At 39.3% G+C, this 288,358-nt stretch overlaps 1 protein-coding gene and 1 long non-coding RNA gene across 7 annotated transcripts; both read left to right on the forward strand.

Annotated features, from left to right (window-relative positions):
- Positions 1-15,098: 15,098 nt before the first annotated feature.
- On the forward strand, positions 15,099-162,118 carry ABCC4 (ATP binding cassette subfamily C member 4). Of its 6 annotated transcripts, XM_051780582.1 has the most exons (32): positions 15,100-15,305; positions 28,416-28,526; positions 30,697-30,817; positions 31,475-31,552; positions 31,649-31,699; positions 35,219-35,308; positions 36,496-36,659; positions 40,805-40,930; positions 43,779-44,028; positions 45,602-45,706; positions 49,896-49,985; positions 50,334-50,525; positions 52,037-52,131; positions 52,230-52,316; positions 61,137-61,233; positions 62,368-62,583; positions 64,328-64,468; positions 65,860-65,897; positions 66,237-66,337; positions 69,325-69,471; positions 96,696-96,775; positions 115,061-115,211; positions 115,842-115,961; positions 119,724-119,834; positions 121,280-121,380; positions 123,286-123,477; positions 127,573-127,728; positions 131,777-131,866; positions 132,350-132,522; positions 138,681-138,786; positions 152,813-152,947; positions 157,703-162,118. In XM_051780582.1, exons 1-32 carry the CDS (start codon positions 15,232-15,234, stop codon positions 157,808-157,810), a joined length of 3,897 nt encoding a protein of 1,298 aa, XP_051636542.1. In that variant the 5' UTR covers positions 15,100-15,231; the 3' UTR covers positions 157,811-162,118. The 6 variants fall into 6 exon arrangements, 4 of the variants coding, with proteins under 4 accessions (XP_051636542.1, XP_051636541.1, XP_051636543.1 ...); XM_051780581.1 differs by having other exon boundaries at positions 31,475-31,699; XM_051780584.1 differs by lacking the exon at positions 15,100-15,305 and adding an exon at positions 22,234-23,549 and having other exon boundaries at positions 31,475-31,699.
- A 98,611-nt stretch (positions 162,119-260,729) lies between these two features.
- LOC127468002 (uncharacterized) lies at positions 260,730-280,910 on the forward strand. Its single transcript, XR_007903386.1, has 3 exons — positions 260,730-260,866; positions 263,583-263,674; positions 280,844-280,910. It is a non-coding gene; the product is annotated as an uncharacterized LOC127468002 (long non-coding RNA).
- The last annotated feature ends 7,448 nt before the right edge of the window (positions 280,911-288,358 follow it).

A 288,358-nucleotide genomic window follows, 5' to 3' on the forward strand; every position in this document is an offset into this window, starting at 1 on the left:
CTGGTTGTAAGGTTCTACATTTGCCCAGGGTCTTTGTGAGCAGAAGGAAAATTACTTATCCTGGATATAAGCAATGGTAACTGGCTGTTGCTGGTTTGTAAACATGTCTTGTTTCAGATGGTCATACTGCCCCAAGTACTCCCTTCTCCTGGCTTTGCCTATATTACCCAACAAAGATGTGCCCTGAGCTCTCATGCAGTATGAGCTCTTCTGAATCTGGAGCAACCAAAAGGATGGGGGCATCCAGGCACTCTGACAAAAGTCAGGAATGGATGGAGGCACATGGTTCACTGTGGGATAGAGTAGGGAAGCAGAAAGGTCTTACCCCACAGCAGCATTCAGGTAGGCTGGGCCTGCAGGAATGGGTTCAGGTCAGAGAACCAAACAGGGCTGCCAGGTATACCCCAAGAAAACACTTGGGGGACAATGCGGAAAGCTGTTAGCCTGGAGGGGTGGTTCTTGCTTTTTACCTCCCGTTTTGCTATTAGCCCCTAATGGATAAAGCCACGAGGCAGCAATGTGACATGGTCAGTGGGTGCATAAGGAGCACAGGGGGAGCATGAGGTACAGGCACTGTCTGGGAGAGATGGGGAGTGTGGTACAGGTATGATGCTCCACCTTTGGGCCCCATCCCTGTGAGAACTCTGCATCATACACAGTGCTCTCCCTGGGAAAACTGCTTAACTGAGTAGTGTTTCATTTTTAGAAACCATTGTTGGAGATGTTATTGGTGCTGCTCATCTTTCCTACTATGGTTGAAGCACTTGTGCATGAAGTGCAAGAAATATTTTTGGGGTTTGCCTTTTTTTTTTTTTTTTGTTTCCTCCTGTGATATTTCACATGTCAGATCTGTTTTGGGGCAGGAAAAGAGACCAACTGGATGGAGACAGTTGTGTGTAGCTATTTAGGGAACTGGCTTTGTCTGTGTAAGAATATGTGCAGTGCATGCTTTCGATCTTGATTGCATCCTCTGGCTAATATAGAAATGCATCTGTGTAATCATAAAAATTTTTTTATAAGAAAAATGAAAAAGTTAATTATTCTAGTGCCTGTGCAGATGTTATTGATAATGTCTTTTATGTGAAAGAACATGAACAGCAGACCTCTGACTTTCAAAGAGACAAAAGAAAGGAAAAAGCCCATTAATGTGCCAAATTTTAAAAAGAGAAACCCTTAAGGGAAAGAAAAATTAAAAGTTTGAGAATACAGAGTAAAAAAAGGAAATATTAAAAACTATGAAAACAATCTTGTCACTACCACAGTCATTATAAAAATTCTATTCTGAGTACCCTTTGTAAAATACCAAAGCTTCACATCCCAGCAACAAATAAGACGCATAAATGACATCAGGAGGGCTGAGTTACATTATATATTGCTTCAGTTGTCTTCAGCTACTTGCATCCTCAGCCTATGAATGCACAGATTCTAGAAGATAAAAATGCTCTTTTATAGGATCAAAAGCATAGAAACTTTTAAATCAGACATGTCTTAACCCAGTAAAAAATATTACATCCTGTTCAACATTTTACTTTCTGTTTCCTCATGTTTGCTTTAGTTTGCTTATGGTCCTAGTTAGGGCAGCATCTTGCAGAACATTTTGTGTGAGAAGAGGTATGAACCTGGCAAGAGCTTGTGGCACCCGGAGCTGAGGGGCAGGACTGCTGTGTCACAGGCCCAGCAGGGCAGGGCAGGAATATCTGCCATGCACCATTCAATTTTAATTCAAAATCCTCATGTACGCCATGTTCCACACATTTTAGAAACACTAGTTTGGAGTCAGTTTAAGAACACAGTAACATGTAGCTGAGACCGATACCTGGTAGTCATGGAAAGGGAATGTTGATAAAAAGCCAACTCGTGATAATTTAAATGTGGATCCAGAGACAATAAATTTAAATATGGGCCCAGAAAAGTAAAATGCAGTGACAGGTTTTTTTCAGGCCAAATAAAATCTAAATTAAAAATTTTGTGTCTAACAAGTTCTAAACTTATTTTTTTAGAGGGGATAGCTAGACTAGCACTATCTCTGTTGCCAAGTCAGCATGAAAAGAAAGACAAGAAAGGGGCTATGCAGAAATGACAAATAGAAAAAGTAAAAAAACCAAAAAAAATTCTGAAGGTTCTTCAGATCAGCGTTTCTTGATTTATGATGCAAAATGTTCAGTAGTCTTTTATGGAAAAAAAAAGTAATTCTGGCAAGACAATTTGTTCTAGATTCACAGAATCATGTCCAACAAAATCCAAATTGAGAAGAACAGCAAAAGCCAAGAAAAATATTCATGTTAAATAAAATGTTTTGTTTCTTCTATTTGAAATCACTTGTTCAGTCTAGATTTCTTTTAAGATAAAAAACGTAAAGTGCTCAGACTCTCAGCCTGAATAAAAAGCTTTCTTCACCCTGAAATTATCCTCAAATAATAATTAAAAAAGTATCATTCACATAGGTCCATCCATCTGTCTAACTGCCAAAAGAGCAACCTTGTTTCCACTTCCCTTACTGCTTTGATTCTCTACGTCCTGACATTTATTATTATTTAATTATACTGCCATTCATCCAGGCCAGGGCTGAACTGTGCTAGATGCTGCATGATTAGGTAGTAAAACCTTTAAATTAACAGTTTCACCAAAGAAACCTTTTAGATTAGAGACATAAATAAAAAGGGTTTAATAGAACCAGTGCAGTCAACCAGAAAAAAATGGTTGCCATTGCAGCTAAAATTTCACTGTACAAGTGTTAGGAGCTGTGATAGCTCACTGGTCAAGCCACAGAGTTAGGAACCCTGCTACTACAGACTTCTCCAGCTGTAGAAATGTAGTATAGGTCTCTCTCTGATATCTTCTCTTGTTGTTCAGTTGACATGAAATTTAGGTGTGGGGCCTTTTAAGCTGCAATCTGCTAAAGAACATGTACTTTCCTTCTCTCTCTATTGATCCCTTGTTGTCATTCTTACAAAGTATGCCCACCCTAAACATACTTTTCAAATGATGCTTTTAGCATCATGTCCCATTAGGGAGCTAAGGATGTGCCTAGCCTAAGCACTTTACTTTATGACTGTAATAGTTCTCAGCTAGAATTAAAACTCTAAACTACCAGCTACTGTAAGGAAGCACCAGAAACATGCAGATTTGTATCAGCTTGGCTTTTATGGCATTAGGCTGTATTATATCACCACTGTATTGATGTGTAATTTTTTCCCTGGCAAAGATGAGAACTATGTTTCCATGTTTCCTTTGTTATGTTGCCACAACTTCAGAGAAAAGTACATTATCTGAAATGTCACCTAATTCAAATAGAATGTCACCTATTTCACACTGAAGGGACAACATCTACCACTTTATATCTCTGGACTTCCAGCATCTTAAATCTTTTTGAGTAAGGAAAGGCTGCAGGGATGCTTAGGGACGTATCTCATATTTGGACTTTCCTGAGGCTTTGGAGCCCACATGGAGTTCAGTAGGATGCATGTTTTGTTTTGATTTCTGAAAGTCCTATTTACTCCTATTTACCTATTAGGGCACTATCAGTCTAATTTATGTGCAGACATGTCCAAGATAACAGCTGGGTGTATTGAGTCACTCCTGCTGAATAAAAACTCTGCAGGAGAGAGTGGAGAGCTCTTACCCAGTTCACCTATTCACAAATGTTCCAATGCAGAAATTACTAATGCCATGGCTGTCTTACCCTGGGTGGGCCTTCTTCCTTCAAAGAATGACCTTCCTATAAGGAAATATCATTCTTCCAAAATTACTAAAGGAAAACACTTTAAAAAATTTGGCAGGTTAAATGACTCATTCAAAGGGTCATTGTTTAATGTGTAGAACAAAAGCTGGCAAGACTACTCTTATTCTTTTTCTGTGATAATGTAGCTCCTGGGAATTCTGCTCCTGAAGTAGAAGCTCTGTGTCAGTGTTGGACAATTAAAGAATGAAAAGGATAGTCAATCTCCAAAGGAGCTCAGCTTTAAAGTATGAAGACAGTGATTTATCCAATCCTCTTAAACTCTGTGTTGTAAAGGTTACCAGGTAGGAAAATGAACAGAGTTCACTAAAGTTTTTTACTCTCCATTTTCCTCTGTTGAGAAGGGCAGGGAGAAAAGCCATCAGCACAGGTGACATTATTAGCAGCACGGCAGGATTGTGGAAAACTGATTCCTGTTGGGAAAGGATAATCATGGTGCTGCCTGCACTTGGGAGGTGAAAATCTTTTGTATTTCCTTTTAGTTATTCCAGAGAGAGGGGTGATACTTTTGTGCAACTCTCTGATGGCTGGTCATCTCCTTTGAAGATGACCTGGACAAGAAAGGAACATACATGGCAGCCCCGACTTTCTCTGTCAGGAGGGATGATGGTATAAGTTTGTTGCTGTGAAGCGTATTTTGAAGGGTATGAAATGCATTTATTTATGGAAACAGAACTACAGCTATGACTTCTGATACAGCCTAAAGCCATCTCATGCACAGAGATATGAGTCTATATACACACAAATTTATTCCACCTATTCCTGCCTGCCTCGGGTCACAACTGATGGTATTTGTAAAGCAGTTTCCTCTCTGTCAGCTTGGTCTTGAATTTCAGTTGTTGCCAGGACCTGATGCATACACTGGGCTTGTTGGACAAGAAATTGAAACAGTCTCTATACTCTTATGTCCTGAGGGCATTAATGTACACTGCGCGCCAGTATCTATTAGAGCTTGGTATCTCTGAGGATTCGATGTGCCAGGCCATCGAACCCACACAGTCCAGTAAACCCTGTTGTCTTTCTCGTCCCTCTCCTTCTCCTGGCAGAAGGGTGTTTTTCTTACGAGGACCCAAATATGCAGTTTTTTGCTTTGTACTGGGGCCTGGCGAGTGCCTATCGAGCTGCTGTGGATTATGCTCGGAAGACTAAGGTTGAGGCAGAAACTCAAACCCTATTCCACACTTCACCATCTGCTGGTCATCTTAGAACCTGACACAACAATCCTCCTTTCCTGTCTCCCTTTCATGGTTAACCTCACCTCTCTCTCTTTTTTTTTTTTTTTTTTAAATTATGCTCAGTCTTCTATCAACTACTTCATTTTCCTTCCTTCTCTCTCTGGCACCAGCTTGGATCCACATTCTCCCTGAGCCTTAGATAAATACTTGCCTCCAGCCCTTTGTCTGTTCTTATTCTCTGTGGTTCACCTAGTAGTCCTTACTGCCACAGCTGTTGTTCTTACACTGACATTTCTAACTTCATGGTTATTTCTCCTCCTGTGCTGTGCCTGGAACCACCACTCCTCTTTTGAAAACATCTGCAGCCTTTTTATGTCTTTCTGACACACGGTATGAAGGTTGAAAAGCTATAAGAATGAATATGCAGGCAGAGGATTTGATGATGGAAGTAAGATGTGTTTGGCAAGGAGGTTCACAATAACAAAGAAAATGATTAAAATGTAACAAATGCAAACGTGGCCACAGGATTCCCAGGAATGCTCCACAGCTTAACAGTAAGAGTAGAAGGTGTAAATTTACATTGTGCCAGTTCAAGTCACAGCATGGGAGTACTCCTGAATTTCTCATCAATGATAACCTTTTGTGCATTTGTGCAAACATAAGTAGTTCTTTTTCTTATCTCCCACAGAATAGGAGACTGTGACTTATTTTGGTCTTATGCATCTGAAGCCATGCAGTTCTTTTCTTTTTACATTTTCATACCTGCCTGTTCCCTCTGGACTATACCCACTCTTTGTATTCTGCACTTCATGGTATTTCCTATGAGCTGAAGGCTTCATGTCTAAGTGCAAAGTGCACATTCCCAAGGTAACATGGAATACTATAAACATGTTTGTGGTTTGTTCTCTCCTTTGTCTTCCACAAACTATTTTTAAATGCAAGATCTGAGTTCTTGCCCTCCAAGTACACTGTTGCTTGTTCTTGAAGATCTAAATAAATGCCTAAACAACCAAGGTAAACATCTTCCCATAACAGAGGAAGTAGAACACCCTTTTGGAAGAGCAAGCTTCCCTGTGTAGGAGACAAAATTTTCCACCTCGTTTTGTCTGAGGTTGAGAAACAAATAGTCATGGTATGGGAACACTAAGGAAGACCTCACTGCCTTCTGCTCTAACAGCAATATATGTTACGCCAATCTTTTTTCTCTAACCTAAACACAGCTGTGAGCATATTAGCCTGAAGCTGCACTAAATCAAAACAGACTTGAACAAGAATAAACGTGGTACTAAACTTGTGTCTAGATACAACAGCGATTAAGGTGTTGTAAGAATCTAAATACAGGAAAATATATACTTGGAGCCTCTGAGTCAATATTTATAAGCATTTCAATCATTTGGGTTGGCAAGGACCTTTAAGATCACTGAGTCCAATCACTGACCTAACACTGCCAAGGCCAACACTAAACCATGTCCCTAAGTGCCACGTCTACACATCTTTTAAATACCTCTGGGGATGGTGACTAAACCACTACCCTGGGCAGCCTGTTCCAGTGCTTGATAACTCTTTCGGTGACAAATGTTTTCCTAATATCCAATATGAACCTCTCCCGGTGCAACGTGAGGTAATTTCCTCTTGTCCTATTGCTTGTTACTTGGGAGAAGAGACCAACTCCCATCTCACTACAACCTCCTGTCAGGTACTTGTAGAGAGCTATAAGGTCTCCCCTGAGCATCCTTTTCTCCAGACAAAATACTTTGTAGTATTTGGGCTTAAATTTACCATTTTAAAGTAAACAAAGGCAGATTTTAGCACAAATACAATAATTACATTACAAATTTTATAAAATTCTGACTCACAAGATGCATGTGATTCAGAAAGGCTTCCTATATTCTTGGTATGTAGTCTACCCATGCTTGCAAAACTCCAGGCAGGCGTCAGGCTGCCAAGAAAGAATTAAGGAAGAAGAGCCTTGCCCAGTAGTGTGTGGATATGTGAGGAGGCTAAGAACATGTGGATAAAAAAATTGCCTTTTGGGAGCTCTGTGTTGGCAGGTAACTCATGGTCTGCTGACAGCTGTGCCCAGAAGTGTCAGAGAAACTTCTGTTTCTTCTCAAACTGTGGGTGCCCCATGAAAAGGTGGAAATTCTGTGTGACCCAGCCAAAAAGTCAGGCTGTGGACCTACATGTGCTAGACCCTGGTGAAGCAGCCAAGAGCTAAGGAAGACCAAGTGATAACAGTGTTGACAGACTGTGTTGGCCACAGCTGAGAGTAACTATGTGTGCAGTCATTTTATGTGTTTTGTGTTCTGAGTTGACTATCTATACTTGCTGGTAAGTGCCTCATACCCAGATCAGTTGTGATATAATTTGAAGATGGCTCTGCTGGCCTTACCTTATTTCCATTAAAACAGAATTGCCTTTTCCCCTTTCCATGAGCCACTAGTTTTCCAGGAAATTATTGAAAACTGAGTAAACTGTCCTCTCCTTTGTCACCAGAAAAATGAAGAACAATGGTAAATTTTTGAAATTATGCCTGGTCCCTTTCTGTGCCTTCTGTTTTCCAAAGCTAAGTTAGAAATCAAGTTTGCAGTGTGCAGTGCAAGTGTGTTTCATTTCCTATTAAAACATGTGATTTTATGATCTCTAAATATTATTAATCTAACAGTATTCTAACTCTTTTCCATCTTCATCCATGATGCTGGATGACATTAGTCTTTTGGTTAGTCCATTGATGGTAGCAAATACTACTAAGGCATTTCAGAAAGAGTGAAAAACAGCTATCATATTTTTTATGTTCATTCTTATTTGAAGAAAATATATAGACTGAAGATCTCTACTGTCAACATGTGCAGTTTCTATTTTGAGGTCAGAAGTACTGTCTTATAAAAAGAGAAGTTATTTTAATTTTGTTCAACATCCCATCATAGTTGGTAACCCTCAGTAAGGCAAAAGCTACACTGTGCCACTCAATTTAAGTAAGGTTTTCTGTGGTTTTATGTTACAGAAGGAAAAAAGATCCATGGACTAACTTACGAATTTGTCTGTGTTGCCTTCTGTCCCCTTGCTATTGCCAAAAATAACTTTCTTAAACTTCAGTCTGGCAATGCCAAATGAAATACAATTAGGATCCAGATGACCTCAAAGGTGATATTTCTTTCAGAAAGTGACTTACGTGCTTTTTCTTCTGGAGCTTGTTGATTACTTGTGTTATTACTAAAGGGAAAAGAATTCTTCTGGAAAGAAAGGAAGTTTTGTTTGACCATCTGTACAACATCTATTTTCCTGATTTTAGCACGGAAGCACAGCGGCTTCAAGAATAACCAGAAATGTCTGGGCTATAATGGTGGACCTTCTGACTGATTTGCTCTGTGGCTTGTAAATCTGTGAGTGCTCACCATTTGCCTTTTCCATTCTTCTTTATTCCTTAGGTAAGGGAGAGCTTCCATGCATCCACTTCTGATTTCTCTCCCCTCCCTTTTGCCCATTTAGGTTGAATGAAAGAGTTCATGCAATGGAAACTGTATTCACATAAATAAATGTGGAAAATGCAAAAGAATACTCTAATTAATAAAAGCTTTGAAAGAAGCACAGGTTTTACTAACTAGAGTGGAAGAGTGTTGTTTGCTGTTAGTTTGTTACATGTCTTCACAGTAACTTTTGAAAACAGAGCTTTCTTACCAAAGCCATTTGAATTCTATGTTCTTCAGTGCTGTATGTCCTAAATTTTGCTTCAGAAAATCAAGAAAAAACTCTTAGGCATAACATCACATATAACATAACATAACATATAGCAAGAGCACAGTAACACTGGAATCAGATCTATACAAACTGAAGTGAACTAGTCACCCCCAGGCTTTGAGACGACGTTTTAAAAAGGAATTTCTCCCTCTGTTTTCTAGAAGTCGTGGCAACACCCTGGCAATCTTGCCTAGTCAAATCAGTCCATGGACACTGGCATTGACAGAAATTGCAGAAGTCAGGAGGTCAGCTAATCCACTTCCTACCCTTGGACTAGGTTGCCTATGTTGAGCAAACATCATGACAGAGATTATAGAATCAACGAATCATAGAATATCTCAAGTTGGAAGGTACCCATAAGGATCATCAAACCCAACTCTCTGCTCCTCACAGAAGCAATCTGTTTTACAAATGTCAGGGATGGGAAGTCTCCATTTCCCTAGGCTATCAGTCACAGTCTGCACAACACTTGCAGTAGTTTGTTTTCTGTTTACTGACTCACCTTTGCCCTGAAACTAGTTCAATTTAATTTTTCTGTTACTGTAATTCACCATTGCTTGGAGATTATCCTGGGCAGTGCACTAGTATTAAGCTAGAAAAGCAAGAGATGAGAATAAGAAGAAGGCAAATAAAGTGTAAGATTTATTGCAACATACCGATTGATAGAGAATTTAACAAAAGGCTTTGCTCCTCTGAAACTGTATTATCAATACTAGAAATGTGGTTTAAAAAATGGAAGACTTGAAACTGTAATGAATAGAAGCAAGAAGTTTAATGTCTATTACCTTGTGAGAGCAAAACAATGAAATGAGCTCTTAGCTGCTTAGGAGTGGAGAAGAGAGGACTATGTAGCTCAAGATAGCAATATTGTAAATACACGAGTCAATGTTTTAACTAATAGCACAGGGAGATGATGCTGAAGGCCTGCTGCAAGCTTATCCAAATCATCCTACAGAAATATCAATCTCTAAGGATCTGTGCATGAAGTACAAGAGATGAAATTGTTAGGGGCAACTAAACAGGTGGTAGGGTGTGTCAGTTTTAACTTTAGTACAACCTTTTCCGATATTTTTCTAATGAATCAAATACTTATGAATAATTTTCTATTACAAATAGAAAGGAACTGGTTTGAATTTATTTTAGCAGATGATCAATAGAAACTATTTTCTATGGATAAATGATTTTAACATAGTTTTTGTGTAAAGCAAATGAGGTCAAACATCAAAAGAACTAAACTATGAAAGTTAGCAAAAATATTGTGTGTGCATGTATGTGTGTGTGTGTGTGACATTTAGACAGAAAAATTTGAATGGAAAATAAAAATTATTTAGGAAGAATCACATTGGCCAAATAAACTTAATGTGATAGTCAAAGATGGAGAGCACTCTGGCTTAAAACCCAGACTGCTTAGGTAGAGAAGATGATAAGGGTGAGATTCAGTTGTTTAAATATAGGCAACTAGGCATCAGAGACATCACCATGGGATAGGCAGGTACAACACAGTTAAAGGAAGACCTGAAACCTTCTGGAGAGGTAAATTGTGGCTGTGTGAAATACCCTACTGCATTTAAAATGTAAGAAGCTGTCTATACTTAGGAACCTGAATTGCATCATCCTCTAAGGAGAGTGAATATATACATTAATTAGTACAAATGAAAAACCACATTATGTAGAAAAAGATACGGGTAAAATAGGGATGGTTCGTGGGTAACAAGGATAAATAGGAAAAGCATCTGAGAAAGACTGTTGCCATTATGCACGGATGAGCAGACTGAAATAGCAAAATTACAGATCGCTTCTGCAGCACTGACATTTCTGTTCTGCAGCTGAACAAGAACAGGCCAATATGTCTGTATTGCAGAAGGATGAGAAACTATTCCCCAGTGGATACATCAGCCAGATGATGAGTCAGGCCACAGGACAGTGACAAGCTGGGCTCTCAGCCAACGGGACAGTCTGCTTTCTTGCCAGCAGTGTGGTGAGATACAACACTGTCTGTTTGGTTTGTCAGGCAGGCATAGGGTCTGCCTTTCTGCCTGGCTTCAATCAAAAACATTACACTCAAACAATATACAGTTGCAAAGCCTTGACATTCTGCTATCATAGTTTGTCTTTGGAAGACAAATTCCTCCAATGTCTTTCGAACAGCTTTGTATTTGATTGTCCCTCTAATACTGCCTCAGAGACACCATGTAGTGCTCAGCAAATCTTTTATAGAGAATTTTCAGACACACTCATCCATGTCTTCTTGATTTTGTAGGTTTCTGTCTCAAGGGCCTGGGGTATGATATGGAGAAACTGTTCAGCCCTGAAATCAATGGCTGCTGGCCTGAAAGGATAAAGGTATAGTGCTACATTCTCTGAAAGACTAAGCTTTAGGGTCCTATTGCATAATCAGGATCAGTGCCTATATTTCGTCTTAAGATCCACATGCTTTTATTCACCATCTGGAAATCAGTTGAAACTCCTCAATTATCTCCTAAGGATTTTGAGAAAAGCAGATGTTTGTGAACTCTTCGTACTCTAGTGATAAGTGCTACAGAAAATGCATGTGAAGAAATCTTTCAGTTTGACTGTATTCAGAATGAGAAGAGAGTAGAGCAAAGAAGGTATAAGGCCACACATCATAAAGATGCTTATTTAGTGACTATTGTCTTTCTTGTGCACTGACTAAATTTGAAATCTTTCGTGCTTGCAGGTTTCTGACATTCTCTGTGATCTGAATTTATTTTCCTAGAACAATGTATATGTATAACAGATTTAATTCAGATGCCACTGCCTTAAGTTGGCTATTACCTTATTTGAGTAGTTGGCTTTGCTAGACCATTATCCATATTACTACAACAATTTAGATTTATGAAGTCACAATGATTAGTTTGTCACATATCTTTCTCTTTCCATGTGAGTATACTGTTGCCATAGCAAAATATTCAATGGATAAATTAGCAGTTATTTTTCTTGATTCCTAAAATAGAAAGATCATTAATTTAATTACTGTGCTATTTTCCCTTCCTCTCCATGGGCAGTTTCATGCTTTCTTGAGCAACTCTTTTGCCAATAGCTTCACACCTTTTTACTGCATCAGCTCCTAACTGTTGCTTGCACACTTGGCAGATAGAGTTACAGGTTAATTTGGCTTTCAGGATATTCTTTTTTTGGTGGAATTTTATTTTCCTCTTCCCGTGTAGTTTTTCCTTCTTCAAAACTTTGTAGAGTGTCTTTCTTTTGGAGTTAGAAGTGAACATTACTATTTATTTTAAAATTAAGTACTGTCAACATTCATCACTGATAATGCTGGCAAAGGAAAAACATACTTCTCAAGGTTTTCCCTTTTCCCATCATTACAATAATATTGAAAAAAGTTATTGTAGTATTTTTCTTTAATACTTTTAGCTGTACTCTGAAAATATATTACTTGTTCATGACTAGTCTACTACTTCCTTGCCCAAACTAAGAAATGTTTCTATAATCTTTCATTGCACTACTTCAACAAAGGTGAAGTCAGTTTTAAGATTTACATCTTCCTTTCTCCTACTGCTTGACCCAAACTTAACATTTTGGGACTTGCATTGGGCTGTCATATCTTTTAATTCTCTTATAAGTACCTAGTCAGACAAATTTGCTTCACAGAAATCTAAACCTGTCAGATTTTGCTGATGGGCAGAGCTTTTCCTCAAATATTTTGGGAGATTATTTAAATTGATTATTCAGGTTCTGGAATACATAAGCACTACTTTGTTAAAGCCTGCCCTTTCAAACCACTGCATCATTTCCATACCTTTTTTTCCTTGTTTTAATCTGGTAGGATCTACAGGCAGCTGTTGACAGGTGTTATTGCTCACAAAATTCTGTGGCACACCATCTGTGCACAAGCAGAGCATGCTGTTTCTAGCCCCATCGGTGTTCACTGAGAGCAAGATTAAGCTTGATTGTCTGACATGGTTATGATGACATTCTTGCAAGCACGAACTGATGCTGTTTCTTCAACAATATATAGCCCCTACCCTCCTTTATCTCAATAACGTGTCAACTCCGATGCCTGTCATGAAAGTCAGATGCCAGCCCTGTCAGTTGTTTCACTTGCAATGTATTTTAGCAGGAAGGCTGGTTGCTACTGGGAGCATGAAATGAATACAAGGAACATAAGGATGGTCCATCTTACAGCTGGTTCAGTTGGACTGGTAAGGAGATCAGGGGCATGATTAGTTGTTCGAAGTCTAATTGGAAGTCAGTAACTAGGGCTATACATCACGTGTCAACATTAGCCCCAAAACTGTCTGACATCTTCATAAATGATCTGGATAATGAGGCAGAGGGCACCCTCAGCAAGTTTACTGATGATCACAGAGTCATGGAATCACAGAATCAACTAGGTTGGAAAAGACCTCTAAAATCTTCAAGTCCAACCTATGACCTAATGCCACCATGTTAACTAGACCATGGCACTAAGTGCCACATCCAGTCTGTCCTTAAATACCTCCACGGACAGTGACACAGAACTGGAAGGAGTGGCTCATAAAACTCCAGAGTTCTGCTGCCATCCAGAAGGACCTTAACAGGCTGGAGAAATGGGCTGACAAGAACCTCATAAAGTTCAAAAAAGGGAATCACGAAGTCCTGCACCTGAGGAGAAAAAACCCCAGGCACCAGTACAGGCTAGGGGCCATTCAGCTGGAAAGCAGCTACCTGGGGGCTCTGGTGGACACCAAGTTGAACACAAGCCAGCAATATGTCCTTGTGGCAAAGAAGACTAAAGGTATGCTGGGATGCGTGAGGATGTGTTACCAGCAGGTCAGAGAAGGTGATCCTTCTCCTCTACTCAGAAGTGAGGCCACCTCTGAAGTCCTGTGTTGAGTTCTGGGCTCCCCAGTGCAAGAGAGAAATGGATGTACTGGAGATACTGCAGTGAAAGGCCATAAGCATGATGAAGGGACTTTAGTTATCTTTCTTATGAGGAAAGACTGATAGAGCTGGGACTGTTCAGCCTGGAGAACAGAAGGCTCAGGTGGGATCGCATTATTGTGTATAGTGGATGAAAAGAGGACAAAGCCAGGCTCTGCTCTGTGATGTCCAGTGACAGGACCAGAAACAATTGGCACAAACTGAAAAACAGGAGGTTTCCTGTGCGAGATGAGGAACAAGAAAAAGAAGCATACCAGAGATGGATCGCACCATTAAAAGAATCGTCAGAGGAAGAAGACTTTGTTTAAGGACTACGGACTTGACTTATAAACAAAGGATTTTATGAATTGAACTAGAGTTTAATGTTAAATTAAAGTTGCCATGTTGTATGGTAAAATCCTACCCCCTTTTCACCCCTTTTACAATGGCTGGTTCCCTGACAAGAGCCCCTTTCTTATCCATATTCAATAGTAATCCCTCCACTTTTGTTTTGTATCCAATTGCAATCCTTCCTATGGCAAACTCCTTCTTCTGTTAGTAATACTCCAGAAGATTCTCCGGGCTCCCCCATATAAGGGGGAGCCATCTTAATAAAATGTTCACTCCTGTTCCACCTATGATCTGTTTTGGATCTCCTGGGTGGACTTCCCTGTCTCCCTTAGCCGAGCTGTGTTAGGTTCCCTCTGAACATCAGTAAACACTTTCTTCATTGTAGAGGTGACTGAGCACTGGCAGAGGTTGCCCAGAGAGATTGTGGAGTCTCCATCCTTGGAGATCTTCAAAAGCTGTCTGGACATGACACGTGAGCAGTGGGAGTTGGACCAGCGGAATTTCAGAGGTCTCTTCCAACCTCAGCCATCCTGTGCTTCTGAGGGCGCAGAGAAGTAATGGCATGGCAGGGAACCATTCTGCCATGGAGATTCGCAGGTCTTTGGTTACTTTATGTACATGTCACGCATTCCTATTTTCTTAGGTCCCTTGCAGTTCCCTCTACTCCTTTCCATCAGAGTCTCTGTGGCAGGCTACAGGTGACATGACTGGAGAGAAGTGTGGTGATCATTTGCTGAACTTCTGAGAATTGTGGATTTCAGTGATGAACCATCTCCTGGAATTAATTAGCCACTTTATATTGTACCGCCAAGATCTCCTAAACATTGTTAAAAGACGAGTTGCATATTGGTTTTTGTTTTTCAATAGAAGAATGTACAACAAATGATAAGACGCGGTGACAGTAAGCGTTTCTGCTGGTGTTTGGTCCTGGTAAGCCGGACTCGCCTCTGATTCGCGACGTGATTTTTCGTCCAAAGAAAGGCGGGTGGGCGTCTCGATTGGCGCTGCCTGCACTGAAGACGTGCTTTTCATCAGCAAGGGACACGCACGGGCTCAAAACCAGCGGGAGCAGAGCCGCGTACCGCAGCCGGAGGCTAGACTCGCCCTGGGCGGCTCCCGGCGCTGCCCGGCGCCTCCTCAGCCTCCGCAGGGGAGCCGCGCCGGCAGGAGGCGTCCTGCGGCGGCGGCGGGAGGAGGAGGAGGGCGGAGGGCCGAGGCGGGGGTGCCGGCTTTCCCGGAAACAGCGCCGGCCGGCGGCAGAGCGGTGGCGGCTCCGCGCTGGGAAGTCGCTCGTGGTCCTGCGCCCTCGCCGCACGCCGGGCGGGTCGGGGCGGCGTGGCGGGCGGCATGGAAGCTGTGCCCCGCGAGGAGAAGCCCAACCCGCTGCAGGATGCCAACTTCTGCTCCCGGCTGTTCTTCTGGTGAGCGCCCGCGGAGGGCAGGGGGAAGGGCAGCGCCGGAGGTACGGCGGCGTGGTGCCCGCCGGCTGGGAAGGCGCCGCGTCGGGGCTGAGTCCCGCTGGCCTCACCTGGCCCGGCCGCTCGGGAATGCTGAGCCCTGCCTGAGGGCCGCCCGGCTTTCTCTTGAGCACGGCTCCCGGCAGGGTCCGGGCGCGCCAGCGGCGGGAAGGCGGGAGCGGGGAAGGGGAAGGGAAGCGGCGGCCGGCGCTCCCCGCGCTCCGCCGGGCGCTACCGGCGGTGACTGTGCAGCCGCGGCTCGGGCGCGACCTGCCGCCAGCCCGCCCGCCCCCGCGGGCCCGCAGGGTCAGCCCCGCCGGCCGGGGCAGCCCCGCGCTCGCAGATGAGGCGAGGTCTCCTGAGGTGAACCCGGTAGCCCGCGACAACCGGGCGATAATCTCTGGCTGCGCCGGCCCCAGACCGCAGGCGGGGTCCTGCCCACCTCGGGTAGGGCAGCGTTCAGCCGGCCGGGCGGCGCCGAGCGCGGCCCTATCGCCCCCTTCCAGCACGTGTTTGGTTCCTTCGGGAGATGTGCGGAGGACGGGAGCTTCCTCTGCCTCTTGGCCCGGGCGTCCCTGTCCGGGACTGGGTGCAGGGCTGCTCCCAGCCATTGTTCTGCTTCCCCGCTTGCATAACGGGTCGTGGGCAGGGATTGCTCCTCCCGGCAAGGCGTGCTGGGCTCGCTAGTGGCGAGGGGCTTTCCCCTCCGTGTGTGAGGTGGTTACTGAGCCGCAGAGCTGCGCGAGAGCTTCCCGGTGTAAAGGATCGCTGGGCAGCAGCCTGGCTGCTCCCACCCACGCTTCGGCTGTCTTCTCTCTGCAGGGGCCTGAGGTGTCACAGAGCGAAGGCTGGGGTTGTGGCGGTGTTGTCACAAACTTTGCGGGACCAAGTGACTACTAGTTCAAAGTTAATGCTTGTTCTTTTATTAGTGGGGACCTTAGCATGGGTATGTATTTGTACTCAAAGTGGTGAGGAATTGCAGCTCAACAGTTTAGTTGCTTTGAAATATAATAGGAAAAGATGTGCACAGTGAAACGGGAGAGCATCAAACTTCTTTGTTTTACCAGATTCCATTTGGAAGAGGGCACTTACAGAGGTGGCGCTTATCCTACTTCACCTTCTGTAGCCTGAACCAGGGCGCACATGCTGTGTTGTGTGGTATGATGGAGGAGGGGGAAGGAAGAGAGAGCATGGCAGGTGAGGCTCTTTTTTTGGAAGCCTCTGAAAGACAAGTAAAAAACTCTTTGATCCAATAAGCAGCTCTGAGCAGGTGCAGAAGTCCCTTTTGGAAGGTAGGGGGATTTTAAAAGCCCTGATAAATTTTAGCTAAACATATTTTTTAATCAAGGATATGTCTTCAGAGCTACCATGTGCAAAATGAAAGAGTAAAATAAATAAGTAAGTAAAACCCCCAAAACCCAGCTTGTATGCTTGTGCAAAGCTCCCTGTGTTCAGCATTTTGACTTTTAATTTCTTCTTCGACAGTGGGGGTGCCCATGTTGGAAACAGCTTTGCTGGGAAGTCCAGGCAGAATGGTATGAATCTCAGTTGACCATGTAGCATTCCAGAGCTGCTTCTTGTCTTTTCCCTTTCCCTTGCTGGGATCTTGTGGTGTTACTGGTAGTTCTGCCAAAACCAATCCAGCTAGATGTGAAAAAGGAAGTGTGCAGTGCTTGTAGCTGGTTTTCTGACTGCTCCTGTTGTTCTTTTTTAGGATTTTTGCATTGCTCTGCATGTATTGCAGAGAAGTGTTCAGCAGCAACAATGAAGTACCTTAAATTTCCCAAGTTTTAGGCCAGCACCTGAAAGATTGCTTTTACCCTAGACATGTTTGGAGGTTCTTATTGTGAAAAGGGAAAAGTAGGTTAAAGTCTGTGCTTGTGGGATGATAGGCCTCGTAAAAGTCCATTAACTGGGATGTCATGCTTTGCAGTCAGATGCTAGTGTACAGCTGTACACTAAACCCGTTGAAAAAAGGGTTTAGTGGGATATGCAAAACTTTAGAAGTTGCCTAATGTACTGTTTTTTATGTTTTATAGCAGTATAATTCATAGCAGTGAAAATACCCTTTTAAAGTGTCTTACCTGTGCTGCATGTGATCATGATTACCACCAGTATATTCTTATTTACTAGTCAACGAGCATTAGTATTTTTGTGGTGAAAATTTTGAGCTGAAATTATATCTGCAGTGGGTTAAATTGAGTAAGCAGGGGCTCTCACTTTTCTGCAATTTCATAGTGTTTTACATAAAATTAAGGAAGTGTTAAAATGCCCCTTCATTTAGCTATAAAGCTAACTTTACGGGTAGCTTTAAGAAATGTTCTTCCTTTCTACAAAGAGTGTAGCCATCTGATAGCTTTGTGAGTATTGCTTCATTTCAGCTACTGTTTCACTCAGGATGTTATGAGATCTTTTCATCTGGAGAACTGGAAAAACAGTGCTTGAGGAGGGCCGTCCTGTGAGTAGCAGCAGCCACCACCATGTGGTTGCTCAAGTGTGCCTGCTTTGCTCTCCAAATCCCAGGTGTTGGCTGCTGGTTGTCAATAGGGATAAAAAGTAGGGTATTGCAGATAGAAAGGCAAGAGTCCTTTGTATTTTAATTTTGCTTATCTTTTGCTCCAAGTGCAGTTTTGCCATTCTAAGGAGTCATTGATTTTTTGCCAGTGGTACAGAATAAAAACTTAAATTATTGCCTGGTGCAAACAGGATCAAGCTCACAGGAGAAAGGAAGTCGTGTTTTCATTGAGTTATAAAACTCAGATAATGAGTGTGTAGGCTGAAGATGCATTCTTCTCCCATTGTTCAAAGCTTGTCTTCTTGCTTTTGGATTGTGACTTTGGCAAGTATGAGCATGATGAACATTAAACACTCTAGTAGTACATCCATGGGAAAGAGGAGCATCTGGATTGTGTGTTAATACTGTTATTTTTATAATACATGCCTTGTGTAATGTTAGTCTGGATGTTAGTGGAATTAAAACTACTTATGACAGAAGTTTGAAGGTCAGGGCAGTTGCAAAATATTCTCATTTTCTATGTCTCTCACTGAATTATCCGTATTAAGATAAGGTTATCAAAGCCCATATCGATGTTCTGGATGTTTCCGATGTTACTGTAACCCCAGCTTTCAGTCACAAGTTTCTATGCTCACCAAACTTTTTAAAACTCTGACTGGTATTTCACTTATAGTTTGGGTGTATTTCTGATTTACTTCATGTCTGTTCTTGGGTTGGTTTTCTTTTTGTTGCTGGCTCAACTTGCTGGTGAGAATGAGAGTTCTAAAGGATGAGTAGGAGGGTTTTCTTTCTTTTTTTAGGTTTGTCCAAGGAAGAGAGAATTCAGTCCAGTGTTTTTCATGTTTAAACAGTTACTCGTTATAGAAAGTGTTTAAAAAGCCTTATAGTCTGTGCTTTCTGCAGTTGAGAATAACACTTTTCACATTTTGTTTCTGCTGTGGATAGTGGGGATTATTAAATTAATAACTGTACATAAGAATTGCATGTTCATTAATTAGAAAGTGTATCTTTATTTGCTTATAGCATTTGTTCCCTTGAGTTATTAAAGATGCTCTTCCTATACAGCAGTTGGATATTTATGCATTCTGTTGTTCAGGCATCGAACCCACTTTAGTGGAAAGTTACAAAACACAGGCTGTGATTAAATTTTTTAAAAAACGGGTAACTTTTATCGTGTTAATAATAAACTGGAACGCCTTGGAAAGGGTATCCTGCATTTTTGTTCAGAGAAGTAAAATAAGTTAAAGTCCTTCTAAATTTCATATAAATTTATAATTTATTTTTAATAATAATAATAATTACTTAATTGTCACAGACTCACCATGACTATGACAAGTTCTTGGCTTCTTTGGAGCACCGGACACTTTCAGCATCCTCAGGCTGGATGCCTTTTTACATCATCACTTGACATGTGGCAACTGCCATTACAGTAACAGCATTAAAACCTGAATTGAAAACTTGCTCCAAGGCATCCACACAGTTATGATTCCAAGGAATAAACCAATGATTGTTTACCATTATCTCTTGGTGTTTGACAGCATTGTTCTTGGCTTACTAAGTGTGTGCTTGTGGGAAAATGACAAAACCACTAAGTCTTTTTCATGGCTCTGACTTTGAGTGCAGTGGGAGAAGAGTAAATCAGAAATCTTTATCTTTGGTTTTAAGTGTGACTTGAATGGGGTAAGCATAGACGTGTAAATCCCGAGATTTTCGGTGATGACTGCACAGTACGTAGCAGCTTGTCTGATCGAATGCAGTCATGTCACACACCTCTCTTGTAGCAGTGTAAATAGCTTCTTCCTCTTCCACCCCATGACTTACAATTGGAAGGACCACTGACTGATTTTGTTGGATTTCTGAGTAAGCCTAAGTACTGCATTTTAGTCCTCTGATTTGACTGTCTCAAAAGCATTCTTGCCCTTCATTGAAAGAACTTATGGAAAGAATTCATTATTCTTCTTGGCTATTCCAGCTGACTCCAGTAGTGCCACCATTAAAATTGATCTCTCTTCTTTATTATATCAGTGAATAGATTTGACCGTGATGAAGATTTTACATTTACTTCACATGAAAATATCAGGCAGCATCAAGCTTTGCGACTTGCCTGGGGTTTTGCCTGGTATATAGTTAATTCCCACTGTCAGTGCCTGAAATTGGTGATGGTGATGTATCTTTATACAGATCTCTGAGGTAGCTAACATTGTTAATTTACTGACTTACTGGTGGAGGACAATTTGGTACTGTAAGAAACTCATATAGATAAACAGAAAACACATTTTCAGTATTCAAAGACTGAAATCACGCTTCTTTTTTTCTCCTCATTGAAAGAAGACTGAGGATCACACATGCAACTTTTTTTAAACATAATGCCATGTTTGTTCGTTTGTCAGATATTTAGTGTCCTGTAGTCAAATTTGAATCATTTGGTCTCTTGAACTACAGCATTCATTTTTAACTTCTGTTTGTTTATTTTCAAGAAAGCTGTATTATGCAAAAGAAGATTTTATTTGAAAATCATTGTTTATGAGCTAGTAAAATTGAAATATGTTGTTAAGGAGTGCTAGATAGACTATATGCACTATGATGAGAGTGTATAAACTTTCAGAATGTTAGCATTTGCTATCTACTGTAAATATCTGTGCTTAGATACGCAATTAGATGAACTGTGAAACACAGTTTGCCTTTGGAATGCTTATGTAAAGCCCGCTCTATCATTTGTGAGAGAAAATGTCTCTCTTCTAATTTCTGCAGAACTTCAAAATTAGGAGTATGTCACACTGTTGTTTTTTTCTTTTTTCCAAAAATAATTTCTCCACCCTGCTTCTTGAAAATTCACAAGACCTTATGTAAAGGGGAGGAGGGAGATAACCCCATTAGATTTTGGGAGTGGAAGGTTAGAAAGACCAATCATCTATTTTACTTTGTTTGTTTTGTATCCCTGGCACCCAACTGCTTGTAATATCAGTGTGAACGCACAGGGGATTTTAATTCTTCCTATTTCCATTGCTTACCAGAAAGCACCTTAATACAGAAATTGCCACCGTTAGGTCCTACTTCAATAAATATCTTATACTAAAATTTATTATTCTTAAGAACAATCTTCAGACCTTTGCATCAAATCTTTGGTATTTTGGATATTTTTCTTGGCATTTGGATGCTGGGTTTGGAACCAATATTTTAGTGATAGTCAGGTACAGGTGATGCTATCTCTCCATTCCCTGCTTCTAGGCCTTGCAGAAAATGTTAGTTGCAGTATGTTTCCCCCTCTCCTTTCTTGCCCAATTTTTTCTTCTTCTTACCACCTGGAATATCATGTAGTATGTTAGATTAATAAGGTAATTTCATACCTGGCTGATGTGGGGTAGATGAACAGCATGAAAACAGCCTGCAATAAATGCAGTCAAATACCAAATGAGTTACTGTCAGCACCAGAAAGTGGGGTGTTCAGCAGCTTAGCTGCTTACACTGTGCTGTGGATAAGCAACAGCTTGGAAGATGAGATGGAGCTGAGTATCAAAGGTTAATACATTTTGGTATTGAAACTGAAAGCCTGAAGGGTGTTTTTCAGTTAATATGGCTTTGAAGTAATTTCATTGTATTCCTATTTTTATCTTTTGTAAGCAATGAGAAAATCTGCTGTTTAAGTCACAGTAAGCCAGAGAGGGAAGTTGCAACCAAAACATTAGTTGAAAAGCATCTGAAGAAATACCAGAACTTATTATTGCTTGTGGACAGCTGCCTTCATAGGGGGAAGTGGGAAAAGGCAGCTTACTGATGAGAATGGATGAGCATGTGTAATAGAAGTTTAAAAAAAAATAATCACATGATGACCATAAACCATTGCCTAGAGTATTTATGAATTCTTGCAAAATAACACTGGAGGCTGTCAGTGTGTGTCCTTCGTTTTGTACATCCCATCCAGCAGTGATCTTCTGGACTGAGGGCAAGCACACAACAGTGTTGGAATTGCGTTGCTGGTGTAGAACTTCAAGTCATGAAGGTGAGTAGTGAACAGTACAGCGAAGCAGGTAGACACCTGAGGTAAGCCAGGGGGATAAGCAAAGTGGATTTATAACCCAAAGGGCCTGTGAGGAAACACCTTTTACTTTACCAAAAAACCCCATGTCCAAAGTAGGTGATTAAAGAGAAGCTTAGTAGTTGAAGTAGTGCTTTCAAGCTACTCAACAAGATGAAATCCTAGTGTTACGGAAGAATTTGAGTAAACAAAGACTCTTCTGTGCAACTGTTGAAAAATAACTGGACACTGAGTGTAAACAGATGATGCTTGTAATGTAATGCACAAATAAGCTTAAGAGGAATGGGGAAAATGCAGTTCGTAAACCACCTCCTTAAGGCATTAGATCATGAGGGTATACTGGATGTGGCTTTGATTGGGTGCTGTAAAATTTCCCAGAAATTAAACTTCTGCCTATAATTACAAATAAAGACAAAAAGAAAAGATTTTGCTAATTAGAAAAGTAGTCTGTGTAGTCTAATTTTTCGGATTTGTCCAGTAATAAGGCAGGAGCTACTGTAATACTGGTGAGAGCCAAATTTTTCACTTGTATTACGGAAGGTACCGTAATATGTGAGTGCCTGACTGTGGGGTCGACTGTTGTGGGGCTCATCAAGGCAACTAAGGCTTGTAGGTGTGCCCAGGGCCCTGACAGACACATCTGTTGATCTTAGGACATTTTTTATTTGTGTTAGCTTTGTAATGTAATTGCAGATGCTTCTTGGCTGATGTTATTTTACAGACTTTCTCAGTTCATGAAGAACTTGCTTGAGTTTCTAGAAAGCTCTGCAAGTCTGCTCTGCAGTGCAAGAATGGTACTGTTTGAGCATTTACAAGCTGGACACAATACAAATCCAGAGACACAGCAGGTCCCATCCCTGGGTTAATGAACCAGTTGAGCTGGACACTGCTGTTAGTTTAATGTACCTGTCTGTAATGTATTTCTTCCTCGGCTGATAGGAATTTATTCTGGGACAATGGCAAACCTAATTTAAAAGCTTTCTTGTTTAGGAAATTTTATTTCATGTATGAAACACAATAGCATGACTAGTCTGATGCCTAATAACCCTACCTTTTGGATAGCTGGGCCTGTTTCTCTTACATGCTGTCTCTGTGAAGAAGGGGATGACTTGAGATGTCCCCTTGAGGTCTCACTTCTCTTAGGAGGGTTAGAAAACATTCTCTTAACTTTTTCTGCAGATCTTAGAGGCTTTCCAAAATCTTGGTGGAGTTGCTCTAATTACAGATGGTAAAAACTGGACTTTCCCAAGCAAACAAGTAAATTGTGGCTGGTTGACTGTGTTGTAATCTGAAAGGGTGTGTAATGTCAGGGCCCAGGAGTAGGGAAATGCAGGAAGTGAATGTTTATATTATGATCTTTGTGTATTTGCTGTTTCAGAAATGAATCACTTTCTTTTTTTGTCAATACCCAAGATACTGCTGCAGAGGTGAAAAGCTTTTTAGGGCCAGTGCAGTGAGTTACCATTTTGCAGTTGTCTCTCTCTTTGGTTTGCACCAGGTTACAGAGTGATTTTTTTAATGTATTTTTTTAATCTTTATTCCTAGTGACATCAGTATTCTGGCAGTAACAGGGACAAATTCTGGGCATTTTTCCAGGCTGATTGTCTTTGATCAGCTAATCGCCTTGATAGAAGAGACATTCCCAGCAGAACAGAAGGTACTCGGGAGTCTTACAGATACTCACATTTTTATGTGTAGTTCATGCTAGGAAAAATTTGGCTAAGCTCTTTGAAAGGCATCATGTGAACCCCGTGTTTTGAAAGAGTATTAAGATACAGCGATGTTTAAGAAACAAATATTCAAAATACTTAGCAAACAGTAAATTTGAGAAAAGTGAAGACAGTGACTAAGGCGTCCTGGTTTTAAGTTGAACTGCTTCTTCGTAAAGAAATACAGAAATGTAGGACTGAGGTGTGAGTCTTTCTTCCCCACTGCATTGCTCCTGCCTTTCTTCAGGTAAAATAGATTGGTAGTCCATTTTATGTCCATCCTTGGGGAAACAGGAGTAGTTTGCATCACTGTCTGTATATTCCCTCCATTTCTCTAGGTCATCTTTTATTTTGTTTATTATTTAACCCTTTTTTATGAAAGAATAATGCAGTTTGCACAGTTTTTGGTTTCATAAATCCTATTTTTCTGTTGCCTTTTTTTTATACCCCTGGAACAAGTTGGTGTTAGCTGATCTCTGTTTGGACAAAAGCCATACCACTCCAAAAGAGTAGTCTTCCTTTATGGCTAGGTTGAGGTTTCAGGGATATTCCTTATGTAGGCCATTGCTTTATTTGCCAGCTTCCTCTAACAGTCCTCTTAACAGCACTCTCTAATTTAACTAAGCCTTCAGGCAAGAGAAGGGCTTGGTTGATTTGCTTGTTACCAGCCTGTGACTTGAGTAACAGCAGACTGTGTGAAGTAGGTTGGTCTCAGTTGTGCTCTAAGTGCTGGGGATTCCACAGGGCGTCATCTGCATGTGGCATCGTGGTGGAAACTTCAGTGAGTATGAACATGTGCTAGGTGTTCTGTCTGAAAGTAGGCCTTCCAGCATAAAGTTCAGGATGCATCAGTGATGCGGTGAAGCTTGAACTCTTTTTTCTTCTGAGAGTTTGCAGAAGACCTCATTCTTGGGATAAAAGCTGTTGAAGGACTAAATGTAATTTGAAATGAAAAAATTTCAACTTTCTTCTAAGGATCTTCAAGTATACTCTACAGTGACACAACATACTGCTAAGCAGCTTTTGTACTCCTAAGGACCTCCATAGCAATAGCTCTTGAAGATGAGTATTTTGGGGAAGACTAGTCAGAAAGCTCAACAATGGGTGATTTTTAAAATTTTTGGGGCTTTTTAATGCGTTTTTTTCCTAACTGTATAGAAGTGTGGGCTTGTGCTGAGTCTTTCTCACGTTGTCCTTTATAGTAAATGAGTCACTGAATTAATTACCACAGTTTCCTGTGTACTCTGGATTGGTTTTCCTTGCTTTCTTTAATGTTAATGTAGAGGTTGTAGTGTAATATATAACTGTTTTCAAAATTATGGTTTTAATTGGCAGAAAAATGTGAAAGGTTTTGGAGTTGCACTAGGTCTCACTGGAACTAATAATCTGAAAACCATGAGGCTTTTTTGGCAGTTTTTACCCTGCACTGTCATCTCGTATCTGCTACTTAATTTTCAAATTCAGTCACATAGTATGTACAGTGATTGGTGTGGAGAAGGGGGGGCGGAAGGGATTTACTGCAAACCATAAGAACTCAGTGGAGGGAGGTGGGTGTATCATCAATAAGTTGTTTTGAGAGTTTAAGGACAAAGAGTAAACTAGATGTCTCTAGCAACCCTGTATACTTGATATCATTGTCCTTCAGCTGCTTGCTTTGCCACGGGGACTACACTGTGTCTGTGGCGAGCACTATCTGCTGCAGGTGGCTGCAGTGCAGAATCAAACTGCCATCAGGGTAGAGCAGTTGCATTCAACAGAAGCATTGTTCTGTTCTTCCTCTTGCCTGCCTATGGCTTTTCACAGTGTTTTGAAAAGTATAAGTAGAAGAGCAGTGTTCTGCGGAGCAACATTAAGAGCGCAGTTTTGTTTTCTAAAAGTGTATGTTTAAGTATATTTCTAAAGTGTCTTTTATTTTCCTCTGTGCATTGTGTTATGTGCCAATAATGGCATGTAGCAGTATGCGCTGTTCAGCACTGATAAGCCCACAGCTGGAGTCCTGAGTCTGGTTTTGGGGTCCCCAGTAAAAGAGAGATACAGACATACTGGAAAGAGTGCAGCAAAGGGTCACAAGAATGATGAAGGGTTTGGAGCATCTCTCCTGTGAGGAAAGGCTGATAGAGCTGGAGCTGTTCAGCCCAGAGAGGAAAAGAACAGGGGCAGATCATCAGTATATATATAAATACCTGAGGGGAGGATGTAAAGTGCACAGAGGCAGAGTCTTCTCAGTGGTGCCCAGCGTCAGGTCAAGAGGCAAGGAGCACAAATTGAAACACAGCAGATTCCCTCTGAACATCAGGAAACACTTTTTCACTATGAGGGTGATTGAGCACTGGGACAGGATGCCTAGAGAGGTTATGAAGTCTCCCAGTTTGGAGATCTTCAAAAACTGTCTGGACATTGTCTTGTATAACCAGCTCTAGGTGGCCCTGCTTGAGCAGCAGGGGTTGGATCAGCTGACCTCCAGATGTCCATTCTTAAACAACCCCAACCATTCTGTGATTCTGTAATAATTATCCTATTTATGTTCCTTGTTAAATGTCAGAATGATTTTTGTTTTCACTACCTCTGGCAGCAGTAGCCAGTCGAATCTTGTATCCATTTCCATAGATGGGGGAAGGATTTATCCCTGTGTTTTCCTGAAAAGGCTCATCCTGATTCTCATGCTAGAGTAGTTGAGAAAGATAACTTTCACTCTAGCCTCTGTGTCTGAAAGGAGACCTGTGGCTTGTTTATGGAGTACACCGTTGGCTAATACTGATGTTGCAAGAGCCGGAACACTTGGTATCGGTCTCATGAGTCAACTGAAGTCTGCAGATCTTTCCCATAACCCTCTGTCTTGGAGCAAAGAGTCTCTCTCGTCCAGCAGGCAACAATTATTTGAATGGCCTTGAGGTTATTTGCATCAATTCTGCTTTTTACCTGTGGTCAGCTGCAAGAATGGAGGCCAAAGAAGAAATGTTTCAACGGAGCAGATTCCTTGTGTCAAACCAGGCAGAAGTTCTTCTTTGAGACCTTTTGTCAGGGGCCGTGGGGCTGTAGGGAAGTTGTGACAGTGATTTGGGTGCTGATGCTATTTGACCATACAATCCAAGTAACAGACTTGTCTGACAAGTACTTTCTAATTGTACTTTTAGCATACATTGAGGAGTTAACAGCTCACATAAATAGTATTCACTCCAAGAGTTTAAAAAGGGCTGTTAGGCATCAAAGTGCCACTCTGAAGACAGAGACTTAATTTTTGAATGAGTCACAAAAACACTGTGCTAACATGCTAAGTAGTGAAGGAAAAACACCATTAATCTCATTTGTTACATGGAGTTTTGCCATGGAGCCTGGGAGAAATGTTTTTGCAACAGTCCTATCTTTGAAGAAACTCTCTGAGCCCCCTCTTTAGGGTTCAGCCTGGTCCTCCACCCACTCTAATCAACAAACTGCTTATAAGCCAGTGTATACAAAATATAGTTGGAACATGTCTGAGCAAGAAATGTAAAGCTAGTTGGTAAGTGTTCATAACCACCATTGTGGTCATGAATAAATAAATGCCCTTGTTGTAAACTGTCCCAGTTTTGAATTCTCATATGTAGGCCTTCCAGAAAATAATACACTTCACCTAGTGCACCAGATGCTTGAGTAAGAGCTGTGTTGGTGAAGCTGGGGAATAATTATCAGAAACTAAGCAACAATTAAGAACTTTCACAGGCAATTGAGATCAAACAGCTTGCCTTGAGTACAAGAGTATTTTTTCCAAAACAGATCCATCTCTGACTTCATGGTTTTGATGGTGTTGACCAATTGAGAAAGTACTTGTAGGTCGTAAGCCTGAGTGCCAAAATCCACATTTCTTCTGGAAACCAATACCATGGATTCAATAGAGAGACAGACAAAGTGGAAAACTGCAAGTTCCCTAACTCCCCTGTTCCCACTAAACCATGCCTGTTTCAGATGTGTCATTTTATTTTGCTCCATCTCATGAGCAACTTGGTCACTTTGGTGCTTTCTGCCATGCATCTCTTGGCTCTGTGAAGCACAGCTGAAAGTGTTTGGACCTCCTTGACCTGTGTTTCGGTTTCGAAGAAGGATCTGGATGCATAAAAGCCAATCTTGCTATTCTCTGATAGTGTTATTTGATCTAACAACACAGTGTTTTTCAACAAACCTATGGTATCACCATTATAATTTATCTTCACAGTGCTCTCATAAAATACAGGGCTTTTGAAAATCTGTCCACTAAGGAAATTAAGCTGTTAGACAGTACTTTCCTTTTTTGAATCTGCACATCGTGTCAGCGTGCTTCTGTTTATATTTCCAGACATAGCTGAGATCTAGTAATAATACATTATTTACCCATTTTTACATTTGAGTGGTTGTCTTTAAATTACTGACCTTTAATACTTGTCAAGATGGCAGTTGAACAGCGGCTAGTTTTCTTGTCAAGTAAATGTTTCAAAAAATGTCTTTTATTATGTATTACAATTTTATTTTTGTCAATATTTTAATAGTTAGATTAAGTTCGGGGGTTTTTGAGTATAAGGAAACACTGTAAGAAAACAGTTGCCTTAAGACCAAGAAGAGTTGTGCTGGCTGTCTGGATGCCTGGGAGTAAGGTGCTCTGGGGCATAAACAGCTTTAGGAAATAGGAAATGCTTTCCCATTTGTAAAATAGGGATTGACTTAATTCTTAAATAAAAGTGCAGTAAAATAAATGGATGTTGAGTGATTCAGAAGGAGGAAGGAAAGGGGTAAATTAATTAAATTAATTTGTAATTATTCTTTCAGTCTGCTGATCAGTTTATTAATAATTTGTATTTAACTAGGTGGTTGAATCCCTTATTTATTACTGGCCATAAACGGAAGCTTGAAGAAGATGATATGTATAAAGTGCTGCCAGAAGATTCCTCAAAGAAACTTGGAGAGGAATTGCAGTGGTAAGGAGAAAAATCATAGAATAGTTTGGGTTGGAAGGGGACAATTGTTCTCTTTCATTGTATCTTTTTCTGCTGAAGGTGAGAGTCTTACTTCTAAAATTAAAAGAGGTTGTTGTAAAATTTAACAAGGTTAAAAATTCTGAAGAATTAAGAGTAATAAGAAGTAAGAGAACTTGCTTGCCATAGAAACTTTTCAGTTTTTTTCAAGTTACACATAATGGAAGTGTATTAGAGTATTTCCATTATGTCATTTATAATTAATTTGATACTTTGCAGAATGCTTGGAAAAGAAGACTTTTCATCAACTGTTACTGCAGTAATTCTTAATAAATTAGTGTGAGTCTTCTTGCCTGTGCTAAAATACCTGTGGAAACTTTTTAAATTGCTCTGTATAAAAGTGGGTAAAAAGAGTTTTAGGGTTTTTTTTTCTTTGTTGTTTTTGGGTTTGAGTGCAAACTGAATTAAGTGACAACTGTGTACCCTGTATACATGTGCGCATATAAATATATTTATATTGAAAATACACCACTCACTGGTAAAGTGGATAAAATGCCTTGAACAGCTAAAAGCTTGCATCTCAGAGATGTCTTTATTTTGTTATAAATACTTTTTCATGGACTGCATACTATAATTCATGTTGTTACAGACCCAGGAGGTTCTACCTTTTTATTTTAAGTGAAATATCTTCAAAGGGTAGCTGTTTATGCAAGTTGAACTGTGCAACAGAGAAGGTTTTTGTCTTCAGATAATGTTTAGTTAAATATCAGAGGAAGAGGTGTCTGCTAATAAAAGGTGGCCTGTGTATTAGGAAAGTGTGGCCTTGTTTCTTGCCTTTATACTGAAAACAAAGTTAAATTGGCTTTCCTGGTAATTTGATGGGGTTGGGACATTCTTCAAAAAGTAAAAAGAATCCAGAAATGAAAGGTTTTGACCGGGTCTTACCTCATCCTGTTCTGGATGAGTTAACTGAAGAAAGAGGGTAGGTGATAAGCTCGTAGGAGTTGTTGTTTTTAAAGTCTTTGTAGCTGGAGAGCTTTGCCAAATTCCTTATTTGTGTCTTCAGGGAGTTTGCTGTAAGGGAAGATGAACTCTTTGCAGTGATTCTTGCAGTAAAAGCACACACTTCCCATTAGTCAGCAAATGGTAGAAAATACAGCACGTAGGAAAAAAAAAGGGTGTACTTGACCAAGAAGCAGAGAATTCATAAATTTCTCTTGAACCAGTAAACCCCATAGAATCTACAGAGTTTCATTTCTGATTCTGAAGCCTATAGACAATAACTCTATAATCCTTGTAACAAAAAATAAGAGGGTAAAAATAAAAAAATGTTTTCTTATCTGTATGCTTTGAACTTGTGTGCTTTGTTGCAAATGACTGGCTTCATGCCTTAGACTCATTTCAGCCCTCAAACTAGCAAGGTCAGAGGGTTGGCTGAAAATATTTAGCCTCCAGAGGAAAGGGGGAGCATCATGTCTGAGAGCAGTGTGTTTTAAGAAATCTGCATAAATTCTGATACTTTCTTGTTAATATCATGCTTGTTATTACTGTCTTCAACTTTTGATTTTTGTGCGGACAGATCGTGTCCTACTTGTGAGCAGATGTGGTAATTCAGAGGTCTTTGCCACTCTGCTGATGTAATCCTTGCCTTCAGAGGGATGTGTGGAGTGTTAGGTGACAGAATTCCATATCTGCACATCCTTATTGAATCACGTGGTAGAAAAAAGAAAGGGACAGATATGAGAAAGGGTTGGGCATCACAACCTTTCTGGGAAAGGGCAGAGCTTATAGGAAGATTAAGACACTCTATACTGCCTTGGTTTAGTCCATAATCAGAAGATCATATAACATAGGCTCTTAAGTAATGTGAGTGACTTCTGAACTGAGAGGAGAAGAAGTAAAGAAAGGTCTCCTCATCAGCAAATGTGTCCAGGGTGATAATAGTCAACAGTGGTGAATGGCTTGTGATTAACCAAGAGCAGATAGACCTATAATACTAAGGACTAAGGGTTTATGTGAATGAGAAGACGTGACTGTCTGTTAACTCTTTTTTTATTTGATTGTATAAAGCTGACCATGGCAGTCTGACTTTAAGTCAGAAAATATTTTATTCTAGGTAATTGCCTTGTGATTTCCATTCTGTCCTCCAATATGTTTTTGCTTTGTTTGCCAGGTACTGGGATAAAGAGGTGCAAAAAGCAAAGAAGAGAGGAAAAACGCCACATTTAACAAAAGCCATTATTCTTTGTTTCTGGAAGTCCTATTTAGTTCTTGGAGTTTTCACAATGATTGAGGTAAGTGGTGTAAAATGCCATGGAACATACTTCATGGCTAACAGCAATTTAAAACTTGGAGTCATAGATTGGGTGGTATGAACTGGTGACTTAATGCTGTACTATTCAGAAAACCTGGCAATGTTTATGTACTCTCTCAGAGAGGTAAAACAGACTTATACCCCTGTAGAGACTGAAATAATATGAGTCATAACTGCAGGGTTGTGGATATGAAACAGCTGATTTCAGTGCATTATTTTTGAGACATTGCAAGCCACTGACTTCCTTTGTAAGACTTAACTGTATTTTATGTATCTGAGGAAGGTGCCCAATAGAAAGAGGGTTTTTTGCTCTATGTAAATGGCTGTAAAGGGCACACTGTCATCTTTAAAAATGGAAGTGTAATACACAGTCGTGCAATTTTTATAACATCAAAGGTTTTTTTGGTAATTGAAATAGTTCTCTTTAAGGTTGCAGCTAAATTTTAATGTGGAACATATTTCTTTTGGATTATGTGTTGATAAAATTTGGCGTGACACTTTAGAGCACAATGAAGACAAAATAATAAGGGATATGACTTGCGGCAGTATTTGGCACTTGTTTGCCTGCTTACAAAAACTTGGGTAGCATGGTGTGATATGAAATTATTAATACTTTTCCCCCTTCTTTTTCTTTCAGGAAACCATCAAAGTAGTTCAACCAGTTATTTTGGGAAAAATTATTAATTTTTTTGAAACCTATGATTCCTCAGATGAGGTAGCTTTGAATTTCGCATATTGTTATGCAGCTGCTCTGTCTGTGTGCACACTTATTCTAGCTATAATGCACCACTTGTACTTCTATCACGTACAGCGGGCTGGCATGAAGCTGAGGGTAGCCATGTGTCATATGATTTATCGGAAGGTAAGCTATCCTGTTTAGACATATATTTGGTATTCGACAGCTATTTCATCAGGGGAGCTAAAAAATGCAGTTATTTGTTGTGTTGATGGTTGCAATTCTATTGAAGTTGCTCATTTGTAGAAATGTAATGTATGCTAACGTGTCAGGCCTTACACTCTCTTTGGTAACACGGTGTCTGAACGACATCTTCAGTCTTGCTGGTGAAGGTGGTGAATTAAATAACACTAAAGTCTTGGAGGAGGTGCTTTTTTTATGCCTGCTGGTGCTGTTGAAGAGGAGCCCCCCAGTTGCTTGTGGAGGGGTTGTATGCTGGAGCTCTAAGAGGCATCAACATATAGCAGGAAAAGGGGCAGAGCTCCCAGGGAGTGCTGGCAGTTACACAGCCTTGCAGTTTGATCCCGAGGGGGATGTTATGCTTGGATGTCATCATCTGCTACAGCACTCTCAGTTGCCTGAGAGTTGCTTCACTCTCCAATTTTCCCCCCACCCCTGTTTTGGTTAATAGTGGGATGTATTTATATTATATTCCATCAGTGCAGTAGAATTAGTAAGTTGCCTCCTTTGCAGATCAGAGGCTGCCCCTCTCCCTTGGGGCATCCATCAGGTTCCCTCGGGAGCGGCAGCAGTTCTGTGGGAATGCCGCTTCACCCTCCAGGCTGGCAGGAAGGCTCGGCATCTTCACCTTTAGTATCCCTCCTGTTTGGGGGAAAAGGGAGAGAGAAGCAGGTAGAGGAGACATGATTAAGATTTAAGCTGAATCCTAAAGGCAGGGTAGAGCCATTTTTTAGTATAATTTACTGATTTTACTGTGGTAGTACTGCAGGCCTCCATTAAAACCAATGAAGTGTGAGAAGGGATGTATGTTCAGTGAGTAGTGATTTCTTTGCTGTCTGCGTGTCCTGATCAAGAAATAGTTTTTCTCAACTACAGAGGGAGTCAGGGCTGCTGTCAGAGGGAGAGTGGAACAAGAGAAGTTATGAGTATTACCTTCAGGAAGGAGTTGAGCAACATCCAGTATGAAATGCTCTCCTTGAGAGAGCGAAAATCTCAGCTGACAATGCTGAAAGGGAAAATGCCCTATGTTTCCAGCTTTAGTGCTGCTAAAACAGTGGCCTGCAAGTTCTTACTTCAGCAAAAAGCTTAATGGAAGGGATCAGGACTGTACAATTTCTTTGGAATGTAAAGAAATCCACATCATTTTAACCATTAAGCATAGGTACCATCTGCTTAAGACAAACACTTGTACTATTTGTACAGGTCATGTGAAGTTTCTGGGCAAAGCAATAGAGTGAGGAGAGAGAAAATGTCTGCATTGTAAGTGGTGATTGCTTTTCATGCACACATTTATTCTCCTCCCCCTTCTGATACCTTGGAAATGATCTTCTGGGAACTTGGCTCTAACATGACACACTGATTTCTTGTAAATAAACATCTCTCTAAGGTATTAATTTACTTAACTGATTATCAAAATGCAGTTTGAAATTCATGAAAGTATATATATAGTGATGTTAATTGTTGTGTAGATACTAGCTTAGAAGCTTGGAAAAGAAATGTTTGTAATATACACCCCTATTTCTAGAGATGGTATTCAATGGAAAATTTATCTTCCCTCATCTCATTAATGTTTGCTCCTGAGGGTGAAGGCCGAGGTCACAGCAGAACATTGATAAATCTTTCTAATAATTTGTCTTTGTTATCCACAGCTTATAGATAAGTAATACTTTCACTTTATCCTCCTACAGGCTTTTGAAGTAACTTGGATGCCAATTTACCAGCACTTTTGCCGAGTTGGTTAATTGCTGTAGTAAATAAAATCCTGGATTTGCAAGAATGAATAGGCTGGATAAGAGAGCATCCTTAATGGAGAATTCCAAATGCTCATAATTCTTAAGTTTTAGACCCATTTTTTTGTTTCCTGGAAAGTTAAAATCTAATTTGCAAAAGCCCTGTATTCAAACTCTTAAGATGTTTTGTGACTGGTAAGAAGTATTAGTGATGCACGTAGGGAGCTTGTAACAAAAATTAAAATGAAATCTGTCCCATGACTCGCAATCTTAATTTTTGAAACCAAAGCCCACTTATGGGAAGCTGGTTTTTGTTGCACCTTTTTTTTTTGAGACTTAACTTTTAGAAGTTCTTTGAGGTCAGTGTACTGACTTTGACTGGTATAGAGTTAATTTTCCTCAGCTCACGTGGGGCTGTATTTTGGATGTTGTAGAAAGGAGAAGGTACCAAAACAGGACTGTTTGGTAGAAATTGGTTATGTAAGTAAAACTGCTGCTTTGTGTTCAGTGTTTCCATTTCTTTCTGTATACTTTACAGTGTAGACAGGTTCATTCAGCCAGGAAAATGTAAGGCTTATTTCACTTGAAAAAAAAGAAAAAAGAATCAAAAACAAGAATGAAGGCAAGGAGAGACTCAAATTGCATTGCCACTGACAATGGGAATGGCTATCTCTTCCCTGAGAAGACAAGTGGGTCACAGATGAGCACCCTCCTTTTGGCTCAGGTGCTTACATGGTTCCTCCTGAGACCGTCTTTGTTAAAAGGAACTGGATTCAGAGTCATACTGAAACTGTTTTTGCTGCCTGTGTCTGAAATAGTTAGGAAGAAGTCAGAAAGGTGATTTGGGTGGCAGGTCCAACACAGACCCAGGCCATGAGCCTCTAGCAAGACACCAGCAGTCTTTCCTGATGGCTTAGGTGAACCTCAGGACTTCATCTGAAATGATGCTTTGTATAGTACTTTGATGGCTGATGTTCTTCCACCTGTTTCAAAATTCTGAAACAGTATTTTTGAAACAATTAGTGCTTTTCGGGTTTGATTATTGATCAGAAAGGAATCCTAATAATAACTGTTCAGACAGGGAGAAGTAGATGTGCACTGCCTAAAAATGGAAAGTCTTTTGGAGGAGGAAACCACCTGTAGAGAAAAACATGTTTTGTATATTTTTTAACTTGTGCTACAAACCTGTGTTTTCCTTCTAGCAGAAAGCACTGTTTGCAGTGTTAGCAAGAACTGATAGTGTAAAATAAATGACTTGGGTGTTTGTTTTTTGCCTTCTCTCAGATCTTGTTCGAAACAGAATTCTTACAATTGGCCAAACATTGTTCTGATTTTAATTTGACCTTCGGGTGGAGTTTTCTGTTCCTGTTTTGTACAGATACTCATACTGAGGGGGAAAACAATGCACACAAAGAGTTAGACCCTCTTTTGCATAGTTTTAGTGACTTGCTCTGTCGGTATTTTCCCATTTTCTATCACTTCAGACATGAAGGTAGTTATAGCACTTCTCACAGTCATTTTCTTAATACTCTTTTCTTCAGGACTTTGTTCAGAATATGTAGACCTAACCCATGCGTTATCTAAGGTTCCTACTATGCCTCAATACTTTCAGGCAAAATCTGAGATGTGCCTTCAGCTTTTGCCCCGGAATTGTATTTGTGTATTGAGTTTTCTGTGTATAGGTGTATAGTGCTCTATAAACTGTGACAATTCAAAACTGTTCTGACTTTTTTAGGCACTTCGTCTTAGTAATGTAGCTATGGCAAAAACTACCACGGGTCAAATAGTAAATCTTCTGTCAAATGATGTGAACAAATTTGATCAGGTAAGAAGTATTACAGATCTTTCCAATGGGCTGAAGAAATTGTGGGGTTGGAGTTAAGGAATTTTTGTTTACAACTGATGCTTAAATGTTTCTAATGAACATTTCTTCTAGTTGTGTCTTGAACATAGAATGTTTTGGGTTGGAAGGGACCTTAAAGATCATCTAGTTCCAGCCTCGCTGCCATGGGCAGGGACATCTTCCTCTAGACAGGTTGCTCAAAGGCCCATCCAGCCTGGCCTTCAACACTGCTAGGATTGGGATATCCACAGCTTCACAGGGCAACCTCTCCCAGTGCCTCACCACCCCCTCAGTGAAGAACTTTACTAATCTAAACCCACCCTCCTTGAGTTTAAAGCCATTTCCCTTTGTCCTATCACTACATGCCCCTTTAAAAAGTCCCTCTCCAGCTCTCCTGTAGGCCTCCTTTAGGTACTGGAAAGCTGATATAAGGTCTCCCTGGAGCCTTCTGTTTTCCAGGCTGAACAACCCTAACTCTCTCAGCCTGTCTTCACAGGAGAGGTGTTCCCACCCTCTGTTTATCTTTGTGTCCCTCCTCTGGACTTACTCCAGCAGGTTCATGTCCATCAGTGCTGGATGTAGTGCTCCAGGTAGGGAGAATCATCTCCCTTGACCTGTTGGCAGCGCTTCTTCTGATGCAGCCCAGGACATGCTTGGCTTTCTGGGCTGCAGGCCCACACTGCCAGCCTGTGTTGATCTTCTCATCCACCAGCAGCCCAGGTCCTTCTCCCCAGGGCTGCTCTCAATATGTTTTCCTCCCAGTCTGTATTTATGTTTGGGATTACCCCAGTCCAGGTGTAGGACCTTGCACTTGCCTTGTTGAATTTCAAGGTTTGCACGGGCCCACCTCTCAAGACTCTTCTGGATGGCATCTTAAGAAGAGATATATTCCCTTAAAATATGGGAGCAAAACATATCTTTTTTTCCCCTTAAATATTTTCCTGCTATTTTTCTAAACTCAGAGAAGTTTTGGTGATGAACGTAAAACAAAATCAGCATTTGCTGATTTGTACAGCATTTGCTGATTTACTTTCTGTACAGCTAAATGTACATTTAGCTCTCTGGTGCAGAATTCTCACTGAATGCAAAAATGCTTCCTCAGTGTTATTAGGGTTAAATTTCTTAGCTAAGACCAAAAGCTAACAGTTGATTCTTATCTATTTGTCTAGGTAACAATTTTCTTGCACTTCTTGTGGGCTGGACCAATTCAAGCTGTAGCAGTAACAGTACTTCTCTGGATGGAAATAGGGCCATCGTGTCTTGCAGGAATGGCAGTTCTGATTATTCTTCTTCCTGTCCAGACCTGCATTGGGAGGCTTTTTTCTTCCTTCAGGTAAGGCTGCACATCTTGGGTTGTATGTGTTTTCTGTCACAGGTTTAAAAATATTCATGCTGGATGGAGGTAGAGTACTGCTCTGAAATCAGTTTGTGTCTGGTGATGATTTTTGCACTGTCTTTTATCTTTGCCAGTGTTTTTTTATAGTTGCTAATGCAAAATGTCTGAATTCCTGTTTATGGACTTGAAGTGGTCTGTCTGCCAAACATGCAGAGAATATCTGCTACTCATTAGATGTCCAGTACATTAAAAGAATTGGGCTATTTCTGTAGCTACCTTGCTGTAGGTCTTGGCATAGAATTGTGTAACTCCTTCCTGCAGTGGTGCTTAGGGAGTGGTTACTTGTAAAAGCGATACTATCAGCCCTGCTCTAAGTTTTACTTACTGGGATGATATAGGAGTTGCAGCAGAAAGCTCTGAAAGTTTTGTGTTCAAAGGTCTTGCTGTCTCTCCTTCATGACAAAGGTGCTGAGAGAAAAATGGGAAAGGAACTGAGAGAGAAAGGAAGAAAAAAAATATGATGGTGGTTTTGATGCCAGTGTGAGGCTTCCGAGTGTAAGGTTCTAGGCTGTGAAGAGTTCGCAGTAATTTTCCATTATCAGACAAATTTAATTTGTTTTTCTGTGACTTTTCCTAAAAAAAAAAAAAAAAAGACTTACCTGAGATGGGACTGTTGAGGCAAATTCTTGCTTCCAAGTTTTCTGTTTCTTTTCTGTTTCTTATGTAATTAATCATGCTATACTTACATAATGAGTTTATAAATGGCCTTTGCATCTTAATGGAAACATTTTTGTGTTCCTTTACTTGGAAACATATGTGTACACATGCTTACAAGCGTTATGCATCTTTGTTTACATCTTTTGTTGAATGGGTTTCTTCTAGCTCTTCTGATAAGTAAAGCTTATTTTAGTGAGTTACTGTTGTTTTCTAGTTGTATTTCATGACAAGTTTCCCACACCTGTTGAGTATGGCATTGCCATTGCATGGCTGGGTATGAAGAGACAGCTGAGAATTACAAAATGAAGCCAACTTGTAGAATTCCTTCTATTTGCAACCAGTGTGATAGTCTTCAGTCATTATGTTCATGTACTATTTCTAAAATAATGTTCACGTGCTGTTTCTCAAATAATGATTCATTCAGTGTTCTCTGTCAAATTCTTAGGTTTTTTTAAATGATAAAACCTGTTTGTAGAGCACTTGCAATATATTCTTAGATGTGCATTTTCACTGCATGTGCAATATGCATGCATAAGTATCAATCTACTTCACTGTTGGTGTTTTTTTTAGTTTAAGTTTTTGAGGTTTTGAGGCTTGAGTCAGTAGTTAAAATGCTTAGTGCTTAGCTAGTGTCTTATCCATGGTGGTAAACATTAATAGCCCTAATCTACAGATGGGAAACTGAGGCACAGAGAGAGTAAGGGACTTGTTCAGGATCAGGCAACAAGGTGACAGAAATCTCTTTCTTGAAGGTATGTATTTTAAAAACGAATCAGTGGCAATATAATGTTGTTTTGGGTTTTTGTACCCATGGCCACTTGTTTGGATGCAGTGCAAGGAAAAGAATTTGTTAACCAGAAAAGCTTTTGCTGGTCTCCATGTGCACAGATCTTTGTGAGTGTGCAGTGAACAGAAGGAGTTAATGGTAAAACTGGAATAGATTTCAGCTCTGTCTAATGATGAGTGTTTTCACATGGCAGTTGCTGGGAATCTGCATGGATTTAAGGAAATCAGCCTATGAAGAAGTAATTTAAGGATTAAAGCTTTTGCTAAAATCCAAGCACGCTCGATGTGGCAGCTAATTTGTGCTATTATTCAGCACTGTACTTATGACTCAGTCTTGTAAGCACATATGCATACCAGTTCGTGATGCAGTCATTGGCTGCAGTGCTGTAGGAGTTTGCAGAGATGGACTAAGTATCCTGTGGAATGGTGTACACTGTAATATGCAGGATTGCTTTTACTTGCACAAGTACTGGAAGTTTTGCAAAATACACATGACCTAATAATATATTATTTGAGAAGTAGTTCAATTATTGGACTGAAGACAACTTAGATATATTTATTCCCAAGAGCTCAACCCTTTTACTGCTTTGCCATGCAACTGTAAAAGTCTCATTTAAAGCCCTTATAATTTTTAAGAGAACCACTATATGTAACTTGTGTCAGACATGATTAAAACCCACCAAATATGCCTCATGAAAACAAAAAGGAATTTTGCAGCTTGCTTAATGTAGAATGGTTATGAGTATTATAGAGGGGACTTCTCAGACAGTTGAAGAATTTTTAGGTCCTTTCCTATTGCACTCTTCTAATGCTGTGTGAGCATGGCTTTTGCAGTCAGACTGATCTGCATGTACTCTGAACTTAATATTTTTAAAACTGGGGACATGTCTTTCTCTGCTGTAAGTTAATTGTCAATGCACTGGATGTCTGTGTACTTGAAACCATTATATAATATTACCGATCCTGTGGCTTCTGGTATGTATGTACAAAATATGCTTATTGAAGTGTAGAGGAGTGTGACTTAAAAAAAAAAAAAGAAAAATAGCACCCCTGCCCCAACCTCTTGAACATTTTAAAGGAATCTGAAAAAGGATTGTTTAACTATGATAACATTTCAGCAGGAAAACTGAGAAATTGGTTTATGAGAACTGTAGCCTTTTTGATTAAGAAACTTTTGTTAACTTTATTATTTTGAATCATCTTCAACCTAACACCGAGCCTGGAAGTTAAGTGACTTCCAATAGACTGTAGGTGAGAATTTTTGTTTACTGCTGCAGAGATATGAACAATATGTGCTAAATTTTGCCTTTTACAGTGGTGGTGTGTGCATGGGGAAGAAATATTGAGCTCTTACATTCTTTGAGGAATTGTTTTTTTCTACTGTTTATTTTTGAAAGGGCAAAAGATGAATAGCAAAGATAATCTTGTTCCATCTCAGTAGGGTTGATTTAGGCTAAGTAACCTTCCTCAGTGTTAATAAGAGTCCCTGATTGTATTAGAGCTAAGTCTCTACATTCCTTTTGTCAGCTTTCTTGAATAAATATTTTTTTAATACCCTGCTTCAGCCATCCTAACATTTATGGAACGCTGGTGCTGAGAAATTTTTTTAATATGACGAGTAGGTGCTTGAAATTCCATCTAGTTATGTTCTTTAAATATGGCTATTTCTTCCAGGGATTTCTATCTCGGAAATCTTACAAGGGGCAGGTTAAGCTGACAAAGTCCAGTCACTCCTTGTAAAGAGACTTTTTTTTAAATGCTCTTTGAATCTTAATTTTCATTGGTATATGCAAAAATAAGTAATTTAGCAGGTAAAAGTATGTGTTATCAAAATAAGGTCTGCCGTAGCTCACTATGTGCAAAGTATGTTTGTCTACATGAATGAATTCAGAATTGTAATAGGCACCATTAGCATAATTTATGCATTTATTATGTGGCTTCTAACTTTCAGTGCTTTTTTTCCTAATTAAAACTGTGACTTTATTATTTAATTATATATATTTTCCAGTTTGCTCATCAGCGCAAACATAATGTGGCACTTAAATAGGCATATTTACATTAGTGTTAATTACAGTTAATGGTTAAATAATATTTATTTGTTAAACAAAACCATATTTAGATTATCTCTAATAAATTATAGCTCATGTACTAAGTAATCTCTGCTTCAACTAGAGTTAATCCTAAAAAGACACAAATGAGGCCAGTTTATTTAACAACATCAAAAGAGCCTTATGAGAAGAGTGGTTGTTTCGGCATTTTGAAATCTTCTGTTTTAAAGTAATCTTCTGATTTTTTGTTTAGTTCTCATAGTTGCGAATGTTTTAATTTGAGGGTTTTTTGGTACACAGAGATGTTGTTAAGGAATACCATGTGTTTGCACAAATTGACATGTAATTCTGAAGATAGAATCACTTCACAGTTTCCTGAGAACAAGTAATACCAGGAATACAAACATTCCAAGTCTGTCTGCTGTGTGTCAGCTTTAAGATACTGTTTTAGGAAGACTCTTTAATGCAATTACAATTATGCGAATCGTCTTTACGTGTAAAAGCAAAAGCTTCATGTATGTGAGTATGTTACATGATCATAAATTGTCTTCTTTAGAGAATCTGAAATTTTTTCCTTTGTGCTGTTTACAGAAGCAAGACAGCTGCCTTAACAGATGTCAGGATTAGGACCATGAATGAAGTGATAAGTGGTATGAAGATAATAAAGATGTATGCTTGGGAAAAGTCATTTGCGGAACTTGTGAATGGTTTAAGAAGGTAATCCTGGAAAGATACAACTTGGTATATGACCAGTATCAGTTGCCTTTTTTTTTTACATTTGAATAAGTGTGTTATTTTGTGCTTTAAAATGCAGTTTAGTTAAATGTCTTGGGATTTTTTTTTTTTAATATACAGCAAGAGTGGAGGAATGAAAATACATTCTAAGGCAATAAAAAATGAATAAAACTCTTCAAACTTTGATATTTATAAATTCTGACTTTTTTTATACTTCATTTTATGGTTGTGTTTAAAAACAGCAACTAATAAAATGTAGTTGTTGTATTGCAACAATTTCATCCTCACAGTTCTGTGAACTGATAGCAAGGAACCTATACAGAGACATCTCCCTTCTCAGAAATATATGGAATCCGACTTTCTGTCCTGGATGATAGCATCCTAATGTACTACTCTGCTTCCTTTTCTGTGTTTTAAGTACTGCTCAAGCTATCTGGGAAAGGTGGAGGGAAGTAAGGCAGCAGATCAGAAATTCCTGCGGTATTCAGCTGGGAAAGCCAGCTGAGTTTGGTATCCTATGACATTTCATTTCAGAGATCCACAGGCATCAGATTAAAACATATTAATAAATTGGATTTGCAATCAATATTTGCCTTTTTACTTGACACTGTAAGAGCATTCAGTGCTAAAAGATAACTGTAGGAGTTTGGGTCCATATTTCTCATAATTTAATTTTCATGTTGTGTCCCTCTCCAGCATGTAAGTAGAAGGTTGTTAATTTGCTGTAGATTATCTGATTTTTTTAAAAAAAAATTGTTTTATTTGGAATTCATTTACTTTAAAGGATTTTTTTTCCTTTCCGTCCATTTGCAGGCTTGCAAACTTGCGAATGTTCCCTGAGATGTTTCTTCTCATGCACATAATCTTTTCCCCTATTGGATCATAGCGTACTGTGCTGATTGAATGTTTGTGATCCATGGAAAGCTTTGCTGTCTTGCATGGAGCCAGAGGGGCTATTTCTTTATTGAAAGCTTCCTCAATGGGCGTTTTCCCATCACTAAACTTCAGATTTCCAAGTTTAACACCTCGTTAGGATTAGAGGCTTCCGTTTTAGTGATGGAGAGAAATAAGCTCTTGCAGAACACATCTTGAGCCATCTTTCTTTTCTTCAACTGTGCTGTGGAAAACTGTAGTTAAAAGTCTTGAATTTAGCCAGGTGATTTATTGCTCAGTATTTCCACAGTGCCTCTTGACAGTGGCTAGGATGACCCCTGAACTCCTCCTTTGCTCTTTTTTCCTATGTCTGTTCATACTAATTTCCTTTTATATAACTTCGTACCTTAAGACAGTGTAATTGTCTTAAGACATATTATATGCAGCCTGTGAGTAGGTTATAATTTATCTGGTATTTATTGAGAGTAGCACAAAAAACTTGCCAATTGTCCATAGATAATGAGAGGATTATTAAGGATTATTAAAGGGTGGGAAAAGAGTTTCATCCAGGGTTGTAGAAGTAATTGAATTAGACCCAATTCAAATAGTTTACATACAAATGTTCTTTCTCTGTGCTCTGGAGATAAGAGATTGTGAACCCTTAAGCTGAAAAAGTAAGTCTTTGAAACTCTTTGAAAGTCTGTCAGTTCAGCCAATTTGGCAAGTGTAGCGGGAAAATTGCTTTAACTAGTTTTCCAGTAACCCATCCTGCATCCTTTTCTTCATCAAGTGAGCACTTAATTTCCTTCAAATTGTATAATCCCAATTTGAGTTTCTAATCTCAATCTATACTTCCAAGTGGAAGGTGATCAAAATTATGAAGATTTTTCCCTGAGAATAGTCAGATTATTTGGAAAGAGAAATTAAGGAATTGTTTTGAGACTTGGATATTTTTTCAGGCAGACAAAAATAGAATATATGGGGAAGGAATAAGTTGTTATGGCTCTCTTGATAAAGAAAAATGATTATTTTAATAAGGACTTAAGCCTGATAGCATCATGTTTTAGTGGATGATAGTGCAGTAACATCTTGAGGATTGGACTTGATGAGTCATTTAGAAATAGAAACTGCAATTTAACTGAAGTGGAAATTGAGAACATATGCATCAACAGCTTTTCAGTTGCCGAAGGGAGATTTATGTGTCTGAACAGTACTTCAGTCACTGTTTAGCTTGGGCAATGACTGGCAGAACAATTGCCTCACAGGTCAGTATTTTCTTAATTTATGAACCACAGTTCCTAGAGCAAAAGAAGCTAGGAGCAGGGTCCAAACTGGGAAGGATTTAGACTGAGATGAAAGGAAATACTCTAAATTCTGTGATCAGGTTCAAGGATCAGCAGCTGAATAATGGCAGATACTTGGGTTATGGGCAAAACTGTTGATCTTTTGGAAGTTCCCCCTTTTTTTTCAGCTGAAGAGTATGTGTCAGTCTTGTCATGAGTTTTGTGACTGAACTCTGTTGGATTTTGATATTGGAAGGATAAGAAGTTTGTGGGTGCTTGGCCTTTATACAGGGTTTTTTTTCCTCTTTGCTATTGCACGCAACCCAGAAATATTTGAAGCAGATTAGAATCTGAACTAAAATACTAGTTTGACTAAAGCAGAAAAAAGTAGTACACCGGTTTTCTGTCTCTGAAAAATAATTATTTTCTATAGCTACTAAAATTTTAAGTATAATAAATTTCCTCACTAAATTTCTAAGCCTCTTAAATTCCTTTTTTGTTGTTGTTGTTTACCATATAACGTGGTTTCTTCACAGTTGTTTACTTATGAGTTGGGGTGATGCAAGGGGAGGAGAAAGGATATGAAAGTAAAATCCTGAGAGGGCGTTTCCCTCATCTGGTTGTTGAGGGCAACAGTAATGAGAGAGATTGATGTGATTTTTTTATATTTTTAGGAAGGAGATCTCCATGGTTATGAAAAGCTCCTACCTTCGCGGACTGAACCTGGCCTCTTTTTTTGTGGCAAGCAAAATAACAGTGTTCATGACTTTCATGGCATATGTACTGCTTGGAAATATTATCTCTGCAAGTCGGGTGTTTGTTGCAGTGTCCCTGTACGGTGCAGTGAGACTGACAGTGACTCTGTTCTTCCCTTCGGCTGTTGAAAGAGTATCTGAGGCAGTGATTAGCATCCGACGAATCAAGGTATGGTTATTGATCTGAAGGGTATTTATTTTCTTACTCTAACTTTGTTTTAGCACCACTGACAAATGCAGCCTTATTTTAGTTTTGCAGTTTGGGATTTTTAATGAAATAACCTGTTTTGGAAGCTGTGTTGCTGTGTATGCATGTGCAAAAACATGATGTGCACTGTAGAGCGGGCCATAATGTAGGAGAAAAGTGTACATGGCAAAGAGGTGTTGTAGTCATTTCTGAAGTAAGAGGAACGTCTGGACAGATACACATATATGTGGGGGTTTGAAGAACAAAGCAGGCAGGTGGGAGCTGTAGGATTCATATTTCTTGTACACTGCACTACCCTGTCATCTGTGGAGGACAGATGTGAGCCCTAGCTCATCTCCTGTTTCAGTACTGGAGTGAAGACTCAGCTTCAATAAGGATGAACATCAGTAGTGCTGATATCTAGTATTAACAGAATAAGAGTGTGTTGTACACCTAGGAGTGCTGCATTAAAATGCTTGACTTCTCATTGCTCCCTGTAACAATACTGCTGGAGTTTGAGCAGTACCTCTGTGCCTGTTAACACCTAGCAGTATTCCTCCTGCCCTTCCGTGGCTCCTGCCATCCTCCTTCTGGTTCCTCTTAGTTACTGACTGCTGTAGGTCTTCAGCAGCTATCTCACACCTGCAAACTGTTAGCTAAGTACTTGTTAACTGGTCTTGGCTTCTAAGATCAAGACCTTCATTATCTTCTGAAAATATTGTGTGCTGATGCCTATTTAAGATCTTTATATTCTGTGATTCAGAGCATGTTAGAATTTTTGAGATTTTGTCTTAAAATTGTGGTAGCTGTTATCCTTGAAAGTTTTCTCTGGAATTTGCCTCTTTCCTTTCTAAATTTGTTTGACCTATTTATGATCTAGCATCAGGTAAGGTGTGCTAGAAATGTGGCTGTGGTACAAAGTGCATACTTGAAGGAAAGGTTCTCTGATTGGGATATAATGCAGGATTTCAATAGTGAAAGTATAATAAACGAGTAATGCAGATATAAGCAATTTTTTTTATTAATGCCCAGGAATTTGAAAGGAGGAGAGGTTCAGATAGTGTTCTATCTTCTTTTTGTCACATGAAGAATGCTTAATAGGGACAGTGGACAGCTGCTTACTGTGTCCTTAATCATTCTTCCAATGAAATAACAAATATTTGCCATCAGAGCAGTGGAATGATAAGGTGTTGCAGTGGGGATTTTACCTCTTCTGATTGGAAAGAGGGAGTTAAACAATCTTAAGACTTGTCAGTGTTTCAAGGAAAGACAGGACAGGTTCTTAACGTCCATTTCCTTCTGGAATTCTTTACTGAGCAGGTGGTTGTTCTAATAAATATGCACTTTTGGAGGTTTTTTGGGGGGGGAGCTAGATAGTTAGAGGTACACTGTTACAGTTGTGCATTGCTTTGGAAATGTAATTCCTCGATCAGTTTGTGGTTGTTTTTTCCAACGCTATAATTAATGTTCTGTATGCTGCTATCAAAAAACGTGATTGGGTTCCTTTCCCATTCTTGGTCTCACATTATGCAATTATCCTGTGCTTTTATTGCAGAACTTTCTGATGCTTGATGAGGTCTCACACTTCAAGCCACAACTGCATGGTGATAATGAGAATATCATTCTTCATGTTCAGGATTTGACTTGCTATTGGGACAAGGTAAATCTACTTCTAGTAAATGTAAAGTATACTCATGCTGCAGGTGTTTGAAATCTAAAGTACAGTGTCTGTGTAGCGTGCTGATGTTTTATATTCTCTCCTTTGAGTACAAAAATCTTTTCAGTACATTAAGCTAACTGTAGATTAGTACTGAAAACACTATCAAGTGCATCTTTAAAGTAGCTATTCCTGATATTATACTAAATGAAAACCTCTGTGTTTCTATGTGAAAATATCTCTTGTTATTAAACAGCACTGTATTTTGGCAAGATACTAAAATTGGAATCAAGGACAGACAGCAAAGTAAGGTTGGCCTTATCATGTGGGTTTTTCTTCTGTGATCTGAATGCTTAATCAGTCCATTAGTCTAGAACCAGTACAATATACTTCTCATAACAAATTTGAAAGCTTTATAGATTGGTCAGCATGTATTTGTTACTCTGTATTTTAATTGAGACTGTTCAGCTACAAATTTTTCTCTGCTTAAAATGCGCCAAGCCCACCAAAATTACTAGAAAGAGATGATACACGGGTGATAAATTTATTATGTATCTTCTTTGTGTAAGAAAGGCAGAGGTTGTCTGTTTCAAAACTGCAATTCCTATGGTAAGCAGCAATTTGTGATAATTGTTGGAGCTATTCCAACCTGCCAGCATCCTTGCAAATGGGAGGGTTCAGTCTCCATTTCAAATGCTGGAAGCTCTAAAACTGAGTTTTGCATATAAAAGTAATGCAAATAAGACATGTCACATATTTCCCTTTTTATACCCTCTTCCCCAACCTCTACTGTGTCCCAAGGACAACCAGGTGTGAAAACATATCTGAGAATCTACCAACTGCTACTCAGCTGCAAATGGAAATTGCTACATTATTTAATTTCTCAGAGTTCTCTGTGACATCAATATTTATGAGACATTGACCAAATTCTTAAAAATTACTTGATATGAAAGACTGGATTGTGAATACATTCCAATGCAAAATGGAATGCATTTCTTAATCTTTATTCTCTTCCCAAACTGACTTTGGTACCACTGTTAACAATTTCTAGGAAATGGTTGCATAATGTGCCCATAAAACACTTTTTTTTTTTTTATGAGTTGTTTATGTTGCATAAAGCAGGGTAGCATGACTGGAATTACTGGTTTCCTTTCACTTTAAAAAAAACCCCAAGCCATCAAGCCATCCACAAAACTGTTAATGTAATTTTCGTTATGATATTTAATTGCAGTGTGCATGGGAGAAAAATAGTTCTCCCAGAACTGTTCAGATCTGCTCAGGAAGTTAATCCTCTGTACTCTTACAATGATACAAAATAATTTTATAGAACTGCTCACTGAAAAGATGATAGATTCCAATCTAGATGAGTTATGAAAGGAATAATAGGAATGGACTATCCTATATCAAGTAACTGGTTTAGCTTGCTACCCTGACAAGGTTTCTCTAGACACTTGAGAAACAAGTACAGACACTGTACAGATGGATGATAATTTATTTTTAAAGATTGTGTGCCAGAAGAGCACTACTAAAAACCCCCAAACCAACAACCAATCCACAAATCCAGAATCACTTGAAGGAAAAAAAAGGGTTATTGGCAAAACTTTTAGGAAAACAACCTAACATAGTGTATTACAATTTCTCGAGAGATAAACAAAACCAGTTAATTCGTGTTCACACTCTTGTTTTACTAAGGCAGGTATTATCTTGAGTACCACAGGCTAGGATGTGCCTTGAGTTTACAGAACAGTCTGTCTGCTCAACTGAGCAACTTCAGATTTAAATTTCTAGCATTTGAACAGAGGCCAAATTTATCCAATGTAATTTTAGTCCTTATGTGAGGAGCCTAAATAGTGTAGTACTTCTGTGTATCCCTGAGATGGGCAGAAGTATTTCATTCCCTTGGCTGTCGGACATGTAAGGTCTGCCCAAACTCACCTGAGGAGCTGCAGCCCCTGAAGGGATCATTCTTGTGATCTTTTGTCCTCCGCTGTGCTGGTTGTTACGTATGACCTTGGGGTGAACCAGGTCAGAGGGATAAAGCAATAGAAAATGAATCACTTTTAATGAGATCTGTTTTCTGATAGCTGAGTCCCATGAACAATCTATATTCAAGGTTAGGCAAAAACAAATGGCAGAAGAAGGAAAGTTAAAGAAACAGCAAGCTGACAGGGCACAGGGGAGCTGGGGCATTTGTGGTAAGGAGCTGTCAGGTGAACTTAGCTGTAATATTAGTCTGTGCTCTAATTTAAGTGCCTCAATTTAGTGCCTAAAAATAGGTGTGATTAATTCAAGACAAATTGTCTTTAATTATAAAGATTGCTATTTTGCAAAAATACCATTCCCTTTCGGTGTGTTTGGCTGTGCTGTTTGCTTGCATTACTACTTTCGTGTAGACTCTGTGAAATCTTGCAATACTGCTTTAATATATGTTGGTAATAGTTTATAAACTTCGTGAGAATTTTCTGTAATGGTTTTAGGCTCTTATGATACATTTTTTAAAAATCTGAAATTGGAAGGAAGTCTCTTTGCACTTTTGTGAATTTGGAAGCACAGCCTCAAGGGATCTGAAGAAAGGCCTGTGTGTCTCAAAACTTATTTACTTTTTCGATATAGACGCTCATTTAATGAGATACTTCCTACAAACTCTGTATTTAAAAAAAAAGAAATCCTTGACTGCCATAAGTTGGTAGAGTTCCCCTGATCTTAGCACTAGCTGAGCACCTTGGCTATGTCCTCTGGACCGGGGAATCAAATTCTTGGTCAAATGCTGATTGAGGGAGTGGGGTTGTGTGGAGAAAAGGAAAAAAGTCCCGCTGATGCCACCTTGTGGAAGCTTATAATGGCAACGAAAGGAGTTTTGCAGAGTTGCACAACACACATGAGTTCAGGTTCTCACAGTGTGACTGATTTTATGTGAACCCTGTTGTGTTTCTGTGAGGTGGGAATTGTGAGCTCTGGGTGCGGTGCTGCCTGGCTGAGTATTTCTCCTGGCATGAGTGAGAACATGTGTGCTAGCCCAGTTCTCCCAGCTGTCATAGATGTGGATGGATACTGTACTTCTGTCTCTCCCAAATAATTTGAAACGAATTGCAGGCTTCTTCTTTTTGCACTCCTAGTACTTGGTCTTGTCGCATCTTTTGTGCAGGGTTAGGTGGTGGCCTCTTGTTTCACTTGAACTTCAAAGGTGGCTGGAGATTTTAAGGTATTCTTCACCTTGCTCTTCCATTTTTGCAGCTTAAGACTGAGTTTTCATTTGATCCTTTGATAGAAGTACTGGTTTGGGGTTTTTTAAATGCATATATTTTACTGTTTGCATTTCAGTGTCAGTCATGCTTAGTGAAGACTAAGATGTGTGTAAAGACAGATTCTGTTATGAGGCTGTTTTGCTTTATTGAGAGGGAGCTGCACCAGGTCCTTAGAAATTGCAGTTTAGCATAGCTATTAAAGACATGAGCATCCTTTCTCTTCACAAGTAGACGTTTTTACAACCTTGATAGAAGAGGTGCAAAATATGTTAGGAAATAAGCTCTTATCAGTAGTGTAACATAATGGATAGGCATACTAAAAAGGAACAGTAAACAAACAATCCTAGGGTAGGATATTTTCATACAAATAGCCCATTACATTGTCCATGAAAAGTCTGTGAGAATACACAGTATACAGGATGAGGTTCTGTAAAATCAAATGGCATTTTTCTGTTTTCGCTTTGGATAGAGCCTTGACTAGAGGAAACACAAACCTGGCTTTCCTGAGGCTCTGAGAGAGCTCCAGCCCTCCCTTTTTCCACCATTTGTCTTTCTACTTGGAGTTGCTGAGTGTGTCGTGCTGTGGCCATGAATGCCATTGTGGTGGCCAGCAGAGAGAGCTCCTATTTCCGAGGCTGCCACCCCAGCCTTGTGCTGAGCTGCAGCGAGGATACCTGGGCTCTGAGGAAGCACTGCTTCTGCTGCCTTTGGATTCCTTGTTCCTTGAAAGCTGTTTTATCTCTGTTTCTTGTTTGTGGTGAAGGATGAGGGGCTTTAAAAAGTGTTAATGAATTACTGAAGAGACCAACTATATGCTTGAAAATATGGTGGTCATATGAGTTGCTAGTTTATAGTGATTTATGTACATGATTTTCTATTTCTAAATATTTATTTTGATGGTGTAAATTTCATTACTAAGGAAGACGAACTTTTTCTCAAATCCACAGAGTTTAGAAACACCAGCCCTTCAACAAATTTCATTTACTGTCCGACGAGGGGAACTATTGGCTGTGATTGGACCTGTAGGAGCTGGAAAAGTAAGTCTTAGTGTTTGTCCCATTCCACAACGCTTTTATGAATTTTTTAAATGTGAAAACTAGAAACTTAAAACTGTACACTTCCTTTCTGTGTATAAAAACACACTTCACATCAAGATACTGGCATTCAAGAAAGGCTAATGTCCTTCTGGGTGTGGTTTGGAGTTGGGCAGTACTTTGTATGTTGGTTCTAGACTGCATCTAGAGGTTACTAGTGGTTTTCTACTGTTAGCAGTAGTTTGAGTGACAGAGTGAAATATGCCATCATGCCAGTAAACACTGCTCAGTCTCTGTAATGTTTTTAATGCAACTAAACTTTTTAATTATTTTTTTTTCAATATTTTCTAGTCTTCTCTCTTAAGTGCCGTGCTTGGTGAGCTGCCTAAAGACAAAGGTTTGATAAATGTTACAGGAAGAATCGCCTATGTTTCTCAGCAGCCTTGGGTTTTTTCTGGCACAGTAAGAAGTAATATACTGTTTGACAAGGAATATGAGAAAGAAAAATACGAAAAAGTTTTAAAAGTCTGTGCTCTTAAAAAGGTAAGGCTTTCTCTTTGTGTCTTTTATTTCCATGTTCGTTATTTTTATCGTAGTGTTCTTTTAGGCTTGTGGTACATACTGCAATATGTAATATATGGAATTGATCATTATTAGTAGCATATGAAATAAGTCCTGTTGCTTAACAGAAATATGTGTAATTATTTTTGCCATCCCCCGGTAAGCACCTTCTTGTAATTCTTAAAACTTCCACTAGGGGGAGGCGTAGCTTTTGTGAAGCACAGACACGTTTTTGAAAAAGCTAATCCCTATTATTTAATTTCATAATTGCATTTTAGCCCTTTTCACGGATATTATGGTAGGGGTGTGTGCAAATGCAATAAGAGGCAGAAAACAAATGATCAAGCTAGCACTATTTGTGACTTCCATTTTGTAAATATTCTGTATGGTTTTCTTTAAAGTAAATGTCATGTGTATCATGTGTTATGTGTTGCTAACAGCTATCAAAAGAACCCTAGGCTATATATTGGAGAACTTGCTGAACCCAAGTAGTTTTATGAAAAAATATTTTTGAAAGGTCTGTGCGCAAAGGAGTTTGTGACATGAGATATAGAAGAGGATTAAGCCAGATTTGTCAAGAAACAGACGTTTTGCTTGGCAGCTAAAAAGGTTTTATGCAGCATGTTACGATATTCCTGTCAGCAGCGACACAGGTGAAAAGCAGATGGTTGCTGTAATGAACGTTTTTTGCAAGGTTTTTACACATGGCAGATAGTTTTAATATCGCCTGCTGAGATCAGTCATATGCTGTTATATAAACTTAAAGTTTTAATGATTTTAAAAGACAGCAAACTGCATTACAAAAATCAACACTTCATATTTGATGGTAGATTTACTTTCATATTTTTCTTGCAAATTTATGTATCTTATAAAAGCTGTGAATAAACTTTAAGATTATGTGTTATAGCTTAATATAAAACTTCTTTATTTCCTGAATAGGAAATACAATGATTTGATATGGAACACCATACAATTTTTTTGTCTTATTCATTGTCCCTACCCCAAAATTAACCAAGTGTGTGATGAATGTTGTTGTTTCTGTTGAATACATTGCAGTAAGAATAAAAGTAATGCAGTTTCTATTGACATTGGCAAGCTAATTTACTGATAATAGTTCAATTTTTTTCTTGTGACAGCTAATTTTTTTCAAATAAAAAATAATTAATTTACTGCTAGACATTTTAGTATTTTGTTTGATTTTCTGAATCCCCAAATATTCCTTGTAAGACTAAGAATAGTAGTGCACTTTCCTCTGAAGAAAATGTGAACTTCAGGATCTCATCTATTTTTTCTGCTTTCTTAGTTACCTTTTCCTGAAAGTACAGAGTCATAAAGTAACTGCAGGTATTTCATTTAGTATGAAACCTTGTATTTTAAAGTGAGATGTTAATTCCTTTTAAATAAGAAAATGTTATGTTGATGCAGCTTTGTCGGCCTTTGAAGATAAAATTATTTAAAAAAAAATATTGCTCTCTGTTCTTTCATGTTTACAGGACCTGGAATTATTAGCAAATGGTGACCTAACAGTAATAGGAGATCGTGGAGCTACTCTGAGCGGGGGACAGAAGGCCCGTGTAAACCTGGCCAGGCTAGTGGTTTTTTATTGTTTCTAAAAATTTCCAGACTTCAGTGACTAAAGTAAACTAATGTAAGACTGTGATACTGACATTTCTTTATACCTTTTAGAGCTGTGTATCAAGATGCAGACATCTATCTTTTGGATGATCCACTGAGTGCAGTAGATACCGAAGTCGGAAGACATTTGTTTGAAAAGTATGTTACTGCTTTATTTTCATTTACAATGCAAATGTTATATTGCAGTTCCTTACAGAAAAACTTGAGAAAGCATTTCTGGGGAGATGGATTTCTTCACAAAACTTAATACATTCGCTTTCTGCATTTGTTTTTCCTCTATTTTATGTACTTGAAAGATTTTCCCCAACTGTGTGTCTTTGGTTTTGTTCTTTATTTTTAAAAGCCCTCTAAAAATCTGTTTTGTAGATATTATATCTAGAATTATTCTTAAGGGAATATATGCCATTTTCTTAAGGAAAATGTCAGATTTCATACGTGAGTATTGGAGTTTATGAATAATGTGTTTTATTAATATTAGTACTGAGTGAAGAATAAAATGGGGTGGGATTTTAAATCACTTCTTAGTTTCCTACACTTAATTTGCTAGTAATAAGCACTTAATTTGAGTGGCTAAAGGAAAGGACAAAACTGTCTTAGATTCTTGAATGATTTTTTGTTTTGGTTCTTGAATGGTTGAAATTTCTCTTGATAGGTGAAACAGGGAACATGGTCTGCAGAGTAGATTGCAGAGAGCAGAAATAGAGGGGGTTAGTCTCTTTTCCCAGGCAACTATCAGCAAGACAAGAGGGCATGGTCTCAAGTTGTGCCAGGGGAGGTTTAGTTTAGATATTAGAAAGAATTTCTTTACAGAGGGGGTGATCAGACATTGGAATGGGCTGCCCAGGGAAGTAGTGGATTCTCCATCCCTGAAGATTTTTAAAAAGAGACTGGATGTGGCACTCAGTGCCATGGCCTAGTAACCTCAGCAGTAGTGGATCAAGGATTGGACTTGATGATCTCAGAGGTCCCTTCCAACCCAGCTGATTCTGTGATTCTATGAAAAGAGAATGCATAACTTTACCATGTAAGAGAGGGATATTGGACCTTCCTCCATTCCCCAAAAAATAGGAGAGTGTTCATTAATGTCAGGTTCCCTTCTCAATGAATTTCCTCTTCTCCATCTCTCTGTTTGAAACTCCCTAATCTATGGCTCATAATGAGTATGAGAGTAATTCAGTTACTTCCAGCCAGTGTTTTGTCCTTGCTTCTTCATAGGCTATAACTCTCTGTATTAAAAGGCATAATCTAGAATTTATTAGAAATAGAAGAAAAAATTCCGTTGATGGAATTCACTGGGCTTTGGTTGAGGCCTTCAATGAGAATGTTTCCTTAATCATACTTGCATCCTTGGAATTCCATGCTCCAAATACATGAATTAATTTGGTTTTACTATTGTTCCCTCCTGTCCACCCCTAGACAATCATAAAAACTTATCTCGCATAAATGGGCATAGAAATTGCCTTGAGTAGCATCAGCATATATGTTCTTTTTGTCCCCATAAGGGGAAGCTTTTAGTATCTAAATTTGAAAATTGTGCATCCTATTGATGTTTTCAGTTTCTAATCTGGACTCTCTGAAACCCCATCAACATTTTGTTTTATTTTATTGATTTCTTCAAATGTTTGTTTCCATCAGCTAGTATGGAGTAAGAGATTTATGATGCATAGGCTTTATGTTAATTTTTTACCTGCCATGACTGATAGATGGAGTTCATTACTTCTGTAGTTCACATATGCTATTCAGTTCCTTTAATGCCTGTTGAAGCTCTCTAGGCTTTAGCTGCTGGTTTTCTGTTTCTGCACAAGATCTCTCTGCAACTCCAGCATCTGACTGTATCAGTGGTTGAGTTCTGAAAGTGCACCCACCTGAGCTGTTAACCTGAAGTCTTAAGGTCTTTTCATGAAGAGGATAACAGGAAAGTACAGTGGTGCCTTGCGAAGGAGTTCAGGCTGCCTCTTGACTTACTCTGTATTTTACGTGAGCTGTGACATTGGCAGCACTGCATCCTACTGCAAAACTGGAAGCTAGAAGCCATTGCTCTGTGAGCACAGTGTGTGTTTTGCTGATAAATGTGTGGAGGTGAGGAGGAATAAGGAGGTTATCTCAAAGAATTTGAAACTCAGAGAACCAGCTGAGGTTGTTCTGTACTTTCTTTTATTCTCGTCAGCTGTAGATCGGTTGGAGCAAAACACATAAAATAGCATGAAAGCATTTTTTAGAAAATGGACTGGGTGGAGTAGTAGTGGGAAGGAAAACTGAGCAATGCCTCGCTGCACAAGATTTTAAAGGAGGATTTTTTACAAACAGAAGTTGTCTTCTGAGGCCTTCATGGAAGCTGTAAAAGGTGCTGGGGGTAGTGGGGAGAGTGTTATGTTCATTGGCTTGCTTTGTAAAACAATGCAAAGCATGTTCTTTAATGCTTCCTGAATAGTGCTAGAAATGTGGAGAAGACAGAGCAGAGCACTTGGGCAAGAATGATTTCTTAGAACATGGTGCTAAGGAATGTTTCAGACATCACTTCATGCAGGCTACCCCCCAGGAGTCCAAACCACGAGGCTTAAAACAATGGACAAGATGGAAGAAGCAGGATTTTTTTAATGAGAATCTGAAGTGGATATTGTTAAGTTCACTTGCTCTTTTTTTTTTTCTTGTGATTTTATATTAATGTTTAATTCTTTTACAAGCGTCTAGTCTGTGTTTACATCAAAGATAGGTATGTTCCTAGTAATTCCCTAGAGCTATGGTCTGCGGACAGCTGGTTATTACATTTGCTGCTTTCCCTCATTCTGTTTGGCTTCTGCAGTAAACAGTTTAAAATATATAAATACTTTTCAAATGAGAAAGAATGCAAGTAGCACATCGCCAGTGGGAAAACAGTCCATGATATTATTAATAAGGGATTGTGGCTCTTAAGAATTTCTTCATGATACAGTCAGGTTGTTCTGTGGATGATGGAGCAGATAAAGCCAGCTTTTCAATGCATTCCTCTTTCCTGATCAGGTTCCTTGGGGACTAGGAAGGTATAAGCTGAAGATTTTCTATTTTCATGTTTTTCTATTTTTGTGTTATTTGTAGCCTTTTTCTGTGAGTTGTTTTGATATTTAACAGTAGGCCTTTTTCCAGTAGGGGGGTACCAGTATTGTTTTATGGTTTGTCACATATTTGTAGGTATATATGAAAATATGCCTTTATATATATATATTTAAATAAAAATAGCTTTTAGTAACTTTTAAGAAATGCAGTATTTTGAGACCTCTAGTTTTGAAATGAAGGGCAGCCATTATCGATGCAGTAGCACATTTCCTTGTATGATGAAGTTTGGAATAGCATGTGATTTCTGGGAAAATCATTCAGTTGTACTTAGATCCCAAGAAATTTTCTACTCTACCTGTTTATCTTTATAAACATACTTCTGTAGATTATATGGTTTCAGATCATGTTTAGATAGAAATTAAATTGTGTCCCATCAGTGATATTGACTCAGAAATCATGTTCTTAAGAGTGAGATTTATATTTCATTGTCTATTGAAACATGCTCTTTTCTAGGTATTGTTCCTTCCCTTGTATCTTTTCCAGTGACAGGAGCCAGTCTCAGTTGATGATCAGCCTGATTTCTTTCTTTTCCTCCTCTGTGCTTATGAGAGTGGACAGAGTTACAGGACAGTTTGGGAATCTTTTAAAATCAGATCTAAAGTTCTGATTCTCTGAAACTAGATAAAAGCTGCAAAAGACGTGACTGCATTTATCACAGTATGGTAATGAACTTAAGCATCTATTCAGATGGAATACTTTGGAACTAGGTAGTGGCCTTCAGTAGGAACTCAGTGGACATGCAGCTGGGTAGTGGGGCATGGAATAAACATATGTTGAGGCTGACCGGAGAGTCACCTGGCAACTTGACCAGATGTCCTGAAAGATAAAGTCTCTCCATTGCTGTCTGAGGTAACTGTGTGTTCCTCTTCAGGGGAGGAAGGGAGCAGGCATGATTTTGTAGCAAAAGTGTCCTTCATAATTGCAGGAAAAGGTGAGGAAGAATTGAACTGACAGCAAAGGAGAGCAGAAAATTCCATCATGCAAAGTGCATGGATTAAGAGATCCTAACTTACTCATTGCATTCTTACCTAAGCCCCAGAAGTGCTTGAGGGGAGGAGCAAAATGAAGTAGGGAAAAATGAGTAAAAGGATTTATTTTTTTTAACTAGATATACAGATCGAGTATTTACTTACTCTATTTAATTTCATTTTTGGAACCCTTAGGAGTCCATGAATGCTTCCAGTGTCATATCTCTCTCTCTAAGTGGGCTGTACTTGTAAATCTCATATAACATTTGAACTTGGAGGAAAAAGTGCTGTTATGTTGGTGTAGGTAATTAGAAGCAAGTGAAGCTCATCAGTCCTGTAAAACTAGCAGATAAAAGCTAGCATGTCTCACTTCTGTAGAGAGATTACAGGTACAATCAGTGTGTCAGGGGAACCAAGCAACGATAGCCCTGGCATGTACTTGCCAGTGCTGTGTTTAAGGGCATATACATATTACATGCTTTGTCCATTGACGACAGATGTATTGGGGAGGTAGTATCTAATTTCAGGGATTTCACTCTACTTCCTTTCAAGTGGGATCTCTGTAAACCAAGAATCTCTTCAAGACTTCTCAGTTTGTATTTCACACCTGGTCTATGCTCATTATTGTTTCTGATACCATTGCAGTTGTTACAGCCCCAATGAGAATTTTTGGGCAAATTTGAATGCCCTGTACTTCTATTTTTGTATTATAGGTGTTGCTCTTAAAAATGTATTAGTTATACCTTTCGGTTTAGATGATACAGTTGAAATTCCTTGAGCTCTGTAGTGTTTATGGTAGGGAATGTTTAAAATGTATGAACATATTGTAATAATGTTGGTTAGGGTTTTGGGGTTTTGTTTTTGGTTTTTTGGTTTTTTTTTCACAGAAAGTGAAAAGCATAAGTGTGATCTCTGTACATTGTATGTTTTCAAAAAACTTTAAAATTTTAAGTTTATAATATCACAAAAATGTACCTTTTTTTTTTTTTTTAAATCACTCAATATGAAAAAAAAAAACCAAAACACAACACTTGCAGAACCCCAGTGTAGTTGAGTGCTTTAGTGGTCTGTGAGGGCAGTTGCAAAACAATATTATGAATTCTAAATCAGAAATGGGTTCGAGGGGGAGGTGGGCAAATTTGCATAGGAACAGTTCATAAAGAGCTACTTAAATACCAAGAATCTCTGGCTCAAATGTTCCTAATACTTTGTAAGCTGGAAATCTGTGCCAGAGGAAGCATCAGACTGTGTTTCCTTATGTGCTTTCTCCAACCATCCAGTGCTACCTCGTGCCCAGAATGGATTTTGTGGACCAGTTATACTTGTGCATTAGTTCAGTGGAGGCTGGGACTTGTCATGAGATGGAGATAAATGATTGTCAAGGTAAACATAGAAATAGAAGCAGCCTAGTAGAAATAGAGACAGCATAGTAGAAGTAGGAGGCTGGGGTTTTTGTCTCTGGCAAATATTTCACACTTTTTTTTTTTTTTTTACTTTTCTAAATTTTGAAATGTACGAAAACAACTGGGGGATTGTTCTCCCTAAGCCACTGAAATGGAAAGGGAAGGGAGAGGAAAGCAAATGTAGGAAGTGTAAATGAGTATAACAAAGGCTTTATGCCTGTGAGCACTTTCTGCATGTGCTTTAATTTCATTTCAGTGGTTATTTTCATTGAAATGAATATAAGTATTACTAGAGTAAAGTTAAACTGGCATGTGAACTTGCAAAAAGGAGTGGGAAAAAGAATGGTAAGGAAGAAAGTAGAATCATTAAAGAGACAGTTTGCAGAGGTGAAAGAAAGCTGGTTCTTGGAGATAAAAACTTAAAAAAGATTAAAGAACAACTTGTCTCAAAGAAAAGCAAACCTGATAGCGAAGGGAGAATAAATCAGGATTCAAAAGCAGGAAGACTGCCTTTGCACTGAGGGGCACTGTGTTGCTGTAGGCCTCCTTCTCAGTGTCTCCTACTTCATGCTCTGCATTATTAAAGCTCAAGCTAATTTTTTTAATTGTATACCAGTTTGCTGTCAAAGTGCAGTTGGCTTTTTAAATGGGCAATAGTATACTGTTACTTAGGTTTATTAACTTAGAATATTGTTTGTTTGCTTCTTTGTTTGTTTTTGTTGTATTGGAAGAATGTAATTTCTGGAGAGGTCTGTCCTGATTCTGGTATTCCTGATGATGTATGAAGGTCATTGGTGCTATATTTTCGGGGGTAGAAAACTGGGCAGTGCTAAAGGCAGTTCTGGAGGGATTTGGGAGGCCTTGGTTGCAGGATGTGAATTAATAGACGCATGCACGCAGCAGGGATAAGTGCAAAGTGTTCAGTCCATGAACACACAATGAGCAGGGATCAGTAGTGTGGTAGTTTTATGGAAAAGGAGGTGTAGAGTGTGATAGATCACAAATCATCAACATCATGCTCTTGTTAAGGAAACTGTGCCCTGGGATTTATGACCAGTAGTGTATCTGGCAGTACAAGTAAAGTAATCCTCCTGTTATGTTTTGTAGGTGTAAGGTCTCAGCTGAAATAACGTTTCAATTTTGCGTGCTTCCAAAAAATGCAGACCAGCTTCACACATCAGTGCAGGTGGTCGAGAACATTCAGGTGTCCAGGGTGGGGAGGAATAGAAGAACAAAACATCAGAAAACTACTTGTCAGCTTAAAAAAAATGTATTTGGAGGGAGTTTTTTTGTTAATTTTTTTTTATTTGCTTTTCTTTTGTTTCTGGAGGGGAAAGACTTAATGTGCAAACTCATCTACTGACCTTCAGGAAATAGTGGATTGAAATGGCACCAAAGGATGCAAACTTGGACTTCAGAGTAGGATTTTGTAATGGCAAAGGTAGCATGCATCTGGAATACATTTTCAAGGATGTTGAAATTTTTGTTGAGCTTAAACATGCAGAGCAACCCATTTAACATCTGCCAGGAATACTTTTAAGTTTAAATTGCTTCTTACTTGGGGAGGAGGATGCAACAGTCATAGTCCCTTCATTTCCCTTTTTCTTGTACTCAAGAAAGGCTGAAGAACCTTTGGGTCTTCTCTGACTGGATCTTTTCTGATTGTGCACTTGTGTGTGCATTTGTGTGTTTAATAAAGTTGGCAGTGGCGACTGGAGTTTGTGCAGTAATTTTTCCTGTTGTTACGCATTAAATGTGCTCACAGACTAACTAACAGAGTATGCCTCTTGAGAGTAATAGAGAAGGACAAGAAAGGTGAATTTTGTAGGGTTTTAAACAGCAAGTAAAAAGGTGGTAGCAGTTCTTGGTGTGCTCCAGCAAATGTCTGAAACCTTGGACCAGTTATGTCACCTGCTATGGCAGACTTTCCCTGGATTCTCATATCAACAGTAAGAAAGGGAAACACTGTCAGATGGTGATTCAACTAGAATTGCATTTCTCACCTAGAATTGATGGTTGTTTTTCTTCAGCTATAAGAGCAGTTATCTTTAGCAGCAGATGGATGATGAAACTAAGCCTTAGTGAATCAGTTAGAAAAATAAACACTTATGGACTATTTTGGAGTGGTTTTTTTTTTCAGTTCTAAGACAAGACCAAGTTTTCACTAATAAGGAGTTCAGTGAGCTCTCTGATTTTTGTGCCAGCCCTTTTGTGACATTTGGTTTTGCTGAGCCTCTCTTTTAACTCCAGGGTTGAACTTCGGCTTCACTCTTCTGTGGTAGCCAAGGCACTGTATAAAGTTAATGCTCAGACTAAGCTGCAGAGTGAATGTTGTCGAATAGGAGAGAGAATATTGGGGAAAAAAATTAAAAACCGGTTTTGAACATAGAACTCAAGTAGTTTGATGTTTTGAAACAGATGTTAAGTATTTACTTAGCATTTTACTAGTTTTTCAACTTCTGTGCTTCATCATGACACAGTATATTAATTGGCAGAATTTTCTATTGCGCTATCTGAGCAGCGAGTTGTTTAATATATCTAAGCATATACTCTTTGTTGTGATTTTTCATACCTGTGCTCATGCCAGTGAATTGTGGCAAGAGTGAACTGATATATCAGTGGAAATACAAATTTCCACAAAGGTTAATTTTTGCTTACTCTCTTGAGATCAAGATGACCCAGGATACTGTGCTTACAGCTCTCACAGTTCTAATTGGTTTGCTCCGATGCTGTGATAACCCACTTTTTTTCCTCTTCCTCCCCACCCCCCTTCAAATGCAGACATAATTACAGTGGGCTCACTGTGGCTCAGGATCAAGATTTCAAGGTTTTGAGCCATTGGATTTTCTAATGACTGGGTTGTCCCAGTAAGCTGTTAGATGTACACTTGGCACAAAGAAAATTCAGTGATTGGAGTGGTATATGGGCTGTGGTAAACTCTGAATCCATGAGAAAAGGTCATAGATGGTTCAAGAATCTCGCTTAGTTACCTCAATGCATACCTGGATGTAGCTTAAATCAGTAGTACTGTTTACTTCTCCAGAACTCTCTGTGGCTCAGTGTTACTGGTGCTATGAAACTCCTTTCAAAGAAGTTACCTTTATTGTCTGTATTTGTCCATAATTTTACACAGTATCTTGCCCTGCTTTCTCTTGCCTTTAGTTTAGGCTTTTTTTTAAAATGCTCTCTTTGCAATTCACGTTATGACATGTACATTGATTATGAGAATGTTTAAGGCAATTTTAATGAAACATCTTATTTCCTCCTCTGTTATTCCAGATCAGAAATATGTAATTTCTTCTCCCTACCTTGAAAATTTAAAAAGTTATATAAGAAACATGTTCGTTAAGTATAGCTTTTATAAATCTAGTAACAATGCGTGGCCATCTTCTTATTTTAAATACTTCGTAATTCAATAGAAGATGTTTTCCAGAAATAATAAAAATCTTTTAGGACATTTATTTTTTTAAATTAATTTTTACATCTCTTTGCAGATGTATTTGTCAGGCCTTACATCAGAAGATCTCTGTTTTGGTCACTCACCAGTTGCAATACCTCCGTGCTGCAAATCAGATTCTAATTTTAAAAGATGTAAGTGATTTCAGTGTCTGTACTTATACTTTGAAATTATCCTTTTTAATCTAAGAATTTTTAGTCAGATTTTTATTTTTAGTTTGTAAATATGGTTTCTGTCTAATGACTCTATATGTTTTTAAAGTTTTATAGTTATTAATGAAATAGGTTGATTTTTCTTGGAATATCTTCCCTGAAAAATCTATTTTGGAATTTTATCATGCATAACAATAATCTGACGTCCTGATTTTTATGTGAATTAAGAACTATTATTTCTTCAAACATTTTGTCTGGTTTTGAAATAGAGTTTTAAATTTCCTTTGCTTCAAGTTTAATATATTGTGAGGGAATTTTGAGACTGTTAATTTTGCTTTTATTCTTGTTTCTTACACTTACATGTGAATTAAGAAGTACGTTAATTTTGCAACAAATTCATTTTTAAATTAAGGCTGAGAAATGGTCCCAGATGCCTTTAAGAATGAGCAGGTCTTCATTGTGATAGTTCTTTCCAAACTTTGTTGTACTAGATATTCAGAGGTAGAGGGTGCTGCAGTTTGGGGTTTTTTTTCACTTTCTTTTTAAAGGTTGGTAGTGAAATATGTGAAATTACTTTTGATGCATTACGAAAGTGCAGTAAAGGACACTACCATCTTTTTCCTCCCACTGAGATCTCTTTAAAAGTTACAGTAGCTCTTTAGAAATGAGTTTGTCATAGAGCTGTAAGCAGTGTGGAAATGATCTGTGTTGCACCTTGTAGGACTCTGCGAGGACCAGGAAATTAAGGTGTTTACCCCTAGACTGGAGTAATATAAAAAGACTGATGCTTATGTATGTAGTGCAATAGATTGACCTAAGGCTGCATGGCTTGGCTGTCACCCACAGCTTCTCCAAGGAGGTGATTCTCCCCTGGCTGCAACTGGAGATTTTGTCACGCTGTTTGTGTGCTGCTTGGCCCAGTTAGCTGCCAGGAGGGGACTGGTTAGAGCATAAAGAGCTTCTAAGTGAGAAATCAACAGAGCTTTCAGCTCAGTTACTGCAGTAGAACGTATGCTCAGCAACTACAGAACCCCAGAGACAACAAGGACAGATAGGAAAAATTGTCCTTTATAGAAAGTGTATAATGAAGATAATCAAAGTTTATATTAATTGTAGGGTAAAATGGTGGGGAAAGGTACCTATGCAGAGTTCCTGAGATCTGGCATCGACTTTGCTTCCCTTTTGAAAAAAGATGAGGAGATAGAACCTCCATCAGTTCCAGGAACCCCCAACCTGAAGTCTTCCCGGAACCGAACCTTCTCGGAGTCCTCTGTCTGGTCCCAGGATTCGTCTGTGCACTCACAGAAAGATGGAGCAGTGGAACAACCACCTGTGAGTGCTCAAAGGATAGACGTGTCTCAACTCTTGTCTGGCTGGTTTTTAACTTAAATTTTGATATGGGCTTTCCCTGCAGCATTGGAATATCAGGGATTATTGAATTCCATTATCAGGTGAGATCTCACTTACAGTGGACCTGCCCAGCTGTGCTTGGCTGGCAGCCCACAGCTCTGTGTCGTTCTTTTCAAACCCAGCAGAGTCAGTTTGTGCAGTTCATCAGCTCTGCTGGATGCCAGAAGCATTCACTGTTGGTGTCCAAAGACACTACACTGGGCTTCCTTCAGCCTGTCCTCTGACAGCGCTGCTTTAAAGGGCCAGTCTCGCTGTATTTGGTGGGTTGTGTGTGTTGGTGCAGTGTTGAACTGAAATTAACACTTTCTTTGAAATCCGGAGTTCTGGGAAGTGTATGCAGAAGCCTTACCTATATGCAAAGTCTATATTTGCATGGCTGGCATAATGTATACATAAACATACCCACATGATCTTGAGCTGGCCCTGAGAGGGCCCTGGGACACCAGTGCCTTGCTCTCCCTAGCCCTTTTGTTGTTGAAAACAGAAGGTGTCAGTATGACTTCCAGGCGACTTGTTATCTTTTGGGTCTGCCCAGTGCAAAACCAGTCCTAAAATTTCTATACCAGAGGTGGCCTTCTGCTCGTGTGTTTGCATTCACATAGAACAGTGCAGGATCCCTGTAACCCTGCTAGGCTTGGGTTGGCGCTGCATCTATGGAACAAGTAATCCCTGTATATCTGTGATGATTGTCACCTTTATGCTATGGGTATAAATTATTTCTTTATAATGAAAAGCAATGAGATTTAAAAAAAAAAAAAACACACCAAAAAAAGCTACAGACTTTTTCGTATTTTTTGGAGGAATGGTTTTATGCTCAAAAGCATTAAACTTACCTGATACTAATATCCCAGTGGCAACTCCTCTCTTAAATTCTCTTAAATTTGCAAAGGTGTTCCAGACTTTTTAGCAGCATTAGAACTGTTCCGTGTGGGTGGAGGAAAGTGGGAAGGGGGAGTGCGTGGAGATACAAAAAAAGACCAAGATAGGCTTCTCACCTTATATGGGCAAGTAGGTGGGAATTCTCTTTTCACATCTGAGTCAGATCTGTTGATTCCACTGCTCATTGTTCCCCATCTATTGTTTGCTTAGTATGATTTCTCATTTGCCATTTTACTTGTTTTCCTTATTAACAGATGCTTTGTTGGTACATACAAGGAGGTGATTAGACCTTTATGGTTAATTTTTAAGTCCTGCCGTATGTTGCTTGGTCTTGGTACATACTTGTAGAAGAGTATTTGCTTTAAATACTCTTCTGGAAAGGAAGGGTTGCACGTACTTGCGTTCTGAAAACAGAATTTTCCCCAAGTAAAGGCCTTAGTTTCTGGAGCTGTTGCGAGTGAAGGTAGTGTATAAGAAAAAACCGGTTTAGCGATCAGGATACGTCTTTCTGGCTAGATCTGAAGTTTTGTTATATTTGGTGATGCAATGCCAAATAAAATCCTCACAGTGTCATGTTGCAGAATAGATTTTTCAGTATTACTGCACTGAGACTAATTTTTTTTTTTTGTCAAAGCTGTAGTTCGATATTTAAAGGTTTTAGTGCATAATCCCTTTATTTCCTTGTTTAATTGTTTGATAATTCTGAACCATGACTTTCAAGTGGCTTAGTCTGAATCTGTAACTGCAGTGTTGATGGGTTTTATTCCGTGGTTGTTTTTTTTTTCAGGGTGAAAATACAGTGGCTGCAGTGCCAGAGGAGAGTCGCCATGAGGGAAAAATTGGCTTTAAAATTTACAGAAAATATTTCACTGCAGGAGCAAACTACTTTGTGATTTTTATACTCATAGTATTCAATATTCTGGCACAGGTAAGTTGTTGGGAGCCACAAATAATATTAAATGTATTTTGGGTTTGCCTTTTTTCCCCACTTTTTTTTTCTTTAATTTTCTTTTTGACATAATGTATACTTTTTACTGTGATGTGTCATTTAAAATGTTTGGGAGTGTTGTGTTCTTTAATAATTTTGTAGTGTACTCAGTCAAATTTTATGTGTCAGCACAGAATATTGGTACAGCATTGAGAAGTCTTGCACTGATCCTTACTTCAGCAATTTTAATATTTCAATAAAATAATGATTTTGATGACAACATGGCACAGAAATTATAAGCCAGTCTGATTTTTTGAAACAGAGAAGAAAATAGTAAGGTGTATAAAGTAGTGTTCAACAAACCTGAACAGTCATCATCTTTCCAGTTCAGGAGGGTAAAGAGGTTTATTGGGTATGGGATTACAGAGTCCGACAGAAGCGTTCAAAGAACAGCTTGTCTGCTGGTAACTGCAGATCATGAGAAGAGCTAGAAGGAGGGTTACTGTTTAGCAAAATAAGAAAGTGAGGAAGGGGATAGGCAAATGTTTTGTGTAACGCAGACTGGAAAAGGTATGTAAAAGAATTTTTAAACAAGGAAAACTATTTTAATACTTACCGAAAGAAATGGTGAGTTGAGGAAGCTGCGTGAAGATACCTTATTGCCTTTTTCTTCGTTTCCTGCTGAGAAAAGCTCAAATTCATTTCATGGAAATGATTTGGCTGGGTTGTAAAAAAAAGTCTATATATTTTAACATGTTACTTAATTTTTACTTATCCTTGATTCAAGTCTGTCGGAAAGATAGCAAAACAAGATCAGATCTCTGTAGTAGAACACCCACAACTTCAAATTCACGTGAACAGGGGTGTATGTTGAGATAAATAAGGCTTTTACAAGTTTGAAGTCACTTCTTGTCAGAGAAGGAAGGTGGCAGTAGGAGTTTTTCCCTCCCTCTTCTCTCTCATCCTCCTTCAACCCTGTTTCTGGTCATTATCTCCCGTAAACACAAATTTCTGGACTGGTGACATCAGAAAGTTTGTTAATCAAAAAGCATTTTCAAATATCTCTAGTAGCAAATTTAGGAACTGAAAAAATGAGTTCTTTAATGTGCAATTAACATACATGAGGAAGAGCTACTATATTTTGTTTGCTAAAGTATATTGCTTTCCTTTAGTTTGCTATCATGTAAGGTAATTTAAGGTAACTTCTTTCTTTGTAGAGCACCTTCTAATGTGCTTGGCAAATTGCTGCTGGTCTTGAAAGACTGGATGGCATACTTTCCTGAATATGTGATGTTTTCCCAGAGAGCTTGAAAGAATAGCAAGGAAATTTAATTTTCTAATTTTTTTTTCATTTTGTAAGATGATTCTTGTGTTTGTCTCTTTTGCTCAAGGTGGCCTATGTGCTCCAGGACTGGTGGCTTTCTTACTGGTAAGTTGATGATAATAACTGGCCAGTCATTTCTGCCAGTCATTTCTGCCAGTCAAGTGCTGTTTGTTTAATAGAAATCAGTGTTGTATAGGTTTTTGTGGTAAGAGAATCTGTTCTAGGAAACTTCAAATTACACTTGATCTTCCTCTGCCTTTCCCTTATTCTGGGAGGGGAGGGGGGAATTAAACCTTATGCTAAGTGCAGACTGTGATTGCATCTGCTTGTGATGCATGACAACATCGATACATGAGATCTTTTGAAGATTTTGACAGAGTTGAATCTAGAAACAACTAAACATACTTATTTGATGATGGTTATCTTCTGTATGCATTTCCACAGGGCAAATCGTCAAGAAAAGCTGAATCTCACAACAAATGGAAATAATGGAACAAATGGGACAGAACATCTGGACCTTAACTTTTATTTGGGAATTTATGCAGGTATTTACACGTGCATCTGTGTGTGTGTCTAAGAACTATTTATTGTCTGATTTATTGTAATAGAGAGTTTTGAGAGGTGCGGAGCAATGGCAATGTGGGAAAATGTGATTTCTAGCGGCAACTGAGCAATATCTTAACAGATTAGGAGCCTGAGTGTTGCTTCCTGATAAAAATAATTGCAGTAAAAGTTTAAAAATCTAAAAATCTAACAGAAGAAATAGGTTACATGCAGACTCTTAATTTGCTTTGCCTGGATTTTAGAAAATAAACTAAGAATTGAGTATTCAGAAAGTCAGTCACCATAAGGTTGTGGCTATTGTCTGTACTAATTGAGGTAAATCTTCAGTCATTATATGGATGGGCAAGAGGCATTAGAAATGGATCTTCATTCTGTGCTGTTCTAAAACTTGACATGGCTACATTCCTTCTGAAGTGCCATAGCAAAAGAACCAGTTTTTAAAAAGCATTCTAGGTGGGTATGCAAACGAGATTCTTAAAAAGCATTTCAATGTATTTCAATAGGTATCCATATATGCTTCTGAATATTCAGAAAAGGGTGTTGATCCTTGTATTCAGGCATCCAAACATCTTGAAATACTGCTCTGAAATATAGTAAAAATTGCTACAGAAAAATCATGTGCATGCTCTCAGACTCTGCTATTTAGCACTCCTAGTGATGTATGGTTTTGTACGGGATAGTACTTTCTTGATGGAGTTGTAAGTGATTGGTGTGAGCAAACAGGTGGAATGCCTGAAGGATATGCTTTGAATGTACTCAGAAACATCTCCATGGGCGAGAGAATATGTGGAGGATTTTTTTGTTTGTTTGTTTTATGGAATCCACATGATCTAAGTGCTTGACAGAAAACACTATGCTTGGCCTGGGAAGCAACAATTTAGGAGCCAGATAAACTGGGCGCTTATTTTCTCTGTGTAAAGTCTTATTTTGTGAACTGTTCCAGTGGACTGCACAGTGTGATTGAATGTGGCAAATGTGACTTTCTCTGACCATATAATCTAAACCACATTACAGAAAATTTTATCCTTTAAGGCATATTTTGTTCTAGATAGCAGAACAACAGAAAGTACCTTTATATTGAAATGTTCGAGTGACTTACTTGCAATAGTTGAACAGACAGCATTGACTGACTTACACAAAATTGTAAGTGAAGTTGACAAAGTTATAAAAAGATAGTACATACATCTCATGACGTACATAATAATCCAACTTACCTTTTTCTATAACTTCTGAAACAGTATAAAAAAATTAACATTTTTATTTCTGATTCCCAGTGTTTGGAAAAAGAAAAAACTTGCCATGGTAGTTCCTTCCAAGTCCTTGTTTTTATTATGAGACAAAGATTTGGAAGAGTAAAATTTCTGTTAATGGGAAACCCTGTTGGCCAGAACTGAGGTACCAGTTCCACGCCTTTTTTATAAAGTGGATGTTCGAAGGGCCCTTGTCTCTCTCCTGCAGAGGTTCTAAGCTCCTAAATAGTGAAAGCAAAAACCTTTGGCTTAAGACAGATCAGGTGAAGGACTTGAAAGTATGTCTCATTTGTCGAAAGTATGTCTCCCCAACCATTAGCTCTCTTAAGGTGTTTTGTTTTGTGCGGATCATGCCAACAGGTTCCAGTGGCTTCCAAGCCTGAGTAATGTTGTACAGAAATTTGGGGTTCCCTCTCCTCCAGTTGCTCCCACAGACTGCTCTTAGGAATGGGCTGTACCACAGCCTCCTGCTTAGTACCTTTCCTTCTCCCTTTTTGCATGACCCAGCTTTCCTGTTTCGGTACATTACTTTTGGAAAAGTTGTCTTTTACCTTCTTTTACTAGAATAGCAGTTGGGACAAGGCAAAGCAGCTCCCATCACAGCCATGTGCTTTTTTCTTAAAGACAGCACCTTACAGGATGTAAACAATAAACTGCAAGCAGACAAATGAAATAGTGATACCTTTTCTTGCTCCTTGGGAGCATACAGAAGGAAGCAGGATGGAATAACTTAACCACATCATGTAGCTTAAACCTCCCTCTTTCCCACTGTTACTATAGCTGTTCTTGAATTTTGTCCAGTTTTAATCTGCCCTTAGAATAGGACATGTTTTCTGTTGCTAGGGTCTAACTTCAGGGTGTCCTCAAGGCCTGAACATATGGGCTTGTGGTAGCTATGCTTATTTTCTGAAGCAGATCACCTGGAGCCTGGAAGCACTGCCAAATGTAAGGTTGACACCTTCCCTGTTCACCTTTATTGACAGGGAATTTGGGCAGCCACACTGGAGATTATGCACAACAAACAAAGCAGCAGCAATCTCATTCTTTGTTTCCATTTTTTGCCCTGTAGCACCACTGTCTTGTAAGTGGAGTTGTGCCCAGAAGAGAGACAAACAGTCTGCAGACCAGTTCCCCAGAAGGGCTCTCTTTCACACGGCATAAACAGTGCACCTTATAAAATGTTAAAAGAAATACACATAATTTAAATGAATTGGTGTGGTTTACAAGAGGAAGAATGGCATGAGTGGTTTGGGCTGACTGGGAGTAACTCAAGGTTGTCTCTAAATAGCCATGTGTATATTACTTGGTTAGTACCTGCTGGCAAATGTTGAATCTTCCCAGTGACCTCTGCAAGCCACAATTATACACGGCACTGTGAAATGAATTTCTTAGTAAGGCTGTTACGCAGAGGGTTTTAATACAGATTTATTTCATGGGTTAACAGACATTTGCTATATTTCTATAAAGTACCAATTCTTTTAAACCAAAAAAGAGAAATTGATTAAACTGATTCTGTGATAGTAACTGAAGCTAGTGACAAGTATATCTATGTTCTGCATTCAGTCTGAGTCCCCCTAGGCTTAAGTTTGGATTCTTGCTATGTGCAGAAGGCAAGAGAATTTGGTTTTAGTTCAGTTTTATGTTTAAGGGTTTTTTTCTTCTGAAATATTCCTATCTTTATGTATGCTCTGTTTATGTGTGTTTTTTTTTTATTTCAGGTTTAACAGTGGCTACAATACTATTTGGCATAATCAGAAGTCTTCTGGTATTTCAAGTTCTTGTCAATTCTGGTCAGAATTTGCACAACAAAATGTTTCAATCCATTTTGAAAGCTCCTGTCTTATTTTTTGACAGAAATCCTATAGGTAAGTTTAATAGTAAAAAATACCTCAATATTTAATGTATCCCTGTGATTACGGTTTCTGGGCAATGACAATTTGATAGTGTTTTTACTCATTTATGGGGTTCTTTTTCTTCTCTTTAAATTTAAATTTTTACTTAAACACTCTAAATTTAACAGTATAGTCTTTTTAAATTTACAAGTCAGACTGCTTATTGATGGTTCACCTCATTGTCTCCAAATGCAGCCTACAGAACAATGAATTATCTGTAACTTTGGTGATGTACATTGACCTGTGTTTGCATTGCTGTTCTGATTCCGTTACACAAGGTGTCTTCAATACATTAAATGTGTATGCCTTTGTTTTTTGGGCATGCCTTGCGTGGGCTTTTCTTTGAAAACTTAACCCCATGAATTATTTGCCCTTTTAAAAAATAATTTTAAACATGTGTGGTAATGCATCGTTTTGAGAAACTGCCTAGCTTACTGTCCTTCCAGAATGCACAAAAGGGTAAATAAAGTATGCAATTTAAAACTATAATCCAGATCCTTATGTTCTTCAAAAGAAATGAGAGAGAAGCTGGAGCAGAGTGAAGAGAGTTGGAAGTGGTACTGATTGATCTAGCCACTGGTTTCTCTCTTACATGAGAAACAGAAACCTGATGGTCTTGAGTCCCTTGGAAAAAAAAGGACATAGGCTTGTTCTCATAGCTCCAGGAGGCATTTAATGATTGTAAGGATATATGGGAATGGCTTTATTATTTCAGAGAAATTAGTAATATTTTCAGGAAAAAAATACTCGTGAGAAAAAGGTTCATGACAATGATATGATGAATGAAATAAGTACAGTTTAATCTTAAAAAAACCCTACAACTGCGGAAGTTTAAGGCTGTGTTACATGGCCTACTAGCACTGGGAGTCTGTGGCAATGTAAATTCAAGGCCACTGCAAAGGATTAGAAGGGAAACCATAAGCTCAAGTGACAGGTTAGTGGAGAGCTACTGAGAGCCCATACATCAGAAGAAATCATAGTGCTGATGTGGGCTGTTGTCAGATAGGCAAGAATTTTCCTCTTCTCTCTCTCTTGTGTATGTGTACAGCATATGCAGTAACTGTATTTTTGAGGGAATAGTCATCATGTAGGAATGCCCATAAACCTGGCTCATCATAACAAAGTAAAAACTACAGAGTAAACATCAGCAACAACGTAGAGTAATACCAGTTTGCTTTATAACATACTGTGAAGCTCAAATTAGCAGTGCACTGTAAAACTGACATTCATAAAACCTGCCTATTGCTGGTATTTCACACACTGTTGTGACTTACAGATGTGTGTTTCTATAAATCAGCAGATATTTTATAATAGAAGATTAACTTCAGGATACATATATTTCTTTCCCTTCATCTTTCTTTTGGTCATGATTGCATGTGAAGGTTCTGATGTAAACATCTTTTGAAAAAGAAAAAAATAAAAGGGAAAAGATGACGTGAGACAGTGCCCTTGTTCAGAACTGCAGCACGTAGCAATTCTGAAATCCTGTTTGTAACATCTGTATTTTATTGTCTGATTTATATGGGTTTTTTACTGCATAGTTATCTTATAGAACTTCACATGCTATTTTTTGCAATGAGATGAGATGTATTTTTTGTGGTTTTTCCCATCTTTTTTAATATGCCTGACTATGAAAGACATACTAAAAAGAAATTGAAATAATTAAATGCTCCTTTTTCTAGGTTTGTGTTTGTAACAGTCAAACCAAACTATTAGTTATCATATCCCGTATTAGCAAAGCTAATATTGCAATGTCAGATCTATCATTTAAGCATCCAGCATGTTCTCAGCATTTATGTGAGGTCTCAAAGACCTTAGCAAAAGCAATTGCTGAACTGATTTTGCTGTTTTATTTATCAAAAAATAATCAATTAAAAAAATGCTATGGCTACTATTTTGAACACACGGTGATCTGTGTTCCAAAGTCAAGGAAGGAAACTTAAATAAATAGATATCTCAAGCTCTTGGTAGTTCTTATTGGGGAAACATAGTAATGAGCAGCATCAGGGAGTTGACATTAGGAAATGGAAATATGTGGTGAATCATGACATGTCTGTCAGCTCCCAACAGTGTAGATCCAATCAGTCTTGGTGAATAAATAAGATGATTTATTTCTAAAAAAATTATGTTTTCTGAAGCAGTTTAGGCAGGAGCCCAAGATCTCTCTTTACAGATTGCATTAGCAGTATATAGGGAGGGGAAGGTTGTAAAGGGAATAGTTACCCAGATGATAGAAAAATTTCAGTGTATTTTTGGAACCTGGATTACATAGCAGAGAGAGAAGAGGAATATTAGGACCCCTCTCCTTTCTCCCTTCCCATCCCAAAATATTTGTGTTTACACAGATTTCACGTTTCTGTAATTTGGCATAGATCTAAAAATAGTTAAACATTACTGCATGTTTTGCATCAGAAGAACCTTATTAATAAATGACTGTCAATTTCTTTCTTTCTTAAACATTTAACCTAACCCTATTGAGCTGATAATCCTAAGTGACTAAAGTGAATTGTCTTACCCAGCATTCAGAAAAAATTACCAGGTATTTCTGACTGAAATTCAAATTTATCAGCAGATATCTATACAGCATCAGCTATAGTGAAAAACAACTAAAGCTATAGTAAAAGCTTGATGGGTGGTTTGAGATTAATGTTAGTGTTTTGGGCTTTATCCCATCTGACTCATCTGCATTTGCTGACAGAACTTATTTTTTTTTGAGTGTAGAATCTGACTCTCTTGCAACTTGTTTGCTCTTCTGTCCATATGCCAGTAAGGGAGTGGCATGCATGTCAAAGTATCAGTAAGGTAGGAAGATGTGGACGTTTTCTGTTTCATAGTGAATGCTTTATATATTCCTCTTCACATGTCACTTGCAGGAATAAAGGGGTTGATTTCTGTGCATGTCTAGCACAAGAGGGCAGCATGATCTGTTTTATCCCAGTCGAGCATTACAATGGCTTGTTAGAAGGATAACAAAATTCATCTGTTACGTTCTTAGAGATGATATTTGAGGAGTGAATTTTCAACCTCTCTGCTGAGCAATAGTAACGTAGTTCAATTCAGTTGTCTTTATTATTTGCAAGTATAGTATTTTCTTCTGATGTTTTACACCATAAGCTTTTCAGCTTTGTGTAGTGCTGAGTTCAGGAACTTCCTTGGTTTTTGGAATTAGTGACCAAAAGTCAGATAGCCCTGTAGAGTCGGATGAGTCCCGTCGGGGAGACCTTCTTCAGCCATTAATCAGGGAGACCTTTTCAGCCATTATTCCTTTTAATTTCTTTTTCAAGATGTTTGGAACATTTCAAAACTAATTTGTTACAAAGCTAGGTAAAAGGGGCCAGGACTTCAGCAGCAATGACTCAATTTGGGACTTCCCTCTTTTGAAATTAGTTTCTTATTGATAGTTTAGGAGATCCTAGTTCTGTCAAGCTTCAGGATTTAATTCAAGATTACTTACTTAGCTTGTAAATGAATTGTTCTTTTCTGGGATTTAGGGACAGAGATTAGAGAAGGGATGCTAATGCATAACTGCATCACTTTCAGTAATGGTAATTTTCGTGGAGGTTGTGTGTAATTTTGAATTGCATTGAGTTTAGGAAGCTGAAACCTACTGTTATTTTGCTGATGGGTGCTGTGAGAAATAATGAATGATATGCATTAATTTGTTCAGATAAAATAGGAATCCTTTCCCCTTCTAGAGATCTGTCTAAAATTTAAATTGAACCAGAATCACTACACAAATCCATATGAAAATACAGCTTTTTTTCTTTTTTTTTTTTTTTTTAAGTTGTATCACTCCAAACTCTTGCTTCTGACAGGAAAAAGAAATATTTTGGCAGACTTTACAGCATTTCTGGCCTTCTTAGAAACGAGAAACATTGAATTGTGTGATGGTGTCCTCCACCTGTTATATTAACAGATTTTCCCCCTCCCCTTCACCCCCCCAAATGCTTTGTGGAAGCTTTAAATAAACACTGATCCATTTGGGTGCGTACCTAGACTTTGAGATTTGACCAGGTTATAGAGAAATGTTCTTTTTTGGTTTTGGCATTCAGAAATTACATTCTGAACTGATAGCTAATAGCAACACATAAAAGCAAACTCCAAATATAAAAAGATAAAAACGTGAAAGAAAGCTGTTGTTATAACAAAGAGTTTGTTTTTCTTTAAGGCACAAGGACTTTAATTATGGTGTTCATAAATCAAGTGTTGAAATGTCTATAATTTGACAGAGAAAGTTTCTTTATAGGATTAAAAGCACGTTCATCAATGCACAAGTGCATTTTATCTGACAGAAGTGTCAAATGGGCAATGTTGTTTAAAGTGTTTCAACCATATAATATTTGAAATGAATATGATATTTCAGCAATCTGAAAATTACAATGCTGATAATGAGGTTGTTAAATTATACTTTATCAGTTGGATAGTGAAACTGCGCTAGTTAGCCTACATTAATGTATGCTTGTTCACACAAGTGATTCTGCTGAACAAGTAGCATGTTTAAACAAGAAATACTGGTCTTAAACTGTGTGATTTACAGTAGGTGGTGTTTTGGCATATCATGCAGTTAACAAGGCAAAGCTTCATGTTAAGATATTTCGTTTGTAGTCTCATTCGTCACTGATATAAATATTCAGTAGCAATGCCAGGAAATGTATTGTATTCCTATTTGACTCAATGACTCAATTGCTTTTTTTTTTTTTTTTTTTTTTTTTTTGGAAACGAGATCTGTGCTATCTTTTGATGCAGTTTTCAGATATATCCTTGTGGTCAAGATGAATTCTACAGGATTGTGAAAAACTACACCAGCTCTTTTGACAGCTTTCATGTTCTCTTAAGCTAATACAAAAAAAATACATTGTCCTTAAAGCAGCAGAGGCTTTGTTTTTGACTCTCTGTGCCAAGCGCTAAGGCACGTTCACATATGCGCAGGTTTGTTAGTTTATGTTGAAAAGAAGTCCCTGTAGGACAGCCTTTTGTTGTAAAATAAAAACACAGATTCTCTCTTCTGTGTTGGTAATCACTTGCATTTGTTGTTATTAAGATGGCAACACAATGGGTTCCATCAATCATCAAGATCCTTAACAATCACACAATGTTGTAAATATTATGTTTGGGTGTTTGAGTGGAACAGCTCGTCACTGAAGTAGGTGTGGTAATTAAAACCTGTTAGGTTGCTACATGTGTTAAAGAAAAACCCTTTAATGTTTTTTTCATATAACAATGGTGATATGTACTTTGAATCTTATCAGGGTGTGATTATTAAATGATATTTTGTGGGAGTTGCTCATTTACTGTTAGTATTATCATGGCTTTGTTAGGAGTTTAAATAGCCTTATGCTTCCATGTGTTTTATCACCATTATGATTCTGTCAGGAGTCTTATAAAGTTGATTGCTATAGGAGTAGTCTTTAAAGTTAGTAAATAGCACTCTGGAGTTATGTTTACATTTATTATCTATTAGCATAATTCAACTCTATCTTATTCTTTTCTGCAACAATAATTGAATGAAACTTGGCCGTAAACTGATGAGACAAGCCCATTACATTTTCAGTTCACCGAGTCAGTGCTCACCCTATTTATGCTTAATAAGGGAGATAAAATTAAAAGGTTTACGGAAAAGCTGTTTGTAGGAGGGGATGGGACATTATTTGATAGGGAAATAACGTGAAACTTGTACTGACAGCCACTTCCAAGTGCAGTCTCCTGCTTTCCTGGCACAAGATTTCACATCCCTGCATAGAGATTTTCTGTCTTCTTCACATTAAGATTCCCTGGTGGGGAAAATGGCCTGCTGCGAAACTCATTTCTGACCATATGCTGACCTGCCCAGATACTGTGAAGTCTAGTGTTTTCATTCGCTAAAGCAACTACAGAGAGAGCTGCTCTCACCCTCCTCAGCTGAGCGAAAAGGAGGCACGGAATGTTGACCAAGGTGGTGAAGCCTAATTAAAAATACTGGCTTTAGAAGACCATACAGAAGCCGTTCAGAGACATCCCTTTCCTGCAAGTGTAGTGGGAAAACAAAATGGAAATTTTGTTTTAGTCTTTCATAGATGGCAGGCTGTTTTGATCAGATTGTGGCAAGGAGGAAGGAAATGTTGGTTGGAGGCACTTGAAAACAGAGAGAGAGACTGCTATAATATTGATGGAAGACTGCAAGGGGCTTAAAAAGAGGGCCGAGCTAAGGTGGTAAAGCTACCAATAAGCTTTTAGAGGTAATCCAAAATGGAGTATTTTTTTGTTTTGATAATAACTATTTTAATTATATACTTTTTATTTGCTATTTATAATCCACTTTAAAATTGCAGGTTGCTGCTATGACTGCTGTTGGTAGTGGGGATTGGATGTGCCACATGGATAGAGAGAATCTTCTTCCTTGCTCTTCATGGATGCCTATTCTGGATGGGAATTGAATATTTTTGAGAAATTAGAAAAAACTTAGCCAAAACTCACCTTGATTCCATCTTGGAACAAGGCATGAGCATTTAAAAAAAAAAAATTATTTTGGAGAAGAGCAGAATAGGGGTAATGAATAGCCAGGTAGTGAGACCATGTATGTGGAACGTGGGGAAGGCAGGCTAGATCTTCTTCCTCTCTGATATAATACAGGCCTCGAACATGTTGCTCCCCCGTCTCAGGGGAAAGCCATGCACATCAGGCTCTTGGCTCTCCTGGGCTTTTTGCTGTGCCATAACCTTTCATGGCTGTCTCTTATGGACACACAGACACAATTAGACGGCTGTGGTGTTTGCAGAGAAACCAGCTTGTTTTGGTGGGATATTTGTGGTTTGGTTTTTTTTTGTTTTGTCTGAGTAGCCAGAAATTAAGATAAAACAAATACTATCACAGTGCAAACTCATTTCATCAGCACTGTTCTGCTTTATACTGCACAGAATTCTTTCTCCCAGATGATCCTAGGTAATCTGCACTGCAGCATCTGGGTGAATTAATTACTTGGGGTTTGGTTATTTTTTTTCAGATTGCCAGCATCTTGCAGATTATGCAACAAGTGAAGATTAGATTGTGCCCATGGTGATCTTGTAGAGTGTTTGGAACAAAAGGCACTTCTCCATCCAAAGTTAAAATTTTAGTGTGGAAAAGAATGGATGTTGTATGTCAGTCTGCCGGCTTTGGCAATCCAGAATAAAACACAAAGAATAGAAATAACAATGGATACAGAGGTATTGAATCAAACTAGACATCATTGTGCTGTTCAGTTTAAAAAATACAAACTTGATAGAGTTCATTACTTAAGTTATTTACAAAAGTACAATACAGCATTAGTTGCTTGCTTCCACCCTGCCTTCCCCAGATATTAATTTTTTTCTCTGTCAAAATCATTAGTACTTTATCAGAGGCTTTTTGTTATGTATTCAGGTTAATACATATGCAGGACCTCCTTCAGATGTTGATTTTTGATGTAATTTTATGGAAGATAATGTTATATTTGGAGGAGGCAACATTATGACAAGCTGTACTTGTTGACAGCTACCAGTCTTACCAGAGCTTTTCAAAGTGTTTTAAAATAGCATCTAGCATATGAAAAACATTTTTTTGTTTGTTTTATTAGTTTCTGGACGGTAGTCCTGTAAGTAGAGTGCCAGTATGTAATGGACATTAAATGACTGCTTGTGACAATACCAGCCTTGAGGTAGGTACCTTGAAACTGGAAACTGCAGGTTAATGGAGGTTTGTTTTAATGTTCATTTAAATTTGGGCTCTTGTTGAACATTTTTCTAGGTGATTCTTATTTGCATGTTTTGTTGCCCATAGCTTTTGATTTCGGCTTGAGTAGAATAGTTAGTTGTTATGATCCCAAAAGGAGGCTGTGGAGTGAGATTTATAAAAAGTCTGGAGAAGCTGGGGCTGCTTTAGCTGTTACTCACCTAATGTTGAGTAGGAAATTGTATTCATAGAACCAGCATGCAAAGCAAGCTGTCTGTCTACCATGTGGCAGAAAGGTGTCAAAAGTCTTAATTCTCAGCTGTTTGGTTCAGAGTAGAAGACCTTTTTTAGCTCAGGAGGTGATTTTGCTTTTGTGTTGGACTTTTCAGTGTTAGAGAAGACTAACAAATGACTACTGACCTGTTTGCCTTCTAGTTGTAGGATCCCCTCATCCTTCCTCATTTACCAGTTAAAAAAAAAAAAAAAGATTATAGAGGTCACTAATATTTCTTGAACTTGAGCTTTTATCATGTGCTACTTGTGCAACATTTATGATATTAGTAAACTCAGAGGAAGTTTAAACTCCTCATAAGTTCATGAGGTTTTTCTGTCCACTGGCACGGTCCTTGCCAGTTTTCATCTGCTGTGTACCTGAATTCATCCTCTGCTTTTTGTGTCTGGGAATGCATCGACTGTGTACCTGAATTCATCCTCTGCTTTCTGTCTCTGCTTTTCCATCTCTCCCACCCCCTTTACACTGTCTTCTGTGAATGTCCTGCCCTCTTTCAAGCATAGATCTTCACTAGCCTGAGTTAGTGTTGGGGCATAGAGTGCAAAATAATCTGAGAGTGCTTGGAAATTGGAGAAGGTGAAGATTTGGAACATGGACATTCTTGCTGGTAATTATAAGGTATGATAGGTAGAGGATAGATGACCTAACTTTTCCTCAGTATTCTTTTTGTCAGATGTGAGGAGATTTCTGTGTGTGTGTGGTAAACCTCTTTTTTTCTTAATGAAGTTATTGTCTGTTTAATATGCAAATGATGCAATGCAGAATATTCTAATTCGTGTGTAGGCAAGAAAAACCTCTCTGCTTTGTGGTAAGCTTCCCTTCATTGGGAATACATATTCCTTTGTCCCTGTGTGTATTTATTTCTCTGCATAATTTCATGTTCATGAGTTTGAATGTTCACAACCCAAAATAAATACACTTGAGTCTAAATTTTAGGCAAAAATCCTACATGTGTTCCTAAGATGTCATAATAAATTTCTCATATAGGAATAGTGTTCCTGCCCCATCCTTTCTAGGAGGGGGACAGTAGGTGATTAGATGCCAGGAGCATTTTCTCAGTAGTTTTTTTCTTCACCCCTCTCTCTCCTTTTCAATATGAACAGCTAAAGCTGTAAATTTTACAGTATCTCATTCATCTCTTCTTCCAGAGCACTTATTTTTTGTTTAGAATCTGTTATGCTGATCTTTAGAGAAAAGGTGGTGTCTGTCTTCAGTTAGAGAGATTTGGTTTAGAATGTTAAATGTTTTATGTACAGCAATCTTCTCATAACATAGGATAATGAACAGTTTCAGAAGTACTGTTGCTGTCTATCACTGGTGTTTGCTTTCTCTTCCCTCTCAGGGAAATAGGGGAATATATCCTTAATACTGGGCAACTTAAAGGTAACTACTACCAACTCTTCCTTAAACCATTTTACCATTTTTCAGTCAGGAAATACCAGAAATATTCTGGAAAGCTAACAGTAATTGTTTACTTTTGGCTAGGCATTTAGACAGGAGAGAGGAGATTTGTTCTTTTAAGAGGAGACTGGGAACCAAGGGAGAAAAGGAAGAAGCATTATACTAACCTCCAGCAAAGCATATGGACGTGTGTATATATATATATGTATTTTTAATATGTATGTGTGTGTACATAGATAAATATTAAAAATATTTAAATGATTAAAAATCATTCTCATTTTCTCTTACCACTGGAGAAAAAACCAATTATTTGATGCTCATTTAAGACAAAAGATACCTGCAGAAACCTTTGCAAATTGAAAGCCCCAGAACTGTGAACTACAGATGGCTTTAGCTTTAAAGTGTCATCTTTTTTTCTATTAAATTAACAATATATAGAGAACATTTTTTCCTTCAGTATTTTCAACAGAAAACTAGTTATGCTAGACTTATTCTGATATTCAGAAATCTTATCTAAGTAGTGCTTTCAAAATAAAGCCAAATTTGAGAGAAAAAAGTGCCTTAAGCTTTTTATAAAGCTGACAAGTTTTAATATTCCAAATATGTAGTGACAATGATCTTTTTTCATAATTAAGCTACAAGTAGGTTTAATATTGAATTCAAAGCCATTCTCTAGACGCTGCTTACATTTAAACCCTCAAGAATCCCCAAGAGAAAAAATGGAAAAAACAATCCCGACGCTTTTTTTTTTAATTCAGATAAGAAAAAATAAACTCTGCTGCACCTCAATTTAATAACCAGTGTGGTTCAGCTACTACCGAAGGCTTAAGGACAGTGTCTAGAAGTGATTGTTCAGAAATAAGTGTTTCTCAAAGATTATGAGGGCTTATACAGATGATTTTGTGCACCTGCTGAGTGTTCAAGAGTGCAAATGTCCAATCTGACGCTTTGCAGAAGTGTTTATTTGCTTGAGAATAGAAACATTCCTGTGGAAAAATAGGATTTAATTAATTGTTGTCCCAACTTAGCCACGCAATAAAGCAATATTGTAACATACTATTAATAGAGACACGAACGTTTAGTGACATGCAAAATGCCAAGTTTGTGAAATGATCTGTTACCAGCTTAAAATGTAGTGCTGTGAGCACTGCTTAATTTGTTAATACCTTCATACTCTGCTTCTGTTGTTTGTACTTTTCATGAGATGCAAGGTGGTCAAATGCTTATTGAGTGCTTGTTATTAGTTTTTAAATAGTCGTGAAGGTATTTTGAATAGAAATCTTCAATTAAATAGGCAGAAGAAGAACAAGTTAGTACAACTGAAAGACAGTAGGTTTAGATTAGATATTAGGAAAAAACCCCTTTGCTTTGAGGGTAGTGAGGCACTGGAACAGGTTGCTCAGAGAGGCTGTGGTTACCCCACCCCTGGAAATGTTTAAGGCCAGGTTGGATGGGGCACTGAGCAACCTGGTCTAGTGGAAGATGTCCCTGCTCATGGCAGGGGGTTTGGAACTTGATGGTCTTTAAGGTCCTTTCAACCCAAACCATTCTATGTTTCTGTGATTCTGCGGGTCTTGGAAAACAGAAGAATACATTCATTCTTTTACTCTATGAGGAGGAGATGCAAAAATACAATTCCAGCTAGTGACCTGCAGCACATTGTAAATGTTGGGTTGCATCTGAATTACTTGACTTTCAGTATGGAAGATAAAGGCTTTAGACCTTTCACGCCTCTCAAGATTTGTTGTAAAGCAGGGATTTGTGCTTGTCTTTCATCTCATTTTTAAGGGGATGGTGGCTCTTCATAATGGAGCTTGACCAGCAGGATAGACAGAGTATGCTGCTGGTGTAAGAGGAAGTGTGGTGGGTGTAACATTTGGTCCTTAGACCAAATTTTCCTCTTGCTGTATGCCTTTCTGCTATAATACCAAAGCAACTCAGAGAGGAAACAGAGCAAGGAAGGCAGTTATTTTAATTAGTGAATTTTATCCTTAAAGACTCTTCGATCTAATTCGGTCTTCTGATTTTCTGTTGATTCTTCCAAATGCTTCAGACTTACTCAGACAAAAGCCTTTTTCTTCACAATTGTCAAATTTCATTGAATCTCAAGTCTTGGTGATAGAGCTTAATTGTCAGCAAAATAAGTCTTGGTTTCTGTAAATTGTTTGATCCTCAATTGGTTTAGAAGTGACAATATACTTTCATTTGCAGGGTTTAGATACTGTTTCTATCTGGCATATGGAGCAAAGTTGGACCAACTGAAGACATTATTTCAGTTGTTTTCTGTCAGGAAGGCTTAGACAAAGAGCTTAGTCTCAGATCCTTTAAAGTTCAAGCATCTGCCACTAGGGGCAAAAATTATTTTCCTGTAGGCATTTATCTTTTATTGTAGATTTACTGTGCTGCTTCACTTGGTTGATAATCTAATTTAAACCTTGAAGATGAGTCATACCTCCTCAAGGGGATTCACAACTAGTTTAAATTCTCTGATGTCAGAACCTTTCAGTTCTTCTAGGATCTGAACATAAGGGTCCTTTGGGTGTCAGAATGCACCAAGAAGGAAAGAATATGACCCATGCAAGTTCTAACACTTGAGAGAGAGTTTTACAACATACCTCAGATTGTTTTTCGGTACTTATTTGGATTTCTAGTTCAGGTAATTCATGATGTCTTGACTTAATTTAGGTTGTAATTGTGGTAAGTGGTCCATTGTGGACAGACATCTGCAGGTATGAGTGTGGTACCCTGTTGAAGTAAGGTACCTTTTGGAAGGTAGAATAGACCATATGCTATACTAGAGACTTTTGTTTCATAAGAGCAGCATTTTGTATACCAACTGTGATGTGATAGTTTTCCAGAAAAACACTGGATTATGAAAGGTTACAAAACCTTGTTCTTAAGAGGCATTTCAGTCACCTTCCTTCAGAAAACCAAAAGAAACAAACACACACAATCTCAATTGTGCGGAAGGCCCTAAAAGGTTTTATTGTGATCCAACACTTAAACTTTTTCATGACCTCTTCCTGAAAGCATGACCACTGTATAGTTGACCGCTAAGAGATTTAGGAATTGAATGTTCATATTTGGAATGTGAATTGCTATATAAGAACTTCTTCAGAGTTAGGGAAGGACAACATAGACATTCAGAAAGTTAAGAGGCATTGTAAATACCATTCAGCTGTGATGAAAAGTTTATTGGATGCTTTTCATATGCGTTCAAAAGTTACGCTACATTTTTAAAACTGTCAGAACCAACATTTGTTCTCCAGATATTGTAATTAAATAACTACAATGCTATGTTGTTACTAATTAATACTCTATAATATTTATAGTGGTTGGTTTCTTGACACAGTTTTGCCTCTCATTTTTTTTTTACTTGGAGGTATACTTTTGTTTCATATATTTTAGTGATGTATCTGCAAATTGATCCAGAATCAAGTTCTGAGCTCATGCTGTTTTGTGAAGAGGGAAGCAAAAACACAAGATCTTTTTCTGTCATTTGCTTTCATTATTATATGTGTATTTTTCCATTTTAATCCTACCTTATCACAAATTTGGGTAGTGTCTTCTTCCGTGCAGAATAATGGCAAAGCAGTTGTTTTAAAACAACCTTTCCTAAAATGTCTCGGGTCAGACTGTGTTCAGTGATTATTTGCAAAACTTGTATATTACAAAATGTAACTTGTGCTTTAGGTCCCTGAGAAGATTTAATAGTGGTTTATATATTGAATATAGATACTTGAATGATAGGTATTTTTGTCATAGTCCTTACATGGCTCCTCAGGTGTCCAGGTCATTGCAGTCCTGCAACATCTTTCATCCTAATGTGTCTCATGTAGTTTCAGCAGAGAAGCTGTTGGTTTAAAAAATGAACAAAACCAAATTGTGGTGAAAATGAGTGTCAGGAAAACAAATGAATGCATAAATAAATGAACTGTTAGGACTCAATGACAGACATGCTTATTTTGAAGGAAGAAAGAAAACTTTTACAGATAATTCCTTTGCCTGAAATCTTAATTGGTCTTGTGAAATCTTAAGACCCCATGTAAGTGAAATTAAACAAACTAATCAGAGTTATACTCTAAAGACTAATGAGACACAACCTAGTTGTTGCCCCTGCAGTTCTGTAGCTAGCAGAGTGAAATATGCTCCTGTAAGAGCAGTTTAAAGCAAGAAGTAACTAAAATCCTCTGAATACTTTTCTAAAGGCATCTCTTTAAATAGGTAGTAAGTCTTTCCTCGTCTGTCAGAGTATAACCTTGTGAATAGTCTGTATGTGTCCAGTGCTTATGTTTATATGCAGTATGTCCTGCCATCTTCCTTCAGGTGACAGTGGCTTCTTGGCTTCCACAGTTTTAGTTAGGGAACTATTTCAGAACCTGATTGCTCACTTGCTGTAAATATTTCTCATGTTTTTCTGTTGCCTTTACAGCTCATTTGGTGCTGTTGTAGTTACCCTATCTTGCTCTTTTTGTCACATTGCATTTCTAAAACATCAGTTCAGACACTCTCCTGGTTTAAGTGTTGCAATCCCCTTCTGTTCACCTTCTATTCTCACTTTCTTTGTCCCCAACTCTTTCACACTTCCTAGCCTCTGCTTTGCTGTGTTGGGCTTCATGTCTTAGTTATGCGTGGGATGTTGTTCTCCCCTCTTTTTCTAGTGTACTTATTTGCACCTAGAGCTTGTGCCATTGCATGGTGAAGGGGAATGGAAGAAGCAATGTTGAAGGAAGAGGGAGGAGAGGAAACAGGGCGTGGATATGCAGCGAATGAAGCTGAGGCTGAAGGAGAGGACATGTGCAAGCAGCCAGTCTGCACAGGGCAAAAATTTAAGTCAGTATGTACACAAAGCTCTCTCAGTATCCCAACATCCCAAGTTCGGCAACTTCTGTGACTGTTACTACCAGCTAGTCTCTTGACAGTTCTGACTTGCAGCTACTCCCCAGGGCCAGGTGGAGAGAAGACTTTTTCTGGATTTTATGGCCCCAATGTACTGCGAGGGAGTCTAATAGGAGCTGTAGAGAGAAATGTGACTTGGTTTGAGCATTAACCCCCTTCTCATGCAAAGCTTTTACTATTTCTGGTAACTGGAACTTTTGGCACATTCCAGTACTTTTAACTCCTTCTCTCATCATTTTGCTTCCTTATCTTTCATGCTTACATCTTTGTAACTTCCTGCTTTCTGTGCAGTAAAGTTCATCCACGAGCTGGCTCTTCTTCATCTTAAAATCATGCCTCAAGATACATCAGTATCATTGTAACCGCAGTATATACACTGACAGTAGTTAAGCATATGGGTGGAGAAACTCATTAATTCCATGACCCCTTTGTGTTTTTGTACTTAAAAAAAAAAAAAAGGCAAAAAGGCACACATCTTGTCCTGCAACTTTCTGTTCCAGCTTAATGTTGCATCTTCTCTTTGCTTGTTGTTCCTTTTATAGTCAACTGTGTTGGTTTCTCTTAACTGACACAACAGACTCTTCAGGGCAGGGCTACGTGATGGTCCAGTATGCATCCTAGTGAGGCTCTGCCTCCCACTTCATATGTATTAATCCTCTTTTGGATGTTTCTGTCATGCAAATAACAAATGGCAATGTTCTCAGGAGTCCCTGGCTGCGAATGGCACTCTTCTATTTTAGTCTGTTTATTTATTGAGGAGTTCATAGTGTAAATCAGAGCTTCACAGTGAAGTCTGTCTTTGAACTTAACAAAGACAAAAGAGTTTGTGAATTTTATTCACTTCTACTTGAATGACTGTTCAATGAAGTAATTTTTTTCCTCCTTGATGTGTGAATTTTTTTCTCTGTTTAAAGAGAAGTGAAGAAATGTTGCTGTTAACTTATTTATCATTCTAAGTTTCTTTCTTATTATTTAAAAACCATGAAAAATTAGAAAATTATACAATTACTTTTTTCTTTAATTTTAAGTGACATATGCAAGTATATGTTTTAAAAATAATTTAACCTCTAGCATTCAGAAGGTCTAGAGGGATGAATTTAAGGTATATTTATAAATGAACATTAAAGGTTCTTTGGTTTTGATTTATGCACTACTAATGTTTTAGTATGGTCAGCAGCTACTTACTCGTCATTTGCAGCTGCTTATTCCTAGTGTGTTTTTAATTTTTTGTTTCTGAGATGAAACCTTCTAATAGTTGCCCAGTAGAGGAGTACAGTAGAGTCATAGGCAGTGCAATATAACTTTTCAAAATGCTTAGCATTTAATAATTTAATTATTAAAACGTGATTCTTTTAATGTAATGAATAGAATATACAGTAGAGAAGAGGTCATATTTGGGGTTTTTTTTTCAGTGTTGTTAATTACAGTTTAGGTTTATAGTGATATTTTTTCCCCCCAGAAGCTGATGGCACAAAGAAATGCATTGTCAGACTATCTCTATATTCTTTTGGACAACACTTTTTGCCAGAATAAAACACTTGGGATGTGGTTGCCTTCAGCTTTTCTGAGACAAAGGATTTTTGATTGTTTCTCAGGTGAGATTTACAGCTGGAATTCTGTGCCAATCTCAAAACAGAAGAGGAGGTGAAGTCATCCCTCCTTACACTCTACATCTTACTCTACTGGAAAGGATCCACTGCGTGCCCTAAATTAGCCCCCCCTCAAAAAGAAGGATTTGATTCCAGCTGTAGTACCTCCCATGCTGATTGCTTTAGCCTTCAGGCACGCACTCATTTGCCTTTTTCCTGTGCCATACACATTTACTGATACATCCAAAGAGTGAGCAGCTTCAAGAGCAGGCACTGAAGGAGACCTACAGCAGAAGTGCCTCTAGTAGGACAACTGACACGCTCACTGGATAGGTGAGCAACCCGCCTTCAGTGCATTCTCCATGGCTGGTAAAAATAACACATTCTCTTGCATCTCTGCCCAGCCTTTGGCTCTCATATAAGTGCCCAGACCCCTGGGCTTCGCTGTACCTTTATAAACAAGATGCCAGGTTTCCCAATATCCTTTTCTTTTATGGTTTTGTGAATGGTACCTAAGTTGTGAATGTAGTTGGTTCCAAATTTTATGTGACTTTCCTCTAACATGTGGTTTAAAATGTCCTACATTGAAACAAAATTTTTATTTTCATGGGGGATGGGGGTGTGGGGTGTCTTCCACACACAACAAATTTTCCAAGCAAATGGTTTGATTATATGCACAGCAGACTAAATGGGACACAGTTCTAGTTTTCTGATAGCAATACCAGAATTTCTTTTGAGTTCTGTAGTAATGATATTTCATGTGACACAGGAAAAAATCTATTTAAAATTATCCGGTGTCATGCAGTGTGAATTCTGGATAGCCAAAGGCATGTTGCAGTAGCTTTTTTATAGTAGGAGTGGTTAAAAAGGAAAAGGGTATTTCAGGAATCATTACATGGGTAAATAATGAATGAAGTTTAAAGAGAAACTCTCCTTTTCAAACAATTCACATTTTCCAGAAGAGGAGAGAAAGAAAAAGAAAGCAAAGCTAAAAAAAAAAGAATGATCAAACCAAATGAACATGCCAAGCAGAAGACAAAGGTGTGTCCAGAGGCTTTATCCTCAGAATGGATGGGCTAGGTAGAGGCCAGAAGTCCTGGCTTGGCTTTCACAGCAACAATCCCTAAAGAATTCCCTTTCATGGTTCCAAAAAAGGAAGAAGATGGGTGGGCTACATCAGAATCATTATCTTCTGTATGCAGAAGGGGATCTGTATATGTATGTATGATTGTTAAAATACGGGATAATATTTGTTTTTGGAATGATAACCATATTGCCTGATAGCAGTTTCAACTCAGATTTCAGGAGTCAAATGCTTAATATTCAGTTATGTTCTATTTGGTCATTGTCATTTTAGACTGGAGTGATGATTGAGCCCTTCTAACTGCAGCACCAGTTAAAAAGTGGGGGAGAGAAAAACATTGAAAAGAAGCAAATTAAGATTCTTATTATTAGAATTATCTTTAGGAGATGGTAAGAAAAATGACTGATATGAGCAGATTTGCAGGAGCTATGTGAGATCCCCCCGATATTTTCTGAAATGCAGTATTTGAAGCCTATTATGAATATAGTCTCGGTGGTATAAATAGCAAAGGAAAACTCCTTTTTGTTGTTGGAAAAAATTTACCAGAAAGGTGACATATTTTTCAATGTTTATTTTAATTCCTGCATTGATGTATATTTATATATAGCCCCCAAATATGAAAATAGCTCTAAAAACTGTTTTTTCTCCTCTCGTGTAAAAAATTCCAGTAACAAAATACTCTTCAAATATTTCAGTTCATCCTGGTTTGTAGTATTCAGTTTAATTCCTTGTAAGGCCCTCCTCCAGCAAAACAGCACCTGGGACATATTTTCAACACATATTGGATTTGTAGCAGAAAGGAAAACTAGACTGCACAAATGCTCTTTCATAAGTGGCTGCATTTGTGGCTAAATATTTTAGCGAAGAATTAAATTCATAATCTTGCTAGTAAAAAGTCAATACAGGGCTACATTGTTTGCATAATGTTTCAGGTTTCTATTATAATGATGCTTTGTATTGTGTTGAGAAGCTGAAGTAGGAATAGAAAAAAAAAGGTGGTGTAAATTAACAGAAAATTCTGTCAATAGTATATGACTTGACATCTTTTTAAAGGTCAGTTGATAAGAACTTGCAAGTGGCTATGATTTTTAATTTTTTTTTCCCTTTAGGAAGGGGAAGGAGACCAGTTGTAACTCTTCCTCTACCCCACTCCTCTGTAGAAATACTTTTTTTTTTTTGTTCAGTTGGACTGTGTCCCTTAAAAATGTCATGTTGCTTATATTGTAGTATACAGCAGAAATTAAGTTCTGCTGTATTTTGGCAGTACATTAGATTTGGTGGCTTTGTTTTAGATTGTTTGGGTTTTTCTGTTTCATTATATTTAAATATAAAATTTATTCCTTAACCTCAGGATAACTTAAAATAGCTTCAGTGAATGAGTTTAAAAAGAAACAGGAGAGGATATCCAGAGCTTAACTTTTAGAGTTGTTAGAACCTTTCTAAGGCTATCATCATCACAGAATTATATATAAAAAGTTTAATATTATGAAGCAGATATGTAGCTTTGTACTCAAGTTATAGGATAAAACTTTGATATATTGCCAGAAGATTGTACTTTTGAATGATTTCGGAACTTCCTTTCACATTAAGTTGCAACAGAAAAAAATCAGTGAATATTAATTATTGGGATAGGGGTATCATTGCAGGGATCAATAATTTGGAAGTTGGCAATGAATATATTATCTCAACTTTAGCATGCTTTTCTTAAAAGAGATCATTTTGTTAGCAAGTAATGAGTAATAATAACAGCACCAAAGTTAAATTCTGTTTGGCAAATTCTGTTACAGCTGGAATTGTAACAAACTTGGTTAATTGGTAATGAAATACAGTATGAAAGGCAGTTACAATGCAGAAGGTATTTTGAGATTTGTCATGAAAGCAACTTCAGAAAGAAGGAAGGTTATACTCTCCCTATCCCCCTGCATAATCAAGAGGTTTTTCCTTTGTGTGCTTCTGTTTTTAATGGAGACTTTATACATAATTTCTGCATTGTATCTTAAGTGAGGAGACTTTGGCTGGTGATTACTGATGTTAATACACGTGCTCTTCTGAGCACACTCAGGAAAATAAACAAACCAACTGTACCACATAAATTAGCAAAGGGATAAGTCAAATTGTATGGAGCATTGACCTATTTTGATTTTCCTCAGCAGGGTAATTCTAATCAGTAGACCGTTAAAATAGTATATGTATGGACTAGAATAGAATCATAGAATCGATTGGGTTGGAAAAGACCTCCGAGATCATTGAGTCCAACCCTTGGTCCAAATCCAGTCCATTTACTAGATCATGGCACTCAGTGCCACGTCCAATCTGCGTTTAAAAATCTCCAGGGATGGTGAATCCACCACCTCTCTGGGCAGCCCATTCCAATGCCTGATTACTCTCTCTGTAAAGAATTTTCTCCTGATATCCAACTTAAATTTCCCCTGGCGGAGCTTAAGCCTGTGCCCCCTTGTCCTATTACTGAGTGCCTGAGAGAAGAGACCAACCCCCACTTGGCTAGAACTTCCCTTCAGGTAGTTATAGACGGTGATGAGGTCACCTCTGAGCCTCCTCTTCTCCAGGCTAAACAACCCCAGCTCCCTCAGCCTCTCCCCATAGGACTTGTGCTCCAGTCCCTTCACCAACCTTGTTGCTCTTCTCTGGACCCGCTCCAGCACCTCAATATCCTTTCTGAACCGAGGGGCCCAGAACTGAACACAATACTCAAGGTGTGGCCTCACCACCGCAGAGTACAGGAGAAGGATCACTTCCCTGGTCCTGCTGGCCACGCTATTTTTGATACAGGACAAGATCCCATTGGCCTTCTTGGCCACCTGGGCACACTGTTGGCTCATGTTGAGCCTCCTGTCAATTAGTACCCCCAGGTCCCTCTCTGCCTGGCTGCTTTCCAACCACTCTGTCCCCAGCCCAGAAGGCTCAAGAAACAACTGTACAGTTAGGATCAATGTATACATACTAGGTAATGTAGATGTCTCCATCAGCAGTAAAAATAGAAATTCATTTCTGAAGAAGCCTGTTTTCCATTCTTATCTTTATCATAGTTATCCTCATTTCTTTAAATCCTGCACTTAAAAATAAGATTAAACACAGTGTTCACATTTTCTTCTCATTTCCTAACTGTTTTCTTGTTTGACAGCATTTGTGTAAAAAGTCCTTTTCAAGTAGTAAATTATTTTGGATAGAAAGCATCCCACCTGAATTCATTACATACTGGCAGTTTAGATAAATGGATATTATGATTTCAGCATATTTTGGCCCAGCACCACTGTGCCTCTTTGCAAATGTCTAAAAAAGTGATAATATTCCTATCAGTTTCAGGCTGCTAAAGAAAAAAAATGGGGTAGAATTTCTTATTTATATTTATAGGATGCCTGTGGGGAAGACAGCAATGCTGTATATGGCAATTTGTGTGGACATGTGGTGCTAAACATATATTAAAAAAAGATAACAGACCTTTTGACGTTTCTTTGTAGAAATGTGGAAGAAAAACCAGAGTAAATCAGTAATTGACAACTATGCAGGAGATGCATTTCCAGATTTCTTTCTAAAGAAATATTTCACAAACTTACAATTCCTTTCAAAGTTGGTAATCCATCTTTAATTATTTTGTTGATTTCATAGTTGTATTTTACAAGGTTGATGTAATGTCTGCTTGCTGCCAACATTTGATATGGACAATCCACTTTGTCATTGCTTTGATGAAACAGCAAGCTGCTTGTAGTTGCAGTACGTTTTTTTTTTCTTTTTTTTGGCATATGTGTGTGAACTGAGCATGGGTAAAGGCTTATCAGTCGCTGAATGCTGTAGCTTACCAGCAAGATATGTGGGGAGCTGCCAGTTTGTACCACTGAAAGAATGGGAAGCATGTTCAATATAGTTAAATTGATGTTTAAAGGTGCCCAGTTCTGTGCAGCTGTTTCTTTTCCTACCTTTTGAGTAGGCTTTTATTACCACACATAAGTGGAGGGCATTATTTTACTACCATGCGTTCATTTAAAATGATTTTGGTTTTGCAAGCTGCCGTTCGGCCTGTGGAGTGCCTGGTTTCTCTCTTCAGGGTAAGGTAGGACAAGCTGCTCCGTAGTCTTGCAGGGTCCGAGCGCAGTGATGGCACCCCGCTGTGGTGACCAGCCACCCTCACAGCAGTGCTGTACCCCCTCGCTCAGGCGGTGCCACCATGCGTGGTGTCCAGAAGGTGGGATGCATGAGGGACTTCTCCTCACTGAGTGAAGTCGGTGGCTGTGAAGTCTGCGCTTTGGGCTGTCTAACATGGATTCATCTACATTAAAGCTGTCCTAGCCTGGACAGGCATCTCTGTGGCATGACTGCCTTCAAGCATCTGTGTAATCCCAGTCGAGATTGCTTATGTTTAGTTACGCGGAGAATCACAGAATATTCTAAGTTGGAAGGGACCACGAGGATCATTGAGGCTAACTCTTAAGTGAATGGCCCATGCAGGGATTGAACCCATGATCTTGGCGTTCTTAGCGTGATGCTCTAAGCAACTGAGGTAATCTCAGGGTATCGTACATGACTACCTTCTTGAATCCATTCCTAGCACTAAAGGTTGCCTTCAGACAGGTTTCTGCCAGTTTGCAGTGAGGAGAGGGAGATAATAATGTTTAATTTGTTACCTTTTCTTTATGGAGGTGGGGCAGTGGGGAAGTGTTCCAACTTCACTGTTGCAGAGCAGATAAAGAGATTTTGATTTTTTTTTTCCCACTGGTAAATGCAGTACGTGGAAATTGTTATTTAGGCCAGTTGCTGTGGAGGAGTTTAGGTTACTATGCAAAGCAGTATTTATTAATGCCATTTGCATATTGAACTAAAAAGTGTGATGCAATTAAAATTCCCAACATTGAGAACTAACCTGGTCTCTGAGGGGAAAAAAACCCCAGGAGTGTGCACCCGTGCACCCACATGCAGACACAAGTGGCAGAATCTTTCTGTCTGTAGAAGGTCCTTCTCTTAAACCCTTTTTCTTTTCCAGAGGCAAATCAGTGAACTAGAGAAGTAGCGACAAAGTATTTCTGCGATGTGTGATGAAGCAAGTGGGTATAAAGGTTTTGTAAACACTTTGCAAGGTATAGAAGGTCAATCTGCCTACTCTATTGTGTTACACAGAAGTATTTCAATGAATGCCCTGACCAACAAAGTATACTAGAAATGCCAAAAACATTTAGAAATAATGTACTGCTGCTCTTAGGGTCCTTGGAATTTAGGTTGCACAACACTGAATGATATGGGTGGCATTTGACTGTTCCAATGGAGGATCCTACTTTCTTGTTTAAAAAAAAAGAAATCCTTTTCTGGTGTTTACATCTTTAGTGTTGATTCAGTTTGGATTATATTTCTTTCATGATAAAGTATGTATAAACATTTTAAGTAGGTGTGGCACACTGTCAAGTGTTTTCATTATTTGGATGATAGGTTTGAACATCTATTCCAAAGTATCAGTAGGCACCTGCAGAAGCAAAGTGGGTATGTAGCACCTGAACACATTCCGATTTGTGCAATTAAAGCAGTTTACAGAGTGAGAAAGAAAAGAATATCACATACTGAGGTTTGATGTCTTTTTCATGGTGAACAAAAGAGGTTTGATTCTTTCACTTCAAGTTTAGCCTAACTATTGTGTAGGGGAGGAGGTTTAATGAATCATTGTTTAACTTTGATACTGCCAAGTATTTGACCATTAAATAGTCTGAAATGTGTACATAGCACTTCGGTGACAGACCCTTATTTAGCTGTGATTAATTGGCATTAAATAGTTATTTAATTACTTCGGAAGAAATCTAACTACAGTGTGTGTTCTGATTAAGTTATTTGATGTAAAAACAAATAGAGGACTGCTGAAGAGAGCACGTCCCCTTTTTCAGCTTGCTACTGACACTGCACACCAAGTGGAAGTCTGTGATTAAAACAGCAGATACTGTTCACCAATTTGGATGCTGTTGTAACATTCACATACTTTGTTCTTGATTTTGTAGAAGACTTTTTTTTGTTAGTGGTTTTATGAAATAGATTTAGTATTTTCTTTTTAGTTTTTGTAGCTGGGATAAGTAAAGGATGTAGGTCTTAAGTGAGCTTAAAATTTTTTGTGAATTTGAAAGACTGGACTAGATTTAAGAATTACTGTTTCCTGGCAGATATCTGTTTCAGAGATGCTTACTTGAGGAATTTGAGGTTTTTGGAAATGTGAAGTATTGGGAAAGATGATGCTGATAGTCTGTAAGTTTAGGAGAGAAGGGTATTTAATGTTTTGGAGAGAAAAATAATTTTTGGGGTGAGGGGGCAGGTAAATTGTGCAGCTTCTGCCCTTCTGGGATAGCACATGCAACAGTTTCGGTAGTATGAAGAACCATCCTCAAAAGTTAGGTTTGCAAATGCTGGTAGAAACTGTAGTCATAACTCTAAGCATTTTGAGTCCTGACTTTTGTGTCTGGAATGTTTTCTCTTGCATGCTTAATAATGCATGAGCAAGCCACTAATTTACTGTGCTTCCAGTAAGTGGAAACAGTTGTTTCTCCATACCTTGCAAAATAGACCTCATGTACCTGTAGACATCCTTATAAATGTAACAACTGCTCTGGATGCAATACCGTAATGGCTATGGGGCATTTTGTGGATATTTCCAAAGCATAGCACGTTTTCTTGGAGGTGCATTTCTGTCTCTGCTTTATGGTGAAGGAACTTGCTTGCTTTAGTGGGTTACCGTGGCTTCCTTCTGTGTATGACATGCTAAGTAAAATGCCCTTTCAGTTATATCCATGTGAACAGGATCTGAAATATAACTCCTGACTTCTGTTTTTCTCTTGTACAGTCACTGAGGTAATAGAATTGAAAAACAGCAATGACAAAAATAAGCTAAGGGTTGTGGCTTTGTTGCTTGATTTTAGCTGTAGAAAAGCATTGATGATCACTGGATAAACATTACAGGAGGCAGATGTGGACCTGTTATCAAGAAGCAAAGTATTTTCCTAGCCTTAATGACTTCAGGTGTCATGTTCCAGAATTTCTGTGTGCAAACACTAAATAGATTAGTTTTTCAGTAAGTAGAAAATTTAAAAAAAATTATGTTCTACTGCCAGAGATTCACTTGTATGTTTTTTTGGGAAGGGGATGATTATTGTTGCCACCATTTAAATTGCTTTAATTGTATCAGGTGGACAGTTTTCAAGGTTTGCCTTTTTCATATACCATTTCTATTGTTCACTCAAATTTTAGTCAATGTCATTTTGTAGAATTACTGTATTCACGTTTTGAAGAGGATTAGGCAGATTCAAAGACGTTTTCATGTTTTATTGATAACATCAGACTAATTTCCACTTTCCTAATGACAGCTCACAGCTCTGTCAAAACAGAGGTGCTAGAAACACTGTTATACTTAACAATTCCATAGGGCGATTGCAAAAAAATATAATTTTGGCAATTAATTGGTAGTGTGATTACCAATGGGAACTGGAGCAGTTGGTGGTTAGTGGATACACGGAAGAAGTAGTAAACCCAGGGATTACCAAGGACCACTCAGGTGGGCTGAGTTTTCTTTCATGGCCACGTTCCTAAAGAACTTCACTGTAAGAGATACTGCTGTGGAGGAGAACATTGCCACAGTCACCCATAGTGTGCAGTCTGAGGGCAAGTATTCTGCAGCTCTTATTTATAATCTATGCCAGCTTTTGGGGTTAGATAGCATCAGGACATATATGTATCCTGCTTGCAACCTAGAGCTCTCCCTATTGCAACGGAGGATTGGACATGCCCTTAATAACATGCTGTCATTTTTGGTCAACCCTGATGTGGTCAGGCAGTTGGACTAGATGATTGGTCTAGGTCTCTTCTTACATTCTATTGTGTCAATTGCTGAAAAAATCCAGAACCAAACCCCATACTCAAAATCTGCAAATTTCTATATGAGCAACCTAAACAGGTGAATCTTCACTGGAATTCTCAGGGGAGGGAAATGACGGCTGAACTCAAAGATACTGCTGAAACTGAAATGACCAACAAGTTAAATCTCTTTCAACACCAAGCCTGTAAGACCTTGTCCATATTGTACAAAATGAAAGTAAGCACGGTGCTTTTACGGGAACAAGTTTGGATGCGCTCTTCCACTTGGAGGAGGAGGGAGATGATGAAGGCATTGCTTGATTCCTCGAGGTGCCAGCATTGGCCCGACCTATGCTATGGCCATGGAAAGTAGCCAGCCTGAGTGGCCTTGCTGCCTCCTGAGAGTGTCACATGGGATGGCCTTTCTGCAATAGCTTCTTATAGAAGTCTGAAACCACTACAAATAAAACTTACTTGGGGTTAAGAGGCAAAGGGTGATTCCCATGCTGAATTGAGGTGGGGTTTGCTTGCTATGGGAATAATCCTTTACCCTTGCATACGACTTGTCATTGGTGGACTCACAGCTTTTCATGGAGGGGCTTAGCACTGTCACCTCTCCTCGCTGTGCTCCTTGCTCTGTAAAATAAAGTGAAGTCACTCAGAAGACAAGTGACAAAGCTGTGAATAGATTTCTAATACCCTGAGCCCAATCCGTTATACCGTCTAGTTTCCCTTATCTGCCCCTCCTGGACATCCTGCTAAGGAAAACCCTGTCAGAAGGAAGCATTTAACCTCTTTGAATGACTTTCTTTTTGTCAGTGAAGTATTGGTTCATTTGAAAATAACCTGGAATGTGATATTTAGGGATATTAAGAAGTCTTAGTTACAGCATGTATGCAGCATGTGCTAGATCAGTCTTCTATGGCCAGTCTCCATGTAGGGGAATCATGAGAAAAAGAAACTAAAAAAAAAAAATTGCCATGGACTTCCTTCTGATATATCTACCCCAATATGAAATAAGTGAAAGGGAACATGCCCACATGCCATTCCCTATAGAAACAGATGAAAGAGATTTGTCTGAGTCTTGTGCTGCTGTATACCCTTCCTCTCTATGTACAAAGCCTAAAATAGGATGAATTCTGCTGCTGTCTGCCTTAAGTAATTGCCTTTCGTAGTGGTAAAGTACTGCAGAACAAGCTGTTTACCACCAGTATCTCTCTTTGGAGTCATGTCCCAGACCCGAGGAGAGGATTTTTTGTGTATTGTTTGGTGTAGAACAGAAATTCTCTTAAAAAAGAAATTAATACTACGCATCAAAATTTGTAATTCCAAGAGAGCTGTGAGCAGAAAACTAGCATAATGGTTGCTACAGAATTGATTTCAGTATCTCTTATCTCTAAATTATGTCTCCCCTGCACTCCATGGAAACTTTAAACTTAGCTGCTTTCAGTTTAATGAGCTCCTTTGAAAAGGAGAAAAAAAAAAGTCTTTTGTTGCCAGAGCAGTGAATGTGTTTGTACCAGTTAGAAGTAATAATTGAATCAAGATATATGCAGATAAAAAAAGCAATGTGAATACATGTATGGGCATTACACACCTTAGAAAAGGCCAGATTCCCATCCTTGCCTTAGTTTCTTTCTTGGTGAGTAGAGATATTGATTAATAGAGAAAGATACTAATCCACTTATGGCTGGCAGCATTGTGACTTTAATTATTAAAGAAGTCGTGATATAACTGATTTTTTTCACTCAAGTAGAACTTGGGAAAATAGAGAAATGTAAATGCTTCACTGACAGCAGATTAAAAATCGTTTTATTAGCTTTAATAAAGATCAGTATTGTCAAGGTTTTGAATAAGTATAAATGTAAGACTACATGAATGCAAATCTATCTCAAATTTTACTTTAGAAAAAGCTGCAATTGGAATCCACGTATAATGGTTGAGGGGGGAGAAAGAAATGCTGAAAAAGATCAGTTAGATCAACTATGATCTGTCTGAGACATGCATGCATTAGCGAGTTTCAGTCAAGGATAGGAGCAGATTCTGGCTGGTGTTACTTGATGAAACTTGCATCGTTGTCTGAACTGTAATCTTTACCTGCACATGTTGAGCATAAAAAAAGTATGTGTTTCACCTGTTAAATTGTGGTGACATGTTATCTTCAAAGCCCATTTTTTTCTAGCTATTTAAGTAAAGGTTTTATATTTGGGTAAAGGCATTTGTAAAAAGGTATTCTTCTTCAAAATATATTGTAGTGGTTTTAGGAGATTCCCTTCATGGTGATTTCAAAAATTGTCTTTTTATCTTTAGATTCCAGCTGTTTTCTTTTAACTGTTTCTGAAATGGTAAAACACGGTATGTTTAAGATGTTTTGATCTTTTCAAGAATTATATTTACTTCCCTTTTTTTTTCTGCTCCAACCCTGTTTCTGTAGGAAGAATCTTAAATCGTTTCTCCAAAGATATTGGTCACCTGGATGACTTGCTTCCCTTGACATTTTTGGACTTCGTGCAGGTAATTCAGTTGCTAATGTCAAAGACTTTTGCACTGCATTCTGAATTTAGATTCCTGTATGCTTTGCTGAATATCAGCTATTTGTCACAGATGTAGCTGAGCTGAATGAAAGTACTTGTTTGTGAAAGAAAGGTGTGGTTGAAATTTAACATGTCAGTAAAAAGCTAACATGAGTAATAACTGGCAGGTATGGGTGGCTCTACGCAGGTTGCTATTATGTCAGGATTTCAGTTCATAGTAGCTACACGCTTGGTAAATTGCTCCTGATTTGCCTCCAAGCATTCTGGCAGGCTTATGGCTGTTATAAGAAATATGTCCATAGTAAAGAAACAATCAACTCACTTAAAAAGATAGCACAGATTAACCTAATTACATGTCTACTTCCACAAAGAATCAAATGCTTACCACACCATTCTGGATTATAATAGGTGTGGCTATTTACAAAGAAAAGATTAGTAGTAATAGGGTGACTATAATAGCCTTAATAGGAACAAGTGAAATAACTTGCTGTAGAAAAGAATGATGGACAAAGCGTTGAGATTTTGATGATGATGAAATTATAAAGGATTATATATGATATCAAGGTAATGTTTCTGTTGCAGTTGCTATTAATCCTCCTTGTAAAAAATTGCAGAAGGATAAATCTGCAGAAAATGATCGTACTGTTTGAAAATAACATATGCCACAGAATACACAGAATCGTGGAGGCTAGATAAAAAAAAAAGACAGTGGGTTATCTGGATCCACTTAGTTGATCACATCTGTCATGCTCTCAAGTCAAAAATGTTTCCTAAGGTGCTATTGCTAACGGTGCTTCATCTCTTAGAGAAAGCTTATTCAGGATCTAAATCTTGTTTTGACTTCTTTAAAAAATAAACAAAAGACATTTCAGGTTGAGCAGTTTAATCATGTTGTCCTTGCTGACCTCTTGAAAATAGGGGAAAAAAATTATTCCAGTATATTATTCCCGTAAAAACACTTCTTAAGATTAAGTCTCTTTTCATAGTTTAATAAAGTTGTTGAAATTTTCAAAGCATTGCACTACCACGTGTCACTTCGGGGAAGAAGGGAACGTGTTGTATTTTACCTATCAGTTAAAGCAATTGTGGTTTTTTGTGAGTAAGGGAGTTGCTTATAGTGAATATTAGAATTTTTAATTCATAGGCATTTAAGGCCTTGCCAAATTCTTCCTGAAAGTGCAGTATAAACATCTTTCTATAGAAACTACTAATTTTTTACTGCTTGTACAGATTACAGATTTTCTTCAGTCTGTTTTATTAGGCAGAATATCTTACTTTATTTCAACTCTCTTGAGACTATACATACGCACCTTTCTTTTTGACTGGAAGCTCAAGTTATCCTGTGATCCTTATCCTCTTCTCTTAGGATAGGGTTTACATCCACAACTTAGAATAGGGTTTACATCCACAAAGTCACACCCATTTCTTCTGCATAGTGTCCTTGCCCATTGGACCAGAGGGGTTTGTATGTGCACAGGTTCGTCCCCTTTGCGGCAGACTGCACTGTGTAGGTTTGTACTGTGTTTCTACTCATGACCAGAGCGTCCCCTGGGTCCTGTGATCTGGAGATAAAATGATTAACTGCTTTCCTTAGTTCCGTGCACTTACAACAATGTGAGAATTGTGTTGCAAGACCACTTGCATGGTGTTTTTATAGCAAGAAGCTGAGTGGGTGTTTTGCATGCCCTGGCATGTGGTTTAAAGGCATGCGGGGTTGTCTGAGGATGCAAAATTTCCTGGGAAAATGTTACAGAAGTCTGCGAAAGCAGAGGGAGCCAAAATTGGTGTGATCTTGTCCATACTTCCTTTTGGGAGCAGACCCTGAAGCAAACTGTCTTGAGAACTGCACTGTCTTATTTTTGACAGAACAAACTGATTTGCTTCAAAAGAAAGCTCAGAAAGTATCTAACCTGTATGCATGTCACATACAAAGGACCGAATCTCCTACTAGCAGATTGGAAAACCTAGTTATTTTACCAGTGTGTAGATACTTAAGGCAGTGTCTGCTTTCCAGAACGTAACTGGTTTGGAATGAAAGAGTGAAGGCTGTTTCTGTAGATGTGATTGTTTTCTTCTTTCAAGCTCCTACTGTAAACTGCATTTTGTAAACATGTTCCTTCATGTTAATTAATATATGCATTTCTTTTAAATTGGCTATTGAATTATTTTTCAAATTCTGAAGTTTGTTTTTAAGTGAAAAGTTTTTCTTTTCCAAAAAGTAAAGTAGATTTTACAAGTCCAGTACACTATTAAAAAGATACTATGTTTTAGAGCTTGCTTGTTCTATTTGGCATCAGAAAAGAAAACTTGCAGTCTTACTGTTGATTAATAATTCATTGCTATACATAAGAAAAAAGCACTTCCTTCTTAGCAGGTTTTCTAAAACTTTCTATTCTTGACCAGCAGGCTTGTTGGTTAGTGAATGCCTTTTGAAATTCAATAGCAAAGGTGTATTTATTTCTGATGAAGCACAGATTTTTACAAAGGATAACTGTTATCAATTATGATAGAGATCTTTTGTCACTTGTTTTGTTTGCAGGTGTCTTTTATAAGGCTTCTTATAATCCCTTCAGGAAGAAATATTTTCTCCTTTCTAAAAACAGTATTAGCTGAATATGAAAACTCTGATCCCAGCCACTATTGTTGATTCTTTGAGAGACATTTCCCAACATTCATTGTTTAAATGGTTGTCAGGAGGAATCAAGTGAAACTTAATAAACAATGCAGTAACTGGTTCATCTTACTTTTTGTGTAGAGGCTTTTCTTGAGCGGATTTGCACTGAAGAAGTGGTTGTTTTTCAGAGTTATTGCTAGGATCATTGTGAAGCATTCCACCCTTTTACTGTATTGGCAAGTGAGTGTATAATTTCAGCACAAATAAACACAATGTGATTGGACACCCAAAAACTACAGTTATAAGACCATTTAAATACCGATAAATAAATAGTACAATCTTCTAGTTTCAAAAACTTCATAATTACACTGAGTACAGATTTTTAAGCAATGCTAAAAATTGACAATATTCTTTTTAGAGTACCTAATAAGATTTATACACTGCACTACAACCATAATGAGCATCATTAGTCTAGACAGCTATACTGGATGAAAATTAATTCCTAGAACTGAAAGACTTGAATTTTTTACATCTTCCATTGAGTCGAAGGAGTCAGTTTTCTTCAAGATGGTGGATAGTCACTGTACATGTATTTGTTAAAGCAAAAATAAAAGGTACGTGGCAAGCACAGAAGCACATCATAGACCTTGTGTATTCTTTTGAAAACCTGGTTAGATTTTACAGAACTGTTGCTTTTCAATACCTCCCGAAGCAGCAACTCTCACCGTGTTTAAAGTTTCCTGCCATCTTTTCTTTCTTTGGTTTGAAGTGGACCAAAATATAACACAACTGTCTTGAGACTGGAGGCTGGAGGGGCAGTCTTCACTTGAAGGAGACAGCAATTTTTTTTCTTCTTGCGAATTTTAACAGCATGTCAGACATTTCATATTAGTGCAGTTGACTTGTCTCTTTGTGGAAATTACTGCTGTATCCACAAGGTTTATAAATTAAAAATAAGTCTCTTATATGAGAACATATTTACGGCTAAGTTTGACTACACGGCTGTTGAACAGAACTCTGTGGGTAGATGTAAAAAGAAACCAAATGTTCGACTATCAAGATATCTTTAATTTTATATTTACAGACCAGTTCAAAACTCATTAAAGTAGAAAATAAACTTTACAGTCTGCAGTCTAAACCTGGGCCTTATCTTCTGTAATGGATTCTGACTGACCATGAGGTTCCGTACCTGCTCTCCTAATAAATAAAATAGAAAGCAATGCTGTGTTCACTATGTCACTTGTCATTTCTACCAAGTATGGCACTAAATATGTTTGTAAAATCAAGTAGTAATTAGTGTTTGTTGGTTGATTGAGGTAGTAAAAAACTGAATGAACTTGTTTGGTGAAGATGGTGGTGGTGAGTTTTGTAATCTTGAATGTTTTTAGTTAGTTAGCCTCCTTAGCCTCAGTTCTGCATCGTGCTTTCTTTTTCTTAACCCAAGTTATGGATTCTGGCAGGTGTTTTCCACCTAAGTTACAATCTCCTCAGTAAAGGATGACTTGTGCGAAGGCTATTACAGTGCTTTAAAACCTTCAAAGAAGGTTTAAACATCTACTTCCTTTAGATATATATGCTTTATTTATTTATCTGTTAGTTGAATCAGTGACAGTACTGACAGGAACCTCAAAGAGCTAACCAAATGCAAATGATTGCAGAAATGCTTTTTTTAGTTGGTACCAACTTGGTCATCCTATAACCAAGTCAGAAGACACTTAAGGAAGTCAGATGCTATTTAGGATGACAGGGATTTTAGTACTTAATTTTCTTAGGCTCCTCTGAAAATACCAGCTGATTTTCTCAGTGTTACAATCAACTATTGTTCCTCCTCCTGCCTTAAACTCTGTGGGAGTACAAGGTTCTGTTGAGGTGGACTTCACTGGTAGGTGTGGGATTTGTAGTTTAGAATCATAGAATGGTTTGGGTTGGAAGCGACCATCTAGTTTCAACCCCCCTGCCATGGGCAGGGTCACCTTCAACTAGACCAGATTGCGTAAAGCCTTGTCCAGCCTAACCTTACTTACAAGGATGGGACATCCACAACTTCCCTGGGCAAAAAATATCATGAGTAAAATGCACAGCAGTGTTTAGCTCAATGTAGCACAAATAAAACACAATGCACTAATTGGGGAAAAGGTCAGCCAAGGAATAGAATAAAACAATTTAATGATGGGAGTTAAAATTCCAATATATTTAATAGTGTTTTATGCACATTAGCCCAGGTATTCCTAATTGGCTAGTATTTTGGATGCTATATTTTTGAGAGCTCATTAGAGGCTTCGTTTTTAGTATCTGAATCTCAGTTTGACTTGAGATAAATCTACAGTCTTAACATCTTTAAACTGTGGTCTCAGATGATGCAGGATGGGTACCCAAGCTGATAAACTATGGCTTGAAAATTGTATCTATAAACTGATTGAATACATAGGATGATGAAATAGATTTCAGACTTTCTTTTGATTTTGTAAATTATTTTGATAAATTTTAAAGAGATGGTTTTCTCTGTAGTTCCTTGCCCTTTTAATTCTTCGGTGATCTTATTACTTGTTAACAGAGTTGATTTTCTGCTTTAGTTTCTAGTGAATTTGAGTAATTAATGTGATGGCCCTTTCGTTTTGATTTCTTGCCCTATGTTAGATTGAGGGGGGGTAAAAAAATCATGATCTGTTCTGTTTTTAGAGAACGCTGTGAACATGTGAACTATCTGCATCTGCCCTTGAAAAAGGGCAGTGATTTATTGAGGAAAACTGAATTGCAAAACCTTTTCCTCCCCAAAATCAACAGCTTGACTGAGTTTAAATAACTGACTTTTCATATCCTTTCATCACACACAAAGACCTAATCCTGAGACTACTTGAGCCACCAATGTAGGCTGTGGCTGAGACCACCACTGAATGTGCCATTCCCTTCTCACTACACACAAAACACATTGACTGCAGCTTTATGAAGTGAAAATACTGAAGAATAGGAAAATGTGAAGGAGGTGTCCACAGTCATTTCTTTAAAAAAAAAAGAAAGGAAAGGAAAAAAAAAAGCTGCTGCATCTGGATATTAGGAACAAAAAGTGCCTCAGACTGGAATAATAGCTTGGGTCACTTGCTTTCGTATGTGCACAAGAGTGGAACTGCCATTCCTTGTTTCAGTACCACTGACCCCTGCATTTTATTGTGTGAAGATGTCAGGGAAAGTGTGTAGAAGGAATTCCAGGATCTTTTAGTTTAACAATGACATTGTTATTTTGTAGTTTCTGTGAGAGGTGGGATTCCTGAGGGGTTTGTTGTGTTGTTTTTTCCAGTTTAGCCAAGTTTTGGATGTATGCATGCGTGAGTTTCAAGAGATATTTTTATTTGTTAAAGAATGGTTCTTTCTGCATGTTTGCATGTGTATTTAAAATATGATCCTAAATACATTGTGAGAAAATAACCAGTGATGGGATCTATGTTAAATGTCAGCCTATTCTCTTTAACCTGGTACATAGAGCAGATCTGTGTCTTGGAGACACCTTTTGGCTTATCTTCTGCTGAATCATGGTAGTTTTGCTGTGCTGAGGTTTAAATGAAAAATAAATAAATTAAAGAAAATCACAACAGTTGCCTGTTGACACTTGAGTACTGAAACCTTACAGAACCTTTCCTCTGTTGAACTGATATTCTAACTGTACCTTCCCAAGTACTGCATACTACAGTGCATGTGGCTAGTGCATAATGAAAGACAAGTTAAAACCTAAAGAAAAATAATAGGGATATATTTTTTTCCATTAGTTACTTTTGAGCTCTAATTTCAGGAAAGGTTAAAATGATCATTACAATAAAACCCTAAATTTTGCTATGGTCATACGATATATGTATGTGCTTTCTGTTTTGCTATTTTCTTTGAAATAAACCCCACTGTGTTGTTAAAAACAAACAAGCAAATGAAAAAAAAAGAGTGGGAGGTAGTGGAGGAAGAGGAAGCTTGGGTTGCATTTGTTTCTCCAAGACCAACATGCAGGAGCTGTGAGTTTAGCACAGACACTTGTCTAAATAATGCAGTTTTTTATTGACCTTTCATTCCCCTGTCCTTGAATGCCTTGATTGTTAAATCTCAGTAGCCAATTAGTCTTGTTGATGGTGACCAGCAGTGGGAGATAATCTGTGCCAAAGCTATTGCTGTTCTTTACTTTGTACCTGTCATCCCATTGCTTTGAAAGTGAGTGTCTTGCATCATACAGACTGCATATTTACTCAGATTGGTGACATGTGTGTAGGATAAAATGTGTAAAGTCTGGAGTCACCGCTAATGGGTGAATTCCCATTTATATATGGAGCTCGATTTTCTAGGGAAGGCTAAAGGGTTGTTCTTACTATAGTGGTTATATATACCCAGCCCAGTCCTTTCCATCACTCCATTTTTTTTCTTTTCTATTTACATTTGTATGTAGAATTTTTATAAGAACTGGTATGCATGCCATTCTCCACACATTAGTGTCAAGGCAACTGATATCACTACAGTAACAAAACTAATTTGTATAGAAACATAATGTAACTGTTTTAATACTTTGGGGGATGTATTTACTTAGTGTTAATAAAATTTGAATATATAACCCCTTATCTGATATAGGAAAGAAGATAAAATAATACTGAAAATGTGATTTCATTGCCTTTTTGTCATCTTACCTCCTTTACCACTTTGTTTTTCTTAACTCCTTTTTTTTCTTTTAGTTTTTACACTTCTCCATTTATATGGTAAATGTAGATAATACTTTTGTACTGGGCTGTTCTTTCATTTTCTCATTTAAATGTGGCATATGGGTGTTTTGAATTTAGAGCTCCGAAAAATAAAGCTAGTTTTCACTTAGTGGAATTCTGTCTTTTCTTTTTCTAGAGCACATGAGCATTGTGAGATGCGGTCTTTCTCTTACTTTATCTAACATTTTGAGTAGATTGAGGCTTAGTGGTAGTTGTTCTTGCAGTATTTTGGTATGTTGGACTAGAACCTGTAAATAAAAAATTACAGTTAGGTTTAAATCATCTCTTCTCCAAATTGGCTTCTCTGTTCTCTTTATCTTTTCTTTATTACTTTCAATTCACTTTCAACTACTAGAAAACAGGGTAGTTTCATGGAAGTCCAGTGATATGCCCCTTGTTCAGTGTGGTTTGGCAATTTCCCCCCTTTTGGTTAAGGTAAAAGTTCCAGAAAGAGATTCCGTTTATCTGGGGCTCTTCATATCTTTTGGAAGGTATTTTCTTGTTTGCTTTTCTTACTGTGAAAGAGGGCAAAGAAATATTCTGATGTAAGTAAACTTATGTTCTGCAGTTTTCTCCTTTTCCTTTTGGTCTATCTTTCTGTATATACTACTGCTGTTTGTAGTGCCAAAGTGGGATTTGTTATTGTTTATAGGTATTTCCCTGACTTTTTAAGCATTATTGCAAGGTATCACATCTGTAGCTCAAACTGATGATTAGTTTTAGGACCTGAAAATCATTAACATTTCTAACACTTCACAGTAGCTAGAAATATTTTAATTCTCCTGTCAGTCACAGTGTAACAATCCTGTTCCAAATGGTGATAAGTACAAATCTTCTAGATTGCCTTAAACTACTGATATACTATAGATACGACAATGTCTGCTTACAAACAAATTATGATTTTACTGTTCGGCAAAAGGACTGGAGATTTCACTTCTGATTCAAGAAGGAAGGACAAATTTGGAGTAATTTGAATTACTAAACCATATAGCTGACGTGTGTGTATGTGTTTAATCATTATGCATACTTATGCCCAAACAAACATGTGGGACAAGGAATTATCTTTAGCAAAATAAGACTCCATTTCACAGAAATGTGTTGCCAGGGTTATGTGTTCATCTGCACAACATGAGAAGTTTTTTCTTGCTGAAACCAATACTGTGGCTACTTGGTGAACATATCAGCTGATTTGAAAATTCCAGGCAATTTTGTTCATTAAAAGGTAGATACTGCCATATGGGCAGTTTTATCCAACAAAAGATGAGAGTTCAGCTCTGGTAACTGAATCTCATATGTCTTTGGGAAGGTTATACCTCTTTGTGTTACTTCTATGTTACAGGACATTTATCATTTTTAAAAACTGATTCATTTGGATTGCACTTGTGGAATACAAAAATCTGTTTATTTAGAAAGGCTCTTTCAAGGGCTTAATGGTATCTGTTCCTGCACTGTAGAAGAATAGGATGCTGAGTGATTGCATTTTTTCCACAATCACATCCCTAAATCTTTTTCTTTCTGTTTTTCTTAATGGGTTTTGAAATCAGTCTAATGTTTAAATAAGCAGAACTCTCTTACTATGAAAGTCACTTGTATGCTAAAATAATGGGTTGAGATTCTTCCCTTCTAGAACTGCTGGCTTTGGTACCTAATTCAGTTGTCCACCCTTCTGTCAAACACAACATAATACCTAGAAAAATAATTTTTCATTTTTCTCACTGATAGAAAGTCTGGGTTTTGGTATCAGACATGGTATCAATTACTTACATTAGTAAGTGTTCCTTCGTTGATGGTTTGTGATAAATAAACTTCTAAAAAGTCTTCCTGATTGTTTGCTGCATATTTGTAACAAATTAGGAATGAGCACACGTTTACCATAGTAAATAATGTTTAATCTCTGCCAAGGAAGTTTCTTTTTGCTCACTGGATTCTGTACATGTAGAGAATGGCTGAACTGGGTGAAACCTGGTGGTGGTGGTGAGAGGCTGGTACTGATCCATTAAAATATGGTTGCTGAAAGCATCAGACAGCTGTTGAGTTTCCTGGAGCTGAGTGATTACTCGACATAATGTAATACTGAAAAATTAGGAGTCAAGAGTTTCCTTTGAATGGGAAAGTAGTATTTTATAGTCCTATCAGAGTGGCAAAGCTCTGGGGAACTTAGGAAAAATAAAACGAGGATAGGTTAAAAAGCATTTTTTGCATGTCTGCTATGAAAGAGTGTGACCAGAAAGAAAGAGAGGGTAGTTTTATTTCTTAGGATATCTGATGCTGTAGTCCTTGATATTTTTCATAGTTTGCATTTAGCTGGGGCAGAGGGGCTGCTGTGGTGTTTACAGAAATATGAGTAGTACTTCATTCCACCTAAAAATAAATACATGAATAGTGTATTCTTAAATAGCATGAACAAAAAGTAAGATACTTAAAAGCTTGTACTTGCTGTAAGGCTGAACAGCTGTGGTATGGAAGAATTGATACTCTCTTTAACAGAAAAGTCCACAGTTCAAATGTAGCACAAAGCTTTTAAAATTGTTGAAAGACCCAGAATTGACTTCTGGTGAAACAATTAGACTTGACTGAGCAGAAAAGGTCATGGAGCTGAAAATGAGTTATTCTTGGGGAGAGTGCTGTGGCATTATGCCCATGAGGGAAAGAGACCTGAGGCAGGAAAGTACGTAGAGCTCAAAGACAAAGTTTGCAAAATAGTGACATATGTGGCAGCAGCACCTGTGGTAAGCACAATTTTGCTAGAAGTTTATAAGAATTGCAAAAAAGTGTGCACAGCATGGGTGAAAAGGTGGTGTCATCATCGGCTCAGATGAATTCCTCGTGGGAACAGTGGACAGTATTTTAGCAAATAAATTAATGGGCCAGACCTTAAGAACATGAAATAATACCATGCAGGGTCACAGCACTGGTCTGTCTAGGCCAGTGGTCTTTTTCCAGCAGTGGCAGTAGGAGATGCCATTTGGGGAGAGTATGAGAACCTGACTACAGGTGATACAATGAGATATTTGGTGATGTTTTTAATATTGTCCTATGTATATATTGTCCATAATTATCACTGAAATAAAATCTGCTTTTAGAAAGGTTGTAAGTGAGGTAAGACTGACGACAAATATCGGTGAATCAGCCTCTGCTGGTAAAGTGCTAAACACGGGAGTAAATAACAAAGTAGGAAATAGACCATTTTAGCAGTGCTAAGGAAAAAAATACCCATTGTTGAATCAAATGTTTTGATTTCATAAGGCTCTGTACTCAGTGGGACTGTCTTGGGCTTATATAGCTGGGGAAGCATTATGGAAATGACTTCTAAGAGATAGAAGGGAAGAATTGTCAAGCCATTCTTTTTTTTCTTTAAAAAGACAGCAAGGCCTGATACATGAGATAAAAGAACGCATTGCTGTGGGAATCTTGAAGCAAGTGGAACAACCAGCAAAGCGATCACACTTGGCAATGGTGGTGGATAGTGGAGCCACAACCCCCCTAAAGTAATATGATGGAAAAGGGGTGCTTTCTGTTACCTGAGGAGTAACTCTGGGAGTGTTGGGCGATGCCAGACATTTTTCTGCGTTGTTTCAGGCAGGTTCTGGCAAGAGCTGTCAAGAAAGCAAAGCACGTGTGTGTGCGTGTTCTGCACTTGCTGATTAATGCTGTTTCCTCAAGCTGCCATGTAAAATTGTGCTTGGCATCTGAGGTGTTCCACAGGAACATATTTGTCACGGTAGTAGTTTATGTGAGTAGTTTTTGTGTGTGTAGCTTTTTTTCCTTGAGAAAAGGACGGTGTAAGAGTATAGCCAGGGACTATTTACAGGAGAAGTGCACTGCTGAACAGTAAAACATATTAACTGTTTATGTTATTTGTACAGGGAGATCACAGTAAAGTTGTAAGTAACTCCCTGTAACTTGAGGAAGAAGACCTCTCACTTATCTGGTGATCCTCTTTGCAAAGTTGTGCCTTGCTGCCCAAGTCACTGAGAACACTTGGGTGCAGAACGGCCGAGGGGGCACAAGGTGCAATAAAAAAGAGCATTTGAGAAAATCAGAGGTCCTACTCAAGTTTTACTGCTTATAAATAGAAAAATACATTGTCCACAGCCATTTACAAGAATGGGTGTTGGCACTGTCGTTCTGCGTGTGACTGTATTGGTTTCCATGTACAGTGGATATGAACAGGAGCTGCGTGGAGAGATGCATAAGTAGAGGCTTTGGCTCTGATAAAAGCTTGTTTTTCATGGAAAACATGTATTAGGTGGAAGTAACTTATTACTGTGGCTGAGGGCCCCTGGCAACTGACTTCTTACATGAGTGAAGATAATTTATTATTTAAAGGAAAATAACCTCTCTATGTTGTAGGAATGTAAGATGGAGTCTTAAAGGATGAGTATTTTGACTGTCCGTCAGAATCACCAAGTCCAGAGCTTGATTACATGTTTGTTTCTAAAGCATCAATATCTGGAAGTCCCAGGCAACACATGAACTGTGATTTTTGAAAACTGCTATTGGGATGAAGTTCTGCATAAGACAGTTAAACCTCCTGGCCCAGTGTTCCCAGAGAGCCTATTTCTATCCCTTGTTGTAGGGTGAGAGATTACTGATAATAGGATGCTGTTTAAATACAACAGAATGGTGGCAGTGCCAATGTATTAAAGAAAACACCCTTTTTATTATAAGGTCACTTGTTAAAGAACAATTGCACACAGTTCGCCATGACCTCAAACAAATATTAAGGCTTCTCACTTAATGACAAAATGCATGCCAAGTCAAACGAATGAGCATGTTGGTGGCACAGAAAACATCTGCCCTGAGGAGCTAAGTACGTGCTTGTTTGCTTGGAAAAACCATGATCCAGAAGGACTATCTTATAGAGATGAGAACAAATGGAAGGTGCTAGCATTAAGGATGTGATTGGAAATTTTGAATACATTTCTGTGGTGCACCTGACAGATGTGTTCAACCCATTTGCAGTGACATAGTGGTTTAGTTAGGTAACCTCTTATCAACTAATTGCAAATAACAGGATTCATCGGAGAAGAGAGCATCTTGCAGAACTCAAGGTTGCTGTTTTTGAGGCTTTTAGAGCTGGCAGTATTTAATTCTTTTTCCTTTCACTCAGTTTATCTGAAATTACAATTTTCATTTCTTCTCCAACTATACCTTTTCTTTACCTTTTCAGTGAATTGGTTGTCTTGTCTTTAAATTCCAAACTTTAAAGTGGATGCACATTTTCCTGAAGCTGAATTAGCACTGATTGAGTGCTGTCATTCCTGTCAAAGATTGCTGTCTCTGGTTGCTTCAGAAAAGGACAATGTCTGAGATGTGTTTTAAATATTGTATGTACCTCACTTTCTCTTCTGTACTCATAAGTCTTCATTGCATTTTCACTGAAGACAAATGTGTTCCTGACAATTTGATACAAACAATAGTATAAACAACCATATGTATTTTTTTAACTAGTTTCAAAAGAAAACCATAATTTTTTTTAGAAAGTAATTTGAAGGCACGACTACTCACCTTAACTTGGCTGCCTTAAGTGAGTAAAATTAAGTGGAGTTGTTTATGTACTAGGATTACAGTACGAAGATAAAGGGTTTCTCTTTGGATGTTTCCTCTGTTTTTTTGTAATGAAGGAGAAAAACTGCATAAAATCTACAATGTGGTTCAGTATGCTCCTCTGGGTGGAGTTGGCCTGAGTGAAATGGTTATCGCTCTGATCTTCTCATTGCAATGTCATCTCTCCAGGGAAACTTGTCTGCTGATGTGCCAGTGTAACCAGCTGCCTGTGTAGTTGTGCTTTAACAGAGCTGCAGGACAGTCAGTCCAAACAATCTGCTTTGAAAAAGTGTGTTAAAGGAAAAAGCATTCAAGGATAAAGAAAGTGTCAGAACTGGATTAGGGATTGATTGTGCATGCAATTATTTAGCAGGCTCAATGAGAAAAGAATTTAAATCAGGAGTAAGGGAGGAGGAGTAAGGGTGATGCCAAGGAAGTATGAACAGAGTGGGGTTTTGTAGTTTCTTGACCTGGCTTTACTTCAGACAACATAGCCTGACTGAGAGTGGCTTAAGTTAATGCAGTGAAGGTTCAAACTTGACATCCAGGACATGCACCATTGCTATTATTAAATTAATATGGCTTTGTGGCAGTTCCATGGGCTAATATAATCCTTGAGAGTCCATATTAGGATCCATGAAGTAGCATGTGGGAATGGGGTTTGGGTAGCTGTATTTGACTTCTACTTAAATGTTGGTAAAACCGGTCCTGGAACACCCAAGCAGTTCTTGGGTGGGATTTGACTGCAGATTCAGCCATCAAAATTTAGATATCTGCTTGATGGGCTTTAGATGTTTACTTTGCTGTAGTCAGAGGGCATCTAGTAAATACAGTTAGGGGACTGTAGAGAAATATTCTACCATATGGTCACTAGGTACACACTTACAGGTTAGATGAAGTCACCATCCCTGGAGGTATTTAGAAGATGTGCAGATGTGGTGCTTAAGGACATGATTTAGTGGTGGTCTTGGCAGTGCTCTGTTAACGGTTGGACTCAATAATATTAAGAGGTCTTTTCCAATCTAAACAGTTTTATTACTCTATTCATCACTTTTTAAACTTGTAAGCTAGGACAGGAGTTTCGCTATGTAGGTCACATGTAGATTCCCACATTCAGGTTTCCAAGTCTCAAATCCCATCCCCTGGGCTCCATTCATTCATTCGAGATCCTACCAGGTCAGCAGCTGCAAGTCCAGAATAGTGTGGTTCCTATGGTAGTAGGTCCTATACCATTGCTATCAAACCCATGTGGATAACTTGGCATTGAAAGCCAGAGAGACCCACACGACTGCTTGGTACCCCTTGTTTTTCTATTATGGAAGAAAATGGAAGACCTCAAATATCTGACACTTTTGAGCTTATTAGAAGGCAGAAAGGTATTTTATAGGTACTTTCAAGAGAAGATAAAGGACTCTTTAAGTTCTCACTAGAGCAATGTGCCAGCAGATCTAAGGGGTTCAAAGTGGGGTTCTACATGAAGGTGTGGTGCCTTTTTATAGAAGTACTTAAACCAAACATGAAATACTGATCTCAGCGTATAACTGATACCAAAGCGTGGTGATCTATGGGGTGGAAGGATAGACATTTTAATGAGACATCTTGAACTTTAAATTTTGCTTTGCGTTTTTGTTTTGTCAACTTTACTAAATTACTTTGAATAGCTTACAATTTGTCATAAGATTCTAACCTTATATAAATGGTATAATTTCTCTAACAAAGGGTAAGACTTACAGCTTGTGATAGATGTATGGCATTTGGCTTGTAATGGCCATGTTTTTTCCAGATTTTTAGGGGATTTTTTTCTTATGGTTTCTTTATCTGGCATTAAATGCTTTTCTGTTCTGTGATTGTGGTACAGAAATACCTGTTATTCCTAGATCAAGACCTGTTAGAGATAAAAATTTCAGGATATCACTCAGCACCTATAAGAATTATGAATATGTAGGTTGTCAGACGCTAAAAGGAAAGAATGTTTCGCAAGTGAATGTCCTATCAGAGCATTAATTTCCCCAGAGGGTTGTAGGAGGCTGTGCTTGTTCCAGTAAAAGAGGAGATTTTTAAGTAAAATTAAGCCGCAGTAAATGGAGTGACTGACCAAAGCATGAGGAAAATCTCTCAGGACTCTTGCAAGAGCATGACTCAACAGAAACAGCACGTGCTGTTCTGCATTCTAGGGATAGACTATGCGCAGATTGTGTGTGGGAGATTCATCTTTCTCCGGGGAAATGGAAATAAGTTTGAAGGTGGACATTGGACAATGTGTCTCCATTTGGAAGCCATGGTCTTTTCCTGGAACCATCCAGATCTTTTTAGTCTCAGTAGCTTGTGCACCTGTTGTCTTTTGTGTAAGGTGGCCTTGTTTCAAATACTGTGCAGATAGCTGCAAAATGTAATTCATCAGCTCCTGTTTTTTGGTTTTGATTGGTTTTTTGGGTTTTTTGTTGTTTTTTTTTTAATTTAATTTGACTGTTATTTTCTGCACAGTCATTACATTTTGAATACTAAAATTAAGAAAACAATAAGAAGCCCTAACAGTAAAAGATACTGGTTGTGTAGACCATATTTCTTCTAAGTAGGAAAATCTTGCCTGCTTAGCCTTCTGATGCAATTTTCAATTGTAAGCTGATTCTGCTAGGCGAAGTCTAGATACTCAGTCCTGAGCATTTCTTGCTGCACAAACTGAATACCTACCTCACTGCTTGTGTCCAGAAGGAGAGATGTCAGACTACTCATTAATATTTGTCAGCCTGGTGATGATCTTGGGTCCTCCAGCTTGCATGCAGTGAATCTATTAGAAGTTGGGGCAGGCTCCAGCCGCAGAGGTTGGTTGTCTCTTGTGAAACTCAGGAGCTAGAACCTTCACCTTACCTCACGCAGTAACTACATGATTACAGTCTACAAATAGTTGTGTCTGGCTTTTGGACTACTTCATTAAGAGTTAATTTATATGCAATTTTGGTTTTCAAAAAAAACCAACACACATGACTGATCCACCCTATCATAAATTTTTATAATGATAAGGTGGTGCAGGCTCATCTAAAATTCCTTCCAAAGGCGGTGTCAGATTTTTACTTTAGTCATCCTAACCATCTTTTCCTTCCCTGTATTTTTGCCATAGCAAGGCTTTGTTTACAGAAGCTGGATCTTAATAGTTTTACTCCCACTCCCACCCCCACCGGCACTTTGCAACATATTGTAGGTTATCATCACTAAAACTTCAGTTTACCTTTTTTATTTTTTATTAAGAAGCATGTATTTTCCTCAGAATTCTTTTTCTTGAAGCAGCTTTCCTCAACATTTCATTTCAGATTTGTGGCTGATGGTATGAGGAGACTATGTACTTCAGAAACAGCTTTTTTGTGACTGTGTAGGAAGTGACGGAGTGAGAAGGGGAAGGCAGCAGTTGAATAATGCAGATTCGGGAGTGAGTTTGTCAGAAGGAAGGAATGGACTTCAACCTCTGCTGATAAGGATGGAGGTGAGGGAGCCTTTAGAAATTAGCCAGCATGTGGATGGCTGACAGGCTTGGCAGAGATAATGAGTAGTACAGAGGAACATGGGGATCTAGACAGGAGCAAATTTGTAGGAGGTCTGGAATCTTTATTTTCTTTCTCCTCACCCCACAGTAAAAAGGAAATACGTTTACAGGGTTCTAAAGAATGCCAGAGAAGTGGAAGGTAGAGAAGGGCTGATGGCAGTGCTAGTGAGGAGTCAGGGTGCTTTATTTCACTTTGTGCTGACATAGGTATGTGCATAATTGATCTAGGTGAAATACCATGCACTCTCATTGCCACCTTACCTCCTCCTGATGAAATCTAGGTAAAATGTTTGTGATCTACTGTATGTATCTAGAAGGTCAAACAACATAATGCTGTCAACACCTTAACCCACAAATGAGCAGTGTAGTGGTAATGCAGCTTCCTTCAGAGCTCCTACCCTATAGGTATTTTCCTTAATTGAGTTATGAGACCCTAAAATGTGCTTTCAAGATTTATGAGACTGCAAGGCTGTTACACTCCTAAATCTTCTATCATAAGCTAAGACCTTGTCTAGAACTGAACTTAAATTGTGCTGACTCATGCAGTCATAATATATAAGGTGTGTGGGTTTGCTGTTTGGTCAAGTGAAATTAGGATAAGTCAGAGAAGCCTGAAGAGAAAAAAAAAAAAACAAATTTAGGGGTAAAGGTTGTGCTCGGTTTTGACTTCAGAGCATGGGGGGGAGGGGGGGCTACCAGAAGTGCAACAGGAAATGCAATGTTTCATAGGCATTTCCATTGAAAGTGTTTGAAGACCCAGGTGGCTCTCTGGTATCTGATCTCAGCTGATGTGTTTCTGTGTTGCTTAACTTTTCCAACTCAATGCACGGATAAAGGGATGGAAGCATTTTTGCTGCAAAACATGCATTTTCAGCACCCAGTAGTCACCAATGGGATCTAAAAATCAGGCAGCCACAAAATTCAGCTGGAATCCACGTATGCATTGTATGTGATGATGAAGAGGTGGCTCCTCTACAGTCCATGAAATGGAAAATTTCTTAGAAAAAATTTCTAATTAATTTGTTACTGAGAGTAATACAGGAATTTAGTCCTGAACTGGGATTTCAGTTGTCTTGTTTTTGTACAGGATGGGTTTATTCTTGTATGGATTTTTTGCCCCCTTTTTAAGGAGCAAATGAGCACACCTTAATTACAGTATACAAGGATCCTGCCAAACATACATGCACAGCTAGTGTTCTGAAATAAATTTGTGTGCAGATGATGGGTTTGATTGTGTGTTCAAACTGAAAGTTTGATGAAGGATATGAAAGGGTCTGCAGGAAATGCGGGATTGAATTCAGAAAATTGGGCCAGGATCCGCTGTCCTAAGCAACAGAGCTTCTTTCCACATTATATCTAGTTTTCTAAGAGTTAAGTCAGGTTTACCCCAGCTATTCACATCATACTCCTCTTTAGTAAACCTGGTAAAACTAGCTTTTAATGACACTTCTGCAGTGTGTAACAATTTGGGTTCGATTAAGATTAGTTGTCTGTTACATTAATTATCTATTACTCTGTTACAGCAGTCACAAAATAGTTTACAAAGAAAGGCAGTAATGTTCAGTCAACCAGTTTTGAAAAGACATCTCTTAAAGCAAAAATAATGCAGAAAAAAACCATAAACTGCACAGTTAGTCAATTTAGGTATTACTGTAAATTTTCCAAGTTGCTTAAAAGTAGATGTTGCTCATATGTTATACAGTGCATCCACTCTTGAATTTGATAATTATGTTTAAATATTTAAGTGTTTGAATAGCATGTTAAATGGTTTTATACTTGTTCTAAATTAAATTCTTCTGGCAAAGAGTTTTTTATTTTGTTTCTGTTGTGCTCCAGACTCTCCTACAGATTTTTGGTGTGGTGGCTGTGGCTGTGGCAGTGATTCCTTGGATACTCATCCCCTTAATTCCACTATTTATTCTTTTCATTTTTCTTCGACGATATTTCTTAGACACTTCAAGAGATATTAAACGTCTAGAATCCACAAGTATGTAGTTTGGCGGGACTTAATGTTAGTTTGAACCCTGCTTATTATTATGTGAAATGCTACTATTTTATAGACAGTCCATCAAAGTTTTTTTTCTTTTGCTATGCAAATAACTTCCTTATTGCCTTGGTTCTCAACTAGTGAATCACACACTTAACTCCTGTTTTGCATAATGATAAACCTTGTGTATGTTAGTTTACCTATCTGTAAATAAAGAACATGCTAAGCTGCTGGTCTTTGGGACCTTGCATGAACATACTAATGGTGTTTCTGACCTTATCTGACTCTTGTGCCTGACTTTAGCTTGGCTACGATATGAAATACTAAGCATTTTGAATAACAAACATGGGTACCTGATGTCATTAATAAAGCTTAAGGAATTTCTTCAGTGACAGCAATTGTTAAAAATGTAAGGCATTTTTGTATAAATTAATCTGCCTGGCTGTCTGTCTGATTCTAATTGAGTAAGAGGACATTAGTTAAAGATACTGCATATTTATTCTAAAAGGATGCAGTAGAGTAACTTGTATGGTTAAATATAAAGTAGTAGGATTAAAGATTAGTGTGGTGCAAAAAGAATTAAATGTTGTCCTTCAGCTATTGTTAAGGTACTCTTATTTCCCTTTGTAGCTCGAAGTCCAGTGTTCTCTCACTTGTCGTCATCCCTCCAGGGTCTATGGACTATTCGGGCTTTGAAAGCAGAGGAAAGATTTCAAAAATTATTTGATGCACACCAAGACCTCCACTCAGGTTTGTGATGAATTGACGTGAAAAATCAAATACTTTGCACTGTAGGAGGGAAATATCGTATGCCCTCAGCGACATGTGTATAATGTGCATTAAAATCAGTAGGAGCTGTGCATTTGTCTCTTTAGGGTAAAATTTCTCTATTAGAACAAAAACGTTATTATCTGTCTAGATTTAGGGAGTTTACTTTGGGCTGTAATGTAATTTGAGATACGCACGCGTATGTCTTAACAATGCATAAGATAAACATTTGAAAGTATGCCTGCTAAGAATACTTAAAGAATAATTTTTCACGTTTTCCTGGATTCCATCTTTAAAAAGGGGGGGGGGGGGAGATGAAACAAGCTATGTTATGAAGCATTTAATGTTTAGTAGTGCTAGGAGTGGGCAGAGATTATTATTATAAATCACCTTGGAAGAGTTTTATGGATCTCACTTATTTTTTTACTTTGAGCAGCTTTCAGGGCTTAAATCTAATATATGGTATTAACATGACCAGAAGGTGTAAAATATTAATATTCTGCAAGCATAAGTAATGTAATTCAGGCTTGCACTGTGATTCTTTACCTTCTGTCAACTAAATGTTCTCTATTACAGTGTTTTTTAAGATGCAGCAGAGTGCAAGAGTGCAATTTTGTGTTTGGTAGGTAAGATTGTGAATTTTCTCTGTCGTAACATATATACAAATATGTTCTCTGGCTTTTTTGTAAATTATAGATCTAAAAGGTAAGACCGGTTGATCTTTTCTGTGATAAAGTAGTTTATCACAGGTTGTAGAATTGTGCACACTGACCTCCTTGTTGAGCCCAGTTACCTGTGACGGGTGTATCTTCCAGGGAGGCACCTCTGGCTTTGAATTTCCCATTTCTTAATATTTTTGAGTTGCCAGTTACCTGACCAGATCAATGTAACAGCAGCTGTTAGTGAGGGAAGACAAAGTTGGTTTTGAGCTTTGTATTAGAAGACATCTTTAGTCAATAAACTACACATACAAGCTTCACTATACAAAAAAGAGGACCATGACCTTTAGAGGAAATACTTTTCGTGTATTTTAAGGTGAGATCTAAGGAACACAAACACACTATTTTCCAGTCAATTTTATGTGTCTCCCTATCAAAACTGTCCATAACACCCCTCCCGGCCAGATCAGGAACCTGCTTTTGAGATCAAGCTTCAGTGCTTATTATCACACTCTTTTGCATACCTACACACTTTGTCTTGGTGTCTTTCCCACCAGAGTATTTGGGGTACACCGACTTGCTTAGTGTGTGTGAAATTTTTGGTCCTCACAGGGAATATGAACCAGCAATGTGCCTGGGCAGCAAAGAAAGCCAGCAACACCTGGGCTGTATTAACAGGAGCATAACCAGGGAATGAGGAAAATCATCCCTCTCAGCACTTGTTAGCCCTCAGTGGAGGTGCCAATAGGATAGCGTACTAACGGAAGAGATCTCTCTGTGGAGAGAGGCTGAGGAAACTGGGCTTGTTCAACTTGCCAAAGAGGCAGCTTACAGGTGATTTAATAGCTGCCTTCCAGTACCTGCAAGGATGTTGACAAAAAGATAGGCTCTTCACCATGGTACATAGTGGTAAGAGCAACAAGTGGGTATAAGTTGTAACAAGAGAGATTTAACCTGAACACAAGAAAAACTTTTTCACCATGAGCAGTCAGGCATAGCAACAGGTTTCTCAGAGATGTTGTGCAGGCTTCATCCATGTCAATTTTCAAGACTTAAGCTGCATAAAGCATGTAGCAGCATGGTCTGGCTTCAGAGCTGACTGTGCTTGAGCAGAGGTTGAACTAGAAATCTCCTGAAGTTGCTTTCACACCCTGAATGCTTCTTCGATACTAAATGTGAGCAAGCAGTAGCTGATATAAGAGGATACCTTTCATGCTAGCTCATAAAGTTGGAGTCTCCTAAAGAGTTTTAAATTCTTTACTGAATTACAGAAGGCTCTCTCAACCAGCAAGGGTTTTGTTTAGCACTTGTGGCTGGAGTAGTGTCCTGCTTTATTTAGGCCTGAGCCTAGGACACAGGACACTTGCTTTGAACCACTTTCATGCATGCCTATGAATTCAATATTAAATAAATTTTAGGTAACAAACATCTAAAGGGCATGCTGAGATTTGATCGAACCCGAGTTTCCTTCCTGCCAGTGTCCATCTCTATAAGCAGGCTCATGAATCTTCAGAAGTTATACCATGATGAGTCTTTGTTAGTCCCCATGATTGTCATATTCCTTCCTTTATGCACGATGACCCCACTTACATAGGAATGTTGCAAAATGACCCATCTCAAGTTTAGGGCACCTTCCCAGACGACAGGGTCAATGGAGCAAAACCTCGGAGATGAAAAATCTACAACCCAAGCGTCATCCCATTTCTTGGCCTTACAACTACACTGTTGTGCCAAAAATGACCTTTAATGTCACCAGGAAGCTGCTGTGGATTGTTTCCAGGGCCACTTGGCTTCTGGGTTTCAGAGAGGTAACTAAATTATGGTGAATTCAATTTGTGATTTGGTGCAGCACTCCCTCCTGCCTGTGTCATTCTGTGTGCCCAGGTGTATGACCGTGTCAAATGTCTTGTTTAATGCAACCAGCTGCTAAATGTGTGGTCAGCCATATTGCAGTTAGGGTTGATGAAAATGGGACTAAGAAGTTACCAGCTCTGTACCTTAGCTGGATACCTCTTGTCATCCTCACTCTTACCCTCTGCTGCTCTCCAGAAGTTACATGGAGGTTTCTGTTGGCTGAATTGGTTTGATCACTCCATAATCTGGCTATCCAAGATGATCAGGCTTAAAAGCCGGACTTGCCTACTCTTTATTTTATAAAAGGGAGATTTTTTTATTTTGAATCTTTCCCAGCACTAGGCTAAGGAACATTGAAACAGTTGAAACTGAGTTGATCTTTAACATGGAATAATGACAAGCAATACAGAAGGGGTTGGAATGGTAACCTTCTGCTGTGACTTGGTAGCAGCTGGAACAATTCATCTGACTGTAGCCTAAGCAATAAATAGTGTCATACTTTGTTATGGCTACTTGACTTCTGGTTTTGGCCCTGAATGCAAACACTGTCATCTGGATTGCAATGTCTTTTCCTCTGTCTCCTGTATCTTGTACTGTAGCATATCTATCTGGGGTGGAATTTGGCACCAAATTGGGAACACCTGGATGTGAGTGCCCAGTGGAGATGTCCACCTGTGAGCTTCCCCAAAAGTAAATATGTACACCTAGTCATTTGAATAACTCCGTAGCTAAACTGGCTGTACTGAGTGGCTCTTACAGGAGCTTAATCAGCTGGAGCTGCCCTCTAAAGACTTGGCTCTGACAGTTGTGTTGTGATACATTTTAGCTAAAAGCCTGTAGACTCTAGTACACCTATGGTAAATGTAGTTGTACTTAGGCGCCCTAAGACTCCCGAGTCCAGAGTCGGGAGTTCAGAAGAAGCTTCAATTTTAAAATAAATGGACCATGCTTGACCATGACTTGACACCTTGACTGTTTTTGTTCCTATTACTGTATGTTATACTAGCTGTGGTTGCCATTGTGGTTGCTTTTTGTGTGAAAACAAAGTTAGACCATTTCAGGAAAATTGATCAATATCCTGATCATCATCAGTCCATACAGACATGCACTTGAAGATGGCAAGTTTTTTTTTAATCAACTTGTAATATTATCATGAATTAATTTAGTAATAATTATACAACTTACTGTTCTAACAATCCACTGTCTTATGTCTTTGCAAAATACACTTTAGAGGCCTGGTTTCTGTTTTTGACGACCTCAAGGTGGTTTGCTGTGCGTCTGGATGCCATCTGTGCCATTTTTGTTATAGTGGTTGCTTTTGGTTCCCTGCTTCTCGCCAACAGTAAGTACGGATGTTAGAAAAAGTTCACCCAGTAATTACCATGTATAGTATTGTCTAATTCTTTTTCACAGATTTCTGTTTCTAATTGTTTAAAGGCTGTAATTAAGTTAAATGTTTCTTTCTAGATCATGATCTCTTCCTCAGTCTAGGGCATTGGGGCTGTATCTGCTTTCCTGCAAATACATCTTCTGGACTGAGGCATGCATCTGTCATCATCCCCAAATGTGCAAACAAACCTGAAGATCTCTAGTCTTCACTTCTGAGATTCTGGCTTTCAGAGTGATAACAACAAATAAATCCTTTTCATTTTCCCCACCTTTGTCTATCTTTTTTGGGCCTACAGGGCTTTGCTTTTCATACTGAAACACCCATGGAGCTGCCTCTTAACAACTTCTTTCCTTTCTACACATGGTACAGTAGGTCAAAAGGCAAGCTAAAGTTTCTAGGGATGCTCTTCCCCTATCTTGGATCAGTGGAATAGGCCAGTTTCAGAAAGAAAATTGCCTCATAATAATACATTTTATGTTCACTGTCACTCATGAACTGTCATTAGAGCATGCATCATCCAGGATGTAATTGGGTTACATGTACTAGAATGAGATAGTAATCTAAAACATGAAGGAAGAAACAATTATCTTGGACATGAAAATTAATGCTAATTTGCTGGTTTTGTTTCTTTTCTTTTTTCTTTGGATAAGTTCTGTATATGCACGTGTGTTTTAAAATCTGAATGCCGTACTGCACAATACTGCAAATTTTGAGCTAGGTTTAATGTTAGTAGAATGCAAAAAGACAAGTCAAAACAAGGGTCCGGAATCTTTCCTTGCCTCTGGATAAGGAGTAGCTCTCTTGAAGTCAATAGGACTATGTTAGGATAAAGTTCAAGTAAGTCAGAGGACAATCATGCTTAGTATCAGGGCAGACAGAATCCATATATTTTGTGAGAGTAGACCCACTGAACACAGTAAATGCTTTTATAAAAAGGGGAAGAAATATTCTGCACTATTTTTATCTGATTGCTTACAAGAGTACAAAGTTGATGTGAGTGTTCGTAACTAATTTTGAAATCATTTTATGCTAATTTTTTGCTTAGGTTTAGGGGCTTATCTAATTCCCTTAGAAAAAAAGTGAAGAGTTAACTAGTGCTCAGCCAGATAGGCTATGTAAGTCTGGTCTTGAGACTGAACCTCAGATAAAATGCTAGGCCAAGGAGAATTGGGATTATCTTCTCAAATAGACGGTTTCCAAAATGTATGAAAGAAATGCAGCAAGTTGCCGTTCTGCCTGGAGCTGCTCATTGTACAGATAGCAAGTACTACGTAACCAAATAAAATTCTGTCTGTGATGCTTCCATCATATAAGGAACCTCATGAAAGTGAACTTTAATGGGATTTTGTGTAGTTACCAGTGTACCTATTTGAGTCTCTTTTTCCTCTCTTCTGCAGCTCTGAATGCGGGGCAGGTTGGTTTGGCACTATCCTATGCAATCACCCTCATGGGAACATTCCAGTGGGGTGTTAGACAAAGTGCTGAAGTTGAAAACCTGGTAATGTTTGTTTATTCCTTTTCTCCTGGTTACTTTTTGTCCTTGTGACACAAAGCTTAAGGATGAGATTCTTCTTATTTAACTTAGGGTAATTATATCTTAGCAGGCCGTTGAGGCGCTACTCTACAGCCCATAAAGAAAAATAGCTTATCTTAGGGCATAATTTGTCTGACTGATTTTGAATATTTTTCAAGAGGAATTGTGTCCGGGGACTGTCCTTCTCCATTCACAGTAAGGGAGGCTTTATAATCTCTCTTTACAGCAGAAAGAAGACTGTCTAGTTATAGTGTAGACAATTGCATTGCAACTTGCTAAAATTACAATAAATGAATTCCTCTCTATAAGGAAGATTTAATTTTTTTCATATTTGATATTCGTAATTTATTATTATTTATGATTGCAATTTAGAATTTATATTCCTCATGGCATTTTTAGAGTCTTGTGATTTTGTTGTAAAGGCTCGTATCTTCTTAATTTGTTCTAGGTTAACACATATTTGAAAGTATTTGTTTATATTCACCTGAGAAGGTTGTGTGTTTTCCAAATATATAACATAAAACACCTTCTACCAATTCACAATATTTACTAGCATTTTCTAGTTTGCCTGTTTACTTTCTAAAGTTAATATATAAGAAAAATAGACTGTGAAAAGAACATGCTTAGCATAAACCTGGGATTTTTTGTGTTGTGTTGACAACTGAAGGTTACTTTGAATTACAATTTGCTGTCCATAGTCTAGGAAATATGTGTAGTCCTTCTGTAGAAGTTACAAAACCATGTTTAATAACAAATAAAATTAATAATAATAACATAAGGGGTTTTTTTCTTTTGGCTAGCACGTTGCTTCTTCAGCACATTTTTCACACAGGAATAAACTAGTAGTGACAGACTTTGATGAGAAATGGGAAGAAAGCTTTCAATTTGTTTCATACCAGTTTGGAAGTTCTGGAAGTGTCTGTGGAACTGTCTTATATACCGAGTTGCTTTCTTGGAGGCTGTGATTCAGGAATACTTTGGAGGAGAAGGGCTTGCCATTCACTAAGCTGGCTTTGATGTGGAATGATGATCATTTTATAGAGCTATGATTAGCATCAACTTCTTTGACAAGAGGACATCTATCAAAAATCTCTTGTTATTAAGGGAGTCAAGAACGTTTTCTCTCTATTCTGTCATGAGCTGGTCAAGGGAAGTGATTGTCCCACTCTACTCTGTGCTAGTGCACCCTCGCCTTGAGTTCTGTGTGCAGTTTTGAGAACCACAATGCAAGAAAGATATAAAGCTGTTAGAGAGCATCCAAAGGAAACCTACAAATATGGTGAAGGGCCTTGAGGGGAAGCTGAGGTCACTTGGTCAGTTCAGCCAGAAGAGGAGACTGAGGGGAGACCTCATTGCAGTCTACAACTTTCCTTGAGGGAAGGAGGAGGGGCAGGCACTGATCTCTGTGACAGGACCTGAGAGAATGGCATGAAGCTGTGCCAGGGGAGGTTTAGGTTGGATATTAGAAAAAAATTCTTCAATGTGAGGGTGGTTGGGCACTGGAACAGGCTCTCCAGGGAAGTGATCATGGCACCAAGCCTGCCAGCTCAAAAAGTGTTTGGCCAATGCTCTCAGGAATTTAGATTTGTAATTAATCCCACTGATTAGAAATGAATGTTTATGTGTGGTTTTACGTATCATGGTAGATCTGGATCTGTAGTAGGACATGAGATACATTCTTTCCACTTCTTCAGTTTAATAAAGAGGGCATAGAATGGCACCAAATACTCTTATCTGTGATTAAAAGAAACATGGCGGAATAATTTGCGTTGAATCTATGTAGTCAAAATACATTTATATGTGTGCAATATCTGCTATATATGCAATAGGATGAAGTTCATGTATATATGTGTTCTTTCCTCCCGGTAGATGATATCAGTAGAACGAGTAATGGAATACACAGAACTTGAGAAAGAAGCTCCGTGGGAGACCAACAAACATCCTCCACCGGAATGGCCTAACCAAGGAATGATAGCATTTGAAAATGTTAACTTCACTTACAGTCTAGATGGACCTTTGGTCTTAAGACATTTGTCTGTTTTAATTAAACCAAGAGAAAAGGTATGTATATGGCCGTCTTCAGATATTCACAGAAATTAAGCAAAGATGGTAAATTGACAGGAAGCTGTGTGCTAGAAATACATTATAAAATACGTGGATGTTTGGAAAATAGTAAGTGTTCTTTTAAAAAATAAGTTTTAGTCATATTTAATAACAGAAGTTAGAGCCTATTTATTTCCTGTAAGTGTAGCATAAATGAATCCAGGAGCATGGTGTTTCCGTCTGTTAAAACAAGGGATTAAACGTATCTGATAATTTTCTAAAAAAATCTGGGATTCTTCAGAAAGTGACAGACTTTGAAAATATCGGCTGAGCCCAAAATATTTGTTCAAATCCAAAGCAAATGGAGCTGCATTAGGAAATTTGGGATTCGGTAAATACCTTTGGAACAAACAGACAAGGTGAGCAAAACCAATTGAAAATAAGGAATGTACCTGCCCTTACACTGAGCCCCAAAATGGAAGAGAGAAGAAATACAAATCAGTTGCATAACTTTAGAAGTTGGAATTTTATTTCAGTTCCTTTCAGCTACCAATCTAATTAACTACTGCCATTAATTAGATTGGTAGCCAAAAGAAACATAGAAATAAAACTCTTCCTCCTCTGCAAATTTGACTCTTCCTCCCCAATTTTGATGCTATTCCAGTTGAAAGAGTGCTGCAGGGAAGGTCTCCCCCACAGACAACATTAAATTAGAGCCCTGCAGTGTTAATTTGTGCTTTGCTACATTTCAAATGCACGTGTACTTTTTGATTAGGATGTCTTCCCTAGGAGACTGGTTCAACTCTGGCCTCATTTCCCTGGCCTCATTTGTAACATGCATTTCCATTCACAACCAACCCTGTTTCTTTCCTCAAGTGGACCTGTTAATAACATGCATGTTACAAAAATTCAGCCCAGCCTTGCTGCATGGAGTTGATCTCCTGAAATAATGTAGGAGTTAAAAATGGTATCTGAGAAGAGCCATATGGGTCGTCTTCTTAGCTGTTATATGTTATTCCAATGTAATAGCAGACAAAAAGTTTTACGTTTCTTAGAGAGAGGCAGAAATAAAATAAAAAATGGAAGCAAGGGATATTAGCAATGTATGACTCAGTCCTTGGTGGAGGCAGGAGAGGGAGGGATGACAGGGGATATTTATTTTTGCTGAGCAGTTATGCTGTGGTTTTGTCATCCTGAGGTGAATTTGCCCAGCTTGAAACTATAGCCAAGACCTTTGTGTTGTTTTCTGTGATGTTTTGCACAATACTGTAGTAGACTACCACCGTATAAATCTCGCAAGCATCTATCCTTATATTGGTTTTAATTATGGAGAAGCATCTTTTTCACAACCAGATTTACAGATCTGCTAGAAATTCTTCCCATGCTCCTGTCAGTGAGAGCTCTTATGCCTATTCAGGCCCCCAGCTTATAGAGAATTCTGACAGGTGCAATGCTACTGGCATGATGAATGAATTTTAGCTTCTGCTGTGCTTGTAGTTTTTCTTGTTGGCATCCCAGTGCCCAGCTTGGGACGCTGTAGGTACAGCAGGAATGAAGAAGGTGATTGCTAGCAGATCACTCATGGGTTAAGGTCTCTTTTGATCTTCTTGTGTCAGCATTCAGCATTTCCCTACAGTGAAAGCAGGCTAGGAAGGACTCTCTGTTTTAACCATCTTTGCTAATGTAGTGTAGTCTGACAGAGAAAGACCAGTGAGAAGCAGAGCTGTGCCATCAGCTGGCAGTGATTAACCTCTTTTGCTACTATAGCTGCAGCTGGAGAAGGTCAGCATGTGTAACATTGGGTTTTAAACACTACTGTCTTTGTTTAAGGGTGCTTATTGGCTAATATACTGTTAAATGTACCTTTTCCTGACAGATCCTAATTCTGTGGGCTACATGAAAAAGTTAGGAGGGTGAGGGTCTAAATTTACAGCATGGCAGCTGTTCACGTAAATACTCTCACAGCATAGCACGAAAGGGAGGTTGCCTGAGGGGCAATGACGACATGGGCATTTTCAATGGAGTAGCTGACGTGCTGTAAATCTCACTTTTTTTTTTGCAGCTCTAGTTTGAAGTATGGGTGACACTTGAGTAATGATGAGCCCAGCATAGCAGGTGTACTCCTGTGCATGCACATGGCTTATATCAGGCAACAAAATCCTGGCCATGTGATTCCTGCTAAGTGGGTGGGACTTCCACTTGCAGACTGTCGCTGCGTTTGCACTGGCTGTGAACATGGGCCTCTGAAGAATAAAATGTTTTTAAAAAAATAAATGTGTATACCAAGAGCTGTTTCAAATTCATGTCAATTTTCAGCAGCCTGTAGTCAGTTGGACCAAAGATACAAATACATTCTTCTAAACGCTGAAGAGCATAGCCCTTTCATTTGATGCCAAACTGAAAGTGGGATTTTGACAATATGCAGAGCAGCTGCATTTTTATTTTAAGTATCAGTGTATTTTTTATGGTTTTTTTCTTTATATCCTTAATACAATACTTTATCTCACTGACATTTGCAAAGAAACAATTGAACTTTTGTTTTCACAACTCTGTGTTCTTCATTCAGCATTTTCTTTCTGAGCTGCAGTTTATCTGTTCAGAACTATTTTTCTATTGTTTCACTGATATAAGTTAGAATACTAGACATTTTATCATTTATTGTAACAGATTTGCTTAAATCAGTCTGTTTCTTTAATAATAAGCACTGTAGAAATGTTAATTAGTTTATATACAATAGTAAAATAACGAATAGCTGGCTGAAATTGTTGACTCGGAAGATAGAAGTAGAAAATGCGTTTTAGATTATGCGGCATAAGTTGCTCCTAGAAGTATACTTTTTTAGTATCTTGTGTATTTTTTATCAAATGTAGGCACTGCTGTTTTGTCTGAACTTAAGTGTCTCTGACTGTTCAAAAGTTTCTCCTTGCCCTTTGATGCAGTTTCCTGTGCTTAATTTCATTTCAGCAGTCATTGCTGCATACATCTGAGTCTCAGGCAATGGGTAATTGCCCTCTGATGTCTGTATGTATACTCATGAAGGTTTTCATGTTTCTTCCTCCTTTTTGCACCCCAATCACTTTGCCAGGCCATATTATACATGTTTAATCATCATAAATCCTTCTTCATCAAATCAGTATCTCCAACCCATATTAACTTTAAGTTGCTTTGCTCTGAACTCTTTCCAGTGTGTTGATTTCTTTCTGGAAATATAGCAATTATAACAGAATGCAGGAAATACCAAATTCTACCAGATCAGATCTGTGTAGAGGGTTAAACCCATTATCTTCCCTGATACAACTGATTACTGTACATTGTTTGCTCTAAGAATCCTTTACCAAAGACATTGTTAAAAAAAAAGAAGAAATATTTGCAGGTCTTAGCCCCTTGTCATTAAAGTTATCAATCTCATATTTTGCATTGTTTCTTTTTTCTGAAAGCTTTGATTTTTTTCAGATTACATATGTCTTCCAGTTTTTCTTTGGGAACAAATAGAAACCTGTATCTCTGTGATGTTATTATTCACTATTTCTCTTGTTTGGAAAGGAATTTCAGCTTGCTCACATGGCCTTGTAGTTTCAACACATGTTGAAGATTTAAGAAGTATGAATATGGTTTATAATCCTGCTACTTTAAAGTACTTCACCTTAACCACGCTAACCAAGATCAGTCTCAATTATTTAAATTGGGAATACATTTTTCCCAGAGTGCTTTATGGGAGTCCTTTTTTGGGTTGAGAAGTAGATGCATGCCTGAAATGATTTGCCTAACATCACCTAGCAAATCAGGTTTAGTATAAAAATCAGCAGCCTTGAACACATTACTATGCATTGAGCCACTTTATCTTGTTTACACAACAAGACACCACACATTAAGGGAAAATCTTTCACCTTTGAATATGATCCAAGAGATTGTTGTGTATCCACATGTCACCTGAATCCAAACTGATTTAGGGGAGAGAGGGTTTTTCCTCTTGAAAGAATGTTAATTATGAAAAAGTTTTATTTGGTGCTTGTTCTACTCTAAATCCTGTGATGTTGTTAAAATGTTGCTTGACATATTAATTTATCCTGAAAAGCTCACAGTTTAATTGTACAGGCTTGGCTTGCTCTGTAGGTTGGAATAGTGGGAAGAACTGGAGCTGGGAAAAGCTCTCTGATAGCAGCCCTCTTTCGCTTGGCGGAACCTGAAGGAAGGATTTGGATTGATAAGTACTTGACATCAGAGCTAGGACTCCATGACTTGCGGAAGAAAATTTCAATTATACCTCAGGTAAGAGAGTGACTTGGTCTGCTGTAAACATTTTCAGTCTAATACCGTAGTATTTAAAGTGCTTTGCTGGGATATGTTTCCCCTGCATCCCTTTATGCAGTAGACATAAAAACTATAGCGAGGCATTATTTTAAGATAAATAGAATCAATTTTGGGGACTGGAGCATTTTCTTTCTAGTTTTGTACCCTGTCTGTTCATCTGAAATACCTGTGTGTAGGGTGTTTGCAGTATGCTGTCCTCCTATAGTCTGGGAAAGGCAGAGAAATCTGACAAGTCTATACAAATCTTCAGCAGTCCTCTGAAGTCACTTGAGAAGTCACTTGAACCTTTCACAGCAATTCCTGCCTGATGCATTGCCTGAAGCTTCCTTAGTAAGGAACTCTGAAGGACCACTTTCATCTCTGTAGTCAAACCAGTACAAACTGACTGATGCTATATCTAGAAAGAGCAAATGTGCCACCTAGAAGTGAGCTGTCAGCTTTTGCGTTATTGGGAGAAAGTTGGACAGGAGAAGACTGGGGGAACAGACAAAAGAGTGGGTCATTATGACCCATAAACAGAAACTTGCTGAATTTTAGAAGCTGAATGCAGGAAAGGCTGCAGTACAGGAGTAAAAACCAGCTAAGACCATGTTGGGAATAGCCTCGTCTCTCATGCTGGTGTAGAAGAAAGGATCTTCAAAGAAGTCCAGAAGGTCACAGGTCTTCTCTTTATGGTCTTACTTTCAAATCAGTCATTGAATCAGAGATGGGTTATGTATAACCTTAAAACATCGGAAGGCAAAGTCTGTGCAGGTTACTGTTTCGTGAGGGCTCTGGTCTCTGTGATCGTTTGCTGTCCACTGGAGAGGGAGGAAGAGGGAAAAACTCACATGCTGCAAATGTGAAGTCATGTTTTTGAAAAATAATTCATTTGGTCTGTTCTGTCAGGTAGACTGAACAGTAGGCTGGAAACCAGAGGAATTTTTTTGCCATGTTCAGCGTTATTTCTCAGATCTTTGTGTCTTACTATGGAAGCTGTATTTAAGAGTCCTTACACCAACTTTATGTCTGAAGCTGTGCTAGCTCGTTTTCAGGATGGCATTTAGAATGTTATTTTCTTTAAATTGAGAATCTAATACAAATTATAATGAACAGTGGTTCTACGCCTCTCTTGATTACCTTCCTTTCGCTGCCCCACCCCCCAAGAATAAGGGTCAAAGCAAAGAAACACATATGCTATTTTAAAATTAAATAAATTAAAAAATAGGTGCTTGCACAGTAATTATGTTGTTGCCTAATGTTGCAGGATGTCTTTCGTTTGTGCATGCTGAAGGCTTATTTACTGCACACTGGAAGTGCTCACTGGAACTAGTCATCTTTTGTATGTAAAGAGCAGTTTACATAGATTTAAGTTCTTTTGTTTGTTTTTTTGTGTGAAGTGTTCCTTTCTTCTGAAAGCAGATGATCATCAGTTCATTCGAGGTCTACAGCTTTTTGAAAGCCTTGCCCTTAGCTATTGTGGGTGATTTTTATGTTTTGAAGAATTCAACTAAATTTGAACAAAATAGGGTACTGAGAGAGGAAAACTGCAGGTCAAATACAGTTTCTACGTGTCAAGTGATATAGATGCTCAAAGTTCACTGCATTTGATTATACATGAGGGGTTTTTTCATGCACAGGTCTGTTGGCATAGTTTTAAAACTCTTTTAATCCAGTGGAATTCTGTAATTTTTATCAAGGTTTATATCATAGTCCCAAAAGGTTTTAGGTGTCCTAAGGCTAGCAAGTGGCATTTGTTTTCAATGTAAGGGCAGACTTGTTTCTACTAAAATTGTGCAAAACTATGAAGTGGTGGTAGTAAGAAGAGGAGAAGGGTTTGGAATAAGGTTTCTACTATAGTAAACTGAGCGATAGGCATTGTCTTGTACTGTGTTAATAGTTAATAGTGCCAATAATAAAAATAGCAGTGTAACATCAGGTAGTTGTTTTCCTGCAGATATTTTCATAATTATGTGGGAAGCTAAGAAACCAGAGGGAGAGATGCTTATTAGAATTGCAACATAAAACATGCTAAACAGAACCATTCCTAGAGAGTGATGAGGCAAGACTGAAGTTTTCTTGTGTGTAAGTTTAAATACCTACCTGGAGAAATAAAAATGTGCTTAGGCTTCTAATTGCTTGCTTGGATGGAGCTGTGTAAAGGTTGTGTTTGTAAATCTTTTCTATGCAAATGTTGTCTGCCTCTCTGACTGCAAGCATTTTTACAACAATTATTTACAGGTTTGTCTTATTACTTTCTTCTCATAAACCAGGCTGTTTTAAATAATAATCTGTGTCAGAAGTGATAATTAAAAAATATCCTTATCTTCTGTTGCAGTGCATGTCTGTTGTTAGGACTTCTATAGTAGTTATGAACACTTTATAGATTCAGCTCTCATTTTGCCAACCTATAAAAATGGTTTGAAAAGGAAAATAAATGTAACAATACCTTCAAAACACACCAAATGGTGTATTAAAATGTGCATTATTAAACAAATTATTTTCTAGATGTTTTTGAAGAAAACTTTTTTTAACCTGGTAATATTTTGTTTTAATTCCTTTTGTTCATTCAACAGGTTTTTAGTGATATGTTGCTATTGCAGCAGATACTTCCAAATAATTGGCATGTTACATCAAGAAGTGTATATATTCTTTGACATTGCTTGTGGCATGTTCTGTCTTTGTTAATTCTTTTATAGCACTCAAATGATTTAGAAATGAAGAGACAATAAAAGGGTTAAGGTCTGAATTCTGTTCTGATTTGCTGCAGGCCTTTGGAGTGGGCATCCCTAGGGTTAGATTGGGCGTAAATCACGACAGAGGTTAATCTCTGAGTAGGCTGAAATTATCCAGTGTAAGTTAGACTTTATTTCTTAGTGGAGGAAAAAAAAAAAGAAAATGTTTTGCCTAAAATGTCTCCAGTTTAGAGAAGGCTGACAACATGATGAATGGTCTCCATTTTTGATTAGCACTGTTACGGTTTTTGACTTGTTGTCTTTATGTGTGGTGTTAAGATGAGTTTAGCCCTAAAGTCATGTCACTGCATGACTCAGGTCTGGCAACTCATATTGCTTAAGGAGTTCTGAACCAAAAGTTATCTTCTCACTTCTTAAATACTACATTTTTCAGTGTAAATTAATTTGTGACAGTTTGATTAATCATCTGTTATTGATTTGACCGGGAACTGAAGTAGAACAAAACTTGCTTCGACCACAGGTAAACCCATATTGGTACCTGAGTGGGAGAAGGTACTGATTTGACTCCCTGGTGTATTTTGAGTGAGAGCTTTGCCCAGCAGTGCTCCAGTTCTAAGTAAGTTTGTTTTGATGCTGTGGCAATATAGATTAACTTCAGTGGGTATAGATTTTAAATGGTGAAAGCTGCTCCTCATAGCCCTAATGGTAAAATGGAAGGGCTTTTATGGCATGAAATAAAAAAAGAAAAAAACCACACAAAAAAACCACCCCCAAAAAAAACAAGCAAAAAGCAACCAAACAAAAAAACTCCACAAAAAACCCAAAACACAGCCAAATAGAGAAGGAAAACCAGAAAGTCATTGCGAGCTCTTTGATTCATCTTTGGTTTACGTACTTCAAAAACAGGTTTTCAAAACTGCCCAAATGTAATTTAGGAGTGTGAGCTCATTTACAGTACTAGCTGTTGGTTTTCGTTAACAATACCAGAGGAATAGCAGTGATTTCATGTAAGTATATATATAGCTTGTGGCATCAGGACAGTGGCATGTAAATGCCCGTTTAAGTACTGACATAACTGTGTACAGCCATTTACAAACAGACCTGTCCTGTTTGGTAAATTATCTTCATACAGAGTAGTTGCGCATTTACCTCCCCCCATATCTCCCTTAAGCACGCTATTGTAAAATACATTTTTGCATTTCAAAAATGATAGCTGCTTGTTGTGTATTCCGTGCTATTGTTGATATAGGTTAGCTCTGATTATCATTAAATTACCTATTGCATTATAAACCCTGTATTTATAATGGAATGCTCATTTTCCTGGGTTTTAGGAGCCTGTTTTATTCACTGGAACTATGAGGAAAAACTTAGATCCTTTCAATGAATACACTGATGAAGAGCTGTGGAATGCCTTGGAAGAGGTAACTTAATAAATCTAATTATGTACATCTGATATTTACAATCCAAATAACAGCAACATTACAGTGCTTGCGTGTGTTAGGTTTTAGATGTTTTCATCAAGTTTGATAAGGGTATATAGCTGTTGGTGGAAAAAGGTACACTGTTGTATGTGCATTTGTATATGTGTGTGTTTGTGCGTGTGTGCGTAGACAGGTATATTGTTATATGAGTCTTTTGTGAAAAAATTATCCTTTGGGATGATGCTTTGGTTATATTTTGATTCATATCTTAGTTTTAATGAACATTAATAGATTCTTAACAATGTGCTTTAATGTTTTTAGAATTCTAATAACTGACACACTGTGTAATCCAACTTGGCGCTTGCTCATTTTGTGTCAGAATATAAAAGGCAAACCTTGCATACTTACTGTTGTGTCATCAGATTCACAATAGGTGATTTAAAAGGGAGTTACTCATCCTACAATATGTTGACATGTCAACAGGTGCAACTGAAGGAGGTTGTGGAAGATCTACCTAATAAAATGGAGACGCAGCTGGCAGAATCTGGGTCTAATTTTAGTGTTGGTCAGAGACAGCTGGTGTGTCTTGCCAGAGCAGTTCTAAAAAAAAATCGTATTCTTATCATCGATGAAGCAACAGCAAATGTGGACCCAAGGTAAAACCAAAATCTGTCATGTTAAAGTGAGCTGGATTTTCTTCTAATATGTTCACCTGTACTTGTATTACATGTAGTTTGTATTGCTGTTTTTAGGTTTTTAATGATACCATCATATTTGTCTATTAAAAGTGTGGCCATTGAGCTTTGGTTGTGGAGCAGATGCTATAAACTAAGTGCTGAAAATATCCCTAATTTCAGTGCCTTCTCTAGAATAGGGAAATTAATATTCAAAGTTCATTTGTCCTGCAGCCATAGATTAGAAGACAAGAATGTTCTTGGAAATGCATCTCTGTAACTTCAGAATAGCCATGAAACAAGTTTCTGGAAGAAATGTCTGTTGGAAGTAAATAACTAAAAAGTAATTAATTAATCTCAAACTCCCCAAACCCCCTAAAACTAGAAGGGTGAAAAATGGCTAAGCAAAACTGGATGGATACTTCTGGTTGTGAGATGCTGTCCTTTCAGATGGCCCAGATGTTGGAGATAAAATAGGGGCAGGGGTAGAAGATAAGCTGTCTTAAACACCACAGGAATTGCAGAACAGATTTGGAGATGTTTAAATCTATAGGAGGGACTAATTTGTCATTCGTTATTTTGTCTTGTATAACTCAGGCCAGCAGAATTTTCCTGAATTCATTCCTGTTTGAACTAGAGTGTACTTCTAGAAGAACATCCAACCTCAATAGAAAAAAATTCAATGACAACCCTTGTTAAATTGTTCCAATAGCTAAGTACCCCCACTGTTAATTTTTGAAACATTTGAAACGCTGATGGAAATATTTTGGAAACAATACTGCAAACGTACTGCATCAATTAGTCTGAGCTGAATATATAGTTCCAACAAACTATGGCTTGAGGGAGAACTCAAAGTCCAAGGAGGACAATAACACAGCAAGTCCCTCAAACAGATGCATTAAGGATTTTGTATGTCATCTGGGCGTGACTCATTTTTATAACATCTTCTTGGGGGAGAAGTGGTGCCACTAGGGTAGCTTTGCAGTTCAGCTGACAGTGTATTTCTAAAACCTTCCCAGAGGTTCTCTTTTTTTTCTTTTCTTTTTCTTTTTTACTTTTTTTACTATTAGTTTATTTTTGGCTGAGCTCTGATAGATTAACTCTCTGATTAATCATAGTTGCGGAAATTTAATACCGTCTTACTCACCCTCCCTATTTAGGCATCTCACATGTGTGTTCTCAACTTGCACTATGCATTTAATTGATCTTGATTAATGTGTACTGCAATATATATTATAATAAGGTAAATGTTTGTTTGTATCAACTCTAAGCATAACAATACAAATAATATCTTGGAACTTCTTCTTTGAATTCAGTTTGCATTACAGTCATTATTACCTTTTCCTTAATGTGTTGGTATAATTAGAGCCAGGCATTTTTTAGCTGTGCAATCTGATAGGACCATCATCAGGAAATGCTGATGTGGGTTGCTTAACTGAGCAGTTAAGGGAGGCATTTTTGGCATGTAAGGAAAACCTCCTCCTCTTCTGATGCACAACCCCCATACCTGGCACCCTTGTCTCTAGACTGGCGGCAAGCAGACATCATATCAGGCACCTGAGATAGGAAACCATGGGGAGCTGCTGCTGGCTCTGGAGATATTGTGTCTTTTTTTGTTTGCTTTTCTGGCTCTTGATCTTTTTGCCTCAGCTACTGCTGCCACCATGTCCCTTCTGCAGCTCCACCTGGAAGCACGTGTGAGAAGGCAGGGTTTAGGAGTGGGAAGAGGAGAAGGAAGGTGATGTGAGGCAGTGGATGGGACAGCAGGGTGAGAGAGAGGTGGGCACTTTACCCCCCAGGGCTGAGAGTACTCCCCACTGTGTTTCTCCAGCTCAGCTAGGCCATTCTTATCTGCTGCTGGGAGTGAAGGGAAGGAATTTGGAGTTCATCCTTCTCCCTCCTTCTTACATGTTCCAGATCCCATATATACCCATATTATCCGCCTTGCTCCTCATAGCTACCACTTGCTCTGCATGCTGCAGGGGTGTCAGCACTTTTGTGAGGGGGAGGAGGAGCTTACCATAGAGAAGGTTGCCCTAAGTCAGACTACTTGAATGTTTTATGTGATGACTGACAGACATAAAATTTGATTTTGTCTTCTTGGTCCATTCTCACTCTGAAGAATAGGGTCATTTTAAAGCAGTTGTTCTGGAATATTGCATAAGATCTGGAGTGAAAATGCTGAAAATCTTTCTGTAGTCGCTTTGGTGATACACTAAAACAAGATCTTTAGTAACTGAGACTTCTTTAAAATACTGACTTTGTTTAACTTACTGAGCTTTCTGCTCACTGACTGCAGTATTATGCATTAACTTGTATTTTTGCTGCTTACAGAGGACAAAACTCTTTGGGACCAGACCACTGCCACGTTTTTACATTGTTTGTTCATTGAGTCTGGTAAAAACAGACATTGCACATAGTTCAGTTCATTAGCCAACTTAACCTTGTAAAGTTTAAGCTTTTATTACATCTAACTGCTATCTGTAACTCTTTCTCTTTTGGAGAAATTATCTGAAGTCACTCACGAGTTGTGTAGTGTGAGATACGTTTCCAGGACAATCCACGGGAGAATATTAGGCAGAAGATAATGACTTATCCAGTGTTCTTTCAGCAGCTTGGTTGCTTCTCATTTAGATCATATTTATTCTTGCTCTTTAGATAGTTTTCTTTTTACACAGTCAACTAATTCAGGTTACACCAGATCTTGGGTTGCTGTGAAACGTGGTGTTAGATCCTCAACCTGTGGTGCCTGTGGGAAGCTATACCACCATTTTGTGCTTTCTTATGGTGTACTGTTCCTTGCAATAGGGAGTGTCGTGGTTCCCATTTTTATATAATCAGATTAGGGTTGAGCTTTTGTCATCCAGCAGCCCTGGTTTTGGTATTTGGGTTGCATCTTTGGTTTTTAATGTGCCTGAAAGATGATGGGGTTTGATCTACTTAGATGGGTGATGAAATCACTTAACATTTGCCTGGCCACTTGCTCAGTGTGGGCAGGCACCACAAAGAGTCCATTTATGCCCTGAAAAAGGAACAGAAATTATGCTTCCTTTGGTACTTATCTAGCTCTTGTTGGTATATGATATAGTCTCTACTCTGTCAGCACATAATTCTGTATACAGATGCTTTTCTTGCTCTTGTAGATTTTCATGCCTTTCCCATCTTCTTGCCGAGATTGTCTTGGAGCTTACTAATGGTGCTTCTGCCTGCTGTCCCAAAAACTATGCTCCAAGATCTACCATGAGCCTTAGAGAGGATCTAGCCAAGTGCTAGTCAGCAGACACATCTGCATGAGATTTCATACGATGACATTTGAAGATGGAGCTATTAAGTCTGTTTCTGTTTACTTTGTAGTCTCATATTAGAACATTTGTCACACTCACAATATGGCCAGCAGTTTCTTAGTAGTGATAAGCTTATATTCAAGAAATATCTGTTTAAGATAATAGTTTGATAGTATCTATCTAAGAATGAGAAATGGTTTTTTGTTGTAAATGTAGGAAGAGGTAGTGCTTTAAAGAATACATGTAATACAAGGAGATAGAATAAATTAATGCAGAGGACAGGGATGTTCAAGGCTGTTCAAGGCATTCTCAGAAAATAGTAGGAATAACCTGAGTTACAAATAATTTTGATCCCTTTAAAAAGTTGTTTTCAAAACTCTGAGCAAGCTGTGATTCTGTGTGCTGTGTAGTAGCTCTGCAGGAAACTTCACCTTGAGCTTGACTATAAGGAAAGAAAAAGGCCTCTTTTGCACAATTCTAGCGAGTATTAAACCTTTTGTTTCTATTTTGCTATGTTAACTGTTGCAGAGAACACATCCTGCTGTCTTTATAAGGTTCTTCCATAGTGAGTGTTTCCATGTATGCCCCTGTTTTTTTTTCTTCTTTTGAAGGTAAGAGTAGTCAGGTAATTGAAGCGTTGCTGAGAAGACAGCAAAAAAACATACATGCATTAACATGGGGGTGAAAGCACTGCTATTGCTGTGATGTGGAACATGATGAACGACTTCCTTTTTAAGGAGATAACACACAGAACTAAAGAGCCTGGGTCTATCCTGACTTCTCCTCCCGTCTCTTTCCCTGATTGCGTACTGGCCTTGGTTCAAAAGGAGTTGAGGAACACTTGCTTAGCGCCTTTTTCTTTAGCTTCTTTTAGGAAGTAGGAGCAGAAGGACCAAGCCTTCTCAGATTGTGACCCAGAACAAGCTCATGACAGAACTTAAATGTTTCTGTCCCCAGATGAAGATAGCAGTCAGCATACATGGGAATTCTTACTAAACTGTTTGTATCTTCCTCCTCTCTGATGATTCGTCCTGTCATCGGCAAGGATCTATCTATTCCTTTGTCATGCCGATCGCTTCTACTAAGTTTGTAACAGAAGGTACATTTAGTCCTTCAGAGCATGAGCTCCTATTCCTCTCAGTCATCCTGTTCTTCCAAAGTTGTCTGTCCACTTTTTATTGCAGGTGCCTCTTGACATGGTGACATCAAAACAATTATTTTTGTGTAGTTCATGAAGTGATACCAAATATTTATTATGTGCAGACAGATTCAATGTGGAGCGCTACTTCTGTCTAAAAAAATAATACTTAAGAGGAAGACATGCTGCATGAATATTTTATTTATTTTATTTTATTTTCCTATTTTTAACAATATGAAGAATTAAGGCTTTACAAGCAACTGGTTGCAGCCAACAGGTCTGCCTAAGTATACTAGTTTATCCAGATACCTCCTTTGTCCTGTTCTAACTGTATCTGCAGCATTTTATTATTCTTCAGTCATATGTAAAAGAACAAATTCATGTTTTAATAGAAATCCTGGAAATGAGTCCCATGCCTTCAAGTGCCTGACTTTTGTAGGCTGGAGATTCCTTAGTCCAACTAACCCCAGTATATTTTGAGTTCTTTGTGGCATCCTTCCATCTTGGATTGGAATTTTGGTTTCTGTACCTTTTTCTCCATTGCTGCTACTCATTAGGGTTTTTTGAAGGCTGATGGGAAATATGTGAGTATTCATATGGCCTGGCTTTGTGCCCAGGTTGGGAGCCAAGGCTACCTATGCAGTATGGGCTGTCAGGTGCCTCTAGAGGGCATTCATCACCTGATGGCTGCCTAATTCAGGTTCTCTGACTCACCTTCCAGCCATGCCTCTCCCCTTTCACTGATAAAGAGAGGACTGTCATGTCTACAGGACTAGAGACATTAACACCTGACTGGTGTGCTCTAAGTTAGGTGGTGTCAATGCTTCTCTAATACAGTTAGTTAATTGAATAAGCTCCAGTTCTTTTGCCTTAATGCTTATTTATACAGCTTAAGAGTATCTTAGTGTATTAAGTATCTTTCCGTATAATTTTATTTCCTTTTCACTTTCTCAGCTTTACTTATGGCAGGTATCACTTCAGCCCTGTACTTGTGTCTATGTTTTAGCTTTGTTTGTATTCTTTATGAGTCTTATGTATCCTTCTGGTATCCTTTTCTTAGGTGGTTAATTCATATAGTAGGCTTGAGACTCTTAACTTGAAATCTTTTATCCCTTTCCTTGGGTTGTGTGTTCCAGTTAACTTTTAATTTACAGAGTATGCCAAGTTTTCTTTTTGCTGTATTCAAGTTCTTGAGCTATTCCAGTCCTAGTTTAGTTTACCAGCCCTCTCCTTTAATTAATCCTCTTTTGCAGTTGAAATCAAGAACCTTAGTTCTAGGCTGTCTTGTGTTTGTTCTTCAGTTGATTTGCAATGAAGGTTATTTACTTTCACCAACTTTTCTTCACTGCTTGCACAAACTAAAGCTCCAAAGAGAATAACAAATTTTTTGGTGTAGAAATCTTTAGGACTATCTGAATCTACAGAATTTTCCTCTTTCTGTATTCAAAGCCTGGGAAATTAGTCTTCTGAAATGAAGCCTACTGCTTTACTTGCAAGAAGAAACTCCTTCCTCATAAAGCATTAGATGATAGATTTTTGGAGTATGTTTATGATAACCTCCAAGTCATCTAATATAACAAGAGGAAGAGGCACTGTAATAACTGTTAGTGTATTTCCTGCTATACAGTCATGTTTGATAAAGTCATAAAACCTGCCTGCCATTCAGTTATCCATGCAAATATCTTATTCTTGTCTGCATTGCTCTTGGTGTGTTTCAGAACAGATGAGTTCATTCAAAAGACGATCCGTGAAACCTTTGCTCACTGCACAGTGCTGACCATTGCACACCGCTTGAACACCATTATTGACAGTGATAGGATTATGGTAAGACAGTTAACCGCTTAATTTTTTTTTCTTTCCTGAAGAAGAATAATGTTATTGACTCTTTTCTTCCTAATTTTGATACAAAAGTAGGTAGGGGTTTAAGTCATCCTTTAGGCTTATCCTAGTTAACCTAGTTATCCTCGTTGCTGTGATTAGCAAGTCACAAAACTCTAGACATAATGACCTGAAAAGACTTCTTACATTCTCTGGCTTTCCAACCCACAAGACATGAACCCATTGCAGGTGAGGTGCAGCAGCAGAATAAATAAACTCTGCCTGTACTAGGAGCCTGCGAAGACACACCCAAGAGGTTCTGGACAGAGTCAGCTGGATTCGGCCAGGCTTATTAATTCAGTCTCGGTGGGCTGAGGATGGCAGTGACAATAGTTGCTGTGGGATGTGTGAGGAGGAAGTGGTGCGGGTTCTGGGGCAGGAGACATGGAGGTAAGGAGACAGCAGCTACCCTGGGGCAAAGGTAGTGATGGGAGAAGTGGAACTAGACTGGTGAGGTAATGAACATGGCCAGCTTTCTAAAGCAAGGTTCAAACAGAAAAGGTGAAGCACTACCAATTCAGCAGCCTCTGCCATCTTTGTTCCAAACAGACCAGTGATATACTCGTATCTACCATCTTGTCTGCCCCACAGTGTGTTGCACACACATAGAAATTAGGAAATACTTGCTGATTATTTTCATAAAGGCAATGGTGTTTCCTAGGCTCTCAGGAAATCAGGCTCATTTATGTCATTGAAATGATGTGCAGCCTGAAGTTTTACCATTTTCTGTAATAAGAACATGAGCCCTTTGCAAGTATTTTCTTCACAACTAGTCAGTGAAGTAACTGACATAGTGGGCAAACTGTGTTCATAAGTGGAACTCAGATTTAGCTGGCCTTCAAGCAGAAATTACCTTTCCACCTCCTGGTGGTAACTTTAAAAAAATACCCTCTTCAGCTTTTGTTTTATGAAAGTGAAGCATGTTAAATCTTTCCATGTTTTTTTTTTTTTTACTGGCTGCTCAAAAGATTTTAAAATCTTTGATAAGAGTTACAATGGTTCTCTGAAGTACACAAAATGAAACAATTGCATCTGCTGAGCTGAGTGGTATTCTGAGGAGTAGAATAGATTGTGAGCTGAGTGATTATAGTTTACTTACAAAGAGAGAAACCAGCAGAACTGCCGTAAGTAATCATATAATTGCAAGCATTTAACATATAATAAATAAATATTTTCTTCACTGGTGAATGCCTCCCTACAGGTTTAATGGATATGTTGGTGTTTTCTACAACTAACGTGAACAAAAGATTTGTGAGGAAACAACTGTGACCTAATTAATAGCTGTATGTGTTTGTTAGCTGTCCAAAGGGGTTTCTGTGGGTTTTGGTTCATTAGCCACCATTAACATGTTATATGCAAAATGCTCTTTCCATGAAGATATTTTCCTAGTTTAACCTTTATTATCATGAAGTTGCAATGAAAACTAGATGTTTTATTTACAATTTTTTGCCAAAAATCATTGGAGCAAAGCATAGAAATTCCCCTTTTCTCCAAACTTCTCAGGATAATTGCCAGCTACATAGCTACTCTACTGCATTTTTAGAGTCTGTACATTATTCTTACCCTTATGTTGTTTCAGTTTAGCCACTCTTAAGATTTTTAGTTTCCTATTTGTCTAACAGTCTTTTTTTAATGCCTTTGGTCTCTTTAGAGTATTAAGAAACAGATTGGCAAGAAGATATGTCTTTGAGTCTGCAAACAGTAAACATTTTTCATCTCTTTACTTTGCTGCATATTGATCTTCTTACAGATTTCTGTAATTTCTTGAGAGAGGAGGTTGAGAAGCATAGGATAGAAAAAAGGGGAAAACTGACGTGACTTCGTAACAAACCTGTTTTCTTGACATGCTTAGTTAGTGATTCTGTTTATGGACAAATCAGAAATATGATCGCATATTTAGAATGATCAGAGTTATGGCAGGTGTGCTTTTGTTACACTTTAATTACTTGGTTTACTCAGGCATGTAACTTCTAATGAGGATATAGCAGAATTTTGGAAAAATAACATGTTAAAAATGCCAGGAAAAAGAATATTCCTCTAGAAGAGTAACTATTAATTAATGAGAGTTATTCACAATAAAAACAGCATTCATGGAAAATTAATCATTTACTTCAATATCACAAAAATCGAGAAGACTCAACTAAAGAAAGCTTTCAGTATGTTATATAATTTGGTTAGTCAATAATGTGTTTTAGTAATTCACAAATTTAACTTGCTACAGATTCTTTTTTAAGAGTCAGAAATGCACAAACAAAGTGCATTGTTATTCCATTACCTGGTATTATTAAAAATCCTGGTTTTGTTTCTCCTTTAACTGAGACCTCTAGGTACTATGATGCCTTCATTTATAAGGCATCCCAAATCTTTGTGATAAGTTTTAGAGAATGGAGGAGAAAGAACAAAGATAGACCCTAGCAGTCAGAATATTAACCACTGTCTTTTGACAAATAATGAGTAAAGTTATTTTGAAACAAATTTTGAGCAGACTTGTTCAACACTTAATTCGATCACAAAAGTCCCAGCCCATTCCTGAACAAGTATACATAACCTAGGGCTTCGCTCCCTTCCCTCTGAATCAGACTGAAAAGAACCTCCTGCTCAAAGCAGGGTCAGCACTAATTTCAGATCAGGTTGCTCAGGGCTTTTTCCATTTGGGTCTTGAAAACCTTGAAAAGTGGAAATTCCACAGTCTCTCTGAGCAACCTGCCCCATCTGCCATGAAATCTTTTTTTTCTTATATCCAGTGAAAGCCTCCCTTTCATTTATGGCAGTTGTTTCTTGTTTTCCCACTCATTAAAGAGCCTGCTTCTGTCTTCTCAGTAACTTCTTTGTAGCAATGGGAAGGTTGCTGCTAAATCCCCCGAAACTATCAGTTCCCCAGGGCGAACATGCCCTGCTCCATCAGCTTCTCCTCACAGGTCAAGTGCTCCAGTACACTGGACACCCTGGTAACCCTATTTCAAACTTGCTCGAATTTGCCTTCCTCTTTCTTGTACTGAGGGTCACCATGTTCCAGATTTGAGCTGATGAGCACTGAATAAAGCAGTTCCCTTGGTTTGCACTCTTGTTGACACCCATGGCACACTGCTTGACTCCTGTTCAGCTTACTGAACACCAGGACACCACCTCCTTTTCAGCACAGCTGATGCCCAGGCAGTTACTTGCCAGCTGGTACTGATGCAAGAAGCTGATCCATTCCAGATTCAGGACTTTACATTTGTCATTCTTGAGTGTCATGAAGTTCATGCTCACTTATTCCTTTTGCCTGTCTAGACCTTAATAGCTCTGAATATCAGCCTTGTCTTGAGTGTGTTGACTGCAGTCTCCAGCCTGGTGTTGTCCACAAGGTTTTGATTTAATTCAGTTTAATTGCTGGTTAAAGTGGAACTTTCAGAAAAAACCTGTATGCCCTTAGGGTTAATCCAAACATTAAAAAAAAAATAAAATAAAAAAAAATTGAGAACAGAAAATAATTTTGTGAAAGTCATGAGAAAATGTCAAGTTGGATGAGTATGGAAATAGGAACTGAACGTGAACTGTTGCATGTCTGCTCACACCCACCATAATAACCGGTTCTATTTTAGAAGAGAAGAAAAGCCTACTGGAAGAGGGTAAAAAGGAAGAACAGAATCTATTTTATACAACTGTAGACAAATCTGGCCTCAGGAGTTGTTTTAATTCTCGTTTGTTCCATTCCCAAAACCATACCTTAGCTTTCATAATCCAGGTCACGCCTTAAGAGTATTTCCATTATATCTGTCTTAGTGATAAACACATTTTATCAGAACTTCAAATGCTTAAAATCATTGAGGGAAGAGCTGTATTGTGTAATGTGATACTCTCTAACCCAATCACCTCGATGAGTAATACTACATTGCACTTGCATAGGACCTTTCATCTGGAAATTGTAACACTCTTTATAAACATTAATTAATTAAACTTCAAACACCTGGGTGAGATAGGGAACTATCCATACAATCTTTGGAACCAAAGTTGGAAAGACTTGTTAAGTCAGACCATCAAATAATACTACCATAAAATTATAATCCAGTGGTTTTCAAGCTCCTTTTTTTTTCCCTCTGTGCTGCTCCAGCATATAATAGGACACTTTCTCATTCCTTTTTCTTCATTACTTTGAGAAACCAAGTTGCAACTCCTTCCATCAGGTGCTAGCAGTACCTTTGGCACAGCAGGCACTCTGCTCCCTGGCAGAAGGGGAGGATAGGATAAATGCTGCAGTTACCTCTTCCATGATGGCAACTCCTGGCAGAAGCTCAGCTCAGGCTTGATTCATTGGCCCCTCACTCCAGGTTGCTTCCCCACCACCACAACAGCTGCTTGCCTGTCCTGTACTCACTCACCCTCTGTAGAGGGCAAGGACATTTTATGTAAATTGCATCTGCACCCTGGGGCACCTAAGAGACACCACTCCCAAGAATTCCAGTGGGATCTCATAAAATCCCTGTCACCAGTTCCTCCCTCTCCTCTCTGCTTCCTTCTCCAGGTTGAGAAATACTTTTCAGAAACTGTTTTTACAGAGGAGAAAACAGAAGCATATGGAAAGTGAGTCTCACCCAGGGACGTAGTGGTTCAATAGCAAATAAGGTATATGCATCTGCCAAGAACCTTATGCAGTTGTTTACTGTATATGCTATGCTGTGGCATCTCTAGAGGAAAGCCACAGAGTAGTCAAAACTTGTGCATTTTCCAATGACAAATATATTTCTCCATAGAGAGTTTTCATATCAGTGCAATACTTCTTTGAAATGGAAACTCTATATGCAAGCAGAACTTGATCTAGTAATTAAAAACTGTCATTCAAATAGGAAGTTTCTGATGAGAGAATCATGGGAAGAGATTTGATTTATTTATGGGAAAACCTGTTGTGGTTACATCCTGAAATGACTAATATTCAGGCTAACAATACTGTGTACTTCACTGCCAGACCTGAGTTGGTTTTTTGGTCAATAGGAAATGACTTCCCACATCTTTATGGTAAACCTCCCTTGTTCAGTTATTCTCATTTTTCTGATGTTGCGTTTACCGTGGTGGAACATCTGGGTCTCATAAATCAGGCACCATGTTTTGTGCATCTGTCCTGCTCATACCTTCATGAGAGCTTTTGCTGCAGTGGACCAACTTCAGATGGAGATGTGGAGAATGTAGGAAAGTAGTGGTGGTACATTTAAATTAATAATACTGAGTTAAAGTCACAAATGCTGTGGTCTGTTGACTCTTCCTTTGGTGTGTTTTTTTTCCCCACTTATTTAAATATCACTGTGGGATAATGAATCTGTTTTACAGTAAATCTTGATATTCATTTTAGGGGGGATTACAAAAGTCACAAGATACAGAAACATACAATCCTAGTTGTAGAACAGTTCTTTGTGAAAACTGCGTGTGCTCCATTAGTGTTGACTCTCTCATTTTAAGTATGTATGTATGGGACTGCTTCATTGGTGGAGAGCTACCCACTGTCAGATAGAGGCCCTCAAGTGCTCAAGATGTCTAAGAGAGTTGAATTGGTGAGACTGTAAATATTCTTGAAGCCTGGGACCATAGAACATGAAACTTTATGAAAACAAGAAATAATTAGGACTACATTTAGAACTTCTCTTCAGTCTTTCAAAATTCTAAAGCAGGACAACTGCAAGGGTATAAAATGGGTTTGGTTTGTTTGGGGTTTTTTTGTTCTGTAACACAAAGCCAAGAGGGGTTTTGACCTTTTATTAGCCCAGTATCTGGAGTGGTGAAATATTATTGGATATTATACTTGTGCTGTTGAAGTCTGTTCTGTTAAAAGAATTTAAAGGGAGCTTAATGCATTATAGTAGCTAGAATGAATGCCAAATTTTTGCAACTAGGCATCTGATTTTTCATAAAAACCTTAAAGTACCTTGTGGATCTGAATCCAGTAATTCACAGTAAAATTTCTACATTCATATTAGTGCACCTTCTGTTATTATTCAAAAGGAACAAACACTAATAAAACTCCTTTTCTGACTTAGCCTCTGTCTTGAAAATATGGACTAGGGAATATTGGAACTAAATTTACTATTTTTTAATTCAACCTAAGAAAAATCCCAGTTGTCTTGTGGGACCAAAGTGGGTAAAGAAATGTGAAGATAAGAATATGAGGGGTACTCATAGAAGGGGACCTGCATGGAGAGCAGAGGGCCTGGGAACCATTAGGTTTCTCCTATCTTTTGTTAAGTCAAGTCTTTCAGAGTTTCTGGAAGAGCTGAGCATTTAGTAAATGATTTTTCAGAAATGGTCAGTTTTGTTTTGATTCTGAACAAAGGCAATTTTCACTGTTGCCAGCCAGATCTTTTGAAACTAGGTTGATATTTACCAAACCACAAAGGAAAACTAGATCCTTCCATGTTCTTTCTTGGAATTTAATGATTTAGTTCCTCAAATATCAACAGTGAAAATATCTCTTTCAAAGCTGAGTAATATATGCATCTTTACCATTAAGAAAAGATATGGTAATGATGTATAGGCAGTGTTTTGCATAAAATACTGAGCTGTGCCATGGTTGTGTATCAGAGCAAGTCTTGTCAGCTGAAAAGTGTCTATGACAGTAGTAAATATCACACCTGGCCCAGCTCTTTCTAAAATGAGTAAAAATCCCAATGAGCTCTAAAATATACTAGAATTGTTGATTCTCTTTGCAAGTTTTAAGCCACATCTCTCCAAAACCTTGGCATCTTTTGACTTCTTAAAAACTGTTCCCATTTCAAGAGGGCTGCCCAACAAGGTTCTTCTTTTGCCTAAATAAAACAACTAATTACTGAGGCAGTACTTCAGCTGGGAGCATTCAAACGAAGAGCTGGATTTGAATTCTGCAGGAAGTGAAGCCAGTGTTTCATGAACCTTAATTTCTCATTCTGTCAGGCATTTGTGTGTGAATGTGTTACCATCAGTATAAGAAGACGATGGTTGGATGATGTTTCTTTGAAGACAATGATATGGAATCTAGACCATAGTAGAAATACTAACACATCTTTAGAGAATTATTTTTGCTCTCTCAGAAATAGTGTATTACTGTTTAAAAGCAAATTAGTACAGGTCATGCTGGTGGCTGATGCTCTGAGCAGAGTGTCTGATAAGGTGAAACTGTGTGCATGGCAGCTGAGCCACAAGTTCATTGTCATCAGAAACTGATAAAACTAGGAGACATGCTCAGTCATCTGCAACAATATTCCTTAACCTCTTGAAAAGTATAATATCCGTGTAGCTTATCTAACTTTCTAAGGCCCTCAAAAGCCTTATTAAAGAGTGGGATTTCTTAAACTGAAGTATATCTTCTATCACTTCAGGGACACATTTGAGCCATTTTTCAATCCCAGTTGAGAAATGTGGCTTTACAGTGATGGAAACAGTCATTACTGATTGACCAAGGGAGAGTTTTGTCAGAGCATGTACAGCTGTTGGTAAGCACTGGCATGAGATCCCTTCATAATCTCTGAGGCAAGGGTTGAACTTACACTGATGTAGATGTTTTGAGGTGGGGAAACTGTACAAGAGACATTTGCAGTGCATGGTTTTTACAGGCTGCTTTTCTCCAACAAGATACAGAAGGAGTTAATATCAAATGATTAGCAGTAGAATAAGTCTCATGACTACACACATAATTGATATTTTTCCCCACAATGTTCCAGCCAGCTTACAGTGGTGTGCCATCCATTGGAGAAAAAGATAAATTTTTTAAATCTCTGCAAGAAACTTAAAGAAAACTTAGGTACAACAATTTTGCAGTGCTGCATGCTCCATTTCCCCTAAGTTACAGCCCAAGAGTAATTTCATTTTAAAGAAATCCACTGTTTGTGATTACAGAACAAAATGTCTGAAGTTGCCTTGTGGGTAGGGGGGGTACATGTTGAATCCCAGTGACCAGTGGCAGGTTTGGCATTGTTACAGCATAGCTAAGCTCTGCTGAGGTGAAATATTTTGCAAGTTTGAAAATAATAATAATTCAGATTATAAGAAGGTAAGCGCCCAAATGTGCTCTGCTTTGTTTGTACGCATGATACATGAAATATACGTTATTTGACACCAAATTTGTCTTCATTTACTGGTAGAGTAATTTGTATAGGAACCCTGAAGTAGCTTGGGGACTACTTTGATTAAACCTGAAGACTTAAAAAAATTTAAGAACAAAAAACCCAAAAGAGAGCCAAAAAAACCTCCACTACCAAAAATAAATAAAAAAAAGGGGGGGACACTTTAAAAAGAATAGAAAAAAAGAAGCTCTAAATGGCTCTGAGTTATATCTGCGGCCTTCTCAATGTTCTTCGATGTTTGCAGCATGTTTAGATAGGTTGATGTTTATAAATGATTCTTCAGAGAAGTATGTGCTTGTTTCTGGTCTGTTTTGACAAACCATGATGAGACAGAAGAGACAGAACATGCTTGCATCTGAACTTAATGCCAACTGGAGCACAGGCTGTTGACTCTTTCCCACAAAGTTATGTATTGTCTTGGGTAAATATATTCCTTACAATATGATGTAACCAGAAGCATCTCCTGAATATTCTCCTCTTCCCAGGACTTTATTGAAGATCATCTTGATGTATGCTCTCTGAGGAAAATATTGTTCAAAGTTGTACTCCTAGCAGAGTTTTGAACTTTAATAATAATTTTGTTGTTTGGTGATGTCTTCTCCAAGTCTAAATTAAATCAGATGTATTCCCAAGGAGATAATTTGCTTGAATTATTTTCCTTTTGAATAGGAAATAAAAACATTTATGATCAACTCTTAAATGTCCCATTTCCCCTCTGGCTTTATGGTGAATAGGAACGTGAATAAGAATACTAACCATTCCTCAATAATAATTGAAATAAATTCCCATGCCCCCCTCCTCTGTTGCTGAACACTTCCAACCTTGCGCTGTTTTTTTCTCAGAATGTTTTATAACTATTGTTCTCTTGGTTTGTCTGCTTTTGTTGCTGAAAGTTAGAAAACGCAGGATTTAGAACTTTCTTTTTTATGTCTATGGGTAGCTGCAAGTACATGGTGTTTGTTACAGCATTTGTAAAGGCCCTTTTTCTTTCTCTTTCTGTGGATAAAGACACTTCTTTTACATATATTAATCCACAAAGAAAATTTTAAAATTCACTTACAAAATGAGTGCTTGCTTTTCCAAAATCCTGTGCAACAGAACAATATAGGTTAGTTGTAGGAATCATGAGGGAGAAGAGTGTTCTCCTGGCTCTGCTGGAAACTGGACTATCTTGACGTAATATCCTCATCATTCATTGCTTTATTTCTCTCTTTGCTTTGTGAAATGGATCTCTGATTTCTTTTTCACCATTTTATGTTTTCCTTTTTGTCTTCCTTCCCCTGCTTTTTTGTCTTGGTTAATACATTAAACCATGAGGCTATGGAATGGAAATACTGCAAAGTTTGGGGATCTGGGGAGGGACCTAAGCCAGATGGGGGGAGATACCCTTTTAGGTTACAGCTGAGGCAAAATGTAGTTGTCAAACCTTACCCAAATTTAGTTCAGCAACATTTTTGTGGCATAGGCAAATACTGCTTCTGTGCTAACTAGAGTTAACATAAACAACACATTTAAATGGCTAATACTCTTTTCATGTTTGCCGTTTCAGGTCAGTCAAGATCAAATACTTATTGTCTGTTTCTCTGTCCTTCCCTGCCATATTTTTTATCTCACTCTTTCTGTGTTACTCTGTGCCTCAAGTATCAAACAAATTACTGTGCAAAACTATTGTTTTCTACCCATCATGTTGCTTATCCTTCTGAAAAGATCACAGCTGGGATGAGAAGTCACTGCCCCAGACTATTCACCAAGAATATAACATTAGATGGAGTAGAATTAGGTGGCATGGGAGGATTTTACTCGAGAAAAATATATCATTTGAGCTCTCTTTGAACTTAAGATGTCTCTATATAATGCTGCTTGAGTAAGGCTAATTTGAATAGCTATAGGTAAAGAGTGGTTTCACCTTACTCAGGGAGGTGAGCAAATTCCATTGAATAAAAATTTTCCTGTATGCTTTCTTTTGCGTGATCGCCAGCAGCCAATTTGGTAAATTTTGTGCTCTTGCAATTACTCTTTCACTAAAGAAAATCCTGTTGAAGTCATAAAGGTGGTACTTCAAAGGCAAGAACAGTTCAGGCAAGTTAAAAAAAGCCGCCAGTCCAAGAGGCTGGAGAATCTGGCCCTGGTTTATGTATGACCACTTTGGGTTTATATAGCTTTTTTGTGTTTGTTTTTATTTTACTATGGGCTGTCTAAATATTTCAGAGGCAGTTAGCTCCCACAGAATGATTATGAGTCTTTATTTGGTGTATTTTATAAAGAGTCAGACCAAGGAGCTGAAAACTTGAATGTTTTGTGCAAAATCCCTCTCTCTGAATATCTGCGTTAAAGTCTATGATGAAATCCCAGCCTGATTCATAGTCAAGCGCTCCTGTGTGTGTCCTCTCTAATCTCCCTGCTGATCTGATTTCGCCAGCTACAAGCTTCTCTGGCTTTTCTGTATCAAGTTCCACTGGTACAACTGCCTTGGAACACATCTGGGTTCGATTCTGTTGGATTGTGCAGTGATAAGCGTTGCAAGTTGATCAGAAAATATGTGGCTGGTAAACACCAGATTCCACCTTTCCTGAATGATTAGTTGGCTTTTTGAAGTTCTAATGATTTTAATTTGGCTTGGAGTCAGTGAGTAAGAGTATGCAAAGCCTTAGCCAAAGTACCTATTTATTTATTTAAATTTTATCAGCGCATATTTCTTCAAAGAAGAGTACCTATCTCTTTGTCTAAGCGCTTTTTAATAAATGTATAAGTATATAAATGTATCCAAGTAAATCAGCTTAAATTTTCTCCATTGTCTCGTAGATGACAGCAGTTAGTAGAAAGTGGGTTTTCTTGGTAAACAGCGTTTATAGAGTGTTCCTGACTTGTAGGAATGATATTGTCTGTTCAGTTTCATTCTTTATTTTAGTTTATTTTTCATTTCAGATTTTTTTAAAAAGTAACACAGCTTGTTTTCCTATAGTTGTTCTGTCTATTTTCATAACATAAGATTGTTTTTATTCCCCAAGAAAGGCTATGAATAGGTTAATGATTTGTTTAAAATGTGAATGGGGTTTTTCTAGATAGAAATTGCTTGCTCTATCCATTCATCTTCTGGACTTGGCTGTTTAAAACTTTTCAAGGAAGAATAACTTTTTCCTTTTTCCCAGGTTCTCTGGAGGGGAAAGATGGTGTTTGTGGTTGTTTCAGATATTTGCAAAATGAATGTTAAAGTTCCAATACTGCAAATATAATTTTTTTTAAACCCTCTACTTTTCTGTTGCAGTTCTTTACTTGTAAGAGACATGTTTAATGAAGGTGCTTTTTGTTTCCTTTCTTAAGGAATGATTGTATAATGTAGTGCTATGCTGAAAAAATCTTTACTTGTTGAAGGCACCAGAGATGTTCTATGCTGTGGCATAGATTTAAATGTTGAATTGTATATGATAATTTATTGCATTTTTAAGGAAGCTGTCCCTAGTTGTGACATACTGTGGTATAGAAAAGGTTGTGATTAAAATTATGTTTGTAATTAATCATTAAATATTCAGATTAAATGGGATAGGACTAATTACACTGAAAAATAAACATCTGTGCAAGTATACCTTTGCAGGTGAAATATTGCAGCTGTTGTATATTAAATGACTGTATATTGTGCTGTGCAATATTACTAATATTTCAACATTTTTCCACGAGCACTTTCTTCAGCTATAATACCAAACAGCACTGGAAACACTTGCAAAGAAAAATCATAGTATAGGCTGGATGCTCTAAGTTATGAGCTTTTGAAAATAGCAGATATCTTCTTGTAGGTTTGTGCGCATACAATTTATAAGATTAGATGTAATTATGCTGCTGTTGTTGGCTGAGTTATTTTCCATTCAAATGCCATGTACTTAACTGAACCGGAAGGGAAGGGGTGGGTGCCTCTCCCCAGGTGTTGGGTCCCTGGTGTCAAACAAGTCAACAGTGATCTCTGCAGCACCTTATTTTCACTGTGGTGCAGACAAAGGGATCAGCTCAGCTGTGCCCCTTCACTGTGGGTTTTGTGATTAACCAGGGTCTAGGCCACTTGGAGATCTGCTGTGCCCTTGGCCATCAAGGTGCTTTGTTTCAAGGAGTCACACAGGCAAAGGGCATGTTGGAAAGTTTCCTCACAGGACGTAGGATTTACCGCCAAACTTATTAGAGATTCTTCTTTCAAACAGAAGTTTACAAACTATTTTTGTTATTTTGGAAGTTGTCCTCATAATACCTTTTATTAATTTATTTCATGAAATGAACAGCTCCATTTTTTTAATTACATTTTTTTTTCCTCACAAATATGTACACCACAATTATGGCTTGAGTTATGAGTCCTTGAAGTCCTTTTTTGGGGCAATATCTTTGTCAATAGCATACCATGTGTATTCAGTTTTTTATTTATATAAGAATAAAAATATTTTCTGAATTACTTTGTTTTCTCACATAAATTCTTTTTCGTTTTTTTTTTTTAAACTTCATTACTCCTACTCATGGCCTAAAGTACTGAACTTGCAGACTAATACCCAAATCTCTTTCTTGAGTCAATACCATTAATTTATAAGCCAGTTAGGTATTTGAGTGCGTTGCATTTGTCAATATTGACATTTCCCTGCTATTGTGTTTCTCATTCTTTTAGGTTAGTTAGGTGTATCTGAATATGTGGCCTAGACTTACCTGCACATTTTTGTGTCATTCGCAGGTTTGTCACTTCTCTGATACCTCCTTTTCTGATCACTTAACACAATCATAGCTACCATATATGCCAGAATCATGTGGTTCCTACCTGTTCAACTTTCTACAAAGAAAAATGTACTGTGTATTTCTAATCTCAGTTTCTGTCCACGTTCTTGAAAACATTTGCCCCTTGTAGCACAGCTGTTTAGTTATACCAGATATCTTTTGGAAATCCATATAAACCATATCTCCTTTAGTTTTCTTATGGTGCATTAAGAATTGTATCAGATTTGTGATTGCTAATGTTTACAGAACAAATTCTACCTGTGATCTGTGTGTCTTTTTCTGACTGTTTTAATGACTGTCTTAACTAAATTGCTGTCCTATCTCAAAATATATATGCTAGTCTAAAAGTTCCCTGAATTAATCCCATAAGGCTTTTCAAAATGTAAGCACAATATTTGCTATCGTACAGTCTTAAATTGAGTCACTAGTGTGAGAATATTTTCTTAGAGGTTCAATCAGATTATTCCTGGGTTTTTTTCTGATATTTTTGACTGTGTATATTCTCTGTAGCTTGCTGACTTAATGCCTTTTTAATTTCTCTGTTGTTTTCTTCTTTCTCCCTTCCCCTCTTTATGGGTACCTGCGCCTGTGGTGGTGGCATCTCATCTTTTTTTATGTAGAAAGAATAGGTTCATGGTTAAGTATCTTTCTAACACGTAGTTGGCAAAACTGATGCAAGAAATTGTTTATCTTTTCAGCAACACCCTCATTTTCTTTAATTACATCTTCACCTCCTCTAATTCAAAAGACCTACTTATTCTCCCTTAACCATCTTGGTGGTTACTGCGTGGTTTTTACCCACAGCTGTTTACTTCAGAGCCCATTTTGGACCTCTTTGTTTCCTTCTTACACAATGAATCTTATAAGCTGTTTTGTTGGCTGCACCAACATTGTATTTCCATATTCTGCATAACTTTACATTGGATTCCTATAGGTGGAATGGCTGTAGGGCACTCTAAAATTGTTCAACAGGTCTGTAAACTGAGAAAGTGCTATACTAGTTTGAAGAGGACGTACTTCATTTTCAGGATACAAAATTCATTTTAGTACTCAATTGCATGCATTTCCCCCTTGCTTGTAGTCGCCTACATTTGGTTTTTAGTCTCTAACATGTAGTTTTTAATTTTCTTATGTTAATACATTGGTTTCTGCTGATTTAACAGGTTTTAGATGCAGGAAGACTGAAAGAATATGGTGAACCTTACATCTTGCTTCAAGAACAAGACAGCTTGTTTTATAAAATGGTGCAACAAGTGGGCAAGACTGAAGCAGCTTCTCTGTTTGAAACAGCAAAACGGGTAATTTTAGAAGAAGAGATAATTAAGTTTGTCTGTGTAGTTTGTTTATCTCAAGTTAGCATATTCAGTGTTACAGTAAGCCTTCCACTAAAGGATATGTCAATTTTGCAAGGCAAAGCCATCATTTTCAGTGGGATATACACAGACTTGCAAATTGGAAGTGTATTTATATACCCTGAGTGGAAAGATAGTCTGGATTTCTTGCCTCCTTTAGTATGTACACAAAACAGTAAGTGTGAATAATATATGACATACCTGTGCTGGGCATTGATCCTAAAAGAACTTCCTGTAAAAAAACACGTTAGGGCTTTTTTTAAGGACCCATTGTATTATAGTTGGGTTTCAGTACCTATGCATTATATTATGGTCTCTGGGGGTGTAATCACATTTTTACTGTTGTGTATTCTCTTACTTTCTTCTTGTACTCTTGCTCTGTTCTGCACATAGGATGGGCAGGGCTCAATTAACAAACAGCTGTTGAATGTTTTGTTGCCTCCTTGTTCCCTACAAGGCTCTGTGCCTGATTTACTGCTTACTATTCCAATCCTACTCTGAGTACAGAATTATTAATGTAATTGTGAGCATTCCTCTGGCAATCAAAGTGTTTAAGAGACATCAATGGATTAATTTTCATAATATGCCTCTGAGGTGAGGCTATACCATCTCCACTTTTCAGATGGAAAGCTGAAGCAGAGATAAGAAGATTAAAGAAATGACCTGTAATTGAAGAGCTCTTTGACTAGCATTGGCTTGCTTTCTTTTTTCTTGATAATTTACCACACAGGATGTCCAGAGCAAGATTTTAATTCGGTGCCAACGAAGTTTCAGCATTGCTTCAGTTGAGACTGGCAGTGCTCAGTTTGGCAGCAACTTGCTTCATGCTCATGCAGCTGTACTTTCAGCATTCAAGTAAGGCACTGATATTAAGCATGTAGTGACTTAAGAAAACCTTTTAGAGACAAGAGTCTCTAGGTTTTTAGGTTTTATGCTTTCCTTTCCTCAAGACACTGGATGTGTGGAGCAGAGCTAGGGGATCACAAAGTCCAGACTGTTTCCTGAGGAAACAAAACACCAGTAGACAGGGAGCAACACATAAAGACAGGAAACAAAATGGCAGGTGCCTGACTGTTTTCCAGCAAGTTGTAAAAAAATGGAAGACTGTGCTGTCATGGAGGCTTCGCGCTCATGTCTGGATGCTATTTTACAGGACCTTTTGAAGATTATAGAAGAGATTTTTGTGTCTGTTCATACTCAGAATTTTTTTTTAAGGAGTTTTTCAAGTGAAGCATTGTAGCTAAGAGCATACACTATAAATTCTTGTGTGGCACAAATTGCAGAACTGGGGAAACAGCTTTGTCCTGAACAAAGCTATGTTATGAGTCCTGCTGTCCCTCTCCGTTGCCGCAGTTTAGCTTCATATATTTTATTATTAGAAAGGAATGGGTTAGCTGTGTTTTTTGTGGTATGTGTATGACAATCTGGAGGTTATATAAGTGATGTTTAAAAGGATGGCTTCAAATTCATGTGACCATTGTTTGTCTGTAAAATGAAGGCCAGCTTCCTAAGGCTCGATCCTTGGAAAGGCAAGAGGTAAGGCTGTCCAGCTGTCATCTGTAGAAATTTAGCCATGTCATGCTGTCTTGTTCCTTCCCTGCAGCCCTCCCCAGTTGCACAATTGCATTCAAAGATAATTCAAAATGTATAAAAATAATTGCCTGATGTTACTTGCCCATACAGTCATCTGCAGTTACCACATCAATGTTATGTGATTTTGTACAGGAAGGGAAGAGATCCAGGAACCAGTCTCTGCTGAAATGTGGTTTGATGAAAAAGTTTGCTAACTCCCAGGCTAGAAGGCAGATACAAGCTTTAGCATCTGCCAAGAATGCAAAGCATGGTGCTTATCCGCACTCGACCCAAAAATATGGGAATCTAGAGACTGTATCTCCAGTCATCAGCTACCCAGAAGCAGAGTTACAGTTCCTTCTGTTTGAAGGACTTGAATAATTCAGGGTTTTTGTTATTGCTGTCCCTTGTGCTTCGTGCGTACTTTCAGAGAAATTGCTTAGTCAGAAGAGCTGATTCCAATTGTTTTTCTTTTTAAACTAGTAAGTCTGTTGCATGCATTGCTGTTGGTCTCCTACATTCCTACTGTGGTTACTAAGAACTGTTTCTACGAAAAGCTTTTTTTCTGATTTTGGAAAACAGTATGCTGCACATAAAAAGAAATGGTAATATGACATATATACATACTTTTCAAAAGTAGTTACAGTGGGTTGCTAAGTAAAATGGTTTGGAGTGTGGCTGTGCTTTGGCAATGATTATTTGATTTATTGCAATTTGGACCTGTACAAAACAAACTTGTACCAAGAACTTTCATTAAGGTGAGACTTTCAGTGCATTTTCTGGAACAATATGGATTCCGCATATATCCTTCAAATGCAAATAAAGAGAGACTACACATCTGAAATTGGAAGACTAACTTGGACATATTTGAAGAAACATAATTTAAACGAAACGTCTTATGGGCATCTTAGCTAAGCATTGCAAGATTGAGCTGTTGGTGCAGCCTGAGGCTTCTGAATTGATCCAACATCGCTGTACATTGCTATTTGTGCATCTCTCTTGGTCACTCAATATCCCCATTTTTTGTGCAAATGTCAAAGAAAACAACACAGGCACAGGTCAAATTGGAGACCAGTGAGTATATATTAACTAGCCTGTAAGCCTGATAGCAGTTGGGTTGTGCTTGACACCGTGAGACTGTGTTTTTTATCTTTACTGAGTTTGCAAGAAGCTACTAGGAGAAAGTCCTATAGGAGAGTGAGAAATAGTCTTCAAGCAGTTAAAAGAGAAAAAAAATAAAAGTGCTCAATTATTCAGATAAACAGAAGTTGTTGTGTTCTCCTCACTCTAGGCAGCATTGCGAGAGGCTTTTCTGCAGGCTTTAGTGGCATCAGGATAGGGCTGGGTTTCTGTCAGTCGTGTTTTGAGCACTTTGAGGGAAAAATAAGGGTCGTTTTATTTTATTTTAAAGCTGTGACAGATGTGTAAATATTAAAATACTAGGTGTTATCTCACCTCAGTGATTACTTTTAAAAAGGTTGCAGCTCTCTTGGCAGTGGAAGAAACTTGTATAAAGACTTGGGCATTTAATATCTTGAGGAATTGGGCTCAGGGGAAGAATTGCAATGAGACAGTTGAAAAGCAGCTGCCATTTCATTACATCTCTAGTAATGTGCCAAGGTTTTCTATTAGCTTTCCATTAAAAAAAAAAATCACATTCAAAAGCTGCACTAAAAGTATGCCAAAGTTTTATGTTTTAAACCAGGAACGAGATGGGAATCCACAACTGGGGCTGCCGTCTGCAGCGTGTGTGCAGGCAGCAGCCTCATTAACTTTCCTCTGTTGCATCCGATTGTGACTGGTTACTGAGGAATGCCTCTTAACAGGACTTCCAATTCTTCTGTTGATTCAAATCAGACTTTAATATTCTTTGAAACTTGTAAAGATGCATATATCCTGTGTTAGCATGTGTGCACAAAAGATGACAGCGGTACTTACAGGAATGATTTTATAGAATGACTATTTCTTTTTTATCCTGGGTGTCTTATACTTGTGTTCATGTATATGAAAAGGATATTATTATCAAACAAACTGAACTTTGTTGACAACACTCTCAAATATAAATTGCAGAAATGTTTCATAAGCTGTAGTCAAAGCAGTCTGACTATGAAACCTAACTCATGACACGTGTCAGCTTCGGAAAGATAGTGTATTTTCTGTTTTTAAAGACTCGAACGAAACTTTTCACATTCTTTTTGGAAGAAAAAATTGCATTTGAAGTCCTTTTTCACCCAAACACATTTTTAGATAAGAGCACACAAGTCTTGACATTATTTCATTTTGTTATGCGCATCTGTCAAGGAACAGAGATATGATACAGCTGCTAAAAACAGATGATTGTGGAACAGTGAAACTTGACAGCATTTCATTTCCTTTATGTTCTGATTATACATTTATCAGGAAACCTGTATCTCTTCTAGTTGAGCTAGAAATTGGTAGAATTCAGGAACTCAAAGGCTTGGCAAAGAACTGTCCTATTATTTGGTATCATCTTACGTTTTAGAGAAGTTGCTTGGTTGAGTCATTGTTAAAGCTTTTGCTTCTTCTTTCATTATTGTGGTTTGCTATCCAGAGATCACATTTCTATAGGCCCTATAACTGCTCTGCAGCACAAATTAAACGCTGGGGTATTTCATACATATACTTCGAAATTTCAATGGTTGTCAATCATAGTTTGTAAAATATAGGGATTACAACCTGATTTTAACATCCAAATCCATTGTGCTCATTTTATGTGTGAAAATGAGAAACCCTTGTGCAGACGCAAGATTTCACAGCTTCTTTGTCACCCTGTTTTTAATTTATCTCATGTTTTGAGCTAGTAAAATGATTTTACTTATCAGTTTAATGTAAAGCAATAAAACATATCTATTTATCTGAATTAACAAAATTTGAGGGGATCTACAGGTTGTGTGGGATTTTCCTCATGTTTTGTTGTAATGGAAGATCATATAGTAATTTTACTACTTTTTCAGTGACATACAGTTACTGAAAGCCACTAACCTGAAGTTCCTTTGGGATTCCTTAAGGATATGTATTTATCTCTACTCTGTTTATCTTCCCAAGTTTTGTTTGAAGCTGTAAGGTGTTTGAGGCATAATTGCTAACGGAATCTAATATTTTTTCTAGGTATACTTCAGTAAGAATTACCCAGAAGTTGTTCAGAATGGTCAGCTTGCCACAGACTCGTCCTTGGATCCTTCTTCAGGATTTTGTGTAACCGAAACTGCACTGTGATTCCTAATAGCCTTAACTGTTTTCTATAGAATGTAAACCTGAGATCATCTAAACTCAGCGGCAATGTTTGCAAGCGTCAACAGGAGAGGAAAGGGAGTGGGTGATTCTTTGCACTGGACATCCTTCTTATTTAATACTGAGAAGAAAATTTTTACTGTCAGTTTCTTTAATTTCAGTGCAATATGTTTTCCTTTCCAACTAATAATGTTTGTACTGCTAAAGAAATTAGGCAGATTCAGTTTTTATTTGAAAGTTATGTGGTAGAGATCTCTTTTATTTAAACAGGTGCAGGACACCTAAGTCTAGAGTGCATATTTGGAGCCTATTAAAATAATCGGAATGTGTCCTTTTTTTTCTTTTAGAGATATTTTGAGAGCAAGCAAAACCAAAATTTTTTCAGTGTCACTTTTGTCATGACATCTGTGTCTAAACAGCAGATTTGGTAGTGTGCGACTTAGTTATCTAGAGCAACTGTTTTTCTCCCTGCTATAAGTAGCTATGCAGGTTGATAGAAAAAAGACTTGAAGAAGCCAAAAATACTTTTTGTTTTTGATAGCAAAAAAAGTACTCTATACTTATTTTTTGATAAATAGTTTAAATAATGCTGTTCAAGATGAGTGTAAATACTAGTTTTATTTTGCTAAAATCCAAATACTGAAAAATCAATCTCAGTCTTCTGTACTATAGAAGAAAATTACCACATTTGCACTGAAGAAATATTTAAATAATTTAACATACTTTCCTCTTTTTATCCAGGTTATCAGAGAAAAAAAGGTATTAAAATAACTTGAGGAAATGTTTGAATGACATGTCATTATACCTAAATACCATGTAGTACAAAGTTATCTTCAGCACAACACATTGGAATGTATACATTATTTGCATTTATTGTGCCTTAATATTTGTGCCTTCAAGCCAAAGCTGTAACTGCAGGGTACACAACAAATTCATTAAACATATGTTAAAAATATGTAACCTTAGTATGTTTAAAGTTTTGCATTAGGGGTTCTGTTGAACTTAAGCTGTTTGAAGTTACCATCCTGCCAGAATAGGTAGGAAAGTACAACCTGTAGTTTTGAATGGCTGTTGCTGATGGTGAGAGGAATGCAGTGAGAGAGAGGGGTTCAATATTCATAAGTTATGTCCTGATTTAGCAAAGCACTTTAACACAAAGGCACTTTTTCCATGTTTGAAATATAAATCAAGCAAGTGCTGTGCTGCTTCAGATTTTTTCAAGTTTAGTGAGCTACTCTTTGAGGTCCAGTAGAAAATGCATCTATTCATCTTGCTGTTTAAAGGGCACAGGAGAGACTAAAAGGCAAGAGATCTCTTCAGGACATGGTAAATACTGTGCTTTTTAAAAAATACTGAAGATGCTTGCTATTACCTTTGTAATGCCAAACAATTGTTATTTACCCAGTGTTTGCCCAGTGGTCTATAAGTAAGGCAAGCACAAATGTTTCTCATTTCAAGCAATTCTACCAGAAAGTAATTGAATCAAATACAAAGTTACCCTCTTAAGTAAATTGAAGCCAAAACCTGTGCCTGACCACAATGTCTCATCTACAAGGACTTTTTCCTGCTCAGGAACCAGTCCCATGGTGAGAGGCAGAATCCTTGTTCCCCTGTTGCAGCATCTTCCCTGCACTGTGGTTTGCTGTCCTACTGTGAGATCCCAGGAGAGAGGGGATCCTACCTGCAGTGCCACCAGCCAGGTAGAAGGGGGACAGGGGTGCTTTGGGGGTGGTGGAACAAACATCAGATATCTAATTTTGCTAGTAACATCCTCTCACATCATTAGACATTGTTAGGATGAAGTTACAAAATGAGATGCTCTTGTCCCTAGCCTTTTTTTGTCAAGTCCTAACACTTCTTTTGTTGTGTGTAGCAGCTTACACTGTGACAAATTCCACCAAGATCAGTGGAACTGAACTTAACACAGTGATGTGCAGCATGAGGCTTGTGCTACATCTGTTGATAAATATCAGACAGTCAAGGGCAGCTACCAATCCCCAAAGCCATATGACACAGATGGGCTCATGTAAGGAGTGCTTATGGCTAATCCTTCTTAGAATACACCAGCCACGTCCACTCTTCTGTACTGTTGGTCCTTGTTCTTCTCTGGGCTCAAGCAGTCCACTTATGATCCTAACTCACAATTATCTCACAATTATCTGTGTTTCGTTGTGATTTTCTTTTCAATTAAAGTTGTCTGAATTAAAGATAGGACTGTTCTGCAGCTCAGCAGAGTGGTGTTTGCATTGCACAGGTATGTGAAGATGTAAAGTGCCTCAGTATGTGAAATCACGTGGGATAATGCTGGGGGACTGTGTAGCATGAAGAAAGTTCAACCTCATATGGTCTTGTCTGTAATTGCCTTTTTGGCAAGGATCCATGGATCCATGTCCAGACTCTTCTCAAGCTTTGTCTTGGAGAGACCTGGTTGGAGTGGTGTGAAACAGAGCTAGGGTGAGCTGACTGGTAAGGCAGTGCATGGAGTTGGGAGCTCGACCTCATTTGTTTATCTTCTTTTCTTGAGCAGTGTGGGTATATTCAGAGTCTAACTGTGTTTTACAAAAGTGTATTCTTTTTATTTCTAAGTAGTTAGTTCTTACAAGAGAGTAAGTATGATGGATAATATAGAGACTTTTAAATTAGAGAACAGTACATTCTCCTGGCCATACGTACCTGGAGTTTATATTTTTTTTATCAGAACCGAGGAGATATGCATGTGTAAACCAAGGGTATAATTACAGTTTTAGTTCATTTCAGCTCTGAAATGAATCTATGGTAAGTTGTATTTCAGAGCAGAACTCCAAAACGCTGGCTGCTGCAGACTCACTGGTATGAGACCCTGACAGATCTAGCTATCAGTCTATAAACTAGAATTACTTTGATACCGTTGCTTTTTGAATGCGCACAAAAATGTTAGGTATCTCTGAAAATGCTGATTCTGCTTCTTCACATGTTTTGGCAGGGCACTACTAGCTGAAGGTATCAAATATCAATATAAGATGAAACAAACTTTTTACAAAATCACACTCAAAACCCATAAATTGCTGAGTAGAACAACTGATAGTCATTCATGTCTGTCACTGGCATTATATAATTTTTCTGGTTTAAAATAACAAAACTATTTTACTCAGGAAATTGTTGTTTAGTTTCTTTTGTTGGTATTGTTGTTGATACAACTATCAACAGATGTTTTGTTCAGATGTTGATTAAGGTTGACTGACCCATTTAATTTAATTTGAGTAAAAAGGTGCAGTGTACCTGAATGGCAAAACTCAGATCAGGGATGAAAAAGGCCTTCCTGTAGTGAAAGTCTTGGTCTGTTAAATGAATAAATTACCTTTCCGGCAAGGTGTTTTATGTTTCTTTATAAAGAAAAATCTAAATAGTTCTAAACTTCCACTTTGAAAAATATTGTACTTTATTTGGAAATAGCAAAGCAGGTTACTGTAAGTCACATTTCTTCCTGGGGATCTCGGAAAAGGAACTCAGTCTTAAGAGTTATTCAAGCCTTTAAAATGTTTTTTCGCCATGAGGTGCCTTACACTATTCCAGAGTCTTGTTTCTAATAAATATAATTTTATACAGTGACACTGAAAATCATCAGTTACAGAACTGTCATTTCTTTGCTGTAAAAGTCTAGGAACAGCCTCTACTTCTGTCTCAAGAATTGGTTTTTTGGCTTTTGTTTTGGTATCTCTTTGCTTCACCCTTCTCAAAGGACCACTGGGAGCCAGCAAAACATGGTGGCATTTTCAAAGCCAACGCAGTTAGCTGGGATAGGTTATTTCATGTTTTACTTATTTTAAGGACAAAATTCTCTTTGGTGAACTGAACCATTTGCCAGATGGGCATAATCTTCTGTGATACCATTCATGCTGCCCTTTGGAAGAGAGAGGACCTTCTGATCAACCTCAGTAATGCTGGTTGCAGGCTCTTAGCCTTGCCAAAACGTTTGAAGTAACATTGCAAAAAGAGTCAGAAGACAACAAAAGCAACTATCTTCGAAATATCTCAGTTTAAAGTTTGGAGGGGGAAAGAAAGAGTTGAAATCACTTCTTTCCTGTGATAGTGATGAGCATCTGACCCTTCAGCGGAAGAATATGGCTTTCTGTGTATGTTTTACATTCTGTAACAGTGCACTGCATTTTCCTCATTTTAACTCTGGTTGTGGTTTGATTTGGTTCAGTTCTTGCATTTGTGTAATAATTTGATTTTGTTATTGCTGTGGAATGATTTCTTTTGTGGACATTCACATGACAACTGCTGTCATACAATAAAAGGCATTTCTCAGAAGCGCGCAGAAGTCTGTTGTCTTTGCAAATGTGTACTTGAAGGCAGAAGTGCTGGACAGAACTAAGTTGGGTCATGTCTGAAATCTCCAAACACCTCTCAGTGGCATCACTAACCCAAAGAGCTAAAAATCCTCCTCTTGGAGGTATAACACAGAATAATAGATCCAGCTTGGTTTTACCAGTCATCTCCAGTGTGAAATCTCTCAGATCACATTATCAAGCTTTTTGCTTCAATTGCTAAAAAGTATTGCAAATAGTTTTTCAAAAATTATGATGGAAGAACCACTGCAAACACGGTGTGGTCTCTGCTCAATAAACTGGGCAGGTTGGAAGGTTAAAGGACACAAAAGTGAGGTGGATTAGCAGCATAACTCCAAAATCTGATGTCATCTCTCAATCCTGTATTTCTGTCTGATGAGTTTGTTGCTTAATTCATCAAGACAGTCTAAAACTGTCTGTTTCTGAAGATGCTGCAGAATTTCTCCCTGAGTCTACCAACTGTCTCAAGTACTTCAGTCTGCTGTTTTGGTGCAGGTTTTTGGTGTGGGATGGATGAGTTGTGCTTTTGTCAATAATCCTCCCGTGCAGCAAGTTGCAAAACTTGGTGCAATATGAGTTGTTATCTGTCCTTTTATAACAGGGAATATGTGTTAAGAATTTCTCAGGTTTCTATCAGAAACCTACCTCACAACCACCATGCAGCTATCTTAGTTGCCTCCAAGTGGATTTGGCTTAGGTTGTCACAGCACAAGTCACTTGTGATATGTACAGTATCCTCCCAGAGCAAGCACTTGCCAAATTCACGTGCTCCCATTTAATAGAGCAAATCTCTCTTAAAAGTGGATGAGGAAAATTTGTTTTTCTTGCCTGAAAGAGAGCTGCTGATAATAAGCAAAACAAAAGATGTGTTTTAGGCATTTGCCCACAAAACAAACATGAATTTCATAATCTTGGTATTCAGAGCTGGTTCATGGATTTGGAGCAATATTAATGTACACAAAATCAGGACCATACTCTGATGTATGAAATCACGTTTCCACTGCCTGCACCTTGGCACCACTTAATTCCCAAATTTGCCTGAAATCAATAGCCTCAACTGTTTTGAGATACAAAATGCCTTGTGGATCTTAGCCACAGATCCAACACATGCTGAAATAACCTTGAGAAGAAACTGGAGGTAGTCCCACTGCCATTCAGGAGCCAGAGCTTACTTTTAGGTTGCTGGAGGGGCTCAAGGCAAGGTACTGGGATCATACCTGTTTTCTTCGAACACATCTGAGTTAAAAGCTGCACCATAACTCTTCTCTCTCATGCATGGGATACACTGTTTGTTTAGAGCATGCTTTTGAGAAGTTGGAGATGGGTGTTGTAGGCTTTCCTTAGCTTGAGACACTTGGGTCTTTCCATCTACTTCATCACCGAAACATAATATTGAAAATCTTTTCGATGGGAATAGTTGCCATGAGTGAATGATGTGGGGGGTTGTCTGCACTGGGACAAAGAAAAATCCCAGATTTGAGTCCCAGTTCCAAGGAGTTTTTATGCATTTTATTCAACAATTGTCAGTAGAAATACCAGGAGGAGCCGGGTCTTCTCCTCAAGGGTTCTTGTATCAGTATAGCTGGGATCTCCTTGGGCAGCAGGATCCATGTGCTTGTAATTGCTCCTGCTCTCTTGCCCCAGTGGGCTGATGGTGGCCTAGGCTGCAGTTCCCATGACATCGGTCTGCTGTTTGCAGCCAGTGCTTTAGATGTTGGGCAGCTCCACCGAAGCAAACCCCCTTCTCCTGCCTCCCCAAGGATGTTGTTGCCCTGAGCACCATCACTACCATGTGGACCTCTGCTCTGGACAGGATTCTCTCTGTGCCCAGCTGTTCCTACTGCAGTTGCTCCTAACACAAGGGCTCTGAAATACTAGCTGAAGTTTCTACATTCACTATACCCAGAGAATAATGCTGAATTTGATACCTGAAGTATGACTGGTGGGTTGTGTCAGGCACATGAGACTTACAAAGGAGCTGTGGTGCATTTTTTTTTATCTTTTTGCCCTTTTGCAGTTTTGGAGACTTGCAAGGGGAAATTAAAGTAGGTGGAACAGTGAAAAATAGTTCCTTTTGTTTAATTCCAGTAAGCTTTGTACCTCACAGTTCAAGCACAGATAGCAAATGAAGGAAGGAGTTATTTTATCCTGAGTATAATTACCTTATGACATTAAATTGAGTTGGGTGGGAAATGCAGCCTCAGATTTATTAATTAAAATTTCATTGTCAGCAAGAGCTGCTTCTTGAATATTAGAGGCCTGGATTTTCTTTTTAACATAAATGCCAAGCACGAATAGGGCAAGTGAGCGCTGTTGAACTGTCTTGAAAACATTGCCAGGATACCAAAAAAGAGGATTTCTCCCTGCTCCCTGCTCAGCTGAGGGGATTTTCCCTCGTTCTGTACCAGGGGGAATGCAGCATTGTATCAAGAATATGGACCACTCTGTGTTTTGGTTGATTTAACATGTATGCACTTTTGCAGAGTAGTGATTTCCTTGAGTGGAGTTATGCAAGTAATTCACTGTGAGTCATTCATGCAGTGAATTAAGTGCCTCTTCCCACAACCAAGTCGTCTCCTGACAATCTTTTTTTTTTTTCCTTTTTTGAATTACTTAACAAATCCTTTTGCAATTACTTTTAAGCATTCTGTGTAGGTCACGCGTTTATGTATGTGGTCAATGTTTGTTGATTTTTTGAGTCATATTCATAATAGAGAAACTACATAGTGTTTTCTCTGTATCTGTTAGTATAAATGTCCATACCTGCAAATTTAAAATTTTGTTTTCATCTGGTTTTGGGCGTGCATGCATATGTTCATTTCTGTGAGTATCCCTGTCAATAAAACTGGATTTACTTGAATGGCATGTCACATCATGCATAGACATCAACACAAAAGGGAAAGGAATCTGCATTTTTCAAATAGTTTTATGGAAAAGTCTCTGCTGCCATTTCTAGCAGCACGTGATAGAGACTGTCATGGCCTTGGGAGAACAGGAGGGTGCCTCTGCACATGCTGAAAGAATGTAGAGAGCAGCAAGTTGCCTGCAGTCTCCTGGGATGGAGCAGGGCTGACAGGAGTTTCCCTGCACTGGTGTTACCTGCATAGGTTCTTTGAGTATTTCTGTGCTTGTAAGAAGTTACAACAGACACTGAGCAGAGCCAGTTCACATTGCTGAAAGCAGAAAGTGAAAGGCCGAGTGCTGCTGGTAAGCAAGAGCAGATGTTTATCCTGTGCCAGGAAGGCTGAAACCTGTTCCCCACAGGAGTTGTCCTTATGAGTGTGCTGGCTGATTGCACCTCTGCCCCATTTAGTAATTTGGCTTATTTTGGAGGAGGAGGAGCCTTCCAAAAAGGAGAAATTCCTAGGGAGAGTTTCATAGAGCATGAAGGAAGCAATAGCAAGGTTTCCCTCAGAGGTCTCCACCTCACAGAAAAAAAAATGGCAGTCTTCTGCTCTTTTCAAGACGTGCTGGATCCTGCAAGGCTCATGGGTGCTCTGCAAGGAAGATGTAACAGCTACAGTGCTTAGGAGGACCTCCTGATGGGCTAGTTAATTGGCTAATGGGGATGCCTTTCCTGCAGTCAAATGAATGTGAGTGCAACGATTACTTAATAGAGAGGTGTAGATCTTTGGAAGATGACTTCACTGGGCTGCCAAAAGGAATGGGCAACAAACCAGTTGGAGCTGCTGATGCTGTTGTCACAGATTTACCAGAAAGTCTGCTTTTCCTTCCAGCTTTTTTTTTCTTCGCCTTTTTTTTTTTTTTTAAGAAGCGATTATCAGCTTAACCTTTCCCAGGAACTGATACTAAGGCAAACTTCTATCAGATATTGCTAAGTGTAATGTGCCTTTTCATGACTTCTCCTTGGAGCGTGACAGCTGCCAAGCTCACAAAGTATTTCAGCCCTGTTACTGTAACTGTGGCTACTGTTGTTGGTAGCTGTTCAGGACTTTCATTTGCCCGTCCTAAGGGGACTGTAATAAAGACTGGCCCCTGCTGTTAAATTGTTTGCATAATTCCTTTTTTCTTTTCCTTTTTTTTCCCTTTTTTTGACTGAGAAAATTGATCTTAGGCTGGGAGAAGTATCATCTGTGCTATAGTTTTAACACCAGATCATATCTGAGTGATTCGAGATGAGTGTGTCCCTCTTCTCTAATCCATTGCCTTGAAGTTGAAGAAAGCGCCTGATTTCCCACTTCGATTTCTCTGGACGACCCATAATCCCAGATTTTAGTGAGGAGCTGATTTATTGACTAACATCAGGGAGGGGACATTAATTCCTTGTCTGCCACCCAGCATGCCTGCTTGGAAAGAAAGAAACCTCCTCTGCTGTAGGTAAGATCACAACCACAGCATATAAACCAAGCTGAAACTCATATGTTCAAGCAGCTTGTCTGGAAAACTCAACTCTACTGCCACTTAACCCTGTAATTGCCTGGAAACCTTTGAAACACCTGACTCTTTACCCTTGGAGCTCACCCAGGTACCCAGAGCCACACTCCTTGGGGTCCCCAGAGCTGCCAGAACTGGCAGTCTAGTGCCTCTTGCCTGCCAAAACCTCCCTGGTGTGACGTAAACAAGAATTTTACTTGTTCAGGGGATTGGTGGGCCCTGGTAGCTGCACCTGGAACCTCCCCATGCAGCACCATGGCAGCTCCAGCTCCAAAAGACTGCACACATGGGAGCACCCACAGAGCAAGGGAGGGAGGGGCAAAGGAGGCCCTTCCCTGCTGCCTCCCAGGAAAGTACCCTCAGGGATAAGGATGTTTGGGGGAGAGACCCTCTCCCCCCATTGCAGTGCCACCTTGCTGAAAGCCTTTCCTAGAGTCATGATGCCAATGAGAGAGGAGGAATTTGGATGCCAAAACCCACAGTCAGCGTGTAAATCTCCTGAAATAAGGACTGTCAGGGGACTGAGGAGGCAGCTCAGGGCTCCCCACTCCCTGGTGACAGGCCTCAGAGTGAGGTTTCAGCATCAGGCAGTGCTTTTTGCTTGCTATCCACCCTCCTGAGTCTGAAATTCCTGGCTGGAGTGTGGCAGTTTCAAAGCAGGGGTGGAGGAGGCTCCTCCGCCCAAGGTAGCCTCCAGCCTGGCTGTTGGGGCTCTCTCATGGGATGTGGGAGCTGTGGGTTTGGGCCCCTCGGGCTGAGGCGGGAGAGGAACCTGGGCCTCCCACTTCCTCAGCATATGCTTTGAATACCAAGGCATTATATAATAAAAGCTATCACCACCTTTTCTTCTTCCTGCTTTGTTTTTAAAAGACTGATCTGTGTGGAGTCTTTTGAAAGAAAGGGCGTAGGTACCAATCTCCAGGAGAAGATTCCAGACAATGGATCCCAGGCAGACAGGATTGCCTCACTCCAGCCTCAAGGGGCTTTTAGTGCAAGAGAGAATTGCAGATACACCCTTGTCCTCCACTTTTCCTGTTGCTTGAATGTAAGCAGCTGCATGCTCTCTTCAAGAAGATCCCACTGTATCCTGCCAGCTCTGTTGCGTTCGAGTATTGAAGCACCCAACTACCGCCATCGATCGCGCAGGGGGTCTGAGTGCGGTTCATGAGCTGCTGGAGGCCGGATCACTGAAAAGTCAGGAATTTCGGTGCCCAAACCTCTCCCAAATCTAACCTTAAATTCTCTAGTTAAATCAGCTTTTCAGATCCAGATGAAATGACTTGCCTCTTTGAAAAAATACTGGGGATAGAGGCTAGATCAAGCAGGATGTGCTTATATAATTGCATAAACAGGTAAGACAATTTTTTGTTGCTTTGAAAACTTTAGAAGACTTTAGACTAGAAATAAGTGTCCACAAGTAGCCTTAATCATTGCACTCTGTGAATACTTATTTGAAATTGTCTGGGCAATCAATTCTGATGTAGCTCTTTGCCTGGAAAAGCCCAGACAGTCCCAGATGTCTCTTTGATGCAGAATCACACAAAGACTCAAATTTCCATTGCTCTGATGAAGCAAAATGTCCCCTGCCCTAACTGAGGGGGAAGAAGTCCCTGTGTCCCAAAATATAAATGTGTTGCACATGGTGCCTATTAATCAATGGAGTCAAGTCTGGAGCAGCATCAACTCTTATAACTTGTACTCAGTGGTGCAATTATACAAATCCATATATCTCTCCATATGGCCCTATATCTCTCCATGATATATGAAAAATCATGGTAGTCCAGTGAAGTGCCGAGTGACTGGAAATAGGGAAATATTGCAATGATTTTTAAAAAGGGTAGAAAGGAGCACCCTGGGACTGACCTGTCATCCTCACCTTTGTGCCTGGGGAGATCACAGAACAGATCCTCCTAGAAGCTATGCTAAGGCTTATGGAGGACAGGGAGGTGATTCGAGACAGACAGCACGGCATCACCAAGGGCAAGTCCTGCCTAAACAATCTAGTGGCCTTCTTCAATGGAGTGATCACATCAGTGGACAAGGGAAGGGCTACAGATGTCATCTCCAAAGCCTTTGACACGGTCCACCACAACATCCTTCTCTCTGAATTGGATTTGATGGGTGGACTGTTTGGTGGATGAAGACTTGGTTAGCATACAGTCACATTCAGAGGGTACAGGTCAATGGCTCAATGTCCTGATGAAGGTCAGTGACAAGTGGTGTCCCTCAGGGGTCCATATTGGGTTACTGTTGGGTACTGTTAAATATGAAGGGATCAAGTGCACCCTGAGCAACTTTGCAGACAACACCAAGCTGTGTGGTGCAGTTGACACACCTGAAGGAGGGATGCCATCCAGAGTGACCTAGAGAAACTTGAGATGTGGGCCCTAGGGAACATGATGAGGTTCAACAAGGCCAAGTGCAAGGTCCTGCATGTGGGACAGGGCAACCCCCAGTGTCAATACAGTCTGGGGGATAAAGGGATTGAGAGCAGCCATGCCAAGAAGTAGTTGGGCATGCTGATGGATAAAAGGTTGGACATGACCCGGTAGTGTGTACTCGCAGCCCTGAAAGCCGACTGTATCCTGGGCTGCATTAAAAGAAGAGTGGCCAGCAGGTTGGGGAAGGTGATTTTCCCCCTCTACTCCATTCTGATGAGACCTCAGATGGAGCACTGTGTCCAGCCCTGGGCCCTCCAACATAAGAAGGACATGGACCTCCTGAAGTGGGTCCAGAGAAAGGCCGCAAAGATGAAAACAGAGCTGGAGCACCTCTCCTATGAAGACAGACTGAGAGAGTTGACTTTATCCTGCCTGGAGAAGAGAAAGCCCCAGGGAAACCTTATTGTGATCTTTTGATACTTCAACAGGGTTTTAAGAAAGGTGGGGACAAACATTTTAGTAGGGTCTGTTGTGATAGGACAAGGGCTAATGGCTTTAAATTAGAAAAGGGTACATTCAGACTAGATGGAAGGAAGATATTTTTTACAATGAGGGTGGTGAAACACTGAAACAGGTTGCCCTGGAAATCTATTATTCTCCTCTCTTTTTCTAGGCAGAAAACTCCAGAGGACAGGAGGCCAGCTCATCAATAGAGTCTCCATGCAAGATGAAAGTCTGTGACTTATTGCAGTAGATACTGCAAATCAAAAGGCAGTGAAAATGAAGAAAAGATGTCACTGTCCTTGCCACACTTTTGTCAAGAGAATTCGCCAAAGGATGGCAAAGGTCCCCCGCAGCCCCTTCATTCACATCTTCATTATCATAATTTGCCAGTGGAGCAATCATTGTGAGTGACACCAGCTCTGGTAAAGGAGATTGAAGCTTTCTCCACTCTTTGAGAAGTCAAGAAAACTAAAAAGCATGAAATAGAAACCTTCCCCAGGATGTCCTGAGAGGCTAAGTGTACATTCAAGGAAGTCCAACCGCAGGAGAACTGGCTGGTTACCCTGAGGCTGGACTGACTGCCCAGATATGATGCTTCATGGACCCTTAGGTAGGTTTTGCCAGGTGGTGTGATGAGATGATGCTCTGATACCATCAGGAGATACTCATTGCAGAGAAATAAAAGAAAGGAGGTATTATAGAGGATCATTTCAATACCTGACACTCTTACACTTGGCTAATTGTATTTGTTCATTAAGATAAGGATCAGCGTTCAGCTGCTTCCTCATTTAGGTCAGCCTTCCAGTACATTTGCACTTGCAAGGGAAAGCTGCTTTAATGAGGCATAATGAAACTTGCTACACATTGCATCATAACTTCTGTGTTAATATCATTTACACATGATAAAATGCAAATAGTATTGACCGTCACTGCACAATCATGCTTAATCCTCTAAGCCCACACACACACATGTGCTAAAACTAATATCCCTAACAGTAAACAAAATATACATCTGTGCCTCTCTCCATCCTCCTGAGAACATTCATTTTCTCTAAACTGTAAGGTGCATCAGCTTTACCCACACAGCCAAGCAAATAGATTACCACTGGCTCAGAAGGGCTCTGGCTCCTGTAGGTACCCTCATTTTCTGCAGTTCACAAAAACATGACAATGCCATGACCTTGCTGTAAACAGCCAATGTTAAACAGATCCACGCTCTGCATTATAGGCATTCAGAGGGCATTTATAATGCTTAACTCCAGTTGACTCTCCCAGTGCATTTTGGGTGTCCAAGGTCTGCTTGACTATCTTCTGTAGGCACCCTGAATTTTGAAGTAGGCATCTCAGCTAAATGATAACCAGGAAAGATGCTCAAACTCTTCTTCATTTGGGATTTTCACTGGTAGAAGGGTATTGGCGAACTCTTTTACATCTGTGTTTTGGAGTTGGAATGTAGTACAAAAGGCAGGGTATTAAGCTGAAGTGGGATCGGTTAGTTACTAGCCACCTTCAGTGAATAAATATTCCCTGGAGGTTAAATGGGTCCACATGTACTTCGAGAAATGCAGGGAAAGTTAAATTTAATTGTAATTCTGTTGTGGGAAGTTCAACTCACGATGTCAGAATCACTAAACCACTTTCAGGTATCTTAATAGCACATGGGTGTTCATATTTCTGAGAGAAAATCCTCTTCAGGTTGCATGCTATTTGAGAGTACTACCTCTGAACTTTATAATTTTAGTGACTTTCTGCATCTCTGATTTCCTGAGAGTTGCAAAACTTTTTTAATCAACTTTTCTTACTCTTTGAATGTAAAATACTCACATTAGTCCAGGACTGGTGAAAAATTCTCTTTGGAAATTTCTCCCCCACCTTATGAAACACAACATTGCAGCAACTGTTTGCTATTTCTCAGTGCTATCGGCAAAGCGCTGCTGTGGGTTTTAATGATCCAGAAATATGCAACAGACAGCAGTTGTCTGGAGAAACCATAGAGTTGTATAGGACATGATCCTTGGGGAGGTGTCCCATTGGTGAGGAAACCCTGAGGAGCAGCTGAACAAGCTCAGAGCCTTTCAAAGATACCCTTCTCCTTTGATTGCACAGGCTCTTATTTCCAGAGGGGTGCTTCATGAAGCTAGTAAAATTTAGCTTCACAGTGCCTACCAGCTGTCTCACCATGGACAATCAAAACTGAGTGAAGAAGATTTGCTCTCCAGAAAAGGGAAGTGTCCCAACCTTTGTCACTAGCTAAGCCTGATGTTCACAGAGCTGATCAGAGAGTGCTCAGTCTTGAATACAGATGTGCTCTTCAGACACTTTTTGACCCATTCAAAGCTTGGCATTATATTTTTGTGCCTGCCTGTAATCACATTGTATTCCCTCAGCAACCATAAAGTGAAAACTTTTTTTTATTTAATATTGGTGAAAGCAGATATTATTCAGCATTTATTGTGCATTCAGTGCCTTAGCAGCTGGAAAGACCAGTGTATTCCAGCAGTGTGTGTCAAAAAGAAGAGACCGTACATCCAAGGTACAAAAGAGTGCAAATGCAGGGGACACATCTCCTCCAAGCAGAGCAGGCAGCCCACTGTCTCTGTGTCAGTCCAGGACCTCAAGAGACACGGGCTTCTTACAGTAGCTGAATGTGGACTCCTCAGCTGAACAGTGCACTCAGTTTGAGGACTATGCATGTTAGATTCTTGCTTTGATACCTTCACTCAGGCAAAGCTTTGGCTCTGTCAGTTCCAGCAAAGTAAAACTTGGGTGAATCAGCCTCCCTCAGACCATGTAGCTTGATTCACATGCTAGGAATCCAGCCTCTCCTAACCAACAGAAACTCCGGCAGTGGAGCTGCATTTAGTATCAACTCTGTGAGCATTTTTGCATGCAAACCTCAGGGGGGAACTCCAGCTGTCAGGAGTGTGCCCTGGATTGCTGTGATGGGATTTGCAGAAGTGAAGCTGTGGGCGCAAGCGGTGGGCTTGTGCTCGTAAGGAAAGAAAGTGAAGGTTTTGACTATACCAGTAAGTTAGATGGTGTGAGCTCTGTGCTGCAATCAGTTACACATTTTGGTGAGTGTGTCCCCGGCACGGCTTTGGCCACTGAGAGCTAACATCCTCCTACGCAGCGCATGTGCGGCATGGATTGGACTCTGCTCTTCAGGGGCTGCATGGATGAGGCCAAGTGTTTTGGAGGAGAAAGAGTGTTTACTCATGCATGTGCAAATCATGCATGACATAAAAAGAATTTGTCATCTGGGTGCTAGAAACTTCTTTCACAACTAGTAGTGTGTGTGCAAATATATGCTAGACTGTGCAGTATGGACATGTGAGACATACATGCATGTATATACATATACTCATATGTTTATATACATGCACACACATGCATACGCTGCACTTTTATACAATAACCAATTTTAGTGCTATAATTACCTATGCTGCAGACTAAGAACCACATCCTCTTGTTCTGTTTCTTTTTTGGAGAAGGTAGGTCAACCCACGCTAATTTTAACAGGTTTCCCATTCTGAGCATCAGTGGGCTTCAATGACCTTAGCACATCACTGTGGTGAGCTGGTTTTTCTCCCTGAAGGATGATGGGACTGGGTTGAATAATCATAGTGGTACAGCCCCTCTGCATTTTCTGTCCAGAGTGAGGCTGCTAAAGTCTAGCTCCGGCTTCCCTCCCATCATCATACCATTATGTCTGAGACACCTGATTTTATTACCTGCCTTTTGTGTAATTCCGGTAAAGACTCACAGGCAAAGAATGCTAACCATGCTATTTGCCGAAATTCTCATGGATGAGAAAATTAACACCCCCCTCCTTTTTGTTGTTGCCATGGTCACAGGAAAGGAATTAAAGCATCAAAGCCTTCCATTTCCTGATGATGGATTAAGGAAATTATTAATTTGTCTTATAAAAAGGCAGGTTGTGTCTCTGCAATTAATGTTGGAGAGCTCTTCATGAGGGGAATTGCAGCCTCCTGGGCGGAGAAGGCTAAAGCATCTGCTTATTCACTAGGTTAGATAGATGGGGCTGCTATGGAGGTCTGTGCCATAACTCCTGCCTTCATTTGTTACTCCAGATAGGATTTGGCTGCCAAGGCAGTGGTTTCTTTGGGGCACAGGATTAAAAATTAAAAAGTGCCCCCAAAAATTAAGCACTTTCCTTTATCCATTTTTTATGCTCCATCCATGATCTCTCAGAATGTCTTCCTTTGCAGGCTGAGGAAGAGAAAACACAAGGGAAAAAGACCCTACTTACATGTAGTCGTCTGTGATATGTTTCTATTCATCTCTTACCCTGCTTTTCTGGCTCCCTGGTGCCCAATGTCTACCTACTGGTGAGGCAGCTGTTTATATGGGAACTCTTCACAAAGATTGGTTTCACAGTGTGATGTGTTCTCCTGGGAAGCTGCAGGCTTGGCCATGGCCACCACACCTGACCCAGCATCAGGCATAAAGACTCAGTCCCATAAAGACTTTCTGATGAATCTGGGCCTCTTTTCCCAGCTTCATCTCACAATGTTTCTTGGTGACCTTCCTGACTGGGGTACCTGCAGGGAACAACTGAGATGACCATCACCTTTGGGGCTGCCTATGCTTGAGGGACAAAATGGGGAGGAAAATATATTACCTGGTCTGGTTCTGGTATCAAAAATTCTTTCTTTTGATTCACCTTTTCTTCTCCATTTCTATGTTTTATTCTAAACAATTGGAGAAAATATGGTTCTGAATAGCAGCATTTGTCTTCAAACTTCGGAGAAGAAATAAAATAGCACCGATATATGGAGATTTTGATCTTGATATTCATCAAAACTCACTTGGCTCCACAGAGAGTCCCATTGTCCCAGGCTTCTTTTCATCATTCTCTCTGAGCCTAAAGGTGCTGCTTTGACCTTCTACCACCGGCAGCGGTGTTGTCTGATGACAGAAACCAGCACGCCGTGCAGACTCTTTTAAATTCATCCTTTCATATTACTTCTTGGTGCGTTCAGGTAATTTGGCCCTTTTATTTACTTAAGCCCTTTTACTTCTTCCTGAAAGGAAACGTCTTAATGCTTCCCATTTAAACCCATGGAAGTAAATTGTTGCAAGATAATACCTGGCGAGCAAGTGCTGCTGGGGTGAAGGGAGGCTGAGCAGTGCTTGTGACATGGAGCGGTGCCTCATGCTAACCTCGTGGCTCGTCCCTTTGATATGGTGTCTGTCAGGCACTGTGCTTTGCCTACCTTGCCGTGGGAAATGAGGGAACTTGTTTGTCACTTTTCCCTACTCTGAAAGGGCACAAAGGAGGAAAGGATCTTTTCTCTGAGTGGTAAGCTCCCTTTTCCCTTTGATCTGCCTTATGGGAGTAACTTTCCCCTCTGAATAGAAAGAATGCCAGGAATACTTCTTGGAAAAGCTGAATGCAATTTGGAAACTCAACAGGAGTTTGCATACCCGCCATATTCCTATGAATATACAGTGCTGCTCTCCCAGCGACCACATCCAGACCACACTCAGCTCAGATATCTTTCTTGAGGACACTGCTGCAGTCAGAAAGGCTCCTTCAGTTGATTGAAAGATATGAAACCCTTGTTCCTGGGCCTGATGCATGTAATTAAGAGCTTTAAAACCAATGTTGTAACTCCATGAGGGATGTTTCTTTGGTGTTAAACATGTCAAATGTCCTACTGCTCTCAGATGCTGAGCTATAGTCCTTAAGGTCTCAGTTATTGGGACCCATAACTGAGAAAACCCATATTTACCTTTGTATATGTGTGATGATCGTGAGTCCTGGTGATATTGGTGTCACAATTGCACTTTGACGTGCAAATAGACTGATTTGCAAACACAAACCTACAAAGTCTAAAAAAAGAAAAATGTTATGCCATGTGTACCCTGGATGTATTTATACATTAGTTAAGCTCACCTGGGAGTGTTCCACAGTGTACTGATGCCATTTATTTTTCCTCTGGTCAACAACGTACACACAATGTGCAGGATTTCAAATTGGTGCCAAAAGAGTTTACCTTCTCCTCAGATAGCGTTTGATGACTCAAAAACACTGATACCCTTTTCTCTGTCATGCCTTTTCTCTCCAGCTGTGCTGAGTAATTGAGTTGGTAGCCCAGGTGGCACCTCAACACCTCCACAGCCCTTGATACTGAGCTCCTTTTGGCCAGCCTGCACCAAGTATGTATTGTGCTATCCTGTTGATCTTTATTTTCTCCCTATTCAATACTAGAAGGTCATAATGCTCACCATAATCTCTCCTTATGCTAATGCGAGCATCCAAATGCTGGTGGCCAAATGCAGATATATCTTGGTGTTTGATGTCAGGACTGTGGGGAGAGAAAGAAAGGGAAGAAGGAGAAGCAGACATCATGCAAAAACCCTTTACCCAGGCCACAGTTTACATTCTGCTGAGAGAAGGAACTAAACTTATGTGTAAATTCCTTTATATGGAAACACCCACTGTTTAATTCAGAAAAACTCTGAAATAAATTTATAAATCTCCTCTGTCTTCCTATTTCCTTCCTTCCAGACTCTTCAGAGACTCACCACAGGTCCATATGGGAAGTTTGCAGATGTCTTTTGCATTTTTTGCATTTGCATTTTATGTCTTGGTTGCATCAGGCAAAGCATCGCCAGTCAGTCAAGAGAGGGGATTGTCCTGCTCTGCTTTGCTCTTCTCTGCTCTGCTCTGCTCTGCACTGGTGTGGCCTCACCTTGAATATTGTGTGCAGTTTTGGGCACCACAATATAAGAAAGGGATTAAGCTCTTAGAGAGTGTCCAAAAGAGAGCAATGAAGATGGTTAAGGGCCTTGAGGGGAAACCGTATGAGGAGTGGCTGAGGGCACTTGGTCTGTTTAGCCTGGAGAAGAGGAGACTGAGGGGAGACCTCATTGCAGTTACAACTTCCCTGTGAGGGGAAGAGGGGGGGCAGGCACTGATCTCTTCTCTGTGGTGACCAGTGACAGGACCTGAGGGAATGGCCTGAAGTTCTGTCACGGGAGGTTTAGGTTGGATATTAGAAAAAGGTTCTTCACTCAGAGGTGGTTGGGCACTGGAACAGGCTCCCCAGGGAAGCGGTCACAGCACCAGGCCTGACAGAGTTCAAGAAGAGTTTGGACAATACTCTCATGTAACATGGTGTGACTCTTGGGGATGGTCCTGTACAGGACCAAGAGCTGGACTCTATGATCCTTTTGGGTCCCTTCCAACTCAGCGTATTCTGTGATTCTGCTCTATGCATTCCTGCTGTGAGCAACATATGCTTTCTAGGGAATATGGAGGATGCTTTGCACCACAAAAACTTTTCTTTCTGCCTCTTTTGATTTCTCTCATGGAATCCAATGTGAAGATTTCCAGGTCATGCTGTACCAGCCTGCTCCCTAAGATAGAGGAAGCTGAGATCAGAGACTTCAGTCAATGAGTGACTCCAGCTTGTCTTTGACTCCGTAGGTGCTATTGATGGAGGCACACAGACATGCAACTATGCCCATATAGACCTGGTAATCCGTTTCCACAGATACATCATCTTTCATAAAGCTGTGAAAAACCAGAAGAGGAGTTAATGTCACTAAACTTATGCTGTGGAAAACTCATTAGGAAATGGGTTTCTTCCTCAAGCACTATGGAAGGAAGTACTCAAGAGAGAAATCATGATAAGACAGCCTTATTTCTCGGTAGCCAAAGGTGGGAGGGAGGGAGGGAAGCAGGAAGGAAGGAAGGAAGGAAGGAAGACAGGCAGGCAGAAAGGCAGGCAGGAAGGCAGGAAGGAAGGCAGGAAGGAAGGCAGGCAGGCAGGCAGGAAGACAGGAAGGAAGGAAGGTTTAGCTGCATGACTTTTCAGTATAAATATTAGAAATTGTTTAGTTGCATCAAGAGTAGGACAGGTTGCATGGGAAGAACTATCTGGTATATTGAGAAAGAATGATTTTTTAAAATTTTGTAGAGAAAAGAGATAGAATTTATTTTTTTTTAAACCCCACAGAAAATGAGAAAAAAAGAGTTGTAGCCTGATGGGTTAAATATATTAGAGGGGAAAAAATGCAATTTCCTGCTCAATTTGCTACCAAGAAACCAGCTGGCAAAATAATGGCAAAAACTATAAAACTCTGCAGGAAGACTTCTCGTAGCACATGGGATGCCACTACTGAGGCGTGCTAGGCTTTCAACCACAGGTGGGTGAAACTAGTTCCTCTCCTGCACCATAGCAACATGAAGGACATTATCAGAAAACTGCCATTTTTTTGTGCTGGCTTGAGCAGGACAGGGAGTCACTCCTGGAGTTAACATGTGAGGACCAGGATGGAGGCAGAAGTCGTGGTTTGTCATGCACCTGATGCTGCTGTTCCTGTGGAAAGGCAATGGGGCTGGTGGGAGGGTTTTGGCCCTATGCTAAAACAGAAAGTGTGTGGCATAAAATAATTGCAGCACTGAGAGGTGCACGGAGGAGTTGTAAGCAGGCAGAAGCATGTCCCCATCTGAGGGGAGCTCCCCCTCATCTGCCTGCACATAGATTTAAAGGTGAGGGTTTGAGAAGGTGTAGCAAGGAAGGACAGCTCTGGAGAGGCTGCTGCTTAAGAAAGGGTAAAGAAAAGTCATTCCTGAAGGATGGGAGACGAAATAAAAATATGCATGCTGCGGACACAGATAAGTGCTGCAGACTGTGAGACTGGGATAGCCAGTTTAGAAATATTCATGTTGCGCAAGATGGATAGAAATATAATCTGGTTAACACCCTGGGTAGTGGGGAGAGACTGAAGATGAAGCTGGATATAGGATCATAACACAGTGGCTGTCATCCTGCTTTGGCAGTATTAAAAATTCCTTCCGTGGCATTGCACTAATGCAGACACCAGTATTGCTGAAGATTTAAAACTCCAGACAGATCAGAAAAGCCAGGACGTGGCTGGGTATCTGTATGGTACCAGGAGGAGGATATCAAGTACTGTAACAGCAGAAAAAACCAGTGAAATTTAGCTAGACTGAAGATGGACTAGCGCTGCCCTGCCTCTGCCCAGCACCTGAGTATATGGCCCAGTTCAGGTCAGGTGCATCCCTATACTGGGATAGCTCTTGGAGGAGTTTTTCCACTCCAGGTGCCTTTGGTGGGGAGAGAGCCAGGCGCCTCAAGTTAGGCGGGTTGACTAGGGATGTAGCTATGTGAAATATTCAAGGAGAGGATTGCTGAATCCCGAGGAACGTGAGTCACTGTTTCATATTTGGCACTCTGGGTCGCACCACAAGAGCGTGCTTCAGCACATAGCAGAGAAACTTTCATGTCTTGGGATGCGGCAGAGGGTTGCAAAAGACTGTCATGGATATTATCTCAATAGCAATTTCTGGCCACACCAAAGTGGTTGGTTTTTTAAAAATGGTTATGATAATAGTTTACCAGGTTACTAATTAGTCTATTAATTTTGAAATGGTTCAGAACAAGGTTGAAAAATGATGATTCATATGTATTGTTTATCAAGAATGATTTCAGACAGGACAAGTACTTATTACAAGTATACCACATTATGAAATCAACATTAGAAGAAAAAATAAAAAACCCACAGAAAATAATAAAAAACCTAGGAACACTATTCATCTGCCAGGATAAGACAAAACAGATCACATTATATGTTCAAAAATTAATATGAATGGTATGAAAATTAAATACAGACATAGCATTCAATAAGTGTTTTAGTAATACATAAACTTACGCCTCTCATCTTCTGCTCTTACCATCAATTACGTTTGTTTTTTTCCTGGTGCACAACTATACACAATTGCCTTTAAAAAAGGGTCATCTCCCTTGTTCTTTAGTCTCTAATCCTAGTCCTATGTCCAGATGTAATGCCATTTCTCAGTTGGATTTCTCAGTGATTAGAATCCCTCCTCAGAGACGAGTTCACTGACAAACTCAGGAATTAGGGCTATTGGAAGATTTCTACTTTGATTCCAACAAAGTGTAGCACTGTTGACGGTGGAAAGCTGAATGTGGAGCTCTTTTTACACCTCCTGATGTACTTTCATGACAATAAGGGCTCTTGTTCATGATCACTGAACAAAGCTACTATTATTTAGTATAAATATAGATATTTATTACGGTATAATACTAAAAGTACAATATATAAAAGTATGTAGTAATAAATATTATTTAGCCCACCTAATGCAGAGGAAACTCATGAAAATACAGCTTATGACCCCTAGTAAATGCAGCTTTTTTGCAGCTTTTTTACATCTTCAGAAAATTTTCACAAGAGGACAGTTCGTTCCTGATTTCTAAAGGGGTTTCCATCTGGGCACAAGATGGCCTTTCAGATGGAGTAAAGGGAAGAGTGCCTGCCTGAAGCTTTGTGGGTTGGCAGTCACTGGCCATCATTACAACCCCTCCAAAAGGACCTGAAAGGACTTTTCCAGCCTGCAACAGCCATGTGTGTAGCCTGACCCTTCTCCTTCCCCAGTAAACGTGCTCAGCAGCCACTAACCCCATGACTCTTAACCAGATCCTTCCTCCAGTTAACTACAAGCCTGCCTTTTAGCCACCACCAGGCTCTGGCTTCACCATGCTAAATGATACTGACTGCACCTCCCACAGAATCACAGAAACACGGAATCAACAGAATCACTGAACGGATAAGGTTGGAAGGGACCACAGTGGGGTTATCTGGACCAACCTCCCTGCTCAAGCAAGGTATTCCTAGAACACACTGCACAGGATTGCATCAAGACACAATCCCATTCCTATTGCCCCCATTGCTGGAAAATGCTGCTTTGCCTGCTGTGCAGAGCTGCAAAGGGCGGATGCCCTCCCTGGCTGGAGAACCTGACTCCCAGCCCAGGTTTCCCTGCCTGGTAAGTACACTCTAATTTACATTCCTCCCGAGTTAGTAAGCTCGAGCTTAGCCTTGAATCCTTCTTGAAAATCCTGGACTGATTCATTTTCCCCTGAAGAAACTCCTCATAAACTCTGGCTCACCCCACATACATACATTTCATTTTAATTAAAAAATACCTTGCTGGCATGACAAGCTATACAAGTTTTGCTAAAATATTAAATAATAATAAAAAAACCCCTCTGAACCCTCAGGTCTCTGTCACAGAGAGATACAATACATCAAACATCTGTCCAGAACTGAACTGAGGATAGTCATAGCATTTGGAGGTTTAACTTCTTTCCATTTATCATTGTGACGTGTTTCGAATTTGGAGATAAAGTTTCTTTGCAGCACGATCGTAGGTCCCCTTTTTCTTTTCCCCCATAGCTGTACAAAGGTTTTCCTCAACATTTTGCTACTTTTAAATATTTTTTTAAAGAAAACCTCCTCCTCACATTTCCACCTGTTTTGGGCACAGAAATAGGATGCTTTTCTCCATTTCAATTCCTCTCCTATCACATTAGCTGTGCAGTGATTTCTTTTTAGTTCTGCACTGTGCTTTGCCTCTTCCAATTTCAACTCCTCGTTTACAGTCATTGATTCTTTATATGCTGAGGGCCTAGTCAGGGCTGGCACATTTCACCCTGTGAAGCTATCCATTAGTCTCAAAGCACTATTTAAAACTCTTCAGCAACTCCATCTTTGCGGCTTTAATATACCTGTGACAGTGACCTGTATATAGTTTTGCTGTAGGGTTAGATCTGGGGATGGAGACATGCATTTGCTCCATGTAGTCCAAGGTGCCAGACTCCCTGTCTCAGTGCTGGGGGAGAAGGTATAATTCATAGAAAGTTGTGTGATGTATTGAGAGCTTTGTAAGCAACCCATAGAAATACAGAGCAATGAGGTGGAGCATGGGTACCGCCTCTCCTATGTGATCAGGCAAATCCAACTGCTGGGGTTCTTAGCCAGCATATTTTTGGGATGTTGGGAGAGCAACTGACAGCAAGCAGTCAGGGGAAGGCATTCTGTAATGTAAACCAGCACAGGGACACTACTGAATGAATGCTAAGAGATGTGTTGAGATGTTGCTCCACCTGGACAATTAACTCTGATGTTATAAGCCCTCTCTGAAGATGTTACCAAGGCATCTTGGCATTGTGTTGTGCAAGCACATCAACCTGAGGGTTCAGAAATGCAGCAGAGGCATAAGGGACCTGGTAATTCCTAGTCAGTTATTTCTCCTGCCTAGTGAGTACCTTAATTGGAAAGTGCTGGGTGCACCTTGGAGTGGAGCGTCTTCCTACCTTCTCAGTTAAGGCAAGTTACTGTGAAGAGAAGCCAACAAATTATGCAGGACCAGGGAGGTAGTGGGCAAATGCCAAAGGTAGTATATGCAGTGCCACTGGGCAAGTCACTGGTTTTGTCAGGTGTTGGAGACCTACTTCTGTTATGTGTTGGATCCACAGTTGTGGTGGCTCTCCTCTGCTTGGTCCCAGGGCTCGGCTTGGCTGGCCACCTGTTGCAGCTGCTGGTGTGCTGGAGATTCAGGGCTGAAACCAGGGGCAGCACAGTTAGGTCAGTACAATGCTGTGTTTGAATGACTCAGTTGCCCCTCTAAGCCGAGCCTTACTGACAGCTATACCACTCTCAACTGCGTCACTACTTTATTTGCTGCTCATGTAGGAATCTCCTCACTGTACTTCAGTTCAAAGCTTAGGCATTCCTGGAGCTGTCCCCGGGGAATTTATTTTTGTACCAGGGTGCATGTTGATATAAGTTCTTATCCAAACTAATGTTTTAATCAGTTTTTGAAGGTCTGTTACAGTGACATCCTCTGAAGTGTATTTCTTGGCCATATAAATTCCTTTGCTGTTCATCCATGCACTTAATTTCAAGAGCAAACCACCTGCATGGCAGAGGCATTCCACCTCCGAGCCATTTTGCTGAGGTATCCACAAGTGTGGTCTAGTAGATTTCATATTTATTGTTATTTGTATGGCACTTAATACTTTTTTATTGCCTATATATAGCAACAAACATGTTTGAGGCTTGCAGTAGTTCAGGAAAACAAAGTCCAGTTAGACAGAATAGATTACGTACAAGAAGAGGAGGAGGAAAGGCATCAAAGATGTCACCAAAGTGTGACATTTCTCATGTGTTTTTGTAGTGAAAAAAAAACCAAACCAGAAACAGTGACTGCAGGTAGTCTTGCCCACAGTCTGAAAACCTGGCCAGCACTGTACATGGTGAAGAAGTAGGTAAGAAATCACATTGTGGAGAATTACATTGTTAATTGTTAAGGGAAGTTTGCCTCTGAGCTCTCATTACTGAGTAAGACAAATAGTATGGGCTGTAAGTGACTGCCAGTGTGGCTATGACCTTCTTGGCTTCTGTCTTCTGCTGCAAGACCCCAGTTCAGCATCCTGTGGTCCCTTAGCCCCCTTCAATGCCCTCAGCCATAAGTGCTCATCTAGAGCCTTTTGGGTGCCTAGAGAGGAGGTGGGAAGGCAGGTTCCAGCAAAGTCGATGCCTTACAGCAGAGCAGGTAGCTGCCAGAGAGCCGTCCAGAGGCATGAACCCATGTGGGCATGCTCAACCTGTGCCAGTGCAGAGAGTCTTTGTACCAGCCTGCCTAGCTCTCTGTGGTGGTGCTGTTTGAGGCAGTAGCCCTGGCTCTTCCTCAGACACTGCAGCCACAAGATATGGACATAATTTAAAATAATTTTTTTAAGTAGTTTTCTTGTATGCCTAGCTTCCTTCTGTTGGAACATACCCCGGTTTTTATTCCAGCTAATGTATCATAATTCTCAACATCCACATAAATACCAGCCTATTTTTATATCCTCTTTTTCTAACCTCAGTAGTATCTGTGGCTTAAGGTCCCACACATTAATTATATATTGTGTAATGAAGTATTTCCTTAGCAGCTCCTTAATTCATACAGCAGAAAATGTCTACTAGGTAGCATTTCATCCACCTCACCTGTGTTTCCTATTATTAATTTCCTCTCAAAACAGGCATCCCAATTTTCCAGTCAAGTATTTGTTCTCTCCCTTCTTGTCCCTCTTGAAGTCAAGAATTGTCCCTGAGCACAACTTCCATTTCAGTGTGTGCTTCTAAGTCATAATTTCAACATTATTTCCAAAATTGAACTAAGTTTTGAAACAAGTTAACCATGACTTGGTCTGATGTTCCCTGGTCTCCCAGTTTTCCTCTTGCCTGTTCCTCTCCCCTCTGCCATGGACCTTTCCCTCCCCATCACTCGGGGGTATCCCATGCCCAGTACCATGCAGAAAGTGCTGTGTTTTTTGTCTTCTGAGGCTGCTCCAATTGCCTCACAAGTGACAATGCTCCTGAGACCCAATGTCTTCCCATTTTTGGAGAAGCTGTCAGTAAAATCCGAGATCTCTCAGGAAGAGGGATGAAGCAAGTGCACCCTTCTCAAAGATTTGAAGGGATTTGTTGAGGAGTGGTTTCAACCCTCTTTCCAACCTTTGGGGTTTAGGTAGTGATGGAGAGTTTCACAACTTCTGTTTCATTGTGTGATTAGATGAAGCTCTTCAAAAAGACAGTGGGAAACACATGCTTGTTGCTTTTTTTCTAAGGGAGATGCAAGAATTTGCCCCATTTACCACTTTACACTCCTGTTCAGAGACAAAAAACTTTACATTCTTATCAATTATGTGGTAAGCAATGAGAGGTACTGATGAATTTTTTAGGCCCAGAAGAGTTTCTGTGCTGTACTCATGGTAACATTCTCCTCCATGCTGCATGGGCTTGGCTGACAGAAAGACAATGTGGCAGATCAGGGATTTTAGCTACCTACATAAACCCTTGCCAAAATGCAGTCTGGTGGTGTTTTCTTCTGTGGTATCATTTTCATTCTTTTGCCTCTGTAGGTGTTTCCAATTAAATCAGTTTTGCAGAGAGTTAGGATAGCCGTAAAAATATACTAACTCTGCAGATATTTAAGCTGTGATGTTCCCATCCAAATGGAGTTTTTTAACATGAATTTTTGTGCAACTGTCAGTGCAGGAACTTTTTTCCTGGGTTTTCTTAGTACTGAGAAGTTTGAATATGTGACTCTGTGTGTGTGTGTGTGTGTACACGTGCATCTCTGGTCTCTGCTATTTCAAAAACTGTAGCATTGAGAAAGCCTAGACACCTTAGTTCACAAAGATTTTTTTGTCTTTGTCTCTTTTTATCAATTTTATTTATATGTATAGTTTTAATAGCTTCACCCCCACCTGTAAATAAATAAGTACATAAACGAGTAAATGCTGGGATTTAGTATGCTGGGAGGTGTGTACTGAAACTGGATTTGTGTGGCTGAGAATCTATGCACTGAGATCAACATAATTGCCTCTAGTTCCTGTACACAACATCTAATTTGTGGATTTAAAAGTCCATAAGTGCTCATTGCCATGATGGATCATAACAGCTTTTGAGGCAGTTTTCAGCACCAACATGGTAAAAGATATTAATTTAAAATTACTCTGCATACATACATTTTTCTCCATCTGTGACAGACCATCAGTACTGACCACTGTAATGAAGAGAATCTATTACAGACTCTCTTGTGTTCCCAGAGGAGAAATCACATAAGACAAATAAAGAGAACTGTGTGCACATACACAAATTTTTCCTATTGTGCTGATAGTTTTGAGCTGAAATAAGACAGGAATCGGATAACCTGGTACCTCTTCCGGGCTAAGAGGTTACAGTGTGGGAACTTAAACCCAAACTGGTGCTGTCTATCCTCTCCATCTCTCCTGTTTCAGGCTGTGTGAGACAGAGGTGCTGAGGGGTTTTGTAAGCCTGCTCTGACTCATTGCATCTGCGCTTAGGTATTGCAGATAGTAGAAACTTCCATCAGGGGTCTCTGGCTAGCAGATGATCTTTACACATTATGCCAGCAATACATAGGAATTCGGAGAAGTCTGAGGAAGGAGTTGTAGCTTTTTCACTCTGTTGCTATAAGGCCTGAATCTACCACATGGGGACACTGGCCTTTGGCCACAGCAGAGATGTGTCAGTACAGTGAGCCCTTGCACGGACATCCCAAACACACCACACCACAGTGCTAAGCTCCCTGGAATGATCTCACCTGTGAATACAGAGCATAAAAGCACCAGTTAGAAACAAAAAAACCATCACTATCTGCTGGCTGGGTCCACACTTGTAGCCAAGCTGCTGAAAGTCACCGATGCTGGATACCGTGAAAATTACAGGACCAGGTCTGGAAGAGGCTCATGAGACGTGGCAGGCAGGCCGCCTTCCCGGTGTCTTTTCTTATGGTAATTGTGTCTGTAGGATTAGGGGGGTGACTGTATGTGTATTGGAGGGCGAGGGGGTTGGATACCAAAAAAGCACATGCAAAGCTGCAAACTGCTGTTGCTGGTAAGTGCTCCCCGTTTAAAAAGGGCTTTGCTCAGAGGATCTTGGCTGCCTCTTGACTAGACAAGCTTTGCTAAGTCAGGTGAGGAACAATACACCTGAAAACCACAAATCTAATAGCTTGGGGTTTAGGGTTTTTTTCAGACTCTGAAGTGCGGCAGCAGGAGAGGTGAGGAAAGGGGTCCTGAGAAGGCACAAAATCCAAGTGACAAAAAAGCCAAGACCTGCTCTGAAGAGGATCTGTCTTCTGCTGTGCACAGGCACAAAAAATCATGAAGATAGGTGGTAACTTGAGGAGACAATTTAGCAACGTGCTCCCTTCTACCAAAATTCACGTCCTCTCCTCAGCCGGTGAAAGCTGTTTACAGCCCTCTGCCTTATCTGCATGGGGATCCTTTCTGTATAATGTGAAGTGAGGGGGAAGGAGAACTCGGTTTTCCCTCAGCAGCTGTTATTTTAGCTTTTAATAAATACCCAGGGTATGTGAACAAAGTATGTTAAATGTATGTAACACATGTTTAATGCAAAATCATAAGTTAGTGTGACACTCATGACAGAAAATAGATACATATAGTGTATTTGTAGTTTATGTTGCACAGGTCAATGTTATAGATACATATGGTATATTATCTGTACACTTATCATGTGTATGCACTTATATATTTATATTTTGCTGTCGAAAAAACCCCAATATTTAAAATTCTGTATCATGGGTATATTATATAATACGTACAGGTCAGATAATTGTTTTGATAATTTTACAGTTTGGGGGATTAAATTAGAAAAGCGTAAATTGCCTAGAGCCTGAGGAGTCCAAGTCTCACATTCAGAAGTAATTTAGGAGCAAAGTCCCCACCATGTGAATGAATTCTGTACTGGCTTTTCTGAACTGAACTTTATTTTATATATATAAGTATTAAGTATTGCAAAATGCTAATTTATGATCTCTCTCTGTCTGAATGTAATAATTTGAATTTTTGAGACACACAGATAACAGTTCTAGTGGGACTCTAGGCATCAGTCCCACTGCTAGAAAAATGAAACAAAAAGACACACTTGGCAACCATGATACAAAACTGCTCAAAATTCAGCTTAAATCTTAAGCGTTGTCTGCTTATGATTTTGTGAAAGTGTTTGTGATGGGAGAATAAAGCTGTTTAAGGTCTCTCTGTTTTCAGACAGACCTGCAGTGCATGCAGGCTTCCAGTATGGCTGTGTTTCCATGGAATACTTTCTTTCATTTTTTTCAATGATGATTTTGGTCCTAAGACATGGGTTAGTGCATCCTTTTCCGAACAAGTGCCAGCAAAACCTTTATACTCTGCCCCAACATGGACTATTCTGTAAATGCTACCTTGTATTAAAGAAATATTTTGGAACAATCACAGAGAGTTTTTAATAATGTTATTGGCACTCCAGCCTTCTGCCTCTGAAGCCAGATGACTTAGGGCTGTGTAAACACTGGCAAAACTGTCTTCACGTCAGTGGCCTTATTGACTTCAACTCTGTAGAGAACCTGTAGCAAAACTGAGAGTGCACCTCAACCACATGAATAAGGATTTTTTTCCCCTTTAAAACTTTTCACCACACATCATGCTGTCAAAATTTTATGTTATAAGAAAGCTCAGGAATTTACAGGATGAAAAGCAAGCATCCTGTAGGAAAGCAAAAATTCTTCCCTCACTCTGTGGAAACCTCTCCACTCCCAATTTACCTCACAGAAAATCTTCAAGCTGGTCCCAAGCAAGCCTTGTGTTGAGCCTTGGCTATTGCAGTCCTAGAGAAGTCAGCAGGCCTAAAGTGAGGATTTAGTTTAACAACCTTGGGTAAATTTCAGTGAAGTTTCAGTAGCTTTCTGTATAGGATTCCCAATCTAATGCCTGCTGTAGCCAGGAGCTGGATTTTGGCTTGTGGCAGGAAACATGGTGGTGGTGGTGGTAGTGGTTGTCTCTTGGGCTGGGTGAGGACATAAAGTACTGCAGACCTTTAACCACCTGCAGAATCAGGAATTTTGTGGGAAAGGAGGGAATTTTTACCTGGCAGGTCAAATTAAAAAAGAAAAATAAATAAACAGGAGCCATTTTTAGTTGTCTCATGCTTGAGAATAGAGAGAGCAAAGCTAACAGAAGGGTATGAGATGGGATGGAAAATGCAGGTGACTATGTCTGGAAGGCATAAAAAGATAATTTAGTGTGCAGCTTTGCAATTTATCACATACCGATCACCCTGAATGTGTTGTGGATGAGTGTGTGCAAACGGGCGGGAGGATGCTGAGGGCATGTGGATACATGTGGCCCCATGTGCACACAGCGGAGCCGTGGGGAACCTGCTGTGATACCCTGAGTACCACCACCATCACCACCCCCACCATCATCTCGTGGGGGCTGGAGGCAGCCAGAGGCTCCCGGGAGATTTTACACCAGCACAGCAACAGGAGCAGTGTACTTTCCTATGTGCCTGTCAGCTGGCTTAGCTCTCCCGAGCCAGGGAGTGCAGCGGGCACCGCCTTTTCCCATTCACTGGGGTGCAGGCGCTGGGGTAGCAAGCCACTCCCAGCTCCTGCCTTGCTGCTTCCAGGCTCCCTCTGTGCAGCACTGAAGAGGCAGAGCCTGTCCTTCCCCTTACTCAACATTCTACTGCTGTAAAGAAAATAGACGCTGCCAATTCTTCCAACCTGGCAGGGCTCCCTTGGCATCTGTGCAGCTCCATCTGAAAGCAGTGGGGCTATGCAGATTTGGGGGTGTCTGTGGAGGGATGGCAGGGTAACTGGCACCTTCTGGCGGGTGGCATGCAAAGAGCTCCTAGTCTCCACATGTTTTTGACTAATCTATTTTGCAGAGCAAAGACCAAGACCAGGACTGGGAATGGGGGTTGCCTTCAGTCTTGTTGTTGGGCCTGTGAACAAAGCTGTGATAGCGGGAGACACATTTTGGGGTGTGCTGCTTTGGCCCTCCTCTTGCTGCACTGTGAGGGAGAGAACATCCTGCATCCCATGTCCTGCAGCCCACACCCCATATCCCACATCCCTCCTTCTACACTGTATGTCTTGCATCCCACACCTGCACCCTGCGTCCCATATCCCATGTGGAACCCAATGGAAGGCGGATCAAGACCCTCACCCATTAGCACTGGGTGCACTCCTTTATGCTGGGAAAACTAGAGGGGTCCCAAACTGCTTTAATAGCAGGCTGGCCTGCGTGATCAACAAAAGGCATGGTCGCCAGTGTCAAAGGAAGAATGCTGTGGCAGTGCTGGCCATAACCAAGCACCCAGTTTCATGCCAGCTCTGAGGAAAACAACCTTGAGTGCGCGGGCAGGGCAGCATCCCCAGGGGTGCATCCTGCCTGGCCCAGCCAGCCCAGGACTGAGATGTGCCTCCTTTGCAAGCCGGGCTGTAAACAAGCACCTGAGATTGTGTCTGGCCTGAGTCAGCCCCTGGCTTCCCTCACTGTCGCCAAGGCTGGAGGAAATTTGGGAGGCAAAGTCCCTCCCAGGACTGCCAGTCTCTTTGTTGGGAGCTGGGAAGAAAACATATCAAAGCTGAGAAGGAGGAAAGGTGTGCCGAAAACTGAATTGAGTAGAAAGGCAATTTTGACTCAGCCAAAGTGTCCTGAATCTCTTAGCTATGAAAATAAAAAAGCAGAGTGTGAATCTGCAGCCTAAGAGCCTTCCTAAAGGTGTCAATAATTTCCATATACAAAGAATTTATTTTAGCCTGGGATTTCAATGTAAAGTGATTCGACTACGGTAAGTAGGACCACTTTATTGCTGTTCACAAATTCACATGCATTTATTCTGCTGAAAATTTGATATAGGGCATTTTTTGTATTCCCATTTATCGCTTGCCAAAAAATAATTAAGAATAGGAGCTAGAAGATTAATTTTAAATAAAAAATCTTCTCAAATGAAAATGTCAGGTCATAAAAATTCCTTTTAAATCATAACAGCATATAAATCTTTGAAATTAACCATGTAATTACAATGTCTATCAACTTTTACCTTGAGCTTTGAGCCTCTCTTTTTAATCTCCCATTCTTTTTTAATGAATAGCTATTTTGAAATTAAAAAGTACTGTTCATTACACATGCCCCACTATAATAGGGTTTTTATCATATTTGCTCTATTTAAAAATACTTGCTACTTTGTAATTATTCACACGCCGATCCCTTCCTATATTGAGTAGAAAATAAAAAATGAAATAGAAGTCAAAGGTGCTTTAGAGCTGAATGATTTACACAATTCATTAAGGACGGTGATTTTTCAGTTAGCATCAGATTAAATGGTTACTTACTCTCAAATAGCCCTTGGGGAGTTGAATTGCTGGGTAGCAAACAGATTAAAGTTTGCATTGAAAGAAAAATTGAATTCAGAGGTAATCAATAGCATAATAGGGGCAGTGAGTGGTGCCTGCTGCCTGAAATGAAATTACCATATTTTTAATCTTAATTTTCCACTCTGTTTATCTGACAGTGTGGATGTGCAATCCAAACAGATAATGAGAGAGTGGGATATTGACACTGCTGTCCTCTGGAGTGCTTGTTTTCAGTGATTAAATGCTGTGATCTGTGATTACTTTGTGCAAGGATGTCAGAGCTGCTGGCCAGGACTATGGGAGGGACACCAGCTCAGCAGCTGTAGCTCTCTGGTCTCTCAGGTCCTAATGTCTGAAATTCATTTTCTGCCGGCTATATGGGGAGGGGGGGAAATTGCCTCTTTATGTATATACTTCTGCTGCACAAATTACAATAATTAATCCCATTACTATTGTTGTCCTGATTCAGAAACGTTTAATTAGATCAATATGTAGTGCACTCTCTCTGTAAGTGCTATATTAACGAGCCGCCAAACTTGTGAGGGATAGTAAGACGTGAGTTATTATACAAAGCATGGCTAGCAAAGTTTGGAGGTAAAAGATTTGCTACAAATCTTTGCAGCAGAAGAAGACGGATAATGGAAACTGTGATTGTACCAGAGATCCAGCAAAGCCAGTTGGTGCAGATATATGAAAATCTGAAATGTAAATAATTCCTATTGTAAGTATAACATGCGCAGTCTTTTAAAATGCAAATTTAATGATAGAGATGTTTTTGTAGAAAACATAGAAGGAATTGGGAACAAAATATGATTTAAAAACTGTAATACATTAACACAGCTAACACAACTGGAACGCAGAAAAATATAATGCAGCAAACTGTTCTTAACAAACAACCTCGAAGAATTCTTAATTCTAAGAGGTATGAAATCTCAAAATATTCCTGGTATTTGTTGCTTAACCCAAATGCAAGGTGTTCCACTTGCATTTTGTTTAGAACCAGTGAGACAGTATGTTCAGTATCAGGGCCTGATCCTGTATGATAATGGGATTACTGGGATATAGGGCGGTTGTTTGTGTCCCTCGGACTTTCAGGAATCAGGCCCTGAAAACAGAATTTAGGAAGTTTTTAAGTGTGTGCGTACATGCCCGTGTGATGGATGGGTGGATTACTTGAACTGGAGTATGTCAGGTCTTGGCAGTGTATTTATCAGTGACAGCTATCACGTTCTCTGGAGAATTAGCATCTCTCTAGAATAGAGTTTCCACATTTGATCACAGTCTTGTATTGGACTTCTTGCTTTTCTAACATTGCCCCTGGGAGAATCTCCTTGTACATCTTCCCAAGCCTTTGTAACAATGGTTATTTTGGTCTAAGAGAGGTTATAATTTTAGACCGGTTATTAGCTATTTAGCTATTTTCAGGTAATTTTAGGTTTGGGGGTTTTTTTGGGGGTTTTTTTGTTTGTTTGCCCATATTTTTTATCTTTGCTACAATACAACATAGAAGCCAAGGCTTTATTTTCACAAGCGCTAGATTCTCACAGCTACTGTTGACTTGCAGTCATTAATGTCTGCAAGATTTTACTCCTCCTGAGAATGAGGTGTAGAAAAAAGAGCTGAAGGACTCCTGAACACAGCTCTGAACTATGAGCACAAGACCCTCACTCTCTGTGTGTCTGCATCTTCGTGGGGGTCACATTTCTTGAGCTCTACTTTTACAGAGGGCAGGGAGAGTACACCTCACAGCAGATAGTTCAGAAATGCCCAAAATTCAGATCCTTCTTTCCTTGCATGTATAGGTGTAAACATGCATACACTAGATGAAAACCAGCTTGATTTCCATGGATGAAAGCTATAGTCCACAAGCATCCTCAAACTTTGCCCCTTTGTAGTAATTTCTACAGGCTGGAGCAGGGATATGGTGCATGAGCTAATGTACAGCTGTTGCCTGATCAGGTGTTCCTCATCAAACAGGGTTGTCTTTGGCCTTCCCCCTACAACTAATTCAAAGAGATGCCATAATGAGCTGATTCATTCTTAATTTTACCTTCCCCTCTCTTTGAACACACTTTGGATGCTCAGGTGGAAACAAGACAAAAGAGCTTCTTTACTTAGAGACACCAAATTTGGGAGCTCTGTGAGATCAAATCCCTGAAGGCTCAGAGAACTCCCTGTGTTACTTACAGGGAACAAAAATATTAAAACAACTACTACTCCAACAATTAATATAGAAAGTGGAAATTGCCACAGAAATAGCACCTCACTATGCAAACAAAAGGAATACTTGTAGATATAAAATACATTTAAGATATCAAACTGAAATTGATGACTTGAAATTTCCTCTATTGCCTTCCTTGAAGAAGTATTTTACTGTTTGGTAAACTAGTTCCTGCTCCAGAGAAACTGATAGCAAAAGGGACTGCAGATGGAAATGAAAAAGGAAGATAAGTTAGAAAAAGACTTCAACAAACTAGCACCCAAAAGTCTGTGTCCCACTTTTGGATGCTAAATTACACCCTGTGAAATTCCCAAAGGTGCAGATCTGGAATATTTCAATTTAGTTGCTACACATGATAAGAATTTGGAGTTTGATACAAAGAAATATAATATAGCAGCATGTAGCTCAATGCATGTGAACAGAGATATCTGCAGGTATTGGTTAATCCCTGTTAATGTTTTTCTGCAAAGTAACTCATGGTTGGCCATGTATCTTGCATGGTGCTACTCCTCTGCCCTCACTTAACGCTTATGCGGATGAAGGTTCTGATGTAGCACTACTGAAATCAATGGAAGTTTTATCACTCCCTTCTGTGGGGCAAGACCAGAATCAAAATCCTCATGGAGATTTCCACAGTCTTAGTTCCCTATTTGTGATTAACCCAATGAGAAGATGGATGAGACTGGGACAGAACCATGAAATCAGTTGCTTTTTCAAGGGCACTGCTAATTTTTTTTACGTTATGTTTATTTTGGGGTTTTTTTTCTGATTTCAAATCTTGCTGTTGGCTCAAATGAAGTAATTACACAAGTATTTCTAGCACAAATAGTCATGAATGTTAAATTATAATGCCTTTTAAAATGAATACTTAAATATATGACCTTGAAATTAGCTTTTTTTTTTCTTTGCAAATATTTATGTCAGCAAAATTAAAATACACTCCAGTGCTTGGAAAGTGAGTGTAAAAGAGGTGTGAGGCAGAAGCAAATACAGTTAAATGTCTGATCAAACATTCATGACAGTATTCACCCACCTTTAGTAAGAAGACAGTATCCAAAATATTCACATAATTACAACCCATGCCTTCAGCAGACATTCAAGTAGACATTATTCTCATATTAATCTTTGAACAGTGCATTGAGGTGATACTTTGTCACTTCCATATGGTCAATGACATGAGTTCCCCTCAGAATTGCCAATATCTCACTGAGTCACTTGCTTTACCATATTTCTTTGAAACTGTTTTCTCCTGAAATTACTATATCTGCTGTGTTTGTCACATCCATTAATATAAAATAAAATGAATTTATATTAGCAATATTTTTTTAAATTGCTAAAAAATTTTGTCATGAGAAACTCCTTTGATTCAAGATGTGGGAGTCAGATTTGCTCTCCTTATTCCACAAGCTACTTTAGATAAAGATGACAGGAAGATAGGTGTTTTCCACAGTTACTTAGAGTTTACAAACCTGCTGAAGTTGAGGAGTTCGCTTGTGGCTAGTGAAGTAAGAAACTGTTAAGAAGAGATGTCAGTGGTAGGAGCAATATGGCTGCAGTTGTTTCTCATGTATTAACACGCAGCTACCATTTATGGAAAATTACAAACTCAGATGTGAGCAAGACAGTCCTCTAACTTTCCTTAAATCAGGGACATCTATAGTCATTATTGCTCTTTGCATTGTGTTATCTGTGCATGCATCAAACTCCTTATCAGCACTTTAAAATGCTGATCTCTGAGACTGAGCATATTTCTAATAAACACCCATTGAAATGGAAAGTGGCTAAAAAACTGTTTGAACTTCTTTCCTGTCTTCTGACTATAGAGGTATAGTCCAAGTGAACGCTGGGATTTATAAGAGTACAAAAGCTTTCTTCTACCCATGTACCTGCAGTCACCACTTTAAGTATATTGAGCTTCGGAGCACACAAAGGAGAGGCAGAAAATCCAAACCAATCTCTTCTCTATCACTCCGTAAATCCTGACATGCTCCATCACCTCTTCAAAATAGTGAGCTGCCCTTCCCCAAAACGGAGAAAAGAAACAAAATCAAACGGAAAACAATGAAGGAGGGATAATCTGATCTTTAAATAAGGAGACATGTTGCTTGGGGCTTAAGCAGGGTAAAGTTTCACAATGATGTCACCTTCTTCTGAGAACGTGACCTCTGTGAGAGGTGAAGGGTGAAATATAAATACCGCTAATCCATTGTGTTTGTATATCTCTTAAATATGTGCCAAGTTTGGCATGACTGACTCCACCAACTGTCTGGCAAACTAGGAAGTCTTCACTACAGGCTTTGAATGAGCAGTATTCATGGAAAGAAAACGGTTGCTCTTTTTTTTTTTTCTGAGTGAAGTACAGCTCATTGATGTATTTTCTTTAAAAATAGACCTATTTTTTGGTCTCTTTTCTGACAAAACTCTGATTTTTCACAGACAAAAACAGAGGAACCATTGCTTTTCATGCAGACAGCAATATCCTCCACATATAGTGGTTTCCTCAATCCCAAGTTAAAATTCATGTGTGTGAAGTTCATTGTTTGTTTGTTTTGAAAATCTACTTCAATCCAAACAGGAATGCATTCAGGAAAGTCATGTTGTCCATGTGATACAGGCTCTTGGAGTAGATGACTGACACCATGCTCTCTCCTTGCCTGTCTGTCTATGTGTTGATAAAGGTGGAAGAGGGCTACAACAGTAGATATTTCTGTTTTTAGGAGACATAAATAAAATATATTGAGAATAGAAAAGTTCTAAGAATTTTAAGGATGTCAGTGATTAACATTTTTTGTTATTGGAATATCCTTAGAGAAATCCATGTGTCGGTGTAGTGGGAGCAGAAATGGAAACTGATTGAGAAACCACTGTCCAAACTCTTTTTATTGTTCATATGATATCTGTCTACTTTTAAGACCAGCAACATATGAAGCACAAATATAGACTGCATTTTAATAATATTGTTATTTAAAAGCACAAATGCTTATGGGCATAACAGCTGATAAGAGGACCAGAAGCTGCTGCCTCAACTCATAGAATAGAAGCAAAATCAGTTCTTTGCACTTGGGCCAGGGAATTTGTTTAATCTAACATTTCTCTGCAGAGAATTTTACTGAGAGGGACACAGAGAGAAGGGGGATGAAGGAGAAGAGAGAAATACTTATCTGTTTTTAAGAAGGACAAACTTTGGCAAAAATGTTGTGCCCTAGGAGGCACAGCTTTTCCATGCAAGGGAAGATCCTGCAAAATTCTTTTCTGTGAACTTGAGAAATGCGTTTCTGCCCTGCTCCCACCTAGCCAGGTTGGCAGGCATTTCTGTTGTCTCTCACTCATTCTTTCTTTCTTATTGCAAAAAAATGTTTCCTCTTTTCACTGCTTAGGGCTTACACAACCTATTGTCATCCAACCTTGTATCTTTATTTTAAGTGGGTCCCCATTGGTTTTGACTGGGAAAAATGTTTGTCTTTTCCATGCTAAATTTGTACACAGGTACTCTTGAAATTTTTGCAGTGCCTCAAAGAGTTGCATGTGATGATCTCAAGATTATCAGTTAAAACTGATTCTATTTATTTCTCCAAGTTCTGATTTTTCCTTGAAACAAAGACATTGCTAGTTTCTGTAGTCTGCACAGGATTCATCATAATCAAATCCTAACCCAAAGATGAGGCTCCTGGTTGGTCCCATAGTATCAGTTCAGTAATACCTAAAGCATGAAAGGCTAAATTTGTACATCACTTTGATTCTGTTCCAATGTTCATGCATGTTCCAGTCTCCTACTGGTATTTCACTGTATTTCACTGTCCCCATGTGCAGGAAGATGGGTAGAAGTCACACAGTGACTCGCTCATGTGCCTGAACATTTGTCTAGAGTGATTTTACATGTCTTAAAGCACTGAAGACATTCATGTGGGCTAGGAGGTATGATACAGGACCTACAGAACCCACTGTGGAGAGGCCACAGAGCCCAGGTAAGACAGCCCAAAGCATCTAATGTGACCCTGTACATCTCCTGATGCTTGGGAATGTTACCAGAGCAACTATTTGTGACCTGTGCTAGACAGCCATGTCAGGTTGGAGCATGGATACTCCTCTACACAGGCCAGAAAGCCTGCCAAAAAACAACAAAAGTACTCAAGGAACATTAAAGTTTCTGCCTAACTTTTATTTAGCTGTTAATTAAGCCACTGGCTGTGTCTAGACTACAGGACCTGGGAGTGCTGCCAAGCGTCTGTGCATGGTGTGTACCCACCCTGCTGCATCCTGGCTCCAGCCGGGGGCGGGATGCCCGTGTTTGCTCCCCACAGTGCCTGGTCCCACCAGGAGCCCCGGCACACTCCCATCAGCACTGCATTTGGGTGTCCATGATCATCACTCTGGGAGCCTCACAACATACTGTCAAAGGTTAGTGAGGACACGGCCTCTGTCATCAAAGTAGCAGATTACTTTATTTTCCAAATAGGTCCCCCTCAAATGCTGGTAATTAAATAATGTAGCCAAGTCCTACTAGCTTTGAGAAATTATGCAGGCGGCTGAACTCAACCTATGGTAAAGTTAAACAATATTTAGTGATTTGAACAGACACCAATTATCTGCATTAAGAGAAGGAAAAGCCAAAAGTTGTAGCTCTGTTTGCTGAACCAAAGATATGGATCAAGAAATCAAATACAAGGGCATCTCATAAGGCATAAAGAAGAGGTTGATTCACTACTTAAAATTCAATAGTTTTCACTTGTTGACTCAAGCTGCAGATCTGGCTTGGTACAAAAATGGTATTTTCTCTCTTGTTTTGGGTCACTATACATTTAAGTATATCTCTTGGGATGGCCTCAATATCTGAGATACAATCTAAATAGCTTCATGGCATGGTTCACTCTGTACATGGACTAAGACAAGAAAACTGTGAAGAGGAGAAAGAAAACCTTGCCTGGGAAGCAACAGGAAATACAAGAACTGATAGCAGGATTCAATGGCAGTCCAAGGAGAAGGACAGGGCAAGCGGCAAGAAGCAAGAAACTTTTGTTGCTTGAGTAAATTAACTCACAGCACTTTTGCAAGGTTGGTGTATAGTTCTCAATTTAGAAGTGGATGACAAAACTAGTGCAAGTTCATAAGGTCAGAGTCACTTTTCTCTCTGAAATGTATGTGCCAGCTAGAGGTGGCATTTACCAAGACACAGTGAGAGACAGGAGCTGTTTAAGAGATTTATCTGATCACAAAACATACATCTAAATGAACATTTATTTAAAAAGTGTACACTTTTCTCCTTTCACTGAGATGAAACTTCAGAGCAATTGTCTCATGTGCAGCCTTCTACAGGTCAGGAAAGAGAAAGCTGGTGCAGATATTTGCTGCCAAGAAGCAGCTGCCCATAACCTCTGCAGCTTCTCCTTGTAGTCAGATCTATACATTGTGCAAAAGCCATGTACTACACCAAGATCTCTCCTTTCTGAGGACACCTAAACAAGGACACTGCAGCTAACACCTTCATCTTAGCAGCAGGTCCAGACTTTGTGTTTGTTTTGAGGAACAGAGACTGTCGTGTGGTCAGGAAATCACTGAGATAACACAGACAAAAGGATGTCCAGTCATCACTTCGTGGTTAGTGGTGTGATAACATCGGACTGAGCTTTGCAGGGCAGTCTCCAGAGGAGACCAAATCAGTCACATCATCTCAAGACACTCCAAGTACAACCCATCTGCCCCTGGTTTTGGATAGGCAAGAAAATCTGTCTCTAAGAATTGCCACCTAATTTCCAGCACTGAAGAGTTGCTATACTTCAGAGATGGACCCATTTTAGAGATGAAAGAAGAAAGCAAATTTCCTCACTGTTCATACATCTGTTCTACCTAAGCCCTATATATACCCATACCTGGTATAATACAGAATTGCTGGCAAGACAGACTTTTTTTCCTGGAGTAAAAGCTTGCTATCAATATAAGAAAAACAATCTGGAGCTGAGACACCTGCCATAATATTATTTTCATTTGATACTGTATTTCATTTGAGCTTGACTTTAAAAGGACATGTGTGCCCGTGTGCGTCAGAAAAATGGTAGATTTAACTGCAGAAAGTGGAGTCAGCAGTCATGAAAACTTTTACCATGTGACAAGTATATAATCTCCCTGTAACACCAGATCATAATATATAATATATAGCTGAGAACTGAGCAGAAAGGAGAAAATCAGTCATTTACAAGTAGTCTCTTGTGTCTTACCTTTATTACAGAAGGGCTTTGCATAAAGTCTGTCTTGGCAGCTTTTAGTGTGCCGCTCTGCAAATAAAAGAGAGAGGAGGACTGCCCAGGCAGCAGGCTTTCTGGACACAAGTTATAATTTCTCTCCCTGTTAATAGTGAGTCCAGTGTAGAAGAAAATAATTCACCCAGTATGGGGCATGTAACCTACTGTGTGTGCACATTAGCAGTGATACAGAGAGCCCTGATGATACCGGTAAATGAAGAGTTAGAGCAACTAACCCAGATGGCTTCAGGTCTTACAGGTATCACTCACATTTGGATCAATATGTAACAGCAATTCACATGCATTTGATGGAGCAGGATCTTTAAAATTTTACTGACTATTATTGTACAGCTATAGGGGACGATTCTTCCCAGGCACTAGCAGTGGTAGTAAATATTTATATTTATATTATGGTGGTGTCCAAAAGAATCAGGAGGGGAGCATTATGCATAGAACTGTATAAAAAAGAAAAGACATAATCCCTTCCCTGTGGAGTTAACCATCTAGAGGACACAAATAAAAGGTAGAAGAATGGGAATAAAATGTACATGCAAATGAGTATAGCAATGAATTGGGGCGGCTTTGTGAGTTGTAAGATTTTTTTTTTTTTATTATTCATATAAGGAAGAGATAAAGATGCACAATGGTTGCTATCAAGTCACTGGGACATTCTAGGGGTCTGGAGTTCATTTCTGTTTCAGAAAAGTGTGGTTATTAAAATTTTCTACATTTTTTTAATAGAAGAAGGGAAAAAATGTAAATCATAGTAATTTCTGCTTCTTTGGATGTGTAACTATTGGATCAGGATTTTGTCATCTGTAATATCCTAAGGAATGAGCCATAATTTTCCAATCATGTGCAAATAGATGACACATAAGAGATCCAACTGCTGATACTGTCATACCTGGTTTTAGTGTGGGTCTCACATGAATAGTGCATCAGCTGCATCCCCTGGGAGGGACATCCACCCCTCTCCTCTTGGGGCTGTATGGAAAGCAAACCTACCACAAGTGTACATACACACCTGATGAGCAATTCCTGTTCCCTTACAGAAAAAGAAATTAAAAAAAAAAAGGTTAAGTTATACCTGGCTGCTTTCCAAACCCTGGTGGAAGAGAGGGAGTAGGAGGGTCACCCTCGGGAGGCTGTAGGGCCAATTGCCATTGTTCCTGGACCACCACCTCTGTGGTGTTATTGTGGTGAGCGGGGAGGGGAACTGCCCCTCTCCCAAACCCACCCCTGCTGCCCAAGGGAGCAGCTCTGGTGGTAGGTAAGCCTCAGTAGGAAAGAAGAGCATTAAGACTTGGTATCTAGCTCTTGAGTTTCTTTCCTTGAATTGCTGAATGTTTACCAGTTAAAGTGGAGTTCTTGGGGTGGATATTAGCAAAGAAGGAACTAATTAGGCAACTTCTGCAATCCTGTCAACACTGCTCTGGCTTGCTGGTACAGGCTGAGGCATTTTCACATTTTATTCTTCTTTATTCTGAGCATTTTCCAGGTAACAGGGAAGGGGAAGAAAATGACAACCTTTTAAAACTGCCTCCCTCTAACTAACCTTGACAGAGAGATGAAACTGCTTTTTCTCATGTTTTCCTGTCATAATACTTACCCTCTTTTCCCCCTTCATTTCATGGCAACCTGTAATCCTGGAACCGACCTAAAGAGGCCTTGTTTTGCACATATCTGTGTCTTATAAAATGTATTCTTCATCACTCTTCAGGAAAAAAAGTTGTCCTAAGACACTGAGAGCAAAGCAGGGCTTCAAGCGACGCAGTAACAGTTTCATTGTTTAACTTAAATAATGAAGGCTTTAGGGTTCTGGTTTTTATTTTTAAATGTTGGAAGTGAAATATGGTAGTGATGTTTGAGTTATGAACAATGTCATTTATTCTTTTTCTGCTTAAGAGTCAATATTACAGCAATGTTCTGGGCTACAGTGCTCTTAGCTGTAGGCAATATTGGTTAGCTAGATTTGGGGCATAAATACGTAAAAAAGAAGGATGGCGAGGAAATCTAACACTGGTTTGTGTGTTGCTTTCTGGAAAATTTAATTCTTGTTTCTTGCAGTTTGTCCTTTTCCAACACGAGAGGAGTAAGAGTTGATTAAAGAAACAAAGAACATGCACAAGCATAATATAAAGCTGGCAACTTAAATTTACATAACTGAAGTTCTTAGTTTAAGAGACATAAATAAGGAAAAAAATTCCCCCCAGGAATTCAAACAAAACTTATTCGGATTTTGTATTTTCAACATTATAAACAAAATCCTTATTGCTTAAAAGCAGAAAAAAGCTTAAAGGATATAGTTGCAGGAAAGGAAAGAAGGAAGTTTAAGCTTCTGAGATGTATTAGAAATGCATTCTAAGATCAGAAGGACATACATTATTATCTGTTCTGACCCTAAATGCCTTTGTCTCATCATTTGTTTCTTTTGTGATGCTGCAGAGAGCTGCTCTCTTGGAGGAGGCTGTTTAGCAACTACCAGTGGCTAAATTACTGATGAGGGCAGTCTCCTGATTGAGTAAGGTTAGAAATGGGTCTCCTCATCATTCCCACTCTGAATGTTCATTTGTTTCTCTGCTTTTACTGCTGTTTCAGTTTATGGCATGAATTCCGTCTCCCTCCCCTGCAATATATTTTCATTACATCTGGGTTTAGTACTGTATATTTAAAGTTCCCTTCTTTTTCTCACAGTTTCTTGTTTAGTCTGTGCACACAAACAATAACACCTCACAGCTGAAAATGTTACTCTGGACCAAAGAACTTTCTGTTTTCTAGCTCAGAAATAAAATTCTACAGGTGTGTCTGCAAGTGTCAAGTGAAAAAAACCCACAAAAACAACACAACAAAATCACATGGAAATGGCAAAAACAATGGCAGCATTAGAAAGGTTTGATTATTCATATGATAATGGGCAGCTTTAATGTGAACTTTTTACATAGTTGAGCCAGTGAGATCAATTTAATCCGGGTGGGTTATTCTTCTCTTAGTGTAAAAGACCATTGATTCCTTCTACTGGCTCAGTGAGGGATCTCTTCGGCACAGTGGCGCTCTGAGGAAGCTGGTTGAAAGCCACTGAAATCAGCAGGAGCTTTTTAATTGACTCTGAACCAGGTCCCAACACTGTACATAGCTGCTGTCCTTCTGCAAAACTTTCTGTTTGTTGAATACAATTGGATTACCTAAATAAAACTCAGTTTTCCCGGTTAAATATTCTGTGTGAATCAATTCTTTATGGAGAAAATATTTTGCCTGCACTACGTCTGCTGTGTGTTTAAAGTCTGTAAGTGTTGCCATTTATAATTGCTTCATCATCCTTTGTTCAGGTGACTAATTATAATAAAATCTATTTTATGCATAAAACAGTATGAGACTCGTTTTTATACATTTCATTTAATTACTTTTTACTGTGACAAATCACATTGTTAGAAATGTACTAACAGATGGGGTGGATTTTAAAGTCAGTATAAATTATGACTCCTTAATTTTTGCAAGTGTTGAAGAATTTAATTGTCTCCATTCAGATTTTTGGCTTAAATCCTGTGGTTTGACTTGTTAGGATTCCAGACATGCAACACAAGGAGCAGAGAATTTCTGGACTGTGTGGTGTCTTTTGGGGAAAAAAGTAAAAAAAAAAAAAGAAAAAAAGAAAAAAAAGAAAAAAGAAAAAAAGGAAAAAAAAGTTCTAAGAAGGAAAGGAAGTTAGGACAAAAGGAAGGTCTGAACAAAAGTGCTCAAAATGGCCCATCCCAGAGCCAGGGTTAGGATGTCGAAGGGCTCTCATTGAATAGCCTTGCTTGTTAGGGGCAGCAGAAGCAGGACTCTCTTGTGTTGCCCTCAGAGCAGCTGCAATGAAACAAATTCTCTGAGTGTAACCCCAGTCCAGGAGTGGGGGAACTCTTATTTAAAGGATACAATCAGAGCACGAGTAGCTGCAGCTAGCTGTAAAACGTAGCAGAGAAACGCTGTATCAGTATGCCATTTTTTGCTTTTCTTCTTTTCTCTTTTTTCTTCCTTTCCTTTCCTTTTTCCTTTCCTTTTCTTCCTTTCCTTTTCTTTCCTTTCCTTTTTCCTTTCCTTTTTCCTTTCCTTTTTCCTTTCCTTTTTCCTTTCCTTTTTCCTTTCCTTTTTCCTTTCCTTTTTCCTTTCCTTTTTCCTTTCCTTTTTCCTTTCCTTTTTCCTTCCTTTTTCCTTTCCTTTTTCCTTTCCTTTTTCCTTTCCTTTTTCCTTTCCTTTTTCCTTTCCTTTTTCCTTTCCTTTTTCCTTTCCTTTTTTCCTTTCCTTTTTCCTTTCCTTTTTCCTTTCCTTTTTCCTTTCCTTTTTCCTTTCCTTTTTCCTTTCCTTTTTCCTTTCCTTTTTCCTTTCCTTTCCTTTCCTTTCCTTTCCTCCTTTCCTTTCCTTTCCTTTCCTTTCCTTTCCTTTCCTTTCCTTTCCTTTCCTTTCCTTTCCTTTGCTTTCCTTTGCTTTTCTTTGCTTTTCTTCTTTTCTTTTCTTCTTTTCTTTTCTTCTTTTCCTTCTTCTTCCCCTTTCCCCCTTCCTTCCCTCTTTGCCTTCCCTCCCCTCCTGCAAACCTGGGCAGGTGGGCTACCATGGGCAAAGCCATATTTTTCATCCACTTTTCCGTCACCATTCTTCTCAAATCCTCCCAGACACATCCTATCAGTCACCTGCAGCTCTTTGTGGTGCTCATGATGGTCTTCAGATTGCCCTTAAACTGTCTGAATAGCTCACTTCATCAGGGAACATCAGGATTCTTTGAGAAATGGCTCCTTGATCAGGTGATGATTATAAAAATGTGTGAATAGGAAACAGAAATGGCTAGGTTTCCCAGGGGACCAAATTGAGCGTGACTGACCCAACTGCCTCCCATCAGCCCCTCAAGTGTTGCCCTGAAATGTTTTCCTTCCTGGTAGATCTGTGCTTGGCACACTCATTCCCCTTTTGGATCCAAAATTCCCTTGTAGTAATCCCCAGATGTCTCCTCATGTCCTCACCTGAAGAAAGGCTTGTGCCCACATTCTCCAGTGGGTGGAGGATTTATACCTGTGCTCAAAATGAAGTAGAGATGTTATTTACATTGGCACTTGCTGTTTTCAGCACCACTGATTTCTGCCCACGAGGCTTCATTCATACATAGAGTACATGCGATGAGGGGCAGGCATACAGGTGTGTGGAATAAATTCCACTACGTGTGCCATTCTACTTCTGAAGATAAAAACCACATTAAGTTAATGAGGAATGTCATCAAGTGCTAGCAAATGATTAAGCTCATAGATCAGTGGCTATAAGGCTGTGGTGTTGACTAGCAGGCTGTGGTTTTTTCCATGCCTGCCAGTTTTGAACTGCTATTACAGATTTTGGAAACCCTGGATTTAGAGTTTGATTTTGAAAGTTTAGCTGATTCAGAGATTAGGAAGCACCAATACAGCATCTGCACCCATTATCTCATGATTTAAATGTTCTCTGTTTTACATTAGCTAATGATTTAAGTGCCATTAGATATCTTTGTATGACATCCAATATGAAATAATCAACTAGCTTAGTGTAACATTGGTCCCATCAATCAAAATCCCTGTCCCTCACACAGCATTTTTAATGAAATGTTGGTAAGAAAACCAACAGACTCAAGTATGGCATTAAAATTAAGCGGGTGAAAGGTGACATTTCATTATTCAATATTTTTTTTGTCTTGGAGTCCCATTTCATTTCAACAAAGAGCCTAGAAGGGACACTTGCTCAGAAAATGTTTTCTAACTCCCAAACTATCTGTCCTATTATTGGTGTTTAAGCTGATTTGCTGATAATATAGCAACATTCCATGGAGAAAAAAGCCATCATATCTTTTAAAAATATACCTGATGCTGGAGCTTGACATAGTTTTTCTGAGAGAGGATCCTGGTAGGTCTTTGTATTCTTATGTTCCCTATGATGAGATGAGTGTCAGCTCAAGAAGTCACAGTTTTAGTGGTGATAAATAAGGTTCCTTATGGTTTTGCCTGTCTGATTTGTAGGTGAGGGTGAAAATGTGTGGATATGAAGATAAAACATTGTCACATGCAGGACCACCGAGCTGTTCTCAGCCCTTTCAGTGGAGTCCTCATTAAAAGATAACATACCAGTAAATTAAAAGCAAACCCAGCATCTTTGCATACTGTCATAACAGAAGTCTGAACAAGAGGGAAGTGAGCAGCATGGCAGGGACTTGGACCATTTAGTCACCTTCTTCTCCAGTGGCTGAAGCCTCCAGATGGACACAGAAATCTGCTGCTGATGTAGGAAGTGACAGGGCAATAAGGAGAGGTCTTTGGAGGGGGAAAGAAAGAGAAGAGATGAAGGAAGGCCCACAGTGACCCAGGGAGTAGTTGGTCCAGAAGGGGCCAGTGTTTGTTTTGTGGAGTTATGTTTTGTGAAGTAAATAAAAAAGGTAAACCCCAGGAAAGGTGTGAAGTTGGAAAGCAAGCCTGTCTGCACCTCTTCTGTTCAAAGCAGAGCAGGGACTCCAGCTGCTTGGAGAGCCACCTTTCTTTGAAGCCGTTTTGAGGGGAAAATTTCAGCCCTTTATACAGACAATTAAAGCTTTTCTAATTCCCCTTTAATTTGGGAGTGCTCAGAAAGCTCTCAGCACTTTTGCAGGTAGCTGGCAAGCTCTTTGCCATTCTTTAACACTGTCTTTTCTTTTTCTGAGAGATCAAGATTGAATTATTGTAATATATATGGAAGAGGGACATTAATTAATTCCAGGGAAAAGATGATTTTTAACCTATTTTTATAATTATAATCTAAAGTACATAAACCTGCAGCTGGGACTGAGTTCTTTTAGGACTGTTTCAGATCATCATGAAGTCTTTTTCAATCAGGCACAAGCCCCATTCAATGCTGTGAAAAAAGCCAAAGTCTCTGCTCTACTGCCTTGTCCCAATACTGTACTACGGAACAGCCAGCTGTAGTGGAAAGGCTTGAGATTGCTGGTTTTCTCCTCTCTGAAGATTTATGTGGTATTAAATAGGCAAAAAAATGCATCCTTCTGCTTGTGAATACGAAGGACATTATAATAGGTTCAGACTTTTTTTGTGGAGGAGTCAAAATGTGGCACTGAATTCTGAAAAGTGTTTAATTAACAGCTTGGTTTTGCCAGACTTTTCTAGTGAAGAACTAACTTAGCTTATGGACTATAACTCCGAAAAAGAACTATTGATATGTTAATTGTATACGATTATGGATGGTTATTTATGGCATTGGATCTCTCTGCTAAACCAATTATGCTCTATTTGTGAGATTTGCATTATACTGCATCTATGGCATTTAATTAAACTTCTATTTCTCTTCTTTCTTTTTGTTTTCTTTTCCAACCTTAAATGTATGATAAACCACACTAAGTCACTCAGTGGTTAAAGCTGAAATCATCTATTCATTCGATTGCCCTCATGCAGATCCTACTCTGTTCTGCCCAGAAAATCTTATTTGTGTCCCCTTAAACACTAACTAGCCAGCTCACCAGCAAAAGCTCAATGAATTTTTATAATTGTATTTTATGTACTTCTAGAACTAGATGGAGCAGTCATCCAAACTCTACTGGTGAAAACCATCTTCTCTATTTTAATATATGTTTAAATATATTTATACAAACATAAAGGAGATATTTAAAAACAATGTAATGGCACAGTGTGCTATACTCTGAGTGTTTCTTTTGGTCTCCTTCTGCCAGCTAATAAACAGCAAGTAAACCAATGCTCTAATTCAGAACATATCAAAAGGTTTGTGTGGGTGAGGTAAATTGGGCTGATAGTGAGTCAGGAGCTGGCTGGATCCCTCATTTGTTCATTCAGAGAATTTTTAATGTAGAACTAATTTTCAAGTAGTTGAATTTCTGCAAAGAAAATGAAATCCTTAAGGGGGCAATTTAGCTGGAATCCTCTGAAACACAGTTCAACATGTATTGCCTTTTCATAGCTGTTTTGTGTGGAAAAGGATCTTAGGTTTTCATTCCCTCGACACCTACTTTCTCTTTCTTTTCTGTAAGTTATTACAGTGCACCTATTCAACGAGCTGATAGAGGTTAGTGGAGAAGGGGGTTAAATCGTGATATGGGATATACTTTTTTACTCCTACTCAAAGTGTCAGTGCCAAAAATGTTGGTTTGGGGCTTTTGGCAGTTGAAGTGTTCAAAAATGGGAGTAAAGGGAACTATACTCATCCTCCCTACCTCCTCTTATGTGTACTGCTAGATGTAGTATTTCTGGGGCAGAGTGTTGGGAAACCAAGAGTTCAGAAGTCGATCTTCCAGTCCACACATATATATACACAGATGTGTACATAAATATATATATAATTCCACTGTCCCTGTCAGGCAGTGGCAAACAGCATAGAGCCAGTTCTTCAGTTTCAGAACATAATATCTTCTTCCTGGTCACAATGCTATTCATCACAGCCTTTTGCCAAATAACAGGCCTAAGTGGCCTGGAGGTCTTTCTGTGGACACTATTTCAGATTCAGTCTCCCAAAGAATATTTTGAAACATGATAGTCCTGAAATATTTTCAGTCTTACTCAGAAAAACTCTCACTAACAAAATTCGACCCTCGGACCTTTGTTCTCTAAGAGCCCGAGTTGCTTCTGTCTCAGTTGAAGTCTCAACAGAAAGAGTTTTAACATCTTGCTTGCTTTTTAAGTGTACCATTTAAAAGGTTAAAAACACAAAACAGGGACAATTTGAAGCTTTTTTCTGTGTGTAATCATAAGGATCAGAGAACATAGTTGGAATAATTGTATCAGAAGGGAATCGTTTTAATTAAGTTCTTTCTACTCTTACACATAGCAAATAAAGCAGGACCACTGCAAAAGCTATGATTTAGCCTGGTTGTTGGGGCAAGTACAGAAGTGTTTATCATCATGACATTACTAAAGCAGCCATTGCTAGAAACTAGCTTGAAATAGCTGAAGAAAAAAAAAATGTAGCTCTTATTCAAATTGGGACAATTTGCAAATAGCCAAATCTTCTATTGTTTGAAGGGGTTATTTTATGACACAGAACCTATAGCTACTGCACCCCAAAAGTTCTTTTTTATTATTAGCTGAAGCACAGACAAATCATGAAAAGACAATTGTACACTTTCTTGTGTTGCTTTATGGGCTTTAAGTGCCTACAAAAAAGGATTCCTTATGCTTTAATTTCTCTTTATTTTTTTGACTGTAAAGACCCATGGGGTAAATGCCAGTCCCACAATCCTGCAGTTATATGGTTACTGTCAGCCTGCTCAAATGATGCTTCCTGTTCATTAGGCGTCCTTTCATCTGACAACAATGTACTGGCTTTGCTGCAATTCTTAGTCAACGCCCATCTCTTCAATAGCCTGTGAATAGTATTAAATAGTGTTTATGCTAGCTATTGTTGCCTTTTGTGTGGTTTGTCTAATTCACAGAGAAAAGTCTGCTTTTGTGGTCTAAGGCTGGCTACGTCATGGCACGCCATGTGCCTTCTGATGGGATCCATTCCTGCTGAGTGATAACATTACAGGCCTGAACTCCTTTGCAATACAATCCAGCATTCTTAACACAGTCAATACACTCACAGGCAATCTAGTTTACTCTTTATATTAAGAGGTTTAGAGAGACAAAGCTCATCTAAATACCTGCTCGGAAACAAATAAGATGAATTCAACCAATTCAAGAATTACTTCCCAGCTCCCACACAACTACAAAATGAGCGCCAGAAATCAAAAATAAAAAAAAATACTGAAGCTGTTTAGGGAATGCCCAAATATCCCAGGAAGAGTCATTCTGCAAACACGCACAGCATATTTTAGCAAATAAGGTGTCATTACTGTTCCTACTTATTGTTCAAGATGAGGCTTAATACTGGAGTCAAAGCAGCTACTTTTCTTTGCTTAAACTACTCACAAAAGGGAAAGGATATTGTACAGATGATTACATTATCCTGTAGCTCAGGAGCCTTTGCAGGGCAGGTATGTTGCTGTGCCTTGAAAGGGCTTTTGATGTAAGCAGATCATAGAAGCTCAATGTGTAAATGATCCTTAGCTGTCTGTCCCTTTTGGAGTATATGGGTTACTCTTGTCTAACCGTATTCTCCTTCTAGGTGTCTAAAATTGTGTTGTTCCTCTCCCTCCATCCAACCTCGTCACTGCACAGCTAAAGTCGATTTCCAGCTTTGCCTTGGGAAGTGTACAAATACATACAAATGCAACTGGAAAATGAGGCTTACACTGCTAAATAGTGCCATTGGTTTGTCCCAGGAGTTGTTATCCTCTGTGCGTCATGCTTTGAACAAGATCAAGAGTAGCTTCTAAAAAATATGGCAATGAGAAGAATGCACACAAATAGTAATTACCCTGTTGCTGCTCAAGCTATAATACTGTCCATGGCCAGAAGCAAGCAGGGATGCAAGGGACGGGGTGGGGCTGGGAGTAGGTGGAGGCTGAGCTTTGTTCTCTGTGGATCATAGGAGAGCATTGCAGATTGTGCTCCTGATCAGCATAACAAGGGAGGTCCATCATACCTGCACTTCTGTGAGGTATTGTGGGCCAGATCCAAAAAGGCATTTAGGACTGTAAAGCTCCTGGCACACAAGGGGCGCTGGAGTGAACACTCATAAATAGCCTGAAGGTAGATTTCTCTACCTGAAGTGTCCACTCTTCCAAGTTAAATGGAAGATACTACTTACTTCATCCTTGTATTGTCCTCTGACATTTGTCTGTTGAAGTACACCCTACAAGCGCTTCTTTCTTGCTACTACTAGTAGAGAGTGGGATACTCAGCACAAAAATGGACACTGTAGGCATGTATCTAAAGTTTGGAAAGGTGTAACCTACCCACATTTACTTCAGTGTTTTTGCAGATCTGGAGCTCCAAGTTCTGCTATCCTCAGACTAAAAGGTGCAGATAGCATGGAAAAGGTATGAAGTCTTTATTAATTCTTTTTCTTTTTCTTTTTCTTTTTCTTTTTCTTTTTCTTTTTCTTTTTCTTTTTCTTTTTCTTTTTCTTTTTCTTTTTCTTTTTCTTTTTCTTTTTCTTTTTCTTTTTCTTTTTCTTTTTCTTTTTCTTTTTCTTTTTCTTTTTCTTTTTCTTTTTCTTTTTCTTTTTCTTTTTGTTAAAGCTTCTGAGTGCCTCCAAGCTACACAGAAGGTAGTCATTCTTTCCATTTTAGAGTGAAAAATGAATACAAAAATCTGTCTGTCATAACAACATGAAAGCATTTCCTGAATTACAGCCCTGACTTCTGAATGAGTGTGTTTGCCTGAAATGAGTCAGTGCAAGTGGAAAGCGCATTGCCAAGAAACAAGGAGAAACCTAGCAGTCCAGAACAGTTGCTAGATAAGAGCTTTTCCCCTATATTCAAATCACCTTCCTATGGAAACAAGTTGAACAAATGCTCACCCAGAACCAGTAAATGAAAGAGTCTATGGCCTGCACAAACCTGTTACCTTATTTTGCTCCTGAAAATGAATGAGGTGGGCTTTGACTAATGCTTTGAGCAGCGGGCATTGGAAATGAACTAGGGTTGTCAGGAAAGCTCATTGATTTTGCAGGACCCATGCAAGTTGTACATTATAGTTTGGAGGAAGAGCACTCCCTTTTCAAAAGATAATTTTTCAATGTACTGCCCATGTTTGTGCTTTTGTGCAAGCAATAATGGTTTCATAAATGTTTTATGTGATCAGCATTTAGCAATACCTGGGAAGTTGGCAATTCTGACTAGATTTTACAGATACCAACCTTTTTTTGCCATTAATACTTTTTTTCCCTTTCTGTTTATGTTCCCAGATTGATTTCCAATAGTTAAAATTTAAACAATAACAGCAACTTCAGTTTTCAAATCTGCAAATAGGACAGACAATGTATGCAACCTCCTCATTGATTGACTCTTCTGTTTTTATAGATTCACCCTCTTGAAAGAATCATTAAACACCAGAGAAAATGATTTGTTGCCATTGATTACATGACATACTGCTCTGACATACACAGTTTTTATATCTAAGTTATTAATTATGTTGTTAATGTAATTTGCAGACCACAAGATAAATCATTCAGCTTCTGACTGGATATTACTGGATATGTTGCATATATAAAAACATCTTTGGGTGTGAAGGGAACTGTTACCAAGAATAATAGATTAGAAGGCTTCTAGTTTGCCTTATAAATCATTATGAGCTAAGGAAAACTTCTTCGGCCTGTTTATTTGATTATCTTGGAAATGCTGAGTTTCTCAACCTCTCTGCTGTTTATGTGCAACAGCAACACGCATAATCACTTAATTTCAATACAGAGAAAATACTTGCATTTGTTCTGTTCATGCTGTATCCTCATTCTCTCAAGAATTTCACAGTTTAAGGCTAACAAGCTACAGGACATAAAAAGTCAAGCTTAATTTGTGTCTTCCCAAAGGCTTCACTAAACAATTTTTTTCCTTCTTCTGGTGGTGGATATTTTGTGCTAGCTCCGTTCTCTGTAACTTTCTTTTCCCAGCAACAATTGCCAAGAAATTAATTATGACAACCAGTGTCATGAATGCACGCCATGGTAGTCTGCTGCCACTAGTGACAGACTCATGTGCTTCAAGGTGAAGGTGTCTGCATTTGTACCAACAAATCGGTTTTAGAAGTTCCTCCTGCTTTGTATTTCATTTGAACAGGTCTAGCTCTTTCCTTAATTTCAGAAGGATTTAGCAGTAACTATTCAGCAGTTACCCTGGGAGCACACTGCAGATTATGCATGCTTGCCTGACATTTGACAGATGCCCTTAAAAGACTCAGTTTACTTTTCACAGGGACCAGGGGGTTGAGGAGGGTGGAGGGCTAGAAACATTTTTGAAGTGAGTGATGTATGTTTAAATGTCAAGGTGGTCTTACTGAATCACTAAGCACAACCCTTGTACATTGAAACAGAGACTAACTTTAAATGTCCTTTTTAGCTAGAGCTAAGAATTCACATTTTTTAATATTCTTGATCCCAGAGATGACATAGTGCTTCATTTGGAGGGGAAGCTGAATGCTGAAGACTAAATTTTGTTGCCAGTATATGCTAAGACTCCTTTGAAAGTCTCACCACATGCTAATAGTGAATAAAACATGTTTTTTAACAGGTACTGCTGCAAATGTGAAACTCAAGGAGGTAAATTTTTTCTCCTCCCTGCTCAGCTCCATCCATGTGGAGTTTGACATTGAGTGATGGCACAGTAATGATGAGCAAAGCCACAACTGGAGCTGGGATATGGGATGAGCAAAAGGAGGAGAAATATTAATCTTTAACAGTTTTCTTGGTTTAAGAAATGTTCATCATCTTGATAACACTTCATGATACAAAGGTCTTCAATACCGTAGTTGAAATTTTTAAGAGCATTAGTTCCATGGTCATTTCCAAATTGAAACAGCAAGGCAGTCTCAAAGACAGGAGGTGCTCCTGAGTTTGGATCTGGGTGTACATCCTGGTGGAGTCCTGTCCACAGAAAAAGCCATATACACCCTAACTTCTTCCCCTTCCTTTTCCATGGGGCCCATGAAAAGGAAAGTCATATACTCAAACTACATGCAAGTCTAAGATCAAATGTGTCTTCAAATCCCCAGTGCAGATGACTGGCAAACCAAGTCAGGAGCATGCTCCCAATGTTTCAGCAGGAAAAATATGAAGTTCCTAAAAGTTAGTAAGTTGTATTTGTAAATGGGTCACTTAAATATAACAATTATTGAGTCCAGAAATCCCTTTTAAAACCAACAGAAGTACTCCTGTTGTCAATGAGGACGCAGGTCTAAACCCCTCTAGCAGACATTTTGTCTGTTTTTAATGACTTATTTTGAGGTATTGTATAAGCATTTCATGCTCATACGAAACAAGCAACAGTTTAGTTGCTACAGCAGTCAGAGTAAGGAATGGTGCAGGCAGCCCTGGTTCAAGGTTCAGTGCTCAACAGTCCTTATCAATATTAGACTTGATTTGTTCAGAGTAGATATTGCCAATTATGTCATGGTATCTGAGGCAGATAGATATCTCCTTGGGAGAAAAAAAAATGGCCAACATAATTTTGACTTATCATCTAAATTGAATTTGAACTCAACTCTCTAGAGAAACACAACCACTGCATTAAACAGCTGAGGGAATTAATGCTCTCATTGATCCTACTCATCATTACAGTTGTGTGCGTTCCCATCTGCATCTGACTTCTCCGTCCTAGGGAGCCAAACCATGTCTCTGAATGGGCAGAGCGTGCTGATCTTTCCAGCTGTGCAAAACGTTGCCAGCCCTGCTGGGTTCCTCTGGGTTCATAGTGATGTGAATAAGTGGAAGCACAGGTTGGGTGATGGATGAGATGCAGAGGCAATTTCCCTTTATTTGCTTCAATGTCTCCTTTTAAATGCAAGTAAAAAGCGGAAAATGAAAACAACAGTGTCAGTTAACATTGATGAACAAGTTTAAAATGTAAGTTTATGTTATAAAAGGCATATCAGCACATTTGTGTTTCACTATACATTTGTATGACACAAAGTTTCTAAGAAGAGTGTCTATAATATGTAAATAGTTCTGTCTATCAGATGATAACTGAATGTTTAACAGGGGCCACAGCTACAGTATAGTACAAGCTACAATCAAGTATTCACTGGTTGCACCTCGACTTCCCTGCTTGGACACTATGGAATAAAGGCCCTTAATTGTTATATGTTGCATCTACTCACAAAAGAATTTTACTTTTTTTTTCTGTAGAGTTTTGTTCAGGACCATTTGGATGCAGAGGATGAAACATGGAACACTTCAGGGACATCACATTTTTATTCTCGATGCTTTGAAATTTTAGAAGGTTTTATAAAAGGTCTTTATTCTAACCAATCATATATACAGATATGTAAAAGATTTAGCTGCTAAAGACTACTTTTTTCTGTTTTGTTTAGTTCTCCTTATACAGAACAGCAGATTTTTTTAAGGGGATTAATCAAAGTAGACGTTGATTAAAATGTATGAAAAAAAGTTTCAGAAAACTAAAAGCAACCTTTTACTATATCAGTTTATTCACACAAATTGACTTTGTGACTGATAAGGAGGGCAGGAGGTAGATAAGCGGGAAGGAAGGAACAGCAGCACAGGAGTGATGACAAAAGGTGCTGGAAGGGTCTTACATTATCAGCACAACATAGAAAGGTAGTGGAGGACAGCAGGCAGATATTCTTTCCTGTGTGCAGGTTGTGTGAGGGCTGATGGATGTGAGGAATGCAGCTAAGAAAACATCATAATGACAAGCTGTGCAAAGGGGAGGTGGGTCATCAAAAAAGCCCAGGAGACTGAGGAAGAGAGACCGTATCATGGAATCATAGAATGGTTTGTGTCGGAAGGGACCTTTAAAGGTCATCTAGTACAGCTTCTTTGTCATGGGCAGGAACACCTTCCATTAGACCAGGCTGATCAAAGTTCCATCCAGTCCTCTGGATGGTCCTCCTCTGGACTCACTCCAATGGATCTATGTCCTCCTTATGTTGGGACAATTTCTCTTTATTCCTCACAGGCTACTTGTCTTTGCTTCCATCCTCTGTAGGCATCTTTTTTGTGTTTGAGTTTGTCCAGGAGCTCCTTGTTCATCCATGCAGGCCTTCTGAAGTTTTTGACCAGCTTCCTTTTTGTTGGGATACATTGCTCCTGAGCTTCGAGGAGATGATCCTTGAATATTAGCCATCTTTCTTGGGCCGCTCTTCCCTCCAGGGTTTTATCCCATGATCACAGAATATCACAGAATCACAGAATATGCCAAGTTGGAAGGGACTCACAAGGACCATGGAGTCCAAGTCCTGGCCCTGCACAGGGCCATTCCCAAGTCATACCATGTGCCTGAGAGTATCGATACTCTATGCAGAACCTGGAAGAGGACAAAGTCTGCTCTCCTGAAAGTCCAGGGTAGTGAGCTTGTTGTGTGACCTCCATGCTGCCCTAAGCAGTGACTACTTTATGGTCCCTGCAGCCCAGGCTTCCCCTCACATTCCCCACCAGCCCCTCCTTTTTAGTGAGAACAAGCTCTAGCATAGCACCTCTCTTCATTGGCTTCTCTGTCACTGGAAGACAGAAATTAACACAAATGCATTTCAGTAACCTCCTGGATTGCTTGTGCCGTGCTGAGTTGTCCCTCCAAAAGATGTCAGGGTAATTAAGTCCCCCGTGAGGACCAGGGATTGTGAAGATGATGCCTCTTCTATTTGTCTGTAGAGGGTCTCATTGGTTCAGTCTTCCTGGTCAGGCAGCCTGTAGCAGGCCCCCCACTATAATGTCACCTGTCTCTGTCCTTCGTTTAATCCTGACCCATAAACTCTCCACTGGTTCCTCACCTATCCCAAGGCAGATCTCCGTGCACTCCAGCTGGTCACTGACATAGAGAGCAACACCACCTCCTCAACTCCCCTGGCTGTCCTTCCTGAAGAGCCTGCATCCATCCACTCCAATGCTCCAGTCATAGTAGGCATCCCACCATGTCTCTGCCAACAAGATCCTAGCCCTGCATGTATCTGCACATCTCTAACTCTTCTTGTTTATTCTCCATGTTATGTGCATTTGCATAGAGGCATTTAAGCTGGGTCCTGACGTAGCTGACCTACTGTTAGAGTGGCTGAAATTCCTTTGTGCTGCTCTTCAGGTGCTCTCCCACTGACCTGCGATCCCTCTCTGGACTCTGGGCATCTACTACTGGCTCTTACATCAAACTGGTAAGAGTGGGATGTACTGAGGTTCCCCTCCCCCAGCAACTTTAGTTTAAAGCCCTCTTCACCAGTTTGGCAAGCCTATGATTGAAGTGGATTTTCCCCTTCTCTGACAGGTGGACCCCAGGAGCCCCCCATATCATTTAAGACTAGTATTGTTTAAGTCCATCTTAAAACTAGTTAAATTCTTAATTACTGTTCTTTCTCCGTATTACATGATTACAAATCTTCATTCTGAAGCTGCGAAACTTTCTTTAAACATTCAGGGAAAATCTATTCACAAGCTATTTTCTAATCCACCTTGAATTATAGCTAAGAAGTTAAATCAGCCTCCAAACCTCCAATAGACTTCTCTTCCCTCACTGTGCACTTCTCACTGAGGAACTGGCAAGGCAAACACAGTGTTGTCTGTTAATAAAATGCACATAGATAAAAGACAAGATTATAAAAACACAAATTCTATTCAGTCTTCTGTTCCAGTTGCCTTCCTGTCAGTTACTAATTTGACCTTTGCAAATATTCTTTGCAGTATGTCACATGGTTATAAAGCAAAAAGGCCTTCAGAACGGCACTCAAATCTCCAAAAATACTAAAATAGCCTTATAGTGTAAAGTCAAACATATAACTTCTGGTAATGCAATTTAAAGTCTATTGGTCTCTGTAGGCTTAGAGAGTAGAATTTTGCCAAGCATGGAGTGCAGCTAGAGCAAGACACATCTTACATGACCTGTAGGTTCCCCAGCTCTAGGGACACCTTCTCTCTTCTTGCTAGTCATTGTCACATTTTCCTTCATTCCTGATTTATAACCTCAAGCTTATCTGGGGTAACATTTTTAAATTTTAGGCAAGTCAAAAAAAGGGATAGGTGATATATTTCTCAGCATGGGAAAAGTAAGGAGGTCCCTCTGCTGCAGAGGGACCAGAGGAGGGTCACAAAGATGATTAGAGAGCTGGACCACCTCTGCTATGAAAACAGGCTGAGGGAGATGGTGTTGTTCAGCCTGGAGAAGAGAAGAGAAGGTTCCAGGGAGACCTTACAGCAGCCTTCCAGTACCTAAAGGGGGCCTACATGAAAGATGGGAATAAACTTTTTAACTAGGTCTGTTGTGATAGGACAAGGGGTAATGGTTTTAAACTAAAACAGGGTCAATTCAGATTAGATATAAAGAAGATTTTTACAATAAGGGTGGTGAAACACTGGCAAGGGTTGCCCAAAGCGGTGGTAGATGCACTATACCTGGCAACATTCAAGGTCAGGTAGGGTGGGGCTCTGAGTAATCTGATCTGGTTGAAGATATCCTTTCTCATTGCAGGAACGTTGGACCAGATGACCTTTAAAAGTCCCTTCCAGCCCAAACTGCTCCATGATTTTTAAGAACTCTGTAGCTTATGGTTTCTAGACTTTCCTATCCACAAAATAGACCATTAATATTTTAGCTAGAGAGTAACTCGCAGAAGTAAGATTGCTCTTCTTTATCACCCATACATGCAGAAAGAGTAAAAAACCTCCAGTTACTAGTAGCTTATGCCATCCATCTGCTAGGCCATGGAGGAGCCCTGCAAACACCATCTGTGGGTGCTATTTGTGACTCTGCGGGTGGGTTCAGTTCAGAGGACAAGAGGCAAACCTGATATTCCTTTGGCATGCCCGTGCTGAAAAGCAGTAATACGGAGAGGATGGTTCTTGGATGCATCAAAACAGAGACAAAAACATAGTTTCCACTCCGTGTAATCTGATGTCAACTAGTACATGAACACCACCACCATCTTAATGCAGTTAAACCATTTGTGGCTTCAAGCAAACCACCATAAATGACATGGGACATAGCCTGGGACATGGGACGAGGTAGGGTGCTCCTGGGAAAACATACACAGAAGGAAACTGCTTAACAAGGAGATTGTTAAACCTGGTGAATCAATTCCATTCCAGCACCTGCCCTCGGACAGCCCTTTACAGCAAAAGAAAAGGCTCCAGCAATGTAGGAGGCGTGTTTTAGGGATGCTGAACATAGCATCCTGGGAGATGTAGTCCCGAGTGCACTCCCATGCACATGGGCAGCGAGATACCCCTTGGTGGTTGGTCAAGGGAGTCACGTGTTACTTTGAGGTGCATATAAAAGGTGATGGTTGCTTCCAATAAATGGATTTGGTTGGTGAACCCCCAACCGGCGATGTCCGTATGGGTTTATTTATTTATTATATTAATAAAGCCATACACCAAGTCTCCAGGATCCACACAGTGAGTGCAAAAGGTAGCTTCGCTTATTACCTTGCAAATTGGTCCTGGAGTCCTCTTTTTACATTTTTTCCTAAATCCAAGAACCTTGGGCATAAAGCTGTAGACAGGCCTCTGCAGGCACTGATGGGCCTCTCCTGATCTGCCTGGAGGTGTTCTGTGTAGATGCTGTTATCAGCATCCCTCTTTGCCAGCCCATTTGCCCATTCGTCTTCCTTTAAAAAGTGTTGTAGAGCAGCTAACAGCTCCATGAGGAACTGTTGTCGTTGCTAATGTTTACAGATTAGAAAACGTTAGTTCCGTGCAAATTATACTTAATTACTGTCATAGGATAATAATTATTTTTCATTAATAGAATGCCTTAAACACTATATATCTCATTATGTTACACAGTACAAAGCCAATGAAACCCTTTCATTAATTCATTAATGATTAGTTGGAAAAGCAATGTGACAGATTATTATACATGCTACAAAGTACTATTAGTACACTCATATACACAGCTTAATTTAGAACTTTAATATTAGAGTTTCAGTTCTTCAACCATGGAAATTTAGTAGAAAATTGCTATGAAGATAAATTTTCATTTGATATTTTTTCTTCAACCACACTTTCTACCACATACTCCTCCTTTTTACAATTCACACAATAAGAAAAAAAATTAAATATGTCTTTAACATGGAGGATTACTTTTTTTTTCTCTAAAGCTAGGTCTCATTTAGTTAATGGATGTCCAGTTAGACAAAATGTTAAAATCAGCAGTGCCCTATTTTTGAAAGCAGTGAATCCTTTCTCAATCCAGTTGAGAGACCACGCAGAAGTGCTTAAGCAACTAAGCCAGATCTTTACTTTCGGACTTCTGCAGTCTCCCAAGGCACAAATGACAGGAAAATGAAATGAAAAGTTTCATGAAAGGAAGCTAATGAACATTGTCTTACTGGAGAGAGAAAGAGAGAATGAAAGTGAGCATGAGTCTTGTTCTCTTCACAGTTTTGCCTCAAGTGGAGACAAGAAAGAACACCTAATATATAGTGTGTGCTAATACAGCAGTCTGGGATGGGTAAATAGCACCCTAAAAGCACCTTTATCACCTTGTCACTATTCTCTGCAGGTTTACACCTCGGGTACAGACCACTGTTTGGGTAGGAAAGCTGGGACCATGTGCTGGGTAGTGAGTGCTCCCAAAGACAGGATCTGACTCTGTTACTCCCATGCACATGACCAGATTGTTCAGGTCATTGGGTCTAATTTAACTGGCATTATCACTACACATAAATAGTAGATAACTGAAAAAAAAGATGCACATATTTCTGCCTAAATGCACTATTGCAGCAAACCAAGCCAAGATTTAATGCACATGCATTCTTGCTCTATTTTTGTGAACTGCATATGAATCATGGAGAAAATGTCTTTAAATGAAAGCTCTGGAAATGTCTGTTGGCAAAGAAGATGTTTAGTAGGAAATTATGCAGTAACTTCTATTTGGTGGACAGGATTCTTTTTCTACTCTTAAAATGGAAGGAGAAATGCACAGATAAACTCCTCTGCTTAAATAGGATATTAGGGGGAAAAACACTGAAACAACTCTTGGAGGATACCTGTCAGCCACCAGATATTTCCTTCCTTTCCTATCCCTGCAAGTTGTTGGGTAGTCTTTCGTTGCACCTACACTAAATGGAGAGCTCCAACTTTCCCCAAAAACTTTGTCAAAATATAGGCCTTCCCTTCCACAAGAAAGTCCAGCCTTTTGAAATGTGCTTTGATCACATTGCAATGTCATCAGGGAGCTGCTATTACACCTGTGCCAAATAAAAACCCAAAGAAAACCAACAGCTTTTTAAAAATATTACCACTATTTATTCAATATATTTTCTGATATTCCATTCAAATTTTTAATGTTAAATTTTAATACAGGAAGTCACTGAAAAAAATGAAATCAGGACTTGGTGGCTTAAACAAGAAGTTGAAGTTTCAACAATTTCCCATAGGAAACTGTCAGTGTTATGTGCCTGCAAAAAAATTGAGCTCCTCTTAAGTCTACTGTCCAGTAGAAAGGTCTTCCATCAGAAATATTTTGTATTCATGAAGTTATTCTGAATAAGCAGTTTCACATGCTCTAATGAGCTGTATATGAAGACAGTAGACATATGTTTAACCAACAATGTTTTTCTCCACCCCACACTCAACAGAAGGCAAAATAAATTCCATTATTTACTTAATTTGCATCTTTTGAGGACAGTAATACATCGTAAACATTATTAGCGCTTTACATTGACATCTGTCTGTGGAAGAACTCAGAAGTTAGTCTTACCACAGGGTGTAAATTATCGCTGACCCTCTGAAAAGAGAGTCCCAGACTGTGGCTGGGAACACCAGGAGTGGGGATGTCCCTGCAGGCCAGCCAGTCTTTGAGAATCTTTTTAAATGTTCATTGTAAATCCTGAAGATGTAGAGAAAACTTCAGTTTCTGTGATGCTTTCTAAACCACAGGAATATATTTAGCACATTAATAAAAGGCAAAAAAGCCAAATAAACCATAGGAACAATCCAGTTCCTGTCATCTCTCTTGATTTTTCACTTAGTAGACTTCTTTATGGATTAAAAAACTTTTTTTCTTCTTCTTCTTGTAAAGAGTGTTCATTGAAGCTTGGCCAATAGATGGTATCACCCTTTCCAAAGTCTATGCTATGGGAGGCCTATGGAAGCATATCTGCTCAAGGCATTCATGCAAATTATTACTTACTGCCCTATATGCTCATAAATTAATAGCTTCTCTGTGGATGAAAAACAGAAATTAGACAACCATTAAGGTTCAACAATGTATAAAGAATATTAAATATTAATATATGAAATGAAAAAATATTGCAAGAGATATGAATAGATATGCCAGAAGCATAACAAGCCAAACCTAGGAATGTAAATAATAAAAACATGTTTTCAGCTAGATATTCTGGATGGTTTAGTATTCAAATTAAAGTTTGTTTTCCCATTCAATAAAAACAAAAAAAAAGTATTTACCGTTGTAGCCTTATTTACATGAGAGTTCATTTTCCTCCTGTGAACAGAAATACATCTTTAAGAGGAGGCGAAAGGCCACTTTCTCATCAGTGTGTTTTTCAAGGAGCATTTCAGTGACGTGTGGATGGCAGCACTGCAAGTTCAAAAGCAAGAATACCCCTTACAATTTAAAGTGCTATTTGAATGGATAATTGCAAAGCTAGCTTGTGCATTTTAATGACTTGTGTCGGCAGAAACGATAAAATTGAAATGGAAATTGGATGAAGTGTTTACTTAATAGTAGGATAAGGCTGCCTGTTGCTGAAGTATTGCAGCTGACTGCATGTGTCACTTGTCTCTGGCAGTGATGCTTTTTCTTAGAGCCCTATCAGAGCTATGGGACCTATCATTTCACATAGTGCATCAGTTGTGAGAAAATAATGTTCAAAAGATCTGATTTCTTTGTGGATCCAAGTTAATTTTTAAAATCTATTGCACTTTGGCCAGCTTCAGCTTATTTCCACTAATTCTGAATTAAATACTACTGTTCTCTGTCCCTAGGAGAATTATTGCGAAGGTGCTCTGTATGGATTTTGACCTTAACCATAGATTGCTTCAGCTAGACCTTGATTCAGCTTGTTAGGTCCCTGTGAGTGCTCCCATTATAAATATCCATTTAGCAAAACATCAGACTGAGCATGTCCTTGTTCCCATACTCAGTTTTATACAATTCCATTTAGCCGTTATGGTGCTCATTTCCCAGAGCTTGGGCTGGACTGTATCACAGGGTGCTTTCCGAGAACTCTAGATCCACTCCTGCCTAAAACCTTGGTGTGATTCCTACCAAGATCCAACACTCTTAAATTGTGTATGTAGATTTGTATGGACTTCACTTTGGTTAGGGTATTTAATCTGGGCTGTTACCATGCTGTGGGCTGTTTTGTGGGATTCACAGGAATGAGAAAACAGTAAGAGGGAATCTGGTATATTTGGAGCAGGCAGAAAATGTTTCTCAGGATAGTCTCCAAACAGTCTAATGAACATAGATATCTAAGGATTTCAGATACAGATGCTTGGTTTAATCAACACACACACACAAACACACACACACACACACACACACACACACACACACACACTCACACACTCAGCACACACCCTGGCTCATAAAAATGATTAATTACTAAAGCTTTTGATTAATATCTATCATGGAAAAATCCCAACATTTGTCTTAGGAAGGAATGCTCTTATTTCTGCCTGTAGTTTGAAAAAAATCTGAATCCTGGCTACATCTCAATTCTGATCGGAAAAATGTTTCAAAATAACTGCTGTATTTTTATAAAACACAAATTTAACCACACAAGGCAAGATACCAATCCCTTTAAAAGCATATGAGTGTGAAGTCTAGCTGTCACAGTGCTTGGGGCTGTGTCCAACGATGAGAAAACCCAGAATAACATTGCACAACTGTACTATCAGGCATAAGGTCAATCAGGTTCAGCTCCAAAGGAGGTGGCATCTGTTACCTACCTCATGTTTTAGTAAATAGTCTGTTTTTTATGTGACAAGTGCAAACACAGATACAAATTAATGGGAAAAGAAAAGCCCCAATTGTCCATTTGTGTCACATTGCAAACTGCTGGGTGAAAAACAGCCTAGCATCATTTAATCATCCTGTTTTCCCTCTCCTTTTTCACTCATTACATTCATTACTGGTCACAAAAGACTGCTCACAAAACAGCTAGTGATTTTAATTTAATGCATCCTTTCTAAAACCTGCAGGGAAATTAAAGGAGGGAGCAACCTGCGGAGGGCTGGGGAGCAGAAGGGGGAAATGGCACATCTGAAGCTTTAAACGCTAATAGTCAAATATTTCCCAAATAGATCTGAGCTGACCCTAAACACATTGGGAGGGCTTAACTCATTAGTTTGCAAATTGAGTCAAATTGACACAAGGAGTTTCCTTGCAGTGCCTTTAAATCTCTGATGGAGGCTGGTGAGTGACCTCACAATCTGACAGGCCAACAGTTGCCAAACCATCTCAATATCAAAAAATCCAATAAAACAAGCTACTCAGGCAGATCACCAAGGGCTGGCGGAAGATTTTTTTCCCTATATTACGCAAAACGTTGTTGTTGCCACCTCCAGCTAAATATACAGGCATCATTGTTTTACAAGGGATAACTAAAAAAAAGAGCGGTAATCAACAAATCTAATCAGGACATGGTTTAATATTTGGGAAGCATGATAATATTTGGTTGGAGCTGTAGAGAACCCGTGGAGCATAGCTCACCTGGGGGGCATTGCTCTAGCAAATGGTACCCTTCCAAATTGTTCCCTGCTAGCCAGCGTGGAGACTTTGATGGTAGATTTGCTCTTCCAAGTCCTATCTCCTCCTCCAGTGAAATTGATAGAAAGACTCCCATTGGCAGTAGAAGGGTGACAAGGGACAAATATGCACTGTGAGAGAGGCTGGAAGAGGCTGCGAGGACAATCTGGGACAAGGTACAGGTCACCACAACTGGAGGAATGAGATTATCTCCCCAGCAGGTGTTTAAACTGGGGCGTCTGCCCTAGAGCTGGGTGCCTGCACTGGCAGAGCCTAGGGAGCTTCTGCTCTGCCCAGACAGAGGTGCCTGCCTCTCCCTGAGCTCCCTTGATCCCTCTGAACAGATCTCCAGCAGCTGCCATGGGAGCCTCAGCACTCAGCTCATCCCAGGCTTCCGCAGCCTCATTAGACTGAGCCCTGACATTCTGAATGGGAGCATCCAGTGTTCTGCTTTGCAAGCCCCTTGTGTGAGCTATTTGCCTCCTCTTGTAGAAGATGCTGCAATCACTAGACGCCTGACTAGAAATGATGTGGGAAGAAAAGCCCTGCTCCCACAGACAAGCTCCAGAAGACCTTCATGTTATCTAACACTGGGAAAAGCTCTTGCTGGCTGGTTTTGTCAGCAGATTGTCAAGGATGCATCACAACAAAAGTGGAGACTTCTACTCCATTTTCAGAAATAATATTACAGTAATCTGGGGGAAAAAAAGGTTCCAAAAGTCTAGAAGGGCTGTTGAAAAACAAGTTCAATAGGGAAAATCTATCTAAAGCATACGGAGTAAATGTCCTCCAACACACACTACTGTAAACATCATCTTCCTTAGGATGTAGTCCAAAGTCTATTGGTCTTGACTTGATTTCCAAGTCACTTGACTTGGTAATTGGTCTCAGTTCTTATTTTTCTCTTTTTCATATTTAAAATTTGGTTCTGGTATTTTACTCAGGGCTGTCCAAAAGATTTAATTTGTATTCTCACACCTTCTACTTCCTTCTGCCAGAAACACATTTTCTGTGATGCCCTTAGTCAAGTAATTCATGAGTTACCAGTTAAATGCTCACTTGTAACCATAATCATTGAATGAAGACAAACGGCCTTGGGAGACCAATTAAGCCATGTGGTTCTTTTGACAGACCATGTCCTAAAGTACAGCCTGGTGAACACAAATGGGAAAAACATGTCCTTCAGAAATATTTCTGTGTGTCCTAGCGCTCAGGATATGGCTATGAGAACTAATTACTGCTGGTTTTAATTGCTTCTCTCCCCACAATAAATTCTCTCTCTCTAGGCTGGCTGTTTACCCCTCGTTTACTGACTGAGGAGGAAATTCTCCTGCACGTTATCCCATGGTAAGAACAGGCTGATATTGCAGGGCAGCTGACTTACACTAAGTTCACACTTAGTTCGTATGACTATCCCATAAACCTAGAAAATTAATTTTGTGGCAAAAATAGCCATGGTGATCTAGCTGTAATAAAGGACTTCAGCTCTTCCGTGCCTAACTGTCTGCCCAGTGTTGAGATCACAGCCCGGAGATCTAGGAGTCCAAAATCTTACCTCAGTGTCACCATCACGTGCAATAGCAGGTACCAGAGTTTGTCCTTTTGGTAACTTGGTACTGCCTGTGGGTGCCTGCAAATCAGTCTTTCTGTGTTGTAGCATGAACTGTGCCCCTTTTAGCTTGACTAATTTACCCAAAAGCATTATTCTGCAATGCGACCTGGGTTTGTTATCCTGGGTGGAGTTCCTGTTTCTTCATAAAAATTGATTTTGATAACTAACTAGACACAATTTATCCTTTTGGAGAGCTAAAGGAGGTAAGGCCGTAGGAAATGAGATTTTGGACTCTTGAGTCTGATCTTCCTCATTGTTTATTTGCTCTCTTTGGCCTTTTACTAAATGAGTGTTATACCTCCATTTGTTCTTTCAATTCTGTTGTGTTAAAGAACTTCTTTCAGTTGCCTGTAATGTCCCTTCCTATTAGAAATGCATTTTGTGTCTTAGCTTTTTGATTTTTTCTCTATCATGTAACCCTCAGTTTGGTGGGAGAATTTTAGCAAGAGTGTTTCCACGAGGCTTTGCAGCTTCTCCTGCCAATGCAGCAAGCCATTGCGTTGTAAACACATCCAGGGCTGCCTGATGATGGTGGGTTATTGTGCTCCTCATACTAATTACCCTCTGTAGGGAGATAGTGTGCAGAAACATTGTGGAAACCTTGTCTTCTCTTCCTCCAGCTCTTTGTTCCATTCTCACATCCTTGGCATCCAGCTTTTTGCCACTCCTCAGCATCTCAGGCATTGAATGTTCCTTTTTCTCTGTCTCTTCTTTTACAATAAATGAAGAGTCTGTTTTCTTAATCTCCCTCTCCTGATGAAGTACCTGAGGCCCCCTCTCCTACCTGTTACTCTTTTCTACTGCTCCAATACTCATCTTGTAAAACAGCACCTGGTATAAACACACCATTTCAGGTGTGGTCTTACACTTTTCCATCTGCTGCCAGGAAAGAACTTGATTTCCAAATTCAAAACTGCTCAGTTCTCATCTTGGATCATGTTCAACAATGCAGCAGTTCCATTGGGATCCTCATCCTGGTCACCCAAGAAAAATCCTTTTGTCTGTGCAAACACGGTCAGTCACCATTTGCTGCAAACAGGAACCCTTGCACACAATTATTTCTATTTCCCTATATAAAATCTTGGCATGTTAGGATAAGAACTATTCGCCCGGTCTTTCTGCAATAAGATCCATCACATTATGTCTGATGTCATAAAATATAATAATAACTGTTAATCTGCTGAGTGCCTGAACTAGAAGAGCTGACTTACTTGCATGGCTGAGAGAAGCTCTCTCAGTGTTTGAAAATCCACTTCTTCACATGGATAAAATGAAACCTGTAGGAAGAAGCTTATGTATGAAGTTTTAAAATTTTAGACCTCTTAGACAAATCAAGGGCCCAGCCTTGAACTCTCTTTTTGAGATAATGCCCCCTTCCCCCAAAAATTTGGGACAAGAATAACCCATATCAAGGACACTAAATGAAATCCCATGTAGTTTTTAATGACTTCTTCAGTCTCCAGAAGAATTGTTCAAGTCCACAGGTACAACAATGTGTCCAGGCCTTGGCCTTGTCTCATCCCAAGTGAGACCTGGCCATTTCTCCCCATCTACCTTCGTCTTTTCCCCCTCTGGCTCCAGGGAAGGGCCTCCATGGCACTCACTGCAGCAAAGAGCCAACACAGCTGGGGTGAGTCAGTGCCTGGAGCCTTTTTTTAAAGGAGGCTGAACATGAACGCCTCTCCTGTGGAGGATGTTTTTGGCTTGCTAGCCTGGATTGTGGGGTCTGGGGGCATGGAGGCTTCTTTTCTGCCTCACTGAACAGCAGTCAGCTTCATCAAGAATTTGAATGATGGAGTTTGGGGGTAAAATACCCTGCTGAATGGTAACAGGGATACCTGATTTTTTATTGTTTTTACATGTAGGAGTACGGAAATTGTGAATATAACATGCAGGAACACCTTCTGTATTTCATTATTTGTGGCATGTATTTAAAAATTAACAAAACTTTCAGAAAAATCTGTACACATTCAACATCTGTTATCTTGTTTCTAATCCTTTAAATCCCTTGATTTAAAGTTGCTTAAACTGTTATCAACCTCTTTTGAGGGCTCTACATCTTAATCACAACTGTATGACAAATATTTGATGATATAGTATGCATTTGGCAGATACTTAGGACTCAAATGATAATACCAAAATAGAGGTTTCATATGATTACAGAGACTAAGGGATTAGAAACTAGATTTAAATGGGTCCAAGGGGCAAATTCAAAGACTTCAAACATGTTTTTAAAAACAAGATGCCATGGTTTGTAAAAAAAAAAAATCTAAAATGAATTTGCCAATGATCTCTCCTCCAGAAAAATTCTATCACTTCATCAGACTTACTTATTCATTTAAACTGCCTTTGAAGCTCTTTTATTTCAAGGGGAAAAAAACCCTGAGTTCAACTGCATACATTACACAAGGGGGAAAATAACACCCGTGTAAAACCTCAGTGGGAAGTTTCTCTTCTTCTGTTTTGTGAGGAGCAGACATTTCCCCAGAGCTGCTTTTGAGTTTCGCACTAAATTGAGCCTCTAAGTAAATCTTTACAAGACAGAATGAAGTGCCAAGAAATGGCACATAATGACAAGCTGGGGGGGGTGTTCTCCATGTTGATACAGTGAGCTTGTGGGCCATCCACGTGGTAACTGGTTCTCAGTGGCAGCTAATCCCAGTGGAGGTCCACTGCTCAGTGTGGTTGCCCACATGCGGATGAGTGGTGCTGTTCAAAGTGTCCAGCACACCCACCATGTCCCCACTGGCAGGTGTGTGGCACTTCAGGGAGCCCTGAATGGCCAGCCAGGGCCAGCTTACAATTACAGATGTGATATCCCCTCATCAGGGCTCACCAGGCTGAGACATTGTGCTGATGTGACCATATCACTGTCACTTCCAGAGCTGCTCTTCCTGGAGCTGGCTTGAGTACCCCTGCACCATGCTGAAGGATGCACGATGGACTCACTGAATTAGGGAATCACTGGTCCAGGCTAGTGTATCTCCTCCTCATCTCCCTTTCTTCCAGAATGAGATAAGGTTGGGTCTGAATTTGTGGGATACTCATTTTCTGCAAGAGCTGTTCAGCACATTTAGGATCAGGTTCTGCAACAGTTTTAAGCTTCCATTCATTATTTTTTTTAATCCCCAGTTAGCTTTTGGCTAGTTTCATGCCTGGAGCTGGCTTGCTACAGGTTTACATGAGCATTGGTTCAAGAAGAAGGGAGAGAAAAGGAACGCACAGCCAAGGGTGGGGACAGAGGGTGGGTTAAGCCATCCTGCACCCTCCAAGGATGAGAGGTGCAAAACATCCTCCAGAACATCTTTAATGTTATCAATACTCAAGACTAAAGGTATGACTTTTTCTTCTTACTGTTCATTTTATTTTGTTTATTATACTGATCCTCTAAACAAACATAGCAAGCTGTGATACAAGCTCTGTTGTTCCTCTCCTACAAAGGATCCCAAGTAAGGAAAAAATTACAGGAAAACCTACTGAGACATAGGGGCAGAGAGCACCGCCTCTTTATTCCTTTGGGAGGAGAGTTATTGGCTCAACAGGAGCAAAACCCATATACTCAGGATGCAATGGGAGATGGAAGGACTAATGCTGGAGATGCTAAGTATGCAGGTGATGTGCTGGGCCTCAGCACTGATGCCTACTCTTCCTCCTTGCTGCATGTCTCAGTGGGTTGCCATTAGCTCCAAAACTGTATCAGTTAGCAATGCTCAAGGATCCCAGGCACATCAGAAATCCTTAAGAAGGGTTGGGGTGTCCAAGGAAAGGGATTTGCACACCATGTGATAAAGTACATTTCCAGGTGGATTTCTACTTGGACTGGCACTAAAGGGATGTATAGCATGCGCCCTTGATCCAGCTTTTCTTACTATGCCTTTTTCCAGACAAAAAGCCTGATAACATGATCCTCACTTGAAGGGATTTACGTACTGGGTAGCTACTACTTGCTAGGACTTGTAGTGTTGGGTTTTTTTCTATAATTTTCTGCTTTTATCTCCCTGTATGAAACCTTGAAATGAAGAGTCATCACATATATCAGGAACACAAGAAATACTGTTGCCTATAGTGGTACACTTAGTACAGCAGGGATCTGAAAGAGTATATTTGCATTTTATCAGCTTTGGAGCTTCTATCTTACAAAGGGGGAAAAAGAGTCCTTGCCAACTGTGTGCTCCAAATGGAAAAGTCAGGAGTTTATGGCTTCAAGAGGCTTTTTTGCTAATGGTATGACCAATGCTTAGAATACTATTAAAAAAAAGAAAAATCTTTCAAGCAGAAGACAGGCTTTGGCTTTCATTCCTGCCCATGCGTCTTCCAACGTCTCCAGACAAACTCAGCTCAGGTATCTTGGGCTACTGTAAACTTCAGAGGCAAAGTTTAAGAAACAAGATGAATTCAAAAGAGTTTGTGTTGTCAGCTACAAGAGTAAAAAAATGTTATCAGCTGTTTAAGCTGCTGCTGACTAATGTATATTCAAAAGCAAATCAACACAGTCGCACCCACTCTTCAAGCATCAAGGAAACCAGATGAGACCAGTGTCTCAGAGATATGGTGTCAAAGGATTTGGTGTGTTTTTTTCATTTTTTAGACAGTAGATGGAAGGGAGAAATTGCATTAAAATGTAATGTTTGTCAATGGCAGTGATAAAAAAAGAAAACTTCCCTGGCCATTGCTGGCTGCTGTATGTAGCAATCTGAATACATTGGTAATGTGAGGGACTGATTAGTCCTGTAAGGCTGCCTACAGGTTAGCAGGCCTCATTTCAAATCTCTGACAGCAATATGTGTCGTTTCATGCTTCATCCTCATTCCCCATGTTCAACACAAACCGGGGTCACTCTATATATGGAAATCACTGTCTTCAGGGCAAAAAAATTAAAAAAGGTGAGATTGCCGCTTTAACCTCACTGGCCTCAGAAAATATGTTTTAGTCTGATACATTATACTAGTAGGAATTATTTATCAAGAAGATACAAGCTCGATATTTCAGAAATAATGAGATGTTCTGGTTTTGCAGCTGAAATTTTATGGTCCAGAGAGCATCAGCTATGAATTCAGAGAATGAAGTAAACTTGCAATGAATGATACACACCATGCAGTTGAAGTAAAATGGTTGTGCAAAGGGTAATATGAAAGTTATAACACAGTGCAAAGCTCACTATGTCTTAAGTGCCTTTGTTGCCAAACAGAGATGGATGTTTCAAAGACAGTACAGGCACGAGATGTTTGCAGCATTTATTGAGGGAAGTTTTGCTTGGGAGAGGAACTGCATGATGAGAAAGTTTAGTCGTTAACCCTCAAATCCCACAGCTTAGAAGGCCTACTGAAGAATTCATGGTGAGATAATTTGAGGGCAGAAATGCAATGTTCAAGTACTTGGTGTGGGGAGATTAGGTAGGCTGCAGCAAAGGCTAGCGATTCTCTCCCAGTAAGGGGTGAATTTCACTCATATCTTGATTTTACTAGAACAAAAGCAGGTATATAAATCCATAAGTGTTGTGTTACACCACTGTTCCTAGCAAATGTCTGTGATTTTAATGAGCTTATTATATTGTCTGACTTTGTTTAGTTTGCTTTCTTGTCTGATCAAACAAGCTGAGTGAAGAACTTGCATTTGGACTTTTATCAGTCTTGGGTTAGGGTTCAGCAGAAGTATTTAAATGCCAGACACAGAATCAGTTACCACATGTATAGTGCTGTCCAAAGTAATTAATTTGTTTGACATGGCTTGTGGGGATTATAAACACCATGTGACTTAATGTGAACAGAAGCACAGCCATGAGGAGTGATAGTCAGCTGTTGTAGCTACTCACATCCCTACAAGACCGACATGCAGGTGCTTGGTAATTACTAGAGGTAACAGGGCTCAGACCAGAGACTCATCCCATGGCAGTGCCATAGAATCCTGTCCTTGAATCACCCAACCCTCTCCCACAGCTCCGTCCCCTTTCTGCTGGCAGAGGCTGGATGGCAGTTGTTTTCCTTTCTAGTGTTTTGCCATCTGTAAAATCAAAAAACCAAAAACCAGACAGCAAGTTTCATAGGCTGAGACCTACAGCTGTTCAAGTTGCTTTTTACTTGACAGTGCTGGGAAGCTAATCTGAAAAAATGAGAATCTGAAAAAATCCAAAAACTATGATTTTGCAATCTACACCCCCGTGACCTTGGAAAGGAACACAATGAGTGGCTCCTCTCTTTCTTTTCCCATTTCAGGGTGTTCAAGATCATTTCCAAGCAACTCTTGGGTGCAGGAAAACACCATTCCTTCCTCTGCATTTGGGGCGATAAATCAGTCTCTGAGCACCAGAGACCATCTCAGCCCTCAGCAGATTTGGGTTACTGAGTCCACATGGCACATGCTGGTGAGTGTTCAGGAGTAGTGCTACCTGCACAGCCCATCTCCCTCCCAACAGCAGGCTTTGCCTCCTGGAACTCTAGTTCTATGCTACCTCATCCAGTCCATGCAGAACTCTGGGATATCCAGTATGTCTCACTGGCACCAAGTTCTTCAATGAAGAAAATGTTTGTACTATGGCTAACACTCTTATGTTTTCAGGCCTTTTTATTCAGCACAAGTATTAAGGAGCTCTTAAATCTGTGCAAAGATCATAAGTGTACAAAACAGAACCAGGCCAATGTAAACGAGATGTGGCATTTTAGGCTGTTACAGCCCACATCCTGCACAAATCTGTGCTAGTGCTACAGTTGCCTATATCTAGACTTTTCCGAGGTATGTTCCCAGCTTCTGACATCCATTTCTGTACTCCTGTCTTTGGACACACTTAGCATCTACAATGCCTCCAAGCCAGATTCCTCTTCACATAACCCCAGAAATCAGACCAGCCAAGTCTGGATGAGCAGGGGCAGCTTTTCTAAGAGGGCATAGGGTGCTTGGGCTGAGACCTTTCAAAAATGGAGACATTTTTTTAAGTTTAGTTGCAGTACACATGTCACCAGAGGAACACAGGTCTTTGGAGATGTTCTGAAAGATCTTGTTAATATAGATCTCAGACTGAGAAATAATAATGAGAAAGAACAGAGCTTAGTCTAATGTTAAATTATTGTAAAGTATAATTCAAAGCTGCTCTGTGTGACTTAATCCAGGGTAAAAGAGACCAAGAGCTGCACCTCCACTTTGTTTCCACTGTCAATACACACATAGCAAGCATCAATGTAGATCTTGGATGAGTGTTGAAACCATACGTCTCTAAGGTTGGTTCAGGACATACTTTTGAACAGCAATTAAGAAAAATCTGCATCCCTTCTGACTCACTGATTATGATGAGTTCTGTTTTATCCTGTATATATTAATAGGTTGAATAGCAGGCCAATATAATTTAATATGATAAGACACTGTAGGCCTCTGAATCATGACAATGCACAGAGTCATCCATCAGCTGCTCCAGCTTTGGAAAGAAGTTTTGTTACTGTTCTGGCTTTCACACCAATGACGACTTCTCAGTAAAGAGCTTCAGGTCTCAAATCTGGGACAGTTAAGCCTAAAAGACCTGGTAAAAAGCAATCTAGCACACTGATAAAGCATCTATTTTCCTGGACTTACTTCTGGATTACTTATTTCTAAATGTGTATCGTCAGTGCAGAGGTGGAACAACTTCCTGAGTACACTGATGTAAATTGGGCACTTGGTCTCCGCATCACCTGTGATTGTATATACAGCTGAGATGCTGGGAATGCAAGGAAGGACTGAGATTAAGCATTTAAAATGGGTATACCTGTCTCAGATTCATCTGGCCTCGTTTTAGGCACCCAACAGTTCACCCAGTTCAGGAATCCAAACGTGGTGACTTAAACATAGTCAAAGGGGAGGAGAAGAGACATCTGGAGAGGAGACTCAGCCTGTTCAGCATTCTAGCCTGGCTGTCTCCATTTGGTGGGTGACCTCAGGTGATGTGAGGGTGGATTCCCTCCTCTCTCCACAGACTGACAGTGGTTGACTGTCACTGACTGCAGTGTGGCCTGTTGGCTTTACCCAGCTGCTCAGCTGTGTGTTCAAACTCATCCAGCACTGAGCAATGTCAAGATGATACCATCTGTAAGAATAAATGGAGCAACCACATGGCTCTAAAAAAAATGTATTATGGTCACATGCTTGTCCAGCTGCAGCCAATTGTCATGTTCTTATTTCTGGTAAGTACTTTGGGATTTGGCCCTAACCACTGACACAAATAAACACAAAGTTGATTTTGACACTGAAAGAAGAAGAAAAAGGGAAAACTATGTACAAAGTTATGGTAAGAGGAAGGAAAACAAAGGAAAAGTTCATCTGAAGGTGACTGAATGCTATTTCATAGCTCTTGGTTACTCTTTGGATCAAACTTTTGCATTAGTTAATGACTCATTTTCCTTTTTCTTTACATTTTCTTCTTATTTTGAGTCTGAATTCTGTGCAACATCTCTGCAGAAAAAAAAAATATATTTGTGGAATGCTGATTTTCTGCAATTAGTTTCTGATTTTTTAAATTTGTCCTTCACTCCAAGGCTTTTGAGCCTCCATCAAGCAGCATTTTTGAGAGACTATGGGAAAAAAAATCCTTACAAAACAAAAACAGTATTTTCAGAATTCCACTCTACTGCTTTCAGACTATTTCCATCAACCCTCTTATTCATTTTGATTTATTTCCATCCATAAGCAGACTAACGCTTTTCTATGCTTTTATTGTTCTTCAAGAATAGGCCTTCTATTGGAGAAAAATAATGTCTCTACGACCACCACTTTGCTCAATGCAGATCTTCATTAATCTGCAGCCACAGTACAGGCTTTTAGCAGCAAGCACTTTTGATGGGAATTGAATTTGATACTGCATTATGGTTGTAGGGCTTCTCACAATAGACTGTGTTCTTTTCTGTGTCTGTGCACAATCAGAGAGACCCAATTAAATAATTTGGTGCAATAATGGAGAACAAAAGAGTATGAGGGCTTAAAGTGAGGGCTTCAGCATTTGTATTCTCCTTTTTCTGTATCATGTTAATTAATTTGCCTGAAAACCAAAAGAAAGAACATAATGTGAAAAGCATAGCTCATCTACAACATGGAGGCACTTTAAATGCAGATACCATACCAAATCAACATGTAACAAAGGAACATTCATTGCATTTCCATAAGAAAAAAAAGTTGCCAGCTAATGTTGAGTGGTCCTAGTTGTGACCACTGGAAATAAGAGTAGCTATTTGTGTAGGGGAAAATCCCTCCAAGAGTTAAGGGCAAGATAATACTTTGTGCCCCTGTGATAACATCTACAAATAATGTTATGGTTTGAAACCTAATTAGTAGGTGGAAAAGCACTGGACACAACAGAGCTCTGGGCCTTTAACTTCTTTTTTTCCTAATCTTCTGGGCTTGACTCTATTCTATTCCTCCCATAAAATAGCTCAAAGCAGACACTTCCGGAGAAGTGCAGCCTTGCTCCTCTGAATTAGAAACTCCAGCAGTATTTCAGTGGGCACTAGGGCAGTCTCTGCTCTGTCTGCAGCTGAGTTTATCCAGCAGAAAAGATCCATTTACTCCCTGCTGAAATAAATACTACGATCATACAGTCTTTATTCACTCCTTGGAGCCTGGACATTGAGGTCACCGAGCTGAGATTATTTGCAGCTCTGATGACAAGAGTTACACTGCACTCTGCAGTGCTATCTCATCCACAGTCCCCCTCTAAAGGCAAACTGAGATCTGTAAAACTGGCAGTTACGCATTTTTCCTCTAATAAATCTTTTAAGCTATTAATTGTTGGAAGTCCTAAAAGATGCAAACCCAAGGATTATGCTATTGTCTTTTGCTCATTAGCAAGTAGAAAAAGAATATTTGCAGAGCTGTGATACAATTGCATTCATTATTGCTACCTGCTAAATAGTACTTCAGAGATATTAGGAGAAACAATTTACATAAAGGTTATGAATCTTATTTCACAGTATATTAAGAAAAAGAATCACATCTGGGTAAAAATATGATCACAAATTGGGATTTCAGTCCAGTTTAGAAATTTACACAATGTCTTTCTTTTTAAAAGAGAAAGATATATGTCTTAGCTAGCTACAACTAGCTTCTTTCCAGCAGGAAAAGCTGTTTAGTTTTGGGTTTGAGCATAACTGCAGCTGGTAAGCTACCTGCAGATCACTCACCCTATTAAAAAGTACTGAAAATGATCACCTCATCACGTCTCATCAAGGTGTATTACATACTTTTGCTGCTACAGCATTGTACTTCCCAGCAGAGGTGTCTTTTTATATTAATGTTCCTCTGAATATTGCTTGTGTTGACAAATTACTAGGTTGAAGCCTAGGTGGGAGGATCTGGAGGTATCACAAATGGCTAAGATATTTGCAGCTTTTAATCATTCCAATTATCTGTGCATTTCCAAAAAAATTTTTTATTTTTTAGGAGCTAGGGGTCTTATATTTCTCCTTCCTCCTTAAGCTTACTAAATATACAACAAAATCAGTGTCCTGTTCGTTAATCACCATACACTCTCACGATCAACTTTTCTGAGAAACACCACTACCAGCAATCCTGGATCAACTACAGCACAGGAGGCTGTAGCCCTACTTATCAGCCTATTTGGTATACATGTGAGCTATCATGATAAGTGCTGTTCATTTTGGTAGGTCTTCAGCCCAAAATTAAAATATGTGAGGCTTACAGTTGCAATGTTTCTACTTCCAGCATGGGGACATGAAAACAGATTGTCGTCCTCGGATTTTAGCAAGTTAGTTCTGATCCAACATTAAAAAAAAAAGGAAGGCATTTCTTCATATTCTCAGTTAATTCAGCCTAAAAGTGTCACACTTATTCAGCAGCAGTTAAAATAGTCTGTGATGAGAGCATGACAATTTCCAGCTAAACTAGAGGATAATTAGAAATGCCCCGTAGCAGGCAAGTCAGTGCTTCAATTTATTTGCTGTTTATTACCAAGTCCCTGCCCCTTGGGTGTAATGACTGTAAAGCAGCACCTGCAGCTTCCCAGTGTTTGATTTAGTGCTGTAAATGGTGCTCAGAGAGTAGATTAAGCTGGAATGTGATCAAACCTTATTTGCAATCCGATTATACAAACTGCTCCTTGCACTGACCAGATTGAAGTAATTTCCCTATAGAAACGTTACACTCACTTTGGTGTAAAAATGATTAACATTTGCTGACTGTAGGTCAGCCTTTCACTTTCAGTGTAATTCTTTATCAGGCAGGATGCCCATCTTTTTCTTATGTTTGCCACGTTTGTGTACCACACAGCATTTAACCAATGGATATAATCAACCTCCTTTTTTTTCAGGTCTTCTTGATGAATGATTGTAATAAATAAGCACTCCAGCATAAGCAGATTAAACCATTTTTTCCCCTGTTTGATTGTTCACCAGTATTGACATGCTTAATGATCTAACAGAGAACAGCTACAGAATGAAGGAATTTCCATATTTTACTGAAAATGGCTATTGAGGTATTTATAAACAGCCAGTACATACGTGGTGCTTTAACTTCAGTGTTGGGCAGGATCGCTGGGCACTCACATCAATCCAAGAACTATCCTACATTTCTTTCAAAAAGTGCCTAAATACTCACTGCCACTACTAATCCTTTCACTCTTAAATAATCAGCAACATAAGGCTTCTTGGTTCTCAGTAGCCTTTTTTTTTTTCACTGTATCAAGAATGCTGGATGTGAAAACTGTTTCTCAGACAATTAGCCTCTGGTAATGAAATGCAACCAAATATATTCTGCACGCTGAAAGCAAACACTTGGCTCTCCATATATTTCTGTGACAATCAAAGAAATATTTTAGCCTGAAATGCATTATCAAGCCTGACTCAAATACCAGCAATAACATGTTTTGTTGTATAACATTTTAAAGCTGATTTTCTACAGACATTTTAGTTCTAACCCTTTAGAGACCACAGTCCTGAAGGTTTCACAAATCACCATGTCCACACTCAGTCTCCTGGGCTGTGAACTGGGAGAATACAGTTCTGGTCCTGGTCAACAGCCTTCAGAAGGGGATTCCTGAAACAATTTGCAATATGTATTGGGTGCAGCCATGGAGGCACCATCCAGAAATCCCCAAATACGTCATGCAATTTTTTTTTTGTCAAATAGATGTGCTTGCCTGGTGACAGCCAGCAATTCACTCCCACTCAGCTCCTGTGCAAGGGCTGTGCTGAGGCAGCACCACATTTGTACCAGCACAGCTCAGAAGGGCCATTCATGGGTTTCTCTGACATATATACCTTCTGACCGTTTTTTATGATACCTGAAAGATTAGAATTAAGTCATGCCAAAAATACCCATTTAACTTCAGCATTTTTAAGCTTCCTGTACAAGTATTGAGGAGATTAACATCTGCAAGACAGTGGGCTGAGTTATGGGTTTATTTATATGCCTTTAATTTTACTCCCTGATTGGAAATACAGAAAATTGTGTCTGGATGGATCTCAGTGTAAAAGTCAATTTTATCTCAATCCTACTGGAAAGAAGGGCATCACAGAGGGCATCAGGTCAGTCTGTTACCCTGCAAAAGGAGGCTTTTATTCAGCTTGTTTTCTGAAGATCACAGGAATCACATAGCAGAATAAAAGAGCTGAGTGTCATGAGAACAAGTGGTCACAACACAAAAACTTGTAATACAACTTTCCTTTAGTTTTATGGCAGCAATTCACTTTGCTTTGGACAGTGCCACAGATACACTAGGATGGGACCGTGCCATATAGGCATATGAGGATATATTGTCAATCATTTGGTTCATAAGGATAGCTCCCAATTGTAAAGTTGAGGAGAAGCATTTTGGCAGTCCCAACTTAAATGTAATGTAATCATTGCTTAGGGTTTCACAAACAAAGCTCCTTTCCTCCTGGCTCTGTGATGTCAAAAAGAAATAATGAATAGTTGCTCTTGCACCCTTAGAGGGAGAAAACCAGAGACCCAATGACACCCCGATTCCCTGAGTCTTACTGAATGGGGAGGCAATGAAAAGCTTATCCATATGGAAAGCAAGGCTGAGGTGACAGGGCTCTTGTGCAGAACAGCACAGTGAGTCCAGTCTCAGGGGCAGAAGAAGCTGACTTGGTATGTAAGTGACTGTAGCAACAACACAGAGCTGTGTAACATACATGTTCTTGTAGCTCAAATAGATACAGAAAACGTATTTCAAGAGACTTGTGTAGACCATTTACAGGTTGAATCATTTCCTAAGCATAGGAGATACATTTTCTGCTGTTTCTTTATCTTAATTCTTTCTCTGTCTTTTATTTCAGTCAGTAAAAATATAATTCTTTTTTTAATGAAAATGCAAGCTAATTTTTAAGTGAGAAAAAGGGAAGGTAAGTTAACTTTGGGAATGCTTGTTTTCTTTAAATTTGACATTTATTGTGGAGAAGGTTTTGTGCTTAAGTAGCACAGCAATCTACACTGCCACATTAAAATTTCCTGTTGTGTTTTTTCCCATGGTGTACCAGCTATCTCCCAACATCTCACTCTTGCAGTCATTTTCTGTGTTTTGTCTATATTTATTTAGGCTGGCAAAAGAGACTTTGCAGTGCTAACAACAATCCCCAGGGCCCTCTACAGCTGAGGAAAAGCTCGTACTTACCCTTTTGAGGAGGTTCAGGAAAGCCTCTGGAGGTTATGCTGGGGGAGGGAACCGCTTTTCCCAGGGGACTGCCTCTTCCATTACCCTCTCACTCACTCCAGCAGCCAGCAAGGGTGGAAAGGGAAGTGACAGCATAACAGCCGCTGCAATGATTTCATATAAGGCAACGATCTATTGCTTCTTTAGGAAGCAAGTGGAATACACCAAGTGGCATGTTTAATGGGATGGTTCTTCGTACACCAGCTGTTGTTAATGTCTGTGGTAGTTCTCTCCATTGCCTCTGTTTTTTCCAAACTAATTGGAGGTTTTCTTATGTTTACGGTGTAGCATATTGTCAGTGAGGAGGTATTGAAATACGTCAGATAAATGAAGACAAATGTCCAGGTGAGGGTTTTCGGGTGTGGCTGGAGGCTGAAGAGATACAAGATTGGTCTGGGGATATGCTAGTGTTCTATCTTCCAGAAATTGTCCCTACATGAAACTGTTCACGAGGTACCTTGAAACTAATTTTGGCAGATCAATTCAAATCTGACTTCAAGAAGTTAAAAGTCTGTGTTACTTAGGTTACCATGAGCACTGCTAAGCTTTACAGTCCCTGATGGGACCCCCGGTCCCCTATCCATTGGAATGGCACAGGGTCCCTGCAGGACCCTGCACCTTGTCCCTGCTTCATGAGGCAGTTTTACTCTTCCTGTGCCCTGGCAGTGAGTTCAGGTTCCTATAGGTGAGTGGATGGGTAAGTGACGCAGGGGAGCTCCATACTATGGGTGCACTCAGAGCCCTGACAACACCAACATCTCACACAGCACTTCTGCTGGCAGTGAACTTCCACCAGAAGAGGATTTCACAAGCTCTTCTGTTAGATTTTGGTGTCTGTACCTGCTGCTTGTGGATGGTTAGGAAGTCCAGGTAAGAACAAAACCGTAGGGGTTGACATGTGCAGAGTTGCCTACAAAAACTGTTTCAAACTGACTGTGCTTTCCTGGGGTGATCCTCACTTATTCCCAAACTATGCTGTGCACTTTGGCACGTACAAAACGCAGAGCAGTTCTCATGATCTGAAAGCAGGAGCCAGGCACTGCCAATTTAATTTTTGATTCTTGCTTAAGCCAAGATTTGGATGTTATGGCCAGAGTTTTAGAAATAGTCTTAAATTTAATATCAGTTACATTGGAAACACACTCTATGTCTTATATGCATTGAGGTCAATGCTATTTGACTGAGAGGGTCATTGGCTCTATTGTAACACTTGTCCTTCCCTTGCATAGCCAACATTTTGGATACTTATGCCAACAAATGGCCATGGCTGAAGAATAGTCACCTGATCCCATGATAAAAATTAAAGCACTTTAGTCCAGCGTGATGGCAATGTCAGAGCTGCTGAGAACTCAGATGCTACAATCCCTCTGTGTCACTCAACTCATATAAATGAGCAGTTTTGTATCAGCCCACTTCATTACTTCCAGCCAGGTTGAGTCCAAGGCCTGGTTGAGAGATGGTTATCAGTTGCTAATAAAATATTTGGAGTTGCAACCTGCTATAGTTTAATTGCAGAGGGATCTGCAGAGGTTAGGTCTCATTGCAAAATCTAAAAGGAGCATTGATAGAATGAAAGGGCACCTTATAATGCGCTGCTAACCCAGAGAATCTAGCCCTCTGCATCTGCTCATCACTTATATACTAAAGCCTCTCCTACCCTCCTATGGAAAAAGAGGGAATGCAGCAGTGGTCCTGGTGAGTTGCTTGCTTTTGCTTTCCTTTAAGTCCAGGACTGAGCTTTCCAGCTCTGTGAACTCAAGGACCTAGAGGAAAAAGAAACACCTGCCCTGGGGTGCAGATAGACCTTCAAGGAAGGCTGATGTATTCCTTTCTTGGCTTTCTCCCTTCTTCCTATGGTGGACTACATTGCTACATGCAGCCAGCAGTGCAAAATGCAGAAAATATTAATCTTGAAGGAAATAAATTATTGAAGAGATGACATCAGCTCAGCACCATCACAATCTGATTGTTGGCCTTATTTGACAACATCATTAATACTCAGGGATGACTGGGATATCCTGCAAAACAAAATAGGTATCTTGGTGCAGAACTCTGATGAAGAATGCAATAGAAAGTGCAATGGCAGGAGCTGGAGGGATTGCTCACAAGAATTTCTACTGACAGCTTGGAGATTCCCAAATGGAAGAAAGTGAGGGGTGGAAAGACTTGGATATGTCTGTCGGTCAGAGCTTCACAACTGAGCTGCCAGTTGTGAAGCAGCCAAGAAAAAGGCAGGGAAAAAATAAAAAACGAACAAACAAACAAAACCCAAACACCAAACCCCAAACTCAACCAACCAAACCCCTCCCCCCCACCCAAAAAAAGGAAAATAACAAACAAAAAAACCCTAACCAAGAAAAAAACTCAAAGGCAACAGCCCAAGGTATTGCAAATAAATGCAGGGAAATATGAAAGACAAAACAGTGTAAAAGAGCGAGGAAAGAAGTGTCACACTGGGGCAAATAAGCCTAAGATGCTGCAGCTGCTGCCATCATTGCCATGCAGGCAGTAGGGATGCTGGTCTCCTGGACAGTGGGCAAAGTGTCAAGGGAGAGGGAGGCACCAGTGTTCAGGAACGAGTACAGAGGAGGAGTCCTCAGATAGCTGGGATAATGGAGATCCTTTTTAAAAGAAGATATTAGAAGTGCTTGTCTTGCTTGGTCCAGCAAAACAAAGTTGATGTGGCATGCAGAAGGGAAGTAATATGCAGGGCAGGAGAAGAGCAATTTGAAGGACAATGTTGGCAGAGTAATAAATAGTGTTGAGCTGATCCTTTCTAAGTTTCAGCTGAAAGTCAAAGCATTTTGAAGCATGAAGTTCTGGAATAGCAATAGCTGGAAAATGAGTTCCTTCTTAAGAAGGAGCAGAATAGTTTTATAATATGTGAAGTGATGCTTATGGAAGAGGAAGATGCAGTGCCCCTTGTTTTACGGGGTAACACCATGGATATATGCTGTATGGATATATTTGTAACTAAGGGACCCTGACACTCAGAGGTGGGGGGTTTGTGGCCAGTTCCTTCTCTCCTTGAAACATGTGAGCCCAAACACATGCTGGCAAGCACCGAGGAGCCTTGCCCAAGCGGGTGCCCAGCAGGAGACGGGTGAGGCACAGTATCCTCCAGCTAGAAGCAAAGCCTGGAAAGGAGAATGGTGTTTCTTAGGCTGGCTGGCTTAAATTCATGTGTTGTTCAGCAAGGTGGTCTATGGGCACTGACTGCAATGTGGAGGCTTAAGTAAGCAGTGTGGAATAACGTGGATTTCTGTGCTGCAAGCTCAAGAGAAGCAACCAATATTAGTTATGCTTTGCAGTACTAGAAAGCCCCTGTAACTGAGACAGACACAAACTGCAGACTTATGGATGCTTCCACTATCTAATAATTCTCCTGTGCTGACAGAGTCCTATTCCAGCACACGTGGCAAATAACTGGGGAAGCACAGACTGGGAACAACCCATTTTTCCAATGGTCTCAAGTGGTAGCAATCTGGAAGCACTTCCCAAGATGACACAGTGCTGACAAGCCCAGAGTGAAAGACAGGTAATAAAATGAGAACAGGTGGAGCAGAAGATTCATTTGTAGTAGCTACAATGCTGAATTATTACTCGCCCAGCCCATTTGAGCTTTCAAATGCTAGATAAATCATTCCACTCTGACATTTTAAAAAAAAAGGCATATTTTAGCCTCATCCAAGTAACTTTATAGAGAGTAATGCAATCCCTGTCCTGATGAGGTTACAGGATAAGAAACTGCTGTCAAAACCAGATAATTATGATGAATGTAACCAGTAGCTTTAATGCATGTTTTTTGATCCCTAACCTGTTGCCCTCAGAGACTATTGTCACTGCAACTCTGTAAAAACTCCATCCCAAGTCCAGTTTTAAATGGTTTTTAATGTGTTCTCAATATGGTTTCAATAGCCATCATCATATGTTTTCCCCATCAAAACACTGAAATGCCTTCAAGGTGGAAAAGACATGGAATATCTTACCCATTCCAAGAAAGGGATGGGCTCTGAGAACTAAGGTGGCTTGTAAGAAGCCAGTGCCAGTAGAAGACTGTCTTGCAGTAGATTTCAGAATGTGAACATTTCACAGGTTTCACCAAAAATTGTTAGAGTTGTCCATGCTATTGCTCTGCTTTCTCAATTTGAGTCTGCTTCCTGTCAGAGCTCTCATTCCTAATGGCCACCCCAGTCTTGTACGTGGCAAGTAGCTCATCTTGTCTGTTAACATCCAGGATGTGGCACAACAGTGAACAATTTCAGTTTGACATAATCTTTGTGGGTGTTTCATAAGAATGGATTTTCAGGACACACTTGACAGAGGAGAGGAGTAGAAAGGCACTAGAAACACTAACTGGTAAGAGACATAGTGATGTGTGGGGCAGGAAACAATAAAGGGATTAGCAAGACCAGTACTGCTGGGATGAAGGGCATGAAAAGGAATATGGTAGGAAGAAAAACACCTGAGATACAGTAAGGTCAACATGAAAATTTTCCGCTCAGTTTTGTTAGAAGCTGGGGTCAAAGGAAAAGATTTGGTGAAAGGTATGAAACGATCTGTCCAAGTAAAGGAGGTTTCTTTAACAGCAGCAGGGCTCAGATAGAACTGGAGGGTGTAATTTAGGTGTCAAAGAATAATGCAGACATTACGAGGGATTTTAAAACTGTGGATAGATACTTTGGCTACTGGAAGCAATCTGAAGTGCATTATTGAAATGAAAACCAATTGAACATGGAGACAGTGCAGGTTTAGCAGGAGGCAGAGAGGGAAAATTAAGGAAGTCTCCATGGCTCTCTGTCTGCATAAAGAAACAGAAGGGGGGAATTTTCAGTAAAAAGGGAACAAGTGGTGTAGTAAGAAAAAAGATTACAAGTGGGGGTTGGACATATTAGCTGAGAACTGCTGGATAATATAAGATAGTGTTTCAGTGGAGTGGGAAAGTGCAACAGACTGAAAAGAGGGAAGGTCCTTGTGTTCTTAATGTTATCTAAATTCATGGAAATGGAAGGCATTGCTCAACATGATATCTTCGGCATGCAACAGGGAATCTGGTAGGTACCACTGACTGTACTGACTAGTGGTAGGATTCATCTGCCTAAAATTAGGCAACCAGAGTAGTCTTCATCCAACTGCCTCTTCCAATATCCAGTAATTCTAATCATATCTGCCAGCACCATGAAGATATCTTGGACACTTTAGTGCAGGTTCAAAGGACACTAAACATTTATGTGTCTGCAGTGACATCTTGGTCATTATCTTCTTTAACCACATTGAGACCTGAAACACTCAACTTACATTAAACATCAACGCTGTAGACTTTTACATTTGAATGCCCATGATCTGGAGCTGAATTTCACATTAGATAGTTCTACTCAATTGAGACGAAGGGAGTGAGCAGGGCTACCTACTACATGTAGAATTGTGAAGATGATTGCCTTCAAATCTTCTTTAAAAATGTGAAATTGGATAAAAAAGGATAAATGTGTTCAATTTTTTAATTTATTTTTTTAGGAAAACAGAGACCAGTTTGGGATTGGATTGATGTTTGGCCAACCTGTTCCCTTTCATCTCCAACTCATAATACTGTTATCTGAAACCAACTATAATGTGTGCCTTTTCAAATCCCGATTTATGAATTTCACGGTTTGAAACTAGTATGACAACTCTGGTATGTACACATAAATGAGATACTGTAGTATTTGCAGTTTGTGTGGTTATTTGTTAGAGTATCATTGATTTCAGTGCAATTCCTATTTGATAGGTGCCTAGAGTGTAAATGCTAAGTGGCAACTTATTGTTTTATCTCTCCTGGTGAACTAATTCAGGTGACTGAATCTAGACAGGAACATATCTTACATACACTGTGACATCGCAAGTGACAGAAAAAGTGTGCACCCAAAGTACCTTCCACTAATCAAATATTGAGGCCATAATGAAGGCAAGTGAGACGTTATGGAACATGTCTCACCTGCTGTATCATCAGCAAATATTTCTGAAACTCAAGAGTCACCTGCTTTACACCATGTGAAAGTCAAGCTGGTGTCTGTATATGCTATAGATAAATATTCTGGTTTTACTTACTCCACACTTGACTCAGTTCATTCTTTAGTTTAAAAATGGAGGTATACCTTCATTTAAGTAGAAATTAGAATAGTGTCTCTTTTCTTAAGTGCAGTCCTGTCATTTCACACCTCCTCATTTAGAGACCCTTAAAACTCTAATGAAAATCCTGAATATAGAGAGACAGGTCATTGACTTGAGGAACAGGCGAAGCAAATTTCTAGAAATCCATTATGCAAAGAGGCAAGTAATGTCTTTTTCTCAGTAGCAACATCTTGAACTAAAAAGGAAAGATAGCCCATCTAAAGATATAGCTCAGAAAAACAGAGGGTACTGCAACTACCTTTCATAATAAAACACATCTTACTGGTCATTCAAAATTAAAGACCAGATTAAACATGACAACAAGGATTTTTTTTCTATATCATGAGACACACATTTCTTCATTTACAAATAAATGGATTAGCAATACAACAAACCACTTTCTGCTCACTCTTGATGGAGTTGTGTTGAATAATACTCCATTCTTTGAACTCTGTAAGTGAAATTAGAGTGCTAAAGGACTTTACAGAAATATGTTTGGAAGAATAGCTAGATTTTGGGAAGATGCAGAAACAAGAAAGAAACTGTCCTCAATAAAATAAACACAAGGAAATTCTGACTAAAACATATAGTTTGGGCTAGCAAAACCTGTAACACTGCCATTCACAAAGCTAAAAGAGGTGTCAAGTTATAACTATCATCACCGCCTGTCCTCCATACTACCAGTCTTGTTTTCCCTTTGTCTCAGATGATATCTTGTCAAAGAAAAGTGGAGTGAATGGGTCAACCTGGTTTTTTTATTAAGATGGTGTGTATCAAATGAAATGGAATTTCCTCACTGAATAATGAGCATAAGGGAATGGGCTAGAGTATCACAAATAGTTGCAGGTTATCTTTAATTTGGGCATATATGGACTTTCTCACCCTCCTTTTTATAACTGTAAAATTTTCCTGGCATAACTTATTTGTGCTGAAAGCACATGAGAGAAATACAGTGACATATAGCTGGCCTGGCTTTTAGTGAAATCTATATAGAATACAAAGTAAAATTCCCATCACTAATCCTATAACAGCTTGCACACCTTAATCAGAAAAAAACACTAACAAAAATCCATTGCAGCAATGCAAACATCTTGTCTGCATCATCACACACAGGAGTCTGTAGGCTTCATGTATGATCTGTATTAAAGCAGCATGTAGGCTCCTCAGTTATGTTCCTGTATCTGCTACTGCTGTTACCTACGTGCATCAGTTACCTATGTGTCCCCAAAGGCTTTGTAAAGGGGAGTCAGCTGAGCCTCCCTACACACTTGACAGCTACAAAAGTTAATGACCCCTCCTTGGATGGCATTTCCACAACCAGGCATGTGCTGGTAGGTGCAAAGATGAGGGGGGAAAGCCAGCAGTTATGAGTTTGAGCAGTCGCCCCAGCCCATGAGGAATGACTTTCTAACGACGGTATTATCCTTTGTTTCTTCTTGGCTTAGGTTGTCTCCTTTTAATTCATTGTGACTCAGAAAAAAGTTGCTGTGAGTCCTGAGCTTGGGAACTACTGCCCTGGCCTCCATGATTTCCAGGAAAATATGGATCAGTAAGCAGAAGATAAATCACAATATAGTTTTGAGTGACAAAGAATTCCTGTAAATCTTTAAAAGAAAAAGTGGTCAGTCACAGAGGAGAGAGTAACTTCTATAATCTGCTGTTCACAAAAGGAGAATGTTACCTGGGAAATATACATTAGCCAGCCTTGATAAATGTTCTCCGCTCTTCCCAGCTGGGGAGATGTTAGTTTTCATGAGTAAAGTCTCATCTCCCTGTATTTGGCTATATGCTATAGTAAGAAGTGTTTGGCTTCTCAGTGTATTTTTTTTTTCTAATGCTTAGCTTTTATATGTTTTCTGCTCAATTTGCATGAGACAGTACAGAAATGGATTCTACATGACATAAGTTGTTAAACTGCAATCCATGAACATTAAAAATACATTCATCCAGGAGTATGCATTTTGTGTTCCTAATTTTCAAAATGTTTGCCTTGTGAGGCTTTATTAGTAAATATTTGAGCATGTCCCTACCACATGAAGTTCCAGCTCCTTCGTGGTTTGCCTTCACAGCTAACCTCTGAAAAGAGAGAACAGACTATACTTCCTAAAGGTTTCATTTATAATAATGGTTTAGGACAAGGGAAAGAAGAAGAGGGATAGAGGAACTTAGCTGGATGATGGACGAATATGGAATAATCTGACTTCCATGAAATGAATAGCCACCATTCAGGCACAGATTTCATGGTACAATTGACTACACTAAGGTTAGATGACATCTCACCATTTTTTGTTAGTTTTACAAACCCTTGACTGTGGCATCCTAAAGTATTCCTATTTCTCCCTTTCCAAATGCTTAAAATATCATCACCTAGTACAGTAACAGGCAAAGCAAAACTGTCACACTGGACCTGCTCCAAACTCCACCCTGTCCAGCAGCACATCTCTGACAACAGCAGGCATTCAAAACCCCAAAGATGTGTCAACAAGTTCCCAGTGTGCAAATACAGACTAAAGTCCCTTGCATTGTTTCATTGCCTCCTTTAATAGTTAGAGATTGGCTTAAGACCCAAAGCATGACATTTAAGTCAATTAAGTATTAAACAAAAAGTGGAAGTGCAAGCTCTGCGTATTATTTGTATTTCTTGGAGAACACCAAGCACACAGACACATGGAGTGGGCTGATTCCAGGGTGACTCGTACAAGGAAAAGTCTTTTCATTTGTTGTCCATGGGCTCAGGATCAGCTTTGACATTAATGTTTTGGATATATAGAGCAGGAACCAGGCCACTGTGCAAGCCAGAGGCATCTAGTGCCAGCTATGCTCTGCTTCTTTGTGTGCTCGTGAAAATCCCTCTAGTTAGGTGTGTGTTGTAAGTGTTAATTAATGCAGCAGACCAATGATTTAAAGAGTCATAAGTGATGGAAAAGGGAAATTTATTAGTATGTAGATATTCATATCCCTTTTCTCTGTTGGTTTTATAGTCAGAAGTGCCTGGACAACTACTGTGTTTTCATTCATCTATATGAGGAAGTTAAGGTATATATTTACAGTAACCATTTATAGTTAATCTTTTTTTCTTTGCAAACTTTAATTTAATAACTCCTAATATCTTCAGTTGCTTTCATACACAACGTGCTTTCTGAACTAATGCTTTCTATTCCCTTCTGAATAGAAACCACTCCTGCCCAGACCTTGTGCAGCGAGGGATTTGAGTGCGGTAGACAATTTCAAAGACTGCTCTTTCTATTTAACAATCAGTGCATTAGGCTAAAATATTCACACAGATGCACTAGCAATTGAAAGGGTGTGCAGTGTAGTGACAAGGTCCTTCTGTTACCTGGACTGTAGAATGATGAATGAGCATTAGTGGAATATTCTTTCAGCCTTTAGGTTTACCTTGATCTTCTCACAGAATGCAAATTGACATTATACCCACATTTCTATAGTATTTATTACTGTGGTCATGATGTGAGGGCTTTTTTAAATATGAATAGTGTAAAAGGGGAAACATATTACTGCAAAGAGGCATTATTGTGCTGGGAATGTATAAACAGCTGAGAAGAATAGAGCGACATGCTCATAATGGAAACTGAAAGCTCTTCATTTTGTCCTGATTGTCTACCCTTCCTTTTTAAACAACCTTCCTTTTTCCTAGCTATCAATACAAAGTTCTTTTTGGTAAAATGAAGTGCATTCATGCTGCCTGAAAGAAGCTTTTAAAGTTGATCTGTGCCCACACAAAAGGGAGGCAGTGTTTGAGCACATCAAGTTGAGGAAGCAAACTTGGTCAATGTTCATTACTCATGGCTTGACACTCTGAGCCTCCATATCATTTTGTAAAGAATCAGATAAACTTTCCTCATGATAAACAACTGAAATAATTTTTCTTAGCTGTCAAGTCCTTTTTTCCCATTTCCAGCCTGTTCTCACACTCTTCCCAGCTCGTAAAAGCAACTGAGCACAGCTCTTTGGACTGATAAATGGGCTCCTTTCAATTGGTGGCAGGCTTCAGGAAAAAGAGATAATCCTGGATAATGTGGACACAGTTTTCATTTCATGTCACCCAATTAAACTGCAATTATCCGGAGTGCAACAGCAGAAAAACTGGAAAGAATGGTTGGAGAATGAGGAGCCCTGGCTCCCTGGGACTCTTTATACTACACACATTAGCCTAGATTTGTTCTATTCTGATAATAAAGTGCCAGTCTAAGCACTTAGCAGCACACAGTGAGAGACAGACCAGCTGCAACCTGTAGCTCAGAATGAAATACTATTGCAAGTGCTCTGGGAAACATCAATTTGATCCAGAGTAACTTTCCGGGAGATTATTTGCATCAGGAATCCAAAGCCCTGTGCTGTGGTTAATTACAACCAGAGCAGTATGGTCAGGAGGTGCTCTGAACAATGCAATGAAGTTCAGATTACAGGTAAAATCAGGACAAAAACCGTCTTTTCTTAGCATGACTCACAGTAGCACTGCAAGCCAAAATAAAGCAGGTATCAACCATTTTATTATGAAGGCAAACTGCATTAACGTATCTTATCTCTTCAGCATTTTGGCTGAGATCTAGGGCAGGATGAATTTAATATGTTAATATGTCTTATTAAGTTACCGCTCTTGCAGTAAAATTAACTGGATAATCTAACAGATCTGTTTTATCTCTAATTACCATGATCCTGGTAAACTGCAATTAAATAAACAGATGGAGTTTTTCAGCTTGTGGCCTGGTGCATGGGAACATTTTAGTAATTGAAATGCATGTATTTGCTATTATTTCTTTATTTCTTTTGCTCAACCCTATGAGTGCATGGTGCCTGTCCTATAGGCATGGGATGTAAATACGAGGGTGACAGATGAAGTGTCTCCTACAACTAAAAAGCTTTGTTCCTGGAAGTCCCTACTCTTTGCCCTTGAATTTTTTACTTCGTTTATTCCTACACGAAGGACCAGGTGGAGCTACCTCAGGCTGTGAGACAAGTCAGGCAATTTGGCCTACTTTTCCTCTTCATGAGAGGAAAGATGGGCTTTAGGATGTTACATTGCTATGTATTGTGAACATGCAGAGAATCACTTTTGCTTGGGCTCCCTTCACACACTGGGGAGCAGCAGCAAAATGGGCAACCACTATCTTCAGTGGCCTCACCTGAGGCTGTGTGCAAGTTCCTGTGCCAGGTGGTGTGGGTGCACTTGCCCCATATGAAAAGGGGGCAACGAGAGACAGAGAAATTCCTAGGTCAGACTTAGAGCTCCCCAGCACAACTGTCGGAGACTCTTATGTATTACTTTAGCCCTCATCAGGCACCAGATTTCACAGGTTTTGTGTAGGTCAATATCAAGCGATAAACTATTTTTACAATATGTTTTTGTTAGCAAGTCACGTAACAGAAAAGCGTGTGATATTTTTGCAGGAAAGGCAGAGCAGATCTGAAACCATGCTGTGATGAAGCACGCATTTCCCAAATGAAGTACAGCTATTTCATAAGCAGTTAGTTTTTGGACTGGAAATATTCTGTTCTTCCTGTATTTTTCAGTTTGACCCTATATACAGGTTTTTATCAAATGTTAAAATGCACTTCCCCATCCCACCTGGGAAAACCCCAGGTGCAGAAACATTTGGATTCTTCAGAGATGTTAATAAAATTGGGATTTCCCTGTTTCCAAAATAATACCATGCCTCCCACGCTCTTTATTCCATCCCTTCACATTCCTACCTGAAGCAGGTTCTGGGTTGCTTTGAAGATTGCTTTTCTGTTTAAAACTTGAAAGGCACCTTGCTCCTCGTGGAGCCTATTTAAATAGCAAAAAGCTGCACCTTGATGTGAGAAGGAGTGGAAAGAGGGGCTGTGGCAGGAGTACGGGCACTCACACGTGCAGATGATATTAATGGAGAGGTTCAGGTCCTCCGCAAAAGGGTGGAATTTATACCAATAGAGATAAACATTTTAAAGTGTGGTAACTTTCTTTTGACTGTTTTGTGTTCTCAAGGAGCCTTTAAGCAACTGTCCTATAAAGCAGGGCAGTCAAGAGCCCTAACTGGGGGCTAGTTTTCTGGCAGCAAGAGTGGTAGCATGATTATAAGGAACAAATGTATTTTGCTTTTGGAAGCACCATCTGGGGGAAAAGGTTAGTTGACCAATGATTTGTTCCTATTAGAAGCTGACACCTTTTTTCAAAGCTAGTCCTAAGATTTCAAAGATGACCAGGGTTGAAGAAGGAGGGGAGGTGCAAAGGCTGATATGCATATGTAGATAAAGAAAGGTGATTTTATTTGATTTAAGGAACAACGTTTGGGCAACAAAGTAAAATAAATCAATCTCTTATGGTTCTAGGAAGAAGAAGGTTAAGTGCTTGAGCAATGTCAAGCCTGAGATCTGTCCTGATGAGCATGTCAAGGCATTGATCTTATTAAATTGCATTTATCTAAGTAAAACTAGAAGTTAGGTCTTGTGTACAACACAGTATGTAGTACATTAGTCTTTTAGCAGAGTACACAGAGTGTGCAGAGTGGATTAACATTGTGCGTTAACAGCATATAGTGCAGTGTAATGGTAAATGATGTTGCATAAACTCATCACACTGCTTATGCCAAGCAGTGTGCATGTATTAAAAGAAGGTCCCTTCCCAAGCAGATCTGCTGTCCAAAGAGGCAAGAGAGACACAACACCTTGGGCACAACACCTTGAATTGCTGGGCATAGAACCTGGGATTTCCAGCATTTAGGTCAGTTACCTACCAGGAACTAGACAGTGCTGGGTAGAAGATATGCATATCAGTCACATAACTGTTTTACCATCTCTTTTCTTATCTTGGAAATATGACAAAAATTAAGATTATTCAAGCCAGATGCTGGCTTCTTTTACAACTAGGGAGCAAGGAGAGTCAAACCTTCATAAATGTTTCTATTTCCTCATTTCTTTCTCCAAAGAGAAAAGCTATCATGTACTAGTCTTCAGGAGAGGTAAGTGGATGACATCTGTAAATCTCTTTAGAAATAGATGTATGCCATATAAATACATATATTTTTTAAAATATATATGATGCCTTAAAACATCTCTGTGACTGATCTTTCATTCCAGTGTGGGAAAGTCATGCATTGTAAGGGACTGAATTTTAAAGGACTGTAATCTCCATGTGATCCTTCTCTCCATTTCTATCTATTTGCAACTTGTTAGGAAGAAGCAGAAACTCAGGGATGGCTGCAGTTTACTTCCTGTTCTACTGTTCCTCTTAAGTTGTTCTGGGAGGAGAAATACTAACTCCTGAGGATGTAGCTTTACCAAAATATCAATGTGTACTTTTCATAAGAGTTTCATTAGCTGATGGCATTTTGCTTGATTACCAGCAGTCATTGTTCCCCTCAGAAAAGAGCAGTGTCAGATAATTTCACCCCCTGCTTTCTCTTTGGTTGCACAGTGGCCAGAAACAGGAATTAGAGACCCCCAAACCAAGCGGAGGCCAGGGCTCTGAATGGAGCAGCTCTGTCTGAACCTCATGCTAATGAGATCAGGAAGGGAGGAAACGTTGAACTCCAACCCCGGGCTGCCAAGCAGCTTGCCCCTGCCTCTGCGGTGGGCAGAGCCAGCTGGGAGCAGTGTGGGTCCGAGGTACCCAGGGGATCAGGATGCTACTCAGCTGGCAGGAAAGGCAGCAAGAGTTTCACTTATCTTAATAGCTCCTTTTGTTCAGGAATCACAGTAGCAGCCCTTATTTGCAAACTTGGATAAGTATAATGCACTCTGAGCTCTTGCACAGGTGCTGGGCACTAGTGATTTTTCTCCCTGCCTGCACAATGCCTGCTTTTTTTCCAGGGCTGCAGGAAGGAACTGGAAAGACTCAATCAGACAAAAAAGCACTGGCTGCACATTTGGCCAAAGTGTTGACTGGCTTTTGTTGCTGTGTACATAGTACCATCCATGAGCCCAGCGATGATGACCTAGAAGGTGATCTGACAATGAATGTTTCTTTTGGAGAATGTGTCAACTAGTGTAGAAGCTTGCACATTTGTAATTAGACTGACTAGTTCCAACAGATAATTGCCTGGCAGTCTGTCGTGATAGCTGTGTAGGTAAACAGTGTGTTTTCTTTCCTTCCTTCAAAAACGTAACAAGGGAGGCAAAAACAGGACCTGGAGTATTTGCAGAGATAAAGTAAAAAAAGATAAATCATAGTAAGATGGAGAACTTAAGAAAAGCAACACGCTCTTGTTGAGCTATTATTCTGAGAAGTTACACTCAGTGAGGAGCTGCCTTACTGAATTAGGCAGGTTTATACCACGTCAATGCAACTTTGCTAACTTGCTTTCTTTGATAATCTGTTATTGGACTGTTCCAGTAAAGATTGCCTGCCAAATATGGTGGTTTCCTTCTCTTTTCTTTTTTTTTTCTTTTTTCATTTTTTTTTTCTTCTCCTGTTGTGGTTTACAGCTTGCCCAAATCCACAAGAGGAGGTGATTGATGTTATCATAGGTTGGTTACTGAATGTAACACTGTCCAGTTCATGAATAACATCCTCTTCCTCTTAAGTTTTGCTGTTCTCTAAGTTCACTAGGTGCTGAGGGACCACGAAACTTAGGCTGAATACCTGAGGACAGAGTGAGACTTATAGTACTTGCCTCTTCAACATGGATAGGGCACTTGTGGATTAATAGTTTGAGGAACCTTAGAACATGTGGCTCTTTAAGATGTTGGTGCTTCTACGCAGGCTTTTTTTTTTCCTGTGTTAACCTCTGCTAAGTTAACAACTTAGGAGGTGGAGCAATCCACCACATGTGATTTAGAACAAAGTCAGTTAACCCACCACTAGAATGCTTGAAACTAAGTCTAACCTTACACACAAATATAGTCCCTCTTGTTAAGACTTCTAGGAAGCTAGCAAGATGCTTGGAGCAAAAGAAATCCTCACTGTTAATGAGCACATCTTTTTCCAATAAAGAAGGAGGAAGGATACAGTATATCCTTAAGGCTTTTGCTGTTTGCTTTGTTATGATTAACCTTCTGGTAGAAGATGTTTCTTCTGTTGTGTGACAGGTTGTCATCATAATAACTATTCTCAGACATTTCTATTGTGTTAAATTCAGATACCCTTGATCAGTATTGAGCACCTGTTGTTCTACAAACCTATGAATAAACGTGTCTGCTGGTGTGATCCACAGTGGATTATAAACCTTTTGCTTAATTATTTTAAATTATAACATTACTAGGTGCTTGTAACATAGATTATTGAAAGACCCATTTTTCCTTTCTGGAAGCACTAATTTGAAACTTAATTTCCATTAAATTTTGTTCCATTGGATTTTGCTACTTGAAAAAATGTCAACAAACTAAAAATTTTCTTATTAGAGAAAACCAGAAAGACAAAATATTTCTTTATTCTTAATGTAAATGTGGAAGGTAATATAGTGATTCATAACTTTTCCAAACCAAGTTATAATATTTAGTGACAAGAAAAGTAACCAAAAGTAACTCTATTAAAGAAAAGTATTTGGGAATAGTGGGTTATATTTTTCCTATTCTCTTTGCAAGAAAGATGGGAATGCAAGATAACAGTAGAATTATCCACGGTGACTTTAGTCTGTAGTTTATAATTCCTAACTCTCTCAGAATCCAGAGGACTGAATTCAATTTTATTTCCTTCTTAAAGATTTGAGACAACACCTTTCACAAGGTTATGTCAGTACTTCAATTTATGAGACGTGGAATGGGTTTCTTACTCTCTCCCATGGATTTCTTGTTCAAAATAATTTAAATAAATATAGGACAACTAGGGTAAGACGTGGACCCTGGTGGCCTTTCTTCATTTGAGCTACGAGGCACTCTGGGTGTGATCTCTCAACTCCCACCATAGTTAATCAGCTGGAAAAACGTTTAACCAGTCATCGAGCATGGGAATAAGGAGGACTCTATGACAGGTGAATTAGTGGGGATGTGGGAATCGAAAAATCAATAACTTGTACAGACTTAATTAGGATCTTATTGCAATGCTGGGATGCAGAGGACTGTCTACCACTGGATTTTATATTCATCTGACCTTGCAAACCCAGACATCACAGTGGTACATTATCCTGCCCTTAGCATCAAACTGAATGGTGGCCCACCAAAGCATCCATCCCGCCCAGCACCTGATGGCTGCCTGTGCCGGGCACTGGCACTGTAGGCAGCAGCAGCTGCAGGGTGCTGTGCACATAGCTGTGGTAGGTATGGGAATGAATGGTAACTAGGGTTGTTGCTGCTGTTTTTATTTTGGCTAGTTGGCAGAGGTCTCGCTATTCTTTAGCTTTTGAATTAGGATGATGTAAAAGGCCCCAGCACTATGCTAAACACTACACTACAAGGTTTATCAGAAGAGGCTATCAGTCATGGGAGAGTTACCCACAATCAGAGAATTAGGAACAAATTCTGTGGGTAGTCAAGAAGTTTGTGGGTTAAAGAAGTGAGTTAGTTCCTAATCATCTGTGACTCTGGATGACTGGTATTCTGTAGGCTGACCATGCTAAATATGTGGAAAGGCAAATGGGCATCTACTTTGTGTGTGCACCCATGAAGGTCATCTGAGGCACACCTGCAGCCGTGTACAACTCTCCTCTCTGGGTTGCCTGTCCCAGGAGTCTCTAGCACACGTTGTTAAATCCGTATGCTTGAGCTATCAGGCAGATGCATCACCCCTGTATGACCCTGGCTTTTTCTAAAGTAGAAGGAGGAAGCTTGCTTGGGTGAGTATATCTAAAACAGAGGAGCTCAAGTGCTGGTTGTTATTAACATACCATGCTGAAAACACAGGCTGCCTCAGCCTTGAGCCCTCCAAGACACCAGGTCTGTAACGTGGTTGATAACTCCCATTCTCTGAGGTCATTCCCTGGGTCTCACACTGACTTCCTGCATGACTTCAGTTGCTGTGTCTGCATCATTTTCAAAAATAGTTTTGAGGGGCTTTGAAAATACAAAACTCATACAGGGCCAAATTCAAAGATCAGTGAGAGTCTTCCCACCACTACTGGTGGGCAAGACAGGAGTGGCCCCTCCCCTGGTTCAGAAGTCTTGCCTCCTAGTCCTAAAGGGGACTCTAATTAACCTGTGCCACATGACCTAGCTTCGAGCTGAATCCTGTTTCAGCCTAGCCTTTTCTAAGCACTGCTTAATTTTATTTGTTCCAGGCTTCCAGTTGTCTCATGTGGGAGCGCTCACCATCCGCTCCTCTCCCCTATTGTTTGCAGCCAGTGTGCAGTGCTGTGTGCCACAGATGGAGTTCCTCGGGAGATTAATGATGTGCTGAACAATGCCTTGTAGTTGATACCCTCTTGAACTCTGACACCTGACACTGGACACCTTCAGTAAGAGTCAAGGGCTGAGCAAGTAGGCAAATTCCAGCTAGATAGTGATTTCCCTGGAAGTATCTTCTGTGAACAATAACATTTCTTTGACATATTTGTTACAGGTAGCTTTGCTTTTACTGGTTGTCACATAAATGCTGGCGAAAAGGGTATTTTTATGGTTATACATAGAAATAGTATATTTAATTCTGCCAGTTTGTGGCTCTGGCCCATCTCTCTTAGAGGTGGGAGAAGCAGGTAATTTAAGTATTTGTATAACAGTTTGTTGTGACTGTAATCGAGAATACAGACAAAAATACCAGTTCCCATTTATTATTTAGCAAGAACTCCCTGTGGTCCACTGTCCTGCCTGCGGACATGCATTAAAGTAGTTATCAATGGCTCAAGAGTTTAGCCCTGCTCGAGTAGCCTCGTGTGCTCCCGCTTGCTCTCCCCCGGCTGGCCCTCCCCGTTCGTCAGCCAACTGCCCTTTTGTGACATGAACCCCATAGTTGGGAAGGCACTGGGTATTGTTAGCACTGTTCCCTACAGTAGATTGGCAGCCAGGAGTGCTGGGGAATGACAGGTCCCATAATGCACCCTCATCGCAAAGATGGAGAGCGTCACCTCTGTAACATTCCCAGCTTTCATTAGCCTGAATGCAATTGTGCTAGGTTTAATTTTTGGAGTGTTTGCAGTTTTTCCAGCAAATAGCTGTTTGAACACAGTGTCCCCATTATATCACCACAGTCAAAGAGAGGAAAGATAAAGGCATTGTGCAAAGTTTCTGTGGCTTTGCAGACAAGGATTTATGTACTGGAGAACTCTCATCTGGCAGTCAATTTGCCTTTGTCTTTCAAAGTATTGGAAGTACCAGGGGAGTATGCCTGAGACTTTTATTTGCTATTTACCAGATTACTGAAGTACTGGGCATCTTTAGATTTGTCTTAAAGACAAATGCTTTCAAAACAATTTTACAAACTTCTGCTGCTTTTGAGGGAGGAGGCAAATGAAACCCTTGAAATGTTGTCCTTTGAACTGTTAGGGGGGTGTATGACTGAGGAAGGGACTTGAGACTGTATAGTTTCATGAGTTTAAAATGTGATCTGTCATAAAGTTCTGTCCATCAGAGAGAGAAAGGAAAAATGTATCCACCACTATCTACTTCAGAGGGGTAAGTAACCATGTTAGTAAAATCAATTTTCTCTGAAAAAACAGTTCCTGGTTAATGAATATAAGGATAAACTGAGTTTTAGAAAAAAATCAATAATTTCTAAACAGACAAGGGTGAGATTCATTTATAGCTTTCTTAGAAGCTATACTTAGTTGTAAACTCAGCCTACAACAAGCAAGAAGTATTGCAGTTAATGGGATCTGTCCTGGCTAACATTTTCCCTCTCCATCTTACCCTGCTATTTGATTCTGACTGACACAGCTAAAATTATAGTGAAAGCAGAGTCTGTAAGATCAGGCTTTATTGTCTGAAAGCAGAACTGAATGGTATTCATCTAACACTCCTTAAAGTGGGTGAGTGCTGAGGGGAAGGCTGCTTACAAAAATACGTAATTTAGCGTTAAAATCAACTACTGTACTGGAGAGCCTGCATTATAAATACCTTGGTCACTATAGACAATCCTGGAATTTATGGAACAGCTAGCATTGCTAACATGATAATTAACTGAAATAGTACAAAGTGATTCCCATGATGTTGCAGAAAGAAATCAGAACAGAATCTGTTGAGAGAATAAAGGCCTTTATATCAGAATAAAATATGACCCACTGATTAAGGGTTATCAGTAGGGACCAGTAAATACCCTCGAATGTCTAACCAGTTTGAAACTCTACCAGTGCCTGTAGCCAACATTTACAAGGTTCCAAAAAAATAGCTACCTGCGTGCCTGGCATCCATGAAGTTCTTGTAATTTCTCATTCCAGGTAAAGTATTATGTGAAAGACCATTTCTGTAGCTAGCCTTGATAAATCCAAGAGCTGTGAAGTGTCTCCTTAAACAATGCCTATCTGCTATGGAAGATGTGAAACTAACTTTCTGCTGTGCTTTTATTTTCTCATTTGAGGAGAAGTTTCCTAGCTTATTCTTTCGCAGGTGTAGGTGGTGTCTGTGTTTGTTTCTGAGGAGCTGATTTCTGGCCAGATTGCTGAACTAGACTCAGGCCCTAATCCACAGTGCAGAATATGGCCCCTTTTAAGATATAATTCTAAGGAATTTCCTCTGACCAAGGGGGCTGTCCCTACTGTAACACGAACCTTTCTCCTCCCAGTGCAAGCAATGTCCTGCTTTAAAAACCTGCAATGGTCCTGCTGGGAAGAGCATCTTTTTGATCCATCAAAGGCTGCATTTCAGCCAGATATGAAGAAAACACCATGAAGATATGCTGAAGGTCAGTATTGTGCCAGTGCTGACATTATTTCAGTCATACACACAGTGCTGACGTTTTCTTCTATTGGTCTGACAGATTCTTTCTCCTGGGAAAGAGTTGGACAGGAGAATGTTGACCCCATCATTTCCATGTGTGGCTGTGGAAGCTCTGCTATGGTGCCTAGAGTGTTTTCCACTGGATCAGTACAGCACTCACTGAATCAATCTACAGGCATCTGCAAAATGTGAGAAGAAGGTCTAAGAGGGGCAAGGAAAGAAACCAAGCCTTTCCTTTAAGGTGCCGTCTGAGGCTTAGGAGATGTGGGAGATCGGTCTGGGTGACAAATCTTTACAGTTGATTTAGCTTCAGCATTACACCATCTCTCTGTAGGTCTTTCTCTGTCCTCTGCTCATGTTACCCCTTTGTTTTCTCTGTCTAGGATATATGTGTCATGGGGCATTATTACATCTCTCTGTGGTCTTATAGGGCCTGGTACTGTGGCAGATCACTCTGGATACTCCCCGTAACAGCAATAAGAAAAGCAACTGTGATAGGTTATTTGGTATATGATTTTGAGAGAGAAATATGTACAAGAGATTCTAAAAATAACTCATTGCTTTCTTTATAAACACTGCAATATCAATGATAACAACTCTCTTCTTCCAGAGAACACCCTCAGTTCTTAGGACTGAACTCTCAGGACATTCTTGTAATAATGGCAATAACTTTACACTGTTATGAAGGATGACGCAATTATTGTCCTATTTTATGTATTTTGGACCAAAAAATTTAACTACTCATCATCAGCTCCGAGCTGCCTCTTTGCTGTAAGGTAATCTAATACTATAGATTACCTGAGTATTAGGTGAGCATCACATTTTCTGCCTGGAAAATGTGTTACTTTGGCAAAATTAAACTGTGGATTTATAGTATAGGCATGTTTACAAAGACCTAGATCTGTATATATCTGTAAACACACTAAACATGTATTTCTCATTTCAAAACTTCATAATAGAAATTACTAAAAAGGTATTTCAGGGAATATATCTATTATAGCAATACATACACATCTGCATTCATGAATATGTAAAAAGGACTTTCTGTCATGGGTTCAGAAATGCAAGGAATATTACACAGATGGAGAGGCTGATTTATTCTTTTTGGAGCAACTTTAAGGCAGTCTGTATTTCCTCTCCTCTGCTGTTCAGAAACAATGCCAAACAAGAAGTTCAAGAAGATCTATATTAAACTGCAGCTATTGATCTGTCTCCTCTCTGGACTTGACCCAGGTTGAACACATCTTACAAAATTCAATTATTTTAAGACCAAACATCCTGCTGTGCGCAAATGGATGTCCCCTATATCAGGCCCAGGAGTGAAGAGAATACGAGGTTTATGCTTAAGTTTCAGCATATTTGTAAGTGCTTTGCTGAATAAGGCTTTGCCCCAGCACGTGCTTATTTCTGATTCAAGGGCTCAATCTATTTAATGGACCTTTAGATAAATGCAATAAAAACAACAGAGGCATCCCTTGCCTCTCCTCCCAAAGACCTCAAAAAAACCCTCATTATCTAGATAAGAACAAGATTTATTTCAGTGGAATCAAAAGCGAAGCTTGTGAGAGCCTGTGTAACATGTACTAAGTACACAGCAGTGTCAGTGCCCTGGGCACTGCTCCCTGGTCTTAATTTTGCAAGGGTTTCTATTTCTAGGCCATAGAAATACAAGACCAGCTGCAAAGCATGTCTGAGGGATTCAGAAAGTGATGCTGCCTTCTCTCTCCCATGAATCTGGAGAGTCAGCATAAATCAGCTCCTCTGTTTCCACAGAGCACTTCTCTGATCCCATATAGCCAAGTTCATGCTTGGCAAGGAGGGGACGAGTCAAACCTTTTTGCATCTGGAAAATCACCATCGTGCTCTCCATGCACGGGAGGAAGGAAGGGGAAATAACAATCTGCTCCTCACCATCAGTTAGCCCTTATAAACGCAGTTCGGCAGCCTGAATGACAAACTTCTCCAGATCTTTTATTGTAGTTGTCAAGCGAGAAAAGACAAATGTCCTGCTGCTGAGATCCTGAGGAGCTTTGCCTGGAGAGGATGAACATGCTACCTCTTGGGTTTGCCTTCCTCAAAAAGAAAAATATGTGGTACTAGTGGGGGGAGCAGCCAGATCTGGAGGGCCATATGCTGGTTTTGGCTCACTGAAGAAAGCCAGCATCTGGTTCAGCTCTGTTTCAAAACTAAACTTGTTTAAATGGAGCCAAATATTTAAATATTATTTATAATTTTATTTCCTGAATATTAACTATGGTATATGGTAAAATGACTGCTGTACCTGCAATAAAGGCCTTTTAGGGCTTGTGAGCTGCTCAGTCTCTCTGTCAGCGTTTATAGTTATGCAAGCCAACTATTCACTGCATGGCACACAGTTTCAGCTACACATTCATTGCTTAATTAAAAGTACTGCTTTTAAAAGAGCAATAGGTTCTGCTTTGGTTTTTTTTTTAGTAACTGCGATAGTAAACTCCATACTAAAATACTGAGTGCTAAGAAGTAATAAAAATTTATGAAATGCATGCAAACTCAATAAAATATTAGTTAAAAATTCATGATATCATATGTCATTTTGTGTCAGGATGCACACAAACACTGTGCAGAGGTATTTGGGGGCTGGGAGAAAATAACTCTAACATACTTTGTGGAGCCAATATTCAATGCCAATTTCCACTAATTATCTGTCATTCTCTTTTTTTTAAGTGGGTGAGAGCTTTGTGAAAACTTTTCAGGCTTCTCTCATGAACACCCTAAGTTTGAAGCTACCTGAATTTCTCTGAAGGGTGTGGTACGTGTGTAGTGTTTGGAAGGCGAATAGAAGACTCAGTGGGATCCTGGTGTTTATCTCACAGAGGGCATGTCAGGCAATCATCTCCAGAACATCTCCAAGATCCTCTTTCCCTCTACAGTGCCAGAACACTGTGGTTAGCCTAAGTGATCCTGGTAATGAGAGCAGGTCTCAAAGCAGTTTATCCCAGAACAAGGATGGCAGCAACAGAAAACAGAGGATGGAAGTTCCTACCAGGTTTGTTTCCAGAGAGGATTGTCCTGGCTGAAGCCCCTAGCTTCAGAAGTAACATCCCATGGCAGAAGCCCATAGGGAGGCAGATGTCTCTCACTGGTTGTGAAGAAATGCCCTTGCAGAGCAGCAGCTCTGCCATACCTTCCTTCCACAAATTTACCACTGACTAGCTCTGGTAATGCTCTTCTAAATTTTCTGGCTTCTCTGACTCACGTTAACAGGTTCCTAGTTCTCTCGACAACTCTCAACTACCCGTGGGTGGTTTATCCAGGTGGCTGATAAACCATGGATGTTGGGATGCAGAAGCTGCCCAGATCTAGCCAAGTTTATTAACTCTTATGTAGTGTTGCTCTGCTGCTGTTTGGGCCAGCTGGGATTCAAGAAAGAAGCAGTCACCTCTGTACCAGGTGAGACCAACTTTAGGTACCTGGATATGCATGGAGCCAGACGGGCTCACCCTGCTTTGCCTTCCCTGCCTTGGGGACAAGTAGATGCAACCAGAGAGATATACAGACCCTCCTGCATGGAGACAGGATCATGCCTGAGCCAAGCTGCTGTGAGTCTGGCTGGTCCAAGGGAATCCTGAGGAGTTTCTGGGATGTCTTGGTGCTGGGATCTCAGTGTTTTTGCTGTGCCTGTGTTGATTTTGTTCACCATGTCTCACTTCAGCACCTATGTTTGCATATCCTGCATGCACTGACCAAGGTTGCAGAGCAAATCAGCACAGCCTGAATTCAGGCCGTCTGCCCCACTGCCCAGGTAAAATGAGTGAGAATCTCACACAGTAACTGGGAGCTCTGTGGGGCTCCCCATAGTGTGGGGATTCAGCTGAAAGTGTTGCTGTTGCTATATTGTAAATGTAATTTGAAAATTTTAGGGAAAAACATTATTTTTAACTCTCATTTACTCTCAGTTCTCCTGTTTCCTATATTTTATTTCTCTTTAAAGGACAGGAAGCGTACATTGATCCCAGAGAAAAATACCAATTTAAAATATCAGACTCAGACATGCAGGCCAGAACAGATGCTGACTACTCATAGAGCAATTGCATCTGGATACATTTAATATTATGTCCTCACATTTTTACGCTTAGTTTTTATGCTTGTCAGCAGATTACTTATTTCCCAAATGTGGTATTTCTGGATTGAACCTGACAGTCGTAGCACAGCGCATGAAATCTCCTTTGGGTGTATGGGATGCTCAAGCCATGTGACCCACAAGTTAGCTTCAAAACAATAGATTTAGATAAAAAAAAAAATATACACAAAATACAGGTATTTCACACCACATACCCAGGGAAAGCATAGGTCTATTTTTATCAATGGGTGTCTGGGCTGCCTTCTGCCTGGATAGCTTAGAAATTTTCTATTTCACCTCAGTACCCAGTGGTGACCTCAGTGTTTTCAAGAAGAACAGAACAAATAGCTGATAAAAAAAGGAGTTACAGTAGCCTTACTGAACAAATAAATTGGCAAGTGTATCTAATAATTGCATGGGTTCAGCATTTTTCTGCGATAAATGAGTAAACTTTAAATGTATCTCTGAGATGTGCTATCACAGGCATTGCCATGGGCAAGTTTTATCCAATGATGAAACAGCAAGGCCTTGTGAGATAAAGATGATAGAAGGGGTACTATCAGGTGGCAGCTGGGTAATTACAACTCTCTATTTGGGCTCTGTAGTGATGCTGCATGTGATAAGTGGAGAATAATGAAGAAAAAGGAGTAGTGATAATACAGGAGCTAAATGGTAGAAAATAGCCTATCATAGCCCACAGCCCTCTGAGTGCCTATGGGGACTTTGAACTATCTTCTTCAGTTTTCAACCACAGAAAAAATACTCTCTCTTTCTTCTTCCTTTGCTAAATTTATGTCTGGTGGGACAAAAGAGAAAACTGAAAGGAAATCAAGGGTATGTGAAGAGAATATGACCTTTGCAAATAACACTGAAGGTCACTGTGTAATTATTCTAAAATAAAAGTATCCTGTAATCTTGTCTGTACCCACAAAAGATGTAAGACCATTTTTAATGTGATTCTGAACAAGTTTGTTGGGGATCATGGTTTATGAAAGGTCAGCTAAAGTATTTCTAATTATATCTTGTCCAGTTCTTTGATCAGAAGAACACAAATGCCATTTATTGTGATAGAGTCAAACTCTGATTAAAGAGAAAAACTGTCAAAAGACAAACTCGTCACATGTAAACAAAAAATCCTATTTCCTGAGTGAAGATTGGCTTTTGTAGCTTTAAAACAAAAACAAACAAACAAACAAACAAAACGCAGGAGAAAATACCCTCGAGCTGCTCACTGAAACTTTTACCCCAGTTTGTTCCTTTTTATTTTTTCCCTACAGATAGTAATACTTACTATGGCTCCTGGTGAGCTTGGTACAATTTTCTAGCTATCTGAGTAACTCTCAGTAATTTTTTTATTCCCCTGGGTAAGACAATAACTCCATGACACACCTTTCACTTGGGAATCTGATACCTAAATGCCAGTTATGCTGGATGTCATTTAATGTGGATGTGATTTAGTGTGGATATGATTTAGTTTATAAATCATGCAATTATACAAGAGGGAAATCTACGTAAAATATCTACTGCTTAAAGATAAGAATTATATTGTTTTGCCTTTTGTTTTTTAACGCTTAGCTAAACAGGTAGAGTAAGAAGTGTATTGTGCATTATTCATGTATGTTCATGTCCTTTTTCTTCTTAGGACACTGACTCTGCACTACCATAGACCCAGTGTAATGGGGCACCTCATGACACAGAAGGTGATGTTGCATCAGCACACTGGCAGAATGCAGAGTGAGTCTCTGAGGAGCAGAAAGATTCAAAATGAGACTTTTTTTGGTATAGCAAACTGTGATGTTTATTGATCTAAACATTAGTGAGGCCAGTAGTGAAACCAAGGAAATTTTACATAGTGCCTGGATTTGGGAGACTTGGAGCTTGTTGGTAAAACTGAGAAAAATCAAACTCAGTTTTATGGGGAAAAAATGAACTGAACTCTTGTTCTGATCATGACAGAACCTGACTAGAGTATGACAAAAGCATTTGTACATTACAGAAATAAATGGCATGTAATAAAATATTTACAGCTGAACAGAATCCTGAAATGCCACAACTGAATAAACAAGGAAATCCACACACGTGTTAGAAAAAAGCTTTTTTAAAGTATATACCTGATTCCAATGATTTCTGTTGTATTATTAAATCATAACATCTGTTCCAAATTTTAAAAAGTTCAAATTGTTACTATGTTTGGTGAGGCACTGAGATGACTCACACCAAGTCCAATCCTTCCTTTGATTTCAGATAAAGATCTTGGTAAAAAAATAGATCACAAATCAAATTCCTTGGTGGGAAGAATTATTAGGCCATCTCAGTAAAAGTAGTTTCTCATTATTGACTGACTCCTACTGCCCTGGAGTAAGAGAATTTTGTTATTCATTGACCTATGAGGCCTTACTTACACGTAAGCCACTTAGGACTTTGGCCATGTATGTGAAATGCAACTGTGACCATATGACTCTGCAGTGGTGCCCCGACAGTGAGGTTTCCTGGGATGGGGCTCAACTCACCTACTTCTACACGCCTAAAAATTCATCATCTAAGTCTGAGTTAGCCACTCTGCTTCTTTTTTTTAGACAATGGGGAGAAACTGGCACCTTCTGAAAGAAAATTAAGTGACCTGTGTCAGACATCCACCTTAAGAAGGGATCAATCACCCTCTGGAAATACCTATTTCTCCTGATGGAATACACAGGGAGCCGGGGGTGACTGGCTTAGACATTTTACTTTTAGATAACTGAAGACAGGTAAAATGAATTTCAGCCTGCCTTTCAAGGAGATTTGTGTCCAGTGGGATCAAGACAGGTCTCTATATTTGGACATTTCTTTCATTTTAAATCATGCTAAGTGCTTTCCAAACCGCAAGGATGAATAACATTATCATTCATCTTAGTCAGTCTGGCTTGCATTTCCCTCATTTTTGTCTGCACAAAGCTTACACAGAGGTTTTCAGGTGGCCATGATGACTCCGGTGGTCCTTTGCTCCTTCTCCTAAACCCCATTCTCCAGTGATCATTTGTATGGTCACACAGTGAAGCAGATCAGGACACTGACCTGGCTGAAAATTGAGTAGGACAAAAAAAGATGTTGTCTGTTCTGGCTCAAATGACCATACAATTATGTTTGAAGTATGGAAGAGACACCAGAAAAGCAGCATTAGGGCTAGACACTGCTTCCAAGCGGCCTCCATTATATACCTTTCCTTTCTGTCATTCATTTTTCTGGAATCAACACTAAAATCCTTACCAAGGCTTCACCATCTTGCCTAGATCCCTATAGTTTTCTCCTCATCACCCATGCTGCTCTTCCTCTCTTGTCTATCCAGCAAAAGCAATCCTTAGGATGAGCTCCCTCACTCTATGCCTTCTTTAAGCAATCTACTCACTTTGAGGGGCAGCAGAAAATAACTGCAGAAGTAGTTTGTCAGTCCTATGGTTCAGACAGATGTTTGTTGGCAAGGTCCATCATTTCCCAAGACTGAAGATTCACAACTTTTTCTTCAGTTATGATGATGATGATGTAATTACTTTCTCTGCAGTCACTCTGGCCATTTTGGTCTGCTCTCCCATTGCCCCTCAGAACCCAGATCAAGTTCACAGTTCATAAACCTGTATGTAAGCAAAAATGAGGGACCAAGGGGATCAAGCAGTGACTGGGAGGAAAGAGAAGGATGGGAACTCCTTAAATGGATATACTGACTGCAGAATATATACTATCTGGCCTTGAAAATCCAGGGTTTTAAAGGCAAAACTGCCACACGGATTGAAGCTTGTATTGGTTAGGGAAAGTATTTCTCTTTGAGTAACTAGTTTTGAAGCTTAATATCAAATTGGCCATGACACTGTTGAAATGGTGGAGAGCAAAACTTGGCACTTTCTTGACCTAGAAAGAAATTAGCATTTTATTTCAAATCAAGACTGCACTTACAAAGCGCATTTCCTAGTTGTCTTCACTTGTTGGGTGTTGGTTCACTTGTTTCACATCACACATTGGCATGCATCAGCTGTGTTCCTGTTGGAAATACACCAGGAGGTGTTCTCCAGAAGTGCACGTACAGTGTTTCCACTGCTTAGAGGCATTCAGTTCGAAGGCTTGTGCCACAGCTAATCCAGATTCACCCTCTCTGAAACGCACAGAGTGTGGATATGGGGTCCTCAGCACCAACTGTTTTACCCTATCAGACTGCTCCTACTGGTCTAAATTACTTTGCTAACAGAGATGTATCTTATTATTACCCAATGTGATAAAAATAATTTCTCTCTGTTTCAAATTTGCCCTCCTGCCAAGACCTCAAAACAAAGTCAGAAATCAATTGCCACTTTGCAAAATGAAACTGGCATCAGAATCAGCCTTTGAGGCAGACAATCAAGACACGCTAACAAGTTTTATCTTTGTGGTACTGATATGATCCCTGTCAAAAATCAGAAGTTTTCCCATGGCTGTTTATGGTCTTAGACTGCACTCTTACTCACTGATTTCTAGCACCTTAGTTCATAAAATGTACATCCATTATACATCACTTTTATATCTGCATATAGCAGTTTATAGGTATGAAATCCTACTCCTATACACTTGCTCTCTCCTGCTTCCTGACTTCTTTTTTTCCTACCAGTCTTCTTTTACTTCCTGAAATTGCAAAGCCTATCCCAGGGAAATGAAGCCAGAAATTTTCATAATTTTGAAGTGTATTCACACAGACAGGGAGTAATCTCTTCTTCGTGTCCCTGGTAGATAGGACAAGAATTGATGAGCTTAAATTTCTGCAAAGGGGATTTAGGGTAGTCGTTAGGAAAAACTTTCTCATTAAGCCTTGGAATAGATTGCCTAGGGAAGATGAAGGATCTCCATCACTGGTGTTTTTTTCAAAAACAGGTTAGACAAGTGTCTGTCAGGAATATCACAGGTATAGTTTATATTGCCTTGAGGGGGCAGAGTGAGTGGATGTCCTCTCAAAACCCTTTCCAGTTTCTTTTTCCTGTGATCTTCCAAGGTATTGTGAATGCCTTATTTATCTATATCAGTGCATCTCAGTATTTCTAATACAATGTTTATCCAAGACTGAGATTTGAAAATTCCTAATCCTTCAGGACTACAGATCACTCAGAAGTATGTGTCTTATTATCCATTGATGCTTGACACTAGTGCAGACACTGCTGGTCAACTACTGACTTTGTTTGGAACACTGCCTATCACATTTTTTCTTATGCCCAATTTTCCTCTTAAAGTTTCATCTGTATTTGTAAATCAGACATATCACTGAACCTCTATTTCAAATGTTAGTCAAGATGAAAAACCTGTTGATAACAGTATTAAGACCAACTAGCTTATTTATACCACCAAGTTTTGAAACCTTCCTTTTGGTCAACAGGAATACCTTGTCAGCCAGCGGATCCCTAAAACTAACAAACTTGCAATATCAAAACATATTTACCTATTATATACTGAAGAGTAATGGGTGATATGAGGATTTTACGCCCAAGAAGATCACACTAACATTACACCGCAGACAGAATGATGTTCATTAACAACACAAACACCTGAAACACTTTAAAAACCAAATGTGTTTGGTTTTGTACATTGACGTTGTGTCATGATACAGTGGTCTCGTTTTGTTCATTTCTATGTGTTGGTGCAACAGGGTACTTCCTTCCTACTTCTCCTTCCTTCTTATTTCCTTCCTGGCTACCATTCCTTGACTGACTGTTTGGTCTTACACGAGTTCATGCCCATGAACTCAACGGCAATCTGGTTTGGGAGATGAGAAAAGCTGTCCAAAACTGCCTGCTGAGAATGCAATGTAGTGCTGGAACTACAGAGGTACATGGCACTGAAGAGCTTCTGTCCCACACAGCATTAATGGAGCAGTTAACCAATAGCCACCATCCTTGTTTTGTGTCCAGCTCTGACACCTGACTGAATTCAGGGGTTTTTCCCAAGTCAAAGCTTCTGATTACACTACACTGTGTGATAGGATAGGACTCAATGAGGAGAGCTGCTCTCCACATCTCTGCGAGATATCTCCTATCTTGTTTGAAAGCTGATATTACCCTCTAACTTTGCTGGAGCTATTTTAGTTAAGCTATAATAACTCAATTGGCTAAATCCTTACTAGTGATATGTAGTTTGAGATCACCCAGAGCTGATACTGGGACTGCAGATCTTGTCCTTAAGAAACTTTAAGATCTTTTTTATTTTCTCAGAAATATCAATGGAAAACATAATAAAGCAAAGGATGGGCAGGGACTGATTTGTCAGCAATGACATCAATTCAAATGTGCATCAAAATGCAATGGCCTGACAGAGATGAATGACAAAAACCCAGCTCTCCCACAAAACCTCACATTCTTGCTGTACAACAGGCAATTATTTTGCTTAATCAAATTTTCAGCTAAGCTGCCTACAGTGTCAGGAAGCCACGAAGTCATTTAATAGACAGCAGTTTGAATGGGCTGGAAAGGAAATATTTAAGCTGAACTGATCCTGATGGGATTTCCCAAGCTCAAGAAATTCTCACATAAAAGACGTTATGGGGAGGAAATAAGTTGGCTTTTGAAGGACCAAATTTGCAATTTTTCCCCCTAGATTTGAAATCAAGTGGTATTGGTTGTTTATGCAATAAACTCATTCTACATATTTACAAATAACATAGAGCTTCAGTAATTGCTGTCTATAAATGGATTTCCTCTATTATATTAATGTCCAAGTCTGAGAAACCTCTCAGATTCTGATTTTCTCAGAAATGTTCCTCTGTGTTGGACAGAAGGGAATAGACATGTCCATGACATGATATGGTAAAGAGTACTTGAATTATACATATCTTGAAAGTGTAGACATGAAAGAAAATGAACCACCTCACAAAATACCTGCTTCCAAATTCCTGCCCTGCAGTAGATATTCAGTCCATGAACAATGATTCAGAGAGCAGTTCAGGTTTCTAAACATAAAGCCATTTTCAGTTCCTATTTGGTGTACTGCTCAGCCTCCAGCTCTGGCCCATCAGACTGTGGACCTCCTGTAGGTCCTGCCTGCATCTGCCAGCTCCATGCAGACATTTTGGATAACTTCAGATGTTTACAATGGCAGTAGATGCTTATATTTAGTCCTGTGAATTGCACCCCTGATTTGTATGTGCTCCAGTTTCCTATCTGTAAAATGACAAAATAAGCCTCGCTTCTTCCCAGCTTCAGACTGGGCCAGCATTTGTGGAGCTGTCATGAGTATTGACAGGTCTGAGAATGCCAAAGACATTTCCGGTGCAAAAACCTCATGGATTAGGTTTAAATCTGTGCACAAAACTTCTTATGAGATCCTTATGGCAGCAGCCTTCTGTCTATCTGCTTTTTGTGGGTGGCTAATTCCTTTCCCTGATGTGTCTTTCATGAGCTGATCATGGGCCACATGGTCTGGCCCTGCTGGCAAACAGTGATGACATCTCGTCTAGAGTAGCTGCAAACCCTCCTTTTGGAGGGCTTTTCCCTATTACAGGAATACCTGCAGCATGACCTTAGCTAGAGCCTCTCATGATTCTGTAATAGGACTAAATTCTACCACCTTCCACTCATTAATTGCTCAATGAAGAGGTTTGTGTAGAGTAACACAATTTGCCAATAATACAAAGCTATTCTCTACTTGACATCCAAACAAAAATTCTGCTATCAGTCTGTTTTCTTGTTCTGTAAAGATTTTCTATGAGGTACCTATCATTTTAAAAAGTCAATCTTTTCCTTATTTAAAGGTATTAAGCAGTCCTTCATTCTGGTGGCTGCTTTTCAGATGCTTCAGGCTCTCTGATTATCAGAGATCAAGAATATCACCCACTATCCTTTGGAACTGAGATTTGCGACAGCCCATAGTAAATGACCTGGAACAGGAAAACATTCCACAGATAATTTAACTGCACCAAATTATTTTGGAAAGTGTTTATTTAGGAGGACTTTGCACTTCAGTCATAAATTTATTGATTTGATATAAAGTATTCATTTTCTGGTTGTATTATTTTATCATGTTATCTGTCTATTGAATTTCACTATTTCTTTCCCAGGGAATTAGTTCTCAAAACAAATGTATTTGGTACTCAGTTTGAAAGGGTTTTATTGACTTTCTTATTGTGTTTTTCCCTCCAGCTGACTTCTATTTAATCCTTTTGATTTAAATATTTCCCTATGGAGGAACTGACCGCCAGGAAGGACTGTAACATCAGGATACGTTCAACTCCATCCATTTTTAAACATTTCTCCTGAGTAATTAGTTCAACCACTGTAGGACCCTGTCAAAAATGTTCATATGCTTCCAGACTCTACTTTCTTGCAGTTATGAGTATTCACATTTCTTGGGCTTGCTGGAATCAAGGGGGCCAAGAGCAAATGTAACTATCATAAAATTGAGGAACTGCTCCCAATTCTGATACTGGCGTGCTCAGTATTCTCAAATCAGTGGCCACCCATCAGTGGGAGCTTAGAAAGAATTTCAAACCCTCTGCCTCAGACTTACTAGTAAAGTATCAAGGAATTTATAAATTGTTCCATTTCTTTTAATACTTTGTCTTTGGAGAGATCTCCAAGCCCAGTGTATGAGAAATTTGAGGTACTGCAGAAAAGGGCATCAGCCACTCATCTCCTGACAGCAGACACTGGATACTTTGGGCCTCACCTGGAGTTACTGAAGTCAAGAATATGACTCAGATATGCCTACATGTGTTCCAATCACATCTCTAATTACAAAGCAGATAATCTCTCTTAGTATTCTCTAAGGAAAAGTTCATTTACCTACCAATCAGTTTGTAGATTAATCTTCCCGCTCTGTCATGAACTTATCCTGAGGAATACCTCTACTACTCCATGACCTAAAAATATTTATTGGTCACAACATCATTGTCAAGTGAACCTGCCCACTCTGCAGTGAATGTATTGCAGTAGGGTCATGCGATAGTTTTAATAATATACGGCATCTATATTTATATCTATCTTCTCTATTTTCCATCACTGCAGTCCTGGTATACATACTGTATGTACAGAGTAGCCCAGGTTACATCTATTCCTTCTACAGGCATAGCTGTAATAACTTATCTGTGAATAGGCTCCAGACGAGCTCATTAGGGATGAGATAATTTCCAGGACTTTCTCACATGCAGGCCTGGATGGAGAAAGAAGTCTTGATGCATGAGTTATGCTTGGTCAGCTTGGACGAAGCTTCACTGTTCATCTTGCTTTTACTGAAGTCAGACATGTCTGCAGCTGTTATACATTACCTGATTTTGTAAATACGTGTGTAGATGTTCCCAAGCAAAATCTCCTTAGTCATAAATCTTAAGACATTAAGTCATAACTAGGAGTTACTATTTGAGAGGTCTTCATACACCAGACATCTAAATGTATTTATATAACTAAGTACTAAGAATTTTTAAAAGATTATTTGTGTCATCACTGCTTTCAGATGAGCTGCGTAGAGTGCGAGATGAGGTAGGCTAGATAAGCAGCTGAAATATGAAATTAATATGTAGAGATGAATTTGCATGGACAAACAGAAGCAAAATCTCTCATTCAACTTCAGCACTGGTTCTTGTGAGCAAATAGTACTGAATGAGGAGTTTGTTCAAAATCAGAACCTCTGAGTGCTTCAGTGTCCTTCTCATTTTATTCAAAGGAATCAAGAGGTTCCTTAAAGGAACCAGCTATATTCTGAGGGCTGATTGGTCAAAATTGATGGGGTGCTACAACATATACGGTGTTTACAGAAATTATCACATTTACAGCATAGAGTGTATATTGAATTTGAAGTGTGCCTGTGCAGCTAATTAGGAGGATAGCACGGGAAGAACTTACACAGACATGGCCTGATATAAGAGATGGGAATTTAAGAGATCATGGAGAATGCTATAATGAAAACCAACACACTCCATGATCCTAAGAAATACAATCTCACAGGTACACATCCACACATACACATTTAGATTCCACTGCCAAAATGAACTATTAGATCATAAAATTTGATCTGCAGTATGTTAGACCTATTACTTCATCACCCAGTTAATTCTGTATGGAGCCCAATAACTTCTGTTTGATGAAAGGATAATTTGTGTTTGACTAATGCGTAACTTCTAGAGAATATCTAGTCTTGATCTTACAATAGCAGGAGACAGAAAATCTGTTGCATGGTAGTTAGTTTGAATGGTTAATCCCTCTCACTGCCTGAAAAAAAAGTATCTAACTTCTGTCCTGGATTGACTTAGCTTCAGATTCCAACCAGTTTCAGTCTCCATTAAATTCAAGATCACTTCAGTGGTCTCAGGAAAGGGATTTATATACTCCCATCAAATCCCTTCTCAATTTTCTTTCTGATAAGATTAAAAAAAAATTTTTTCCCAGTTCTTAAATCACTTACTGCATTTTTTCAGAACTCTCTCCATCTTTTCAAGAGTTTTTGAAAAAATACCAAAATCAAACCCCATATCCTAGCTGTTGTCTTAGCAGAACAACGTCTACAAAAGTACTACTACCCTTCTACTCCCATTCATTACTTGAATGTTTGTACAGGCAGGTTGTGTCCCTCATGGCATAGCAATGCATTGGAAGGGGCTGTTGAGTTCCTAGTCTGCTAAGACCACACTTTTTAGGACACTATCAACTATTTTTCTTTTGTTTGGCTTATATTTGGCAAAGCAAAAGAAGCAGCTCCTTTTCCTGAGGTGTTTGCTTTCTTGTTCTGAGCATTCTGCTTCCTCGGTCTTCCAGCAGCCTACCTACAGTGTGTCATAGGACTTCTTAGGCCCACTCTTTCCTGTATTGCCACTCAGCAGAGCAGTTTGGATTTTCCTTATTAATGCCATTCCCAGGTACCACAGGGCTCTAGTTGGCTAAGGCTTTTCTACTTTACCTGGAAGGACTCCCCACTTCCCAGGCTTGGTTGTTTCTCCTGGATGCACCCTGACTCTACGTCATGTGAGCCTGCACACATACCAATACCCTTCTACTGCCATCCCTCTGGTTTCTGTCCCAAGAGATCAACTGTCCTTGTTGGAACAGTCCTGCATGCATCTAAGCTGAGTCTGTGCCAGACTATGACCCCAAAGAGCAAGCTGTGCACATCAGAAGGCAAAGATAGCTCTTATCTGTCTAGGTTGCCCCAACACATGTAAGTTAGAAAGCAGTAAATTTCAAGATAAGATGTCTGCTACATAAAACCTCTTTAAAAAAAAAAATAAATAAAACCAATACCCAGTTCTTGGAAGTCACACTGAGGAGAGCAAAGGAGGCAAGAGTGAAATGGAGGAGTGAATATGGCATTGAATTATCTTGAGACTTACAAACTGGCAAAGAGAAAATGCCTGAAGTAGAAGTTGGCTGCTGAAGTCTCTACTAGGAATAACAAGCTATTGACAAGCCAGAGAGAAGAATTATACGAGGAAGAGAGGTCACTGTTAGCCAAGGGGAGACATGAGAGATGCTAAAGGGAAGAATTATATTTGTTCTGAGGAGGGGGAGCATAGACAATCGAACACACAAAGACTGCCAACAGTAGAGCCTGGGAACAGAGACAACATTCTGACCATACAGACTATTCCTACTGTTCTCAGTTTACAGTAGTGAATCCCTAGGGAGGAAGAGTTTATAAGTCCCGCAATTCAGAAAATTCGATGTCCACCTCTGAGCCCACCTATGACTCAGATAGTAATTGCTCTAATATCAAGCCTAAGATCCACAAAACAAAAAGTAGCAGCCATCTCAAGGCATTTTTCAGAAGGAAGTTAAGTGGTAGCTGAAGCCAGCCAGAACTGTACTCACCTCTCATATATTTTTCACTCAGTGTTGAGGAGTTTAGAATTCACCAAGGAAATACCATATTTGACAACTAAATTTCTTTTTCTCAACTAGCCATTGCGGTTCCTTAGAACAATGGGTACTGTATTGCTTTAGCCAGAGAAGCAGATCAATATTTGATTCTTGCACTGCTGAGTCTAGGCAAGCATTTTAGTTAAAGCAGTGAGAGAGAAAGATGGTGAAAGCCAAAAATCACTGTCAAAGACAGTAGGTCCCTGTGATAAGAGAGAGAGAATCTTGGTTAACAAAGTGGTAACATTTTATAAGCTCACAAAAACTCACAATACTGGTCAAATGCCAGGAATCAGATGCAAAGCAGATTAAAGAATGGACTAGCTCACCAGCTGAAAGTAGAACAAATGCAGAAGGTTTCATTTTGGATCAGTGATCTCCAAAGCAGGCTAAAGCCTGCTGGAGAGGGAGCACCAGTACACCAGCTTATGTTCCTAGTGCCAGGAGGGCACCACAAGCTGCTGATGCTCAGCTCTGGCGGGGGAAAGCAAGTCTGCATGAGGAAAAGAACTTTTTGTTGTTTTGTTTTCTTTTCTGAAAACCCACAGTGTAATAGTATCCCCAAACTACCAGATGATTATCAAAAGTTCAAGATACATGCAATTTGTCTCCTTGGAGTACTTCACAATATTAGGTGAATTTAGGTTTCAGACTGTTGAGTGCTAAATTACTCATTACAAACAAAAGTTGTACTGCAGGATAGGTGTTGATAATAATGCCTGATAGCTGTGCATAATGTTTCGTTTGGCAGAAGGTAGTCTGACTATTACAGGAAGCAATTGGCCACAGGATCTTGTTGAGGCATAAATAGTCAAAAAGCAAAAATTGTACAAGTGAAAAATTTGCACAGAGAAATGTGAAGCTCTGTTTATTAATTCCTTACCAAATTAAAAAAAAAAAGAGCTTTTCCCTTACTGGTGGATTTGTCTCCTATGCAATGCAAAGAGAAATATGAGAGACTGAATAAAGACTCTGAAGATAGACTCTGAAGAGAGATGGATATTTGCATGCAAAACAGTTGTGCTTTAGGAAGTTTTTACCCCTGTGGTTGTCAGAAGGTAAATGGGAATTTATGTGGGTGAACAACAACTCATTAAGGTAAAATGTGAAATAAACTGTGCATACAGGACAGAATGGAAGAGGTAAAAATCAGAAAAACATTCAAGGAAGTATATCCAATCCTAAACTGAAAAAAACACAGGATGTCCTTCTGATCATGAAGGCACCAACATGACATGATTAGTGGGATAAGGGGCCAAGAAAACAAACATTTCATGAAAAGCATTTTCCAGCAGACAAAGAAGTTCCCATCAGAGGCCAAGGTAAAAAAGACCCTTCCCCTATCTTTGTTCAGTTCCTGGTCTAAAGTTCCTTTCCCTTAAAACCCAGATCAAAAGAAGAGCTGGATATTCTGTCATCTTTGGGAATCAGCGCTTATAGAAGAAAATATATGAGAAACTTTGCGGTGTAGGGAGGCAAGAGAATTAAAGAAATATGCATAACATGGCTGTTTCCTACTCTCAACAAAGGGAGAAACTCTGTGAGAGATGGCCGATGCCAGACATTTTTCAACGCTTGATATATCAGCAAGGTTCTGGCAGGTGTCCTCAGGAAAACAGAGCACTCGTCTGAGCACGTTCAATATCCCCTTGGGAAACACTGTTTTCCTCTGTGAAGCACTGGGTGCATTTTTACTAAAAAATACAACTTTTTTCATAGTAGATAAACCTGTGAGATTTATCCATTGGATTCCGATGGAAAAAAAAATAAAAAATAAAAAAGAAAGAACACAGCTTTGATACTCTGAGAAGCTTTAGGGAAATTCAGCTCTTCTGCACTAAATTTCAGCAAAACATAGACTCTGTGGAAGGGAAATTGCCTACTGCAGCTGGTCAGAGTATGGCACAGGCTGTCTCATCACCTCTGACTGGAGAGAGAGGGACACAAGGACTGGACTGTGAAGGGAACAACTATGTGATGTAGGTGCATGACTAGCACCCAAGGACCAGTAGCATGCAAAGACAGGCAAGGGACATAGAATACAAGTCAGGGTGAAGAGAAACTGAAAAAATTAAATGAATCCGTGTTCTGGAGTAAAGACTTCTGAGGGTGAGCTCAGATTAAGTGGTGTCCAGATGCTTTCTGGTAGGTCTGGACACAGATCTCCTACACCACCATAGCCAAGATTGGGGTTTATGCATTCCATTTGCTAACAAGTGGAGTGTTAATTTACTCAAGAAAAGTAAGAGGAGAATTAGTCTTAAAGTGTAAGTGTCAAAAAGTTTCATGTTTTTATGTATGAAAGGTCAAGGTTGGCCTAAATTACCATAAACCACTTTTTGCCATTGCCAAAAAGACCTGTCAGTTTTCCCATTTCCATGCATTATGACAGAGATTATTTTTGCAGGTACAAGTGTATCACTTGCAAATTAAATATCAATGAGGAGATATTTAATTGTTCAGCCATAATCTTTATGACATCTGACAAAAGGGCAGGAAAGGAAAGTCTATGCTTAAAAACCTAATTTTTTACACAGAAAATCCCCGAATATTTCTGTTTTAGTTGAAAGTTAATTAATTAATCTTCATTAATTACATGAATTTATTAAGACCAGCCACACAGACACAGCCCTTATTATCAATGTAAAAATGACCTCTAAGAACTGTCAAAACTTAGCGTCCATAAGTGCAAGTAATTTGCAGTGAAGTTCAGGTTTAGATATGCAACTGCTGGTGCCACCTGTCTTAAACCTAACAAACATCTGAAAACAGCACATCTCATGAAAGAAATAAAATGATGGGATCATACTCTGTTCTGCATTTTGGACTGTTAGGCACCGGGACAGCACAAGAAAAGACGTGCCTGTCTTCTGGGAATATCTGAAGTTAGTTGAAAAATTAAAATGCATGGGCATGTTTAGCAAGCGGCGTCAGAGTACACATCTGACTGCAGATACAGAAGGGGAAAAATGAAACAAAATAAAGTCAGTCAGGTTGATGGTCCTGGGACTCTTCGTGAGAATGACAGAGGAATTATTTATGCTCAAACACATTATGAGCCCTGAGGTCAGATCAGGTATCCTAATGTCAGTGGAATTCAGAGACGTTGCGGGGTGCTGAATTGTGAATTTTTCCCAGACAAGTCCAAAACTGGAAACAGTTGCATCATCTTGATACCTCTGATTCCTAAACATAAACATTTTGGGACAGATAACCTTTCTACCATTCAGTAACACAGGGAAGACTGCATACAAGGATGTTGAAGAGACTCACATTATGAGTTATTTAATAGACTTGTCATAAGTATTTTGGATTCTGGTGTTTATTGCTAACTTTTGATGGCTTTATGCTTAATTGGGAAAGTGAGGGAATTTTATCTCCAGGAAGGTGGAGTAGGAGCTAGTTGAAGCTGGTTGTTATGTTCTTCAGTGCTTCATATTGTGTAATGTTGACCAAGCTAAAACTCAGGCATTGAGTGGAGGAGGTCTCTGCCAGGTTCTTTGGCTCAGCCATTGCTCAGAAAAAAGTACATACTTCTCCTATGGCAAACCTAAGTAAGATAACTTTTCTCTCTCTGTAACATTGTCTGGATCTTCTGCCTGAATATAGGTTCTTTGCCCCTTTGAAGAATTTTCTGCAGAGCACACAAATGGTTTTTCAGTAGAGACAGCACCATCTTTTCTCTGTTATATTTCTTTTGTAGAGACAGGCAGCTCTTTCAAGTCCTACTGTTGCAGTTTTCTCTCAACAAAAAAATTCTCATGGACTCTTGGGGGTCTTCCTTTCATTTTCTTCACGCATACATCCATTTACATAGAACTAATTCTGGTTATATTCTCTCCTCTCATTCTACTTCTAGATTAGTTTTGAATGCTCAGATATTGTTAATTACCAAAGCTAAAGTTTTTCCACAGCTGCATCTCTTGCTTCTTTACTGCAGTATTCCATTAATTTTTAAACTGTTATTCAAAATTTTAATGGCTCTTTTTGTCTCTTGAATAATACCAGTTTGGGCTTTACCATTGGCTTTCTTCTCCATTTGCTTCTTGGCTAAGGTTAATTTCTTAAAAATCTCTCATTCAGTGACAGTCAACCTGCATCCTAAGTGAAACCCCAAAAGTTAGTCCCAACCTAGTCTGCACAGCATGTCCCTGAGTGTACTGCTGCCCTGGACATTGTGTTCAGATACTGAAAGGGCTCACTCCAAAGCAAGTCTGAGTACAGCAGATGTGCAGTCCAGTTCTTCTGTATTATGGCAGTGCTCCAACCCCTAGGCTGTGAGGAAAAGGAAAAGGGGCACTGCACATCCTCTCACAAGAATCAGCCCTACTCTGTATAAATATATACTATCCATATATTTTATGGGTGAAAACAGAGAATGAAATCTGAAACAGAATGGGAGAATTATGAAATTAAATATTGCTTAAATTCAGCCTTTTTTCAAAACTAGTATTTGTGTGGCATATCAGAAACATTTAATTCCACTCAGAACTGAAACAATAACAAATTCTCAGATGTCAGCATTTCTTACAAAAATTATATTCCATAACTCAGCTGTTCTTGTCTAACAGGATTTTCTCATTAGCCACCTCAAAAGATAGCATTAATACTTCCATGAAGACTTTTTTCTCTCTTCATTACATTTCTTTAACATGTTGGTGTACACATATTGACTTAATAATTAACATTATTATGCTGAATAAAATGAAACAACCAATGATGTCTTATTGGAGAATCTTATTCACCCTCAATTCCTTTTTTTTTTTTTTTTAAATATTAAAGCATCATGAAAAAGTTATAAAGTCATCTGGTCCATCTAATCCTGCTCAAAGCCTGGCTAACTTCACAGGTAGATTAAGTTGTGCAGAGCATTGCCCAGCAAAGTTTTGAACATTTCTAAATCACCTAGGCCTATATGATGTGAAAACTTGTAAAGGGCTTGGAGTCAGGACCTGCATCTCCTATTTACAGCACCAGTACATCCGTAGTGCTGTCAATCATTTTGATGTGTAAAGTACATAAGAATAAGTCTCCTTTCTGTAAGACTTGCATTATCTACTTGCACACGGTTGACATGCAAAAATGACTGACATCAATGTACAAAAGGCGAAAACATACAAAAATGTACAGCCACTGGGATGGTTAACACCGAAAAGAGAGGAAAAAACCTGAAAAACTGTGCTCACCAAGTCAACTTGTTTTTTTCTTGTTCACTCTGTTTATCCCCTAACTTTCAGTTTGGTAGGACATCCATCTGCCTTTCAGACTGCAAGGATTTAGGGCTCCTGTGTAGCTTTCTGCATCCTGCAGGGTTGATAAATAAAGGCTAAATAATAATGAAAATAACTGAAGAATCAGTATCAATACCTCAATAGACTCTGTAAATAACAACACACCATTTGCATGTCAAAATTTTTTACATTAATCAAAATGAAAAGAATGGGGTGATTATCTCTGTTACTACATTTTCCTCCCATTTCCAGAGGTATTCTCTAATAAAATCCTAAACATGGTGCAGGCATGCACTGGTCTGTCATGCTACTGTTATGTTGCCAAACAGGTAGTATGAATTTCCCTCAGCAAGCTATAAAAAGTGCAGAAGTCAATGAAGCAGGATTTATGGTTAGAGAAAGAGATTACAGAATGAGACTTAAGCACATGCTTAACTGCTTTGCTGAGCTAAGGCATACATGGGGACACTGATAACTTTAACACTTGCAAAATCCTTCGTGATAGAAAACCACCATTAACCCTAAAATGGTTACATCACACCAGCAGCTTATTAATAGAGTTTTTATTTTTAATGGAAATGGAACTGGTTTCCTACTATATCCTATTTCTCTGTTTCTATCATGTTGTTGCATAGGTAATTTAGACTGATATTAATTTTGTCATGACAACTCAGTTCTGCAAGATAATATTATACTTTTATTCCTTAGGAATAGATCATAAACTCCAAATAATGTAGAAAAAGTATATGAGAGGATTGAAATTTCTGTCTTTTGGGGGACAATGGATGAAATATTAAAAGGAATACATTTAATTAGTAATTATTCTCTGGAAATGGTACATGTCCTGTTTGTTAATTCTGATTTTAGAATAGATTATAGATGCAGTATAGAAGCAGTTTTTCATAAAACAGTTGGTTACAGTTATCATAATAAAACAAGTTTAAGAGAGGAAGTGGTGTAATTATATGCATGGCTTTGCAGCTCTAGGTTATTGATTCATATCCAGGTCAGATAACTAATAGTAAGAATTCATTCTCAGGAATTGTAACTGATTCTGGTACTGTTCAGGACAAATAAGAAAAGAGGTGACAGTGTAATGTTTATTCAATACTTTACCATTGTAAATTATTGTATATGTTGTAGCTTCAGAACAAATCAATCCTCTCATAAATTTGATCTAATATGTGATGAGAAAGTATTTCACTCTTTAGCATGATTATTCTAAGTATATATGGCCAGGCGGTCTCTTGCATCAAGATTCTCACACACATAAATTCTGTGATCCTCCCCAGTCCTTGACCTGTTCCACAAGATGGTCTAGGCTTATGGATCTGTCTATGGATTTGTAAGATATCAGATCCCAACAGTAATTGGTGGCTGAACTCCAGCCTACCATGCTTATAGTCTTTTCCTTCCCAAAGCTCACAGATTTAGGCTGGAAGTCTTCAACTCCCCAGCTGGGGACTCCCAGCTACCTGTGACCAGAGTTCTGGGAAACGGGTCCATTGACCCATTGACCTTACATGTAATGAAGATCAAGTCACAAAATACTGCCTTTTAAAAAAAAAAAAAAAAGGAATTATGTCACAAATGGAGAACTACTATTGATTTACTGGCACAGTCTATGTTGTCTGGATATTTAACTACTAAATCAAAGCTGGCATCCCTTGTTTGAGACATATGAGAGAGATAGCTTCCCCTGGGTATCTCCTCCATTTATTTCAAATTTCCTGTTGATTCCAGTAGGTAATGTGCATAAAATCTACACTATATATGTACACTTCTGAAAAAGCACAAACTTGATCAATGCACCGTTTCATCTTTCTACCTTTCTATCTTATCAGCCTTTTTTTCAATGCAAAGGAAAAAGGAGTGGAAGAAGATTTATAAGAGAATCACAGCACAGCCGAGGTGGGAAGACACCTTTGGAGATTGTCTAATCCAGCTCTCCCGATTATGCAGGGTCACTTACAGCAGGTTGCTCAGGGCACTATTCAGTCGAGTTTTGAGTATGTCCAAAGTTGGAGATTAAACCTCTCTGAGAAACTTGTTCCAGTGTCTGACCACCTTCACAGTGCAAAAGCCTGTACATTGCCTGTATTTCAGAATGTGCCCATTGACTCTTGTTCTCTCACTGGAGACCTCTGAGAAGAGCCTCGCTCCACCCACCTTCAGGTATTTCTGTACATTCATAAGATTTTCCCTGAGGCTTCTCTTCTCCAGGTTGAACAGTCCCAGCTATTTCAACCTTTGCTCATAGGATGGATGCCCCAGGCTTTTAATTGTTCTTGTGGCCTTTGCTGGACTCTCTTCAGTATGTCCATGTCTCTCTTGCACTGGTGAGCCCAGCACTAGAAACAGGACTCCAGATGTGTCTCTCCCATGCTGAGTATAGGAAGGATCACCTCACTCAACCTGTTAGTGATGTTTTCCTGCTAGGATGATGCTTAAGATGCTGCTAGCCTTCTTTGCCTCAAGGATACATGGCTGTAGTGCGTTGACCTTGACTGGAGGCCAGGTGCCCACCAAGCTGCTCTATCACTCCCCTTCGCAGCTGGACAGTGGAAAGAGAATAAGATGGACAATGACTCATAGGTTGAGATAAGATGGTTTAATAAAGCAAAAGCAAATGTTTTCATGGGCACAAGCAAAGAGGAAAATGACAAGGTTTATTCTCTATTTCCCATCAGCAGCAATGTTCGGCCACATCCCGGGAGGCAGGGCTTCAACATGTGTAGTGGTTTCTTGGCCAGCAGCATTGTAAACAATGCATGCCTCCCTTCCTCCTCCTTTCCTTAGCTTTTATATCTGAGCTGACCTCATATGGTATGGAATATCTCTTTGGTTATTTTGGGTCAGCTGGCCTGTTTGTGTCTCCTCCCAGAATTTTGCCTTCCTCTGGGCTGTGGGGAGGAATGTTGAGAGACAGTGATGATGCTTTACCAGCACTGCTCAGCAGTAGCCAAAACACCGGTGTGTTATCAAAACCTTTGTAGCTACCAATGCAAAGCACAGCACTGTGAGGGCTGCTATGAAAAAATGAACTCCATCACAGCCAGGTGACCACCAGGACTCCCAGGTCTTTTTCTGCAAAGCTGTTTTCCAGCTTGTCCCTTGAGCATGAGGCTGTTTCTTCCCAGATGCAGGACTTTGCATCTCCTCTTTGTTGAACACCATGAGGCGTCTGGTCATTCTGTGAAAAGTGAGTCTTCTTCCAATTATCTGAAAAAGGCATCTCATCTATTTCTCCTTCCTCTTCAGGTGGTCTGTAGCAGACACCCATCACAGTGAAACTCATCTTGATTGCTACCTAGTCATGACTGATAAGCTACCCATTAGGATGGCTCACCATCCATCCCCAGGCAATGCTCTGTGCACTCCTACTGTTCTCTGAAATAACAGGCAACTTCCTCTCTTTGACATTTTTTCTTGTCCTCCCAAAGAGCACATATCCATTCTTGCAGTTGTGTGAGATATCTGACCATGTCTCTCTATGACCCCAAAGAGGTCATAGTCCTGCAACTGCACACAGACCTCAAATTCCTGCTGTTTGCTCCCCATGCTGCACAAACACTTGAAACAGGCACCCTGTCACACTAATTTCCCAGAAAGAATATCAGAGCTTCTTGCTTTCATTATCTCAGATTCTGCTCAAATTGCTGATCTACTGCAGCTCTTTCACTTGACGACACAGACCCTCCACCTCTGCCTACATCAAAAAGGGCAGGGAGGGAGTTCACCTCCTGCTGCCCCAGCCTCAGTGAGGAGTCCCTGGCATTCTGTCAGCCCCAGACTCAGGCAGCTGCGTCCTCCTTTGGGAGCTCAGCCTGGGTTGAGGCCCCTGATATACTGGGGTAACTGTTCCAGCAGGTGCTGAGGACCATGCCCTGGGGTACCACTACTGCCAGGAATCATTTCTGGCCCTGTTTCCTGCACTGTTCTGTACAAGGGAGTGTCCAAAGCGCTGTTCCTGTTGGCTGCCTCTGTCAACTGCACTCTCAAGTAGGAAGGATGAAGGATTCTTGAAGAAGGTGAAGCTATCTGGAGCTTCTGGACCACTGTGAATTGCACAGCAGGAATAATCCTCATGTCAAAGAGAAGGCCAAGGAGCAGCAGTTTGAAGCTGATGTTTGGAAAGGGATAACTACTGTGCTTCAAAGAGACAGCAAGGCAGTTGCAAGCCACAGTGTTGGTAGAGAACAAAGCTCCTGTACAAATAAACAATGCTGACATTAGTGAACAAAGAGTGTGACTGTAAAAAAAAACCAAAAACAAAACCAAAACAAACCCTGAAACAAATGTCTAACAACATCATTCTCACTAGAAACATGGCAAGAACTCCCCTTTCTCTCTCTCTCAAGGTACTTCTATGCAACATCTGGACAGGCAATCATATATACCCCTAATGACAATTTGAAGATGTGCACAAAAGCAGCAAGAAAAGAGGAGTTGTAAATGGCAGATCTGAAAGATGCTTTCAGCATCCAACAGAGTAGTTTTTCCCACAAACCACTTGCCAACATCCTGACACACAAACACCTCTATATTTATACAGTATGTGATTTATATCTTGCCAATTGCAATATACCTCTCTTTAGGGATGGCTTCTATCCATACTGGCACCAGCAAAGAGCTCACAATATTTCTGTTCTTCAGAGATTAAAAAGAAAATAACTACATGGTGTGTCAAAAGCAGGTAACAGAAGCTGGATATATGTCAACAGAAGCCTTTTAGCACTAAAATACTGACAAGGTACCTGATATGCAGATTGTTCTGAAATTCATCACTTTTGAAGATAAAGCATGCAATTAGAAGGTTTTTCTTCTCTTTATGGCATGATTTATAGCATTACTTTCTCTAAGAAGACATCATGTGAATGCTTTTTCTTATGGGATTTTACAGCTTTCACACCGTGCAACTGATACACACCAATCAACACACCTGTTTCCTTCACTGGCTTAGTGATCCAACTGCAATGGGGCACATTCTCTGTGACAATGCAGAGGTAGAGTGTTCCTACCACTATGTCATTGCAATATCATGAAGACAGAGCCTCGCACATGTGTTAAAAAAGGAAATTTTCTCATCAGAAATGGTCAGGACTTTTCTTGCTTTAGTTGGAGAACGCCAACTCATGAAAATCTAACCTATTCTAAGGAAGCGTCTTTGAAAGTCTCCTGATTTGGGGAAGATGTTTGAAAATGATGGAAGAAATCATATTAGTTGGTTAAATTAAATCTCACTATCTCTATGTGAACTGTGTTCAAAAAGAAGACACATATCAAAAGTTAAATTACCCAGTAGCACATACTGTGTTTGACTCCAGTGCTATTTAGAGTAATGTGCTTCACATTATTTAAGCACAATCCTTCCTTTTGAAGCTGGGCCACTTTCCAGTAGGAATACAAGTGTCATGGGAGTGGGTGGGAATACTAGCAAGTAAACTAACAGTTCTTGCTCTGAGTGCTCTGGATATGCATTCTGGTTTCTAAAGATACTTGCTACAGATATGGTTTATTCTGCTAGTATGCAAAAACTGTGGGTTAATTTCACGCTTTCCTTCTCTTGTGTAGAAAACCACCAGGACCAAGAACATGACAAGATTCGTGCAGAGAAACCCCGAATACAGTATCACCCTGTGGCTTTGTGGTTATTAGCCTTACGAGCGATGGATTTTTGCCTGTGTTTCTTAATAATTCCTTACAAAACTAGATGAATACTCTTTATCATCACAGTTTATAGTGACAAAACTTGACAGAAAGATCTAAGCAGTGTTTGTTGCTGAAGAGAGGACAGCAAGGATTGCACTTCAAGAAACCTTAGGGCTCTGATGGACAGGTTGTCTGGTATTTAGCAATGGTGCCAGCAGTTTGCCCATACTTTGGGTTACGGTTTCTATCTACCAAGAAGACACTGAAAGCAACTGTGTCAACTTCAGCCTGACCTAGAGTGATGAATATCCACCAGTTAAACTTTATGTTAAAACATTGGTCTTGAAACTGCCAAAGATGAGAAGCTTCAACATGTTCAGCTTCAACATGTTCAGCTTCAACCATCCCTACTCATACGCACTAATTTCTAGCAGAGGAAAAGGGCAAGGTTGGAAGCGATTTACTGGTTTAAATGCCTCAACAAGAATTCTACTGCCAGTGGCCTTTTCTGTCAAACCACATTTCTTTAACTGTACATGATCAAGGACTATGTTACCTTTTCCAGGACTGCTGAGCAAGAAAAAAAACCAAAAACCAAAAAAACCACAAACCAACCAAAAAAAGGGCAAAACTAATTTCACAACTTATGAAATTTAATTACACAAATCAAAGCCAAGAAATGCCCCTTCGAAGCTCAGTTTTGTGATGTATACAAGGAAAAAAATAGAGCCAGATATCCTGAACAGAGCAAAATAAATCACAGGTACGAAAAAACTTCCCCAAGCACAGTAGAAATTTTTGTTGGGGTAAAGCCTGGTAAGCTCAGCCCTGATCTGCCCTTTATTTCTGACACAGGTAGACACAACAAAGAATCTCAACCTGCCACTTTTGTGGGCCATCAGGAGACAAAGGGACTTTGCCAAATGTTGCACAAACATATGTGTGTGTGTGCCCTATTTCGCACTATTAATGCATCATTACTTATTATAACCGATAAGGTACATTTTTCAAGATCTCTTTAAAGATCATCTGCATAATACACGTAACAAAGATCTGTAATACTTCTGTAATGGTACTAGGCAAATCTAACATACTGATTGTCATTAAGAGAAAATGTACTCTGCAGCCACTACACAGATGTCAAAATTAGCGCAAAGGTTTCTTCCCCCACATATTAGGAAAGTTTTTTTGACAGTTAACAAAAACCTGTGATTTGAGCCAAATGTTTTCTGCATCTGCGTTCAATAACATTTGTATTGATGGATTTGGATTTGAGTGGAAAAAAAAGATGCTTATAAGTTGTTGTAAAATACATTCATGGATACAAACTTTCATGTAATAAAAATTAGAAATCTCTTATGTACCCTCATCCAATTAATACTGTAGCTAGAATCCGGAGATACAAAGAGCTTGAATGTAAAAATAACTACAGATGAAAAAAATAAAAATCATATGTATTGTAAAAAATATTAATAGATAAATAACAGCTGATTCCACACACACTAAAAAATTACACTCCCAGTTTCATATATGTATGTTAAAATAAATATTGTATCTAGTAGCCCTTTTATATAGTGTTTACATTTCATACATACATGTACATGTATAAATATACTCTGATTATTTGTCATTTGTGTGTCACAAATTTTGCTTAAGGTTGTTCTCTAACATAGATGTACTTGATATAAATCTGTGACAGAATGAAGAAAGAATCCCATTGTGTATATATATATATATACACACACACAAAACATGCCTGTTCTGTTCTTGTACCTCTTTCCTGCTGAACTTGTTAGGATCAGCACCTGGCAGTGCTGATCTGCACATCTGTTCACATTGAAAAAGAAACTGCAGATACTGTAAACAGACAGTGGGATTGTTCTAGACCTCAGGTCTACAAATATTTGGGCTCAGAACTGTAGCATCATGAACACAGCATAAAAGTAATAAAAATTGAGCACTTTATCGAAGGTCACAAGCAATTTGGTGAGAGCATCTTGTCCTACACAATACGCAAGGTACCAACTCTGCCAATTCTGCAGCATTAGAGACAAAAATGAAAGAAGATTCCTGTTTCCAGTGGCCTTTTCTGAATGAGGTGGGCTGGTACGATGCTTCAGGAGTTAGTTACTTTCAGGGCTGTGGTTTGTAGCACTGCACACATGAGTCCCATGCCATTCTGTGTACAGCACAGCTGCCAAATTTAGATCTCTAAGTTGCAGAACAAGAACATCTTCTTCCTATTTCTACATTTCTGGCCTGGTTGAAGCAGAAGGATTTCACATTCGAGTCATGCTGTGTTCACACCCCAACCTGTAATCAAAAGTCTGAACATTGTAAAAAAAGGACAAAACTTCTCCACAGCTGTCAAATGCATAAACATAAGAGCTGTTCCAGCAAAACAATTTTTTAAACATTTCATAAAAATTAAATTAAGAAAATGTTATTCATTACCACCTGGAGTAAGATTTCATGGCATGTTATTCTGAAGTAGTTACTACTTTGTTACTGATCCGGGCTGGTGAAACAGCACTCCAGCCTTGATTCCCTGGGCTTAGGTAACCGAGCAGTGAGTGGAAACCTGCGAGTCCCTATTCAGTTTGGTAAACACGGTCTTGTCTGTCACTTCTCATTGTTCCTCTTCAAAGTACAGTCACCACCTTATCTGGCAACAGCTTTCTTGAAGACTGCTGCTGATGTGAAATAATCTTTCACCACCGAGGCCAGCATTTCCCTTACACAAGAAAAAAACATTTATCTTGCTGTTAATGGTTAATTAATTTTGAAAATGTATATTACAACACAATAAAAAAAAACGAAGAAAAAGGCAGGCCGGACAATGGAGCAAAATGTCCCTTCCTCAAATTGACTCCTATTTAGTTCTTCCAATGTCATCCAAAACACAGATAACTTTTCTTTCATGAATTGTTCTCCTGAATGATTTATACATGTTGTGTTATCTGAGGCCCTTTCCAGATCCCCTGTGGTTTCAGCCAGCCATCAGCTGCATAATTGTTAATTTTAACACTATAAAAGGTTCTGATGCCGAGGAGATAAAGCATCGGAGGAAGAATTAATTGAAATGTATCTTCCAATCACACTGGTTCCCTACTTCCAGTTCCACAAAAATTATACATTGGATTTGAGGTTAAAATAAATTTACATTTGTGCTACCCATAAAGCTTTCGGACTAGTAGAAAATAGATAAGTTAATTGTTTTTAAAACCCATAAAGGGTTTATCCTGAGAATAATTCAGAGCAGTCTCCTGTTCATAGCCCACAGCACCGTGAGCAGCCGGATAGAGGATTCTTCCCAAGCTACTGCAGACATAATTGGTCAGGAGACATGTGACAGGAGTCTTTTACAACAGCAGGTGATAGACTGACAGAAAAGGAGCTCAAGCTCCACCAGTATTTAATCTGGATATTAAACACTCTATGCTTCCTAGAGCTACTAATACTTTTTTTTCTCCAATGTTTACTCTCTGCCTGTACGCTTCAAGTGAAGTACTATGAAGTAAAGCTACTGGGTTTTGATTCTTTCATTTACATTTTTATTATAAATATAGACAAAATGTGCAAAATTAGTTTGAAAGGCTATTTGGAGGAATACAAGTGGGGCATGTAAATTCATAGATCATGGGATTCATATTTAATTTCCAGTTAGATGATTGCAAATGGTCATTCCCATTTAACTGAGTCCCCAA

The sequence above is a fragment of the Manacus candei genome, unplaced genomic scaffold (assembly GCF_025592945.1).
Source record: "Manacus candei isolate 608988 ecotype Guabito, Panama unplaced genomic scaffold, ASM2559294v1 h1tg000014l, whole genome shotgun sequence".
Taxonomy (NCBI): Eukaryota; Metazoa; Chordata; class Aves; order Passeriformes; family Pipridae; genus Manacus; species Manacus candei.

Bases quoted from the DNA above. Each gene is read 5' to 3' on its own strand.
- ABCC4 (XM_051780581.1), top strand. From the start codon at position 15,232: ATGGAAGCTGTGCCCCGCGAGGAGAAGCCCAACCCGCTGCAGGATGCC. The intron at 50,526-52,036 runs GTAAGGCTTTCT...TCATGTTTACAG, and splicing joins AAGTCTGTGCTCTTAAAAAG to GACCTGGAATTATTAGCAAA. The intron at 115,212-115,841 runs GTATGTAGTTTG...TTCCCTTTGTAG, and splicing joins TAAACGTCTAGAATCCACAA to CTCGAAGTCCAGTGTTCTCT.